Source organism: Natrix helvetica, assembly GCF_964273705.1.
Source record: "Natrix helvetica genome assembly, chromosome: 9".
Classification (NCBI taxonomy): Eukaryota; Metazoa; Chordata; class Lepidosauria; order Squamata; family Natricidae; genus Natrix; species Natrix helvetica.
The window spans coordinates 19,064,009-19,351,348 of record NC_138560.1 but is presented as its reverse complement, the minus strand read 5'-3'; the positions used below and the strand labels follow the sequence as shown (position 1 = coordinate 19,351,348).

At 44.2% G+C, this 287,340-nt stretch overlaps 7 protein-coding genes across 20 annotated transcripts in view; 1 reads left to right on the top strand and 6 right to left on the bottom strand.

The window, feature by feature from the left end:
* Nucleotides 1-3,457: 3,457 nt before the first annotated feature.
* On the bottom strand, nucleotides 3,458-11,268 carry LOC309396465 (platelet-activating factor receptor-like; the record flags this gene model as incomplete). The annotated part of the gene is made up of 2 exons (XM_081961622.1): nucleotides 11,151-11,268; nucleotides 3,458-4,481 (listed from the first exon to the last, which is right to left on the bottom strand). Exon 2 carries the CDS (start codon nucleotides 4,469-4,471, stop codon nucleotides 3,458-3,460), a length of 1,014 nt encoding a protein of 337 aa, XP_081817748.1. The 5' UTR covers nucleotides 4,472-4,481; nucleotides 11,151-11,268.
* A 7,525-nt stretch (nucleotides 11,269-18,793) lies between these two features.
* On the bottom strand, nucleotides 18,794-26,948 carry TMEM35B (transmembrane protein 35B). The gene is made up of 3 exons (XM_081961623.1): nucleotides 26,765-26,948; nucleotides 23,626-23,806; nucleotides 18,794-21,591 (listed from the first exon to the last, which is right to left on the bottom strand). Exons 1-3 carry the CDS (start codon nucleotides 26,870-26,872, stop codon nucleotides 21,461-21,463), a joined length of 420 nt encoding a protein of 139 aa, XP_081817749.1. The 5' UTR covers nucleotides 26,873-26,948; the 3' UTR covers nucleotides 18,794-21,460.
* A 5,272-nt stretch (nucleotides 26,949-32,220) lies between these two features.
* On the bottom strand, nucleotides 32,221-49,194 carry SFPQ (splicing factor proline and glutamine rich). Of its 4 annotated transcripts, none has more exons than XM_081961621.1 (12): nucleotides 48,350-49,194; nucleotides 45,381-45,569; nucleotides 44,977-45,278; nucleotides 44,759-44,854; nucleotides 43,594-43,790; nucleotides 43,166-43,250; nucleotides 42,748-42,865; nucleotides 42,436-42,484; nucleotides 42,229-42,350; nucleotides 33,806-33,851; nucleotides 33,222-33,288; nucleotides 32,221-32,315 (listed from the first exon to the last, which is right to left on the bottom strand). In XM_081961621.1, the coding sequence occupies exons 1-10, from the start codon at nucleotides 49,058-49,060 to the stop codon at nucleotides 33,828-33,830; spliced, it is 1,893 nt and encodes a 630-aa protein (XP_081817747.1). In that variant the 5' UTR covers nucleotides 49,061-49,194; the 3' UTR covers nucleotides 32,221-32,315; nucleotides 33,222-33,288; nucleotides 33,806-33,827. The 4 variants fall into 4 exon arrangements, with proteins under 4 accessions (XP_081817747.1, XP_081817746.1, XP_081817745.1 ...); XM_081961620.1 differs by having other exon boundaries at nucleotides 32,221-32,312; XM_081961619.1 differs by having other exon boundaries at nucleotides 33,806-39,631; nucleotides 48,350-49,193.
* A 22,531-nt stretch (nucleotides 49,195-71,725) lies between these two features.
* ZMYM4 (zinc finger MYM-type containing 4) lies at nucleotides 71,726-136,031 on the top strand. Of its 8 annotated transcripts, none has more exons than XM_081962721.1 (32): nucleotides 71,726-72,103; nucleotides 72,545-72,651; nucleotides 73,606-73,681; nucleotides 93,514-93,577; nucleotides 96,920-96,965; nucleotides 97,624-98,151; nucleotides 98,894-98,961; nucleotides 101,091-101,261; nucleotides 102,115-102,193; nucleotides 102,916-103,168; nucleotides 105,561-105,735; nucleotides 110,827-111,039; nucleotides 112,658-112,808; nucleotides 112,925-113,040; nucleotides 114,631-114,900; nucleotides 116,150-116,300; nucleotides 116,522-116,694; nucleotides 116,945-117,131; nucleotides 118,931-119,074; nucleotides 119,391-119,428; nucleotides 121,130-121,274; nucleotides 122,271-122,392; nucleotides 123,419-123,581; nucleotides 124,098-124,151; nucleotides 125,413-125,592; nucleotides 126,283-126,377; nucleotides 127,173-127,344; nucleotides 128,204-128,355; nucleotides 130,748-130,859; nucleotides 131,037-131,285; nucleotides 133,950-134,067; nucleotides 134,160-136,031. In XM_081962721.1, exons 3-32 carry the CDS (start codon nucleotides 73,647-73,649, stop codon nucleotides 134,365-134,367), a joined length of 4,632 nt encoding a protein of 1,543 aa, XP_081818847.1. In that variant the 5' UTR covers nucleotides 71,726-72,103; nucleotides 72,545-72,651; nucleotides 73,606-73,646; the 3' UTR covers nucleotides 134,368-136,031. The 8 variants fall into 8 exon arrangements, with proteins under 8 accessions (XP_081818847.1, XP_081818849.1, XP_081818850.1 ...); XM_081962723.1 differs by having other exon boundaries at nucleotides 72,542-72,651; nucleotides 112,661-112,808; XM_081962724.1 differs by having other exon boundaries at nucleotides 72,542-72,651; nucleotides 122,274-122,392.
* Nucleotides 136,032-138,375: 2,344 nt separating this feature from the next.
* Nucleotides 138,376-144,832, bottom strand: LOC309397094 (interferon alpha-inducible protein 27-like protein 2A). Its single transcript, XM_081962817.1, has 5 exons — nucleotides 144,777-144,832; nucleotides 142,473-142,520; nucleotides 141,106-141,135; nucleotides 138,718-138,879; nucleotides 138,376-138,638 (listed from the first exon to the last, which is right to left on the bottom strand). The coding sequence occupies exons 2-5, from the start codon at nucleotides 142,474-142,476 to the stop codon at nucleotides 138,562-138,564; spliced, it is 273 nt and encodes a 90-aa protein (XP_081818943.1). The 5' UTR covers nucleotides 142,477-142,520; nucleotides 144,777-144,832; the 3' UTR covers nucleotides 138,376-138,561.
* Nucleotides 144,833-149,140: 4,308 nt separating this feature from the next.
* MAP7D1 (MAP7 domain containing 1) lies at nucleotides 149,141-243,928 on the bottom strand. 3 transcript variants are annotated; one of them, XM_081962027.1, is made up of 18 exons: nucleotides 243,219-243,928; nucleotides 200,856-201,275; nucleotides 200,273-200,341; nucleotides 194,391-194,554; nucleotides 193,466-193,580; nucleotides 188,299-188,409; nucleotides 172,118-172,240; nucleotides 171,230-171,369; nucleotides 169,878-170,005; nucleotides 168,061-168,317; nucleotides 166,088-166,274; nucleotides 164,937-165,096; nucleotides 162,553-162,657; nucleotides 161,157-161,210; nucleotides 159,467-159,530; nucleotides 157,740-157,848; nucleotides 152,953-153,155; nucleotides 149,141-149,945 (listed from the first exon to the last, which is right to left on the bottom strand). In XM_081962027.1, exons 1-18 carry the CDS (start codon nucleotides 243,280-243,282, stop codon nucleotides 149,935-149,937), a joined length of 2,484 nt encoding a protein of 827 aa, XP_081818153.1. In that variant the 5' UTR covers nucleotides 243,283-243,928; the 3' UTR covers nucleotides 149,141-149,934. The 3 variants fall into 3 exon arrangements, with proteins under 3 accessions (XP_081818153.1, XP_081818154.1, XP_081818155.1); XM_081962028.1 differs by lacking the exon at nucleotides 243,219-243,928 and adding an exon at nucleotides 202,218-202,299; XM_081962029.1 differs by lacking the exon at nucleotides 188,299-188,409.
* An 18,132-nt stretch (nucleotides 243,929-262,060) lies between these two features.
* The window catches only part of LOC309396691 (uncharacterized protein), a 27,955-nt gene continuing 2,675 nt past the window's right edge, over nucleotides 262,061-287,340 (bottom strand). For both annotated transcript variants that reach the window (XM_081962031.1, XM_081962030.1), the window contains exons 2-15: nucleotides 284,328-284,482; nucleotides 284,019-284,179; nucleotides 282,756-282,915; nucleotides 280,239-280,409; nucleotides 278,377-278,468; nucleotides 277,099-277,256; nucleotides 275,149-275,252; nucleotides 272,532-272,756; nucleotides 271,789-271,874; nucleotides 270,613-270,749; nucleotides 269,400-269,489; nucleotides 267,798-268,006; nucleotides 265,172-265,378; nucleotides 262,061-262,836 (exon numbers count right to left, since the gene is read on the bottom strand). In XM_081962031.1, the coding sequence (XP_081818157.1) occupies nucleotides 262,549-262,836; nucleotides 265,172-265,378; nucleotides 267,798-268,006; nucleotides 269,400-269,489; nucleotides 270,613-270,749; nucleotides 271,789-271,874; nucleotides 272,532-272,756; nucleotides 275,149-275,252; nucleotides 277,099-277,256; nucleotides 278,377-278,468; nucleotides 280,239-280,409; nucleotides 282,756-282,915; nucleotides 284,019-284,179; nucleotides 284,328-284,474 (2,235 nt within the window). In that variant the 5' untranslated portion in view covers nucleotides 284,475-284,482 and the 3' untranslated portion in view covers nucleotides 262,061-262,548. The remainder of the gene's footprint in view (nucleotides 262,837-265,171; nucleotides 265,379-267,797; nucleotides 268,007-269,399; nucleotides 269,490-270,612; nucleotides 270,750-271,788; nucleotides 271,875-272,531; nucleotides 272,757-275,148; nucleotides 275,253-277,098; nucleotides 277,257-278,376; nucleotides 278,469-280,238; nucleotides 280,410-282,755; nucleotides 282,916-284,018; nucleotides 284,180-284,327; nucleotides 284,483-287,340) is intronic.

Here is a 287,340-nt window from a genome sequence, read left to right as displayed (position 1 = left end):
GCTTTGAATGGTTGCTAAACAAATGGTCGTATGTTGAGAACTACCCATAGAATAGATGCTTTTTATCACATTCCCCTCCACAATGTTTTGGTGAGCTAGTTCTAATCTGAAATTCTCACAAGGCTCCAGAAGCACAGAAGCTTCGCTTTGCTTAAGAATGCACAGCCTTCAAATATGGGGGATCTGATCTACTTCGGTATCTTTTCTTACCATCTTCTCTCTCATCTGCTATAAGCAAAGCGTGAAATGCTATCATGCAGACAAAACAGTCACCAACAGAACTCTCAGTGCAAGCATTTGCTCTCAACTCAAAACGAAGATCTCTTATTATTTCATATATACTGTCACTTCTCTCTCTCTCTCTCTCTCTCTCCCTGTCTCTTTGTCTCTCTGTGTGTGTGTCTCTCTCTCTCTCCTTCTCTCTTCCTTTCCCATTCTCTCTTTTAACATTTGTCTCTCTGTCTCTCTGTTTCTTTCTGTTTCTGTTTCTCTCTCTCTGTGTGTGTGTCTCTGTCTGTCTGTCTGTCTGTCTCCCCCCCCCCCCTCTCTCTTAATGTTTCCTTATCGGTATTCTAACTGGACTTTTGCCCCTTAGATGAGGGGTCTCCAACCTTGGCAACTTTATGACTTGTGGACTTCAGCTTGCTGGCTGAGGAATTCCGGGAGTTGAAGTCCACAAGTCTTAAAGTTGCCAAGGTTGGAGACCCCTGCCTTAGATGACGATGTTCAGTTATATTGACCATGGGCATCTCAGATGGGTTTTGTCCTATTTGTGACTATTTAGACAAAGGTAACCAGATGTTATCTGAGAGCCTCACACCTTGGACCAGAAAGTGGAAACATGTATTTCAAGAGACAAAACCAGATCATACTGCCTCCTGGTGCTCAGAGTAATTGGGGGGGGGGGGGGAGAAACCCCATAGAATATACATTGTGTGAAAATAGAGCAGTTCCCAACTCCAAGTTGGGGGGGGGCAGATGTTATGCAAAGCTTTGTACCTGGGGGCACGATGTAATATAACATCTAAGAATCTCCTTCTGTAACAGTTTAAGAGATGGTCTAAATGCAATCTGCTTAGATTCTAAAAGAGAGCAAAACACCTTTTCAATAATTTCCATTCCGCAGCAATCAAAGAAGGTGATCAGCTGCAGAGCTTACAAAATGCTACTAGTGATCTACTTCCTGCCCATTTCTGTTCTATTTGTAAGGGGTGGATAATTTATTTATTTATTTATTTAAAGTCACCCATCTCTGCAAAGATTGTGGGGGGGGGCTCATAATTTAAGAGAGAGAGAGAAAATATTATTTTACCTTCCATTGTTCGTTCAAATGGAATGCAATCGTAAAAAAACTGAGCTGTGTACCTAGAAAAAATATTTCTTGCTTCCCACTGCAAATCCAGTTGGGGTGGCACAGTAGCTCAGTAGTAGTTCAGATGGAAAGGTAGCAGCCCAGGTTCGAGACCCAAGCACCACATGATAGTGTGAACTCCTGTCCTCACCCCAGCCCCTGCCAACTTAGCAGTTCGAAAGCATGGAAATGCAAGTAGATAAATAGGTACCACTTTGGTGGGACAGTAACAGCGTTCCATGACATCATGCTGGCCACATGAACACAGAAATGTTCTTGGACAGGACTGACTCAATGGCCTTGAAATGGAGATGAGCACCATCCCTTATAGTCTACAACAGGGGTCAACAACCTGCAGCTCTAGAGCCACATGTGGCTCTTTCACCCCTCTGCTGCAGCTCCTTGTTGCTGGTTGGCTCCACAATTGATAGGGTTTCGGTTAGGGCAGGTAGAGGAAAAAGGACCCTGTGCTAGGAGGAGACTCTGTGGTGGGGGAACTGGACTTCCGCTCAGCTTCCAAATTGAATGGGGGGGGGGGCTTCCGGTTAGGACCTTTGTGGCTCTTTGAGTGTTTAAGGTTGCCAACCCTTGGTCTACAACAACTAGCAGAGTAAAATCCACAAGGATCCTTTGCCTTTTCCACTTGCAGATCCATAAATTCAACTTACACATAACCTTCTTTGTTAACCCTGTTCTCAGCACTGACAGCACATCCCATCCAAAGAGAACATTTCTCATCCCAAATGTGTAACTTTTTCACTCTTAAACGCGTCATCCAAATGATATGTTGCCTTCAGGGTTTGCATCCAGAAGTCTCACAAATCCTTGGGCTCTGCTTTTTATTATTGTTCTGGAATGTCTCTACGCTTGAACCAGAGAATGAGATTCACCTGGAAGCCAGTTTGATCTAATGGTTAATTGACGGGGCGACAGTGAGTGCTAATCTTGCCTTAGGCACAGAAGGCAGATGGATGGCTTTGGGCTAGTCACTCTTCAGCTGTACTATAGCTGAAGAGTAACTACTTGCAGAAGACGTCAAACTTGGCAACCTTAAGACTTGTGGACTTCAATTCTGGGAATTGAAGTCCACAAGTCTTAAAGTTGCCAGGTTTGGGGACACCTGAGCTATAGGAAGATGTTACTGGCAAGCTGGTCCCAAAAAGGCTGTCAAGAAAACTTGGTGAGCTAAAGGAGAAGCCTTTCTGCTGGTAGGCATCTGCCACTTAAAAGCCCTGAGTCCAGAAGGTACAAAATAAATCCTGAGGTAATTTCATCTGGTTGGATGAATGTGGCCTTCTCTGTTCTGACCTAGGCTTCCTGAGAAAGCATAAATCACAATCTTAGTCCCAAAAACCCTCTTTTATTTATACGGCTGGAAATTATGGTCATTCCCACTTCGCAAGGCTTCACAAACAGTCCATGAAGGTTCTGACAGATGTCTGCTTGAGTTGCCACAGTCTTTCAGGGTAATGTTGATAAACACCCACCTTATCTCCCTGGGAATGTTGCCAGAGACCTAATTGCCAAATGCAGAGCAAGGCCAAACATAGCACAGAGTCAAAAAGAACTTTTCAAAGCTTGAACCGACCAGATGAACTAATTGCTTCCTGCAAAAGCTCACACCCCGTTCACTCCTCTTTTATGTCTTATGGGAGGGGCCAATCATCTCCAAGCCTTACTCCCAAGTTGACCCTGTTTTCTTAATTTTCTTGCCTTCTGGCAGCTCTGCGCATAGGCACACTGGGAACTGTTCTTCTGCCTCATTGATGTCAGACTCTGGAGGCTCCGAAGCAGTGGTGGGATTCAGCCAGTTCGCACCACTTTGGGAGAACCGGTTGTTAACTTTCTTAGCAGTTTGGTGAACTGGTGGTTGGAAGAAATCATTAGGGCAGAGAACCAGTTGTTAAACTATTTGAATCTCATCACTGCTCCGAAGGCAGCAAATAACTACCAGATGGCCTAGGCCCCCTCTTTCCCTCTGACACAGAGCCCTCGTCTGAGACTTTCCCGGACTCCAGAACTGGTCCATTTTTCTCCCCAACCTCCTCACTGCCCGAATCTGCTGCCAGCTCTGCAGGCTGCTGGCGGGCCACAACATTCTCCCAATTATAAAGAGGTTAAGGAAGAAGACCTGAGGTTGGGTGGAACTCGATTTTCTGATGGTGTTGGCAGAGGTGGAGGCAGAGATGAAGAGACGGGATGGCAGCTGGCGGTCCTTCGCACCATTGTCCATAAATCAGTCCTGAAGCGTTTGATGGAGAAGCAATAGATCAGAGGGTCAATGCAACTGTTCAGGCTCAGGAGAGCCACACTCAACATGTGAAGGTTATCCAAGAATGATGGAGGGCTACAGGCCAAATCCGACATATGGCCAGAGACCCAGGGCACCAAGGAGAGGTGATAAGGTGCCACACAGACCACAAACACTAAGAGCATGCCCAGCACCATGGCCCGTGCTCTGCGCCGGTGGCCACCTTGACATGTGCCAGCTGCAGTGGACAGTGTCCGCATGATAGACAAGTAGGTCCCCAACACAACCAAGAAAGACAGAGTGAAGATGACTACCATAGCATAGGCATAGGTCCTCTGGCCCGAGTGCTGTTCAAAGCATTTTAAGCTGGTGGACTCTCCCTGGTGGGTTTGCTGCTTAGTCAATGAAGGAACGGCACAAAGTAGGCACAAAATCCAGGCCATCACACAGCTGATCAGTGCCCCCTGGGGCCGGTTCAGGACCAGTTCTACCTTTGCCACCGTACAGTATCGGTTCAGGCTGATCAAGGTCATGAAGGCCATGGCACTGTAGGTGGACAGATAGTAGATGGCTCCAGCCAAGCGGCAGAAGACTTCTGGCAGACTCCAGTGTCCTTTAGCTAGGTAGTAGGTGATCCAGAAGGGCAGGGTGAGGTTGAATAAGATATCGGCCAAGGTGAGGTTGAGGAGGTAGATGCGAATAGCTTTCCTGACTCGTCCATTCTGAAGGAAAACAAGCAAGGCTGCCACGTTGCCGGGCAATCCCACACATAACACCAGGCAATACGTGGCTGGCACTACAACAAACTGCAGAGGATCGTTGAGCTGACACTGGACATCTGCCAGCCCCACAACAGTGGAGTTGTTCATCCCAATAACCCTAGAAGACAGGAAGGGAAAGTGTCAAGGTTCCAACGGATGAACCCAAGCAAGCAAGCAATGTCGAGACATTCCAATCACTGAAACTTTATTGAGTACCATATTTTTCAGAGTATAAGACGCACCGGAGTATAAGACGCACTAAGATTTTGAAGAGGCAAATTTTTTAAAAAAAAATTTTTTTGCACTCTGCAGAGCTCCCAAAAACGGTCACGAAAACAGTCCTGTTTTTTTTTTTCAAAAAAGGGCATGAATAGCCTTTAGGAGGCTTGTAGAGTGCTCCTGGGGGTGGGGGTGGGCAAAAACAAGCAAAAACCGGCCTGTTTTTCACAAAAATTGTCCCTTTTTGTCAAAAAAAAAAGGGCATGCATAGCCTTTACGAGACTTATAGAGTGCTCCTGGGGGCTAGGGAGGCAAAATCGAGCAAAAAATGGCCCATTTTTCATTCATTTCTGCCCTCCCCAGCCCTCAGGAGCACTCTGAAAGCTCCTAAAGGCTCTGTACGGCCATTTTGGTGAAGGGGTGGGGTTTTGAGAGGCAAAAATGCTGTATTCAGCGTATAAGACGCACTCAGATTTTCAGTCTCTTTTTTGAGGGAAAAAGGTGCTTCTTACACTCGGAAAAATACGGTACATCATATCAGCACCGATTGAAAGCAAAACCAACTCTATTTAATTCCTGCATTTTTCATACAATCAAAGAATAGAAACTCCCTCCTCCCCGCCCCCATTAGCCCAGGCTACGTTATCCAATTAGATGTCCAAGTATTGTTATGGAAACTATCCATTTCTTGTTGCCACCAGAAACTGGGATTCCAAAAGTGGCTCTCCCTCTTCCCCCCCCCCCCCTGATTCTGTTGGAAGCTGAAAAACGGCAATGGCTGCAAAATCATGGTTTGAACTTGACAGAAAGAAGATCCAGCCACAATGAAACAACTTAGAGAGGAGACAGAGAAGTTGGGAAAGATGGAGTTCATCAACTCATCAAGATGGAAGTTCTTAGAAGTGGGTGGATAGAGTAGATTTACTTGTTAAAATCCAAGTTATTTTGGCATTTGGACTAGATGACCTACAAGGTCCCTTCCAACTCTGTTACTCCATTATCTATAATTTCAAAGTCTGGGTGGTTTGTAAAACTTTCAGAAGTTCATAAATTGTCCCCAATTAGCTTAACTGAACCCCAAATTAATTTTTATTCTGAGCCCCCCTGCGTTTATCTTCTGTTCTCTTCCACTCGGGACGGAAGGGGAAGAGAGATGCAGCACATCAAGTCCAGACAGGCTTGTCAACTAGAAAAGACCCAAACACAAAACAAAGAGAGAGAGTTCCGATGGACTAGGCGCTTGGAGGGAGAACAGGTCTGGAGGTGAGCAGGCAGGTGAGTGGAACAGTGGTTGGAATTCAAAAAATTTTACCACCGGTTCTGTGGGTGTGGCTTGGTGGGTGTGGCATGGTTTGGTGGGCGTGGCAGGGGAAGGATACTGTAAAATCTCCATTCCCTCCACACTCCAGGGGGAAGTTATTGCAAAATCTCCATTCCCTCCCGATCAGCTGGGACTCCGGAGGCAGAGAATAGATGGGAGCGGGGCCAGTCAGAAGTGGTATTTACCGGTTCTCTGAACTACTCAAAATTTCCACTATCGGTTCTCCAGAACCTGTCGGAAACTGCTGAACACCACCTCTGGAGTGGAGAGTTGGGTGACAACCACTTCTGGCTGAATTGAGGAAGAGGATGGTTATCCCAAGATACAGCGGATCAAATCAAGCCACCGATACAAAATGGGATGTTTTAAATGGTTGGGCCATCAAACAAACAAGAGTAAAAATTAATACAGCAGGGGGGGTACAGTGCAGAAGATTTGCAGAGGATGGAGCCATCTGCATACAGTCCACTCCAGAGGTGGGTTCCTACCGTTTCGGACCGGTTTGGCCAAATAAGTAGTAGCTCGGCCGGCCACGCCCATGCCATAGGTGCCACCATCTTTGTTTTTTTTCTTCTGCGCATGCGCAGAAGCATTTTTTCCTACTGTGCATGTGTGCATAGTGTGCATCAAGAGGGCACGTGCCCGAAACGTGTCCCTGAGCAAACCAGCAGTAGAAGAAGCCGGAACCCACCCCTGCTCCACTCCCCACTCATTTCCTGCTGACAGCAAGAAGATGTCATGTTGCTAAGAAAGGGAAACCCCACTCACAAGGAAGTTTTATCCAGCTCCCCTCCAGAGACACCTCCCTGAACCCAGTTTTACTGCATGGCATCTCTTGATGTAGAAGTTGGGAGCACAGCTGTAAGCAGGGGGTGGGGTTCAAGCAGTAGACATTCCCTCCCCCCTCCTGTCTTGGAGATGTGGCTCCTGGCTCCAGTCAGCAGCTGCTGGGGCTTAGCTTTTTGGAGAGGGGAACAGAGGGCTGTGGACAGAATGGCTCCCCAGCGCCACAACACAGTTCAGCTGTTCAGCTCCCCCTCTTCTGCCAAGGGAGAGCACAGCTTGAACCACCCCCCTGCTTGCAGCTGTTGCTGCCCCCTCCCCTTCATCATCAGCCCTGGAAGCCTCGGCAGAGCAGCAGAAACGCCCTGGGAGAAAACATCCACAGAATAGAATAGAATAGAATAGAATAGAATAGAATAGAATAGAATAGAATAGAATAGAATAGAATGTGGAGTAGAGTAGAGCAGAATAGAATAGAATAGAATAGAATAGAATAGAATAGAATAGAATAGAATAGAATAGAATAGAATAGAATAGAATAGAATAGAATGTGGAGTAGAGTAGAGTAGAGTAGAGTAGAGTAGAGTAGAGTAGAGGTAGAATAGAATAGAATAGAATAGAATAGAATAGAATAGAATAGAACAGAACAGAACAGAACAGAACAGAACAGAATGTGGACTAGAGGAGAGGAGAGGAGAGTAGAAGAGAACAGAACAGAACAGAATAGAATTCTTTATTGGCCAAGTGTGATTGGACACACAAGGAATTTGTCTTTGGTGCAGATGCTTTCAATGTACATAAAAAAAATAGGTAAAACCAAATGAGTAGAATCTGTGGAAGCTGAAGGTATTAGAACCCATACAAAAAATGCATTCTCCATCAATGCCACCACAACACACACAAACATACCCATTTTATAGATGATAGATAGATAGATAGATAGATAGATAGATAGATAGATAGATAGATAGATAGATAGATGATAGATAGAGAGAGAGAGAGAGAGAGAGATAGAGAGAGAGAGAGAGAGAGAGATAGATAGAGAGATGATAGATATAGATACAGTAGATCAGAGGTGTCAAACATGCGGCCTGCAGCCTGGATGCATCATGCACTGGCCACGCCCACGCCCCCTGCAGTAGATGATGATATACAGATACAGTAGGGAGGAAAGGGGAGAGAGAGGGGAGGGAGAGATACAGGCAGGCAGGCAGAGATGATAGATAGATGCAGAGACAGATAGATGATAGACAGACAGACAGACAGACAGACAGACAGACAGACAGACAGACAGACCAACCGACAGATGAGTGATAGCATTTTAACAGCCTTGTTTCTATCTTAACAGCTCACGTGTTATCAACCACAGGCAGCATCAACCAATCCTAAAACTGAAATTGGTCCTAGAAAGTTCTCTTTCTTAATGCACCCACAGCAAACAGCAGAACAGGAACAATTACTTCTTTGCTTGTTTGTTTGCTTTTTAAGAAATCCCAGATTGATTGATTTTATGATGTCTTTCTTATTTATTCCCAGCTTTGTAATCATGCCCGGCACCTGTGCATTCTGCAAAATTCAATACTGAATAAGATAGACTATCCCTGACACACTTTTTTTCTCCCCTTCCTACGATTTCCTACAAATGCAGGGATGGCACGGCTTTACTTTTTTTCAGATCAACCCCGACGCTCAAATGTTTTGGGACAAGAAGGTATTAACATTTCTGGTCACACACGTGCCAAATTCAACTGCATTCAAACAAAGCTGCTAGACATGAATTACTAATATCATAGCTAAGAGTTCTGCTGCTTAGGTCTGGGATAATCTCAAAGGATTTGATGAGTTGATAATAAAATGCAGGCAGTTTTCCACTTATCACCACAACCGAGCTCAACATTTCAGTTGCTAAGTAAGACAGTTGTTATGTGAGATTCGCCCCAATTTACGACCTTTCCTACTGCAGCTGTTAAAGTGAATCACTGCAGTTATTGTTAGTAATATGATTGTTTGAGCAAATCTGGCTTCCCCATTGACTTTGCTTGTCAGAAGGTTGCACCATGACCGTTGTAAATATGAGTCGGCTGCCAAGCATCTGAATTTTGATCACATGACCACAGGGATACTGCAATGGTGTGAAAAACAGTCACTAAAGGAATGGTTGTAAGCAGTGGTGGGTTTCAAAAATTTTAGAACCTCTTCTGTAGGTGTGGCCTGCTTTGTGGGAGTGGCTTGCTGGCCATGTGACCGGGTGGGAGTGGCTTGCTGGCCATGTGACTGGGTGGGTGTGGCTTGCCAGCCATGTGACCAGGGGGGGTGGCTTGCCAGCCATGTGACCGGCTGGGTGTGGCCAACTTGTAAAATGTGGTGAAACTCACTTAACAACGCTCTTGCTTAGCAACCAAAATGTTGGCTCAGAAACTCTGGCATTTGAAGCACGCAAGTCTTAAAGCTGTCAAGTTACAAGACCCTTGCACCCCTAATCCTTTAGGGAAAAAACCCCAGGGGTGTTCAAACTTGACAGCTTTAAGACTTGTGGACTTCAACTCCCAGAATTCCTCCTCTTGCTCTTCATCTTGATGATGTCGGGCGGGGGGAGGGTGGGATTCAAATAATGTAACAACCTGTTCTGTGCCCTAATGACAAATTGGGTATGTGTGGCTCAGTGGGCATGTGACTGGGTGGGCATGGCCAATTCAACGTCACTCAGGTCAATGGGCGCTTTGCCTTAGCTGTTCCAATGTAACAAGGGTTAATTGGAGAGGCAGTTTCTGTAAGCAGGGCAACAAAGATTAGGCTAGAAACAACACCAGAATGTTTCCTTCCTGCCTTCCTTACAGGATTAGTCTGTAAAGGGGGAAAAAAACCAAAAGGATATTTCTTCCAACAACCGGTTCTCCGAACTGCTTAGAAAGTTAACAACCGGTTCTCCCAAATAGGTGCGAACTGGCTGAATCCCACTGCTGGCACTATCCCTCTTTGAAACAATCAGATTCGAATAGTCCTCGACTTATTAACATAACTGAGCCCACAATTTCTGTTTGCCGAGCAAGGCATTCGTTAAGCGGAGTTTTGCTCCATTTTACGACCTTTCTTGCCACAGCTGTTAAGTGAATCACTGCAGTTGTTAAGTGAGTCACACTTGTTAGGTGAATCTGGTACCCCCATTGGCTCTGCTCATCAGAAGGTCACAAAGGGGAATTGTGTGACCCCCAAGCACAGCCATCGTCATGAACATGGGTTAGTTGACAAGCGTCCAAGTTTTGTTCACTTGACCCTGGGGATGCTGGAATGGACGTAGGTGGGGAAAATGGTCATAAGTCACTTATTTCAGTGCTGTAACTTTGAAAGGTCACTAAATCTTAAGTCAAGGACTACCTGTACTTTTCCCCAAAAAATAATCCTCATACACCAACTTTTTTATACACCTTCTTCAACCTTAGATGGTCTATACTATCTTTTTTTTTTTTGACAATATAATTATCCTTTAAAGGTAAAGGTTCCTCTCGCACAAATGTGCTAGTCGTTCCCAACTCTAGGGGGTGGTGCTCATCTCCGTTTCAGCCGAAGAGCCAGCGCTGTCCAAAGACATCTCCATGGTCATGTGGCCGGCCTGACTAAACTCCGAAGACACACGGAACGCTGTTACCTTCCCACCAAAGGTGGTTCCTATTTTTCTACTTGCATTTTTTACCTGCTTTCAAACTGCTAGGTTGGCAGAAGCTGAGACAAGTAAAGGGAGCTCACTCTGTTATGTGACGCTAGGGATTCGAACTGTCGAACTGCTGACCGTCTGATCAAAAAGCTCAACGTCTTAGCCACAGAGCCATCGCGTCCCTAAATTAAGCATAAGCTTACCCAATCTTTGCATGCTGGCTTAATATGACAATTAGGATCATAACTGACCTGATTAAGTATGTTGTAGGAATACGTGTGTGGTGTGTGTGTGTGTGTGTGTGTGTGTGTGTGTGTTTCTGAGCTTTCTTCCTTGCCTGGGAAAGCCCTGGATTTTTTTTTTTTGCTGGTCTCCCATCCAAATTCTAACCTAGATCCAATCCTGGGCAAAATCAGCTGAATGATATAAGCTAGCCAAGCAGAATTAAACTTCTTCTCCAGAAATAACTACATTCAGGCAACTCTAACCCTTTGGACAATATAATTATCCTTTATCTTCATCTTTAAATGGAATTAAAGTATGTTACATTAGCTGATACCAAGCGAACCCCCCTCTTCCAAGGTTGCAAACTTTTAAACCTGCTTGTGCTGCATTAAGCTTCAGCCCAGCCTGTCAAAAAAAAAGAAAAGAAAAGAAAAGTGGAAATATCCTGATAGATCCAATCCAGCCTTAACTTGTGCTGTCATTGGTAAGGAAAACGCCTGGCAGCACTGACAGATTTCCTACAGGAAAACAAGTATCAATGCAAAAACATTTTTAGGACAGAATTCATTCATTTTAAAAATTCTTACCTAGCAAATGTAGTCCATTTTTGCTCATGTTTTCTTGTTTCAAGAAAGTGCTTCCCCCAGTAACTATGTGAGATATCACACAACCCCCTCAAAATGTAGTTCTTTCTGCGGCGGCACTTATGAATGCCTGCGGTTATTTGTCATGACCTGAGTCATTTTTCGCACCAGCTGGGGGATATTCTACAGGAATAAAGCAGGCAGGTGGGGAACAGTTGCTATTTGATTCATAAAAGAAAGTGAAATCTGGCTGTGGCCACCAGAGAGATGGCGTCGAAAGTCAACAGTTCTCTTGGCGGGTAACATGTATGAAAACCTCACTTACGGAAATGCAGGGTGCACAAATCATGCAGAAGATGGAAAGACAAAAAAAAGATGGAAAGATTCAGGACCTTCCATGATGGAGGAATGGTTGGTGAAGATCAGTGGTGGGATTCAAAAAGTTTTATTACGGGTTCTGTGGGCGTGGCTTGATGGGTGTGAATTAAGAAAACTGCTGTCCCAAGTCATCAGGATTAGAGATGGTGAAGAAATTCAGGGTGTGTGAATTTAAATTTCTCATTCTGCAGCCAATCCACAAAGCAAAAGCTTTTCATTCAAATGTTACCTTTTTACTGAATTTTGCAGTGCAGATTGTTTTTAAGGATAAGTACATATTAGAAGAAAGTCTAAGATAGATACGTAGGTAGGTAGGTAGGTAGGTAGGTAGGTAGGTAGGAGATAGATAGATAGATAGATAGATAGATAGATAGATAGATAGATAGATAGATAGATAGACAGACAGACAGACAGACAGACAGACAGACAGTCAGTCAGTCAGTCAGTCAGTCAGTCAGACAGACAATAGATGGAGATAATAGAGATTACTGCAAAATCCCCACTTCCTCCCGATCAGCTGGGACTCAGGAGGCAGAGAATAGATGGAGACAGAACCAGTCACAGGTGATATTTACCAGTTCTCTAAACTACTCAAAATTTCCACTACCGATTCTCCAGAACTGGTCAAAACCTGCTGAATACCACCTCTGGTGAAGATGTTGGGACTTTCAGAGATAGCTAAAGTGGCTTTCTTGAATAGAGAAAAGACAGCAGCTTCATTTATGGCTGACTTGAAGCATTATAACCTTTTTGCATGAAAAAAAAGATGAAGCTATGATTTATCAGAATAACAAGATTTGGAAGAGACCTTGAAGGTGTTCTAGCCCAACCCTCTGCTCAAGCAGGAGATCCTATACCATTTCTGACAAGTGGCTATCCAGTGTCTTCTTAAAACCCACAACTTCTGAAGGCAAAGCTCTTCCACTGGTTAATTGTCCTCATAGTTAGGAAGTTTCTCTTTAGTTCTAGGGTGGTTCTCTCCTTGATTAGTTTCCATCCATTTTTTTTTTCTTGTCTTCTGGTAATTTGGAAAATAGGTTGACCTCCTCTTTTTTTGTGGCATCCCCTCAAATATTGGGACACTGTTATCATGCCACCCCAATTCCTTCTTTTCATTAGACTAGACATACCCAGTTCTTGAAACTGTTCTCCATACGTTTTAGTCTCCAGGTTTCACTCTTTTCAAAGAGCGGAAATTGAATTATGGTTTTGATGATCCAACAGAATAGACTACAAAAAGGAGAGAGTTACGTTGTAACCCTAGAGCATGTGGTAAACTTATAATTACAGCATACTCATAATGGAACCGGGACGCAGTGGCTCAGTGGCCAAGACGCTAAGCTTGTCGATCAGAAAGGTCGGCAGTTTGGCAGTTCGAATGAGCTCCCGTTACTTGTCCCAGCTTCTGCCAACCTAGCAGTTCGAAAGCACGTAAAAAATGCGAGTAGAAAAATAGGAACCACCTTTGGTGGGAAGGGAACAGCATTCCGTGCGCCTTCGGCATTTAGTCATACCGGCCACATGACACGGAGACTTCTTTGGACAGCGCTGGCTCTTTGGCTTTGAAACGGAGATGAGCACTGCCCCCTAGAGTCGGGAACATAGCATGCATGTATGGGGGAACCTTACCTTATAATGGACTCAAAAGTAGTGCTCCCAAAGGACTCGGCACCCACAAATATTCTTTGACATATGGCCACAATGGAGCCTGCTCACCAGAGTTGTATGCCCTAACGGTTGTAATGTGGATTGGTGTCCAAGCCGATTTTATGAACATTTTTTCAGCGATTGTTAAGCTAATCTGTGGTGCAAATGGTGCAGTTGTTAAGTGAGCCGATGGTTCGCTATGGGAGTGATTTTGACCAAAAACAAAAGTACTGTTAGTTCGTTTCCTGTGACTGCAGGAGGCTGCAAACGGTTGTGAATAAAACCATGTTGCAGAATGCCAAAAGTTCAGTCATTTTACCCCAGAGGGAGTCAGACTCCCCCCCCCCCCCAAATTCAGGTTGTAAGTCCCCTTTTTCAGGTCAGTCATATGTCGAATGGTCACCCTGCAACCAATCATTTGAGGACAACCTAAACAATGAAAGATGTGAATGAGGCGCTTGCAAGAATTAAAATAACATCCATTGAGCAGGCTGATGGGTTTGCCTGTCGTACAACAGTGCTGGTTATAGAGGAACAGTGGGCTGAAATTAGAAACCCAAAAGCAAAATCGTATTCAATCCCAGAGTGCAAGAGCAGATTGGAGGCCAAGATAAAGAAATTAAGATCAGATGCAAGCAATTTAAAGAACATGAAAGGGCAAATAGGGAAGAATGCAAAGATCAAGACAAGCTAATAAAAAAAAATATTGGCTGAGCAGCAGAAAAATTGAAAAGGGCTTGGGAATCATAAAGCAACGAATAACAGCAATTGCAGTGAAAAATTGAATGCTACGAGGTATGAAATCCAATTTAAGCAAAATCAGCTATTGTGATCAGATGAGGGGCTATTCTACTACAACATAAATGGCGATAGAAATTCTAAAGGTGGGAAATATGGCCAATGGAGAAAGAGGCTGGATGTTGTAGGTCAGCAACATCTGGAACTGGAGCAGACACATCTGCAGGAGGTGTCAAAAAAAGTCAAGATTGATATATGTTAAAAAGGGTGGGGGGGTATGCATATCGGACATTAATACAATCAAGTGAGTCCAGAGGTATTTCACAAGGAGTCCTCCATTCCTCTGCTCACAACAGAATCCCTTACGCCACCAGGCTCGAAATTTTGGGCTTGGAAAACCTAGAAATATGTCACCTTCGGTCTGACCTAAGCATCCCATGGAGATGCTTTTTCAAAACGCAACTGAACTATGTTTTTTTCCTGCAGGAAGAAGATATTTTGCTTCTCATCCAAGACGCTTTATCAGTACTGAGTGAATGTTGGTGGTGCGGGATTGGGAATGGAAGGATTAGTTTTGATTATTAGTCCCATTCCCCACCCCACCCCACCCCATTATCCAGTCAGAACTGATGAACTTCTTAGAGGAGAAGTGAAATGAATTTCTTTTTAGAAAGTCAGGTGAGATAGCCTGACAGTCTTTGCATGCAGAAACAACACAAGGTCTACCACTGATGTAGTTGTTGTATTACAAATGAGCCTTTGCCAGGCAGGGGAAATAAAATCTTGATATTCAGGATGCAGGAGAAAAACATCATTGAGGGCATTTTCAACAGCATCCACCGTCAATGCTTTGAACACTTGAAAAAAAAAAATTTTTTTAAGTGGGAACATTTCTGACAAGCAAACCTCAAAAACATTGACACATTTCTCTCTCTCTCTGACTCTCGCCCTTGTTGAAATCTAAGATGATGCTTCTAAGAATGTCACTAACAGCCTTCTCCCTCATTATCCAAATACTTTTTGCTTCCTTCCACCTTAGAAGACTTGATAGGAAAGCCTTCACTCAGAACGGAGTGTGAAAAAGTAGGGCAAAGCAGTGACTCAGAACTGGAAATCAGAAAAGCGAGGGCCTAAAAAAGCATTCTGGACTATCGCACGCAGGGTAGTTGCAAAGCTTAATGGGCCCCAAAAGGGGAATAATCAGCATTAGCTCTCCAAAGTATTGCCTGAATGTAGTTATTTTTGGAGAAGTTTAATTCTGCTTGGCTAGCTTATATCATTGAGCTGATTTTGCCCAGGATTGGATCTTGGTTAGAATTTGGATGGGAGACCAGCAAAAAAAAAATCCCAGAGAAAGAGAGATCAATCATGGATGGATGGATGGATGGCTATGGAGAGAGAGAGAGATCAATCATGGATGGATGGATGGAGGGATGGATGGCAAGGGTGGAATCACAGAATAACTTGATCAAGGGCTATAATCAGTGGTGGGTTTCAAAATTATTTAGAACCTCTTCTGTAGGTGTGGTCTGCTTTGTGGGAGTGGCTTGCCAGCCATGTGACCAAGTGGGAGTGGCTTGGCAGTCATGTGACTGGGTGGGAGTGGCTTGCCAGCCATGTGACCGAGTGGGAGTGGCTTGCCGGCCATGTGACCGGGTGGGGGTGGCTTGCCAGCCATGTGACCGAGTGGGAGTGGCTTGCCAGCCATGTGACTGGGTGGGCATGGCCAACTTGTAATATGTGGTGAAACTCACTTAACAAAGCTCTTGCTCAGAAACTCTGGCATTTGAAGCACGCAAGTCTTAAAGCTGTCAAGTTACAAGACCCTTGCACCCTTAACCCTTTAGAAAAAAAACCTCAGGGATGTTCAAACTTGACAGCATTAAGACTTGTGGATTTCAACTCCCAGAATTCCTCCTCCAGTCATGTTGGCTCAGGAACTCTGGCATTGAAGCGCGCAAGTCTTATAGCTGTCAAGTTACAAGACCCTCGCACCCCTAACCCTTTAGGGGAAAAAAACCTAGGGGTGTTCAAACTTGACAGCTTTAAGACTTGTGGACTTCAACTCCCAGAATTCCTCCTCTCACTCTTCATCTTGATGATGTCGGGCGGGGGGGAGGGAGCTGGAACTGGTTCTAAACGGCACGGTAGATTTGTGGAACCTCTTCTATAGAAGAGGTTAGAACTGGCAGGAACCCAGCTCTGGCTATAACGTACATAAGGTTAACTCTGACGAACCAGAGGAAGAGCCACAACCAAGATAACCATCAGATAAATCAAATCTGAGCCCTGTAAACTGAGAAAGCATCTCAGACAAAAACTTCCCTAGTTCTCGTGAAGATAAAGGGAGGGGGAAAACATATTCAGACTTGCAAGATTTTGTGCCTATAAACCTATAATAAAATTACTACTGTATCAGCATGCATAATTTTGGTTTCATAGTCTGATCCACTTTAGAAGGTTGACAAAGACCTCCCTAACTCAGAACCAAGGGATCATAGGTACATCAACTTTCCCTAATCCAATACAGTGCTCTCCAAATATGTTGGAATTACAGCTCCCCAAATGCCCATAATATCCAGCTTTGCCTGCACTCCAAGATGGGCCACTGAGGCTCCCAAACATCCGTTCCCATTTGCCCCAACTTCTTTTGCTGTCGTGTCCCCGGGAGATTGCTTGCATCTCCCTGAGGTTCAAACCACGGATATCTTCTTCTCCAGTAATATTGTATTGCAAACTGGGGCATACAAAACCTTCGCTAGACCTATTCTCGAATACAGTTCATCTGTCTGGAACCCACACTGCATATCAGATATTAATACAGTTGAGTGAGTCCAGAGGTATTTCATGAGAAGAGTCCTCCGCTCCTCTGCTCGCAACAGAATCCTTTATGCCATCAGGCTTGAAATTTGGGGCTTAGACAACCTAAAACTATGCCACCTATGGTCTGACCTAAGTGTAGTACATACAATTATCCGCTACAATGTCCTACCTGTCAACGACTACTTCAACTGCAATAGTACACAAGCACACAATAGATACAAACTCAAGGTAAACCGCTCCAAACTCGATTGCAGAAAATACGACTTCAGCAACAGAGTGGTCAATGCCTGGAATGCATTACCCGACTCTGTGGTTTCATCCCCAAACCCCCATAACTTTAACCTTAAACTGTCTACTGTTGACCTCATCCCATTCCTAAGAGGTCTGTAAGGGGCGTACATAAGCGCCCAGTGTGTGCTTACAGTCCCTGTCCTACTGTCCCCATCTATTTGTACCCATTCCCTGCGTCCATGTCCATGTTTATACTTATACCTGTTACCTCATACATGCTTGACAAAATAAATACATACATAAATGAATACATAAATGAATACATAAATGAATACATAAATGAATGAATGAATGAATGAATGAATGAATGAATGAATGAATGAATGAATGAATGAATGGCTGCTATAGAAGAATACTCCCACACAACCAGAAAGCCACTGAGGTCTGCTCCCAAAATAGAGTCTACAATCCCATGGAGATGCTTTTTCAAAAGGCAACTGGACTATGTTTTTTTCCTTCAGGAAGAAGACATTGCAGGGGACAGGCTTGACAAAATAAATAAAAAATTTTTAAAAATCTAAAATTAAAATCCACACCGATATTCAAGGAAAACCTTTCCCCTCTTGTCTCAGCAATACTTGGGGGGCGCACACACCCTTCAAGCTGTGTACAACCTATTTGCCGTTCTCACCTTTCGCCTTGGAAGAAAAGCAGGAGTGAGCAAATCTGAAATAGAAGTCAAAGCAGGAGCCGAGAGATCCGGGTACCGGAACAGGGAACGGACAGTTATGCCGGTGCGCTCAAAGATGGGTGTCGGAGAGCAGTTGGCCTCGGCAACAAAGAAAAACCTCCAAGGAGCCTCAAAGCAGCCCCAGGAAGCTCAGCTTCCCAAGCGCAACAGCTGCTGAAGGGGGCAGGAAGGAGAGAGAGAAGGAAGAGAGATCGGATTTAAGAGCCTTCATGGAGGCGTAGCATCAAAGGAACCTTGAAGTCTGGGCCACAAGCCTATGAAAAAATGCCTTTCGTGGGCATGCCGCGATACGCAAGCAGGGTGTGGGACAAAAGAGGGAAAGGGGGATCAGCTCGGATTAATCTGCCAGGCATTTTAAGAATTTTTTTTCTGCCTGTCACTCACCATCCCAGGCAGAGGAGCGGTGCAAAAAAACGAGACAGAAAATGAGCCCTTGAGTCTTATTTTTTCCCCTCCCCCAATAAACGTAGAAACGCATCTCCTGGCTCTCGTTTGTGCAACACCCTAGATTAGGCCCCCCAAAAAAACAATAGGATTAGATGGTTGTGGATAACAAATTGTGCAAAGCCCTGGCCTGTTATATGAATCAGACCATCAGGGTAACAAGAGATGATCCAGAGAAGTTATGCAAATAAGAGAGATTACCTTTTGCTAAATGAGCTTGGGCATGTTCCACGAAGCTGAATAACGTGTGCAAATAAGATGGGGTTACATATCTGCATTTATTGCATAAACCCCAAATGGGGGGAATTCACCAGACGCAAGGCAAACACTTTTATGGCTTAACATATTGAGTGAACGGAGCGGAAGGGTCTCAAACGAAGAGAAGCCCGTCCTTTCACCATTTCGGCAATAATATTGCTCAAATGCATCACAAACAACAAATCTTCAATCATATTATGCTCATGTACATATTAATATGTAGCAAAACATTTTAACATTTTTGTTTCAGTAACAATTTTCACAGCATTTTGTCCCTAATATGGTTACTGTTACAGCTGGTCCTCTACTTGCAACCATTCATTTAACAAACGTTCGGAATTATCAGAGCTGGAAAAAAGTGACTCACAAACAGTCCTTAGCAGTTACGACCATCGCATCGGTCCTATGATCCAATTTTATTGATTTATTTTATTTATAATTAAATTTATATTGCCGCCTATTTGCCCATGGCGTTCGGCAGTCAGTATATTTACGATGGCTCCCAAGAGCACAGGATCGCCATTTCTAGCCTTCCCAGGAAGCTTCTGACAAGCAAAATCAGTGGGGGAACCAAGATTCACTTACCAACCACAGCAAAAAAAAAGTTGTAAAATGAGGCACAACTCACTTAACGACCAAATCATTTAGCAACGGACGTCCCGGTCCTGATTGTGTCCATATGTCAAGGAGTATCTATATCTATGTGTTACCATTTTTAAATGTAAGGATGAGCCGCTTTGCAAAATATTTTTGTAGGAATGCCAAAGGGAATTACATTAATGTAAAGGTACCCCTCGCACATGTGATAGTCATTCCCGATTCTAGGGGGCGGTGCTCATCTCCGTTTCAAAGCCGAAGAGCCAGCGCTGTCCAAAGACGTCTCCGTGGTCATGTGGCTGGCATGACTAAACGCCGAAGGCGCATGGAACGCTGTTACCTTCCCACCAAAGGTGGTTCCTATTTTTCCACTTGCATTTTTTACATGCTTTCAAACTGCTAGGTTGGCAAAAGCTGGGACAAATAACGGAAGCTCACTCTGTTACACTAGGGATTCGAACTGCCAACCATCTGATCAACAAGCTCAGCGTCTTAGCCACTGAGCCACTGTGGCCCTTAAATCAGCAACACGAGGCAACAGCAACTGTCCCACATACACACCTCCAGAACATTCCTCTTGGGGGAAATGATCAGGTGCGATCAAGTGATCATGCTATTAAAAGCTATGAGATCCCATCTGAAACCAAGTGAAACCTCAGCTTTAAGGAGTTGCGGACGATGACTTTTGTGAGTGCTTGCATACTCTGGAGCGGTATTGCTCAATCTTGGCAACTTTTAAGACATGGGGGATTCTTAGTGCTCTCTGAGCCAGTTTTCCTGCAGACGTTTCACTCCCCACACTAGGTAGCATCATCAGTGCTGCTAGTAGTAAAAGAGTGTGGTTTGCTGTCAGTTTATATTCTAATAGCTAGCCCTGTCAGTGTTTGGGGAGGGCGGTGTCTTAGAAGTTCTTGGGTTGGGCTGTTTGCTTGTTTGGCATATGAGCCATGGTGGCGCAGTGGTTAGAATGAAGTACTGCAGGCTACTTCTGCTGACTGCTGCTAGCAGTTCGATCTTGACTGGCTCAAGGTTGATTCTGCCTTCCATCCATCTAAGGTCAGTAAAACGAAGACGCAGATTGTTGGGAGCAATAGGCTGAACTCTGTAAACCGCTTAGAGAGGGCTGTAAAAGCACTGTGAAACAGTATATAAGTCTAAGTGCTATCGTTATTGGCAGTTCCTTGTATTTGTTTACTTCATTGTTGGTCTGATGTTAATTTTGGAATTAATCTATGCTCGTCTGGGTGTTGATTTCTGGCGGGGAGGTCTTCGTGTTCCCTTTTGGCTTGTTGATTGTCTCGTTTGCAAAGTATGCAGATTGTATTTATGTATTGGGTTTAACCATTAATAAGCTCAGAGAGCATCAAGGATCGCTCATTTTAACCCTGAGCTACAAATATTCTCCTTTATTGGTAGTTAAGTAGTGTGGATTTCAACTGCTAGAATTTTCCCGCCAGCATTGCCGGCGGGGGAATTCTGGGAATTGAAGTCCACACACCTTAAAAGTTGTCAAGGGTGAGAAACCCTGCTTTGGAGCATCTTTTCCGCTTTGAATCCAAAGCACTGAGCCACACCCACTTGTTTTTAAAAGTGTTTTTTTTTTAAGAAAAACAAGTCAAAAGCCTCCAACCAACCTTCAGTCCCCCCCCCCCAAATATGGACATAAAATTTGAATCTATTGATTATTTCTTATAAATGGCAACGGCTCAAGATCATCCCATGCTTATTAGAAGAAATCTATTCGTCCCCTTTACTTTTATTTCCCCAAATTCATGACCAATTAACAAAGCTGGAATGATTAAAAAAGGACCTTTGCTTGATGCAAATGGTTAAAAAAAAGTAGTGGGTAAATGGAATTAAATTTAACTTTTGGGAAAAGGATGAGGGATCATGATTAACCTAGACTTCCTCAACCAACAAACATAAGTCCTAATCTTAGACCAGGCCAAGATGGGTTGATAGCAAAGTTAATAAAATCCAGAAATGAAGCATTACAATATACAACTGGTGCAAGATCTAACTTGGTCCTTCGATTCTATCATTCTGCAGAATACCGAGGCCTCTTTTACCCTCAACAATATTCTTTAGTGCCCAACCACAATCTCACATAACCCTCATTCTCAGCTCTTTTGTAATGTGTTATTTTCTTCTGTTCCATGTTATCTCCTTGCCTGAACACAAGAAAGATCCATTGACCGAAGAGAGAGAGATTGGTATTGCAGAGAAGACAAGATCTCCAATCAGGTTTAAAGAGGGATAGAAAATGGGCAAAATGGGCAATTGAGAAAGGACAAAAAATAGGCCATGACCGTGAAGATTTAACCCCCTTTCTGGATTGCACACTGTAAAGTCCGCATGATCTGATTAGTCGGGGAGCAGGATGGGAAACACCAGTTGTCTGTCCTTCCAAAAGCTTCATTTTGGATCCTTCCCATCTCTCCAGATCTCATTCAGACTTCGACTTCACGCACTTCCCTCTTCCACGGATGTTGAGGAGGAGCAAAAGGCCCAAGGAGACAGTAGCTGGGACGCACATGGCAAAAGGCTCTTTCAAAACCAAGAGGGTGTAGATGGCACCTGCAGTATCACACATAAAGAAAAGAAAGGCAGGATTCTAAAACCAAAATGCAATACAAGACTACCAATGGCTAACCCAAGCTGGACTGGTTCCCACTTTATTTACGTGTTTATTTTGTTAATGTATAAATACCGTATTTTTCGGAGTATAAGATGCTCCGAAGTGTAAAGCACACCTAGCTTTTGGGGAGGAAAACAAGAAAACAAAATCTGCCTCTCCCTCCCAGCAATTTGCCTCCTTGCAGCAAACAGTGTGTTTCAGTTTCAATTTCAGCACAGCCTGATTATCACAAGCAGCTGATTGTCAGTTGGATCGGCCTCCCAACAATCAGCTGTTTCGGGCTGCAGGGATCGCCATAGCCTATTGCCGCCTGTGCACGCCATATTTTCCACCCATTCCGGGCAGGGGGGATCGGAATGGATGGAAAATGGGGCACACAGAGGCCAAAAACGGGGCGCACGGAGGCAGCAATAGGCAATGGCAATCCCTGCAGCCTGAAACAGCTGATAGTCGGGAGGCCAATCCAACCTACAATCAGCTGCTTGTGCTAATCAAGCTGTGCTGAAGCTGAAACTGAAACAGGCTGTTTGCTGCAAGGAGGCAAAGGCCAAAGGATGGGGGCTAGTGGGTGGGCGGGACCACATTCAGTGTATAAGACGCACCCAAATTTTCACCCTCTCTTAGGTAATTCCCACCCTAGAGTCGGACACAACTAGATAGGGAAACCTTTACTTCTTTAAATGATGGAAGGCCAATTGAGTTCTGTTAATCTTTTGAGGTCTCCATAGAGCTCCACACCAGTCCTTAAACTTGAAGGTAAGGTGGCTAATGGTAAGATAGTGTTACTCAGTGTTCAATGGCTGGCCACCAGTGAGAATGGCTGGCCACCTGTGAGAGGGATCTTGGAGTCTTAGTGGACAACTAGTTAAATATAAGCCAGCAGTGTGCAGCGGCAGCCAAAAAAGCCAGTAATCCTAAATTGCATTAACAGAGGGATACAATCAAGATCAAGACCACGAAAATTGTCTTCAGACAACGCTAGCTCCCTCGACCAAGAAACAGGGATGAGCACCATGCTCCAGAGTGGAACACATGTGACAGGGAAACCTGTGTGTGTGTGTGTGTGGTGTGTGTGTGTGTGTGTGTGTGTGTGTAAAAGATTCTAAGCCATCCCGAGTTACCCTGTGGTGAGATGGGCAACCAATAAATATTATAAATAAATAAATAAGTGGCTGGTGCTCAAATGTGTGTCAGTAAAAGGTTGGGGATCAACAGCTGATTGACAAGAGCCTCCAAGGGGCAGGAATCTGATACCCTCCTGTAAGTGATCCACCCTGTTGTGGGCCGCCAGCGGCCAACGGAGCTGGCAGCGGAGTCGGACAGTGAGGAGGTTGGGGAGGAACATGGGCCAGTCCTGGGGGCTGAGGAAAGCTCAGACGAGGCCTCTGTGTTGAAGACAGAGAGGGAACTAGACAGCAGCGAGGCAGAGGAACAGCTGGAGCCTGTTCCCAGTGTGCGCATGTGCAGAGCTGCCAGAAAACAAGAACAGCTAAGAAAGCAGCGTCGACTCAGGAGTAAAGCCACATCTTGGAGGTGATTGGCTCCCCCTTTAGGGAACAAAAGAGGAGCGAAAGGGGAGGGGGCTTTTGCAGGAAACAATTTGTTCCTTCTGTCAGTTCAAGAGAGGAAAGTTCTGTTTGTGACTTTAAGAGACTCTGTGCCAAGTTTTGCTTTGTCCTGTGTTTGGAAACTAGTTATCTGGCAGTGCTCCAAATGAGATAAGGTGCGTGTGGATAAACATTCCTCTGAAAGACTGTTTGCTAAAGCCTTGCTGATTGTGAATGAAAGGAATTCACAGTCATGTAAATAAGAGAGGTTTTGCTGGGACCCAGACTCTGCTTCATGCTTGTTAAGGAAGCCTGGGTCAGAACACACCCTAACTTGACACAACCCACCCTAATCGAAGAAATAATCTTAGAAATAGTTCAGGAGAAGATCCCACTCAGAAATTCATTAACAGGACCCATCCTTACCTATCATGATCACGGTGAGCACAAAATTGCTGATTTCCTGCAGCAGTTGAGGTCCGAAGGCTAAAAGGAAACCTCCTATCAGTTCTATCCAGCCCAATGTTTCCATGTACCATCCTGGTTCTGGCTTGTAGCCAAACTCCTTCAACGGGAAGACATCTGCAAATTTTTCAAACTGGGTTTTCTGCCATAAGAAGAAAAAGGAGCGTTAAGAGGCAAGGAAGACTAAGGAGTAGAAGAGGGCTGCCCAATTTTTCCAGCGGCCACTAAAGGCAAATAATCCAGATAACATGGGTGGCAAAGCAAAAGAAACCACATTGAAAACATTCATGCATTGGTGAGATATAGATAGAACCTCAGCCTATACCTAAGGCAGAGGTGGGGAACGATGGCCCTTTTATGACTTGCGGACTTCAACTCTGTTGTGGCAGAGCAGCGGCCGGCTGAGCTGTTGGTGGAATCTGACAGCAATGAACATTATGGGACTGCCCTGGAGGCCGAGGAAGACGGGGGGGGGGGGGGGGTGTTCGGAGCCAGAGCAGGGACTAGAGAGTCCTGTTGGGAACCAGATGGCATCTGAGCCAGGGAGCAGTGAGGAAGAACAGGGGGAGGTTGTCCCTGACATACGGATGCGGAGGGCTGATAGGAGAAGGCAGCAGCTGTGGAAACAGGCTCACAGAAGGAAATAGGACACAGGTGGCTACTGATTGGCCCCTCCCAGAGAGCTTATAGGTCAGCGATGGCGAACCTTTTTTGGCTTGCGTGCCACAAGTGGGGGGAGCGTAGGGAGGTCGTGTGCGGACGTGCCGCACCCATAATGCAATGTGCTCCCCCCCAGTGCGCATGCACGCACTACAGGCACTCCCCCCATTTTTACATGCTTTTTTCGCCCTCCCCAGGCTCCATAGGTTTTATAGGAGCCTGGGGAGGGCGAAAAGAGCCTCCCCCACCCCCCAGAAGCCCTCCGGAGGCTTCAGGGACCATCCAGAGGCTTCCCTGACGCCTTTGGAGCGCTTAAAACGACCCTCCGAGCAAACCGGAAGCGTTCTGAAGGCTTCAGGGAAGCCTCCGGATGGTCCCTGAAGCCTTCGGAATGCTTAAAACGATCCTCCAAGCAAACAGGAAGTCACTTCCAGTTTGCTCGGAGCATCGTTTTAAGCGTTCCAAAGGCTTCAGGGAAGCCTCCGTACGGTCCCTGAAGCCTCCGGAGGGCCTCTGGGGGGGCGGGGGAGGCTCTTTCCGCCCTCCCCAGGCTCCTCTGGAGCCTGGGGAGGGCAAAAAATGGCTTTAAAAAAGGGTGAACTCAGCTGGCCAAAGCGCGCATGTGCCATTTGAGACCTTCCGAGCCAGTTTCTAATAAGCAAAGTCAATGGGGGAAGTTAGATTTGTTTTAACAATGGTGTGACTCGCTTAACAACTGAGACAAAAGAGGGAGTAAGGTCCTGTGCAGTCAGATGATGACTTGCTTAATGACCGAACTGATTAGTGATGGAAGTTCCAGTCCCCTATGTGGTTGTAAGCTAAGAACTCCCTGCAAGTTCCTTCAACTGTATCTTTTCTACCTTCTGTTTTGCATCCTAATTAAGGTCTTAATTATTTCTTAATGGTCAACAATCCCAACAGATCTGCAAGCGAGTTTAAAAATCTTGTTTCCCTAAACTCTTGTGGCTCATCTTAACTCAAAGTGTTCTCTCTTCCTCCCAGCCCATTTTTTCTTTTCTTTTTTTAAGTTTACAAAGTAATTTTCACCAATTCAGTGGGGGGAAAAAACAACAGACAGCCCTCTGTCTCAATACACACATTCCGATAGAGAGAAGTTCCCTAAGAATGAGCTCTCCAGCACAAGTTCGAAAGCTCGGAAGAGTAACCTCTGGTTCCAGTGAACAGTCCAGATTGGATCCAGGCAGTTCTCTGTTCCCCCAAAAAAATCTTGCAACGGGCTCTCTCCCAGCCCCAACAACAAAAATTCAAACATCAGCCTTAGGCGCCAAAATGCTTCTACAAATGGAAAGCTGGCCAAAAGCCAGAGAAACTCCCAGGTTTGGAAATACGGAGTATAAACCCAGGCTGTTTACACAGAGGGCAGTCCTGTGGGCTCAGAGTCTCTTCCCTCTCTCCAACTAATTCCCTAAACCGAGGGCAGCAAGTCTGCAATAAACTAGATGGCCAGAACAGGGGGGGGGGGGGAGACACACACACAGAGAGAACAAAACCCATTAAATATGATCAGTCTGTAACCAGCTTTAAAACATCCCCACCTCTAATTGAGATACACTGGAGAAAGGTCTTAAGACTCAAGAAGAGTGTGTGAATGGGGTGTGTGTGTGTGTGTGAGAGAGAGAGAGAGAGAGAGAGAGAGAGAGAGAAACGAAGAGTGAGAGTGATTGTGAGTGGTGTGTGTATGTGAGACAGAGAATGACTGAGTGTGTTTGTGTGAGAGAGAGAAAGAGTGAGAGTGACTGAGTGGTGTGTTAGAGAAAGTATTGTGTTTGTGTGTGAGAGAGAGAAAAGAAGTTGAGCGTGAGTGGTGTGTTTGTGTGTGTGTGTGTGTGTGTGTGAGAGAGAGAGAGAGAGAGAGAGAGAAAGGAAGGAAGGAAGGAAGAGTGAGAGTGATTGTGAGTGGTATGTGGGATAAAGTATTGTGTTTGTGTGTGAGAGAGAAAGAGTGAGAGTGAGTGTGAGTGTGTGAGAGAGGGGGGGGGAGGAATCCCTGCCCTGAAAAGGGAGCATCCTCCGAAGAGAGCAAACAAGCCCTTTGCGGGCAGGAGGCGGTGAGCGCTGCCTCCCCAAGGAAGCTGCACGCATTTTCCTTTGCAAGCGCGCGACACAACTGGCCCGGGAAGGCAGGATTTAGGCCCGAAAAGGCGGCTCCCCGCAAGCGAGGACGAGCCCCGCCGCCTTCAGTAAGGGCGAGACCCGGGCTCGCCCTGCGCAGCTCCTGAAGACCGTTGGCGAGCCAAGCCTTTCCTTAGAGGAGCTCCTGCAACAGCCGCTAGGCGGGGGATCTGCTTAGGTGCCTAGATCCGGGGAGGGCGCGGAAGCGCGGGCGGCCCGGACGGTTGCAGCCCCCGACTTGCGGCTTGCCTCGCCCGGCGACGGCCCGGACTGGCTTCCCCTCCCGTCTCGGAGGCGCCCCGCTCACCATCTGCCGGTGGGCGTCTCCGGCGATCAGGTCGGTGAGCTTGACCGCCCCGCTGACGGCGAAGAAAAGGCCCAGCACCACGCGGAGGGCGGAGAAGAGCAGCGCCATCGTCGCCTTCGCTCTTTCTCCCGCCTTTCCCTCCCGTTGGCCGCCAGCCGGAGGAGGTGGGACCGGGGGACGGAGAAAGGAGGCTGGGAAAGCCGCCCCGGACGAAGCAAGCAGGCGCTTCCCGCTTGCCTTTGGGCAGCCAACCACCCGTGCCTAAATGCGCTCGGCCCTCCCGGGGCCGGGCTAGTAACAGTAACAGAGTTGGAAGGGACCCTGGAGGTCATCTAGTCCAACCCGCTGCTCACGCAGACTAGCAGTAGGGATTCGAACCGCCGAACTTTCTGATCGACAAGCTCAGTGTCTTAGCCACTGAGCCGCCTAGTCAGACTTCGTTTGCTTAAGCTAAAAGGGGCAACCCTGGGCGACTTAATGGGACAGGAGAAGAGAGGGCTCCCGGGCATGTGCAGAGAGCTGCAGGGTGACGGCCAGGCTCCGAAAAGAGAGATCGGAGCTGTTGCGATTTGCCTGCTTCGGTTGCGGCCGTCTTGGGCAGGTGGGAATCGCGTGTGAAGAGGAGCCTGGGCCGGAGTTTCCAACGGAGCATCTTCACGGTTGTCTGTGTTATATGAAGCGTTCTCTAGGAGGGTCCATACCCAGGGATGTTTTAACCCTTAAGCAGACTAAGCACGTGCTTAGGACACCAGGCCCAAATGGGGCAACACAAAGTGGAGGGGGGGGGGGAAATGACAATTTGTAGTGTGTACAAAGGAGGGGGGCACCAAGATTTGTCAGTGCTTAGGGCACCAGTGAGCCTTAATCTGCCACTCTCTGATTTTCTTCAAATTTAAATGGGTAGTTTATAAGAATAACTATCCCCTCCCCCATCAGTATGGCGAGAAGCAGGCTTAAACCACCCTATCAGGGCCCCAGGGATGGAGCAAGTCTGATCTGTGGTTGGATGTTGAGAGGGGTGGGTGGGAATCATGCTGAAGAATTAAATATGCAGATATAAAGAAGATCCCTGGCTGGAAAAGCTAATGGGAAAAGGAAGTCGACAGGAGGTTCCTAGAAAAAATGACCCCCAAAAGAACGTTGCTTAACCTTCCAGGGAGAGAAGATGGGGAACAAGGTGGGAGCCTTTATTAGGTCAGAGGTGGAAAAACCTCTCTTTAAGATTTGGTTTGGTTTAACATTGGGATTGTTTGGGGGTTTTTTGGTAGATCTTTACTGGGTTTTTTTTAAATTGCAAAGCACCCAAAGTGATCAAATACAATAAATAAATCTCTTTGGGAACGTCAGAAAACCAACACACCCGTTTAGGAGAGGTGAAGAAAAAGCAAAATACATAGAATGCCATGAAACTCAAGGTTAAGAGTGGTGTGAAGAGAGAAAACAGGAGAGGGGTGGAGGAGAATTAGTGGCTCCATCAGACATGAAGAAAAGGAAGCATGTTTCATTATCTGTCAGCCTTTCTGAGCTTGCTTGTTTTCTTGCAAACATTTCATTATTCAGCTGGCACTGATGATGCTAGCTGGGTAGGTAATGAAATGTCTACTAGAAAACCACCAAGCTTGAGAGAGCTCCAACTCCACAGTTCAACGGAGTTACAAATTTCTATAGGAAAAGAACTTCTGGAGGAATAGGGGGGCCGGGGGTCTTCAAATTGAGAAAACTCAGCAGGCAGGTATTATGGAGAGGGGAAATTATGTTGCATAAAACTTCAGCAGCCATACCCATCAAACAAATTGTAATTACCAAAAGCAATTAAAAAGCCACATTTAAACACTGTAGAAAAGAAAAATAGAAGCCTTTGCTTACAGAGCAAGAACATTGCTTACGTGCAGTTTTTGTTCCTATGCAGGGAATGAAAAGGAGCATATGAAAGGTGAAGCAAGGATGATTTGTAAAGATGGAGAGGCATAAGGAACATGAAAATAATGCAAATTAAATACTGTTTTCTTAGCTGCAGCTTGCTTGTATTTTTTAACCTCCTCACTGCATAACATTGTTTTCATGAAAAATAATAATCAGATATATATGTGGGGTCTTCAAAGTTGCCTACTTGAGAAATAGCTTCTGCAAGAAAACCACAAAACTCAAGAGATCAACAGTCCCCAGTTCAACCTCAAGCCAAATGTTATCTTCTATAGCTATGTGGGTCTTGTAGATACCAGTATTAACATCAGGCAGTTCATTTGGCTTTGGGTTACAAAGCAGGAGTGTTTTAACAACTTCAGATTTGCTTCAGAGTGGAATTTTGCAGGCTTAAACCACGCAGTCTGTGCTCCATCTCTTCCCAAACATCTTCACCGTCTTTCTCGCTGGGAAGGTAAACATGGAGCTCCAGCTTTGGCCTCATCTGGGGTAGCAAGGGTAGGTCTCTCTGCCACAGTAGCCTGTAGTTCAACCCAGTGACAAGGAAATCGTGTGCTGTGGGGAGAGCCAATTGTCTACGGCCGTGCTGTAGGACATCACGGCTGGCTTTACAAGGAGCTGGCTTTGGAGTAAGGCGGATGGGTTTAGAAAAATGAAAGTAGGTACACTTTTTCTTCAAGCCGTTGTCCAGGTTCATGTTGGAAGGGCAATTCCAGTCTCTTCTTGTTTGAATTCCTGCCCCAGGAAGCTTGAGAGAAGGTAGCTTATTCTTATCCTGGTCTTTGGAATTCGGGTACCTGTTCTATTTTGAAAATGTATTAAAAATAAAACTATGAGGACCCTTAGAAGGCCTGCTAATATCTCTGGTGTAGTAATTCAGTGCATAGCCATAAGTCATTGATAAAATCAATTAAAAAGTATGGAATTAAAAAAAAACTAAGCCTAGGTTTACTGTGTCCCTCCAGCATTTTCCTAAAGAGAAACGTGCTAACATTGATTAGCAAATCCAAATAACTGCTAGATTTAACATTTAATGAAAACAAGATGAAATATTTTGAGACTCTAGCACCACTTTAAAAAGAGATTTGCAAGGTGTGTAATTAGGGCATAAATGTAAGCTTTAGCTGGAAAGATTATTCAGAAGCTAAAGGTTACATGATTAAATTGATGAGTAATTTAAAAGAGGCAGTTGATGTATCTTTGCCCATCAACACAGCCCAGGTTGAGAAATGGGTATGAATTGTTATAGGGTAGAATCATGGAATTTTGAAAGCTTGTCTGTGATTTTCTATGCCTTATCTGCTACAAACTAAAATCAAGATGAGATTGCAGATGGTGCTCCACTTAAAATTGGGACCAAAACTTCCAGTGCTAATAAGTAGATTTTTACTTTTTGCACTATTGCTTGTTCAACAAATAACGGCATCAAGTTAGTCATGCAGTTAAGTGAATCTGGCTTTCCCCATTGACTGTCAGGAATGTCACAAATGACCATCATTTGACCCCAGGACCCTGCACCTGTCCTACACCCATGTTGGGTTTGCCAAGTGCCCAAATTTTGATTACATGTCCGTGAGGATGCTAGGACATCCCCAAATGTAAGGACTAGTATTTTTTTTCTTCCAGTGCTATTGTAATTTCAGTTGCTAAAGGAACAGTTGAGGACTACCCATATTCTGATTTTATTTACTTTCCTTATTTAGGATTTGAGTACTCTTTTCTGAAAGTTCCCATCCCAAATTCACTCAGTTCCCAAAACCATGTTTCCCATTACAATAGGAAACAGTGGGAATATTCATGGAAGACAAACCTAACTGGACTTTTGTGAACCAAGATGGAATAAGGTTTTAAAGATTGTTTTGTGGATAAAAACATTTAAGTGGTGACAAATTACTCAAATTGCTTGTACTTGCAGTGTTTTTTGTAACACTTTTTTGCTTTACTGTTTTTGGTTGTTCTCATTTCCTGCATTTTCTTTTAAAGTTACCTTGTAATGTACCTTCTAAACTATAAAACAGACAGAATTTTGCAAACCAGGATGCAATTTCTCCAGGCCTTGCCTGCCACTTGTAGAGCTTATTCACCTATTGTAAAAAGACTAAGGATACCAACAAAAGCAAACTTACCTGAGGAAATCTACTGTGCTTTTCCAATAAATCTGAAAAGCGTGGCTGGTAATAATGCGAGAAGCATGCAGGTAGATTTGGACTCATGGAGGTTCTCCTAGTGCCCCCAAAAGCCAGATGAGTACCATACTCCGTCTTCATTGCAATTGGATGAAGAGCAATACTGTTTGCCCCCTCCAGCTGCCTCCTCTTAGCTTTCAATGTCTAAGCCTACACATAAAAAATTCAAGCTTGACCTGCATGCAATATTTATCAGTAACTGAATAGGGGTTAACCTTGTTGTCCGGCTTTGTCAACAAGCATACAGCTACTTAATTTCTTCATATCCCATCTTTTTTTTTCTTTTCAAGGTAGCGAACATACCCAACTCTTCTTATTTTCCCCAACAACACTGAGATGGGTTAGGCCAGGGGTGTCCAAACTTGGGAACTTTTAAGACTTGTGGACTTCAACTCTCAGAATTCCCCAGCCAGCCATGCTGGCTGGGGAATTCTGGGAGTTGAAGTCCACAAGTCTTAAAAGTTCCCAAGTTTGGACACCCCTGGGTTAGGCTGAATGACAGGCTTGCCTGAAGTCACCCAACCAGCTTTCTTATCAGCACTAGAACTCCCACTCTCCTGGTTTCTAGCCTTGTGCCATAACCCCTAGGCCAAATTACGAAGAAATATTACGTGAAGTTTGGAAGAAGCTGGCAGCAGGAAGATTTCAAGGCAAGGAATCCAACGTATTCACCATCAGGACAAGACTCAGCCAGCTGGTCTATCCCTGATCCAAGTAAAGAAATTTCATGGGTGTTTTTTTTAAAGGGAAGACTCGTGAAATTGAATCCTGGTCATTTGGCAGAGAAACTAAGCTTTCTTTTCCTAATGAATCAAGCCAGAGATTTCTGACTGCATCAAGCACGTATCTTAACAGTTTTCAAACAAAGCTGTATGAATGTAAACTAGTAACTGAATTCAGGATGTTTTGAAACCTTCCAGCAAATTTGGATCCAATCTGGTTCACTACCCAAATCAGTGCAGCTCAAATGGTCTATTTCTATATTGCTGTTCTACCACCAAGGAAGCTATTTGAAATTGGTTCCAGTCCTCAAATGAGATAATGAATTACAGAATATTGAGGAAGGGCACAGCTGAATGCTAGAAACAGGAAGGAAGGGATTTCAAAAGTGAACTTGAGGGTTACAAAATACTGCAAAAAGCCACTAGGGACTGAACACTAGAAAAAAAATCAATGCAGCTTTTCAGCGTGATTCCAGAATAACCTACTAGAGTATAACTTAGAAAGGAGCAGTTTTTAGAAAATGAAGTTGGACGTATTGAGCGCATCAGGCTGCTTCCACCTTCCTTCTGATATTTCAAAATGAACACCAATTGTAAATTGAGCTCTTCCAAGAATCAACACTAATTATTACGTTTCTGAATAGTTTATTGAAGATTTCAAGAAAGTGCTGCTGTATTCCTGGACTCCTCCTTTATTCAATCAAACGTACCCTTCTTCTCCTGTAGAGAAAAAAAAATAGGATTATTTCACTGACCAGCAAGGAATCAAGATTTTTGTGCTGAATTATACTATCTTGCATCTTTATTTTTATTTCCATTTCATTTTTGGCCAACTCAATACATATATACATACATACATACATACATACATACATACATACATACATACATACATACATACACACACTTATTTTCCACACACCATCAGGTGTGGTAGATTAAAAGTGATTGATCTGAAGTCACCCAATCAGCTTTCATGCTAAAAAAAAGTATCTAGGCTAGTACATCAAATTGGCTCTCCAGAATATCTATATATCATTTAAATTCAGTTTAGCATATTAAATGCAAATCAAGACTTACATGCAGCTTCAAGACTCTTAACCATTGGAAAATCTGATAAATGTTCCCCAAAAATAACTTAGATAAAAGCCAAGATCAGACTGGCCATCTGTCACAATTTTATAGGAATAGCCATCATATTTTTTTTCTTCTAGCAGAAGAACATAAGAGATGCTCCTTAGTACATCTACTGCAAACTGCTGTGATATGCATGCCATTAAGATGTTTTTAACTGATATTAGGGGGGGAGGGGGAACCACTGCAACAAGTGATTCATTTAATGGGAAGCTTGGCTAGAGAGAATTAGAGAACTGAAAGAGACGTGCCGCCAGAGCCTATCCCCTGCACCAATGCTTAACAGATAGCAATTCAGATTCTGCTTCATTCTATTTCACTGCATCCACACAAAAAAGATCCTCATCACCTCTAGTTCTATCAACAATCTGTTTCTACTCTTGAACTGCTGCCCAGAGCCATTTGGTGAGATGGGTAGCCATACAAATTGAACAAATTGAATGAACAAACCCTTCAAATGTTCTACAAGAACCTAACACCCTGTTTCCTTACCTACGTATTGCAGACGACTTCTCTCTACAACGTTCAATTGTGTGGGCATATACTGGTTATTGGTCAACTGCAAAATAAAATTATTTTCATTGTAACATGGAGTATGTTCAAAAGTTGTTTTGAATTTAATATAATCCAAGGTTTAATAAGTTTGGAGAGGAAGTGTTTTCTTCTCTGGTGGCAGCAATCTATCAGGGCAACCTGGTGTACCCAAATATGGGATGGAGCATATTGCTTTTGCCTTTCAGCTCCAATCCAGGAGCCTTCACAGACTATTTTTGTGTTTTGACAGAAAATATAAATTTAGAAGACAATTTTAAAAATGTAGCATAGCATAAGCCAACAATATTTTTTTTACTAAAAATGGAAAACTAGAAATGACTGGGAGAAGAGGAAAAGTAAAGAATATATATATAAGCCTCAAGCATGTTTTCCTGGTCATTTTTCTCTGTAGCAACCTCTGACCTTATGTATTAATATATTTCCCATAACCTTATTTGCATGTGGCAAATAAGTCACTAGCCTTACTTTTATTTTACTTGGGAGGGCTTATAACCCTTAATTCAATGAGGTGAAAGCCTTACCTTATATGGGAGTGTTCTAATTTCATCCAGCTGATATTATCTTCACCTAAAGGATAAGAATTAAAGTTAGTAGGGGAAAATAGACTGAAATATTTCTGAAAACAAAATTAAGTTTAAACATTAAGTGCAACTTATGAACTTGTAAAATTGAGGGGAATTTTACAAAAGCTACTAATAGTAATTGGGTAGCAAGGGGCACAAGAAGGAGATGAATATTTTATTCCAAAGACTGAAACACAGGATAGTGAGCAATTGCAACTACTCTTAAGACTTAACCCTGAACTGCCCCTTGGAACAGATGCTGCCTAATTAGAAGGACAGTTGCAGCCAGAGGTACACTGCCCCTTAGGTGCAAGTGCAAAGCCATTGCATTCAGCTATTTAACTGCATCTCTGAATTGCTGCCATGCACCCCCTTACCACCCCATAAAGCAAATAATCTTTTCTGGTAATTGAAGGACAAGCCAAAGCTTTCTGAATCTTTACAAGACAGAGAAGAATTTGCTTGCTAGACTATTACAGATTTCCCCCCTGTGGCTGTCCCTAGCCATTTTCAAATGTTCTTATTAAGGGCATAAAGTGAAAGGTCAACCTTTCCACCTGCAACTAATTCTTAATGGCCGTTGTAATGTCAGAAACACTGCCAAGCCAGCCAATGTGCCAGTTTCAAGACCACATCTTGATTTCTTTTGCAAAACAAAAGGTTATATTAGGAATACAAATATTTCTTCTCCCTAGCTATTTGTCTGCAGCCATCCCTTCCCACATTTCATTGTGCCAATATTCAATGTCAAAGTTTTCTGAGGGGGGGATTGGTAATACACCACCATTGGGCTTCCACAAACAGTTGCTAATGGAACAAACAAAATGGGAGATGCCTCCCTCTTCTCCTCCCCCTCCCCCAGGCCCCCCTCTCTTGCAGCATTTGCTTAAGCCCAGCAAGTAGCATAAAGACAGATCTGCAACTGACCTGTTGATTCCAACCTTGCTAGCTGTGATGGTGGAAAACAACCAATGGTCCAAACAAACCTAAAAAAGCACAATCTCTTCACGTTGGGCTCCAATTTTAGAAGTTATCACAGGCCTTCCTGATCAGCCGCTTGAAGTTACTTGCAGAGTTTCAGCCCCCCGGCTGCTTAGGTGTTTCCTAGTCTTGGGGGCAGAGCTTCAGCCAATAGAAGCTTTTCCATACTGTAACAAAGCCTCCCCCCACAATAATGTTAGGAAAGTGCTTCTGTCCTCACACAGCACTAGTAACCGGAACTGAGAACCTAGCAAGTACGCATAATGTATTCTGGCATCACACTTCTGAGCTCTGAAGTCAGTTTTGCAAAGGGGAAATCAAAGACCAGAACAAAAAAGCTTAACATGGAATACAATGCAAGCACTTTTTGTTATTTCTTATGCCACTTACATACTTAACACATGTTTTGATCAGAGTTACTGCCCTTAGAGACTTAAATGTAGTTTTCTTTACAACTGCAGTTAATCATGTACTGGAGAAACTGGAGTCCAATTCACCTGTTTACTAAAAATTCACTTATGTCAAGAGATAATCCCCACACTTCAATTAAGCCATTGGCATATTGGTTGAAACTGAATAGTTACTATGGTTGAATATCTCTGCAGCCCAGTTATACAGCAAACATACTTATTTACTGAGTTTGTTATACCACCAACTTGGAATATCCAGCTTAGAATATAACGAGTCCCACAGTGAACATGCTGTTCATAGGATTTAAAGTACACCTTCTCTCAGTATGTCTACTGTTCATACTGACAAAGGACTTTAAAAAAACACTCTTCTCTTGCAAACCACCCAGGTACAAAAGACTAGGAACTCCAATCCATTACTTGGATGTTAAAAGATTCACTGCTGAATCCTGTTCACGAAGCAGTCTTTTTTCTTCAAGCACACTGAAACATGAAATTTGACAGAACTGCACTTCAGTTTTAAGTTGAGCATTGCTGTATCTAATGAACTGATCAAGAGCCAAATGTTATGAATTGCTTTCAAGACACATATAGACCTAGCTAGCACAACAAAGCCAAGAGTTCTGGAGGGCAACTTACATTAGATATATAAAATCCTATTTTTTGTCCATCAACTACATTAGATATAAAACCCTATTTTTCCCATCAAGTAGTAAGCAAAGTAACCTATACTTTTTGGTAAAATGCATGGATTAGAGTAAGGGGAGCTCTCAATTATTATTTTTTTACGTTATCACAATCATCATCCCACAGCCGGCCACCCATATTATATTAACTTGACACTATAGTTACAAAATACTACTTCAATACTACCTCAAACTTAAGAGAGCAACTACTATTAAAAAGGGAAAAATACCAATGCATTTATCTGCCTGACCATGAAAAGAGTTTTCATACAACTTTTAATATATAGCTAGTAGGAACTAAGAGCAATCATTCCTATACACAATGAAGGAGACCATGAGCAGTAAAATTAAGCATAGATTGAACTCACTTTCCCCTCCCATCAAACTCTCTAAAATGTCTTTGTCACAGAGTGAAGAAAGAAACAAGTCATATGCACGAAGAAATCACGGGTCTGAGGCACAAGTGTCAGCATCATTAGTCAGCTTGCCTAATGCTGATTGCAGGTTAGGCCTCAAACTAAGCACCGTACAGTATGAGAAGTGCTGCACTGAAATCCCACTGTCAGTAGTGTGATGCCAGAATACCCCCATAGCAAGATTACACAGAAAGTCACCAAGTTAGATTATAGTTCTTTTTACCTACCTGTATGCAGGCGACAATGAGAATCTTGGAGTAAGCAGGAATACTACATCCAGGTGCTAATGTCCACTGCCACTTGTGGTACTACGTTCCTCACAGTTATGCACTGCGGAAATGCTGTCTAAGTGCTGTTACATAGCAGGCCACTACTTTTAAACAGTGTCATATTGCAGTCTCAAACTCCAGAGAAAAGCATGCTGCCACAAGTGGTTGCCAAGGAGATGCCAAGAACTTTTTAAAAACAAATATACCACAAAATACGCACAGAAACAGAAATTCATTTATTACAACTAATAAGGATGTGGTTATATAGCATGCTATGATTGTTAAACATGGGTAGACCCTTGAATTGGAGTAACTTATGCATGGCCTAAAGGCTTAATGGCATGCAGAAGTAGAATAGTTATGCTTCTGCTCAAAAGGCATCATCTATTAAGTCTAAATATTTAAATCCATTTAGAAAAAGCTAAAAAGATGAAACATTCAATTCAATGAAAACTCCCCAACAATTGGTTTGCTACTGAGGGATCAGCCTGTTTGTTATCCTTTTGACATCAAGACTACTGTGCGTATTTTATATAAGGACGTTTGGCAACAGTAGTCCAATAAAGTGTTAAAAATCTACATCGGCCCCTCAACATTTCCTTCCCATTTTAATATCAGCCTAGTTTAGACAAAATGTAAACAAGAGATGAACCTTAGGAAGGAAATGGGACCATCAGCTTCCTTCACTCTTCCAAGATTACAGTACTACAAAAGAACATGGTTTAGGATATGTGCCAGCATCCTAAGGAAAAATGGCATGTAATCTGAAAAATAAACTGAAAATTAGTTTCCATTTCCATTTCCCCACCACTGTCAGTCTTGGTGTTTCCTACAGTGGGTGTCCATGAACACCTCCTTGAGAAAGCAGAACTGAGCTGTACGCAGCCCAGGATACAGTTAACGTCCACATTTGTATCCCAAGGGTTTCTCTACATCAGAAGTCAATGCAAGAGAACTGCGTGTGTTCTTTCCCCTTGGATGGTAACTTCTTGAAGCTTCTGAGAATATAGCTCAATTCAACCACAACACTAAATGAGAGGCAGTCCAGCAACCTTGAATGTCAGCTGTTTATCATTTCTTGGGTTTTCAAAAAGCTTGCACAGCACAAGCTTTTGAGTCAATCCATTTTGCAGAATGAAAATACGCAATAACTGATGGCAGTGAAGTTTCATACGCTGCAGTTATAAGCGGCTTACAGGTAACTGATTCTTCCTCAGCTTTAGGACATTTAAAGTAGGGATGGGGGATCACATATGGCATTCTGGTTATCCCAAGCTACTGGAGGTAGTAGCACAGAGAAAGTGTCAACAGTTGAAAGGAAAAAAACCAGCCAAAACAGGATGCCTGCAAGTAATCAGTACTGACTTGCCAAAGGTTTTATGCCCCCCCCCCTCAACAATCTTCTGGGGGGAAAAGGTAGAGTAAATGCAAAATTACCCAGAGTAACTGTTTTAAACAGATATAAAATGGTTCCCCATGAGGGCAGAAAAAATTCCCCACCCTTATTTAAAAGATTTAAAGCACCCCAAGTTATTGAATTAAAAAAAAACAACTTAATCACAGAACATTCTCTGATCTGGTTCGTCTTCATTTTATCAAGCCATTGTACCTTTTCCATACCAGGAAACTGTCCACCCAATATTTTTGGTACGAGGGGTATATAGTCCAAGACAGCTTAACGTCTTACAGCATTTTAATAAATATAGAATGATTCAACCCTACCAAGTCAACAGCACAAGTTGATACTATGTTGCCCAAGAAAAAAGATCTTTCAATTTTTAATGATGCTTAGATTTCTGTATGTCAGGCTTTTATCTAACAGATTACTATTTTAATCCTGAAACTTCAAAGGATATATCATTTCTGCATTTAAGTGAAGTTTTGATATTAAATACACAAATGCCCCCCAATGCTCAAACCTTTTGGATCAAGATTATGCTGGTGAAAATCAAGGGGAAAATGATTCCTTTCAATCTTTGGATTGCAATTTTAATAGATATATTCAATCATCAAGGATTCTGTTAAGAAAAGGTCCAGTGGGCGCTTAAAAGGCTTAACTAGGAAAAAGAATTAGAAGTGAAATAGATCAACCAGATCTCATATTTTGAGTCTTATTAAAAGAATGAGATGCTAAATAACATAGTCATGCTATGATTTATAACAGCTGGCATGGAAACGCCCTTTGGAGAGACAACAGCCAGTACTATTGGATGTGCCCTTACCCATTTCCTTCCCACCTCCTTGTTCAAAACTGAACTACATCATTTATTAAGTTAAAGATCTATTTCACCAAAACCCAGTTTGCTTCCTCGTTGTAAGGAAGTTAAAATTTCAAATATGTAGTCTTGAATAATTATAGTCAAAGTTTTGCAGAATTGTCAGCTTTTCTAAGGGTAAGACTTCATTGTGATATTAAATATTGAAGTTCAAGTAGATTTTAAAATTGCACAGGTATTTTAGACTTGATGGCATGGAAGCTTCCCAGCCACATATATTGTGCAACACTCCAGATTTCAAGAAATGCATTGCCTTTTGGAAGTGTTATTTGCCCTCTATGCTCAGAAATGTATGATAAAAGAATCTTGCTACGTATAGACTATTTATTTTAAGCACAGTAAAAAAAGTTTACACTTGGGATTTCATATGGCACACGGTACATTGCCATCAAGGTAGGGACGTTATACATCAAAAAAGCTAAGTTTCGAACACTGCATTACATAATTAGACTTGTTTTTGCCCAGATCACTTACAAATTCTAAGTCATTTTAAGTTTCTAACATCCATAAAAACGTAGCTTTCTTACTAAAATGCAAGAATCAAAAAAAAAGTAGTGTCTAAACAAGACAAATAAAACAAACTGGAATGAAAAATCTACAAGTCACAACTAAAATCGGGGTTTTTTGTTTGGGCCTTCATATTCTTCTCTCCCTCTCCCATAAGCTGCAGGAGTTCCAGGCCCCATTCCTCTAGGGCCCTGGCCGCCTACAGGCCCCGCACCTCCCTGTCCAAATCGCTCAGGGCGCTATGAGAACAATTAAGAGTTCATTATGTGTAGTTGATGTCCATGTGTGTTTAGAATTTATATTAGAAGGTTCCGCAGTCAACGTTCGTCGATACAATCACCATTGAGTCGATCCACAGGTACCGGGAACATAGAAAGGAAAAAAGGGTAATTTAATCATTAGTTTAACTTAATACATGTCTTGTGGTATGTTCCCAACTTGATCCATTCTGAAATGTCTGTTTCAGCAAACAGATATTCCCTGAAGTGCTAAAAATTCAAGCATTAGTATGGGCTTGAACCAAGAATTCTCTTTGAAAGAAATTCTGGTTATTTGCTACAATCGCTAATCTACACCGTCAGTGAACAAGGTACAAAGAAGCAGCAGCTTCCTAAAGCATCAGCCATCTTATATAAAAAGCAGATGCCTATTTAAAAGGTATAAGACCACATTCTTGAAGTTACTTGGATCATGTCTACTTATTTAAATGGTTTTCAAAAGCCACTGACCGAAAGTACAAGAAATAGTATGCACCTGGTTAAATTGCCAAGACAAGACAACCACTAAATGTTTGCACAGTTAAGCTTCTTTAAATAGTTCCACTGCGGTAGAGGTCCTATGATTTCAGAGTAAAGATTAGCAAAGAGTCCATTATTATTTTGCAGTATCTGAATGCATTCCAGCTGGTCTCCCCTGAATCCACTAAAGCTCAACTAAGCTAAAATAAAGCAGACCAGTTCACTTTTCGATTTACCTGATCTTTCTTCATTTCTTGATTTACCAGGCACAAGGGAGGGTGTAATGAATCAAAGATGTTGATGTTGGTATTATTGGTGCTTTCAGGGCAGCATAGGAACTATTTTACCCCCAAAAAAGTTTTCCAATGCACTCAAGCTTAACAACAGAGCCAATTCACTCAGTATAATTCCTCAGACTAGCTGTATGAATCCTTTAACTAGATACGCATGCAGATGTTCTTTGTGAAAGGCTCACACTCAATTTGCTCCCCAGTAACCCCACAAACAAAAGTCTAGATTCCAGAATGCTCCTGCCACAATCATCACAGATGAGAAAACATATGCATGAGCCCTTCACTGATTTGCATAAGTATCCAATCATGGAGTCACTGAGAGTCTGGATTTCTAGCATATAAGTAAAACTCCATCAGATTTCCTCTAACAACTGGCTTACAGTTATTAGACTGACAAAGGACGAGTGTCATGAATGAACAAATTCAGTAAAGGAGACAATTTCCTAAGTTTCTAAATTTACATACTTTAGAAAGACAGCACAGTGCTTCACTGAAATTTCAGGCTTTTTTTTCTAGTGCCACCAATTACAAGTGAATGAGATACTTAAACGTTTGATACACTGCATTGTTAATTTTAATGTTAACACACATCCAGGTTTTACCAGACAACCTATTTCAACAGAAGTCTATAATAGCAGACTCCTTTGAGCTACACGGTCAAAACAGCAACAGGGCATCTTAAGAACTTGGGGTTAAATAAATGGTATTGGTTTTTATGTTAAGTGACACATGAGCTACAAGTAGCCCATCTCATGTAGCAAAACCTTCAGTACTAGAATAGCCTCCACCCCTTCCCCCAACACTATTTTATGTGTTAGATTAAACTCTTAAGGTGAATGTGTACCAGACAAGAAGGATTAGACTTAGATTTTTCAGTAATTCTATTTACCAGTTGTACTACCATACTACTCCGAGGCTTCACGTAAATGTGAAATCAAGAATTTCTCTGAAGCCTACAAGTACAGGAACAGGAAGTAAAGTTCAAAGTGCTTGGAGAACAAGTGTACTGTCTGCAGATACTATGTCCCTGAATATTGGTGACAACAGGGGAGGAAGCTACTGCTTTCACAGACATCCCCCGAAGCATCCGGTTAACCACTTTGGGAATAGGATGGATCTTTAGTTTGATCCAGCAGCTCCGTCTATAGTCAGGAAACTTAAAATAGCACCATAACCAAATCATGTATTATTTAAGAGTCAACAAGCAACTTGCTCAAGAAATAGTTTGCTAATGAGTGGCCTACCTCAAGAATTGCTTCTTTCCTCATCATCACATATTGTGTGTCAAAAGCCAATTTGTACAAGAGAGGTAATTTAAATATTCTCTACCTGTGATGAACCCATTAGATTAACAAGTAGTAAAAGTATAGTGTAATTATATTTTAGACTTATTTTCGTCTCTTTACTTTATACACATTTCTATGCACCACACTTAACTCAAGTTCAGAAAGTGACATAAGACCACTTTTGCTCGTTAAGGTAACTCAACAAGAATGTGTGCTCCCCATCCCCTTCCAGGCAGATTGTTAGATTACAGAACTAAAGGCTCCTTGCAAGTTTAGCCAGACAACTCCCAACCCAACTGATCACAGGAAAGTCTGCTAATATCCATTGCGGAAATTTCTGAGCAGACCTGTAACCATACTGGCAAAGTCTAGACTTAGTTTTACATTGCTCAACAAGCTTCTTGCTATTAACATACTGCTGGAAAAGGGAAGCCTATCTAAAAGTGTAGGTTATAGAATTAATGCAAAAAATAAAAAAAAATCTCTAGAACTAAAGTCAAGCTGCCACAGGATACGTTACCATATCGCTTCCCATCATAGTGCCACTCATAGATGTTTGTCCAACTCCGGGATTGGTCTCATAGCCAAGGCCAGTGCCACCTGCTAATGGTGGGAATTTCTGAGCAGTTGTACCATAGGGATCTATTTTAAAAAATAATCAAATGATTATGCATCGGATAGATCCCAATGACTTGTGCAAGTGAGTTTAATTGGAAAGCATTTTTACCTCCCATGTTCATTGCACTGGTACCGCCCATTCTCATGTCTCTTTCTCTCTGAAAAGACAAACAGATATTTTTAAGAAGTAAACCCCTTAAAAGCCCTGAAATACACACCTGGATTAGAAATGGGAAACAATGACTTCTAATCCTGTAACAAAAGCCAGCAGGATGACCAGCTCTAAGACAGCAGGTACCAATCCTCCAAGATCCAGATTTACATCATCAAAATTGGGAAGTCTTTTAAGTAAGTATTAAAACTTATTCCTAGGGATCATCTGGGCAACTAGATTACTGGGATTCTTCCAGCCCTGACTTACAGGATCCATATAACCCATTCGAGTGTAGCTTTCTTCTCTCTGTCTTCTCATTTGTTCTTCCATCTCACGTTGACGGATCATCATCTCTTCTTCCCGCCTACGTCGCTCTTCTTCTTGCCTTTAAATACAATTGTTCTTTTATAATTTGTACTTTTAGAAGACTTGACTAGTGTATCAATTCATTTGACCACAAAAGCATACTTTATTCAAGCGAAGAACTAACCCTTCAAAATAGTTACTGTAAATAAGCCTTCATGAATTACAATAAACAAATCTATTGGGAGGAGACAAGGCTGAACTAAACACCGCGCTAATCCTCCACTAGCTCCTTCACTTGGGTCTAAGCAATTTTTGATTGTCCACAGCTACATACAAAACGTGTAGTTAAATACAGGATTAATAACAAGATTCAAATTACCTCAATTGAATTTCTTTTCGTTTCTGCATCTCTTGATTGTGAAGTTCTTCCATGCGTCTCAGTTCCTCTTGACGCCTCATGAGATCTGTAAGTATGATCATTTAAGCAACCAGTTTAATAACAGATTGAGTTTCTATCAATTAAAGACAATCTAATTTTGATGGACATCCCTGAAATCATTTATTAAATGCAAAAAGCCTAACAAGCAAATTTGTATACAAACAGGTTTGTCTCCAGATTATTTTAGTGAATGACTCATACATACAACACTTAGGAGACAGATTACTATTTAGCCAGTTGATGGAAGACAAATATTTTCAGCACCACCTTTTTCTGAAACAGCAGTGTAAGACTATAAGAGAAAGAAAACTTGAGAAAAAAATGGGAGAAAGCTAGCAAAATCTCAGCCAGAGGTCTGTGCCCTATACCTTGGCGTAAAAGGTTTGCCTGATGCTCATGATAAGCATCCTCCATCTCGCTTTCCAGTTTGTCCTTGGCATCTTTCATATTTTTCTCTACTTGATCTCTCTGCTGTTTCTCCATTTCATCCAAGGATTTCCACCGCTGAGAATATTCATACTCAAAACTTCCAGGTTGCGCAAATCGTGGTGGAGTTTCTCTTTCCCTAAAAATCCAATTGAAAATGAAATGGACATTTATAGTTTTCAAAATAGCTAGCAATGATGCTGACAAAACAAACATATTAGTATGTTTTATCATACTACATAAAACACTTTTCTTCATCCACAGATTGCTATTGTACTGCCACTCAGAAAATCAAGTACAGAAGTATCTGTAGTTTTAAGACCGTTACAGAGGAAGACGCCTTTGACTTTTTCAGTGAACTTTTGAAAGGCACCATTCCATCAAAATAGTTAACAGAATGAACACAATATGAGCCTGGCTGGAACTGTCAGGTTTCTGCACCATCTCCTGCTAACAATGCCCTAATTTTCAATTTTTCACTTCAAGTGGACTACTGTGCCTTTTCAATTTGTCTTTTTTTTAAAAGCCTATAAAATATAAGATTTGACCACAAATTCTGATAGTACTATTGCTTCTCATCAGTCTATATGTTTATTCCTGTTGCCTTTAATTTACGAAGTTTGATATTGTTCTAGATAAATTCAAATTGCAATTATTTATTTAAGCAAAGATCCCTTAAGTAGTACGTTAATACACATAACTCTTTAAATGTTATTTGCTTAAAAATCTAGAAGGCATAAGAACACTAAATTTAAATTATTTCAAAATAAAACTGAATGTTTTGGACATATTTAAGCTACATAAATTCATCAAATGAAACAATTCCATTTTATTTAAGTATTTTAGGTGAGCCACTCTGGCTGTAAAAAAAACTGAAATTACTTAATGAAACTGAAAGTAAAATATACATAAAATATCTTAATTCAAAGTAATATAAACTTTTCCAGAAAATTTCTAATTTACATTATTGAAAACAGGAATGAGTCAAATCATAATATGGAAAGGCATACTCCTCTAGATAAGCTGTAAGATTAACAGGGAACACATATTCTAAATTATGACATACAGTTTAAGTTGTGGCAATTCTACACGGTTACATCTGCTTACTTTTGATACATTGGATTTTTCTGAGCCAGCTTTTCTGGAAGACCATCTTCATCATCCAACTGCTCAAGAGGCTCTACAATAACTGGCCTAGGAGTGCTGAAAATCAGAGACAAAGTATTGAGTTTGGTTTAAATACTGGCCTTTAAGCTTAAAACTTTTATTTAAATTTTCAGTCCAGTCTTCAGTAACTAAACTACATAAAATAGAGGCCTACTTACGTTGTCAGAAGAAAGACACCTTCAGTACAACGTTCAAATGCCTTTCGCGCTGCAGGCTTAGATGCAAATTCCACAATGCCCTTTCCTGAGGATCTGCCACGATCATCTACTATCACAATAGCTCTTTCAATTGGACCAAACTGAGAGAAAGCTTCTTCCAACAATTCATTTGACACATATGGGGAAAGATTACGCACAGAAAGAGCAGCAGCATGGGTGGCAAAACGCACACGAAGCTGCCTTCCTCTCATAGGAATATCATCAAGTTCTGCCTTTGCAATTTCAGCCAAAGCTCTAGATTCCTGTGAATAGATTAATAAATCTTAATTTAGAAGAATGTTCAACAATGTAAGAATCTTAGTATTAAAAGTCTTTGTAAAAAGCCCTGGAACATTCATGCTTACCAGTTTAATAAAGCCAAATCCTTTTCCCTTGTTAATGAAGACTTCCCCTGGTTCACCATATTTGCAGAATAATCTCTTAAACTCATCTTCAGTGATATCAGCAGGCAAATTCCCAACAAACAGCCGGCAGCGCTGAGTATATGTTTTCTCTCCAGGGCGTCTCAAAAGTGACAGATTTGCTTTAAAACCCTAACAAAATTAAAGACAAAGTTAATGTTTGTATTTAAAAGGCACTCACATTTTATCTATTTCCCCCTTGCACATATAGTATCATGCAAGCACAGACTTTGACTGCACTCATAGCTTACTCCATATCCAAGCCAACACAGTAGATCAGCCTGGAAATAGCTGCTTTTGTATGCTATTATCTTTTTCATAGTTACTTTCATTTACATTTCAATATTTGAAGAGAGTACTGAGCATTCTGATAACTTTCCATTTAGATAAGACTTGATGGATCTATCACATACCCAATTCACAACCATCACTGCCCCTGCAGTATTTTAAAGAAATGGAGAATGTTCTTAAGCACTGGTTGCCTGTGTATATGATGCACCAGACAATATATTTACATAAAAAAATAACTATTTTTTCTATTGCATTTAAATGTAAGCTTCTCTTTCACAAAATTGTAGAGAACATCTCAAAATTGAATAGTTACCCTTTATCCAGCCATGAAAGAAATGTAATGCCTGTCCTGCACCCTTCACTTATTCTGAAAGCTAAGGCACTATCACTGCATTTTATAAGTACTTCACAGTATGCCTTTCCAGGTTCCCCATTAAATTTTGTCTAATAGAATCTATACTAGTAAGAAATAACAAATTCAAATACTAATGAAACATTAAATCTGCACCATATATTAAAATACTAATCATAATTATAGCCCAGGACAGCTAGTAATGTGGTTCCACAAGATCATAATTATGTGATTTTACGTTAACTATATTATATATTTTATACATGGCCTAAGACAATTCCTCTTCATTCAATGCAGCTGAGACAAGTCAAAATATTGGATATCTGTTATCTAAACTGTCTTGTATAGGCATCACTATTACATTTTCTGCCAAGCCACTTAACATAGCACTAAATTTCATTTATTATTTATTTCAATATCTCTATTAAAAGTATCACTATTCCAATACAACTCATCATCACTATCATATTCATCTATGATATTATGAGGCACACTTTTTCAGTATTCAAAAATATGCAACTATATATATATAAATCATGCCAAAAAATGCCACATGAAATAGGCAATCTATCATATCATTCGTGTAGGAAACTGAATTCAAACTAGAAAATGAAAAAAAAGTTTCAAAGCATCACAAGTGCCATTGCAAATACTCATACTACCCTACCATAAAAACAAAGTAGCCAACAATGGCCCTGAAGAAAAAAACATCAGGCTTAATTTACTTCACATAAACCATTAATGCAAAGCATATGGCTCCTTGATTTAATAGTGGCATCTGCCAACCATGCTTTATACATCTTTATGTAAACCTATTTATGGTTTAGTTACTAAATCAGGTTACCAGATAAATGGGCGAACTTATGGTAAACCTACTTTTTCAGAATGCACATACCAAACCACAATAAAACTAAAAGAGCAAGGATTACTTTATTAATACTGCATTATTAATACTGCACTACAATGTTGCTCACCTTGAGAGTAACTAGGTCGCCACTTTTCAGCCATTGCGGCAAATAGACTTCAAAATGGGGTTAAAGGAGACATGAGCAAATTTGGAAGTTTATTGCTCATCTCTACTGTGGCATACTACACATTTTTAAATATAAACATACACCTTCCCCTTTTCTCCCACAACAATCATCCTGTGAAGTGAGTTGGGAAAGTGAGAAATGCAGTCACCCAACCAGCTTTGGTACTTAAGGGAGGCCAAAAGCTCAAACTTCTGCTTTCTAAGTCAGCACCATCATCACAGGAAACCGTCTCTCTATATTGCATCAGTATATGTCTGGGGACACACACACACACACAAGAGAACTAGTGTGCTGTAGAGGCTCAGACACCACGCTAGACACTTGGAAACCATCCTAGTTCTGCCTTGGACCAGGCATTCAACATCTGCTCTAGGAAATCACTTCTACTGTAGTTCCCCGCATATTATTTTGGAAATGATTGAGTTGGAAGGTCTTCTATTCCAAATCCCTGCTTAGGCAGGAAACCCTACACCACTTCAGACAACTGGATATCCAACATCTTATTAAATAAGATTGTTGTTGTTCCACTCTGCCATTGCCAACTTCCTAGATCTGTGACTGGTCCCAAGATCATGGAGAGTTCCTTGCAGTGAAGGCGGACACGTAGGAACACACGATATGTGTGTGATCTGTGCGATCAAGGATAAGGCCATTAATCACTCCAATGCACTTTGATCAGGAGCAGGGATACGGCTTGAGCCAAAGAGGCATTACGGACTTATGCACCCTTACCATCACCGGCTCGCTCAAATGTTTCAACTTGTACAAGCGTGTTACAGGGAAAGGTGGACCCTGGTGGACATGTGATCAATGACCCGCCACTCAGCGGCAACTCCACTAGTGCGGACCATCTGTTAGCGATTTATCGCTCTTGGGGGAAAGGGGGGTTACTCATCTTAATAATTTATCTTAATAATTTATATCCCATAGCAAAAATCGGGACTTGGACACAGCAAGCCGACTCTGTTCCGGGAAGATCAAGGGTGGCAGCTCTTTACGAAGGAAACCATTTCCCCCCACCTTGAAAACCAGAGCTCCTCGATCGCCGCCGCCACGCCCCACTGCAGAGAGCAGCCGGGGAGGCGCCTCCGGCCCTCGCGCGTGCGCATTCCGGCGCCGAAAAATGGCGGCCGAAAGCGCCGTCTGGGGGTGGGAGGCGCGCGGGCAGAGCGGACAACCCGGCGCCATCTTGTGTTACGGCAGAGCCGGGAGGGGCCGCCAGCGGTTCCGCTTACCTCAGTATCGGAGACCTTCTCGTCCCCGCCGCCCTGCTGCTGCGACGGAGGCGGGTGCTGGTGCTGAGACGAGTGCTGGTGCTGGCTCTGCCCTCCGCGCCTTTCGCCGCCGCGGTGTTGCTGCCCAGGCCCGCCGCCACTCTTGGGGCCGCCTCCTGGCTGGGGCCCTCCGGGGCCTCCTTTCAAGCCACCGATCGGTCCTCCTCCTCCTCCACCTCCGGGAGACGGGCCGGGTCCTTTCTTGGAGCCGGCCGGCCCGGAGCTTTGGTTCGGCGGCGCGTTACCCTGCTGCTGCGACGGCTGCGTTTCCCCGCCTCGGCCGCCGCTCTGGAGCCCTGCGGGGACGGCGGCCGCAGAGGCCGAACTCGGTGTGGAGATGGAAGAGGCGGAGGATGAGGTGGCAGGCGGCGCGCCGATCTGGTTCTGGTTCTGCCCCAAGGAAGGCGACGAGGCTGCCGGGCTGGAGGAAACGGAGGCCGCGGAGGAAGGTGGGGTGGAGGTCGAGCTCGGCGGCTTAGGAGGCTCCGGCTTCGCCGGGCCGCCGCCGCTCATATGGTGATGGCCGCCGCCGCCGCGCGATTGCACCATGCCGCCCCCGATGCTCGGCGGCGGCGAACGGAAGTCATGGTTGCCCGGGAGGCCGCCCCGGCCTCCGCCGCCGCCGCGCCGGTGGAAACCGCCGCCGCGGCTCCGAAAACGGTCTCTCGACATGGCAAATATGGTGGCGGTTGAGGTGGGGCCTGACGGCAACACGACGCTGTTTTCTCCTCAGAGTCCGACGAAAGACAAGATGGCGCCAGACGCAGAGATTGAAAAAAACAGCCTCGCGGCCGCCTTTGTCTCCCCTTTTATAGCCTCGGCAAACAGGCGCAGTCCCCGCCTTTCCGGCTTGCTTTTTTTTTTCCTTGAGTGAGCCAATAGAAAACTTCCCCAGCCAGATTGACAGCTTTCCGAACCGATCGCCAACAAAGCAGGATGGGGAAAAGGTGGGGGGGAATAAACGGCGGCCGGCTTCAACCCCCCGGGGCTCCGTCATTCGTCCATTCGCGAGCCGTAATACAGAAAAAGAGCGACTCGAAGTTCTTTCGACTTACGCTTCCACGGATTGGATCGTTTGGTTCCCAATAGGCGGGGCCGGGTGGCGAATGGGCGGGGTTCTAAACGGTGCGCATTGTCTTGCAGCGGACATGGAGAGGGCACGTGGTCTGGGCTGCCCGAATGGCCGTTTTGCTTACCTCGAGCACCTTTTCTCTCGAGCCTCCACTATATTTTACTATCGGGATGCATTCCCTTTGAGAGTCATTCATAAATAAATTTAGATTTATCTCTTCGGTTCTCCTCCCTGTTCCTGCTCGACCACATTTAAACAACAGGGAAAAGAATAAAGTATTGAGCAAAAGGAACAGAAAGCAGGAGTGGGGAAATAGAATTAGCTCGAGAGCTCACCGGTGCTGATCCTGGGCTCCTGTCATTAAACCCGATTCAAACTTCCTTATGTCCCCATCTGGAGACGCCAAATTGCTGATTTCTGTGTGAAAAACTATCAGTGGTAGCTGCTTCTCTCAAACTATAATTTCACTATCAGTGGTAGCTGCTTCTCTCTTAAACTATAATTTCAAATTGACCCAGATTTGCAATAAGCACAGCCTTTTTTTTTAGAAGTTGTCACATGCCAAATTGAAGACAAAACATTTTTTTTCCTTTAAGGAGAACTGCCAATTTTATGTTTATTTCTTGGCAGGATTAGAAATGTGTGTAGCCACTCTTGTCTCTTCCGAAAGGATGCATCTTGCCAAGTTTCAAATGATGAAATTTGAAGAGGTTATGCTTATTGCTGTATTCAACAGCAACCAAGTAAATATTGATGTTCTGAGTATGATGAAAAAGGCCAAATACAAAATGCTGAAAATAGACCTGATAATGTATTTAATGTGTTTGATAGGATTCTGCCATACTCTTTATTACAGGGGTGAAATTCAGCAGGTTCTGACAGGTTCTGGAGAACAGGTAGCGGAAATTTTGAGTATTTCGGAGAACCAGCAAATACCACCTGTGGCTGGCCCCAGAGTGGGGAGGAAATGGAGATTTTGCAGTATCCTTTTCCTACCACGCCCACCAAGCCATGCCCACAGAACTGGCATTTAAAAATTTTGAATTTCATTACTACTTTAATATAGTTTACAAAAAGGCTTCTGTGCCTTAGTCTATGGCAGTATTTCTCAAACTTGACATATTTAAGACATGTGAATTCCAATTCTCAGAATTCCCCAGCTGGAGACAGAAAAAAAAAATCAAGGTGACAGTCATATAGTGAGACAACTGAAGCTCTTCCTGCTTTTATGTGTATCATACAACACTTGGATCTCCTGCAAGAAACATTTGAATAGGAGACCCCTCTTTTACAAAGCACAATAGCAGTGTCCTTCAAACACACTAAAAAAAGGGGGGGAAGCCATCTCATATCTTACACAATTTGTGCCTTTAGTTTTAGAAAATACTATTTTTTTTCTTGTGCTCTGAATCTGGCCATAATGTGACTTGAAGGTAAGAATCCTGAATACATCCACATTAACAGGGCATTCCTTTCAAATCCCTCATGAGGGATTTGAGAATGAATATTCATAATGTTTGTATTTTTAGGATCGTGCAGAGGTTTTCCCTCCACTTTTTCTTTTCTTCATATTGTGCATTTTTGTACCATCAGTTTTCTGTTTGTTTCAATTTAATGCACTTTAAAATATTTCTTTCAAAGATCCGCACATATTATACTTTGGGATACAAAGTGAAAAGCACACTGCAACAATTCTCACCACCTATTTGGAATAGTCTTCAAACACATAATTCCTTTAATTATATATAATCTTGTATTCCTAGTTTAAGTTGGCTGGATTTGTTATTTATTTTCCTTTACAGGAATACCTTTCTTTAAAATGGGACTGACGGGATCTCCCCTCATAGGGTCCCCACAGAAGCAGTCCCATGAATCAGGTTGCTTTGAAAGCTAGTAACTGGCCCAACCATCCTGGGTCAAGGGAAACCTGAACCTGAGTTTCTAGTCTAGTTCTGGTCTCAGTCATTAAAAAGAACTGGATTCTGCCAGCTACAGTAGTGGCAAAAATTGTGCAAACCTTTCTGGAAAAGTGTATTTTCTAAAACTAGCTAATAACACCACATTTTGGGAGGGTACCATAAAATTATATATCAATGGAAAGATAATTTAATCAAGAATGTAATGCAATAACTTTTATGAAGGATGTGCAATTAGAATAGCAGCTATAAAGAAGAAAAGTGAAATGAGATATAGAAAAAATATCACCATAGAAAAAAATGAGATATAAAAAAATGTCAGTTAATACTTAGTTGGGTAACCTTTAGCATGAATTACGGTCTTACAACGTCTTCCCATGGAGTGGACCAAGTCTTTGAGTTCTGTAGCCGTTATAATGTGAAACCAAGATTGAATTATTGCTTCTATTAACTGGGTTTTATTGCTGGGTCGCTTCTGACTAACAAGTTTCTTTAGTCGGCTCCATAGATTTACAATTGGGTTAAAGTCTGGGCTATTCCCAGGCCATTCCAGCAGTGGAATACGATTATCTTGAAACTCCAAAAAAAAAAGTGATGCTATTAACCATCAAACCTCAAAAATGTACTTTTCCCAAGAGGTTTCCATAATTGTGGCCACTACTATATGTGTTGTGGGTGCTGGCTGTCATTCAGACAAATCAGCCATCAGCAGGCACATGGAGATAAACAACTACTACAAACCATTCAAAAGAGATAATCCAAAAGCTAAAAGGGAAACAAAAAGTCCATAATTTCTCCTCCACCAGCAATCAACCCCCATGTGAGTAGAAATTAGCACCGATTAACACTGCATCAACAATCAAGTAAACAATACCCTGATCAAGGCAAGCCACGTGTATATAAACAGAGCAAATCCCTTTTAACAGTGATGATGTTACCTAGGCAGGTAATCAAAAGTCTATAAGAAAACAACCAAGTTCAGGGAGTAGGAAGGACTTTGCAGTTCTGTTGCCAATGACCACTTTCCATTGCTTCTGTCAACAAAAGGAAAAGGTTGCTATTTCCTCAATACTATTTGAGGAAATAGTATACTCAATACTATTTAGTGTTGTGCACTCCATGAGCTCCTCCTAGGAGCTGTTGACCATGCCAGTTACTGCCAGTTACTGCCAGCTGTCCTTCCCTTATTGAATCATATGGGAACTAGGCAGCGGTGAAATTCAAACAATTTCCCTACCGGTTCTGTGGGCGTGTCTTGGTCATCATGTGACTAGCTTGGTGGTCATGTGACTGGGCGGGCAACAAGCAGGAGCCTCACAGAGTCACAGAGAGCTCAGAAAGCCAACTGTCACGCTTTACCAAAAAAAAAAAAAACACAAAAGCTATACCTCTGACTCACCCACAATGCAAAAGCAGCTGGACTTCACATACACACAAAAGGTTGTCACAGCTGATCGCCGAAACCCCTTTTTTAAACTTTTTTTTAGCATTTTGCCCGAACTGATAGTAAAAAAAATGCTTTAAAAACGTTTTTTTTTTAAGTTCCAATGATCAGCTGTGATGAGCTGTGCCTTGCGATCCATCAGAACTTTTTTTTTTTACTTTTTAAAGCCTTTTTTTGCTACTGGTTTGGGTGAACCGTCCGGAACCAGTAGCATTTCAACCCTGGAACTAGGTCCAAAATGACTCAAGTTTTCCCTGTTCCTCTGTTTTTGCCACAGTTAAGGTGTGTACATAGCAGAGGGGTGTAACGAAAATCAAGAGGTACACTGCCTGATTCTCTTTGTAGACAATCCATTGTGCTATGACTGTTATCTTAGTGCAGGGGTGTCCAAACTTGGGAACTTTAAGACTTGTGGACTTCAACTCCCAGAATTCCCCAGCCAGGGGAATTCTGGGAGTTGAAGTCCACAAGTCTTAAAGTTCCCAAGTTTGGACACCCCTGTCTTAGTGTGAATCTAGCTTTTTTGGGGGGGGGGGAGAATACTAAGTCAACATTCAGAAATAGCTTAAGCGGTAGGTCACTACTAAAGAAAAGTATTGCGCCAGTCACTCCAATAGTTTGAATGGTACCCTGCCAGATACACAAGCCCACCTGACCTCACTCTAAGGAAGTAGTTGTTGGTTGCTTTTTCTCATGGCCCACAAAACTGGTTGAAAGAGGAAAAGTAGCCAAGAAGAATCTACAAAACCCTGCCCCTTAAATTGTCCTGCATTCGAACTGTAACGTCAGCACCAATCACAAGCTTGTTCCTGAAACTGTGCGGTGTCTGTTGACCTACTTTTCTGGCATTTCAAGGTCAGGAGCAATGCACACGGACACAGACATGAGGAAGAATCTTACGATTCCACTTTTTAGCTCCAGAGCAAATAGTTCCGTCAAAATCTGGACTGGAGGACTGTGGTAGAATACAAGCTTTGTACACAAAAGGCTAAGATTGATATCCCCTCATGAGAATGGTATATAGACTCTGGTCTGCAATGCAGTAAAACCACTGCCAGACATTGCTGGCAATGCAGAAATACACACATCAATGATTCTCGCAGTACAACAGAAGATTCTATACTCCTCCTCATTACAAAAATCACCACATTCTTGATTGAGTAATTAAAACACCCATAGGGGAGAACTAAACAATAAGAAATAAACCAATGCAAATTAGGTCCAGCATTATGTATCCAACATAGAAGTCCAATCCAGTCTTGTGGATTGAACCGTATTTTTCATAACTCCCAACAAATATTCCAACCAGCTAACACGCGATGGCCCAGATCTGCAGCGAGAAGGAAGGCGTGGCTGGGTCACATTTTGAATGCGGTCTATTTAGGGTTTATTTTTCTTAGCTTTTGTGGAATATTTGGCTGAAACAAATCTTGGCACAGAATGAACACACATTCTAAGTCCAATAGCATCCGTTCAATTATCTAGGCATGTGATGCTCACGCTGCAAAACTCCAGATTGCATTAGATGGAAGCAAACAGTGTGTAATTCTTTGCTGCCTCCTAGAGTTTATCCAGATGTTTGCATCACAGATCAGATAAGCTTAAATTGCTTGCAGATTTGCATTTGTGTTTATACTACAATCAGTGAATGTTGTTTACCCTAAAATTAGTTAATTATCGTGATTGCACATGATAAAGAAGGAACTTCTAAAAGCAATTCTATATTTGTATCTTTGCTTTCGTAAGAGACTGTATACTCTCCAAGTCGTAGTATTCCGCGGGTTCTGACCAGTTCTGAAGAACCAGTAGTGGGTATTTTGAGTAGTTCAGAGAACCAGTAAATACCACCCCTGATTGGCCCCGCCCCCTTCTAGTCTCTGCCTCCCGAGTCCCAGCTGATCAGAAGGAAATGGGGATTTTGCAGTAAACTTCTACTGGAGTGGGGAGGGAGTGGAGATTTTACAGTATCCTTCCCTGCCACGCCCACCAAGCCACGCCTACAGAACCGATAGTAAAAAAAAAAATTAATCCCACCACTGCTCCAAGACCATCCAAGGTGGTCAACTCATGAATTCAAGAAGAAGGAAGAAAGACACTAAATAAAAAATAGATCGTTTCTGAACTTTCTTGAGAGAAGGTGCAACAGAAAATGAATTGAATTCACAGATTCCCAGGACTGAAACAATGCCGAAAGGAGTCTGGTTCATTTATTAACTAAGTAAAACTAAATTTCACACGCAGAGACTTTATTTTACAATTTTGTGAAACTGGAAATCTATAAGGAAAAAAGCCCGAAATAACTTCCACTGTGGGACCGTGACTGCTCATGATTTTGAAGAGAACTCCAGGCTGAACAAGGAGGACCCCTGAAATGGGTAGATGGGTGATCATAAACGTCTGTGGGGATCTTTGGCCTGGCTAAGCGGGAAAGAAATGCCTGCCTGCAGCACTAATTTCTTGGAAGAGTGCTAAGTGCCCTCAGACGATTGGCAGATAAGCCTGAAGGCTGTGCTTCCACAAAATGGACGTCCCTTTCAAAGTTGCGTTTCCCAACAGCCATACGTATTTCAACCACTAGGTGTCTCAAAGCACAACCGCAGGAAGTAATGATGAAATACTGTAGGCTTTGCAAGGGCACCAATTTGGAGCAGTTTCTTGTATCTGCATCAAGCATCCTTTCACCAGTCCCCTTAGCTGGTTCCCACAGGTCCAACTGACCTGCAAAAGGCTTTTTAAGCCTTTGTCTAGACAAACAGAAACCAGAAACCAGGAAAGAAAAGAACAAAGAGATACACCGGGTGTCTGTCCGAGATGCTTGTTTTATTGGTTTGCTTTTAAAATGATGACTCTTTTGCATGATGCCTATCATCACATTGCAGAAGATGATATCACTTCTGCGACCTAGGTCTGCCTAGCCCCACCAAACTGCCGTCTTGCACTAAAGGAGTCCAAGGAAGCTTTCCGTAGGGACGCAGTGGCTCAGTGGCTAAGACGCTGAGCTTGTCGATCAGAAAGATCGGCAGTTCAGCAGTTCGAATCCCTAGCGCCACGTAATGGAGTGAGCTCCCGTTACCTGTCCCAGCTTCTGCCCACCTAGCAGTTCGAAAGCATGTACAAATGCAAGTAGAAAAATAGGAACCACCTTTGGTGGGAAGGTAACCGTGCGCCTTCAGCGTTTAGTCAGGCCGGCCAAATGACCATGGAGACATCTTCAGACAGAGGTAGCGCTTCGGCTTTGAAATGGAGATGAGCACCCTCCCCTAGAGTCAGGAACAACTAGCACATATGTGCGAGGAGAACCTTTACCTTTAGACAGCTTTCCACAGTCCTCTGTAAATGTTGAGAAGGCAACCAAGCCCTTGAGAGTTAAAACATGAAGGATGGACTTGAGATGACTAGTGGAAGAGCAGCAGGGAAGGATTTCTGGCTGTCTCTTCAGGGATCTCAAGCCAGAGAATTAAGCCAACGTCTGAGCCAAAATATAATTAGGAGTCAAATGTTGGAGCGCTGGTCATTCCTTCATCCCAACCAACAAAGACAAATGATATAGAAAGGTTATTTTAGATAATGGTTGTCTCTTACCCATGCTTAATCTGATGGAATTAACCCAAACACTTACACTTGGATAGCACATGAAACCATGAAGAAAGCAAAGGGAAAGGGCACATCAGACACATCATGACAATATTCATGTCACGAGCATAATTAGGCCACAATGCACGTCATGTCATCAGGCTCCTGCCCAATAGCTATGCTGTCTGGGTCCATATGCTAAATTGCAGTGTGGATAGATGAAGGATAGATGATATAGGGTGCCATGGGAACATAAACCCATGGAACTGTTTGCTAACTATCATATCTCAAGACTTAAACTGGACACCTAACATCAAAAACGTCATCAAAAAAGCACAACAAAGAATGTCCTTTCTGTGCCAATTCAGAAAGTTCAAACTGCCCAAAGAGCTGCTGGTTCAGTTCTACAGAGGAATTATTGAGTCTGTCCTCTGCACCTCCATAACTGTCTGGTTTGGCTCTGCAACCCAACAGGACAGACAGAGACTTCAGAGGATAATTAGAACTGCAGAAAAAACAATGGCTACCAATCTGCCTTCCATTGAGGACCTGGACACTGCACGAGTCAAAAAGAGGGCTGTGAAAATATTTACAGACCCTTCGCATCCTGGATATGTAAATTGTTTCTACTTCTACCCTCAAAAGACGCTATAGGGCACTGCACACCAGAACAACGTCACAAGGACAGTTTTTCCCCGAATGCCATCACTCTGCTTAACAACTAATTCCCACAGCACTGTCAATAATTTATCAAGAATGTATTGCTATTATTCATCACTTCCTTCCTAGTATCTATATCTCCCCACTTATGACTATAACCATGTTGCTTGTAACTTTCAATTTATATTGTTTCATTTGTTTTCTAGTACGATTTGATAGCTTATTAGTAACCCTGACTATCACTAAGTGTTGTATCTTTTTACTCTTGATGAATGTACTTTTATTCTCCTTACGTACACTGAGAGCACATGCACCAAAGACAAATTCCTTGTGTGTCCAATCACACTTGGCCAATAAATAATTCTATTCTATTCTTGGTGATGCCACTGGAGTCTTCTCTGTCAGCAGAGACTGCCTTACTTGCTTCAGGTCATGCATCCGTGATATTCTCCTCTAGATGAGGCAACCCTCCTACAGTTGTCCTTGACTTGGAAAAAAACAGATGGTGCAGCATGAAGCAGCTAAGCTCGTGAGTGGGATGACTAAGTATGAGCATATTATCTACTGCTAAATCAACCACAACCACAGGGCTAATTTTACAATCCCTCTTGCATGGACTTTCTCGTTGGTGGTGCTTACCCTCTTTGCTTAAAAGCTCTACCCTATGGTTGGTAATCCACAATAGTTTGGTTCCACTAATATATTGAGACACAAACAAATCAACACAAGCAAATCATATTGGAGTTTACTGTCATCCATGCCAGGAGACCTCCTTCCTTGCAGCCTGGACTGGAAGCAGTTAATCCCAGAAAGAAGACTGTCAGGACCCTGATTGATAATATTTATCAGGCGAGAATTCTAGAAAGTAGCCTGATTTCAAACAGGATAGACAATTTAGGGTGGCAAATTCTTGTCCATTTTCTTCTTATGCAGAAGGCTGGAAGGTTGCCTCTTTAGTAAAAAAAAATGCATTTTTTAAATTACCGGGTCTGTAGGCGTGGCTTGGTGGGTGGGGCAGGGGAAGGATACTGCAAAATCCCCATTCCCTCCCCACTCTGGGGCCAGCCAGAGGTGGTATTTGCCGGTTCTCTGAACTACTCAAAATTTCCACTACCGGTTCTCCAGAACCTGTCAAAACCTGCTGAATTTCACCCCTGGATGGGGGGAAGCAGTCTGCTCATTGTCTTGATAACTGACATTTCCACCAGTCTGAGAAGCAACTCTCACAATAAATATGAACCAGCCACAGGTGTCCATGGCAACTGCCAAGGGAAAAAGTCTTGAACATTGATATTCATTGGAATCTCTGCTCCCTTCCTGTGGAAGACTGATGGTCAAGCACAGAAGGTAGACCTCACTCTTCTGCCTCATCATGTCTCAGGTTCAAGTTCTTCCACCTCATGATGGTGATGTTAAGATTGAAGCACGCTTATGCTGTTGAAACCATTATCACTTTTCAAATTGCCAAAGAATTGGGGGGGGGGGAAGGGAAGGGTGAGATGGAATGGAGGCTCCAGACTTCAAGAAGAAGAGCCGTGAGACCCAAGGACACATCGGCAGGTGTTTGCCAAGACCAGAGACTCTTTCTCATAACAAAATAATGACTCTTAATTGGGCAATGTGACCTGCACTAATAGGGGGAGGGGGAAATCCATATTGCAACTATGTGGGTTTGCGCGGGAATTAGTTAGAGCTAGTTTTGTCTTCATCGGTGCTGAAATCATGTACTCAATAAGGTTTTGCATTCAGACTTCTGAGGATGTCGAAGACGCTTGCCTTGGTTGGGTTTGTCAGCTGGAACATTGACAGATGAGTAACACAGGCACTTTTAACTCTGGGTTGTACATAGACCCAGAAGGACAAAATTATACTTGTCCCAATCTCTCAACCCATCAGATGTCATATTTGGGGATTTTTGTAAAGTGGATTTCTGTTCTCGAGATGATCCAGCTGCCTAATTCCCAAATGCATTCTGCCTTCATTTCAGAAAATAATTGAATTGCAACATTATATCAAAGATTAAATGCTAGGGCAGGGGTGTCCAAACTTGGGAACTTTAAGGCTTGTAGACTTCAACTCCCAAAATTCTGGGAATGGCTGGGGAATTCTGGGAGTTGAAGTCGCAAAGTCTTAAAGTTCCCAAGTTTGGACACCCCTGTGATAGGGGAACACACTTGTTTTTGCATTGCATCTGGCTAGAAAGAAAGACTAGGATCAAATGTGTAAGCATGGTTTTGTTAGGGTTAACAAATGTCTCCCTTAAGAACAGAAATGTTGGGCTCAATTGCAGTCATAAGTCGAGGAGGGCCTGGGCTCATATTTTTCCACTTTGGCAAAGCATAAACATTTGTCCAAGGTCAGGTCCAATTAGTAGGTTGTCCAGGAGATGACCAGAGAATCTCAAGGCTATAGATTAAATCATGTAATTGCAGGAAACGTCTCAGAAAGAGGCGAGGGCAAAAATCTTCCGTCCTGTTGCCAAGTGAACAGAGGTGCATTTATGAAGCCAGGAGGAGCAGAGCTTGATTGCAGAAGATTTTACATCAATCCTCCTGTTTTTATGGAGTTTCTGCCTCAAAAGACGACTGCTGAAAATCTGTAAGGCATTGTAGGAAGTTTTTTTTTAAAAAACCCTCTCCTAGAAAAATGAAATATCCTGGGAAATATTGAAAAGGCAGAATATTATATTTCCCTGGATCAGAAATGGAGAAATGTGTTTTTAGGAAGGAAACGCTCATTCTAAATAGCCCTCACTTTTGTCGATGGGCCATTAAAAGGCCTGAGTCAGTCTATTCTACATAACAAAGATCTCCCCTCTTGTCAGCTCCAGGGTGATGGGATGAAGGCATGATAGTATTAGCCCTTTACCCATCTTACCACAAGGCACCTGGGAAGAAGCAATGCTCAACCAAACCTGGACTCAAGACAGCCTACAAAGTTGCCCCGGCATGGCTCCATGGGAGTCAGAATACAACATCAAGATCAAAGGCCAGAGACGGCATAAAACCAGGAACTTTCAGCATCTCTCTCTCTTTTCTTCTTCTTCACCCAACATCTGGAAGCATCTGATCCCCCTTTTCTGTTCAGGAGCTCAAGCTATGTGATCCTGTCCACCATTAAACCGTCTTTCCAAGCAGCCTCCATGTTTCCAGTGTCTTTTCCCCCCACTTGGAACTGAATCCAGATGGCCATTTCTTCCAACAGCATGAAGAAACTACAGAAGCTGTGGGTTTTACACACACACACACACACACACAAACACGAGAAAAATGCTGAAAAATTTTGGGAGTTCAAAGTTGTTTTTTAAATGAGGAATTCCTTTCACTTACTATTTAAGAGTAGGAAAAACAGATGCTCATTTAGTCCCTGGCCCCTTCTTTCATTTCACTGCTGAACGAACAGTCAGCTTGTTGTTGATTTAGCAACAAAAGTAACTGTGCAAAGATTTACATGCATTCAGTTCTGGCTGCCTACAGACTTTTTGGATCAGAATCAAAAGTTGGGACAGGATTTAATCTCAGAAATAATGAGGAGGAGACAGATTGCCGTTTACTCCAGAATGAAGCCTTGGGAACTGTTTGAAGAGGCCCTGTGTTTGAATGAAATTTTCTACCAGTGCTTTAGAAAGATGCTGGATTGGCTGAGAATGAATGGATTAAGCTATGCATTCCCTTTCTGCATGAAGATCTGGCTTCATTTGCATAGGGGTAATTATGCAGCTTCTGGGCTTCCTGTCCCTAGAATGCATAAGGCTGAGCTAAGAAGCAAAGGAATGTATTCCTTTTAAAACTCCCATCCTTCTTTGTCCCATCCATTGATAGATCCTTCCCAATGTCCATTTGGAAACAGGGGTGGAGACGGAGAAAAGATGTACTCATTTTACAAAGAAGGAAGTTTGCATAGGAAGTGAACCAGTGGTGGGATTCATTTTTTTTTACTACCGGTTCTGTGGGCGTGGCTTGGGGGGTGGCATGACTTGGTGGGCGTGGCAGGAGGTTACTGCAAAATCCCCATTTCCTCCCAATCAGCTGGGACTTGGGAGGCAGAGAATAGATGGGGGCGGGGCCAGTCAGAGGTGGTATTTACCGCTTTTCTGAACTACTCAAAATTTCCGCTACCGGTTCTCCAGAACTGGTCAGCACCTGCTGAATTCCACCTCTGAACTTAATATTAGTTCAACATCTGGGCTTTGTATTATGTCATCCTCCTCTTTCTTCCTCTTCCTCCTGCTTCTTAGTTGGCTCGAGTTTGTAGAACCAGTCAGAAAGTTGTCCCATGGGCAATTACCAATTTGCATGCCTTCCAAAGATCTCATTACTTTGGACACCAAAGAACAGACTAAGTTCACTTGATCAGATACACACAATATTGTCCAGAAACTGAAGCAATCTTGATACAGAATAGGGGAATCATAAAAGCAGAAGTCTGAGAAACGTGAGAGGTTGCTTGTAAAGATGGAGATAATTACATACATACCACGGTTATTGATGTGACAACAGATATATGGGTAGTAAGGAAACATTTCTCTGTGATGAAAGTATTGTCACATCCTCAAACCCCATAACTTTAACCTTAAACTGTCTACTGTTGATCTCACCCCGTTCCTAAGAGGTCAGTAGGGGCGTGCGTAAGTTCACCAGTGTGCCCAACGTCCCTGTTCTACTGCCCCCATTTATTTGTACCCATTTCCTGTGTTCTTATTCATGTTTATTCTTATTCCTGTTATCTTGTACACGAGTGACAAACTAAATAAATAAATAAAAAATAAATAAATAAAAGGTATTCACTGGCATCCACAAACACTTATGCCATCCATTTTTTTAAATCTTCCAAAGATGGCAGGGTGTCTGTGTGTGTGCATGTGTTTGTGTTGTTGTTGTTGTTGTTGATGATGGGGGTTTTTTTTTGCACCAGACATAATATGGCAACTTCTGTGTAATTTCTTCCAGAAGGAGAGGAGGCAGAAACAGGCTGCTATTTCTTCATTGTGCTCTCAAAAACAGAACTGTTAAAATGGGGTGGTGATCACCAAAGGTCCCACAACTCCATCATTGTGCTGTTACTGTCATGGTTCCAAGTAATGCTCCCAACCAATTCGAGACTCTGAAGCCTTGACTACCTCAAAAATCCAGTTTACTGGGTACATCATATTGGCACGGTACCAGAGGTAAAAACGAAACTGATTCATTCCCATTTTTGGCATAATTAAATATGAGATCTTGCCTACCCCCCATCTCCTTGTGTCACACATCACGTTAGCCAACCAAGCATGTGCTGAACTTCTCAGCACTCCTTCCTGCGGTTGCTAGAGCACGCTGAGTTGGCCTTGGTTCTCAGGAGCCTTATCATTGTTATGTCTGGCACATTGGAGGAAAACATTCTACATTCCATAAGTCCTACTCCCCCCCCCCCCCCTAAGTAGGGCAACTAAGAAACGAAGCGAAGAAAATATGGCTTCAGCTAGAGTCGTTTCGAGAGTTGATAGTTGCACTTAGGGCCATCTTTCCAAAACCAAGCACCTTCTGACGGGATTGTCAAAAAAGTCAAGATGGTAGCTGTGATGATGGAGTTGAAGCTCTGCAATTGTTATCTTACTATTACTATTAATCTTCTCATCGTTCCTATCACCCATCTCCTCCCACATATGACATATGACTGTAACGTTGTTGCTTGTATCCTTACTATTTATATTGATTGTTTCCTAGTATGATTTGATTGCTTATTTGTATCCTATGACTATCATTAAGTGTTGTACCTTATGATTCGTGACGAATGTATCTTTTCTTCACTTACTTCCTAGTATGTGTCTCTCTCTCCCCACTTATGACTATAACCGTGTTGCTTCTAGCTTTCAATTTATATTTTTATTTGTTTACTAGTATGATTTGATAGCTTATTAGTAACCTTGGCTATCACTACGTGTTGTATCTTTTTATTCTTGATGAATGTACTTTTATTCTCCTTATGTACTCTGAGAGCATATGCACCAAATGCAAATTCTGTGCCCAATCACACTTGGCCAATTAAGAAATCTATTCTATTCTATTCTATTCTATTCTATTCTATTCCATTCCATTCTTTCCTAATTTTATTCTAGTCTATTCTATTCTATTTCATTCTTTCCTAATTTCATTCGAGTCTATTCTTTCCTAATTTCATTCTATTCTATTCTATTCTATTTCATTCTTTCCTAATTTCATTTTATTCTATTGTATTTCATTCTTTCCTAATTCCATTCTATTCCATTCCATTCCATTCTATTCCATATTTTCTATTCTATTCTATTCTATTTCATTCTTTCCTAATTTCATTCTATTCTATCCCATTCCATTCCATATATTCTATTCTATTCTATTTTATTCTATTCTACTCTATTTTTCCTTGGCCATCCCATGTGGATATATCTGCACGTTGCAAATGTGGAAATTCAAATTCCAGATAGCAGGGCTCACAGAGAATTCTGGGGTTCACACAAAAACACGGGCTGCCTAGGTGGGGAAGAATCTGATTTAACTGATCCTTTTGGTTTCCACCTCCCTGTGGACTCGTAGAACTTGCAAAGGCTGAAAAGAATGTATAGTACTGGATAGTCCTTGACTTTCGACAGTTCATTAAGGGAGCACTTGAAGTTACTGAAACGGGGAAAAAAGTGATTTGTGACCATCTTTCACACTTACGACTGTTACAGTATCCCATGGTCACGTGATCAAAATTCGGGTGCTTGGCAACTGACTCATGGCGGTTGCAGCATCCCAGGATCATGCGATCCCCTTTTGCGACCTTCTGACAGGCAAAATCAATGGGGAAGCCGGACTCACTTAACAACTGTATGACTAACTTAACAAGGGCAATGATTCTCTTAACAATTGTGGTAAGCAAGGTCGTAAAATGGGGCAAAGTTCACTTAAGGAATGCCTCACTTAGCAACAGAAATTTGGGGCTCAATTGTGGTGATAAGTCAAGGACTACCTGCATACCCAAATAAAAATATATTGTATGCGCTTTCTCTTTGTCGTGTTTTAGAAGAATCCTAGGGCGACCCTAACCCAGAACCACTTTTACACCTGATGAGATCCAGTTTTTAATGCCTGGATCCCTTCCTCTCCTTTCCTCCCTCTAAAAATGCAACGGGCTGCAAGAGAGGATTCAAATCTCAGCCACCTTCTTTTGTCTTTTTCTTATCCCTCTCTTTCCTGCTTCAACTTCTGAACCATCTTGCAACTCTTTGCAGCCTTCAACCTTGCAACCTTCAGCTGCTCTTGTAAAAGCATTGCCCCGTGAAGGATTTTAGGCCACGTTTTTCTCTGGCCAGGAGGCAGCACAAGACATGACTCAGTTGAACAATGAGGCGCCTGTGTTTGAGAGAGAGAGAGAGAGAAAGAAAAAATATATGCGCCCATCTATTTATAATCTAGGTCTCAGAGATGGGAAGACTCCATGCGAATGACAAGGCCAGCTCCCTGTGAGCTTTTTGTCTCTAGAGCTGATGTGACCTCTCTTGTCAGGGTCTATTCCCATGATGGGAAGGCTGAGGGAAAGCAAACCTCCCCTCTGCAACTGAAGGGCCTGTATTCTGCTCTTTCCTCATTCAGCCCCCTCCCCAGATATTCCCTTTTCCAGCCAGGCGATTGCAATCCTTCTACTCTAATCTTCCGCATTGAACCAACGAAGAGACACGTGGCCTCTACAAAGGATGCAACTTTTTCTGTTTTTTTTTTAAATATATATATTTTTATTCATCTTATAATAATACACGGACAAACTCAAGGTAAGTCGCTCCAAACGCAATTGCAGAAAATACGACTTCAGCAACAGAGTGGTCAACACCTGGAATGCTCTATTTGACTCCATTGTTACATCCTCAAACCCCCATAGCTTCAACCTTCAACTGTCTACCATGGACCTCACCCAGTTCCTAAGAGGTTCGTAAAAAAGGGTGTGCATAAACACACCAGCATGCCTACCATTCCTGTCCTACTGTCCCCATTTATTTGTATTCATTTCATTTGTTCATGTCCATGTTCATACTTATACCTGATATCTCGGTGATGGCGAACCTAGGGCACACGTGCCAGAGTCCTCCCTGTGGGGACGCACACCATCGCCAGCTGCTTTTCACGGTCATCGGAGCACCAGAAAATGGCCTGAAAACGGCCCAAAAAACAGGTCATTGTTCAGACTGTTTTCCAGGCTGCTTTCATGCCATTTTCAGGTTGTTTTCATGCCATTTTCAGGCCAAAAATAGCCCAAAACCTGGCCTGAAAATGGCCCAAAACCAGCCGCAAAGTAACCCCCAAAATGGCATGAAAACAGTCCCCCAAATAACCAAAAAACAGACATATGTGCACTGGCCAGCTGGTCTTTGGGTTTCCGGGGCTCTGGCATGCGCAATCACACACATGCACACACATTCCAGTTTGGGCACTTGGTGCCAAAAAGGTTCACCATCAGTGTGCTATCTTGTACATGTTTGACAAACTAATAAATCAATAAATCTTGCTAGAATGGATGATTTCTCCCTTCCACTCGCTCAACCTTCATGGCATTCATTTTATACACAGCAATGACAACTCCATTTGACATTTAGGGAGGGGAAAAAATCCTTGCAGGTAACAACTGCATTGGGGCAACTCAACTTTGTACGAAACCAGTTTATGGAGTTTGCAAGCCACATCCCCCCAGAACGGAAGGAAAAATGTGGTTGCTATTCCTGCAATGTGCCTGCTTATTCTTTCAATCAATTTAGATAGCTTGAAGACAATTCTTATGGGGCAAGGGGTCACATCAATTTTGCAAATGGGGAGGTCTTACTAAGAAGGCAGGAGGGTTAACTGGGGGGACAAGAGTTTTGCGAGGAAGAGGGAACAGCCAAACATTTTTATTTTTGCCATCATGAGAAATAACTCCATCTACTGTATTTTCAAGAGACAAGACAAGGTGCTTTATTAGAGCGATAGAACAGCTCAAAAACAAAAGGAAACCAAATCAGTCAAGAAGTAAAAGCCACAGTAAAAACCAATAGTGCAGTTGTAAAACTAGTAGGATAAAGGTGTGAAGTATCCTACAATTGGAGCAAATCTTAGCCACATTTTTTTAAAAAAAAGATCACATTGATGGGATCCTGGCACTGTACATAAAATTAATAGAATAGAATTCTTTATTGGCCAAGTGAGATTGGACACACAAGGAATTTGTCCTTGGTGCATATGATCTCAGTGTACATAAGGAGAATAAAAATACATTCATCAAGAATAAAAAGATACAACACTTAGTGATAGTCAAGGTTACTAATAAGCTATCAAATCGTACTAGGAAACAAATAAAAACAATATAAATTGAAAGATACAAGCAACATGGTTATAATCGTAAGTGGGGAGAGATAGATACTAAGAAGGAAGAGAATAATAATAGTAATACATTCTTGGTAAATTATTGAGTGTTGTGGTAATCTGGTAGGTGATCTGGAAATTTTAATAGATGCGGTATTATTTCTTATGTTTCAGGAATTCCTTCACCAGAGATGCAATTTGTTTTGTTCAAAGTGGATACCCATCATTTTCTTGCTGGAACAGCTGTTGGGGGGGGGCATTAAATCAGGTTGGGGCTCTTCTGCATTTAGAAGCTCTTATTGTAGCCAGCTTAGAAAAAGATGGAATACCTGGGTATGGCAACCAGGTCTGACTGGGCTCCCAAGTCTTTGGTGTGCTATTTAAGGGTGGTTTGTGCGCATTCATAACCCATCATTAGGATGGCATTAAGTGAGAACCCATAGCACTTCAGTTTCTCATGCAGTGCCGTAGCTCAAGATGAAATTAAGTCATCATTTAAAATCAGAGGGGCTAAGACGAGGTGATGGTGGTTAAATAATTTTAACCAATAAGAGAAGTTACATGTCCCAATTCAGTTTTGGCCACAGTAGCATCATGACATTGGGGCTCAAAATATCTTCCTTAAAATGTAGATAGCGCTTTGTCTAAAGCAGGGATGAGCAACTACAGCGACTTTACAACTGGCTCAGGAATTCTGGGAGTTGAACTCCACAGATTGTAAAGTTGCCATAGTTCAGGGGTGTCTAAACTTGGGAACTTTAAGACTTGTGGACTTCAACTCCCAGAATTCCCCAGCCAGCTGGCTGGGGAATTCTGGGAGTTGAAGTCCACAAGTCTTAAAGTTCCCAAGTTTGGACACCCCTGCCTTAGTTGCTCACCTCTAGTCTAAAGGGATTTATCGATTTTCTAAAATAAACTTATTTCGTGCAATTAAGACACACAGATCTCTTGGACAGTGAAAAGAGGCAAGAAATCATCATCCCCATTAAATGTAAATGTTTTATAAGATAAAGCTGGATTTAAATTTGATTACTTATTCTAGTTGACAGAAGTCAACTAAAGAGAAATTGGGTGGTGTGGTCAGCTACTGGCATATGAGAACAGAATTTAAAGTAATGTTCATTTCAAATAATTTATTTTGTTCTCTAAGCAACTCATTTTTAATTTCCATTTTATAAATTCATATAAGAAGTCATAATTGTTCATAACTGAAACAACTGAATGGGTTTAGGCTGAGACATAATGTGGCTGGTTTGGTTTGGGGTTAGAAAATCATGTTCCTCCTAGACATTGTGTTTTCCAGATATTAACAGTAATTATCTGGGTTAAAAATAATAGTGTATGGCTTAAGGTGTGAGATGATCCAGTAAATTTTGATTAAATTCTTCTAATATTTAATCGATCATCTAAATACTAATGAGTTCTAAACCGTCTTAGCTTTCCAAGATCAATGTCTTTTAGGTTTTAGGTCTTCCTAGTTGAGTACAATATTTACATATATAATGCTTATCTCTATAATTTCAAAAATCTTGTCAGTTTTCCTTAGTTAAGATGACAGATAGAATTACCCTTTATACTATCATTCATCTGCTTTATTTAGTTTATCATTAGCTTAAGAATGATACCAATCATTGCATTAGCTATGGGCCAAATTCTCTTATCGACTTATGTCCTGGTTTAACCATGGTTTATTTTTTTGGTTAAGCTAGAATTACTGGATTTTTACATCACACAAACCTGAAACCAGATAAATCCCATTATGGCTCAGCATGATACATCAACTAAGCCAGGGGTGTCCAAACTTGGCAACTTTAAGACTTGTGGAGTTCAACTCCCAGAATTCCCCAGCCAGCTGCTGGCTGGGGAATTCTGGGAGTTGAAGTCCACAAGTCTTAAAGTTGCCAAGTTTGGACACCCCTGAACTAAGCCAACTGCAGATCAGATGTGAGACCTGCAACCCCACTCTAAAGATTATTTAAGACTAGCTGTCAGAAAGGGTCTTAATGCAGTGATATATAAAGGTAGTATGGACTAGTATGTTTCTCAACTTTGGGAAGTTTAAAATATGTGCATAACTCCTAGAATTCCCCAGTCAGCCACTGAGGTCGATACATTGTAAAATTCCCAAGGAATACTGATGTAGACAGATAAACAGATATAGGTGTAATAACTAGAACCTATTATTGTCATTCTTTTCACTCTGCGTTTATGCCAAGACTTCCAGATTAACATTTCCCTGGATTTCCAAAACACTGGATTTGTTGGTGGGGAATTCTGGGAGTTTCATTTTCAAATTTCAAGAGGTATTATATTTGGAAAAGCTGATGCGGGCTATAAATTCACAAGAAGAAAGAATCCTGTTCAATTGAGCAAAAGTCCATATAAGGCAACCTTTTGCTTTTAATAGGAATCACCCAGCTATCACCTTCACACCATCAGTGAAGCTATCAAGAGGATGGCCAAAGATGCTTTTTCAAGAGGTAAATCTTGTTTTTCTTTGAAGACGTTTCGCTGAAGCATCCAAGATGCTTCTTCAGCTCTATTTATCTGCCAAGAGAAGTCACATCTACGGTATCTATCAAGAGAACAGTTCCTATCCAATAGCATTCAAACCCATTGAGTGCCTCTGAAGATACATGTCCCTGTTAGTTTTAGAGCTAATAATGTGGGAGTTTCCCTCTGTTAATCTGTCCAGTCTTTTTTTTAAAGAACATCCTAAGAATCATGAATTACTTTTTTTTTCTTAAAAGAAATGCATTAGTTTACAGCAATATTCTTTAGGGGATACTGGGATGATTAAGTACGCTGTCATCTTAGGTTCAAATATTTGAATATAAATTATCCCTTGCATAGATTTTTAATCAACATTGTTTTAATTCATAATATAATATTACAAAAATAAAATTATAAAGTATAGACACTATGTTGTGAATATGCTATGAGTAGAGTCACACATTAAGCCGTAGACAGGTTAGTTATAGTTTGTTGAATAAATCATTTTCCTGGATTAGCACAATAGATTATGCCATAACTATAATTTGTAAAACACTATCAGAGATTACTCACTCTGCTAAGTCAAATAAATCACTGTATAACTTATCATAGTATGTGAACCTAACCTACCCATAAAATTTGTGGCATAAACCAAAGCTTACAGATGATATTGATGACTTGATACATTGTGCTAAGGCAAATCAAACAACATTATGGCACTATTATCAAGCTCTATTATAATGCAATGTATGAACTCAGCCAATAAAATAAAAATTATGTTAACAGGAAGGAAAGGAAAGGAGACAGTAGCAGATAGAATTACTATTTATGAAATCTTTAATATCAGTGAAGTGGCTATTCAAAGACTGTAGCCAGATTTCAGTAATTAGAAATCAGATATTACAGTAGAAACTTTCTAAGAATATTTGTCTACAATACATTAGTCATATGAAAAGCATTCCAGTGTAAATTTAAAACCTTAAAAGTAAATGTGATTAATTCCATTTTTCCACTAAATTGATAAATCTAGATATAATTTATTATACTCATTGAAGAACTTGACTTAAAAAACCATCAACCAAATTTTTATGAAAAGAATAATGTCTTTGTCATAAAGTGGGTGTCTAGGAACAGTTTGCAAGACTCATTTGGTTACCCACATCAGAAACCAAGATTTAGCAACTTTTAAGTGGAATGCTAACCCATTTTACTCATAATTAATATTTTAAGATCATAAGGAGCCACAATCTTCATTCATAATTTAACTGCAACAGGCTCACAAAGCAACCCCCATGGAACTTTTATGAAACAGAGGTTGCCTAGAGTCACTCTGAGGAAGATCGACTGTTTTGTGTTTCCAAATTTGATGTATATTTATGAATACATATCTTTATACCTTTATATGCAAATATGGATATGGTTAACTGTGGGCAGCTTTTTGCAGACGCTGGACCCTTTTTGGGCCCCAGGAGTACCTATTTTTAAAAAGAACTGGATATTCGCTCACCCAAAAAGGGAAGCTCACTATGACCAAAGCTTACCCAAAATTTAAAGGAGGATCTTGTCGGCCTTCCAAAAGCAGCTAGTCGCTCATTTAACTTTTCATAACCTCTCGTAGGTTATGCATCATTTAGTAATGAATCCCCAATTTAGCTCCTGGGGAGGAAAACTATGGCAAAACTAGACAGCATACTAAAAAGCAGAAACATCAGCCTGCCAACAAAAGTCAAGGCTATGTTTTTCTCAGTTGCAATGGATGGCTGTGAAAGTTGGACCATAAGGAAGGCTGAGCGCCAAAGAATGGAGGCCTTTGAACTCTGGTGCTGGAGAAGACTCCTGTGAGCCCCTTGGACTGCAAGGCGATCCAACTGGTCAGTCCTAGAGGAGATCAACCCTGACTGCTCCTTGGAAGGCCAGATCCTGAAGAGGAAACTCCAATACTTAGGCCACCTAATGAGAAGGAAGGACTCCCTGGAGAAGAGCCTCATGCTGGGAAAGACTGAGAGCAAAAGAAGAATGGGACGACAGAGAATGAGGTGGCTGGACGGATTTACTGAAGCAGTCGGCATTACCTTAAATGGATTCCAGAGGACGGTAGAGGACCGGAAGGCCTGGAGGAAAATTGTCCATGGGGTCGCAATGGATCCGACACAACTTCACAACTCACAACAACCACTTTGTTGAATTCTTTAACGAGACCTTTCTATGCATCCATATCTATTTATTTGCTTTAAGAGATTTAATTGGAATCTCGATTCTTCACCAATGAGCAAGATCATTTAGTTTAGTTTACTTTATTGTTATTGCGCCTTGTACAACAAAATTAAATGCCATCTTCAGTGTACAATGGCATTTGTGCTGGAAGTGGCACTCTTTTGCAGGGTGGGGGTGGGGGAATGGCTTAGAAATATTTGGCCAACAAAAAGGCTAGAAGAAAAACAGCTATGGCCAAAGATGCTGTGGCGGCCACTCAGTGCCTGCGCAAAGGACCATCCCGCACTAGGGATGCGCTAGAGTGGCGGGGTAGCCTTGCCTTTTCCAATGGCTCCTAATCCCCAAATCCATCTCTTATTCTAAATCCCCCCCTTTGAACTTCTTAATTTTAACCTCCTCTTGGCTCATGAGTATTCCTCATGACCCACTTTCTGGCTTGGCTCTTTCCTCCAGAAAGGGGTGCGTGGCCCTTTAAGAGGGCGCCATTCTAAGGCCAGTCCTAACGTGCTCCAACCTCCACAGGACGGACCTCGACTGCGCCGGCGCGAAAGGGAGGAGACCAGGAGGGCCCGAAAGAAAAGGGCAGGGCGATGGGCTGAGGGGGCGTGCGCCTGCGCCGGGCGCCTGCGCACTAGCCTTCTGCCCGCCCCTCACGGCTTGGGCAGGTCTCTGCAGCTTTAAGAGGGTCGCGCGGCCTGGAGGGTCCAGCCGACGGTCGCCTCAGTTTTGGGCTTGATTGCTTTCCTTCTCTTCTTTTTTTCCCCGTGGAGAGCTTGGACACCTGGAGCTCCTGAGGGAGGCGCTGTGCCCCAGCCCACCCGCCGCCTCGCCCGCCTCCCGAAGGCGGCTTGGGGAACCTTCCCGGAGCGCCCTCTGAGTGGGGCGGCACCCGCGCCCATTGCCCCTCCGGCCTGGGAGTGAGGAAGAGGATAGCCTCCCCCTCCCCCTCCCCATTGGCGGAGCCCCCCCAAAATGGCGGCGGCCAAGGAGGAGGCGCCAGGACCGCGCGCCAGAGTGAGTGGGCGGGACTGGGGGCGGGGCCAGGAGGTGATCTGGGAGGAGGGAGCCTGGTTGAGGTTCCAATGGAGTCCAGGGAGGTGGTGGAGCTAAGACATATGGGGAGGGTCCCTGTGGGGGTAGGGGGAATGGATGAGGCTGGAGGGGATGCTTCAAGACTTGGTGCGGGTGAGGGTGGAGCTGGGGATGGGGTGGGGGTCCAGCAGTGTTGACCCAGGCAATGAGAGCCTTGCAGAGCTGAAGAGAGGAATTGTGGGAAGGGTCATTGCCAGAGGGTCTTTGGAGGGTGGTCTTCATGCATTTTGGGGTCCTGCCCCCTTTGGTGCCAGGGAAAGGGAGTAAAGGGGATCAGGGATACTGGGTGGGGGGGTTGGGGAAGCTTTGTTGGAGCAAAGCCAGAGAGGAGTTTCATGGACTAGTTTTTCTTTGGGGCAGCAGATCGAGCAGGTTGGGAGAAGGCATTGAAGATGTTGGAAAGGAGGACATGGTGATGCGGGATGCACCTATCCCAGGGAGAAGGCCCTTAAGAGTTGAGCAGCTGAAAGGTAACAGAAGGCTGAGAGTGGAAAAGTTGGATGGGGAGGGGAAGCATGGGTAAAAGGAAGACAGATTAGAGGATATGTGTATGGGCAAAAAGGGTGCTTGGTACCAATAAAATGGGGGGCGGGGGTAAAGGGTTATTTGCATTCAGATTTATCCTTGTGAGTTAACATCTTGGTAATGGTGGAGCCAAAAGGCATTGGTAAGTTAACAGTTAAAAGACATATGCTAAAAGTCTTGGGTATCTACCTCTGCAACCCTCTTGGGAGGATACTGCTAGATTACGGTATTTCTTAAAAGAGTAAAGTGATGACTTGTATTGATTTTCATTATTTCTCCTTTTTGGCCCTTGAGCCTTCAAAAGAGGCCTTTGTGATATTCAGCCTAGTAAACCTCTTTGAATTTGTGACTTGCCAAATACTGGATAACATCAATTTTTTTCCGGCTAAATGGACAGGTGGATTCAGCTTGGTGAGCGTGACATTAATGGGATGTATTTCTATGGGAGTTTCATGTAACCTTGGTGTTGGCTCTATTTCATATTACTGGAATGTAATAGTGAGTAATGTTTCCGACCTGTAGTCTAAATTGTCTGACCATTTCCTTTTTAAATTAGCATGTTGAAATTATTGTCACACATATGTGCATTTGCACTTCATTGTGACATTATTCTTTAATCAGTCTAAGATTAATATGCAGGGTAAACTATGTAAAAAGGTTTTATCAGTGTGCTCAGATTATAGTCCTTAGTTAGAAAAAAGAAATTAAACCACAAATCTTATCTTTTAAAAAAATGGATAAAATTACAGTGAATATCAAAATCCTGCTATTGGCATTGAAATTTTGATTCTCTTGGCAAATGAAGTTCTTCAGTTACAGAGAAGGAAACTAGTATGTAATTGAGCAATCTATTTTAAACTTTCTCTCCTGCTGGTCAAACTACATGCCTTTTCCACTAGAATTTTGCTGCAGTCCCACCTATGTTTTGTGATGTCATAGCATGGAAGAGATGGAGTTTGCTGTATCAAATGGAAGGTATGCCAGCTGATGTGCTTGTGTTTGGGATCAAGGTGAAAATTCTGGCTATGTGTGTGAGCTGCTTACAATTTTAGCACAAGTTTTAGTTGATATTTCCTATCAATAACATTTGCTTTGGCTTGGATCTTCTAAAAAATATAACCATTTTAAGTTCATGGAAAGGGGCTTTGGTTTTTCTCCCTAAAAATTAACTCCTGAGAATTGGGGGATTTGTGAAATATGTGAAGAGGCTGCAAATAGCATTCTGCAATTAGATGAAGAATTACAGACAATTGTCTCTTTTATATGAATGGAAAGGCAACTTGAAATCTATGCCAATATTTTGTGTCACTAACACGTTGGATGACATCTCTTATAATTAATGCAGAATTTGTAAAAATAGACTTTTATTAGATGCCAGCTACCACATGCATTTAATAGTTTATTCTTGTCAAGGAAAAATATATTTCATTTGATTAGCTGTCGAGATAATAATATAACTGCATTTTAATTCAAGTAGCTAATAAAGATAAAATTTCTTGTACTTATTACACATTTTATTTTAGCCCTGAGTAATGTAGTCAAACTTAGATTTGAGTAGCTGGGCGAGTAATTGTCTCATTGTGATTCTAAATTATCTTAAAATGATACATGCTTAGAACTTTTACACTAGTGTCAAATGAATTTGTTCATTTCATAGTTTATTTTTTCTGCTATAAATGAAGTTTTATTCTACATATTTCATTCCTTGCTGTAGCTTTTCTAGAGAAATAAGGAAATAATCTTCATTGAAAAATAAAACTTTAAAGTGCTGAGAATTACTATTCCACTATAATAATATAGACATTACCCATCAAACTGTCTTTCTATCAGTGAAATGTGATTTCTGGAAAGTTTTGAATCAAAGTTTCCCTAAATGAATAAAAATCTATTATAGCACTTTTTTAAAAAAGGGGACCTGCTAGAAACCAGGAGACTGTGACCCAAAGGTGCTTTTTCAAGAGGCAACTGGGCTTTCTGTTTTTTTCTTTGAACAGGTTTTGCTTCTCATCCAAGAAGCTTCTTCAAGTCTTGGATGAGAAGCAAAACCAGAAAGTCTAGTTGCCTCTTGAAAAAGCACCTTTGGGTCAACTATGACCTAGATGACTGAGAATCTCCATAGACAGGAGACTGGGAGTTCTAGGCCTGCTTTAGGCATGAAAACCAGCTGCATGATTTTGAGCAAGTCCCTTTCTCTCAGTGCATAATGTCTGGCTTGGGCGATGGGCAATAAGCAGGTCCATCAATTCCTTCCCTGACCAATGGATTGATATTCAACTGTTCCAAAACTAAAAAAAGAAAGTGTTGTAGGAAAAACTCTAGGATGAAAAAAAACCCAACATAATGTTAAATAACTATTAAGCAACATGTTCAATATTATAATTGGTGAATGGTTTTGGAATGGAATTAGTTTAATAAAGTGCATATTATTTGAATGACAACAGCTTTTATTAAGTAAGCCAACATAAAAACAATTTACATGAGCATGTTTGGACAAATCATAATTTTACCTATGAAAAAGGCAAACTGTAGTCATGCCAGAGTACAAAGCTTAATCATGTTACACTATCTTTTAAAATGTATTCTTTGGACATGAAAGATATTATATTATTATATATTATTACCACCAATTGCCAAAGAAGTTCATTAGATAGATATTATTTAATCTATAAATCAGCTTAAAAAGAATCAAAACCAATAATACTTAGTGAAAATAGATACCTGATGACCAGGTGAGGATCAGGGGTTACCACAAAAAAGGGCCATGCTCTAATAGCATCAATATTGTATACTGACCGCAACCCAGTATAGCAATGTTTCATGGAACATAACGAAGGAATCTGGAGAAAATGTCTATAAGGAGCCAAGATTTTTAATGCCAAATTCAGACACTGGTAACAGGGCAAGTGGATCTTTACATCCACCTGGATTAATTTGGATTAACAACATTTGCAATTTCACTTCTTTGTTTTCTCATTTTTCCCGTCTTTCACTTTGTCTCTGAAGTACATGAACCATAATTTTGAAAAATGATAGCTTTTTTTGCAAATTAAGACCAAAAAACCCAGTAAAAATAGAGTAACGAATCAGAACTGTAAAAATCTTACTTTCCTAGTTATTCATGTTGTTGTTATTGTTATTTTGCCAAAGGCAGAATATCATGTTATTTAAATTTTCCATGGCTACCCTCAGCTTTGCTAATAAATCAAATTTCAACTTCTTAAATTGGATATTGATAGTGATTCAGTTTGCCTGCTTTGAATGCTTTTTTTGGCTCCCTGGATGTAAAAACCATCATATTAATTATTTATCTTAAAGGAGTTGCTGGGGAAATTAATGAGAGTTGCATAAAACTGTTACATTCTAAACATTTTCCAGAAAAGAATATTCAATATGATTATGATTGTGTTGGTAAGTTTTATGCTTGTCAGTCTTGCACAGTAATGTTGAAATTAAATTTTCCAAGCTTCTGAATTCATATGAGGCTTTGTTTTTTTTAATGTAATTTAATTTTTTATACTACCTTGCCTTTGGAAAAAGCAGGCAACTTTTATTGAATATTAAGAATCAAATCAGGGTTTCTAATCAATTGTGGTTCCTGGCCAAAACTGAGAAGCATCAATTATTAAGAGATTTGAGTTCATATAATTTGCAAAAATATGGCATAGCCAAGAGGGGTTTGTTCATAGCAAATTATTTGGAATTGATTATTTGCACCAACTTGATTGGCGAAGAGAGTTTGCCGTATGTTCAAAACAACTTCAGCTGCTTCAAATCTAGATTAGGACTGAACTTAAAGTAATACAAAATATGAAAGCATAATATTGTAAAGTGTTCCATTCTTTTTGCTAGTCTAATGTAATGCAATTTTCTGTAGCTTGTTGCTTTCCAGATATATAATAATAATAATAATAATAATAATAATAATAATAATAATAATAATAATAATAATAATAATAATAATAATAATAATAATAATAATAATATTTATTTCTTAGCCGCACCCTCTCCCGAAGGACTCGGGGCGGCGTACAATAAAAAACATAAAAATACAAGTATGGACAGACATACATATAATATAGACGTAAACAAAGACGTATACAAAGAGGAGGTGGACAAATGGATGGAGACAATTAAAATCACAATATTAAAATCCCCTAAATAAATTGAATAAATTACAAAAATAAAAACCCGTCAGGAGCGATATGTTCAGACTATGGTTGAGCCAGGCCAGCTACTTGAAATAGGTGGGTCTTGAGCTTTACACGGAAGGAGCGGAGGTCAGAGGTAGTCCTAATATCCGGGGGATATTATTTGCACTGTAATTATTAGGATCTAATAACTGGCTAATTTTCAGTCTCAACATTCCTGGAAGATGCCATTTGGGAAGAATGTTTTACTATTAGTATTACATTTAGAAAAAAATAGTTCTTAGTTGCGCCCCATGGCCTGGAAGCAAAATGAGTTATGCCAATCCCTTAAACTAAAGACTGTATAATTGCATTTTTACAGTACATGAAGACTTACCTATATTTTCATAACCATACAAGTTATAGCATTAGTTTTTTCTTTTATTTCAGAAATCCTAACTTCATTGTATGGTGTATATTGTCTGCAAAAATATATATGTAAAATTGCTTCAAATTAAAGCAATTTTAATTTGTGTTTATTTAGTAAAACCAAGCTAAAATAGTAGCAATCGTGCTATTTTTACATTGTATCGATACATGATACAATTTTTTAATAGTGAAAAAGAATTGAACTTGAGAGTGAACGTGTTCTATACCATTCTACTTTGAATTTAGTTCCAGTTATTTCATTTGGGCTTATTTACATAATGTCTAAATAGGATTACAGACCAAGGATTACATTATTCAACTACCAAGGATATTTTATTACCATATCTTAAACTTCGTATTGCAAAACCTTTAAAGCATAGCCCAATAGTTATTTGGGGAGATATTTGTATATTTTAAAGATGGAATAACTCAGTAAATAAAGCACATTTATCTTACTGCGACTTTAAGGGAAATATTAGGATAGTGGAAACATTACTATAGTGTGCCTGAAGATCTGTACTAATTTACATGTGATTGTACATTTATAAGTTTTAATTTCAAAGTTGACTAGCAATATAGTCATTACATTTCCCAGTTTGATAACGTTATACTAATTGATTAGGGATATTTTTTCATTTTTGAAAAATACGTCTTTTCACTTTCCTTTAAAATATATGACAATACATACAGCTTATCCAAAGAAAAGTTTGGATACAATCAGTGTGCTCTCCTTTGCTGGCTTAAGGTAATTGTTTTTGTAGCTCTTTGCTAGTTTTCTTATTTTTATATCTTTATTTGTATTCTACTTTTCAGCTAGTAGGCTACAGGTAATACATGCCTTTAAATTTATAAGCATAATGTAGAAGTGAGAGGGAAGAAAGATGAACGCATAGTTAAGTGTATTATTCATATTGGAAAAGTGAAAGAATTCTTTTAGCTATTGTTTACCAAAAACCACTGTTAATATTTTTACTATCAAATGCTTGTGTTTTTATTTAAAACATATTTTAATTCTGTGCATCACATTTGGATATATCTCAGTAATTCCCAAAGTTTTATCTATAAAAGCATAATAGCATGGCTTTCATGTGGTCATTTACCGAATTCACCCAGCAGATGTGCCCAATCATGAGGTGAATAGATTATATTCTGAAACCCACCCAAATATATTTTGAATGAATGCGTAATTGTTACTTTTTATTTCTTTAATTCATAGCAAATGGCAACCTCTTTATGATCTGGGCAGATAGTATTTGGATGAGGAACCATTTGGAAATCCCAGGGCTGTAGACTAGACCGGAAAATTTAAAAATATCCCACAAGAAGGCAATAAGAAATCATTTATATATTATGCCAATAATACCACAGCATAGATCAACCATGCATTCATCAGGATTTGAGCTTGGTTCAAAGATGACCTTTCCTTTATTTTAGACACTTACCAAATAATCAAAGATAAAATTATTTAAATGAACATTGCAGAATACAGAATACAATCAATTCTCCAAAGCACCCCTTTTCCTATGCTGGACAATTCTATCACTCAGTATAGTTTAGTAATCCCTGAGAGGACACAGGTGAGTTACCTGCCTAGTTTGCATAGGCAAATATGATTTCCCAAAACCCAAGTGGTTGCGAGCAGAATGTAGAAACTGCTTGTTGAAAAATGATGCTTATTATGACCCAAACAGAATACACTACAGCAGGGGTGTCCAAACTTGGGAACTTTAAGACTTGTGGACTTCAACTCTCAGAATTCCCCAGCCAGCTGGGGAATTCTGAGAGTTGAAGTCCACAAGTCTTAAAGTTCCCAAGTTTGGACACCCCTGCACTACAGGTTCCGTGATGTGTCTGGCAGGAGAGCTGGATTTGGGAACATACTCAGCACATGCAGTGTGCAATGTTGTGGTCATTCCCAAAAGCCTGTAATTGTTTCAGGCTATTCGTTCTAAAGAGCCAGAATGCGATACAGGAGATCTGTGACAGGAATTTCATGTGGGATCTGGGACTGTTTTAGTCTGCTGGGATCTGAAATATGTGCTGCATAACATACACCATTGCTAACAATAATAATAGTCTGGCTGGCTGTGTAACTAACCATAATGCATTTGACATTCCTGCCTTGACTATCAGTGATTCTGTTTGTGTGGGTTTCTTGATTTTTTTAATAATGTTCTCAGATTAATGAGGCTTTTACATTTTTAATGATTATGGTAACCCATGGAATTTTAGTTATCAAGGAAAAGTATGATCAATATGTAACAGATTTAGGGAGTGGGTGTGTGAGAGAGGGGGGTGGGAGAGGGAGGATTGGAGTGGGAGAATTGGATTTGTTTTTTTAAAGGAAAGCAATTCATTCTTGATAGTTGTGGATGTTTTTCCTTTTTCTGGCATGATTGTTTCCTGTATAGGGGGAATACACAGATATTCCATGAGTCAAATGGCAGTTTCAAGAGAGAAAGAGTTTTTATAGCAAGAATGAGTTCATTCGACCCCCCCCCCCCCAGATCCATATAACAAAAGGCTTGTTTTCTCTTTCTTTCCCCCCTTCTGCTTTTAGCTCTCTTAAAACTTTGGGGTCATCCACAAAAATCACCTGTGTCAACACCATAGAATTGTTCATAAATTTGACAATCTGAAATAAGCTTCAATTGCAACTCTGTTATAGTAACTTTGGCAATCTTGTTGGCGAGCGGACTTGGACAAAAATTAGGAACCATGGCTATGAATGCGTTTGTGACAGAAAAGGCACCCCTCACCGCCCCCGCCCCCCCAACCTTAATTGGATGCTTTTCTTGGAAGGTTTTGTGTGTGTGTGTGTGTGTGTGTGTGTGTGTGTGTGTGTGATGTTTTCTTTTCAAAAAGATTGGGAATATTGAATAAGTGAAATTGCTACTCAAATCTTCTGTCCACGTTTTAAAAACTGGATCAACTTCAAGGGGTTTTTTGTCCTCTGTTCTTTGGTATCTATGATTGAGGGGATTTCCAAACCCATTTGTAATATGACCCAAGGGTCTACTGTTCTAAACTTTTATGGAATAAGTGATTTCTTTTCGGGGGGGGGGATTACATTGAGATATTCATATGCTCCTACTCTTGCCCCATGCAGTTCTTTTGCTATGCAGGGGCTTTTCCATGTAGAGAGCTGGTTTGGCGTATTGGTCTAGAAACCAGGAGAATGTGAGTTCTAGTCCTGCCTTAGACATAAATGCCTGCTGGATGCCAATCGTTTTCTCTCAACCCAATCCACTTCACAGGGTCGTTGTGGAGAAAAATAAGAAGAGGAAGGAGTATTAGGTATGTTGCCACCATGAGTTACTTATCAACTCATAAAGGAAAGATTAAAAAAATGAATCAAACAAACAAATGCCTCCAGATTAAATCTTGGATTCTCCAGTTATGGCTGAGAAATGATGATGCCTGATTCCATGGATAGCATAGCTATCAGTACCTCCAGGCTTACAGATCAACCCATGGTTTTATCTAGAAAAACCAGTTTCGTATGACTGAAGTATTTTTGTGCTCAGTACTTAGAACTTCCATGAGCATAGTTGGAGGAAGTGGAACAAAGAGTGATAAAGCAACAGCAAAGCAGTGTTCCTGCTGCAAGGAATCACTCTGCATCTCCCAGACATTGATTACATTCCCCTCTTGAGCAAAACTTCTGATAGTGTTTGAGGAAAACAAATTATTGCTGAAATAGAACAGAAAACCTAGGTCTTCAGGAGGAACACAAATGTAAAATACATATTTTCACACATAAAGATAAATTCAGTGGGGTGTTTTCCGGAGGGATTTTGCAGGATTAGCCAGGATTGGGTATTGTTATGTCCAATTGGCCTCGAGACAGAGTTAATCTGAAGCCAGGCTTCTGTGCTCTTTGCTTCTGGTTCCCAGTTTCAGCTCTGTCCCACCAAAGAAAGACAGGTTGCTTTTGCTTCCTGATTCTTCCAAAAACAATCCAGTGCCATCCTGCAAATTCCTTCTCCCTGACTTCTTCCCCTTGCCTCCATCTGATACCAGGAAGCCTCCCCTTGGTGTGGCTCACTCCCGCCCGCCGGTAAGGGATTTAAAAGATGCTTCTGGGGCTTTAGAGGCAGGACACCATTACGGCGGCCATTTTGGGGCCTCACTTCCTGCGGGCCGCATGGGCTGGGGCAGCGGCTACTACAAAGCCTCGTTTTCATCCCTGCCTTCCTGGGTGGCCATCCTTTCTGCAGCGGCGGTGGCAGCAAGGCCCTGCAGGCCCAGATTGACGCCAGGTGGCCCGGAGCGGCGCGGAACAGCAAGGACCGTGTGGCGCTGCCGGCAGCCACGCGGTTTGCAAAAGGGGCCAGAAAGGTCTACCAGAGGCTGATTTCGTCGCGTAGAGGCCGTGAGTGATTGGGGGAAGCTGTTTTATGGTCGCTGCTGTTTCTGATGGGCTGAGCCTCGTAGAACCCTGACCTGGTGCCATGGCAGATGCAGAGGAGAGGCCGGATTTCCCCCCCATTGTCCCTTGGGGAGGGGATCTCCAGTGGGGCCCGAGTGAGGCCCACGGCCTCTGTGAGACTGTGAAAAGCTGCAGCAGCTGGAAAATCCTCCAAGGCCTTGCAGAAGGATGAGGAAAGGAGGCACAGGGCCCTGGAAAAGCAGGTGTCCAGGGCTGAACAGAGGGGTAGGCCTAGTTCTCCCTTGAAGTCTACATCGCCCACTAGATCCAGGTCTAGTCTCCTCACAGAGGGGATTCCCCAGTGTGTATCAGGGACCTTTCACCTTCGCCCCCACTCTCCATGGTGGAACAGGGCCCCTATCTAAGGGATCCTTTTCAGTGCAGGGGGGCCAGGGAGGATAGTCCCATCAGGCCATCATTGGCTCCACAGTCTGAACACTGTGCACAAGAGGAGGAGGAGGAGGATTCTTTCGTTAAGAGACATGGAGCAGCTTCCAGCAAGCATTCAGAGGTTTATCTCCTCTGCAATTTCACATGGAATTTCTGCTGGGTTACAGAAGGGGGTCTGTGCGACCCGCAATGGTGGCAAAGGTCCCTGGGGGGTTGCCACTGCTCAGGCCAGGCTGAGGCCTTCCCCCTTGGAGGTGCGCCGGCCTGTTTCTCCTTCTCTGGCTAGCGAAGGTTCTATGGCGGGGGATCAGGTTCAGAGAGAGGTAGACATGTCTGATGATGAGGATCCCTCAAAACCTGAGACACCAGCATTCTCTGGCCTGTTTCCTCCGGATTTGTTCATGTCACTGTTGCGCACGGCCAGGGCCACAGCGCAACTGGGTGAGACGGAGGGCGCCAAGTCGGGTGCCAAGAAGGGTGGTCCGGAGAAAAAGCCGGAGGATCGAGTTTACTCAGAGCCTCCTCCAGCGAAGGAAGACATCCCTGCCCCATAGTTCCTGGAGGTAGTTAAAAAGCAGTGGGAAAAGCCAGGAACATTTCCCAACCCCAGCAGTAGTGATAGGAGGTTCTTTAATATGGAACCTAGTTTCTCCGAGGCGTTGCAGGTGCCCACAGTGGACCCTCCAGTGGTGGCATTGGCTTCCACGTCAACGGTGGTGTCCGGCGATGTGGCTGATTACTTGAAGGCCGAGGACAAGAAGGAGGAGCTGACCCTTCGTAAAACATTCCAGTCTTCCGCATGGGCCATCAAAGCAGCTGCCTCTGCATCATTCTTCAGCCGCACGGCTATTCTTTGGCTACAACAGATGCAGGAAAGGATTCCGCCTGAGGTGCGTACTCATCAAGATCTCAACAAGCTGGTTGCTGTTGCACAATTCTCTGCAGACGCCACTCTGCAAGCCATGAAGTATGCTTCACGGGCAATGGCGGCCTCGGTGACCTCCCGACGCCTCCTGTGGCTGAGGGGGTGGCAAGCGGAGAACAAGACAAAGTAGCATCTGGCATCATCGCCTTATTCCGGGGGATCCCTTTTCGGTACCCCGTTGGACCCAATCCTCATTGAGGTCAAGAACAAAAAGAAGGTCATGCCTACGCCCGCAAAGAAGTCGGATCAAAAATTGGACCTCCAACACAATATAAATTGGCTGGAACTGCAAGCGATTCACTTGGCATTGCGGCACTTCAAGGACCATGTTCAGGATCGAGACGTCTTGGTGCTAAACGACAATGTGGCGGTGAAGGCCCACGTCAACCGACAGGGCGGCACACACTCCAGGGCTCTTCAAACCAAGGCAATGGCACTCGGCGCCTGGGCAGAGAGGCATCCTCGATCGCTCAGGGCAGAACACATCACAGGAGTGAACAACCACCAAGCCGACTGGCTCAGTCGGGCCATAGTCGACCACGGGGAGTGGAGCCTTTCTCTGAAACTGTTCCAGGCCATCTGCTCCAGGTTCGGCCATTCGGTGGTGGACCTGTTTGCCACACCGCAGAACTCTCAGGTGTATCGGTTCTTCTCTTGGTTCCTGGCTCTGGGGACAAAGGGAGTTGACGCGCTTCAGATTCCGTGGCCGGAGGGCCTGCTCTATGCCTTCCCTCCCCTTCCCCTTCTCTCTGGGGTAGTTCAGAAAGTGATATCAGAGAGGGCAAAGCTCATCTTAGTGGCACCCTACTGGCCGCACCAGGCGTGGTTTGCGGACCTAATGTGCCTGTCAGCGTCACACCCGTGGAGGATCCCGGAGAAGGATGTGGACCTCAGACAGGGGAACCTGTTGCATCCCAAGTGGCTGCAGCTAGCCGTGTGGAGATTGAGCAGGAGCGCCTAAGGGCCGCCAAGCTTTCACAGAGGGTGATCTCCACAATTGAGGCTTCACACAAGGGTTCCACCACTAGGATTTATGATTCTACCTGGTGGGTCTTTGCAGAGTGGTGCCAGGTCTTGGGAGCGAATCCTCGCGAGGCTTCGATTCTGCATGTCTTGGAGTTCCTCCAAGATGGATTGGATAGTGGGCTCTCACATGGCATCCTCAGGAGACAGGTGGCGGCCCTCTCCATGATTATTCGGGGAGAGGGGCTACTTCCACTTTCCCAGGTCCCGTTAATTATGAGGTTTTTGAAGTGTGCGGGGAATCTCCGTCCCCCAGTAGTCCATAGGTTTCCGACATGGAGCCTCACTACGGTTCTCCGAACAATGACAGGAGCACAATTCGAACCTCTGACAGTTGACATGAATACGTAACCCTTAAGTTTACGTGTTCCTTGTGGTGGTCACCTCAGCCCGTCGCATCTCTGAATTAGGGGCATTGTCCTCCAGGTTGGATCTTTGTACATTCCACAATAATCGGGTCGTCCTGCGACTGGATCCGACTCTTGTTCCCAAGGTTAACTCCCTTTTCCACTGGTCACAGGAGAGGGTATTACCAGATTTTTGTCCGGATCCGTCTCATGATAGGGAGCGCCTTTGGCACCGGCTGGATGTCAGGTGTGCCTTGTGCATTTACCTGAGGCGCATGGAGGGCCTCAGGAAGTCTGAGGCACTTTTCGTTTCCTTTTGTCTGTCTTCCCTGGGGAAGAGGGTGTCCTCCTCGGCTATAGGGAGGTGGATCAAGCTGGTCATCGCATTGGCCTATGAGGTTCAGCACCTTCCGGTGCCCCAGGGCACAACAGCACACTCCACCAGGAGTGCGGCTACCTCAGCGGCCTGGGCCACACAGGCGCCTGTCGTGGAGATTTGCAAGGCGGCTACATGGGCGTCCCTGTCTCCCTTTATCAGGCACTATAGGTTAGATGCGTTTGCATCGGCTGATGCGGTGTTTGGTCGTAGGGTGTTACAACAGGTGGTAGCGCATGAGGGGCCCAGGACCAATAGTGCCCCCCCCCCCCGAGGGATGTTAACTTGGGTATGTCCCAATCCTGGCTAATCCTGCAAAATTCCTCTGGAAAATGACAGTTGGTCTTACCTGAACTGTTGTTTTAGGAGGTTTTACAGGATTAGCCAGGTTCCCGCCCTAGCATTGGTCCAGGGGTTGGGGGAGTTCAGGGGGTAGGGAGTGTTCCCTTATGACTTGTTTTCAGGTGTTTGCAATGGGCTTGACTCGTTGAAACTGGGAACTAGAAGCAAGGAGCACAGAGGCGTGGCTTCAAATTAACTCTGTCTCGAGGCCAATTGGACATCACAATACCCAATCCTGTCTAATCCTGCAACACGTCCTAAAACAACAGTTCAGGTAAGACCAACTGTCATTTTAAAAAAAAGATTTCTATACAAAGCTGAATTAAAACGTATTGGTCCAAATTACATAGCTGCTCTTTTGTAATACAATACAATAGCAGAGTTGGAAGGGACCTTGGAGGTCTTCTAGTCCAACCCCCTGCCTAGGCAGGAAACCCTATACCGTTTCAGACAAATGGCTATCCAACATCTTCTTAAAGACTTCCAGTGTTGGGGCATTCACAACTTCTGGAGGCAACTTCTGTTCCACTGATTAATTGTTCTAACTGTCAGGAAATTTCTCCTCAGTTCTAAGTTGCTTCTCTCCTTGATTAGTTTCCACCCATTGCTTCTTGTTCTACCCTCAGGTGCCTTGGAAAATAGTTTGACACCCTCTTCTTTGTGGCAGCCCCTGAGATATTGGAACACTGCTATCATGTCTTCCCTAGTCCTTCTTTCTATTAAACTAGACATACCCAGTTCCTGCAATCGTTCTTCATATGTTTTAGTCTCCGGTCCCCTAATCATCTTTGTTGCTCTTCTCTGCACTTTTTCTAGAGTCTCCACATCTTTTCTACATCGTGGCGACCAAAACTGAATGCAGTATTCCAAGTGTGGCCTTACCAAGGCATTATAAAGTGGTATTAACACTTCACGGGATCTTGATTCTATCCCTCTGTTGAGGCAGCCTAGAACTGTGTGTTGTGTTAGTGATCCAATGCTGCTGGAATATTTTGCTGACATATTTGCACTAGCTCGAATTTGTCCCTTTTGAAAAGCAGCTGCAAACATGTATCTGTGTGTGTTTGTGTGTATCTTCATTTATTACAGTGTAGATAGCAGAGTCATGCATGCCCTTGAGGAATTCTGTGGTGGGTTTAATTTTCCCCATATTACTTCTCTGTTATTTTAAAATAGCTGCTGAATATTGTGACATTTTTCTTCATATCTTGACAAACCTTAACTACTGAATGTCAAGCTGCCTTTAAGGAAAGAGAAGTTGAACTAGTAAAATATATATATATATATACTGTTGATCCAAGATATTGATATTGTTATTATTACCTACAAAATATGTAGTTTTCCCTAACACCCTTACCCTAATCACACTGTTCATCCTATTCTTGAACAATTTGAACAACTCAACGTTTCCATCTGACTTTGCCTTGATTGAGAAAACATGAATTTTCTTTATGTTCGTTTGCCTTGAACAGCTCCTTTAAGTGGGGAGTTATAATCCACTCATTTTAGCTGAGCTGGCCATGCTGGGAATGTTCTTGAATAAAGAGGGCATGTTGTATTGAGACAGGGAAGAGTATGAGCATGCAACAACCCTCCCCTTGCAGTTTTGGTGGCTGACCGGGTGGCGCTAGACACGGGCCGCTGCAACAGCTGCTAATGCTAGGGGGCTCTACACTTCCAGCAGAACCTTCCTGAGTTCACAGCTCAAGCAAGCTCCCTCCTTAGTTGCACTCTATGGCTGTCCTGACCTCTAGAGGTTCACTTCCTGTTGGAAATGCTGCTTTTCCTGCAGCAGGTATATGCAGCAGGCTGGCTCTTTGTTACCCACTGCACTTCTTTCTCCTCTCTCTTTAGATGCTATGAAGGTAGGAATTGATACCCTGCAAAGGTTTCCCGAAAAGGCACTTGCCTGTGGAATGACCATGGTTTCTCTGAATGATAAAGGGAATTTCTCAAGCCTAGGGGAGGGGGAGGGGACTGTGATATTGACTAAAGTGGTTAACATTACCCCCCTCCCCCTCATCAGTGTGTCCCAAGGCTGGGAGCTACTGCCTAGACATTATTTTGTCAGGGCTTCGGAATATCTGAAATTTTGATGCTGTTGCATAAATGATTTGCCTATTCTGCACATTATTTTTTTTTAAAAAGCAGTTTGTCTTAAAAGCATGCTGCATGCAAGTTGAAAAATATGTTGTTATGGTTCTTCAGTTTCAGAAGAAATTAGTTCTGAGAACTTGCTATAATGGCGTAAAACGTTATTGGGTCATAGATTTTTTCCCCCCCAAATTGTTGCTGTGTGTCAGTCTTGTCCATCTCAATTTGTTCAGATATACCACTTCTATTTTTGTGTTACAAAAATTAAGAGATTTGAATTAAATATGTAGCGTCTAAAAGCTTTTGGAATATTTGTTCTACATTTCAATGTTGTCCTATCCTAATGGGGTCAAGGTTTTGGTTATTTCCTCATGGAATTGGGGTAATAAAAAGTTACAATATTGGGAAAAGATGATTAAATGTAATCGCTGTCTGATAAAGACATTTGGGGCCAGTTACTAGGGTAGCATTTCAAGGATTAGTAGAAATGTTATCTTCCCTAAAAACTGCTGGTTAGTTTTAACAGTACTTAGTTGCATCAGTCACTCCATTTAATACAAGGAGGTTTCCAGTATTTCTATTTTTATACATTGTTCTTCTGAAACATAATGACTTCGTAATCTTCACAACCCTATAGAGTAGGCCAGTATTTTTAATTCCATATTGCATATGGAGAAGCGCGCTTTTGAGTGTTCATAGTTGCATGTTTATTATTTATTTAAACAATTTACATGGTCATCCATGTTTACTTCAGTAACTCTTTACATTTCACAGCACTTCTAATATCAGTAATATCAATGTTAGGGTAACTATTCGCTTATATTATCTGTCCTGATGTATCTTTTATGAGGTATTTCTTTTGAAATAGAGTTTTGGGCTACAGTACATTAGTTATTGTAGATCAGATGCAATTCCTTTTATGGACCTTGCACTATGCATTCTGTTAAATGAAAAAGAAGGTCCAAACTATGGCTAATGTAACTTCATTCCATATTCTTGCCACCTCATGTCTTTTAGAGTCCATTCTTCTTTTCATGAAGTATTGACATAAACATTACATTTCCTATTTCCAAGTAAAATTCATTTACATAAACATGTATATTTACCCTTCTAATATTTACACATCAGTGATGTTGAAATGAAAAGTAAGTCTGTTAAGATAACTTCATTTATTGCATTCATTCTTTTCCAATCAGTTGCCTCCTATTTATGTATTTATATAGTATATATATATATATATATATATATATATATATATATATATATATATATATATATATATATATATATATATATATATATATATATATATATATATATATATTTGTGTTACAACCCCTGGTATGCCTAAATATGGGAGGAATATTTAGGCATACCAGGGGTTGTAACACAAATATATACTTATTTCCCTGGCTTAACTGATAAGGAGGCGATCCTGTGGCTTAGTGGCTAAGGCTCCTGCCTGAGATATATAACAGCACAGGTTCAAATCCCAGTAAGGGTATGGCTAGCTGATGAGAGCTAATTAGCTCGAAATAGATCTATACTAGTCTCCCTTTATTTATTTATCAGTACAAATACAACACACACACACACACACACACACACACACACATATATATATATAATGTTTGTGTGTGTGTATGTGTGTATGTATGTATGTGTATACACACACACACACACAAACACACAAAAGCCAAGTACTACTCACTCATCATGAAATCTCCAGAACTGTAAAGTCTACAAACGTGAAATTTGGCACATATGTTCCTCTTGGCTTCTAGGCGCTCGCTAAGAAAGGATTTTTTTATGGCCATCAGATCATTAGTATTTCTTATACAATAATTAACATGCTCTGATGCTAAGGAGTTAGACATTCTATTCCCCCTCCCCACCTGAAAAGAACTCTGTTCCAACTGCCAGTTTCCTCACATTCCGTTACCTCAGTTCAAACTGGCAGATGTTCCACTCCTTCACTCAGGAGCGGTCTGGGGCTCCTTACAGTACTAAATGCCGGTACCTCACCAAGATGTCTACACCTTCCACCTATGGAACTGCTTCCAGACTCAAGGCGGCAGGAGAGAGATTCCCTCATGAGTTTCAATCACAGGCCACCCCTGAGCCAAGGCATTGTGAAGTGGATTTCTCCTGCATAGAGTCCCAGCCCCAACTCACTTCTTATCCTGACCTCCTCAGTTCAGACGAATCTGTTCCTTCTGCTGTAACACCAGTTAAAGGGAAGAGAGGGAAAAAACGCAGGAAAAGATTTACAGATGCGATTAGGAGAAGACAATTAAGGGAAGCTGGAAAAAAGTATCGTCAAAGTCATCCCAAAGTCAATAGAGGGGCTGTAAAGCGGTATGCATCCAATAACCCTTACGTTAATCAGGCAGCTACAGCTAAATACAATGAAAAGATACCACAAATCAGATCAAGCTTTAAGTGTCACTTTATCAAGCCTGATCACATAGTGTTGTATCCAGCTTGTGTGATGTGTGTGTGAGACAATCTGTTTTGCACAATTTGGGGCCCAAAAACATTTCTTAACAAAAAAAGTGTGATAACAAGAAACCAAAGGTGGGAGAAAAGATTTTGATATTGATAGAGTGAGAAGCAAAGGAGAATGTGGTCCGGAGCAACCATTCCTAACTGGTTGTCCTCTAGATATATAAATTGAACTTTTAGAATTCTTAATGAAGGCCAGGTTAGTTGAGGGAGTCTGAGCTTGAGAAGGTTTGTCAACCTTAAGTCATAAATATAGCACAAGAATTACATTTTCCTTTAATGAGATACAAAAAAGCAGTGCTGTAAAACTTGGATTTATATTGAAAACAGGAAAAAGGACTCCTGTTGACTGCTAGAACGGTGGATGAAGTGAGAAAGAAAGGCTCAAACATTTTTTTTTTAATTACAATTCACTCAGAAGTAATTTATGTCACTTGAAGGAGGGGGGTGGAAAAGTTTGAGAAGTTAGAATTGAGTTGCTATAACTTATTCAGGGAATTCAGAAGTTATTAAAGGACAAGATTTTGGAATCACCTCAATGGTGAGTTGATTTTACATTTGCAGCTGGTACTTTGACTTGGTGACAATCCTGGTCTCTCAAATTTTGGAGGTGATTCCTACCATGGAACAGGTTTGTCTACTCTTGCACAAAAGATAGTAATATTTTAAAGCCAGGTTTATTTTTGCTTTATTTCAAGAAATGAAATGCTCCATGTAATGTACTAACCTAACCTTGGTTTGATTGTTGCAATCTAAACCAAACTTTTTTTTAACCAGTCCCATCTGTTGGAAGTGTATAAGCATAAAATATATAGATCAGTGTTCCATTTGGATATAAATGCATGTGTAAGTGAAAACCACAAGTTTTATTTAAAAACTCCTATGGAATGCCTTTCTTTTACTGTAACAATAAACAGTTTATTTTTTAAAATGTTTAGAAATAACTACTTTCATGTTTAAAAGACCCTAAAATTATCCAGATTTGGATAATTTGTTCCTTCCTTTCAAAGGTTGCTGGGGGTCATTCTTTTTGGCAGTTAACATGCACAACAAACTTATAAGTTGGGAACATGAGCACATTAATAATATGTCTTTTTATTGTTAATTTACTCATTGGTTTTGGTCTTTTATACATAGTAACAACATCTGTGGATTTCATGTGTTACTAGACTAGAGCAATTTTAGTTCAGCTGAGATACTGTGAACTTTGTATTTTCAGCACCAAATTGTTAAGATGTTATAGTATCCTTTCTCATGTAAACTATGTGGCCAAACAATAACAAATGTATTTATTTTAGAAGCAAAGTATTTCCATTTTCACTTTTAACTTACTACATTTTTTGTTTTGAATGCATTGTTACATTTTGCAAACATATTGTACTGGAATTCAAATTTTATATTTCTAAAGCAGTAATAATAGAATATATATATTTTTAGGACATCTTAGAATCAAATCTAAATGATTTTGCTAGACTTCAGTTTTATTCTTTTAACACTCTGGAATCAAAGCTGTATAAGAAATCTTGTTGAAGCAAAAACAAGAGAAGCTAAAATGCCTCTCAAAAATAGAAAAGGGTCTTTACTATTTGCTTTCTCTTCAAAATATAACCCTTCTAAAATATGCTAATTAAAATAAAACTGTCTAAATGGATAAACCTGTTCTAAAAGGAAACAAGTATGGGCTAAAAATCCACTTTTATAGAATACCCGAAAAGGACAACTCAGGGAAAACAACAGGTTTTCCAGCTTGCCTTCCCCCCCCCCCCCCCCAAAAAACCCTGTGTTTTATCTCAAAAAAGGGTTCTGTTGGGCACTCTTTCCTAATCTTGTGCCTTTCAGTTGTGTTAGTTGATTGCTCCTGGGGAGCCATAGCTGTCTTGATTGAATGATGGGAATCATAATCCTGCATATCTGCAGGACATAAAATTAGGGAGAAGTTTGATATAGATAGGACAAGGAAGTTGGTGGGAGTGTTTGCTGCTGCTCTGAAAGTGAGGTTTTATGTTGTAAGCTGTCCAGCACAGAGTCAGTGTGTGTGAGTTGGGCAGCCGTATAAATCTGTTTAATAAATACAATCAAATATTTTTTTTTTAAAAAAAATTCTGGATAAGCTTACAGCCAAAAGAAATGATTTTCCATTAAAAATCTATATAAACTGATGTGCTACTTCCTGGTCCAAACAACTTCTACAAATGATTCCTAAAGCACTACTGGCAGTCTCCCAAATAGTTAAACGATTGCCCAGACCAAATTAATACTACCTGGAACTGACTGACGCTCTTAGCCATGGCTGCAGGATACTATGCAGAGAGACCTGTGTTTGAAAACTTAAAAAGAGTGCAGATGCTAGATGACACCTTCAACCTTTGAGATTGTCATATTTTTGGGGAAGCCCCTAAAAAATCTTGCTCAACGTTAAGGAGAAGAAAAAAGTCCTTCCAGCCCACTGTCCTTCCAGCCCACTGGCTACTGTAGGGAGTCTGCTGGGGTCCAAACTTAAATTCTTTTCATCCCTGGTCTAGAACCAGAGGTGGGGGAGAATCCAGAAGCTCTTGGAAGGGAACTGAATTGAACTAAAAGAAGATGCAGCAATAACCCAATCATTCATGTTCTGGCAAAATCTATCAGGAAGACATGGAAGTTGTTTTTGGCAGTTGCCAAGATCTTTTGAAAGCAGCTCTCAAGATTCTCTTTTTCTCTTTTGATAGGTTATCTGGATTCCTCCTGAGTGCAGATGAGTTTTTTCACTGAATATAAAGTTAGTTCTTTAGTACTGTTTTTTTTTACACCTATGTTTTTTAATCCTATGCTTCAACGTTCTAAATTCTGCTTGTCTGTCTCTTAACTTACTGTTCTCTACTGCCACCTGTAGACCTTGATCTTGCTTGCCAGAAGCGTGGGAGAGTAAATCTCAGAAAAGATCATCTCTTGTCCGTTATAGGAAAAACCTTTATGGAAAGATTTCCAGCGTTGTGTTCCAGTTAAAAGATTTTTGGAAGGATATTTATTTGCTTGGTGTATGGCATCTACAGAGGTCATGCAATCACTGAGAAGATGGAAGGATATTTGTAATAGAGTATCTATGCATCTTGAAATTAAAAAAACAGAGACCTGGCAAAGTATGTCACATATGATGTACCGGTATTTATTTTATTGGTTTATCAGCCACCTCTGTTTCTGTGACAGCTCTAGACAATATATAATCATGTAGTAAATATGTCCTCAAAACCAAAACAAAAGAAGGTTAATCATAGCAACTGTTAACAACTTGCATTGGGGAAACCATAAATACTAATACAAGCATCAATCAAACTCAGAAACGAGACCCCAAATTATGCTGCTTTGGGATGATCTGAAAGAGCCAAATCTTCAGAGGTTTCCTAAAAGCCAGCAGGGATATGGCTATCTAGATATCCACGAGGAATGCTGTTCCCGAGGGCAGGGGTGGCCAGAGAGAACGGACAGGTTGTACCGACTTGTGTCACTTGCTGCTCTTACTGGGTTGACAACAGGCGGTGCTGGTGACGTGTCTGGTTTTTAATTGCTTCTACTTCTAGAATGTATGAAGAAAATGGAATATCCAAAGCTGAATGGTGTGGCTATTGCACTTACAAACAAGCTGATCAAACCGCTCCTACTGCTTATCTTACAGGAGATTAATATATGGTATCTAGAATCATTTCTTCATATCCACTTACAATTATAAGAAATGGTAAACAAGGGTTATGATGTTTTATTGGAACAGAAATGTTTTGTGTTCAGAGACAGACCTCAAACTTCTTCCTAAATCAATAATCTTTCTTATATACATTAACAGGTGGAGAAGCGAAGCCTGTTCCAAGTGGCAGCATAGGGGGCTTCAATCTGTGGAATGTCTTCAGGTATGAAAAATTATCCACAAGTCTCTGATGGGTTGAATCTAAAATATACTAAACTGTAAAATAATATGAGGATAGAGAAAATTACTCCAGAAGGGAGGATAAGATTGATTTACATAAGACTTTTCTCTTGTTTAATGAGAACTTTTAGAAAAAGTGTTATGCACCATGTCTCTGTAGATACAATAGAGTATACCATTTCTTCCCCTGCATTCTCAGGGAAGATAACAAATATCACCGTGGGTCATAACTGAGAAAATTAGGCCAACAAATAAATTCAGGTGCTGTCTCAGGAATGTAGATACTTTACAACAGGTTTCCTTAAGGCAGTGCTTCTCAATTATTTTCTGTCATGCCCCCCCTAGGAAGAAGAAAACATTTCGCGCCCCCCCCCCCCCCGCGCGACTGTAAATAGTATCATTTGTCTATAAAATTGTTATAAGTACACCTCTGCATAACATAGCACACCGGTCTTTCCTCGTCTCCCACCGTAGTCACATGCTTTCTTTCCTCTTTCCCTCTTACTTGTCTATCCTTCCTTCCACCCTCCCTTCCTCCTTCCCTTCCTTCCTGCCTCCCTTCCAGTTCCCTCCTTCCTCTTTCCTCCTGCCTGCCTGCCTTCTTTCCCTCCTGCTTATCTATGCTTCCTTCCTTCCTTGCACCTCCCTCCCTTCTGCCTGCCTGCCTTCTTTCCTCTTTCCCTATCCTCCTATCCTTCCTTTCTCCCTCCCTCCTTCCCTCCCTCCCTTCCAGTTCCCTCCTTCCTCTTTCCTCCTGCCTGCCTGCCTTCTTTCCCTCCTGCTTATCTATGCTTCCTTCCTTCCTTGCACCTCCCTCCCTTCTGCCTGCCTGCCTTCTTTCCTCTTTCCCTATCCTCCTATCCTTCCTTTCTCCCTCCCTCCTTCCCTGCCTCCCTTCCAGTTCCCTCCTTCCTCTTTCCTCCTGCCTGCCTGCCTTCTTTCCCTCCTGCTTATCTATGCTTCCTTCCTTCCTTGCACCTCCCTCCCTTCTGCCTGCCTGCCTTCTTTCCTCTTTCCCTATCCTCCTATCCTTCCTTTCTCCCTCCCTCCTTCCCTGCCTCCCTTCCAGTTCCCTCCTTCCTCTTTCCTCCTGCCTGCCCGCCTTCTTTCCCTCCTGCTTATCTATGCTTCCTTCCTTCCTTGCACCTCCCTCCCTTCTGCCTGCCTGCCTTCTTTCCTCTTTCCCTATCCTCCTATCCTTCCTTTCTCCCTCCCTCCTTCCCTGCCTCCCTTCCAGTTCCCTCCTTCCTCTTTCCTCCTGCCTGCCTGCCTTCTTTCCCTCCTGCTTATCTATGCTTTCTTCCTTCCTTGCACCTCCCTCCCTTCTGCCTGCCTGCCTTCTTTCCTCTTTCCCTATCCTCCTATCCTTCCTTTCTCCCTCCCTCCTTCCCTGCCTCCCTTCCAATTCCATTCTTCCCTCCTTCCTTCTGCCTCCTTCCTGCCTGCTTGCCTTCTTTCCTCTTTCCCTCCGGCGTGTCTGCTTTTCTTTCCTTCCTTCCACCTCCCTTCTGCCCTTCTTCCCTCCCTCCCTGCCAGCAGCTCCTCCAGCATCCCAGCTGGAAGCAGCAGCACAACAGTTGCCGTTACCAGGGGCGAAGGGGTGGCGGTGGCAAGATCAGGCGACCGCCGCCCCTTTGTCCCTTCCCCAACAGCGGCTGTTGCGGTGGAGCTTCCAGACGGAATGCTGGCGGTGGAGCTGCTGGCGGGGAGGCGAGCTACGCGGTGGCGAAGACGGGCGGTCCCATGCTTCCCTCCCTCCCACCCCCGCCCGAGCAGGCTTCTTGCACAGCTCCAGCCCGCGGCTCCAATGAAAATCCACAGTCCGAAGTGCTGCCACTTCCAGGCGGCATATATTATGCCTCGCCCACGCCTTCGCCGCCGTTGCACCCAGATGGAAAGGGAGCCTTCGCGCCCCCCTTTACGGAGCCTCGCGCCCCCCCAGGGGGGCGCGCCCCACTATTTGAGAACCGCTGCCTTAAGGGCAGTTGAATGAAATGCACTATTTTGAAAAAACTTAAGAACAGAATTAGAAAATCAAAAGCAGAATTTAATAATTTGATTTCAGTTAAAACACATTCACAGAATGCCAAAGTTTCTGATTTGTTAAAAAAAGGAGATATTTGTAGCTTATAGTTGAAATGTGGGGTCCTTGATGCTCTCTGAGCTTGTATTGATGTTTGAGTAATGAAATTTGCAGAAAACAACCAAGCTTGTAGAGTACCAAGGATCCTTCAGCTTTGATTTACACACAGTGCCAAATAGTTTTGAATCTAGTTTGTTGTTCAATTCAACTTGGGTACTTTGAATGTCACACAATTAAAAGAGTAAAAAGTTGACAACTCAGGGAATTTTACATTGATTGCATCCTTAGTTTGCAGAAAACAGGGCTTGGGGGGGGGGGATCTCAGATTTATTCACGGAATACTTGGTTCTAATTTTATCTTTCCCACAGCTGCATAGATTTGAGAGGAAGCTGGTTTGAGCACTGTTGTTTTCTGTGCTTAATCCACCCCTTTCAGCAAGCCTTCTGTAGATTTCTTCATTTCACTATCTTGTTATGAATTGTACTAGAAAGAAAAATTTGAACATCGCTCAGTTTCACTGTTGCTCATGCTGTGGTATTTTGCCACAAAACATGATTTAATTTTCAATGCTCAGTGTGACTGAAATCCAAGGAGTGGATTTGCCTACAGTGATAAATGATTTTTCAAAAACCACAAACCCATATGGTGAGCAATTCCTCATTTGAAATGCATCTTAAAGCAATATAAGCACAAGATGAGTCTATTTCATTATATTCCATTTTGCGTTGGGCTAGAAAAACCAAATAAAATTGCATGCCTAGATGGTAAGTTACAAGCAAGAGTAATTGATGACATTGCTTAGCATCTTAAGACACATCTGTTGGAACTTGAAGTAGTCTTAGTGCTAAACGTAAACGTAGCAGGTGGGTTCCATATTTTATATGCAAAACTGTAGAAAATATGTCTGCTTCTTTTATTTATATAGCAGGATTATTCACCAGATAACCCGAAACTCTAGTGTTTGTACTGAGAATTGGATAATAGAGAAGGAGGAAATGTTCTGTTCTTAATTAAACTAACCAGAATCACCCACAGGTGCTTTTTTCAAGAGGCAAGTGGACTTTCTGGTTTTTCTTTGAAGACGTTTTGCTTCTCATCCAAGAAGTTTCTTGGGAAAACCTGAAAGTCCACTTGCCTCTTGAAAAAAGCATATTTGGGACAACCATGACCTGGATGACTGAGAATCTCCTTAGACAGTTAGCAACCAGAATCACAATGCAATTTTTTTTCCACCTCTGCAGTTTGAAGACAAAACGGATGCAGTGTTTGGTAACACAGAAGAAGAACGTGAGTATGCAATCGTTTGCTCGTGAAATATTTCCTCCACCCCAATTTGTTTGTGTGTATGCATGTATGAATTACAAATGTTTCTGTTAAGATAATCCGAAAGTCCAGGCACCTGTAAATGCTACATATGCTGGTAAAGATGAGAATGAGATCTTGCTCAAAACCTCTCCTGCTCGGTCAGCTGGATTAGGCCAATGGGCACAAAGTTTCTTTTGTCTGGTGGAATATAGCCCACAGGAATTAATAGTGAGAGAGTGATTGCTTCTGACATCCTTTAAATCTGTAGAACAGCTATTTTTTTAATGTGGTATTTTCATTTTGTGTCATACTGGCTCAAAAGGAATATTGCAGATTTGGAAAAGACACAAAAAAGTTTTTTACTATTACCGTAGTTATTTTTCACAAAGTGTGAGAAAATTCTAATTGAAAATGGGGGACTGATGACTGGAAATAATTTAATAAAAGTTGTACCCATAATTTTAAAAGTGCACATTATGAATAACCTCCTCTCAAAAATATCATAGTCTTAATTGGTAATATGTGTAGGTCAAACAAGTCACGTTAAAAAAATTATGAGTAAGTTTAGCTATATGTTATAGCTGACTCTAAATTTAGAGTGTTTTTTTTAAAAAAAGACATCCTGTTGTCCCCTCTTTAGGTGCAAACATTATAGATTTTGAGATGTCTGAGAAGACAGTCCACAACCTCAGTCCTGCTTTTGACAGCATCCCCTACAGAATGCAGAGCCGGACAGGATCCACCAACTCTTTGCTGGACGACAGTGATTATTTCCTGAACTCAGGAGACCTTGCAGGAATCCCTGTGGTTGGGAGTGACAACGAAGAAGAGCAGACTTTTGCTCCAAAGGATGGTCTCTCTTCTGCTCTTCGCTCTGAAGATAGCCGGGGAGATGGGAGGAGGGCCCGGGATCATGTGGTGGACAATGAAAAAGACACCCAAATGCAAAACATGATCCAGAAGGATCTCTCTCCCCCTTTTGACAAGGGACCCTCTGTCTTTAAATCCCTGAGGAAAGACTTTAGCATCGCAAGAGATGATAGCAAAGACACTTTTTTGACAAAGGAGAAAACCAGAGAAGGATCTTTCCAAGAACGGGAGAAACGTTTGGAAAAAATACCGAAAGAGCTGGATTCCAGATTGAAAAGCAGTTTGCTCGATAAATCAGGTAATATTACTCACTCCGTTTTCCTAGGAAAGTTCAGCGCTCCTGTTTTTTTCAGGAACTGATACTTCACACTCAAGATAACGTGGATTCTTCTTTTTCAGCTAGCATGGGACTTCAGCCATTGTGGGGTCTCGTTTGCAACAAATCCTAGTTAGCCTAGCATATTATGAGAACCAGATCAGTGAGACACCTACAAGGATCTTCCCTGTAAATTATGATTGTTCAATGTTTTGGCTTGCTTGCGCCCCATTGAGTGAAGAGGAATTGTCTGGGGCCGCATATAAAATATGTAATGTAGTTAATGTATATAAGTAACAAGCTTCTTTTATTTTTTATGTTTTTATTATCTTGCGGGGCCACATTGCTAGTTGTCCAGGGCTGCCTGAATTGTGCAGCAAAAGTCTAGCCCATATTTCCAACTTGTGGTCTGCTGTTCAGACTTGTGGTTTTCTTGCTGCCATCTGGATCAGCATGCCCTTTCCTGACCCACTTGATTCAATTTTATTTTAAACATTGGAAGTTTCTTAATTCCACCAATTTAAGAAACTGAAGCACTGTTGAATAAGTTGTCTTTTTCCCCAACACATTGAAGTATGTGAAATGTGCTCGATTTAGTTACATACACACTCACTCACTCACTCACTCATTATTTGGAAGATATTGATATAAATGGTTTGGGTTTCCACAGTCATTCAAGGATTTTTTTTTAAATGTTACTAATTGCACTTTCTGTATTCCTCAGTTGCGAATCAAGTAGATGAAACATTACGGACACATTTAGCACCGCAAACACCAGAAACTAACTTCAGGGTAAGTAGCAGCTCTTGTGAAGTTTTTCCTTTTATTAGGAGTCGCTTTGCAGAGTAAGATGGGTGGCATATATGTTTGATAAAAATAACATTTTGCGCCATAAAACACATTCTGGGGACTAGGATTACTGTAAGAATTTGGTTGTGCTGCTGTACCTTCAGCTAGTGATTGTTCAAACTGTTCTAATGTCCCAGAAGAGTGGGGTGATTAGACGGTAACCATGGGGTGCTTCGCTCTGAAATTACAAAAGAATAGGGTGCAACTGAAAGTCCAGGATAAGAGTGAATATATTGCTGGGATAGAAATTTGAACCAAGGCCACAAACACAGTAGCCTGCCTGCAATTCTTCTAAGGACGCTGCATCTTTTCATGCCTTCACTTGGTAGTTGCAGAGAACAGCTGGGTGATGCTGAGTAAAGGAGCAGCAGCTCTGAAGATAGGCAGGCAAATACGGTCTGCCTTCATGTACACTGTATTTTTCTTCGAATTTCTAGACCGCCCCCTCTCCCGAAAAGGACTCGGGGCGGTGTACAGTCCACACAACAAACAACAAGTATCAAATACAATATAAATACAGATATAAATACACATAAGGAGGAGGTTAAAAATTTAAAAGAACTGTACGGAAGAATATAAATATGGTTCTAAAAACCCTAAAATCAGTTAAGTTTAAAACCGTACCCTATAAATAACCAGGTAAAAATATGTTTCCAGGAGGTAACAGTTGTCACAATTATAATTATGCCAGGCCAGCTAATCGAAACAGGTGTGTCTTCCATTTTTGTCGGAAGGAGCGGAAATCTGTGGTGGTTCTGATATCGGGGGGGAGGTCATTCCAGAGGGTTGGGCCCATCACAGAGAAGGCCCTACTCCTTGGCGCCGCCCGCTGGCATTGCCTAGTGGACGGCACCTGGAGAAGCCCCTCCCTGTGAGAGCGGATTGGCCGCAGGGATGTATGTGGGAGGATGCGATCCCGCAAGTAACTAGATGCTATATGCTAATAGAGGAGAATATTTGTAGCTCAGGGTTGAATTGGGCGGGTCCTTGGTGCTCTCTGAGTTTTCTTGTTTTATTTAATACAATAATACAATAGTAGAGTTGGAAGGGACCTTGGAGGTCTTCTAGTCCAACCCCCTGCCTAGGCAGGAAACCCTATACCGTTTCAGACAAATAGCTATCCAACATCTTCTTAAAGACTTCCAGTGTTGGGGCATTCACAACTTCTGGAGGCAAGCTGTTCCACTGATTAATTGTTCTAACTGTCAGGAAATTTCTCCTCAGTTCTAAGTTGCTTCTCTCCTTGATTAGTTTCCACCCATTGCTTCTTGTTCTACCCTCAGGTGCCTTGGAGAATAGTTTTGACTCTCTCTTCTTTGTGGCAGCCCCTGAGATATTGGAAGACTGCTATCCTGTCTCCCCTGGTCCTTCTTTTCATTAGACTAGACCTACCCAGTTCCTGCAACCGTTCTTCATATGTTTTAGTCTCCAGTCCCCTAATCCTCTTTGTTGCTCTTCTCTGCACTCTTTCTAGAGTCTCCACATCTTTTTTACATCGTGGCGACCAGAACTGAATGCAGGATTCCAAGTGTGGCCTTACCAAGGCATTATTAACACTTCACGTGATCTTGATTCTATCCCTCTGTTGATGCAGCCTAGGACTGTGGATTTATTTATTTTATTTATTGACTTATTTATTGATTGTATTTATATTGTCGCTTATTCGCCCATGGCGACTCAGGGTGGCTTACAGAATATAAAACCACATTTAAATCAATAAAACTAATAAAAAGAATCAAATAGATTAATATAGTATAATATAATGAAATCAGCCCCCGTCCAAGCGACAGCAGATCACACAAACCATTTAATGGTCTCCATCCTGCTCTGGGTTCCCCAGGCCCACTGGCAGACCCTTTCATTACTCAAACTAGGTAACATCGTTAACATCATAACATCTGATGATGTTGCCTAGTTTGGCTAATGAAACATGTGCAAGAAAACAAGCAGGCTCAGAGAGCACCAAGGACCCCTCGCCCTGTTTATGTCAAAGCCCTTTTTCTGAATAAAGCTTGAGGCATGCATAGCCCTGATGTGAATGCTAAAGCATGTTTCCCACATCTACGTTCCAGGAATCTAGCTACCTGTTTGCTAATAAGGACTCTGTTGGCCAAGAGCACGGGAACTCCTATGCGTCCAATATTAGAATCAAAGAAGAGCCTTTGGATAATGACTACGATAAAGCTATGGCACCTCAGCCGGGGCTACTCAATAAAATTAAGGATGAACCAGACAGTACTGAGGTAAGGTCCATCTCTGGTTTCGGGCACGTGTTGTTTTGAGGGGGCATTGAGAGTTTTGTGATTTGCTCAATAATTATAGGCCCTTGCAAATAGGCAATGGTTAAATCAGTGATGGTGAACCTATGGCACGCGTGCCACAGGTGGCACACGGAGCCATTTGTCAGGGCACGCGAGGCACTGCCCTGTTAGCTGGCCAGCACGTATGCGCGCGCTGGCCAGCTGAGTTCACCCTTTTTAAAAGCAATTTTTCGCCCTCCCCAGGCTCCAGAGGCTTTATAGGAGCCTGGGGAGGGCAAAAAGAGCCTCCCCCCCCCCCGAGGCCCTCCAGAGGCTTCATGAGCCTCCCTGAAGCCTCTGGAGTGCAAAAAAACGGCCCTAAGGGCAAACCGGAAGTTCGGGAAAGGACTTCCTGTTTGCTCGGAGGGTCGTTTTGACTGCTCCGGAGGCTTCAGGGAAGCCGCCTGAAGCCTCCGGAGGGCTTCCGGGGGGGGGGGAGGCTATTTTCGCCCTCCCCAGGCTCCTATAAAGCCTCTGGAGCCTGGGGAGGGCGAAAAAAGCATGCAAAAATGGGGGGGCGGGGCGGGCACGTATGGCACGCGAGCCAAAAAAGGTTCGCTATCGCTGGCTTAAATGGTGCATAGAAGACCCCAAAATAACCAGCCACTCCTATGCAACATAGGAATTTTAAATGCATTAAAGGCAGGCAAAGGCATTTCACAGATTGGGATATTTACAATGGGACTCTCATATGTCGCTGATTGCACTGGGGTTAAGTGATGTGTATTCTGGATAGGGGCTTGGGTGCTTCTGGTTACAGCAGCTGGAATTTCAATCTGTGGCCATTTTGTTTCAGGATTATGGCCAGCAGCCAAAAACTCAGGAAGGGGAACTGAAAATCAGTGCTGTGTTCTCTGTCAGTGGCAGCCCTCTCGGTAAGGATCAAGATTTGGGGTGGGTGGGAATTAACAGACATTTTGTGCCCATCAGTTGTTTGGAGAAACAATTTCACATGTGTTTACATAGGCAAGACTAGCTCTCCACAACATGGCATCTTCTAGAGATGTATTGGTGTGTGCTTAGTCACTTGGTTTATATCCTGTCTGGCCTGCAGGAGTTCAAGGCTGCATGTCTGGATGCCTCCCTTTATCCCAGTGTTTCTCAACCTTGGCAATTTGAAGATGTGTGGACTTCAAATCCCAGAATTCTCCAGCCAGCAACGCTGGCTGGAGAATTCTGGGAGTTGAAGTCCACACATCTTCAAATTGCCAAGGTTGAGAAACACTGCTTTATCCTCTCCCCACAGCTTTGTGAAATAGGTTGAGCTAAGAGAAAGTGGCTAGCCCAAAGACGCCCAATAGTGTTGAATTAAATCTGGGTCTCCCTGGTCCTAAGTCAGCCCCACCACTCCCATCATCCTTCCAGAATCCCCAGCCAATTTAATTCTTTTGATCAAGAAAAGTTGGCCTGGAGAAATTATGTAAGAAGTATTAAATAAGGGTTAAATAAGAATTTTTCCTTTTCATCTGTCAGGATTGGAGGGGATGGGGGAACGCATTTGCAAAGCAGGGTAAAGTAAGTCTTAAAATGGGATTCCACAGATGAGAAGACAACCTCGGTAGCATTGCGTGTGTGTGTGTGTTCTCTTTTTGGCAAGCTCCGCAGCTGACCTCGGGTTTCCCACCTAACACGCCATCCTCTGGCATGAACAAGCTACTTCCTTCGGTCCCAAGTACGGCCGTTCGGGTGTCCTGTTCGGGATGCAAGAAGATCCTGCAGAAGGGGCAGACGGCGTATCAAAGAAAGGGCTCGACTCAGCTCTTCTGTTCCACACTGTGCCTCACGGGATACACTGTACCAGCTGCCCGACCGCAACCTTTCACCAAGAAAACCTGTTCCAGCTGCTCAAAGTAAGGGCAGATAAGCACCTCACTCAATGCCCACCTGGTCCTAAAGGGCTTGGTAAAAACAGCAGGGGAGAATATCAGTACAAGCGTAAGATCATCTGGAATCCAACCTTGGGATTCCTTATACGTTTTACTCTCTTCCTCTGGACTTACAGCATAGTCAGAGTTAAAGCCTCATGGCCTGCCTTCCACCCAGGGCTTTAACCCAAAGGGATGGCAGTTACATTTTGTAGTGCTTTAATTTTCTTATAAGTAAAGCGGAGCTTGTTAAAATCCTTTACAGTGCACCTCTGGGATCTATAAGACAGTGTTGGATAAATGAGGCAGTGCTTTGCCAGACTTAAGTCCACCAGTCTGGTCCAGTCTCCCAGTGTCTGTTGCAGCAACCCCTCCTTCCATGGTTCATGGGGTGGAGACTAGGCCATAGGTCAGGGGTGTCCAAACTTGGCAACTTTAAGACTTGTGGACTTCAACTCGCAGAATTCCCCAGCCAGCTCTGCTGGCTGGGGAATTCTGGGAGTTGAAGTCCACAAGTCTTAAAGTTGCCAAGTTTGGACACCCCTGCCATAGGTCTTCTTAGTGGTGGATCTTGTTTTATGGAAAGCCCCTCCCTAGTATTTCGTAAGCAGACCAAAGCAGTTTTACTCCAGGATGCATTTGACCCTTGGTTTAGTTTGTTCAGTTTTATGGAAAGCTGTGGTATTTGCTACTTCCTGTTTTATGATACCATTTAATTTTGTATACTTTTGTTCTTCATTTGTATGTCGACCTTGTTGTGTCCCACTCCTATGCCCATTCTCTTTAGATTGGTGGGTGACTGTGTAAATAAATCCAGGGGTTTCTGGGTAAATAAAACTTGACTAATTAAAGCAACAATTGATGGTCTCATTTTGATAAACTTTCTCAGCCTAGTGTAGAATGGTGGCTGGATTCTTGTTATCCGGGGGATATAATTGAATATTGGTATTTCAACGTCATATACCGTATTTTTGGAGTATAAGACACACCTTTTTTCCTCTAAAAAGAGGCTGAAAACCTGGGTGCGTCTTATACACCGAATACAGCATATTTTTTGCCTCCTGAAGCCCCGCCCCTTCACCAAAATGGCTGTGCATAGCCTTATTGAGGCTTTCAGACAGCTCCTGGGGGCTGGGGAGGGCAGAAATGAGCAAAAAATGGGTCGCCCCCAGCCCCAAGCAGTACTCTATAAGTCTCCATAAGGCTATGCATGCAATTTTTTTTGACAAAAAATGTGAAAAACAGGCCATTTCTTTGCTCGTTTTTGGGGGCCCCACCCCCCCGGAGCACTCTGCAAGCCCCCCCCCCAAGGCTATTCATGCCTTTTTAAAAATAAATGGGCCGTTTTTGGCAGGTTTGCAGAGTGCAAAAAAAATTTTTCCCCTTTCAGAAAGCTGTTTAGTTAGAGGGATTGATGAGAATTACATTGATCAAGTGCTGTGCCAGCAAAAACAAAGTTTTAGGTGCTACAGGTTGTCAGCTATTTCCTTCTCCAGAACATGGATAAATACACCTGGAAACATCTACCTACCTACTCTCTCCCTACCTACCTACTGTATTTCTCTCTCTCTCTCCCCCTCTATCTACCTATATACCTACCTACCCACTCTCTCTCTCTCTTTATCCCTCTACCTAACAACCTACCTACTCTCTCTCTCTCTCCCTACCTATCTACTGTATTTCTCTCTCTCTATTCTCTTTCTCTATCCCTCTACCTACCTACCTATGTACTGTATTTCTCTCTCTCCTATTTCTCTCTCTCTCTCTATCCCTTTACCTACCTACTTACCTATTGTATTTCTCTCTCTTTCTCTCTCTCTCTCATCCCTCTATCTACCTACCTACTTTTTAAAAAAATTGCCTCTTCAAAACCTGGGTGCATCTTACACTCTGGTGCGTCCTATACTCCGAAAAATACGGTAATAATATTTGTGTTATCTGCCTTTGATACTTTTCCCCATATTATCTTCTCAGTTAAAAAAGCATTTGCAGAGTGCATCTCTGCAAAATCCTAGAAATACGCACACTATCTCAAATGTCTCTGCATGGTCTCCTCCAGGGAATTAGGGGACCTGGCAGGATTCCAATTCAGCTGGTGGGTGGCATTGAGCAAACGGCATTCTTGGCACCAATGATACCGTATCTGCTGAATTAAAGCGAATTGCCAGACCAGCGATTCCACTGCTTGGCATCCTCAATCGTGTTAGGGTTACAACTTCCATGCTGTTTGAGAAACCTGCAAGTTGCAGATCCAATTCACTGGGAGTTGGGAGAGTGCCAGAGACGTTACAGATACAGCCACTGCTTTTGTCCTGCGTGGATTGTTATTTCTGGGTCTGAAAAAGTTAACTCTCCTTCTTTCTCTTTAACTGTTTAGGGACATCCTGCATCCAAAAGATGTGATTACAGCTCAATTTGACAATACAAATTCCAGCAAGGATTTCTGTAGCCAGTCCTGTCTTTCCGTGTATGAGTTGAAAAGGAAGCCTGTGGTCACCATCCATACAAACAGTATCTCCACCAAATGCAGCATGTGCCAGAAGAATGCAGTGGTAACCATCTTGGCTAGGCTTCCCTTGTTCTGAATGTTTGGGGTTGCTATATTCTGAGTTGGCTGCCTTTGGCGGGGTTAGAGCCAATCTGCCCCATACATCCCTGCGACCAATTCGCTCGCACAGAGAGGGGCTCCTCCAGGTGCCGTCCGCTAGACAGTGTCGTGGGGCGGCGCCTAGGAGCAGAGCCTTCTCTGTGGCGGGCCCAGCCCTGTGGAATGACCTCCCCCCGGATATTAGGAATACCTCTGACCTCCGCTCCTTCCGTATTAAGCTTAAGACCCACCTATTCCAAGCAGCTGGCCTGGCTCAACTTTGATCTAACCATATCGCTCCTGACGGGTTTTTAACCGGGTATTTTAATTATATTTAATTTTTAGGGGTTTTATATTTTGTATTTTAATTGTTTTTATCAATCGACCTCCTCCTTGTGTATGTCTCAGTGTATGTTTTTGCTTTATGTTTGTTTTGTGTACATATTTATTTCGTATGTTTCGTTGTACGCCGCCCCGAGTCCTTCGGGAGAGGGTGCGGCTAAGAAATAAATATATTATTATTATTATTATTATTATTATTAATCACGTTCAGCGCATATTCAGCAACAAAGCTCCTCAGGTTGTTTTGATGAAGCCATTCAACCTATTGAACTTTATGAGTGCATTTTTGAGGTACAAATGGTAAAAGCGTATTGCATGTGCGGCTGAACGAAACAAAAGCCAAAAGATAACAGGGAACCATCTGCAGCTCTGCAGAAGAACCTCGTTAGCAATTGTGTCGGTCTTTGTAAGAGATGTCTTGCAACCGCATCAGTAGGAGATGACTAGGCTGAGCCTAAGGACATCTTCAATTTGGGATTGCCAGGCTCCCACAAGAGGTCTAAGTCCAGCCTCCTCCCTGTGAATTCTGTGGACTCTTGTTCAGCGTCCCTTTTCCTTGACCATTAGTAGATCAGGTTCTTGTGTATAGGTAGCATGGAGTAAACTCATAGTACTTTGGAGCTCTTTCCAAGCTCCTGATTTCTTTCACCCTGACAAAATCTTACATACAGATATAGATGCTGCTTTTCTGAGGTAGTTTTAAGAGGCATAACACTTCCTCCCTCCCTCCCATATTAATTCCATTTTACCATATGTCCTCTTTAACTTCTGTATAAAATAGAGGACAGGGGTGGGTTTTTGGACCTTTTAAGGGTTTGATGGTGCAGTGGTTGGAATGCAGTAGTATTGCAGGATAACTCTGCCCACAGTCTGGAGTTCGATCGTGATGGGGCTCAAGGTTGACTCAGCTTTCCATCCTTCTGAAGTTGGTAAAATGAGGACCCAGAATGTTGAGGGCAATGGGCTGACATTGCAAACCGTTCAGAGAGTGCTGTAAATCACTATGGAGCAGTATATAAATCTATTGCTATTATTTAAAAGTTCGTACTCACCAATATGCAAATTATATTCAGTTCTTACTCTTTTAATCTGCCTCGAACAAAGGGAAAAATAGAAGTATTGAACTGGTTGAACCAGTGTCTGGATTCAGTAAAGAAAGTGATGCTTAATCCAGACTTAACCAGCTAAAGTACTCAAAATCAGTAGGCTGACTGATCCAATGATGGGGCATCATATTATTATGAATAAGGTAATAACTCCCTCCAAAAATAAAATACACAGTCAAGGTTGCTCCTTGGATTAGGGCAGTTTTTGGTCTCTCAGATGCAACACGCGAGAGGAAACCGTTACCCAGTTTCAGCTGATGGGCACAAACCATGTTTAGGCAAGAATAGATCGTTCCAAATTGTTCTGTGTTTATAACAGAAAATTATCAGAAGTAATGAAAATCAACATTTAAATAGGTTCTTTTAATCTGATATTCATCCCATAGATTTGAAGAATTTTTGTTGAAAAAAAAATCTGTGTAAGATGAATTATCTTTAAAAAAGAAACTAACCAGTTCTCAAGGGAGTCTTAATTGCACACTCATTTAGACACCCCAATTAATCTTCCCCCAACTGTCTCTCTGACAACTGAAATGATCCACTCATTCAGTAAGAAGCAGACAGTTTGCTGTTAATGAAAACAAATCCAATTTGGCAATAAAGCATTTATTTACATGGCTTGTCAGAGTTTGTTAACACATTCATAAGCCCCCAATAATTATTTTTAAACATTATGTCTGTTCTTAGCAACATATTTCAATATTAAACATTTAGCCTTGGGTATATTTGGGAATAAGCACCTATAGCACAAAAGTGGGCATAATTACCTTCAGGGTATGCAATTCATTTGAATTAGATTCAGATTTAGTTGTACTTTGAACATTGTAATCAGCAAGAAGGATTTCATTTTCGGTCGAGCTACTATAAACATTACAACAGAGCTGTGCAAATTATTTTGAATCCAAAACGTTTCAAGCTTGAAACTTTTACGCTTGAGATGGCTGTTTTGGCCTTACGTGATGAATTTTAGAGCAGCTGCAGAATGGTCAAAGAGTATCAGGATTGCTTCCAGTAAGAATTAGCTGCTTTGAACTCGAATTGTGGGGTTTTGGGCTTGAAGCATTTGGAGTTTGAAACATTTTGCATGCTGTTATAATTCGAGGAGGCCTCCAATCAGACGTCCCGCTCCTAATATTGCATTTTTCCATGATGAAGTGCAAATGGGATTGAATTGACTCTCCACCTTTTTTCAATTTTTAGGTACTTTTCACTGGGTCCTGTTCTATACTCATGTGTTCTATATCGGGAGTCTCCAACCTTGGCAACTTTAACACTTGCAAAGTTGGGTGAGGAACTCTGATCCACAAGTGTTAAAGTTGCCAAGGTTGGAGACCCCTGTTCTGTATTATTGTGTGATAACACAATAGATGGGAAGTGTCGATTATGTTGTAATCTGCCCCATAAACATTAAAGAGCAACCTTTAGGCTACTGCTAGAGATATTTGCTTCACTTATTGCTAATTCCTGTTTGTTCAGCTTTTTATTTTGATGCACTTCTTTTTTTAAAATGTTGTTTGTATCCTTCATGCAAAGGATAAGGCAGGGTTCCCTTTCCCTCCCATTTAATCCCCATCACAACATTCTGGTTAGGCTGAGAGTTAGACTGGTCTTAAACCACCCAGAGGGTTTTATGTGGCTGCATAGAAACTCCATTCTGGCTGTCCCTAAGACCAGCCCAACATAAAATCGGTATTATACACCGGCTAAAGATAAAGTCAGTTTAAAACTCTTAAGGGGTGTCTGGAATATGCTCAGGCTCAACATCTCTAATGCCAGATGACAAAAAAACAACAACATAAATGTAATGGTAACCCTAAACTGAGGTCCGGCAGCAGCAGTAAATGATTATAAATAGAGGTGGTCCTCACTTAATTATAGTCATTGTTAATTACCAGCAATCAAAATTAAATTAATTAAAACCAGCAATTTAGTTCACTGCTGGGCGGTGCAGTCATAAAGTGTGTGACTGCATTGACTTATGGCAGCAATTGTGGCAGTCCTAGTTGCTGTTGTTAGGTAAATCACATTTAGTTGCAGCATCCCATAGTCATATATTCACCATTTGTGACCCACCCTATCAGCTTTCCCAATGATTGCGAGTCAGTTTCTAAGAGCCTGAATCATGACTTCTGGGATGCTGGGAGGGCCACAATTGCAAAGATCCGTTTTAAGTTCCTCTACTATAAAATGTGTCATAAGTTACACTGGCTGCTGAACAAATGGTTGTTCAAGAAGGATGACCTGTCTGCAAGAAGCAGTCTCATTGGGCATCAGAATATGTATGTATGTATGTATGTATGTATGTATGTATGTATGTATGTATGTATGCCCAAATATGGGAGGGAGCTCACTACTCCCCCTTTCTGTCCTTCGGCTCATTACAGAAAACCATCCAGACAGAAAACCATATTTTTATTTTTAATGTTGCCTTTGCTATGTTTGTGTTGTATTTGTGCTGATAAATAAATAAAGGGAGACTAGTATAGATCTATTTCAAGCTATTTAGCTCTCATCAGCTAGCCATACCCTTACTGGGATTTGAACCTGGGCTGTATTACATATTAGGCAGGAGTCTTAGCCACTATATATATATATTGCTTAACCTTCCTCCAGAATGGCTACAGTTCTTATATTCTACAGTTTCCCAATCTGCATGCCCTCTTAATATATAGACTTCAACTCCCAGAATTCTCCCCACTAGCAAATCTGCACATCTAAGAATTGCTATTATTGAGAAATGCTGCTGTATTGGGATGCTTTGTTTGGGTTTGCTAAAGAAAGTGGGAGTTGTTAGTCAGAACTTCCTGGGAAGCGCCACACCTGGGAAGGTTCTTTTTAGAAGTTTTTCGGCTTGCACCAAACCAAATAGATGGAAAGCACTGGAAACTGGAGGATCAAGCAAGCTCATTGACACGTCTTTGCATTTCATAAATGGGGCTTTAATCAATGGTGGGATTCAAATAATTTAGCAATCAGTTCTCTGCCCTGATGACCAGCTGGGTAGGTGGGGCTCGGTGGTCATGTGACTGGATGGGCGTGGCCAACTCAACATCACTCAGGTCGATGGATGCTTCGCATTAGCTGTTACAATGTAACAAGGGTTAACCGGAGAGGCAGTTTCTGTAAGCAGGGCAATAAAGATTAGGCTAGAAACACCACCAGAGTTCTTCCTTCCTGCCTTCCTTACAGGATTAGCCCTGTAAAGTGGGGAGAAAACAAAAGGAGATTTCTTCCAACAACAGTTCTCTGAACTGCTTAGAAAGTTAACAGCTGGTTCTCCCGAATAGATGCGAACTGGCTGAATCCCACCACTTTAATCTCTCCTGCTTTTTAAGAGTCATCCAGATCAGAACTGGTGATCCCAAAATAATAATAATAATAATAATAATAATAATAATAATAATAATAAATTTGGATTTATTAGCCGCTCCCTTTCCGAGTAGGACTCGGGGCGGCGTACAATGGAGCATAAAACATAAAACATAATGTTTGGTGTGTGTGTGAGAGAGGAGGGGGAAAGAGAGAGGGAGAGAGAGAGAAGCTCCTTTGATAGAAGGAAAAGTCTGAGGTTCTTCTAGCAGTGACTGTCTTGCTTTTCCTACCTACAGATTCGGCATGAAGTGAATTACCAGAACGTTGTACACAAGCTTTGCAGCGATGCCTGCTTCTCCAAGTTTCGTTCCGCAAACAACCTGACCATGAACTGCTGTGAAAACTGTGGGGGCTACTGCTACAGTGCTTCGGGACAGTGTCACATGCTTCAGATAGAGGGGCAGTCCAAAAAGTTTTGTAGCTCAACATGCATCACTGCCTACAAGCAGGTCTGGGTTTTCTCCCGCCTTTTAACTTCTGAAGAGCACTTTGCTTTGCAAATAGGACTTTGTGTGTGAAGTTTACTAAGGACTGGGGAAGGCTCTAAGGACTGGGGAGGGCACTTCAGTGTAAGAAGGTCTCTTGAAGCTGCATGTGGGAGGAGGCACTGCCCTTCAGGAGTGCATATCAGATATGGTCCTTGACTTATGCCCACAGTTGGCACCAGAATTTCCATGACTAAGCAAGTCGATTGTTAAGTGAGTCACTCGTGACATTTTTTGCCAAGATTCTTAAGCAAATCACTGCAGTTCTTAAATGAAGCATGCAGTCATTAAGCGAATCCGGCTTCTCCCATTGACGTTGCTTATCGGAAGCTGGCTGGGAGGGTTGCAAATGGAGGTCACATGACTCTCCAAAACTGCAGTCATCATAAATACATGTCGGTTGCTAAGTGCCCAAATTTTGATCATGTGTCCATGGGAATGCTACAACAGTTGTAAGTGGGACGACCAATCACACGTCATTTCCTTCAGTGCCGTTATAACTTCGAACAGTTCTTAAACGAACGGCTGTAAATCGAAGACTACCTGTATTGGCTTGAGAGGTCTTCCATATCAGACAAATCCCTGCAAAGTAAAAAGTTGAGGAGATAACAAGACAGCAAGCAGCAGCAGCCCATTTCCAGTATTTTTCAAATCTTTTCAAAATCTTACCAATTTTAGGGGGAGTGGAGACCTCTCAATATTTTCCACAGTGTAAGAGGCAAACATTTCCAAGGAAGAGATCTATCTGTCTTTGAATGCTCTCCATATGAAGACCCCAGTTTTTCAGGAATCTCATTGGTATAGAGATTCTGAATATGAATATACATACACAGAGAGGGAGGGAGGGAGGGAGGACACCTGATGAGAATGATTGGAAAAGGGAAATCAAGCCTTTTCCCCCCCAAACAGCATTCCTGGTATTCCCCACTTTACAATTTTCAGGGGGAAAAATACCTGGGCTTCTGGGGAATATATTGAATCAAGAAGAAATTGTGTACAGGTAGCCCTCGACATACAATCACAACTGAACCCAACATTTCTATTGTTAAACAAGACAACTATTAAGTCAGTTTTGCCCCGTTTTACACCCTTTCTGGCCCTAGTTGTTGAGTAAATCACTGCAGTTGCTAAGTTAGTAAACATGAATCTGGCTTCCCTAATTAACTTTGTTTGTCAGAAGGTCTCAAAAGCTGATCACATGATCCCGGGACACTGCAACCCTCTTAAATAGATGCCAATTGCCAAGCTTCTGAATTTTGACCCTGTGACCCACCAGGGATGCTGCAATGGTCGCAAATATGAAAAATGGTCATAAGTCACTATTTCAGTGTCGTCGTAACTTCAAAAGGTCACTAAATGAATGGTTGTAAGTTGAGGACTTCCTGTACGTTCCCATGCATCTATCAATTTTCGATTTAAGACTAAGCTCTGTATCAAGATGCACTGTTCCTGTCTTTCATGTGATATAAACAACCAGGAGTAACTTTCTGTGGTTTGCCAAATCGAGAGATTGCATGTTTCAGGTTAAATGAGCCTTTTCTCCTCGTATCGCTGCTTTATAGATGGTTCCTTTTTTTTCCAGAAGTCTGCAAAAATCACCCCCTGTGCAATGTGCAAATCTCTGAGATCTTCTGCGGAGATGATTGAAAGCACAAATAACGTGGGGAAAACAGAGCTCTTTTGTTCCGTGAATTGCTTGTCAGCACACAGAGTCAAAGTGGTCACATCGGCAGGTAATTCACCTACTTTCCCCATAATTCCACGTATGTTCAGAAAGCAACAGGAGAATCATGTATTAAATTCGCTCTCTTTTCTTGGCACGTGTTGCTTAATTTATTTTTCCTGCCAGGTGCCCAGGTCCAGTGCAATAGCTGCAAAACCTCCGCCATCCCTCAGTATCACCTTGCAATGTCAGATGGAAGCATACGTAATTTTTGCAGCTACAGCTGTGTGGTGGCTTTTCAGGTACATCTTAAGTCTCTGTCTGTCTCCTAACTTTTGATTGCACCACTCTGAATGCAGATGAATCAGGGAAGGTGGAATGCGGGGATTCCTCAGGACAGAATCGAGCTGCATATTCTGTCATACAGTATTTACCAGTGATGGCGAACCTTTTCAGCACCGAGTGCCCAAACCGGAACACGCATGCATGTGCATGCACTGGAAACCCAAAGACCAGCTGGCCGGCATGCTCATGCCTTTTTTGGGGGGGCTGGTTTTCGGCCATTTTCCGGCTGTTTTTTGTGCATTTTTAAGCTGTTTTCCAGTGTTCTGGGGCCTGCAAAGACTAGCTGGCTGGTGCACCAGAAAGCAGAAAAGCAGCTGGCAATGGCCTGGGTGCCCACAGAGAGGGCTCTGCATGCCACCCGTGGCACGTGCCATAGGTTCGCCATCATGGCTATATACTCTTCAATGTAAAGAAAGTAGCTTTAATTCTCTAGGAAGTTGCTGGAACTGCCCTTGTTAAAAATTTTAGGCAGTTTTGTTAAATTTGTATATCAGAAGCCTTTCTGTTAGAAGGCTGACGGTCTTTGGGATGTTTGGAAGAGGCCAAGTTGTCTTGCTAAACAGAAAACTAGCAAAAAAATATTGATCTCTCTTTAAGCTGTTGCAGCATGGACTCTCTGCCCCTTCCACTGCCACAAACAGGTGGGTTTGGATCTGGCCTCCCTCTGCAAGAAGCAAGTCCAGCCTTCTTCTCTTTGTAGACCTGCAGTAGGAATGCCATATAACAGTGATGGCGAACCTATGGCACGCGTGCCACAAGTGGCAGTGGAGCCATTTGTCAGGGCACGCGAGGCGCTGGCCAGCTGAGTTCACCTTTTTAAAAGCTATTTTTCGTCTTTCCCAGGCTCCAGAGGCTTTATAGGAGCCTGGGGAGGACGAAAAGAGCCTCCCCGCCCCCCCTGGAGGCTTCAGGGACCGTCCGGAGGCTTCCCTGAAGCCTTTGGAGTGCTTAAAACGACCCTCCGAGCGAAAGCTCGGAGGGTCGTTTTAAGCGCTCCAAAGGTTTCAGGGAAGCCTCCGGACGGTCCCTGAAGCTTCCGGAGGGCCTCTGGGGTGGGGTGAGGCTCTTTTCGCCCTCCCAGGCTCCTATAAAGCCTCTGGAGCCTGGGGAGGGCGAAAAAAGTATGTAAAAATTGGGGGGTCGCGCGTTGTGCACGCATGCGCACTGGGGGGGTCGCGCGTTGCTTTATGGGTGCGGCCTGCACACGACCCCCCTGCGCTCCCCCCACTTGTGGCACACGAGCCAAAAAAGGTTCGCCATCGCTGCCATATAATGTACAAGATTGCTCCATAGAAGTCTGTCAGAAGGTTACCATACGGGGTCTGCAAAACAGCCTCTAGATGGCAGCAAGGAGCTAGAATTATTCTGAATTTCTTTGCTGCCATCTAGTGGTCCTATAGATGTTTGCAGCTAGATACACTAGCCCCCGTTTTGATGGCTTATGGTTAGGCTGTTTTAAGTCTCATTTGGGTAGTACTGGAGGTGAATTGGACATAGATAGGGCTTCATTGTGCAAATCTACATTGGCTCCTCTCTCTCCCTCCCAGAATTTGTTCAACAAGCCCTCGGGAATGAACTCCTCCGTGGTGCCCTTGTCGCAGGGTCAAGTGATTGTCAGCATTCCCTCAGGAGCGACGGTTTCTGCGGCGGGCAATACTACCTCAACAGTCTCTCCCAGCTCGGTCAGCAGCTCAGCCGCGGCCGGCCTCCAGAGGCTGGCTGCCCAGTCCCAGCAAGTCTCCCGCACCGTCGCCAAGCTCAGGTGTCAACACTGTAATCGTCTCTTTGCAACGAAGCCCGAAGTGCTCGACTACAGGGTAATTGGCACCTGCCATTGTTGTTGTTCACAGATGCCTTGACGTCGGACACATGAGGGCTGTAATTGTGGACAAGAAGCCTAGTGACAGGCAAGGCCGTGTGTATTCCATGCTTAGTCGTCGTCCCCCGCCCCCCGCGCACTCCCCATAAACCATAAAATTGTTTGCACCAGCAAAAAGTGAAGCTTGAGACTTGTGTGAATAACGCAGATTGCATCATGTCTCCTTTTGCTAAGTCCTCATGCTAAATAACTCTATTAAGAAATTATTCTGCAAACCTCTCACCCGTAAGGTAATTAATTCCTTGGTGGGGTGGGGATATAGGACAGTTTGCCGTCACCAACTCACCGTGGCCATCTTGCTAGAGCCAACTCATCGCGAGACAATTCCAAATGGAATTAACCTAATCCAGTCGTCCCAAAGGTGCTTTTTCAAGAGGCAACTGGACTGTCTGTTTTTCCTTTGAAGACATTTCACGTCTCATCCAAGAAGCTTGGATAACGGTAGGATAACGGAAGGATTCAGTCACCATCCATTGAGAGCTGAAGAAGCTTCTTGGATGAGAAGTGAAACGTCTTCAAAAAAAAACCAGAAAGTCCAATTGCCTCTTGAAATATCGCCTTTGGGATAACCAGGACCTGGATGATGACTGAGAATCTCCATACCTAATCCAACAAATGCTATCCTCCACTGTCTCTTCAACATTATTTCCATTTTTGCCAATGGAAGACACAGTGGGGGATAACATTGCATTGAGTTATCCCGCATGGAATTGTCTTGCAGCGAGCTGGCTCCGGTGACATAGCCGCAGTGAATTGTCCCCCGCCATTTCCATTTCCTGGAGGTTTTTGCAGCTCATAAAAGTGGCAAGTGACACTCCCACCCCACCCCCCAGCTGCTGGAAATCTTCTTTTATCACTATTCTGTCTTCTGATATTTAGCAGGCATTGCTCGCCTGCTTTTTTAACTACTCCCGTACAGCTCTTAAGGCCTTGGCTATGGATTTTTAATGACAGCTGTGAATTTTCATTCCTGAGCAGACTACAAACTGGCAGCTCTGCAAATGGCAGCCGGTAGTCTTGATTAATGTCAGATTTTGGCAGGTTCTTGGTGTGGGGTTTTGTTTTTGTTTTTTGTTTGTCTTTTAAATGGTAATGGGTGAACTTGCATTTCTTTGAGAGAAGCACCCGATGGCATGTTCTTTTCTGAATTGGGCTTCATTTTTATTTTATTTTTTGCTTGATTGCAGGGCAAAATGTTCCAGTTTTGCGGCAAGACCTGTTGTGACGAATACAAAAAGATAAACTGTGTCATGTCAATGTGTGAATACTGCAAAATCGACAAGATCATTAAAGAAACGGTGCGATTTTCAGGCATTGATAAAACATTCTGTAGTGAAGGTAAGAAAGCCTAGGCCTCATTGGCATTCAGCTCCCCAGATAGGCAGTGGGGGAAATGGCCATTTAAAACATCCTTTCTTCCGTATATGCTCGTGTGTAAAATAAAAAGCTTTAACTTTTGAATTGCAAAAGAGTTTGTTTCTGAAAATGTTACACATTGGGGGAAGATGGTTGGAGAATTGTAAGTCATTGTCATTTGTTATTCTCGGCTCTTTTTTTAGGCTGCAAGTTGCTTTACAAGCATGACTTAGCCAAACGTTGGGGGAATCACTGTAAAATGTGCAGCTACTGTTTGCAAACCTCTCCAAAACTGGTGCAGAATCACTTTGGAGGCAAAGTGGAGGAATTCTGCTCGGAAGATTGCATGTCAAAGTTCACGGTTTTGTTTTATCAAGTAAGTTATCCTGGCACTCTTCAAATCTATCTTCTATCGATCCTTCCTCTTGGAAAAAACAGTGCTTCGGCACAACAGGGTATCTTTTATCACCGGTGAATTAATTAGGATAGAAAGGACCACATCCTTAAGCATTGTCGTTGAGCCTTAGAATGTATCTTTTTAAACAAAATTGTTTAAAACAGAAAACCATACAATGGAATCAAATTTATTAAAAAGTTGTCTTTTACTTCTTCCCCTTTCTCCGCAGATGTCCAAATGTGATGGGTGCAAAAGGCAGGGAAAACTCAGTGAGTCCCTGAAGTGGCGGGGTGAAATCAAACATTTTTGCAACTTGCTTTGCATTTTGATGTTTTGCAACCAGCAGTGTGCATCAGATCCTCCTCCACCACCACCACCACCTCCTCCGCCTCCACCACCCCCTCCAAATAATGCAGGTAAAAGAAAGGTGTGGGCTGGCATTAGAACAGCTTCTGTAGAGCAGGCTCCAACACTGGAGGTTTTTAAGAAGAGATTGGACAACCACTTGTCCTAAATGGTATAAGGGCCCTCTGCTTGAGCAGGAGGTTGGACTAGAAGAAGGCCTAGTGAATCTGGTCCACATGGAGGGAGGGTATTAGATACCTGTGAGCATACCCTGTGATTACTGAAGCTTCCAATGATGTACATTATTGCAAATTGGAACAGATTTGGTATGTTTTCTGGATAGTAACTATGATGAGGTGTAGATATTCCAAAGGGTATAATGGTCTGATGGTATGTTTCAAAGGAATGGGGAGGGGGGGGAGTTCTTTGTCTGTTCCTCCTCCTACTCAATCATACTCTGGGGATGTCAAACTCAATTTCATTGAGGGCCGCATCAGGGTTGTGTTTGACCTCGGGGTGGGGGCATGATCAGGGTGGGCATGGCCAGCTCGACATTCTATTGGGAGCCCCTGTGGTGGCCCGAGAACACTGCCAGCAAAAACGGGCTACCGAGCTCCGTTTTCAGCTGCGACAGCCTCCTGCAACCCTCTGCCAGTGAAAACAGAGCTTGGGAAGGCAGCACACGGCCATCCCGAGCTCTGTTTTCGCTGGCAGAGGCACTGTGGGCCAGACCTTTGCTGTTTCCAGGGCGGCCCCACGGGCCACATCTAATCACTCCAAACTTGGGCCCCGGGCCTTAAGTTTGACACCCATGCTGTAATCTAGGCCATGCTCGGGGGAATTGTGGGAGTTGAAGTCCATGTGTTTTAAATTGTCGTGTCTGAGAAACACCACCCTACAGAATAGACAGCATATTTTCGATAGCATCCATTGCAATTATACTGTGTCACATTTTGCACTTGACTTTGATTCATTAACCAGCAAACTTCCCTAATGTTACCATGAACTCTAGGTGTGGTATTGACTTAAAAATCTTAATAAAATATTAAAATTAAGACGGACCTTGATGGGTGATACTCAAGCCTATAGGGATTCAACTGAGAGGATGGTAGCCACATCTGCCTGTTGCAGTAGCACCACATCTCTCAGCTGTATGCCCAATGGATTGTATCTCAGATGCAATTCACACCAAGACAGACATCACTAATTTGAAAGAATGCCACAGATCTATCTTGGGGATAGGGATTCCCCATGCCTCTGCACACACTCAGATAGGATGCCCTAAACACATTCCATCTGTATGTTGGATGTAGGTAGGCCTTTATAAGGTCTCTATATAAACACTAGAGTCTTGCTGTCATCAACTATGTTCTGTAGGAAGTTAGCACTCACCCCTCTCCTTAAAAAGACAGAATATTATATTTCCCTGGATGAGAAATGGAGAAACATGTTTTTAGGCAGGAAACAGACTCACTCTTAATAGTCCCCACCCACCTTTGTCAATGAGCCATTAAGGCCTGAGCCAGTCTATTCTACATAACAAAGATCTATCATTTCATTGCACCACCCACCAGTTTCAAACCTAGCACACAAACAACCTACAAAGCTAGCTATGACCTCTGAAAACAACCAATCAGGATACTCTTCCTGTGCCCCAGGAAGTTCAAAGCCCAGAGAGGGCATAAAACCCAGGGACTCTCGGCATCTCTGCCTTTTTTCACCCAGGAGCTCCAAGGCATGTGATCCTGTCCACCACTAAACCACCTTTCCAAACAGCCACAACGTTTCCAATGTCTTTTTCCCCACTTGGAACGGAACCCAGAAGGACATTTCTTCCAACAGTTCTAACTTTCTTTCCTTTTCCACCCAGCAAATGTCTCCATGACACCAACATCTTCAGCAGGGCCCCCTTTATCTCTCAGGAAGGACTCCACCCCTGTGATTGCAAACGTGGTGTCTCTTGCCAGCACGCCAGCTGCTCAGCCTACAGCCAATTCCAATAACGTCTTGCAAGGTAGGCAGTGAATGTGTCCTTTCTCCTCTACCTGTTAAAACCACACCTTGTGTTGCGTTGCTTCCCCGGATGCACGTTGACATGTTATTGCACCAGTGTGGAATTGTGTCTCTCAACCAAGGCAACTTTAAGCTGTCTGGACTTCTGGGAGTTGAAGGTTAAAGTTGCCATGGTCGAGAAATGCCGCTGTGCAATGGGAATGTTTGAATGAGCAAACAAGCATATAAGTGTGCTTTTGTGAACTGAAGCCCAGAATTGCTTCCAATGTTAAAAAGGAAGGAAGACATTTTTCCCTGTTTTTGTTTCCTCCAAACAGGTGCAGTTCCTACTGTAACAGCAAAAATAATTGGTGATGTAAGTTTTCCTGAAAATAATACCTCACGACTTCTACTTATGTTCTGAGTTCATCACTGTGTCGTGCATTGATTTTTCCCTCACTTTCTTTTAATTTTTGAGAAGTATTTTTGAAATCCTTCCTTTCTTCCTCCCTCCTTCCTCCCCTTCCTCTCTTCTTGCGCCCGCCCTCCTTCCCTGCCTCCTTCCCTGCCTCCCTTCTTTTCCTTATGGCAACTTCAGCATATTTTAATTCATGGGCTGAGTGTCCCTCAAATGTCTTCAATTTCAACTCATCCCTGACCAATATTGCTGACAGAAAAGAAATGTTGGGCTTGTGATTGCCTGTACTTGTGTTATATACCTAGTGATGTTATAATGACCAGTGCTTTTTGCATTCACAAAATTAAGCTACCATATTTTTCAGAGTATATAAAAAGAGGGTGAAAATCTGGGTGCATCTCATACACTGAATACAGCATTTTTGGCTTCCCGAACCCACCCACCCCCTCACAAAAATTGACATGCAGAGGGCTTGGGAGCCTGTAAAGTGCTCCTGGGGGCTGGTGAGGGCAAAAACAAATGAAAAACAGGCCATCCTGCCCCCAGGAGCACTTTGCAGGCCTCTCAAACTCTCTGCATGCCCCATTTTTCATAAAAAAATGAGGCGTGCAGATGGTTTGGGAGGTCTGCAGAGGTCAAAAACTTTTTTTTGAATTTACCTCTTCAAAATCTTGGTGCGTCTTATACTCCGAAAAATACGGTACTTTGTAGATACTTGTCCTAACCTGGAAGGAAAAACTCCTTTGCTAGTTTCGATTCTCAAGCTTCCCTGGAAAGTGACTTTGTATGTTGGCTTAAGATTTCAAATTATATAGCTACCCACCTCTTAGACTAAGCAGTGAAAATAGGATTAAACAACAGCAGGAAGAGCATAAAATCACAATCACTTCATAACATAATAAGGACTTAATAGTACCCAAGTTCAATCTAGCTTACACCATATAAACATCCTGGCCCTCAGGGTGAAAGGTAAATTTTCTTTGCCACTGGTTCTCTGGGCATGGCTTGGTAGATGTGGCTTGGTGGTGGTGGTTGGTGGGGGGGAGGTCATGTGACTGGATGGGCGTGGCCAACTATTTTAAAGCATTTTTTACTACCTATTCGCCCAAACCAGTAGTAGAAAATGCTTTAAAAAGTGAAAAAAAAGGTCCCCATGATCGCACGGCACAGCTGATCATCATGGAACCTCTTTTTTCTACTTTTTAAAGCAGTTTTTTCTTGCCGGTTCGGGTGAATAGGCAGGAAAAAAATGCTTTAAAAAGCGAGGGGGGGGGAGCTTCCGGTGATCACGCAGCTCACAGCTGAGCCGCGTGATCCTCAAAAGCTTTTTTTTTTACTACCGGTTTGCAGAACCAACGACAATTGTCCCTACCAGTTTGCGCAAACCGGTAGTATTTCACCCCTGCCTCATAGCCAGGGGAATATGCAATCTTAAACACTAAAGTGTTTTACCAAAAAGTAAAGCAAGAGACAAAATCATAGGCCTAATTCTATCAGGAAGCGTCTTTAGAATGGACGTGAATGGACATGACCCAGAATGGAAGGGAAGAGGAGGAGGCAGAGCAAACTGAGGCTTACTGGCCGTGCTTCCTCTTGTCTAGATATCCCCCTTTTAAGGATGTGTAACAAACAGACTCTTGTTTTCTGACTTGAAACTAGGCAAGTACCCAGACAGATGCTTTGAAGCTCCCGCCCTCACAGCCACCCCGGCTCCTCAAGAACAAAGCCTTGCTGTGCAAGCCCATAACTCAGACCAAGGCCACTTCTTGCAAGCCTCATACGCAGCATAAGGAATGCCAAACCGGTAAGTAACAAACAAGGATTGATTTGCTGCTTAGGCTTGTAGGGGGAGGGAGAAGGTTCAGCAGCAATGCCCATCACCTTTCAGCGCATTGGGGCAACCTAGAGCATGCTGGTAGAGGGAATTCTGGGAGTTAAAGTCCACGCATTGCTGAAGTTGAGAAACGCTGTACTAAAATAATATTGGCAGGATGTGCAATTGAGAACAATTCTCGTTTAGGTTCAACAGCAAACAGGAGGCTGGGATGCAAAAACTCCATTGTAAATAGTTTTAGAAATTCCTGGGTGGGGAATACAGCCACATTGCACAATGTCCTTAAGACAGGGATGTCCAAACTTGGGAACTTTAAGACTTGTGGACTTCAACTCCCAGAATTCCCCAGCCAGCTCTGGGAGTTGAAGTCCATAAGTGTTAAAAGTTCCCAAGTTTGGACACCCCTGCCCTAAGAATACTAAAGTTGTTCTGATTTTGAGAAAGGAAACCCAGCAGTGACTGAGTCCTGTAGCCATAGATCAATAGTTCCCAGCCTTTTTTGGCCATGCCCCACTAAGTATTTCTAAAATCCTGATCCCCCCCTCCCCCGATGTATAATTCTTACTTTCCTCAAAAAGTGAACTCTACTCATGCGGAGGAAGCCTAAAAGGCCATTAACATGGTTTAAACAAGGTTCAAATTGACCCCATTAAAAATCAAATTGCTCCCCTGTGGGGCGTTGGGAACTACTGCCATAGATAAAGACAATAAACCTACATTGGCCTAAGAGTGAGTCATCTGATGTATTTGCTGGCCAGGGATTTATCTTGAAAGAATGGCAATATTGGGGGGGGGGGGGGGGGTGTAAAAGGCCAATGAACAAATAGGTATACCAAACAGGATGGTGAGTTGGGTACAGCCATAACAGTTGACAGAAAACAATAACGTAACATGCTAAGAGAGATGAATGGACAGCTGTTTTTCTCCAAGAATCACACCTTTTCTTTTTAACACGGCAATGGAAAGAAGAAGAAGAGGAAGCTCCACCCAAAATCATTATGGTGCCTGTTCCTGTACCAGTGTTTGTGCCAATCCCACTTCATCTCTTCTCCCAGTACACACCAGTCCCTCTGGGAATGCCAGTTCCGGTGAGTGATGTGTGAAGTGCCTCTTTCTTCCAGCCAGGTTTCCAAGATGTGCTAGTGAAGGATTGCACGAGTGGGCTTCTTCCTGGCCAAGGTGCATTGTCTTGACATGACCACTTGTGATTACAAGTGATTACAGGTGGCCCTTGACCTGTAACTTAACAAAGTTAAGTTATGACCAGATACCTAACAAAGCTAAATAACTTCAAAATTACAAACCACCCGGATTCAAAGTTCAAAGTTGGGTTCAATGGAATGGAATTGATTGAATCTCACTTTCTGCTGTCATCTGATCAAACTTCGCAGTATGGCTTCATTTGTGGTCATTTGTTGAGTCCTGCAGTCAAGTGACTCACCCCTCACTCTCCAGCCCCTGTAGATTGAAACAGCCCCATCCCTTCAGTTGATGTCTCATGATTGGATGTCTTTCTGTGACGAGACGTTTGTGGCCCTTATCCCTCTCACGTGGCATGATGAAATGTCCGTCAGTAGTTGGGGGGAGGGGGGGAAGAGGAGAGATTTGACCAATGTAGATATTTCCATGAAAGAACTGGATCAAGAGATTGCACAGTCCCGATCTTGACAAGGGAGGTGGGAAGAGGTTGAGGATAACCACACCCTAGAATCTCTGAGGAGCCATTTAATACCTTTAGTTTGGCAAGATTCTGTCCATAAGGTGTAAGCAAATAAAAGAAGGGACTTGATTGAATCTCGCTGTCTCATCTCTGGGTTTGAGCCTGACACATGGATCACCCTTGGACTAGATGATCTTCTGGGAATTTGCAATTGATCTTCTGGTGAATTGTAGCCCCTTCCCCATTCTCCATATCTTGAGAAGCCTAAGGCTGATGCCAATGACTCATAGGATGGGTTGCACTTGCAGCCTTAACTATTATGGAGACGCTTGGCTTTTCTTAAGGGATGGACTCTCTCTTCAGGATTGGTCAGGCTGAAGAAAGGAAGCTGTCTCTTCATTACAAATGATTCTTCACAGCTTCTGAGAAATATGTGGCTGGCTTTTCTCTCCAGGTCCCGGTTCCTATGTTTGTGCCCCCTGCCCTAGAGAGCACTGACAAAACAAGAGAAGCCATTCCAGACATCAAAAAGAACTCGGCTAGTCCTTTTGAGGCCGATCTTCTCCAGATGGCAGAAATGGTTGCCGAAGATAAAGACAAGGAACACTCTCAAGGAGGTAGGTGGATTTTAGAGAACGAAGGAAGGCAAATACATGTGTCCCAGGATAATGTTGCAGGAGTCAATCTGGGTCTGTCACCCGGATCCGAGATTTAGGCTTCTGGCTTTTTGGACTCGTGCTGGAGTTCCATCCTCGGGGGAACTGCTCTCTACTGTAATCTGTGCTTTGGGCTGTTCCATCCTCGGGGGAACTGCTGTCTAGTGTAATCTGTGCTTTGGGCTGTTCCATCTTCGCGGGAACTGCTCTCTACTGTAATCTGTGCTTTGGGCTGTTCCATCCTCAGGGGAAATGCTCTCTACTGTAATCTGTGCTTTGGGCTGTTCCATCCTCGCGGGAACTGCTCTCTACTGTAATCTGTGCTTTGGGTTGTTCCCTGCATAGTGGCTTAGACACATTGTGGGTCCCTTTAGAATAAATCTGTTTCATATAGCATTAACCACATTTTGGAATTTCGCTGAGTATTAATTTCTTTTAGCTGCATTGGTTTATCTTGGTCTTTCCATCTTATTTCAGGCTCTCAAACATCTGAGCATGAGCTGTTTCTGGACCCCAAAATATTTGAAAAAGGTGAGCCCATAAGTCAGATCAATGAAAAGGCAAATTTCAACTGAACATGAGAAGAAACTTTTCTTAGCAAAATAGTTATCTAGATTAGAACACACGAATGCATACAAACATCTGCATACACACTTTGAAAGTTGTGTAGAGTAATAACCTTGATCATCAGTGAGATGTCCAATTTGGTGACTTTAAGACCTGTGGACTTCAACTCCCAGAGTTCCCCAGCCAACTTTGGTATTTGGGAAATTTGGGGAGTTGAAGTCCACAAGCAGATAGAAGATACTATCACTATTCTAGATACTAGAAGATAGGCTCAAGATCCAATAGGCTCAAGATGCCCTATCTAACAAAATGAAATTCAATGTAGAGAAAAGTAAAGTCCTATACTTGGGTAAGAAAAACCAAAAGTACGCATATAAACTGGGTGAAACCAGGCTTAATAGCAGTGACTGTGAGAGGGATCTTGGAGTCTTAGTGGACAACCAGCTAAATATGAGCCAGCAGTGCAGCACCAGTCAAAAAAGCCAATGCTATCCTAAATTACATTAACAGAGGGATACAATCAAGATAAAGGGTGGTATTAATACCACTCTATAAAGCCTTAGTAAGACCACACCTAGAGTACTGCATCCAGTTTTGGTCACCACACTATAAAAAGAGGTTGAGGCTCTAGAAAAAGTGCAGAGAAGAGCAACCAGGATGATTAGGGGACTGGCGCCTAAAACATACGATGAACACTTGCAGGGACTGGGCATGGCTAGTCTAGGGAAGAGAAGCACCAGGGGAGAGATGATAGCAGTGTCCCAATATTTGAGGGGCTGCCACAGAGGGGGGGGGAGGTCGAGCTCTTTTCCAAAGCACTTGAAGGTCAGAAAAGGAATAACACATGTAAACAGACCGAGGAGAGATTCAACCTAGAAATAAGGAGGAACTTTCTGACAGTGAGAACAATCAACCAATGGAACAGAAGTTGGAAGTTGGGGGAGCTTCATCACTTGAGACTTTCAAGAAGAGACTGGACTGCCATTTGTCAGAAATGGTGTAGGGTCTCCTTGAGCGGGGGGTGGGTGAGTGTTGGACTAGATGAGCTATAAGCTCCCTCCCAACTCTGTTAATCTGTTAAAAGTTGCCAAGCTTGGACATTCCTGGCCCATAGCAAACACGTGGTTTTTTTAAGGCCCCGTTTTCTACTGGGCTTTTGTTGGTCCTGCTTCATAGCCTTCCCCAGCTCCTTTCTGCATTCACCTTCCTTCCTTTGCAATTTCAGACCAGGGCAGCACATACAGCGGGGACCTGGAATCGGAAGCAGTGTCAACTCCCCACAGCTGGGAGGATGAGCTGAACCACTATGCATTACGCTCCAGTACGGTGCCTGAGCCTGAGCCCGAACCAAAACAGATCCCCAAAGGCGAATTGGAGCAGGACCTGGAGGCTGACTTCCCATCAGGTTGGTCAGCTTTTGAAGAAAATGCTCCATGCATATGAAGGTGTGGCGCATCACCTCCTAGGCCACAACCTTTAAATGTCTGCACCACTCGCAGAGTACCGTATTTTTCGGAGTATAAGACGAACCTTTTTCCGCCAAAAAAGAGGGTGAAAAATCTGGGTGTGTCTTATACACTGAATGCAGCATTTTTGGGCTCCCGAAACCCCGCCCCCTTCACAAAAATGGATGTGCAGAGTGTTTGGGAGACCTGCAAAGTGCTCCTGGGGGCTGGGGAGGACAAAAACAAGCGAAAAACTGGGTGTTTTTTGCTCGTTTTTGCCTTCCCCCCTCCAGCCCCCAGGAGCACTCTACAAGCCTCCTAAAGGCTATATATGCCCTTTTTCTGGCAAAAATCAGGGCCGTTTTTTGTTTTTTTTTTGCTCGTTTTTTCTGCCCCCTGATCCCCCCGGGAGCACTTTGCAGGCCTCTCAAACTCTCTGCATGCCACATTTTTCACAAAACAAATAATGAGTGCAGAGGGTTTGGGAGGCCTGCAGAGTGCAAACTTTTTATTTATTTATTTACCTCTTCAAAATCTTGGTGCGTCTTATACTCTGAAAAATACGGTAATTTTTGATTTGCCTCATTATTGAAGATCTGCCTAACTGCTACTGCTTTGCCACTAAATCTGTGCCTTTGTTTCAAAATTAGATTCCTTTGACCCCATCAGCAAAGGGCTAGGTCTCCATTCCCGGGCACGAGCAAGGCGGAGACATAGAGATGGTTTCCCGCAACCAAAAAGACGGGTAAGAAACTTGGTTGGATTCCTGGTTTATCGCTAAAACCAGAAGGTCAAAAGATGATTTGCCAATGGGTCAAGGGTGGCAGGTCAGGGTGCTGATGAACCAAGTCCTACTTTTCCCAGCAGTCTAAGCCAACGTTTCTCATTCTTGGTAGTTTGAAGACGTGTGGACTTCAACTCCCAGAAATTCTGGGTTCATTCATGAATTTAGAATTCTGGGAATTGGAGTCCTCCTATCTTCCAGCTTCAGCAGTCTCCAGTGACATAGGATATATCCACAGGGGAGGTTTTCTTCCATTTTCCCTGAGAAAACGCCGCTGTGAGGCTGGCACGTCTTAGATCAGGGGTCTCCAACCTTGGCGACTTTTAAGATTTATGGACTTCAACTCCCAGAGTTCCTCAGCCAGCTTTGCTAGAGGATCAACTTTGGTGGCTGAGGAACTCTGGGAGTTGAAGTCCACAAGTCTTAAAGTTGCCAAGGTTGGAGACCCCTGTCTTAGATTTCAGCCTATTATCAGCAACAGTGATTTATAATAATTGCAGCATCCTTCAGTCACCACCATTTCTGACCTTCCCAGCCAGCGTCCGATGAGCAAAAGTCAATGGGAAAGGCAGCCTCGAAGGTTGCAAGCTACTGTCATGATTGCTTAACCACCGATTTGCTTAACAACTGCAACCCTTAGTGACAAATTTTCCGATCCCTACTGTGGTTGTAAGTTGAGGACTACTTCTAATAGTCAAATAAAGCACAACTGTTTATAATGCACAAGCCATTTTTTTTTAACTTTCCTTCCTTCAGGGCAGAAAGAAGTCCATTGTTCCTGTGGAACCCCGAATCCTGGTTCAGAGTTCCTATCCAGGCTGTTCTGTTTCCGGGATGAGCCTCAAATACATGTATGGGGTGAATGCCTGGAAGAACTGGGTCCAGTGGAAGAACACACAGGAAGATCAAGGAGATGTGAAATTTGGAGGTAATGCTTTTTTGTTTTGTTTTGTTATTTTCGTTTTAGGTTTGGGTTCAGTGGTGGAGATAAAAAAGCTTAGCTCGGCCTATGGACAGAATCGTGTTAAAAAAAACCCAAGTAGTAGGCTAGTATCTGGATGAAAATTGGATCATAAGACTTCGAAATGCATCATTTAGGAATACTAGAAGCGGATTCATAGGGCTCATTGGCTAAGACGCTGAGCTTGTCGATCAGAAAGCTTGGTTCAAATCCTTAGCGCCACGTAACGGAGTGAGCTCCCGTTACTTGTCCCATCTTCTGCCAACCTAGCAGTTCAAAAGCACGTAAAAATTGCAAGTAGAAAAATAGGAACCACCTTTGGTGGGAAGGTAACCTCTTCGGATAGCCTTGGCTTTTTGACTTTGAAACGGAGATGAGCACTGCCCCCTAGAGGTTGGAACGACTAGCACATGTGTGTGAGGGGAACCTTTACCTTAGAAACGGGTTCTAAGACCCTGATTCTTAATTCTGCAGCAGGAAGCCCCGTCTAAGACAGTTTTGGGCTGAGGTTCATTGTTCCACTTGCTGTACTTTGGGTTCCTATATACAAATGATATGTTCCTTGACTTCTCTCTTATTCAGGGATGCTGTTGAAAGAAAGTCAAGGTGGCAGCCACAATCATCTGATCAAAGCCCTGTGCCGCCCCCCCCCTTTTTTTTTTGAGGTGTGGCTTTGATTGTGTGATTGTGGCTGCCATGCTGATTCCTTTTTCTGTTTGGCCCCACCTCTGTGGACTCTCCTGCCACTTTTGCTAATTAACTCTAGAAATCGGCTTAGAGGGCTGAGCTGAGAAGCATCTCCTTCTGATGGTCCTTCTTCCTACAGTTCGGTCTGTGAAGCTCAAAGAGGACATCCTCTCCTGTTCTTTTTCGGAGTTGAGTTTCGGCTTGTGCCAGTTCATCCAGGAGGTGCGGCGACCGAACGGCGAAAAGTATGACCCCGACAGCATCTTATACCTGTGCCTTGGAATTCAGCAGGTTATTTTCCTTCTTTACATCCATTTTCTGGAGTCGCATGTTTGACCTTGTAGGAGCGGCAGGAAGAAGTATATAGAAATGGCAGATTGGGCTTATTAATTAGGCTGGGCTTTTATGAACCTCCCTTGTTACCAGTCTGTTTTTAGGTCCCAGCTTTTACATGCAAAAACAGCTCTCCCCTCCGTATTGTCGGTCCGTAATTATGAATGTAGAAAAGAACATTTGTTGTTCAGGGTTGAGCTGTGGGGTCCTTGGTGTTCTCCGAGCTTGGTTGCTTTCTTGCAGACGTTTTCATGACCTGACTTTGTAACATCACTGTTGTGATTAAGTGTGGGGTTTGCTCCCTGTTTACATGTTGGCCTCCCGACCCCCCCCCCCTTTTGCAAAAATGGCCGTACATAGCCTTTAGGAGGCTTCCAGAGTGCTCCTGCAGGCTGGGGAGGGCAAAAATGAGTGAAAAATGGACCTTTTTTTGCTCGGTTTTGCCCCTGCAGCCCCCAGGAGCACTCTACGAGCCTCCTAAAGACTTAAGTGTGCCCTTATTTTGACAAAAAACGGGCCCTTTTTCACAAAAAACAGGGCGCTTTGGGGAGTTCTGCAGAGTGCAAAAACTTTTTTTAAAAAATTTGCCTCTTCAAAATCTTGGTGCGTCTTATACTCCAAAAAATACAGTAATTAACCTTAAATGTAAGTCAAATCAAATCAAACCCAACTTTTATCCTGGTCCTTCCCACTATTTTTGTCATGCCAGAAAAAAATCAAGGCTGCCCTTTAGTCAAGGAAAGGTTTGTACAGCTTTATCTTTACCTTAAAACAGGGGTGTCCAAACTTGGGAACTTTAAGACTTGTGGACTTCAACTCCCAGAATTCCCCAGCCAGCAGAGCTGGCTGGGGAATTCTGGGAGTTGAAGTCCATAAGTCTTAAAGTTGCCAAGTTTGGACACCCCTGCCTTAAAACATGGGCAAGGCTACTGTGGGGCGGGAGTCAAGCGGTGGGATGGAGCCCTTTAAGGCGATTCAATCTACTTTCAAAGAAAAATTCCCCTTGATTTGGCTTTCTTGGAGAAAGGAGAAGGCAGGTCAAAACGTGCTGTGGATTTTTGCTCTTTTCTTCGCCTGTACAAGCTGGGTGCAGATTTGGCTGGAAAAAGCAGGAATAAGCTTGACAGCATCCCTGGCTTGAGTGCACAAGTGAAGCAAGAGTTCCAAAAGGAAAACTTGCATCCACACCAGGCTCTTGTGGGCAGCTGTAATAGTTCAAAGTTTGAGGAATAGGCATTTACAGGTAGTTCTCAGCGTACAACCATTCATTAGGTCACTGTTTCAGAGTTAACAGTGGCGTGGAAAAAACTGACTTGTGACCATTACACCATCCCCACAGTCACATGATCAAAATTCAGATGCTTAGCAACCGATTCATATTTATGACGGTTTCAGTATCCCTGGGTTTTGCGACCTTCCGACAAACAAGATCAGTGGGGAATCAAGATTCATTTAACAACCGTTAAATGCAGTGTTTCACTTAACAATTGTGGCAAAATAGGTCGTAGGATGGGGCAAAACTCACTTAAATATCTCACTTAACAACAGAAAGAAATTTTGGGCTCAATTGTAGTATTTACTTCCAGTATTTTACACTAATCGCTGACCTTAATAAAGTTTGTTCTATTTTGTTGCCCCCCCCCCCCCAATATTTCTTTATGCCCACCATTAGGTAATCCTCTATCAAAGCATAAAATTGTTATAAGCCATGCACACATGATGCAACACTCTTAATATGTCAATAAAATTTAAAAGAGCCCACTGCTGACTGGGTAGGAAAGAAAATGTAGATATAGGTCTACATCACATCCATGAAATGCCATTGTTTCTATCACTTTCCCAAAGATGATTAAAGGAGGAACAACTTTTATTTTGTGGAGGTGAGGTGTCTATATTCCACATTTAGAGTTATTGTTACTGATTTACTTGAATCAGATGTCCAAGAACTCAGAAAATGGCTTGTTCTCTTAACCCCTCCCTACCTAAGAAAGTCAGTTTGAATGATATCCCTTGCCAAAGAGGTCGATAGTCAAGTTTCAAAATCTCAGTTTGAGGATGACTAGATTTTAAAATAGGTGGCATTCACCAAGAAATCCCCTATGTATTCTCATATGGACCTGGCTTATCAATTGAACATTGTACCTGAGATCATGCTTGAAAATAGGGCTAGTGGGAGTATCTTGATCCTATGAGGACCTGTGTTTTCTGGCTACTTTCCAAACCCTTCACAAAGTGTCACAGCCGGTTGTATTAAGTTGGGATGACAGAACTGAATCTGTTGCTAGGCCAGAGGCTCCGTCTCTACATTTCTACATAGTCATTTTTTCTTTCTTTTTCTTCTCCTTTGCAGTACTTATTTGAGAACGGTAGAATAGATAACATTTTTACCGAGCCCTACTCCAGATTTATGATTGAACTTACAAAACTGTTGAAAATCTGGGAGCCTACAATACTTCCAAACGGTAAGCTTGGCAAATTTGTTTGGTTAGTAAAAGCTGTTGGCGGTGGCTCCTTTTGAAAAGGGAGCAAATAGCTTTGAAAGAGGATGGGGGCTTAATTCCAGATGTGCGCCTTTGATTTGATCCGGCTGAAGTGACGTTTGTTGTTGTTGTCGTTTTCTCTCTTGCTCAAATCTGCAGGTTACATGTTTTCAAGGATAGAAGAGGAGCACTTATGGGAGTGTAAGCAGCTGGGCGCCTATTCCCCCATTGTGCTCTTGAACACGCTGCTTTTTTTTAACACCAAATACTTCCAGCTCAAGAATGTCACCGAGCACATGAAGTTGTCCTTTGCTCACGTCATGCGACGCACCCGGACTCTGAAATACAACACAAAGCTGACTTACTTACGCTTCTTCCCACCTTTCCAAAAGCAGGACGGAGAACCAGGTGGGTGAACCTATCCTGCTTGCATTTTCTCAGGGAGTGTGGTTGATTAGCCTCCAACCTTGGGATTTCTTCCCAGTCACCCATTCAAGCACTAACCGGGTTAGGCCCTGCTTAGTACTTTAATGTCTCCAACATTAGCAACTTTAAGACTTGTGGACTTCAACTCCTGGAAATCCTCAGCCAGCAAAGCTGTGCCTTTGTTTCAAAATTAGATTCCTTTGACCCCATCAGCAAAGGGCTAGGTCTCCATTCCCGGGCACGAGCAAGGCGGAGACATAGAGATGGTTTCCCGCAACCAAAAAGATGGGTAAGAAACCTGGTTGGATTCCTGGTTTATCGCTAAAACCAGAAGGTCAAAAGATGATTTGCCAATGGGTCAAGGGTGGCAGGTCAGGGTGCTGATGAACAAAGTCCTACTTTTTCCAGCAGTCTAAGCCAACGTTTCTCATTCTTGGTCATTTGAAGATGTGTGGACTTCAACTCCCAGAAATTCTGGGTTCATTCATGAATTTAGAATTCTGGGAATTGGAGTCCTCCTATCTTCCAGCTTCAGCAGTCTCCAGTGACATAGGATATATCCACAGGGGAGGTTTTCTTCCATTTTCCCTGAGAAAACGCCGCTGTGAGGCTGGCACGTCTTAGATCAGGGGTCTCCAACCTTGGCGACTTTTAAGATTTGTGGACTTCAACTCCCAGAGTTCCTCAGCCAGCTTTGCTAGAGGATCAACTTTGGTGGCTGAGGAACTCTGGGAGTTGAAGTCCACAAGTCTTAAAGTTGCCAAGGTTGGAGACCCCTGCTTTAGAGGGCAACACGACCAGCCAGTTTCCATTTACTGGGAGGCCCAAAAATTCATTGACCAGGACAGTGATACAACCATTACTTTCATTTCTCTCCTCCCCACCTCCTCTTTCCTTAACTTTTTTTCATTCCATCTTTTGGATTAAGCATTCGGGCCCTAGGATGAAGGGCAATATCTTATCAGGCAGTCTCCCTTTTTGAAAATACTTAGAGGGAATATTGGGACATTTGCTCCCAATTTCTTGCAGGAGATAGATAGGGATAATCTTGGTTCCTCCAATACAGTGTTTTGCCCCAGGAATCTGCTGAGAGTGGTAATCAAGAATAAATAGTGGAATCCTAGGTGCTCTCTGAGCTTGGTGGTTTGCTTGCCAGTTAGGTGACATCATAGCCTTTATTCAGGTTTCTTCTCATCTTTTTAAAATAAACTGAATGCAGATTTCTCTGCTTAGCTGGAGCTGCCTCCCACTTCAGCATGCAGATTAACATTTTATTGGGGGGAGGGGTAAGGCTGTACCTCTGGAGCTTAGTTATCTTTTTGTTTTTCCAAGCTATTTCAGTAGCTTCCTTTGGTTTTTATTGTGTTTCCAGTGGAATAGGAATAGGAATGGAAAGGAAAAGAAAAGAAAAAATATGGAACAGAATGGAATGGAACAGAACAGAATAGAATTCTTTATTGGCCACGTGTGAGTGGACACACAAGGAATTTGTCTTTGGTGCATATGCTCTCAGTGTACGTAAGGAGAATAAAAGTACATTCATCAAGAATAAAAAGATACAACACTTAGTGATGGTCAAAGTTACTAATAAGCTATCAAATCGTACTAGGAAACAAATGAAAACAATATAAATTGAAAGATACAAGCAACATGGTTATAATCATAAGTGGGGAGAGATAGATACTAGGAAGGAAGAGAAGAAGAATAGGAATACAGTCTTAGTAAATAGTTTGACAGTTGTGGGAATTAGTAGTTTTGCAGAGTGATGGCATTCGGGAAAAAAATATCCTTGTGTCTAGTAGTTCTGGTGTTCAGTGCCTTATAGTGTCATTTTGAGGGCAGAAGTTGAAACAGGTTATGCCCAGGATGTGAGAAGAATGGTAGGAAATGGCCATTTTACTCCACTGGAATAGCAGTGCAAATTTTGGATGTTAATCATGACCTTCATGATTGCATCTCAATAAAACAAATTCCTAGGCAAGATGCAATCTCCAGGCATCTCCCTGAGCAGCCAACTTGCTTTGGGCAGGATGTTTTTTGGGTGGGCAGTTATTTTCCCAGTGGGCCAGATGAGGAACTGAGCCTGTTGTGGAGGGCTGAATCAGAAACTCCCGGCTGTAAGGTCGTGCTTCCACCGAGGTGGCAGTGGGTGGCCAAGCACAGGTTCCCTCACATAATGACCATACCACCTTGCTCCAGGTGAGGGATGAACCTGCGCAGGCACAGAAAAGCCCTTTCTCTCCTCATCTTCCCGCAGCTGACTGAAGGAACGCACAGCAACGGCGCAGAACTGAACTTGACTCGGTTTCTTCTCCCGCCCTGCGGCACGCTTATTTACATTTAATTTCTAATTTCCGATTGACCTCACACGGACAGGACAGGCAAAGGGCCAGGTGTGGCTCAGGCTCATAAAATGACCAGGCCTGGGTTACAGGATAGAAGCAATCATGTAACTACGCACTGTCTGCCATCTAGGCCCGGCATTGCCATTTCATCTGCAGCTGTTGGTGTAGCATTCCACACAAAAGAACGCTGGGCTAGAAAATACACTGGTTTTCCACTGGCTGTCCTGCTGCTGTTGGGTTGGGGGTTTATTTGGCCTTTGCGTTCCATTTTCCGTCTCTGATCATCCTTTTCCACCTGCAGATAAATTAGTGGGCAAAAGGAAACGTCACGAGGGCGAAGAAGCCGTAGAGATGGTTGAGAACACGGACAATCCTTTGAGGTGCCCAGTTCGGCTCTATGAATTCTACTTGTCAAAGTGGTGAGTGACGCTACATCTTCGGGCTTGTTTCTTCTCAAAGGAGAGTTCCCAACCCTCTCCTCCAATCCTGCCCCTTTTCTTTCCCCACCCAGTTCTGAAAGCGTGAAGCAGAGGAGTGACGTCTTTTACCTCCAGCCAGAACGTTCGTGCGTCCCCAATAGCCCAATGTGGTATTCCACTATGCCAATAGATCCTGGGACTTTGGACATCATGCTAACGCGCATCCTCATGGTAAGGGAAGTGCACGAAGAACTTGCCAAAGTTAAACCGGAGGACTCGGATCCGGAGCTTTCGGACTAAACTTGGGCGAAGGGGAGGTTCTCTCTTTTGTTTGTTTGTTTGTTTTTGGTTTTGTTTCCTTCCCTTTCCATGGTATCTTGCAAAAAGCACCGAAATGAAATTGCACCCGGCCTTCAGAAAAATCACTCATGTCTCACACACACACAGACACACACACACACACACACACAAACACAAAACAAACCCTCCGAAGGCCACAGCGGAAGCTGCAAAAGGTTGCAACATGAGACTCGAAGGATGGAAAGTGGCCGAAGACGCAGGAACACTGGAGAGCTTTCAGTGGCTGCAAATGCTCGTGAAAATGCTCGAGGAAAAGATGAACTGGAGACCTGTCTCTTCCCCTCTCCCTGCCTCCCAAGTGGTGCTTGTTAGTGGAATAAAAAAACAATTATGGATGTGTTTTCTTAAAGAAGGAAAGCAGTGGTGTACATCCTTCCCTCCTAACCATGGAAGCAAAGGAAGCTAGATTTAGACACGCACCCCAGGGTGATTTGGCAGTGTAGCTGCCACCACCCCCCCCCCATGGATTGGGGTGGGTATTGCCTGACACTTGCTATAGGACACCAAGGAGAACGTAGTGAGACGGACGCCCCTGGGACGCCAGATCCCTTCCTTGCCCTCTCCCCTTTTATAATTTTCAAGGGGGGGGGTCCTTTTTAGGAAAAACAAATGTTGGGTTGTTCAAAAAGACTCGGCCAGAAGCTGAGGCAAAGAAGGGGGAACTTGGTGGGCTGCCGTCACGTTTTCTGACTTTTGAGAAACCCTGGCTGCAGGAGCAAATCAAGTTTAGCCAGCCCACCTCAGCCATGGTTTTATGAGGAAACGACTCCTTTCTGAATGAACTCGCGCACACGTACTCAGCCGCCCCATGCAGACAAATAGGATTTGGTCTTCAGCCCTCCAAAAACCACTTGACTGCTTTCTTAAGAGCAAGATATTCAAAAGTGGTCCCTGAGAAACTGTATGCCCACCTCCCTGGGTTTTTTCCTCCTCCTTTAACTGGCCTAGGCAGTGACTATTCACGCATTTATGAATTACTTTTTGCAAAATCCAGTCGAGTTGGAATGCCGGAGGCCTTCCAGATGTTTTGTTCTTTGCATTGTCCCACTCCCTTGTTGATTTAAACAAGGTATCCTTAATCCTCAGCATGATTTGTGTACCGTCGCTTTTCATTTAAAAAAAAAAGGCATAGAAATCAGATTCCAAATCTGAAAGAGAATTTGGGTGGCTTGGCTTTGCCTCCCCCCCCCACCTTCCCCTGGGTAGGGAAAAAAAAATCCCCTTTCTCAAAACGCAGGGGGTGCGTAGGCTTAGCCAAGTGCATTTCACCACCTTCCTGAAGCCGAAGAAGATGTTTCCCCCCCCCCCCTCCGTCTCCAAAAAATCGCTTTGAAAATCGAAACTATTTTTTAAAAGAAAAGAAAAAAGCCAGGAAAAAAAATTGTACGTTTTTATTAGCGGTTTTGTCCATTCACCAAATTTCTAAAGAGTTCTTTTAAAAAAGAAAAAGAAAAAAGGCAAAAGAAACAACCCTGTTGGCCTCTCCAGCATTGAACAAAGCCTTTTGTGTATGTATGTGTGTGCGTGTGTGTGCGCGTGTGTGTTTGGGGTATTCTTTTTAACAGTAACAAAGGTTAACAATAAAATCAGAAAGTAGTCTTCTCTTTTTGCTGTTGTGTACTTGATCGTTCCGTCTCCTGCCTCCTGTGACGAAACCACTGGTGTATTTTGGAAAATGAAGAAAACTGTAAAAGCAAACCCGTCTTTTCTAAGTACCTGCCCCCTCATGTCATCTTTCTGTCATCTTTAACTTCCCTTCACTCTCCACGTCCTTCATTTTTTAACAGATACCCCACATTTTATATCTTAAGGCAAATAATTAATTGCAAGCTCGAATGGATGAAGAGATGTGGCAGAGCTGTGACTTTTCCAATAAATTTCCCAATTTGAATGGCATGGAATTTTTTAGGTGTTTTTAAAATACGCACGTGTATATTTTCTTTTATTCCCTTTATATCCTGCCCACCTTGCGGCTCAAGGCAACTCTGGATGGCTTACAATGTAATAAAACAGATATAGATATGTATAAAATAAATTAATCCTTCCGCATGCCCACACAGATCTCTTCCCCTTTACCATGTAGTTACATGAATTTGCAATTAAATGTCAATTGCGTGCTGGTTTCATCAGCAAATGTGGCTTTCTGGCATTTGCCAAAAGAAAGTCCCCAACACTAAAAAATCATAAATAAAAAGTTGAGACAGGAGGACAACCTTGTTCTGGGCTGTTTAGTGTGTGGTGTGTGCAAAAAGCAAACACTTAACTGGTGTCAATTGCATAGAAATGTGCGCAGAGGTCTCCCAAGCACACATCAGGAGAAGCCATCATAATTGGGACTCTCTTAGCAGTGTAAGGTCGACTTAATGCCATTTATTTAGTGACCAAAGTTACAACCTCACTGGAAAAAGTGACATGACCGTTTTTTCACACGTCTGTTGCCACCTCCCCAAAGTCACATGAACAAAATTCAGAGACTTGGCAACTGGTTCATGTTTGATGAGCAGAGTGTCCCCAGGGGACACAATCACCTTTTGTGACCCAGGAAAGTCAGTGGAGAAGTTAATAATTTAACAACTGATTTCCTTACAACTGTGGCAAGAAAGGTGGTAAAATGGGGCACTTCACTGTCTCACATAGTGACAGAAATTTTGGGCTCGGTTGTGATCGAGTACTACATGCATTCTTTATCCTTCCCTTTAGGAAATTGTCTTTTTGCTTTCAGAATCCAACAGGAAGGGAATTACTTAGACCATCTCCTATAGGATGGTGTCCTACCCTTCCAAATATCCCAGAGGAATTCTTGTTTGGAGTAGGGAAAGATGGGGTCTCTCCGAGAGCGTTGTATGAAGAAAAGCAGGGGGGGTTCTGCACAGCAGTCTTGGGGTTTGGGAAATGAACCCCATGCTTCCTGGGGTGCAAGGATGCTGTTTTGCAAAACTGAAGCCCCAGGTCAAGCAGAAGCAGAGATGCTGGGTTAGCCCCCATTACTGAAGCAGGAAAATGGGGTTCATTTTTTGCTAAACTCCCCATTATGTAAAAGGGACGAAGTGGCTAAGATGCTGAGCTTGTTGATCAGAAAGGTCGGCAGTTTGGCGGTTTGAATCCCTAGCGCCACATAACAGAGTGAGCTCCCATTACTTGTCCCAGCTTCTGCCAACCTAGCGGTTCAAAAGCATGTAAAAATGCAAGTAGAAAAATAGGAACCACCTTTGGTGGGAACAGCTTTCTGCGTGCCTTCAGAGTTTGGTCATGCCGGCCACATGACCACGGAGACCTCTTCAGACAGCACTCTTCAGCTTTGAAACGGAGGTGAGCACCGCCCCCTAGAGTTGGGAATGACTAGCACCTATGTGCAAGGGGAACCTTTACCATTATGTAAACTTGTGCAATAGAGCAGTAAAGGGAACTGAATTATTGGGAGCTCAAGTGATCCTCAATTTATATCCATTTGTTTAGTGACTATTTGAAGTTGCAGCATGGAAAAAAAATACTTGCAACCAGTCCTTGCGTTTATGGCTATTTTAATATTCCCAGTCACGTGATTGCTTCTTTCCCCAGAATGATAACTGACGGGTTTTTGTTAATTATTTCCAGTCCAGTTTCCTAGTCCTTAAGACTACGAAGAATTAAACAGAATATAGCATTCCTAAGGAATAACCACCTCTTGATTTGCCCCTTCCCCAAAAAGGTGAGCCACTCAGATGGACTAGGAGTTTTATTTTGCACGTGTCCAGCAGCAACAAGGGAGAAAACCCCCTCAATGGATCCCATGAGATAGGAAAAAAGTTTACTTTTTGCCTTGCACATCTGTACTGCTTTGAGGTTTAGAAAAGAGTCTTGGGGGTTTGCCTCTTGGGGACTGGAAAAGAGGAGGCGATTGTGAATTAGATGAATGGAAACCCACCGAGATGGACGTCCTGTTACATTTCATATAAACAGAAGCACAGAAAGATTACAAGGTATTTTTATTACAATAAAATAAGCAGTGGCACAAATCCATGAGAAAGCGAGCTAAACTCAAATAATTCAAGGACTCTTATGAAGATACAGCCGTTTCCCCTTCGACGAGGTTTCTTTTTGGAGGCCTTTGACAGCTAATGGAGAAGGGGTGGTGGGGGTTGTTCTCTGGCCCCTTCAACCGGAAATGGCTCCCAGCACTGCTCCTGTGGCTGCTGCGGCTGCTGACACAGCAGTCGGCATCCCGGCAGCCCCTAGATAGAGGAATAAGACAAACGATAAGGTGCCAGTCCTCATTGACCAAACGAATCAGGGCCAGGGCAGGAAACTTACCAATGGACTGCAGGGTGGCAACCACGCCCCCAGAAGCCACTCCCCCTCCGCTTGCGATGGCAGAAGCGGACATCAGTTTGGCGCCAATTGAACCAATTGCAATTCCTGCGCTGGTGAAACCCGCAGCGCCAACTATGGCCGGGATGCCCACCGCTGCCACCCCTGTAGAGCAAGAAAGCAAATGGAAATGAGTGCGGTCCCTATGTGAGCAGGAAGAGTTCTCAAACTTTGAGATATCACAGAACGATATCTGGTTTAACAGCTGCGGACAGGAAGGCCCTACAGAGAGTGATCGATTGGGCACAAGAAGCCATTGGTTGCCCTCTGACGCCACTGGATGACATCGCCAGCTCTCGCTGCTTTAGCAGAGTAAGGAAGATACTCAGAGATGATTCACACCCTGGTCAGTGTCTCTTTGATCTTCTACCATCGGGCAGAAGACATCCAAGCATAGCCAGCCGAACAAATTGGTTTAAAAATAGTTTCCATCCTTGGGCTGTCCAACTTTTAAATACAACCACAATCACTCCACGCACACACGGAAATTTATGACTTTTATTTTTTGTTCTTTTTTCATTTCCGCGATAATTTTGCACCCGTGAGGCTGAAACCAATTTCATTGTATTTATTTTGTACAATGACAATAAAGACTAGACTAGAAGGATCTGGGCCAATCGTATTCTGGAAATGGCCCTTTTGAGATCTTCCTGTTCTCTTCCAGAGCAGGGGTGATCATACTGTCTTCTGCTAAATTAAGGGTCTCCAGGCTTGGCAACTTTTAAGACTTGTGGACTTCACAACTCCCAGAATTCCTCAGCCGATCATGTTGGCTGAAGACTTTCTAGAAGTAGAAGTCTGAAAGTTGCTAAGTTTGGAGAGCCCTGCCCTGCCTAGACCAAGGTTGGAGTGACGGGGAAGAAAGAGGGCATGTCCTGGGGGCCTCTGGAGCATGTCAGCATAGTTCTGAACATCTGTTCCACTGATTTGCAGTGGATGGTACATGATGCACCATCAGAATGACCCACATGTGGTTTGCCGATTCCCACCACTGACTGCAGAATGATTAATTGCAATGGTGGTTTCTGACGGAGATTTTGGAGAACATGACCATGAAGCATGGGAATTGGAGTACTTGAGCTAACCCCTCCCACACCAAGGATAGAAAAGAGCCATGCGCTTCCAGCAATGCCAACATAGGGCTTTTGGTGTTCTGCCAGAAGATGGCACAAAGTTGAATTGTGCTCCCTAATCCCGCAGTGAGTCCCCCTCCTTGAGAATCATTTAGATTCCCCCATCCTGGTTTCCTCCAAGTACAGGTAGTCCTTGACTTATAACCATTAGGACTAGAAATCCAGATATAAGGCAAGGCACCCATGTGATCAGGCCCCAGGGGAAGTTTACATTTTTTAAATGGCCGTTAAGCAAATAACATGGTGGTTAAACCAATGGGCCGGTCATTAAACAATCCCACTCTTCTGAAACTGAGAAAAAAACATTGCAAATCAGTCACGTGACCGAAGGACACTGCAACCGGTTATGAAGGCCAGCCTATTGCCAAACAGGAGGCTTTTAAGAACAGAGTGGGTAGCCATTTGTCTGGAATGGTACAGGGCCGTGATGGCAAACCTATGGCATGCGGGGCAGAGGTGGCACACAGAACCCTCTCAGTGGGCACACGCCATTGCCAGTGGCTCTTCATACACGCCGGCCAGCTGGTCTTCATGGCCTGAAACGGCACCAAAGCAGCTGTTTTCCAGGCTGTTTTGGGGCCTTTTCCAGGCTGTTTGGGGGTTTTGGGGGGCCTGTAAAACAGCTAGAAAACGGCCCAAAAACAAGCATGCGTGCACCAGCCAGCTGGACTTCAGGTTTCCAGCGTGTGCACATGCATACATGTTCCACTTTGGGCCCTGGGTGCCGAAAAGTTTCGCCATCACTGGTATAAGATCTGCTTGTGTAGGGGGTTGGACTAGAAGACCTCCAAGGTTCCTTCCAACTCTGTTCTTCTGACCATGTTGGGGGAGTAGAAGCAACATTCTACCGTAGCTGGAAATGTTTTATAGGCTGTAAAACTTCCATCCCAAGGCTGCCATAACCCTAAGCAGTTGTAAGTCAAGGACCAACTATACAAATACTATAAGTCCAGGATACATGACCAGCAAGGTTAACTCTTTTCCTGTTGGCAGTCTAGGAGCTTTTCCTTTTGAACAGGAAGCCCAGAATCCCCACCCACTGTTCAAGGCTTTTGGGGGATAAAGTCCAAACTACTTCTCTCTTCCACCCTTCACCACCACTAGTAAAAGGCAAGGACCGAGAGAGAAATCTCAAACCCTCCAGTTCCCCACAAGGAACTGCACTTACATACGGTGGAGGAAGAAACTAGGAACTTACCCAGGCCAATTACAGCACCGAATAGAGAATCTGGGGATAAAGAGACTTAGGTTAACAAAATGAAGATTATAGTGCACAGGAATAATAATAATAATAATAATAATAATAATAATAATAATAATAATAATAACAACAACAACAACAACAACAATAACAATAACAATAACAATAACAATAACAATAATAATAATAAACAACCCAAACAAAAGTAGTGCGATAGCAATCGAGACAAAATTGGACAACCGCTTGCTGAATTCTAGTTCCTTGACTGTATTCATCCCACCACGTTTTCCAACCTCCATCATAAATGGGTCCAAAACTCTGGTCATCTCTACCCTTGGGTGATAGCACCCTCCTGTGACCCTTAAGAAGCTGCTGGGAAGCTGCCAACCCATCTTTCCCAAAGTGTGTCATGATGCTTAGAGAGATCACAAGACAACAAATGGAAGGTGGTTGGAGCCCACTCCTCAAATCTGGTGCACCAAGTGCCAAAAGCTAAATGAAAAGCATTCAGGCACAAAGAATCAGGAGTTAAGTTCTACACAGCAGTCTCCTACCTGCCAGTTTTGTTATTAACTTTAGCTTCATTTAATCCAGTTTAGGATATAGGGAGGTGCCTCTGCTAGTTAAAAGGGAGCTGGGGGGGCACCCTTTTTATGGCTGCAAGGGCCTCCTGCAGCCCTCTGCCAACAAAATGGAGCTTGGGGTGGGGGCATATGCCCCCCCCCGGGCTTTGTTTTCGCTGGCAGAGAACTCTAAAAAAAAAAACTAAAAAAAAACCAAAGGAGAAATGTTTCCCCTTTTGCATTTGAGCATGGAAGAAGGGACAGGAAAGGAGAAAGAGAAACGACAAAGAAAAAGAAAGGAAGATGGGAAAAGAGCAAGGAAGGGAAAATAAGGAAAGAGGGGAAGGAAGAAGAAAGGAGAATGAAGAGGGAAGAAAAAAGAAAAGAAGGAAGGAAGGAAGTGGGGGAGTTAGGGAGGGAGATTATAATGAGAGTGAGGGAGGGTCTTGGGGAAGTCCTGCCTTAGATTGGACCACCAGAGGTGCCCCGACATGAGTGATGTCACTGGCCAAAGCAGCCATGGCCACCCCCACCCTCGGAAGTCCAACACAATCCTGATGCTGCCCTCAATGAAATCGAGTTTGACACCCCTGCTGTAGAGTGACTTACCGAGGTTGGTTCGTTTCAGGGTAATAAAAACAATGAGAAATACTATTTCCAAACGAAACCAATTGGGAAAAGGGAAAATTAAGGGAGGGGAGGGAAGAGGGAAAGGCCTGAGGGAAAAGCATCTGTTTCCAGGTTGAGTGGAAGGAAACTGCCTTGCTAACAAGCGGGAGGCACCCAAAAGAACAAACTCACCCATGGGTAACTCTTGGTCTTCCTTCCCGGCTGACGCAAAGAAAAAACCTGCAGAAAGACAAAAGGCAATTTAGCCAGGCAAAAAGGAACATTGCAGGAATTTTGTCACCCTGACCAGGATGGAAGCAGAGCCTGCTTTTTCTGGGCTCCTGGGTGGGAAGCGGGAGCCAATCCTAACGCAAAGGCTCCCTTCCCATCTTCTTCTGAACTTCCAATTCCCAGCCAGCAGAAACAGGATGCTGGCATTTGTAGTCCCACAAAAGGAGAGACTCTTCTCACCCCCCAAATCAAGGATTTCGGAGGAATTGCACCACCTTTTTTAAAAAATAAATTTTTATTTTTATACGTCTCGTTGTGTGAATGGTTTGATTCCTGGGTATCATACAGTTCAATATAAATAAACACAACAGTATTATTCCTAATAATTACATTTCATTTTTAGTATTACTAACACATAACTTCTACGATCATCCTTCAATTCTAAACCTTTTCATAGTTCTTATGTATCATCTTCACATCTGTTTTTACTATTTCCCCCCCTTTATTTCTACCTCTATTTTAGCCCTTTCCCCCCCTCTTCCCCTATCATTCTAATCTTCAAAGACGTGATCCTTCCTTTTGTCATTATTCAATATTTCAATATCCACTTAATCACATTTTTAAATATATTTAATGTTTTCCCAACCCTTCAACCCTTATGATTCTACTATTAACACTCTTGTTTTCATTGAAATATGTCCTTTGTCTAATTTCAAATTACTTAATCCAGGTGACCTTCTTTTGGAGAGTCATTCCTTGCCACCCTTCCCTCTCCCCTTGCAAGGGAGTGCAAAATGCACCCCAGGGCTAGAAGGCAGTGAAGGATCAGATGATGGACTATATGTACAGAGGAGGCCCTGGGGATCAGAGGAAGGGTCACATGTGGACATAGGACCCAGGTATGGATGGAATGGACATGAGAGGGAGGAATATGAATGCTGACAAAACATTTTCTCTTGTCTTCATTTCTTTGCCTTGACAATTGAGAGCTTTGCTCCTTTCCTGTCTCTCACTGCAGAGGGAGTGGGGGGGGAGCAGGGGGGGGTTGCTGCTTCAGACAAAAGTTTTAAACTGTTTTTACTTTTCTCTGAGGAAGAAGGGGGGTTGTGGGGGAGCGGCTTCAGATGAAAACTTCTTTTATTCTGCTCTGCAATAGGAAGGGGGGCTGCACATTAAGAGAGAGAGGGAGAGAGAGAGAGAGAGAGAGAGAGAGAGAGAGGGAGAGAGCACCTTAAAACCATTAGCCAGGATAGTAGGAATAAGAATAGCTGTTTATAAGAAAAAACCCCAAACCCACATAGCTGGCACATGACCTGGGATGAAAAACGTGACATTTATCTATTTAACATAACAAGTGTAAGGGTTTAGGGAGGGCTGAAATCCAAATAACCAATCAATACTATCGGTTATGCATGCATTATTAGGGGAAGGGCGAAGGGTTGAATGCAACCATCCCTTGACTATAAAAACTGCTGTCAGATTCTAATCTTGGCCCTTGGTTATCTTGTCAAACGGGGTCCTTATATCTTGGTACCAAAGTATAATTCTGTATCACACCTTGTGTCTCGTGACTTATCAGCTTCGACACCAAGCAAGAGCCCAGTTTTGGGGACAGCAGTAGCCCCTTCTCCCTTCCAGCCAGCCCTTCTTTGCAAACCACCCCATGGTGGGCTTCTCCCTCTCCCACCGGAGCCCACAACCTCCCTTCGGAATCAGGTTCCAAGCAGCCAGAGGCGCAGTTGGCATTTGGTTCTCTCCGCAGGCTATTCAACAGGGGCGTCTGATCCATCCTCCCACTCCTCAAGCCCAACGGCTTCTGTGACCCAAACGACGGTATTCAGGACCCCCCCCCCCAATTCTCATCTTCCTAGGTGCTGGGGGCAGAGGGGGAAGCCCCAGGGAAGGGAGCCCCGCTTCCCACCACTGGAAGCCCCCTCCCCACCTTGCAAATGTCCCCCCAGAAAGAGCGCTGGGAGACCCTCCCTCACCTGTTAAACCAGCCCTGGCCGGCTGGTTTTTGACCCAAATGCCGACATTCAAGGGCCACCCGAAAATCCATCAGAGAAAGGAAACAAGGGAAGGGATGAGGTATTTGCAGCCCCCTTTCCCACCACCACAAACCCCCTCCCCTCCTTGCACGCGTCCCCTCCCGCAGAATCTCCTCGGGTTTAGCCAAGGCAGAAAGAGCGCTGGGAGACCCTTCCTCACTCGTTAAAGCAGCCCTGGCTCAGTTTGCTCCCGCTTGGAGCTCCCGTAAGAACTTACCAGCGCTTGGAACGAGAGAGTAGCGAATGGAGAAGCGGCGCCTCCTTCCCCTCCTTTTATGGAAGAGGCGGGGGGGGGGCACTTTCGATTTCCGACTCGCGGCCGGAGGAAAACGAAAGTGAATCCAGGGAAAGGAGGGGGGGGGGAATGGAATCTTTGGTTTCCATTCAAGCCAGAACTAAACATTGGGGGTTTTTCCCCCTCTTTTTTTCCCCGGAACAGAATTAAAAATGTAAAGAAAGCATTGGGGGAGGGAGGAAAAAAAGAAACAGCTATGAAAAGGTGTTGAAGAAGCGAGAAAGCAGGATAAGGGGAGGATAATTCGGGGGTTCCATTTCGAGTGGGGGTCGCCTTCGGAAGAAGAAACAAACATGAGATCCAGGAAAGAAGAAATTATCGGTCCCTCAAAGCAAAATAGTTTGCATTTAGGGGCAGGCTGCAGAGAAATGGGGTACAGAGGCAGGTCTTTTTTTTTACAGGGGCAGCTTGTCTGGGGTGTCACGTGTTGATTCGTGTGTGTGTGGTGTGTGTGTGTGTGTTGGACATGCAGTTCCTCTAGGACGGGTGTCCAAACTTGAGAACTTTAAGCCTGGTGTACTTCAACTCCCAGAATTCCCCAGCCAGCAGGCTTTGAAGTTGAGGTCCCTGCCTCTTAAAAGTTCCTAAGGTTGAGAAATATTCCCTCCGGATGTGATGGGACACATTTCACCCACTCGGGTAGGGAAGAACGTGGACTTAAAGCTAGTTGAATTTCTCTCTCTGAAGCCGAAATAAGTGAGATGAGGCAGCAGTCACAGCCATCTGGTGTAAATTCAAAGCCCCCAGCAAATTCTGGGAGTTGAAGTCTGCCAGCCTTAAAGTTGCTAAGGTTGGAGACCCCCCTGCTCTAGGAGACCTAATTTCATCAACTCTTTGTGTTTGCAGACCTTATCCTTTGATATGTGGATTAGGGTTAGGTCTGGGTAACTTACTTGAGGAAGTTGGCTAATTTTAGTGGCTTAACTTAGTTTTAGCTTGGCTGTTAATTATTTAGCAGGTACACTGATTCTCAGGCCATTCCGTTCATATTTTAAGGGGAAGATGGAAACAGTATAAAGAATAAAATATATTTGGATATAAAAGGAAAGAGAAAGAAACGTCTAAAGATGCCATTTCCAGTCTTCTTTTGCAGCATACACTCCTAACTCCTAACTCTTTCCATCCTCCCAAACTACAGGTCTTGGTTCCCATAAACACCCCTCATTCATCAATCTAAAATGAGACTTTTGGAGCTTCGAACGCCGGATGGGGTAACAATTGCAGGGGTAAGCCAGCATTTATAACGTTAGAGTGTTTTCCTTATATGTTTACAATAAGTTTAAATTAAGGATTGTTTTAAGATAGCAGAGGCAGCAGTAATGCCGATATTAGAAAAGGAAAAGGTTGGCTCCTGCCCTTTGAGGGGCAAATAACATGGGCGTTGTTATTTATTAACTAACATAGCTCCTTTGTATTTTAATCTGATGTTCACGATTTATTAGCTTTTAACATTCCTAAACTGGTAAACAAGTTGGATATCAGTTTAGGGATCTGGCTTATTTCTTTTGTGAACCCTGAACAACCTTTCTCTTACACGTTATTCTTGTTCAGACCTCATTTTGGCTTCTGGGTTCAGTTCCAAGTGGGGGGAAAAGACAGTGGAAACACGGAAGCTGCTTGGAAAGATGGTTGAATGATGGACAGGATCACATGGCTTGAGCTCCTGAGCAGAAAAAGGGGATCGCGTGCTTCCAGATGTTGGGTGAAGAAGAAAAAGAGAGAGAGTGAGATGCTGAGAGTGCCTGGGTTTTATGCCCTCTCTGACCTTTGAACCTGAGCTTGTATTCTAATTGGTTGTCAGAATCCAATGGGGCCATGCAGGGACAACTCTGTAGGCTGTCTTGAGTCCAAGATTGGTTGAGCCTTGCTTCCTACAGAGGTTAGCACCCACCCTTCTCCTAGAACAGGGGTGTCCAAACTTGGGAACTTTTCTTTTTTCTAAGACTTGTGGACTTCAACTCCCAGAATTCCCCAGCCAGCATTGGCTGGGGAATTCTGGGAGTTGAAGTCCACAAGTCTTAAAGTTCCCAAGTTTGGACACCCCTGTCCTAGAAGAATGAAATATCCTGGGAAATATTGAAAAGGCAGAATATTATATTTCCCTGGATCAGAAATGGAGAAACGTGTTTTTGGGCAGGAAGCACTCATTCTAAACAGCCCCCACCTTTGTCAATGGGCCATTAAAAGGCCTGAGCCAGTCTATTCTACATAGCAAAGGCCTCCCCCTTCAGCTCCAGGGTGATGGATTAAGGCATGATAATATTAGCCCTTTACCCATCTCACCACAGGGCACCTGGGAAGAAGCAATGCTCAACCAAACTTGGACAGCCGAAAAAGAGCTTCAGTCCCGCCGCGGTCCAGGCCTGTTCTTTGCGCCAGCCATGCATGCACACCCCATGTCTGCTGCGCCGGAAGAACAGGGCGGCGAAGGTGGCGGGACTGAAGCTCTTTTTCGGTGCGTTTGAGAAGTGGAGGTCGGTACGGTAGTTATTAACACAAGAAGCCGGGAGGGTTATGTAATGGTACCTGGAAAAAACCTTGGGAGAGAGGGCCAACAGGTGCTGCCAAGAGAGCAATGGTCACAATGGCCAGAGACATAACCCAGCATAACCCGCAGCTAGATAGTAGGTGGCTCAAGGTTGGGGGAAAAAATTCTGATTGGTGCTGGCAGGATCTTAATCCTGGATTGGCAAAAATCCCACCCAGCATGGTCAGCCTGACCAATTCCAGAGGGGACTTTTGGGGGTGGACACAACTCAAGAATCTTCCAAACCCTTTGGAGATTCCGCCCGGGGGGGGGGGAGGATTTGAACCCGGGTTTTCCTGAATACCAACCCTGCACCTTAAACACAACCCATCAATTCTCTTTTCTAAATCCCTGTCTTGGATTTCCCGGTGGTCTTCTGTCCATGCAGTAACCAAATCAAATCTGATTTCCCACTTTGGAAGAGCTACCAAGATTGTGTGTGTGTGTGTGTCTATGATTTCCCCCAGTTCCTGCAAGGGGTTAAAAAGAGTTCTGTTCTCGGGCATCCCCAATCTCGTCCTTTCCATTTCAAAACAGGGTAGCCATGAATCATTAATGGGCAGCCGTTGCTCTTTTGAGATCCGAAAGATGGTTTAGAAGCGGCAGTGCAGTGACCTGGACTTCTTGATGAATGTTGAATTCATACATTCTTGATGTCGTATATTCTTGATGAATGTATTCTATTTTTCTTTACGTACACTGGGAATATAGGCACCAAAGACAAATTCCTTGTGTATCCAATCAAACTTGGCCAATAAAGAATTCTATTCTGTTCTATTCTATCCTATCCTATCCTATCCTCTCCACTGCAGAATAAAGGCTTCTTCTGCATGTTTCCAACCAATACGCTTTCTTTTGCCCATTGGTCCCGCAATACTTGCTGATGCTGTTGATCCATCTCATTTTAGGTTTCTTTCGTGGACCCTTTAAGCGTTCTAAATCAGGGGTATCAAACTCAAGGCCCGTGGGGTGCTTAGATCTGGAAAGAGTGAAGAACTAGCCTGCGGTGCCTCTGCCAGTAAAAACGGAGCTCGGGAGAGCTGCGTGCGGCCCTTGGGAGCTCAATTTCTCTGGCAGAGGGTCCCAGCCGAAAACGGGAGTTCGGGAGCCCATTTTTCCTGGCAGAGTGCTCCGGCCACCACAGCCACCCCCAAACACAAGTGAAATCAAGCTGGCCATGCCCAATCTGCCCTCCCCCCCCCAAAAAAATCAAACACAACCCTGATGTGGCTCTCAATGAAATCAAGTTTGACACCCCTGTTCTAAATAAACAAATTGGGGGAGTTTGATTATTTATCAAATTTATATGTCACCCATCTCAGTCTGCAAGGCTACTCAGGAGATGCACCCCAGTTTAGGGAAGAAGGCAGGGGTGGGATTCAGCCAGTTCGGACCAGTTTGGGTGAACCGGTAGCTCCGACGATCAGCTGAGAGCGAACAGGTTCTCTCTGACGACCAGGTGGGCTTGCCTGCCCACCCCTGCGCTATATTGACCTCTATCTCCTTTGTTTGAAGCCCAGCTGATAGACGCCGCAGAGCGGATTGCTGTGCCTCAGCTGTTTTACTCACCATGGCTGTGTTAGAAGGTACGTTTTTGCATTGTGTTCAAACCCACTGCACATGCGCGGAACGAACCAGTTGTTACCCCGGTTGAATCCCCCCAGTGGAAGAAGGCCATCTTAGCAGAGTAAGCAGGACATCCCCACCCAAGTGGCCAATGGCCACCCCAAAGAAGAAACGGCCCCTCTTGATTTCTCCATTTTATTGTCCACAAAAGTTTGCTCAGAGGCATAATACTGTCACCGTGACACTGAGCGCCCCAGCGCCAGCAATGCCCCACCGAGAAACAGCAGCGCACCCCCTCCCCACTCAGAAAAAGCACAGGGTGTTGGACAGTGGCAGCTGCTGAGTCGCTAACAGTGCTCACACATACGCACACACACACAGCCACACAATGTTGCCCATCTCCTGGCCGAGACCCAACGGGGAGCGTTTAAATAAGAAAACTAGATCCGTGTTTCTCAACCTTGGCGACCATGGCTGGCTGGGGAAGTTGAGGAGTTAAAAGGTGTCCAGGTGAGGAAACACTGCTCTAAATGCTTCCTATTGGCTGGAACACACCCTCGCAAGGAGTCGGGGGTCTGATTCCCCCTCCCTCCTCCTCTCATGATCTGGCCCTCGCCGGAAAATAGCCGCCCCCCCCCTCCGGGGGCAGCCGGATGATAAAGGCGCAGTCCTCATGCTAACATCGAAGTTTATATACATTATTCACATCCTTTGTCGCCCAGCCAGTTAAATAAACTATGTGGGTTATATAGTGTTGAAGATGAGCTATGAGATGGGGTCAGTCTGATAAGGTGCTTATTAAAAAAATAATACTAGTCATAAAATAGAGGAGAGGAAGAAGAGTGAGTGAGTCCACAGGGCTGGAAGCCCAGCCTGGCTCCTTGTGTTGCCCTCAAGCCCATAGAGGGGCAGAATTCGCACTGGGTGATCATCTTCCAATCTAACGTAGCCGGGAGTTGGCCCATCGCTGTGCCCGTCCTTTGCCATCTACAGGACTTCTGCAGGGGGAAAAGGAAGAGAACGATCAAGAGACTCGGAGGACTAAATGCTCCAACATAGAAGGGTTCTTTTTTTTAGGGGGGGGGGTCATTCAAGGTTTTTTATTTTTTAATACAAATTATAGGGGTCTTTTCTTTAACCTCCTCTCACTTAACATACTGTAGTCCTTTTTAGATCATAGTTTTGTTTTCACTTTCAGCCAAATTATTCTTTTCCATTATTTTCCATCTTTGAAGTTATTTTTTCTTAATACATAAGCAATATCTTCCATTGCCCCTTCAAAGTTACGCCCAATTTTCATTTTTTTTTATTTTCTCCATTGGTGTACGTATTTTGTTATAAACAGTATACGTCCTCTAATTCAATGTAAGCACAGAGAGCATTCCTTTCAATTTTTTTCTACCATTAACAATATACTATCATTTCGTTATTTCTTAATTAGTTACGTAACAATAATAATCTTACTACTCTTCTCTTTAGTCTGCTAATCTAACTCTTCTTCCATTTCTTCCTCTTTTAACCATTTTCTCTTGGGCTCCCAAAAATCCCATTCTTTTCTTTTCCTTCTTCTTTTCCTCTCCCTTTCCCCTAACTTCTTTTTTTTCTTTCCCCTATTTTTGTAGTTATATAAGTCTAAGTGCTATTGCTATCGCTATTACGACGACCATTGAGCACAAAAAATGATGTGGTTCAGTCAAACATTTCTTGAGTGAGTTTTTGTCCCATTTCACAACTTCTCTTGCCACGGTTGTTAAGTGAATCACATCGCATTTATGAAATTAGTAACACGGTTCTTAGCTGGATCTGGTTTCCCCACTGACTTTGCTTGCAGAAGGTTGCAAAAGCGGATCGCATGATCCCAGGACACTGCGACCGTCATAAAGATGAACCAGTTGCCAAGCATCTAAATTTTGGTCCCGTGACCAAGGGGATGCTGCAATGGGTGTTAAGTGTCAAAAACGGTCATATGTCTCTTTTTTACCAGGGACGTTGTAACTTTGAACGGTCACTAAATGAACTGTTGTAAGTTGAGGGCTACCTGTACAGATAGTCCTCGACTTATGATCACAATGGAGCTCAAACTTTCCGTTGCCAAGCGAGGCAGTTGTTAAGTGGTTGTAATTAGGCTCCTCTCAAGATGGTATATAAGGAATGACATTCCGGAAGCTGTTTGCAGGAATCAACATATTTACCAGAGCTATCGGGTCTGTGTCCTATCTTGGCAGGCTGGATTGCTGCCAAGGTCTAGTCTGTGTGTTAATAAATCATCTTGCAGAATCCTTGTCTCGGAGTGCTTGGGTGTATGAAGAGGGGGGTCAGAATACCAAACTTATTTGTCTTATTGAGAAATCTGTATGCAGGTCAAGAAGCAACAGTGAGAACTGGACACAGAACTACTGATTGGTTCAAAATTAGGAAAGGAGTCCAGCAAGGCTGTATACTGTCACCCAGCCTATTTAACTTATATGCAGAGCACATCATGAGAAAGGAGGGGCTAGTTGAATCAAAAGTTGGAATTAAGATTGCCAGAGAGAAATATCAACAACCTCAGATATGAAGTTGATACCACTCTAATGGCAGAAAGTGAAGAGGAACTAAAGAGCCTCTTGATGCGGGTCAAGGAGGAGAGTGCAAAAGTTGGCTTGAAACTCAACATTAAGAAAACGAAGATCATGGCATCCGGCCCTCTCAATTCCTGGCAAATAGATGGGGAAGAAATGGAGGCAGTGACAGATTTTATTTTCCTGGGCTCCAAGATCACCCCAGATGGGGAATGCAGCCATGAAATTAAAAGACACTTGCTCCTGGGGAGGAAAGCTATGGCAAATCTAGACAGCATACTAACAAGCAGGGACATCACCCTGCCAACAAAGGTGCATCTAGTCAAGGCTCTGGTTTTCCCAGTTGCAATGGATGGCTGTGAAAGTTGGACCATAAGGAAGGCTGAGCGCCAAAGAATGGAGGCCTTTGAACTCTGGTGCTGGAGAAGACTCCCGCAAGTCCCTTGGACTGCAAGGCAATCAAACTGGTCAGTCCTAGAGGAGATCAACCCTGACTGCTCCTTAGAAGGCCAGATCCTGAAGAGGAAACTCAAATCCTTTGGCCACCTAATGAGAAGGAAGGACTCCCTAGAGAAGAGCCTCATGCTGGGAAAGACAGAGGGCAAAAGAAGAAGGGGACGACAGAGAATAAGGTGGATGGACGGAGTCACCGAAGCAGTAGAGTTGAGCTTAAATGGACTCCAGAGGATGGTAGAGGACAGGAAAGCCTGGAGAAACGTCGTCCATGTGGTCGGACATGACTTTGCAACTAACAACAACTTTATTCTAGCTGGGCAACTGAACCACAGAATATCAAACTAAGAAAGTCCACCTTGCAATTCTTCCCAGCTGAATTCTTTCTCGTTTCACACAGAATCTTGTGAAGACTGAAGACTCTACTATCTGCACCTACAATACACAGCCGGTCTTTGACTGACAATCCTTCATTTAGTGGCCAGCCAAGTTACAATGGTGCTGGGAAAAAAAATGGTCCCAGCACTGACGACTGTTGCAGCATTCCCACGGCCACATGACCAAAATTCAGGTGCTAAGCAACTGGCATGGATTTACGACAGTTGCAGCACGCTGGGGTCACGTGATCATTTGCAACCTTCCCAGCCATCTTGCTACAAGCAAAGTCAATGGGAAAGCTGGATTCGCTTAAGGACGGTGTGATTCATTGAACAACTGCTTAAAATTTGGTAAGAAAAGGTTGTAAAATCGGTCGTGACTCACTTAACCCACCACCTTTCTTAGCAACGGAAATTCTGCTCCCAATTGTGGTTGTAACGTCGAGGAGTTCTGTGAGCTGTTAGGGAGGGGCTGTCCTCGCCCTCTTTCTCTCACGTGATATCTGAGCTGAGCTGCCTCTTGACTCCTCTGGAATGCAGCCCTTCCCTCTTGGGAGTCTACATTCCACCGGAGACAGAAGATGCTCCTTGCTGGGGGATGGCGGCTACCTTACCTGTGACCTGTGGCGCCTTGGCCACCGCACTGTTGAGGAAGGGCTCCTTGTTGGCAAAGGGCAGGATGGGCTCATCAGCCACGCTTAGCCCGGACCCTGCAGGGTGCTCCCGTCCACTAGGCTCCTGGGGAGAGGGGAAGCCATTCTCATGCTTGCCGGACTGCAGGCCATTCACCAGGGCCAGGGTGGGGTTGATGGGAGAGCTGCAGCGGAAAGAAGAGGTGGGGGGGGAGGCATGTGAAGTCATGGCATCACAAGCTCAAGGAGGCGGGAAGGAACATTGGGGACGAAACTGGGATATTCCAAGAAATGAGCTGTATAGTGACATTTGGAGCATGGCAACAAACGATAAATTAACAACAGAAATCACACTTAAAAGGGGACGATCAAAGCAAACAATCATAATGAAATATGGGGGGATTTTATAAAATCAGTATTGGTGGAAGGCAAAGGGAATAAAGCTGCTCAGGAATATAGGTTATTTTGGATAAGGGCACAATTGGAATATATCACATATCTTTTAGTTGTTATAGAGCAGGGGTCAGCAAACTGTGGCTCTGGAGCCGCATGTGGCTCTTTCGTCCCTCTGCTGTGGCTCCGTTGCTCAAATATGCGTCACAACCGTCAATGTGTGACATGCAATTTATTGAGCTTTTTGATCCCTTGGTAGGCCAACCAGAGATAAATCCAAGAAAAGAAAAGTTTCAGAAGAAAACAGAGTGTTTAATTCAACTACATATGCTAGTTTTGCGGAAATAGCCAGGCACGGGAAGGGTTTTATGTCTCCCGGTGTTTCCTTTTCTGTGGGAAACGGGTCCAAATGGCTCTTGGAGTGTTTAAGGTTGCCGACCCCTGGTATAGACGAAGAAATATAAGGGGGGGGGGGGGGGAAGGTCTCCAGAGGATGGAATGCAATGTAATATGTGTTTTTCTTTTTCTTTCTTTCTTTTGTATCCAGATGTGTATGTTACTGTTTGTATTGTTTGTGTTTAAAAAATAAATACATAAATAAAAAACGTCCCCCCAAAAAAAGGAGATGGGAAGGAAGACAAAGGTGGGTAGAAGGGAGGAGATCCTGGAGAGCAGATCTTTGCAGGTATCCGCACACAACACACATACACACAACACATACACACACTCACACTCATTGTTTTGGCCCCAAGTGTTCTTTCCTGCATTAGCATAAAGGACTTTTGAGTTGGCCTTGGGAAAGTAGGAAAAAAGGAGGGGAAGGAGGGAAGAAGTCATCAGGAGGGACTTGGAGCAAGCAATTAACACCCTCCGGGGACAGAAAGGAGTCAAACCATCAATTCCTAACTGTTGTAGCCCAGCAGGATCCGTTTGAGCTGCTGATGGACTCAGATAGCGAGGGATCATTTGAGTCTGCCCTGGATGATGTGGAAGACCCTGTGCAGGTTGCAGATTCAGAGCAGGGACCAGAGGGGCTGGTTGGCCACCAGGAGGCGCCTGAGGCATGGAGCAGTGGGGAGGATCAAAGGCAGTCAGTCCCTGATGCTAGAGTGAGAAGGGCTGAGAAACGCAAGCAGCAGCTCCGTAGGCAGGCTCACAGACGGAAATTAGCACAGGTGGTTGTGGATTGGCCCCTCCCAAGAGAGCTTATAGGTGAGGCGTTGGGAGGGGACATTTGCAGGAAACAACAGTTTGAAATTAGCAGTGAAGAAAGTCGATGTCTTAGAGCCGTGTCTGAATATCTGTATCATCGACTTTACTGATTTAATTCTGCATGATAATTGGAACGCTGACAATCTAGTTTGTTTCTTGTATTCTGAGTTATCTGGGCCCTTGGCCAAAATATTTGTTATCTTGCAATTAAAACAGTGGCAAACAGCCAAGCCTGTGTTTTGGCTTGTTCACAGGCATGGAGAGGGGGGTCAGAACACCTAACCATGCCCATATTCAATCAAGGGACACAACTATGGCTGAATTTTGGCCATGACTACTACTACAGGGGTGTTGTAGCCCACCAGCAGAGCTGGCAGCAGATTCGGACAGCGAGGAGCTTGGGGAGGAATCTGGGCCAGTCCTGGAGCCTGTAGAAGGCTCTGAGGAGGGCTCTATGTCGGAGGCAGAAGTGGGGCCAGGGCCATCTGACAGTTATCAGCTGCCTTCAGAGTCAGACATCAGTGAGGCAGATGAACAGCTGGAACCTGTTCCCAGTGTGCGCACGGGCAGAGTTGCCAGTGAAGGGAACAGCTAAAGAACAAGGGTCGACTTGGGAGTATGGCCACAGGTGGACGATGAATGGCCCCTCCCATAGGGAATAAAAGAGGAGCGAAAGGGGAGTGGAGTTTGCAGGAGACAATTAGTTCATTCCTGTATTCTTGCCAAGTATTGCAGTGTCTGAAAGTTATCAGCCTGGCCCCTCTCCAAGCCTGATAAAGGTCGGTAATTATCTTGAAAGACTGTGGGAGAGGAAAGACTTTGCTGGAGAGGAATTCATTGTAAATTAAATAAAAGGGGTTTATGTGGACGAGGACTCAGCTTCGTGCTGCTGGGGAAGCCTTGGTCAGAACAAGGCACTGTGCTTCTGGCTGCAATCCAAAGTGCAGGTTGTCACCTTTAAAGCCCTGCCTGGCTTGTGATTGGTTACCTGAAGGACCATCTACTCCTGGCAGTTTCTACCTGTTCTATCTGTAGTAGATTGGGGATGCTGTGGGTCCTTTCAACTGAGGAATGTCAACTGAGGCAGGCAGCAGGAGACATCACTCCCTTGGCAGTAGTCCCTGGCCTTTGGAACATTCCTCCTTTGGTGCTCAGGGTGGCCCCGAGCCTTTTAGCTAAGGGACGTGGTGGCTCAGTGGCTAAGAAGCTGAGCTTGTCAATCAGAAGGTCGGCAGTTCAGCGGTTTGAATCCCTAGCGCCGCGTAACGGAGTGAGCTCTGGTTACTTGTCCCAGCTTCTGCCAATTTAGCAATTCGAAAGCATGTAAAAATGCAAGTAGAAAAATAGGAAACACCTTTGGTGGGAAGGTAACAGTGTTTCGGGCACCTTCGGCATTTAGTCATGCCGGCCACATGACCACGGAGACGTCTTTGGACAGCGCTGGCTCTTCGGTTTTGAAACGGAGATGAGCACCGCCCCCTAGAGTCGGGAATGACTAGCACATATGTGTGAGGGGAAACTTTACCTTTAAAGCTTTCAAAATCCTAATCTTTAAAGATTAGATTAGGGGTCTCCAAACCAGGCAACTTTATGATTTGTGGACTTCAGCTTCCAAAATTCCACAGCCAGCCATACTGGCTGAAGCATTGAAATCCACAAGCCTTAAAATTGCCAGGTTTGGAGATTTCTGGATTAGACGATGGCACATTAGCATAGATTGGAAGCAGGTTTGGTTCATTTTTAATGTTTTGTGTTTTATGTGGCTGAGTTTTGCAGGTTTTAAAATGATTATTTGTGTCTTTTAATTTTTAACTGGGAGCCTCTCTGAGTTGGGGGAAAGATGGGTGACTATATCAATCAGTGTTTTAAGTACATAAATAAAATCAGGCTGTGTGGTCCTGGAAATATTAGCCCCCCCTCCCCCCGCCACCATTACTTGGTTGCAGTGTTCATTTTTAGGTAAGTTTATTATGATCATTTTCAGCTGCCTATATATATTTATAATCTGTAACTTTTATGGTTTTAATTAGTGTGATATTGTTTGCTGCCCAGAGCCAATTGGCTTGAGGTTGATGGCTATACAAATTGAATGGTTGGTTAGTTGGTTGGAGGGATGGAGGGATGGAGATGATAGATAGATAGATAGATAGATAGATAGATAAATAGATAGATAGATAAATAGATAGATAGATAGATAGACAGACAGACAGACAGACAGACAGACAGACAGACAGATATGATAGATGAAAGAGATATATGATTGATAGATAGATAACGATAGAGGTGATAGTGAGTGATATAGAATTGATAGATGATAGACAGACAGATATGATACATAGAGAAAAATGATTGATATAAATGACTGACATAGAGGCTAGATATATAATGTTGCTGCCAAATTTCAAGGGCTGGGCAAGTCATTGTCTTAAAAGTTGTTCACCACCTCCAATGGGAATTTTAAAAAGACACCAAAAGGAAGTGAAGACAACTCAAGTTCTTGTATTCCAGGAAGAGTTGGCCATTTGGCTCCTGCATGCAATCAGAGGTCCACTGTAACCCTGATTTCAGCCCCCTGAGATCTTGTAACGGTTTGGGTATTTTCATAAGATCTTGGCGTGAGAGCACTCAAAGCAGTGGTGAAATTCAATTTTTTTTACTATCGGTTCTGTGGGCGTGGCAGGGGAAGGATACTGCAAAATCCCCATTTCCAGCCAGAGGTGGCATTTGCCACTTCTCTGAACTACTCAAAATTTCCGCTACTGGTTCTCCAGAACCTGCTGGATTTCACCCCTGACTAAAAGCCTTTAGAGTTTTGGAGCATTTTGTTTGCCTCTTTGGGTGCTCAGCATACAGCCCTCCTGAGCTCCGTTCTCACTAGTAGAGGGTTGCAGGAGGCCGTGGCAGCCGAAAACGGAGCCTGTTTTTGCTGGCAGGGAGCTCGGAGCACCACCGGCGCCCCCCCGACTTGGAATGACGTCAAGATGGCCATGCCCACCGTAGCCCTCCGAGGTCAACCCTGAAATTGTGTTTGACACCCCTGACTTAAACAATGACACGTGAAGCTCCACTTGAGCTCTGTACCAACAGAGAAGAGGAATTCTGGCAAAGTGTCTGCCATGGCATTCCTGCCATGTTCTGACCTGCTTTTCCAACTCTTTATATACCTGTGCTGCATGCCGTCTGGACTCAGCCCTTTGTGACTGGCCGGGCTCGAGGGTTGCATCTCGGGCAGCTCTTCTTCCTTGGGGAGGCTTCCAGGGTATTTCTTGCCACCTGAAGATGGAAGAAAATCTTCTATTAAGCACCTTGGAGTAGGGATGGCAGGCCCGGAAGCCCCCTTTGGCATTGAGCCTTCCGGCCTGCCGCATTGAATGCTGTGGAAAAATGGGAGCGGGGATTGTACGGAGTATGGGAGAGATATAGTCAAAATAACATTTCTTTCTCATAGAGTCAAGGCCGTCTTGCCTTGCAGCTGCGATGGTGTGACTGGGAGGCATCTCCAGTTATGGAAGGTGCCTGATTGGGCCATGTGACGGACATGTGGGTGATGGGCAGGGACTTGGACTTTCACTTGGGTGGGGGAAAACCTGGAAGCTTTCAGATTCGGGTTTTCCCAGATGTGCCAATAGGACATCTCTAATAAAAGGGATCTTTGAGGAAACTCAAGCCTCGGAGTCCTCTTTCGTTGGGGGTGTTACTTGGAACACTGACAAGGGGTCCCCAACTCCCAGTCCGTGGACCGACACAGGTCCGTGGCACGCCAGAAACTAGTCCGCGCAAACCAGCAAAGCCCATCCATGGGTCGCAGGCAGCCCATGATCAAATTGCCAACATACACTGGATCATAGAGAAAGCTAAGGAGTTCCAGAAAAACATCTACTTCTGCTTCATTGACTATGCTAAAGCTTTTGATTGTGTGGATCACAACAAATTGCGGCAAGTTCTTAAAGAGATGGGAGTACCAAACCATCTAATTTGTCTCTTGAGAAACCCGTATGTGGGTCAAGAAGCAACAGTGAGAACTGGACACGGAACCGCTGATTGGTTCACTATTGGGAAAGGAGTCCAGCAAGGCTGTATACTGTCACCCTGCCTATTTAATTTATATGCAGAGCACATCATGAGAAAGGCGGGGCTTAACGTGGACCGACACTGGTCCGTGGCATGCCAGAAACTAGTCCGCACAAACCAGCAAAGCCCCATCCATGGGATGCAGGCAACACACAAAACAAGGCCCTCTTCGGTCCACGGGAAAACCCCTCTCCCCGGAACCGGTCCCTGGTGCCCAAAAGGTTGGGGGCCACTGCCATAGAAGCCACAGAATCCTAGGACCTCCTCCTCCTCCCTCCCCCCAAAAACAAAAGTTGGATTTCTCAATGGGATCCAGAATGAATCCATATTCATCCATGGTGAAGCCGAGTTCATTTAAAAAGGAGAGAAACAGGCTCACAGAGACTCCAGGTAGTTCTCAACGTGCGACCACAATTAGGGCCATTGCTAAGCAAGGCAGTTATTAACTAAGTCACACCTGCTTTTTTTTGCCATAGTTGTTAAGTGAAACATCGGTGTTGCTAAAAGAATCAGACAGGCGTTAAGCAAAACCGGCTTTCCTGCTGACTTTGCTTGTTGGAAGCCAGCTGAGAAAGGTCACCAATAGTGACCCCTCATGACCCCAGGATGCTGCAATCATCGTAAATATGTGTTGGTTGCTAAGCCCCTCATTTTGGATCCTGGGGAAGCTGTGATGGTCACGAGTGGGAGGACCGATCGTAAACCACGTTTTTCCAATGTTGTTGCAACTTTGGTTACTAAATGAATGGTTCTAAGGGTTAGGGTTAGGGGACAACCTATATTCAGATTTCATAACAAGGATGCTGAGCGGGATTCTCACCTGGACCCATTCCATCCTCTTGCTTCTCTTCCTTGCCATTCACCATCTTCTTCTCCTCTTTCTTCTGCAAAAAAAAGAAAAGAAAAGAAAAGAAAAGGAACGGGAGATATATTAAGCAAGAAAGAAGCAGGTCCTCAACCATTACGTTGGCAGAAGAAGCATCCATGCTTGCTATTTTCTCGTGGGAGGAAGGAAGACTCACAAATGAAGCCAATATACATGTCCCAGGGTAATATTGCAAGATCCAGTTGCAGTCAGTCATCGTGGGCAGAGGTTCTGTTTTCTGAGCTTTGGGACTCGTGCTGGAGCCCATCCTCGGGGTACTTCTCTCTCCTGGAATGTTTGCTTCGGACTATATACTGCGTTTTTCAGAGTATAAGACGCACCTTTTCACCACCCCAAAAAGTGGGTGGAAATGTGTTTGTGGGTGGAGGTTGGTTCAGTGCCAATCAGCTGTTCTAGAACTGGCCGCAGCGGCAGTGAATGGGCTGCGCTGAATGGGTGGCGGTGGATGGGCTGCGCTGGATGGGTGGTGGTGGATGGGCTGCGCTGAATGGGTGGCGGTGAATGGGCCGTGGTGAATGGGCGCAGTGGCAGCGAATGGGCAGTGGCAAGCAGGCCAAAAGAATACCAGATGGATGCTGGGAGGCAGAGGCAGATTTTTTCCCCCTTGTTTTCCTCCTCAAAAGCTAGATGCATCTTATAGTCTGGAGCGTTTTATGGTAAAATACGGTCAATCTCAGAAGACTTAATCCCCTGGTCCCGATGACCGATCCAGATTGGAAGGAAGATGGTCCATTGGTTCTGAGTATCTGCAAAGGTCCCTGATGTAAGGTTCTGGAAACCCAAGGCTGCCCTATTGTAAGAGGGGCACAGCAGAAGAGAGACTGCCAAGTGGTGGACCCAAAACCTCTGTGACTCAGCTGCACATAAACGTTGAAGAGTTCCGGCAGGCCGAATTGGGCTCCCATTCATTAAGATGAAGGGCTGCCATTGGCTATCTCTTCTGAAGGCATCGCCCTATTTAAGGCCAGAGACAGCAGCTCACAGTCCTCTCATCTGCTGGAAGAGACTGTTGTGGCTTTCCAGCAGCCATTGGAGCTAGTGGCAGAGTCAGACAGTGAGGAGGTTGGGGAGGAACATGGGCCAGTCCTGGAGTCTGGGGAAGGCTCTGATGAGGGCTCTGTGCCGGAGGCAGAGAGGGGGCCAGAGCCGTATGCCAGTTATCAGCTGCCTTCGGAGTCGGAGACCAGTGGGGCAGAAGAACCGCTGGAGCTTGTTCCCGATGTGCACATGCGCAGAGCTGCCAGGAGAGGCCGACCCAGAAGTAAAGGCACAAGTGGCTGGTGAATGGCCCCTCCCATAGCGAAAGGGGAGTGGAGTTTGCAGGAGACAATTAGTTCACTTGATTTCTGTTAAGATTTGTTCGTGCCTCCCAGAGACTCCTTGCCAAGTGTTTTCTCGTAACGCGTTGCCTTTGGAGGATATGGGCCTGGCAGCTCTCCAAGCCTGATAAGGTCTGTCGGTTTTAAATTCACCCTCGAAAGACTGTTTGCCGGGACTTTGCTGGATGGGAATGAGAGGAATTCGCAGTAGCTTAATAAAAAGGAGGGGGTTTTGGGAGGACAAGGAGTCCGCTTTGGGATTTTGAGAAGCCTCGGTCAGAACAGAGACCAGGGAAATCAATCACCTTGGCATCAACTCCTTCGGCTTTTCGTGTCCGTTTCATGATCTCTTCCAGGCGCTGCAAGGAGAAAAAAGATGAAAAGGTAGTCACAAAATATCCCTGCTGAGCTGCAAACATTTGCTGTCTCGTCAGTCACAGCAGGAGGGGAAGATTGATTTATGAAACAGTGAAATTATTTTGGGCATTATTTGGATGTTTGTGGCTAAGACGCTGAGCTTCTCAATCAGAAAGATCGACATGGAATTGAAAATCATTAGAGAATGTTATCAATGCTAAAATAATAGAATGATGTTACAATGAATTTAGTTAAATATAGTTAAATTTTAAGTGTAATGTACAACGTAGTGACAGCTATAGTCAAATAGATGATTAATAATGATAACAAAGCATTTATATATACTAGATTGATAATATGAAATCTTACACAAACTGTAAGTGAGGATCATGGAGATGATGTTGAAAAGCCTTTTTATAAAAGGTAAACAATTCTATATAGAATAGATTATAAAGATGTAATATCATTGGATGATTTCAGGTTAATGTAATAAAATGTTATAATATAAATTTACTTCAAATTTAACATGCCTTATGTTGAAAGGATGTAATAATAGCTGGGCTTAATGGATGTTTCATAATTATTACAATTTGTATACATGTATATTAGATTGATGATATTAATAATGGGGAAAAACATGGAATTGGAAACTATTACAGAATGTTATCAATGCTAAAATGATTGAATGTCTTAGAATAGGAGGAAGCATAATAACAAGGTATACAAAGATATCTTGATTGCCAATATGTGAATTTTGATAAAATTCAAGTGAGGACCACGGAAAGGACACAGAAAGACTTTGTAACCAATCGACATACTGTGTGTAATTGAAGAGGCTTTTATGTTATATGTGTTGTGTGTTTGTTTGAAAATAAAAAAAATATTTTAAAAAAGAAAGATCAGCAGTTCGAATCCCTAGTGTCACGTAACGGAGTGAGCTCCCCTTAACTTGTCCCAGCTTCTGCCAACCTAGCGGTTCAAAAGCATGTAAAAATGCAAGTAGAAAAATAGGAACCACCTTTGGTGGGAAAGTAACAGCGTTCTGTGCGGGCAGAGAACCGGTTGCTAAAATTTTTGAATCCCACCGCTGGTCAGACCTTGTGTCTTGGGTTTACCTAACGCCTCCAGGCTATTCCCCATTTGATCCCTCCACCCGACTGGGACGGTTGCTCTCCAACGCAGTGGCTGAGACAAGCTGGCCTGCTTGCTTTGGAAGCAAACCCGCCAAGTGTCCTTTCTCCTGTACAGGATCAAACTATTCTAGAGACGTCCACATCTTGCATGATTAATTGGCGCAGCACTCCAGGTGCATCCAACCTTGGGATTCTGGGGCAACCCTCTTACCTTCTTCCTCTCCAGCCGTTCTTGTTCTTCTTTCTGGAAATGTTTTTCTCGTTCCACTCGTTGGCGTTCAGCCTCTTCCCGGGCCCGAGCCTCGGCTTCCTCCTTCTGCAAGGAAGGAGAGGGGAGCACAAGTGGTGGCATTCCATTTTTGCACTACCAGTTCTGTGGGCTTGGCTTGGCGGGCGTGGCAGGGGAAGGATACTGCAAAATCCCCATTCCCTCCCAATCAGCTGGGACTCGGGGGACAGAGAATAGATACATTCTATAGGTACATAGGTAGGTACATTCCAACCTGAGCTTAGTGCACAGGATAATCTGCCATAACGTCCCACCTGTTAATGACTACTTTTACTTCAACTGCAATAAACACAAGGGCCATCCATAGATACAAACTGAATGTAGTCTGTTCTCATCTTTATTGCAGGAAAAATGATTTCAGCAAGAGAGTAGTAAATGTGTGGAACATCCTACTCGATCCGGTTGTTAGTTCCTCTACCTACCATACTTTTTACCTTAAGCTGTCTACCGTGGACCTTTCGCATTTCTTAAGAGGTCCCTAAGGGGGCGTGCATAAGCGCACCAGCACGCCTACCGTCCCTGTCCCACTGTTCCCATTTATATGTACTCTTTTTATGTGTTTATGGCTCTGTTTTGCTTATTTATATCCATTTATTTGTGCCATTTCTTTCATGTGTTTTTTCTACTTGCTTCCTTGTACCTGTTGACAAATTAAAATAGATAGATAGATAGATGATAGATAGATAGATAGATGATAGCTAGCTAGCTAGATAGATATGGGTGGGTGGGGAGAGAGAGAGAGAAAGAGATGGATGGATGGACGGACGGACAGACAGACAGATGAATGGACAGACAGATCGCATCCTGCCCCACACATCCCTACGACCCACACATCCCTACGACCAATTCGCTCACACAGAGAGGGACTTCTCCGGGTGCCGTCCGCCAAACAGTGCCGGGGGGCGACACCCAGGAGCAGAGCCTTCTCTGTGATGGGCCCAGCCCTGTGGAATGACCTCCCCCGTGACATCAGGATTACTTCCGATCTCCGCTCCTTCCGTGTACAGCTGAAGACCCACCTCTTTCAATTATCTGGCCTGGCTCAATCGTAATTTCTCTTATTCCTCCTAACTGTTTTTTTAAATTGTCTTTTAAACGTTAAATTTTTAATTGCATATTGGGTTCTTACAATTGGGGTATTTTAATGTTGATTTTTAACTGTCTATATGATGTAATTTGTTACCTCCTCCGTGTCCGTGTCCGTGTATGTGTATGTGTGTTTTGTATGTATGTCTATGTGCTTTTTATACATCCTCTATGTTTTATATGCTCCATTGTACGCCGCCCCGAGTCCTACTTGGAAAGGGAGCGGCTAATAAATTCAAACTTATTATTATTATTATTATTAGATAGATATGGGTGGGTGGATAGAGAGAAATGGATGAATGGATAGATAGATAGATAGATAGATAGATAGATAGATAGATAGATAGATAGATAGATAGATAGGGGCGGGGTCAGTCAGAGGTGGTATTTACTCAACTATTCACAATTTCCGCTACCGGTTCTCCAGATCTGGTCAGAACCTGCTGAAAACCACTCCTGGTGAGCATTTTCCAGACAAGAGAAGGCTTCTCCCCCCCTCCCCCGTTTCCAGCTGCTGCAGAAGGTCCAGAAGAGGAAGTGGGACTTTCTGAGTCCGACCCTCCCCCCACAAAAACCAGAGGAAAAAAGGCAGCTCGTCTTGCCCCACCATTGGAAAAATTCAGAGATCCATCTCTGTAAAGGGGAAGGTAGTTCTTCCTGCATCAGCAAAATATCAACCCTTCTTAGCAGGACAGGCAGTCCTCATTTAGCGACTGCCTCATTTAGTGACTGAAAGTTATGTTAGGACCAATCCCCCAAGTCGCTGTTGTTGCCCGCCAGCAGAGCTGGCAGCTGCCAGAAGAAAAGAACAAGTCAGAAATCAGGGTAGACTTGGGAGTAAAGACACAGATGGACAGTGAAGAGCCCTTCCCATAGGACATAAAAGAGGAGCAAAAGGGGAGGGGGCTTTTGCAGGAAATAATCTGTTCGTTCAGTAGTTAGATTCGTTTCAGGAGTGTGAAGATCTGTCCGTGAATCTTAGAGACTCTGTGCCCAGTCTTTCCTTGCACAGCATCTCCTTTGGAAAATATGTACATGGCAGCTTTCCAAGCTAGATAAGGTCTGTGGCCATAAATTCACCTTTGAAAGACTGTTTGCCGGGCCTTTGCTGAATGGGAATGAGAGGAATTATCCTTCGTTTAATAAAGGGGTTTTGTCGGGACCAGGATTCTGCCTCGTGCTTTTTGGGGGAAGCCTAGGTCAGAAGAGTTGCAACATACCTGCTTCTGCAGCCGTTCTTGTTCCTCCTGCTCCGCCCGGGCCCGTTCCTGGGCCTCCTGCTCCTCCTGGTGGGCCAGCTCCTCCTCCTGCCTAGCCAGCTCAACCTGCTGCTGCAGGCGGTCTCTAGCTTCCTGCTGAGCCCGTTCTTCTGCTTGGCACCTGCCGGAGGCCAAGAGTCAAGGTTGAAGCATAAACCACGAAAAGGAGGAAAAGCACCCGCTAAGGGCATTTTAGCATGCCCCGGGAACAATACGCTTGCATTCCAGAAGGTTAACTCAGGTCATGAAAAGATAAAAATAAAACTCTGCACATGTTCCATGTCGCCATCTCGTTTCACCCATTCTCAGTTGAGTATTTCATCTCTTCCCTAAGGGATGAGACACTCGACCTAGAATGAGATGAGATGAGATGGTGACATGGAACATTTTTTGAAGGCTCATTATGCTCAGCTTGTTGTGGCCCGCCAGCAGCCAGTGGAGCTAGTGACAAACTCAGACAGTGAGGAGGTTGGGGAGGAAGATGGGCCAGTCCTGGAATCTGGGAAGGCTCTGATGGGGGCTCTGCATTGGAGGCAGAGAGGGGGTCAGGGCCGTCCAAGAGTTGTCAGCTGGCTTTGGAGTCGGAGATCAGTGGCGCAGAAGAACAGCTGGAGCCTGTTCCCAATGTGCGCATGCGCAGAGCTGCCAGGAGAAGGGAAAAGCTAAGGAACAAGGGCCGACTCGGGAGTAGAGGCACAGATGGATGGTGAATGGACCCTCCCATCAGGAATAAAGAGGAGCAAAAAGGGAGTGGAGTTTGCAGGAGACAATGAGTTCAATTCATGAGGATGAAGATCTGTTCCTGACTCCCAGAGGCTCCTTGCCAAGTATTTCCTTGTACAGCATGGCGTTTGGAAGTCATCGGCCTCGCAGCTCTCCAAGCCTGATAAGGTCTGTGGTTGTAAATTCACCCTTGAAAGACTGTTTGCCGGGGCTTTACTGGGTGTGAATGAGAGGAATTCAAATGAATAAAAAAGGGGTTTTGTTGGGACAAGGAGTCTGCTTCGGGATTTTGGGAAGCCTAGGTCAGAACACAACTCTCTGAACACAAATAATAGCATCTTCCTCCATGAGGGCTAGAAACCTTGCTTCAACTCCACTGGAAAACTCACCGCTCCCGCTCCTCTTGCTCCCGCCGTTCCTGCTCCTCCCGCTCCCGCTGTTCCCGGGCTTGCCGCCGTTTCTCAGACAGCAATCTCGCAGCTTCTTCTCGGTCTGTGGTGCCAGCCATCGGCTTGCCTGGCGTTGAGGGAGGAGGTGGAGGCATCGGGCTGGCAGCCCCAGAGGGGGCAGTGATTTCTATGGAAAGACAAACACAGGGGTTAAGGCCACTTCCCCCAAGAGGAGCCACCTCACCCGCTCACCAGTATCTCCACCCAGGCATCACATTCATAACGGAAGGGAAGATGTAAGTAAGTAAGTAAGTAAACTTTTATTTATAAACCGCGCCCTTTCCTAAACAGGACTCGGGGTGGTGTACAGACATATTAAAAACCATATAGATACAATGTAGGTTGGCTTGATTGTGATGAGGCTCTGGGATGGTTAAAATAGCCCAGAAACTACTTTTTCAGTGGTTTTGGATAGTCACCACAACTGCATTCACACAATGCTCTTAAGTTGAGGCTAAGTTATTGCTAAACTAACCAAGAGGACACGCTTTACCTAACAGGAGGAGCCTCCCCCCAAATTAACCATGGTTAGCATTATCCAAGCTAGTCCCAAAGTTGCATTTTCTCTTCTTTTTGTTCAAAGTTTTTTTAAATACAACTTTATACACATTGTAGGAACAAAGCGTTGACCAGCTCTTTCCTTTTACATCCTCTCATTTACATAACCCATTTTACATCACAGCTTGGTTTTCACTTTCAGCCAAATTATTTTCTTCCATTATGTTCCATTTTTTTGTACTCGTTTTTTCTTAATACATAAACAATATCTTCAATTGCCCCTTCAAAAATTACACCAAAATTATCATCTCATATTTCTATATTAGTCTATTTTACTTTAAGCAATATATATCCTCTAGCTACGTTTTAACATGGGGAGCATTTCTTTCATTTTTTTTTTCTACAGTTAGCAATATACTATAATTACTTTATTTCTTAATTAGTTGCATAACAATACCAATCGTACGACTATTCCTTTTAATCTACTTATACAACTCTTTCCCCCCGTCTTCCTCTTTTATCCATTTTCTCTTAGGCTCTCACAGAACTTCCACTTCTAATCATTTTTCTTCCCTTCTCCCCTTTTCTCCTAACTTCTTCAAAGGTGCATTTTCAAGAGAAAGCTTCTGGGTTTTTTCGAAGCCGTTTTGCTTCTCATCTAAGAAGCCGCTTCAGCTCTGGATGAGAAGCAAAACAACTTCAAAAGAAAAACCAGAAAGTCCAGTTGGCTCTTGAAAAAAGCACCTTTGGGACAACTTGGATGACTGAGAAGCTCCATAGATTCTGTCCAAGCTAGACAAAGGCATCTGATGAGCTTCCCCTGAGATGGTTAAGGAGGCTGCCTGCATGCAGTCCATCTCAGCTTACCTTGCAGAGTGGACATTACAATGCTCTCCCTATGAGAGAGGCCAAGTTGGGAAACAGACCCTATGAGGACTATTGAAACTTGATTTAATCACGTGGTATAATAACAGCATCTTCAGATCCTGCCAGTTTCTCTGTCCTCTTTTATGGAAAATCTATCGGCTGTTAGAGTCTTTTCCCCCGGACATGCATGCTAGTTGTTTCCAGCTCTAGGGGACGGTGCTCGTCTCCATTTCTAAGCCGAAGAGCCAGCGCTGTGCGAAGACGTCTCCGTGGTCATGCGGCCAGCGTGACTCAACACCAAAGGCGCACGGAACACTGTTACCTTCCCACCAAAGGTGGTCCCGATTTTTCTACCTGCATTTTTTACTTGCTTTTGAACTGCTAGGTTGGCAAAAGCTGGGACAAGTAATGGGAGCTCACTCTGTTACGCGGCGCTAGGGATTTGAACTGCTGAACTGCCGACCTTTCTGATGGACAAGCTCAGCGTCTTAGCCACTGAGCCACTGCTTCCTCTAGTTCAGTGTTAAATAAAACCAATTATGACCCACCTGCTGGTGTTTCACTGCTCCCCATTGCCTTCAAGCTCTCCTCTGGGGCTGGAGAAGCTGCCCCACGTTCCTTTGATTCATTCTTGCGTTCCCGGGCCTTTGGTTGGCCCTCGGGCTCCCTGCGAACTCGCCTCTTGGGTGAAGACTGTGCACTGCGAGCCAGGCTTGACCGATGTGAAGTGCTGGGTCCCGGGCTTGGTGAGGCTGGGCGGTGCTTGGCCACAGCTGGCAACGCTGGCTTGGGCTTTGGGCTTGGGCTGCCAAAGGGAGGCATAGAGGAGATGGCATTAGAGACAAGGTGGGAGAAACAGCCTGTCCCCAAACCACGAAGCAAACTCCTTGTCCTGACAAAAACCCCTTTTTATTAAGTTCCTGTAAATTCCACTCATTCCCATCCAGCAAAGTCTTTCAAGGGAGGATTGACAATCACAGACCTTATCTGGCTTGGAGAGCTGCCAGGCTGGTATCTGCAAAACCTGGCAAGGAGTTTCGGAGAGTCACAAACCAATTAAGCAAACTAATTGTCTCCTGCAAACTCCACTCCCCTTTTACTCCTCTTTTATTTCCTCTGGGAGGAGCCATTCATTGTCCACCTGTGGCCTTACTCCCAAGTCGATCCCTGTTCCTTAGCTGTTCCCTTTGTCTGACAACTCTGCACATGTGCACACTAGGAACAGGCTCCAGCTGTTTGTCCACCTTACTGATGTCTGACTCCGAAGGCAGCTGAGAACTGTCAGATGGCCCTGGCCCCATCTCTGCCTCCAACACAGAGCCCTCATCAGAGCCTCTCCAGACTCCAGGACTGGCCCATGTTCTTGCCCAACCTCCTCACTGTCGAAATCTGCTGCCAGCTCTGCTGGCCACTGGTGGGCGAGTCCTATTCTGGAGACCCTTCCTGGAGCAGAAGTGGACAAAATAACTCTCCAATGTTATCATTTCCAGGGAGAACTCATGCCCAGCATCTAACATCATCCCAGCAGGAACAACACGCAAAAAAGACCAACAACCCCAAAGTCCTGTTAAAATTTGCAATTTTAGTGTTGAATGTGTTGAATTACACATTTTGGCTGCGCAAAGCTCCCAGCTTCATTTGCAAAAGGTGCTTCAGAGCACGGAGGCATGTGAATCTAAAACTGTCCTGCAATCCTAGGAAGAGATGCAGCTGCTTTAAAGGGCTCCAGACTGAGGCTGCTTTCACAGCCCTGGATGCAACAAAGCATTTTTTTCTGAATTATGTCCCAAAACTCAGAATTATTGGAATGATACCCTTACTGTAACTGCAATTTTGATGACTCTTGTGATAGATTGGACAAAATGGAATTATCATCCTAATAGGGAGAGTTATGAGGTTAGGAAAAAAGAGCATTATTGCAAACAGAGGCATTCTTGGCAGGCAGCTTCATCCATATAGTCATGGCCACCATCTTGAATTTTGATACATGGAGTGGAATGGAATAGAAAATAGGATAGGATAGGATAGAATAGAATGAAATTAGGGAAGAATGAATCGAATCAAATAGAAAATATGGAATGGAATAGAATAGAAAATATGGAATGGAATGGAATGGAATAGAATAGAATTTTTATTGGTTTAGTCATTTGACTACATGAAAAGTATAAAACTAATATAAATATATACGTAGATGCAAGGAAAGCCATTAACTCCAATCTTATCTAAATATTCTGCCCTCTTTGAAATGACTTTTGATATACGTCTCCCACAATCAGACATGACTGCAAAGTTGGCTTCCCAAAGTCCTTTTGGCCATTGCTAAATTAATTCTGCCTCTTGTCAAGATCCTTGTGGCTTCTCTTACCTGCCTTCGGGTACATGCAGCTGACGTGCCTGGCCAGAAGGCGTAGAGTAGCGTTTGCGGAGGGCTAAGGCACTCTTTTCTTGGGCGTTTTCCCGATCCTTGTCTTTCTTTTCTTTCTTTTTCTGATGCTGAGAACAGGAGAAGAAAGAATCATAAAGCAGAAGCCACTTTGATGGCAGAGAAGCTGTTCTCCAGAGCGCTGGGCCAAATCAGTTCACAGTAACAGCATCTTCAAAGCGGGGGGTTGTTGACAACAGTGCTTCTCAATCTTGGCAATGTATGGACTTCAACTCCCAGAATCCTCACTCCTTTAAGATGTATGGAAGTCCCAGAACTGCTAGTGTGCTGGTTGGGTCAAGCTTTCTGTTCCTGTCTGTGCAGCCAGTTGCTTAGCAACTGAAAGCTATGTTGGTTTTCATCCATCTCTCCAGTCAACAGCAGCAGCATGTTTGAACATATAAAGCTCTAGTGTATGTAAAGGTAAAGGTTTCCCTTGCTAGTCATTCCTGACCCCTAGGGGGCAGTGCTCATCTCCGTTTCAAAGCCAAAGAGCCAGCGCTGTCCGAAGACGTCTCCATGGTCATGTGGCTGGCATGACTTAACGGCGAAGGCACACGGAACGCTGTTACCTTCCCATCAAAGTGGTTTCTATTTTTCTACTTGCATTTTTACGTGCTTTTCAACTGCTAGGTTGACAGAAGCTGGGACAAGTAACAGAAGCTGTTATGCGGCAGTAGGGATTCGAACCGCCGAACTGTCGACCTTTCTGATCAACAAGCTCAACGTCTTATCCACTGAGCCACCACGTCCCTCTGATGTATGTAGCATTTGGCTAATCAGTGTCTCTCTTCCACCCCCATACTTCAGGCAATCCTTTCTACCTAAGAGGGCAGGACTTGGATTTAATTCAGGAAGAAGACTATGAGAAAGCCCCAGGAATTAAGTGAATTCTGGAAAACAACCCCTGAGAAGACAATTTTCGTTTCCCATTGAATGAAACTCCTGCAATTTCCTCAAAATGCTGACCCCACCCCACCTCGAGTTTATTATACTTCTCCTCCTCCCAATAGGCAGGTTGAAAATGAGATGTAGCCCCCCCACATCTGGAGTAAGTAGAGGACAGCAGGTTAGGGAAAGCTGAGCTACTGCAGCGCTCAAGACCCTAAGCCTTCCAGTCTCTTGCTTCTAACAGGCAAGAGGAAACTTTGGTGGGAATAATAAAAGACGTGGATCTAAAGCAGCATTTCTCAAACTTGGCAACTTTCTGGGCATCGAATTCTTCGAGGTTGCCAGATTTGGGAAACACCGATCTAAAGAATTGGGATGGCTAAAAAAAAATCATAGCAACTTACAGGAGAGGAGTGAGGCTTATTCCGGGGCGTTACATCAGGGCTGCTGGTTGGTGGCCGCCGTCGCTCCGCACATCGGTGTACACGCTGGTTTTTGCAGGGGCTTACAGGGCTGGCGGAAGCTGAGCGGGGACACACGGGGACTGTTGGCGGTGAATGAAAGCAGAAGGTTTGAATCTTCTCTAGGATTGTTTACAGAAGTGGTATTCAGCCGGTTCTGACCGGTTCTGGAGAACCGGTAGTGGAAATTTTGAGTAGTTTGGAGAACCGGCAAATACCACCTCTGGCTGGCCTCGCCCCCATCTATTCTCTGCCTCTTGAGTCCCAGCTGATCGGCCGGGTCTTCTTTTGTTGCCCTGCACAGGAGAACGGAGCTGGAAAGCAGGTTGGTGGGGTGGGGAAGGAATGGAGATTTTGCAGTATCCTTCCCCTGCCATGCCCACCAAGCCACACCCAAGATGTTCATGCGAGCATTGAGCGAGCATGTCCATGCCCACTCCATTTGTGTGAGCCTCAGGCACTCGTGCATGCCACTCATGGAAATGGAGCTGTGTGCGCGTGTGCTTGCCAGCCCCAGGCGCAAACTATGCCCTTCCCCTCCCTATTAGTTTGCAAAGCCGGAAATTTTTAGGGAACTCTTGGCTTATTCAATCAACCAAAGATGACATGCTAAGGCACAAACCCTGGTTCATAAACATGACGTCTGCGTTCGCGGAACACAAGCTAAAACGAACAAATCAACATAAGGATGCAACAGCAGGGCTTGCCGGATGCAATTGCAAAACTCGACATTATTCTGGCATCTTCGTGGCTTGCTCAGGGTGCTGGTGAACCCCCACCCCCCGCCCTCCCCTACGTAACATTTTAGCCCCTTTAGACCATTTTGCTTACCTTGCTCCTTGCCATTGCCGGCTAGCGTCACTGCGCTTCTGCTGCGGGCCAAGAAGGCAAGAGTTGGGGTCATCAGCCGGTCCACAATGCTGCTCTCCCAGGCACTAAGTTGAAGACTACGGTCTGGGGAAGGAAAAACAAACTTTTTGGTTAATCCAAGCTCTGGTTCAGGTTCATCCTGGACCAACCTTCTAGTGTTTGGAGCGGCAAAGCGCTCCTTGGATTTCAAGTCTACCTTTCCAAATTCCTTCCTCAAAACTTGTAGCTGCTACTACTATCATTACTACTACAGTTATGTTAGGAGCACCAAAGCACTTTCAGGTTGAGAGGATTAGCCCGTGACATCACCATTGCCCAGGGGACACTCCGTTAGGGGATCTTCTCCTGTCCCCATGAAACTGCCCATCAAAGTGGTACCTATTTATCTACTCGTGGTTGCCCAGTTTTGAACTGCTGGGTCAGCAGGAGCTGGAGCAAGTGACGGGAGCTCACTCCATCACATGGCAGCAACCGGGTCTCAAACACGGCCTTGCCAATTGTCAGACCAGCATCCTAACCATGTGAGCCTCTGTGCTTCCCCAACTTGTAGCTCAGGTGCCAAGATGAGATTCTGGTTAGCTGAACCAGGTGTGGAAGGCAGGACTGGTACAAAGGAACCAGTTTTTAAGATATTGGGAGAAAAAAGAAGCTGAGCCCTGTGCTTGCCCAAGGACAGGAAATATTGATTATACTTTAGTCCTTGACTTACAAACACAACTGAGTCCCAAATTTCCATTGCTAAGCAAGACTAGCAAGTGAGTTTTGCCACCTTTCTTGCCACAGTTGTTAAGTGAATCCCTGTAGTTCTTAAGTCAATCATTCAGTCATTAAGCAAATCTGGCTTGACCCACTGGCTTTGCTCATTGGAAGCTGGCTAGGAACAGAGGTGTATTCTACCAGTTCGGATCAGTTCACCCGAACCGGTAGCGGAAACTGTGAGTGGTCCCCGCCCACCCGGCCCGGCTCTATGGCAACCCATTTAGGCCTTTTTTGCCCAAAAGCCCATGCACTGAAGGCTTAGCGCAGTGATGCGAACCTTTACAGCACTGAGTGCCCAAACCAGAATGTGCATGCAAACATGATGTGTATGTGTGTGCGCCAGAGCCCTGGCCAGCTGGTCTTTGCACATGCCAGAGCATTGGAAATCCAAAGACCAGCTGGTCGGCAAACACAAGCCTGTTTTTTGCCTGTTTTGGGGGGAATTTTCAGGCCGTTTTTCAGCACCCCGGCGCCTGCAAAGACTAGCTAGCCAATGCACCAGAAAGCAGAAGGGCAGTTGGCGATGGGGCACGTGTCCACAGAGAGGGCTCTGCGTGGCACCTCAGACACATGTGCCATAGGTTTGCCATCATGGGCTTAGCGTATGCATGGAGTTGGCGCATACTTAGGGGACTGGAGACTAAAACATATGAAGAACAGTTGCAGGAACTGGGTATGTCTAGTTTAATGAAAAGAAGGACCAGGGGAGACATGATAGCAGTCTTCCAATATCTCAGGGGCTGCCACAAAGAAGAGGGAGTCAAACTATTCTCCAAAGCACCTGAGGGTAGAACAAAAAGCAATGGGTGGAAACTAATCAAGGAGAAAAGCAACCTAGAACCGCGGAGAAATTTCCTGACAGTTAGAACAATTAATCAGTGGAACAGAAGTTGCCTCCAGAAGTTGTGAATGCTCCAACACTGGAAGTCTTTAAGAAGATGTTGGATAGCCATTTGTCGGAAATGGTATAGGGTTTCCTGCCTAGGCAGGGGGTTGGACTAGAAGACCTCCAAGGTCCCTTCCAACTCTGCTATTGTATTGTATACATGCATCCCAGGACAGGACAGTGCAACCGTCATACGTACATGCCAGTTGCCATGGGTCCGAATTTTGATCATGTGACCATGGGGATGCTGCAATGGCCGTAAGCATGAAAACCAATCACAAGCCACTTTTTCAATGCTATTGTTACTAAATGAATGGTTGTAAGTTGAGGACTACCTGTTCTCCATTCTAACTAATGTTAGGCTTATGTCTTCCCATTCCTCCTGCAGCTGAAGTCAACTTACTAGCCATCTCTATGGCCCTTTCCCCCAGTAACAACAACCCTGCAAGGTAGGTTGTGCTGTAAGGGAGCGAGTGATCCAAAGCAGGGGTGAAATGCTACCAGTTTGGACCAGTTTGCCCGAGCAGGTAGTAAAAATGCTACCGGTTTACCTGAACTGGTAGTTTAAAAATGCTTTGAAAAGTTTTTTTAAAGTTCCAACAATCAGCTGTGCCGCGCAATCATTGGAACTTTTTTTTATTAACTTTTTAAAGCATTTTTTAACTATTGGTTCGGGAGAACTGGTAGTTAAAAAATACTAATCTTTTTTAAAAAGTTCCAAAGATCAGCTGTGCAACAACCAACTGTGCCGCACGGTCGTCGGAATTTTTTTAAGCATGTATTAGAATTTTAAAATATTCTAATTTTTTAAAATTTGCCACGCCCACCCAAGTCACATGACCCACCACTGCCACCAAGCCACGCCCACAGAACTGGTAGGGAAAAATGTTGAATTTCACCAACTTGCCCAAAGTCCAGGAAGGGCTGGCTATGTTAGAAGGTGGAACCCAGCCCAAGTACTAGCCCCTCGGCCCCTATCCCACACAGGAACAATATTCCAGGAACCTTCACCCATCATCCTTTCTGCAAGAGACGCTTTTAGATCTTTGGCATTACAGAGTGATGCCTGCAACTGCCTTCATGGGCATGACAAAAAAAAAAAAAAAAAAGAAGGCATCAAGGAGAGCAACAGTGTCCCCGCTCCAGTGGTGGTTACGACTGGTACGTCCTGGTATGGGCGTACCAATGCCTGCTGGGAGCACCAGGTACCGTTCCGGTATGGTGCTCTGGAGGGCCCATCCTCCCGCCCACGCTTCTTACTGGTATTTGAGTTCTTCGGGGCTTCCGCACACTCGCACGGAGTGTACGCCGCCTGTGCGATGCTCAGCCGAGCAGCTGGAGTGTTACGGAGGCGTCACAGGCGGTAAGTACGCATGCGTGCATTCATGTGGTGGACGCCGGTCCCCGTTGCACCATACTGGTTGCAATGGGATCAGGAACCCACCACTGGCCCACTCCTCCCGAGTCCTGGAACTATCTGCCTACCACTCTCAACAGATTAATTCCTAATGGATTGCAGTTCTTGGTAGAAAGAGAGTTACAAATTCAGATTGGGACGATTTGATTGATGGGATTCAATCAAAGGTGGACTTTGCCACCGCCTTCCTTTTGCTTCCTCTTCATAGTTGTAAAAGTAGTGCTTCCCAACCTCAGCAACTTTTAAGATGTGTGGACTTCAAGTCCCAGAATCCCTCACCCAGCATGGTTAAAAAAAGGTGATCACATGACCCTGGGACATGGCAACAGTCGTAAATAGGAGGCAGTTGCCAAGCATCTGAATTTTGATCAATGGGGATGTTGCAACTGTCGTAAGTGTGAAGAACAGTCCCAGCGATGCTAGGGCTGGCAAGAGTGTGCCAGAAACAGAGACAGAACTTTGTGGCCCTCTTTGGATCAACTGATCCGTGGGTCGCGGGCCAAGGTTAAGGGGCCTCCTGCACCTCAAAAATAATAAGACCTCCCCAAAAATATTGCAACACAGCCACCGCCATGAGGTGACCGCGCTCGCTGCCTCCTGCACCTCAAAAATAATAAGACCTCCCCGAAAATAAGGCCAAGCGCTTATTTCGGGGGTCAAATCCTGTCTTATTTTCAGGGAAACACGGTAGTTGATTCTGGAACTCAGTCAAGATGGCGGCCGCAACTTCAGCAACCATCTTGACCCCTCCCTCTGAACACTTTTGTTTGTGTTGATTGCTCGACCCGAGCCAAAAGTATTGGAGGAATGTTGTGCAGAACTCACAATCTCACAAGAGCTCGCTTCATGATATATGAAGGGATGTTTTCAGTTTCACTAAACTGGCAAATAAGCCCCAGTGGCGCAGTGGTTAGGGAGCAGTACTGCAGGCTCCTTCTGCTGATCACCTGTTGCCAGCAGTTTGGCAGATCGAATCCCACCAGGATCAAGGTTGACTCAGCCTTCCATCCTTCCGAGATGGATAAAATGAGGACCCAGATTGTTGGGGGGCAAGAGGCTGACTCTGTAAACCACTTAGGGAGGGCTGCAAAGCACTATGAAGCGGTATCTAAGTCCTATTGCTAAACCAAGGTTAGCTGATTTATCTCCTTATGCCCTGAACATGTAGCCGGTTTCTCAGTTTCTAATAATTCCATTGGTTGCCTAATCATTCCATTGGCTGCCCGGCACACTGTGGGAGATTAAAGGAACTTTGTAATAGTTATATAGCAAACTTCATGTTGACATTCTGGGCATGGCTGATAATTCTGTAAACAATGTTGACGCTCGATTGACATTAAAAGAAACCTTTGCCTGAAAAACCTTCAGCTTTATTGATTCTGCCAGAGGAAGTGACTTGCAACAGACACAAATATGAACAATGGGAGGTTGAAATAGCAAATCTCATGTGGCTAATCATAGCCAGGAATACCCCACACCCTAACAGTGGGAAACCTTTTCGTTAGAGACTCATCCGAAATGCCAGCATTTTTCGGAACAAAGCTTGTTTTCATTGGCTCTAGAAAACAGAATATAAAGGGCATTTTAATGCTCTTTATTATGTATAAAGACAAAAGTTCCCCTCACACTTATGTGCTAGTTGTTCCTGACTCTAGGGGGCGGTGCTCATCTCCCTTTCAAAACCGAAGAGCCAGCGCTGTCCAAAGGTGTCTCGGTGGCCACATGGCCGGCATGACTCAACGCCGAAGGTGCACGGAACACTGTTACTTTCCCACCAAAAGTAGTTCCTATTTTTCTACTTGCATTTTTACGTGCTTTCAAACTGCTAGCTTGGCAGAAGCTGGGACAAGTAATGGGAGCTCACTCTGTTATGCGCTGCTAGGGATTTGAACTGCCGACCTTTCTGATCGACAAGCTCAGCGTCTTAACCACTGAGCCACCACATCCCTTTATTATGTATGGTACTACTCTAAGGAGCTTGAAAACTTCAGTAAGAGAAAGATGGGGTGTATTTTATTTTTATATATTTTATTTTGTGTACCTGTATATCTTAACATACAGGTAGTCCCCGACTTATGGTCACAATTGAGTCCAAAATTTCTTTCATTAAATGAGATATTTGTTCGGTGAGCATTGTCCCATTTTAGGACCTTTCTTGGCACAGCTGTTAAGTGAATCACTGCCATTGTTAAGTTAGTAGCAAGATTGTGAAGTGAATCCGGCCTCCTAAACGCTATGCCTTTGACAAAAAACGGGCCCATTTTCGCAAAAAAACAGACATTTTTGGCTCATTTTTGCCCCCACCCCCCACCCCAGGAGCACTCTTCAAGCCTCCTAAAGGCTATTCATGCCCTTTTTTGGGAAAAAAAATGGGCCGTTTTCGGGAGGTCTGCAAGAGTGCAAAAACTTTTTTTTTTAATTTGCCTCTTCAAAATCTTGGTGCGTTTTATACTCGGGTGCATCGTATACTCCAAAAAATATGGGCAGCTATATAAATTGAGAAATAAATAAATACAAATTAATACTTTTAGATTTTAGAGGCTTGCTCAATTTGGTTTGGTCACTGCTGCAAATACCTTCCCATCCACTAATCTCAACATTGTGTGATTACGGATTTGTGGGTTTGTTTTTTTTTACCTAAAAAGGCCCTTTATTTATTTTTTTTAAAGAAAAAGTTGAAATCTTTCTCTTGGCATCCATACATACCTATGAGCACACTGCTGTCTGAATAATTTCGCCCCAGGACCGCACCTAATTCCACACGCATTAACCATCCCTTCCGTTTGGCCTTTTCCTGAATCTTGTTCAGATGCTCAAGATATTTTTTCATCATCGCTAAGCAACGAGGAAACAAAACAATGGCGGGCAGAAATACTATCTTTAGCAGCAAAAGAGAGGTTAGGGCAGAGAGTAATTGGAGCCTGTCGGAGTCAGCTCTGGAGGATCTGCTTGTAGGGGCTGAGGGGGTAAAATTTCCCCTCAACGGAGAGATAACTCCACAGGAGGGTCAAGATGCTTTTCAGGTTGAACATCTGGGAACTGTCACGGAAAACATCTGGAGGACATTAGGTGGTGCTCTCCTATTTTGTAGTGTCCGTGCTAGACATCCCCATCACTGCAAGGGTCAAAATAAACGTGGCTTATTAATATCCCACTATTCTAATCTAGGCTTCCCAAGAGCATGTAGCAAATTCCTGGTACTGACAAAAAACCCATTTATTAATTGACTGTGAATTCTGCTCATTCACATCCAGCAAAGTCTTTCAAGGGAGGATTTACAGTCACAGACCTTATCTGGCTTGGAGAGCTGACAGGCCGATAGCCGCAAAACTTGGCAAGGAGTCTCGGAGAGTCACGAACCAATTAAGCGAATTAATTGTCTCCTGCAAACTCCCCTCCCCTTTTGCTCCTCTTTTATTTCCTCTGGAAGGGGCCATTTATCATCCACCTGTGGCCTTACTCCCAAGTCGACCCCTGTTCTTTAGCTGTTTCCTTCGTCTGGCCACTCTGTGCATGCGCACACTGGGAACAGGCTCCAGCTGTTCTTCTGACACACTGATCACTGACTCTGAAGGCAGCTGATAACCCTTCTCTGCCTCCGACACAGAACCCTCATCAGAGCCTTCCCCAGACTCCAGGACTGGCCCATGTTCCTCCCCAACCTCCTCACTGTCTGAATCTACTCTCAGCTCTGCTGGCTGCTGGGGGGGGGGGGGTCACATTGCCCACATACTTTATAGTTATATTTTGGGGGAGTTCCATCTTATTTCATAGTACTTTTAGCATTTCAGATGAGACCTATTGTAAAGAGCTGCTCCAGAAACATACAGTTAGGAGGAGAAATGTCATTGCAAAGGCCCCGTGGATTGGGACCAACTAGACCAGTTTGATCTAGTGGTTAAGGCAGCAGGCTAGAAGCCAGGAGGCTGTGAGATCTAGTACCGCCTTAGGCATGAAAGTCAGACAAGTGACTTTGGGTCAGTCACTATCTCTCAGACCAACTCATCCCACAGGGTTGTTGTAGAGAAAATAGGAAGAAGTATATGTGTCAGGCTTGGAAGCCATCTTTGTACAGGACCTCAAGCCTGCCACATATTCAAACATATTCTACTGTGGGAAATTGGGAGGGGGGATTGTATGGAGCATGGGAGATATGTAGCCATAACGACATTCCTTCTCAGAGAGTCAAGGTCATTTTGTCCCTGCACCTGGGCCGACGTGGACGGGAGAACTCTTCGCTGTTTGGGCCATGTGATGGACATATGGGTGCTGGGGCAGGGTCTTGAACTTTCAATTGGGTGGGGAAAACCTGGAAGCTTTCAGATTCGGGTTTTCCCAGATGTGCCAACATGGCTTCTTTAATAAATTTGAATTTTGAGGAATCTCTAGCCTCATATTCTCATTTGATGGAGGATGCTATTTGGAACCCTGACCATATGTTGTACTCCTTGAGTTAGTTATAAAAATAATAAAGGCAGGATATGAGTTGTGATGGCGCAGCGGTTAGAATGCAGTATTTGCAAGCTCTCCCAGAAGTGCCTTTTTCAAGAGGCAACTGGACTTTCTGATTTTTCTTTGAAGACGTTTCGCTTCTCATCCTTTGAGATGAGGATGAGAAGGACGAGAAGCGAAATATCTTCAAAGGAAACCCAGAAAGTCCAGTTGCCTCTTGAAAAAAGCACCTTTGGGACAACCGTGACCTAGATGACTGAGAATTTTCACAGTATTGCAAACTAGTTCTGCTCACTGCCAGGAGTTCGATCTTGATGGGGCTCAAGGTTGGCTCAGCCTCACATCCTTCCGAAGTCGGCAAAATGAGGAGTCAGGTTGTTGGGGGCAATATGCTGAAATTGTAAACTGCCCAGAGAGGGCTGCAAAACACCGTGAAGAAGTATATCAGTGCTTAAGTGCTGTATCAAGAAACAAGCAAACAAATCACTTAATAACGGTTGAGGTACTGAGCAGGGATTCACATTTCTGCCAGCTGTGCCCCAATGTGACCTGATGGGCAAAGTGAGGGAGAAATAATTCCTTGTTGAAAAGGATTGCTGGGAATTCTGATGCAAAGCATTTTGAGCATCCCAAACACACGCCCCCAAAAATGCAAAAGTGATTTCCTTCTCTGCCCTCCCCCCACCCCAAACAGCTGAAGATGCTGGATAGCAGAACTGCGGTACAGCCAAAGAGATTGAAATTATGAGGCTGCTGCAGGGGTGAAATCCTCCTGGTTTGGCCCGGTTCAGCCGAACCGGCAGGGACGATTGGCATCAGTTCTCCAAACCGGTGGCAAAAATCCCTGGTGGCCCTGTCCACGCCTACCTGGTCGACCTGTCGCCGCTCACCTCTTTTGGCCGCTTGACCCACTCAATCTGCACGTTTCTCCCTCCATTCACAGCAGAGCTGTTCCTTTAAGGTAGTCCCCGGGAGGGAGGGGGGATGGACAGACCATAAAGAAAGCAGCAGTTCTGCTGTGAATGGAGGGAAAACCGTTCGGATTGTCTCTGCCACATAATTTAACCTTAAATGCAGCAGAGACAATTCGAACGTTTCTTCCTCTGTTCCCAGCAGAGCTGCTGCAGCCTGTCCCTTTAAGGTAGACCCAGGGAGGGAGGGGGCCAGGGGAGGACCATAAAGGGAAGAGCACCTCTGCTGTGAATGGACTCACACGCACATTTTTTCCTGCAGGGTTCTGTGGGCGTGGCTTGGTGGTGAGGGCATGTGATTGAGTGGGTGTTACCATCAGTGACATCAAGCTGGCCACGCCCACTCAGTCACAGGACCCCACCACCAAGCCACGCCCACAGAACCGATAATAAAAAAAAATTGAATTTCACCACTGGGTTGCTATGCCCAAAACTAGTAAGGATGTCAACCATTTTTAGCCATTTTGAGGAATTACTGAGTCTCATTTGGACTTCTGTAACTGTGGTTTGACATAGCAACCAAACAGGACAGGTACAGACTTCAACGGATAGCTAGGAAGGCAAAAAAAACCAAAAACACCCCGATTGCAACCAGCCTGCCTTCCATTGAGGACATGCATACTGCATGGGTCAGAAAGAGGGCTGAGAAAATATCTACAGACCCCCCCGCACCCTAGATATAAGATGTTTCAACTTCTCCCTTCAGAATGCCACTGTAGGGCATTGCATGCCAACACCTGAGACAGTTTTGACCCTTGTGCCATCATTCTGCTGAACACCTAATTCCCACAGCACTGTCCTATGTCTAAGGATATTTACTCATGTAGTAAGGCTATATTACTGTTTTTCTTCCCATCTTTACTACTACCTTCTCCTATTGGTATCTTTCTCTATTACTCTGCTGTTTGCATGTACGCTGAGAGCTTATGCAACAGAAGCGTATCCCTTGTCTGTCCAATCACGCTTGGTTATCCTATCCTATCCTGTCCTGTCCTGTCCTATCCTATCCTATCCTATCCTAACCATTCATCTTCCTTTTTATCAGTTGCTGAATTTCAACGCTGCCACTATATTTTCTTCTTTTTATCTACTGCGGCATTCGCCTGTTTGCATGTTGAGCTTTGCATTCAATTCTTTTGTTTGTTAAAAACACTTTGAAGAGCTGGCCTAGAAAACAAAGCAGGGCACAAATAGACTGCAACGAAGGTATCAACAAACGGACCAGGCTGGGTAGCCAAACCTGGCAATGGGTCGATGACAATTCACCGTGCGACAACTCAGTATGGCCAAGTCGTCGTGGAACAATTCTGTCGTGGCATAAGAGCTCCACTAATATCAAAGAAATGGTGGAATAGGATCATTAAAGAAAGGACGAAAAAGGAGGGACAAAATGGAACGGGAATGACAAAAATTAAAATATTTTTTAAATTTATTTTGAAGAATTGAATTGTTAAATTGTTAAAGCGGTGAGTTGGCCACAGTGAGCTGACTGGAGCAGGTTGTTCCATTCCAACCTGGGATTAATGATTGGGAGACAAAAAAAGAAAGCACAGCAAACAGACTCCCTTCAAGAGCTACTCAAATGGATGAGAAATAAAAACAGAACTGGTCTGGGAAAATCCATCCTTAAGTCACTGATAAATTTGCAGTAAGCTCTCAGCATTGTCCGACGACAAAACGGGGGCTGGCAGCATATACAGGTAGACCTCTACTTATGACCCCCACGGAGCCCAAAATTTCCATTGCTGAGACTGTTGTTAAGTGAATGGTGCCCCGCTTTACGACCTTTCTTGCCACTGTTGTTAAGGGAATCACTGCGGTTGTTAAGTTCGTAACATGGTGTAAGGTTTCCTAAAAACACCCTAATTGACTCATGAGTATCGAGCCAAGTTTCAATACAAAACTAGTCATTTATTAGGAGCATCAAAGGCAAGGTCTTTCCGCAGTCAGGTCTACATTTGTTTGATTTATAGCTGCACTTTACCCCCGTTTCTTCCCTCCCCTCAATCTGTGTCGTAAATCACATTCACCTATGAGGTGCACCCCTCCCAAGCCTGCTGCAGTAATCTGAGATCCGACTTCAGCCGACAGTATGCCTGGAATGCACTCCCCCTACTTCTCTCACTATGACAACGTTGGGAATTGACACATGGTTGTTAAGTGAATCTGACTTTGCTTGTCAGAAGGTGGCAAAGGGGGAATCACATGACCCCAGGACACTGCAACAGTCATGAATGTGAGTCAGTTGCCAAGCATCTGTGAATTCTGATCACATACCATGGGGATGCTGCAACCGTCGTAAGTGTGAAGAACAGTCATAAATCACTTTTTTTCAGTGCCATCGTAACTTCGAACGGCCACTAAACGAATGGTTGCAAGTCAAGGACTACCTGCACATTGAGTCCTCAGTGGGATGACAAGTGCATTGTCAACAGTGAGGATATAACAGTGATAATATTACAAAGCGGGAATGCAGGGTTATTCCTAATTCCTACTACAGTTTAAAGATGAAACTGAGATTAGTGAGCATTTCTTCCTTATTGTCTCCACACCACAAAAACAACTGGCCTGCCTCAATTCGACATTACAACAGCATTAAAAAAGAAAAAGCAACTTTGAAGAGATGCTTGCACGTACAACCCCTGTAGCATCCGAAGTCACATACCGTATTTTTCGGAGTATAAGATGCAGCAAAGCTTTGAAGAGGCAATTTTTAAAAAAAAAAAATCTTTTTTTTTTCAAAAAAAGAGCATGAATACCCTTTAGGAGGCTTATAGAGTGCTCCTGGGAGGTGGGGGGGGGGGGGTTTCCGCTCATTTCTGCCCTCCCCAGCCCCTAGGAGCTCTCTGAAAGCTTCCTAGAGGCTATGCACAGCCATTTTAGTGAAAGGGGTGGGATTTCGGGAGGCAAAAAGTGCTGTATTCAGTGTATAAGACGCACCCAGATTTTCAGCCTCTTTTTTGAGGGAAAAAGGTGTGTCTTATACTCTGAAAAATACGGTAATCAACATTTGGGTGTTTGGCTACTGGCATGTATTTATAGTGGTTGTAGCATCCCTGGGTCATGTGACTGCCATTTGTGACCTTCCCAGCCGGCTTCCTACAAGCAAAGTCAATAGGAGGGGAGGATCTGGATTCACTTAGTGACCACATAATACACTTAATAACTGCAGTGATTAACCACCATGCCAAAAAAGGTCATAAAATCAGGCATGACTCACTTAACAACTATTTTGCTTAGGAATGGCCCCCAACTGTGGCCATAAGTCAAGGACTACATGTATCTCCTATAAAAACGTTCTGGAGAGGACATGGCTTTAAATGGCTCCCGGAGACTCAGTTTGCACACCAAATCCTAGTGCTTTAGTATTCTGTGTGCAGATTTGCACAGAGATTTGAGCACCTGGTCCCTGGTGTGGTGTGTCTGGGCTTACGCTTTTTGTTTGGTACAATCCTTATTCGGTTGTGACTTCCTAAATATACCACAATATCTGATTTCTGCTGGGACTCCACAGGTAGTGTGAACTGCCTGCTCTGACTGAGAAACCACAATATCTAGCTTAATATGACACATAGGACCAGCCTATCCTGCTTTCTTCCCCAAACTATGGCCAGAGGAATCGAGATAGTTTAATGCTTGAGTTGGATCACAAATTATTTGAGGCCTTTAACTGCTCCTTGGATCAGACAGCAATGCTGTTCGGTGAAAAAGTGTTTCGAATGAGCAAGACAATAATTCTCAATTCCCCTTGAGAAATAGCTTTCCCTGCTACATAATAACTTGGAAGCACTACAGACAGGGGTGGGATTCAGGCAGTTCGCACCAGAGGTGGGTTACTACCGGTTCGTGCAAACGGATAGTGGAAATTGGGACTGGGTCGTCAAACCAGTAGGGACGGCAGGATGGCCATGCCCCTGAACCTGTTCCCCAGTTGCCCATGCCGTTGCCAGCATGGTTTTTAGACATTTTATAATGTTCTGTGCATGCGCAGAACAATTTATAGGCAACTGTGCATGCGCAAGCAAAGCATACTGGCAGTAACACCGGCAGCAACTCACCCCGGTTCGCACCTATTTTAGAGAACCGGTTGTTAACTTTCTAAGCAGTTCGGAGAACCGGTTGTTGGGAGAAATCTCCTTTTGTTTTTTCCCACTTTATAGGGCTAATCCTGTAAGGAAGACAGGAAGGAAGGAAACATTCTGCTGTTGCTTCTAGCCTGATCTTTATTGCCCTGCTTACAGAAACTGCCTCTCCGGTTAACCCTTGTTACATTGTAACAGCTCAGGCGAGGCGTCCATCGACCTGAGTGACGTTGAGTTGGCCACGCCCATCCAGTCACATGACCACTGAGCCACGCCTACCCAGCTGGTCATTAGGGCAGAGGTTGTTAAATTATTTAAACCCCACCACGGATACAGATGAGAAGTGTAATGCTTTAATTTGAGGAAAAAGGAAGGAGGGGGTGAGAATTGTTTCTTCTAAAGGACCGGCTCTCACATAGTTACAGATTACTTAAAATCTAGGAGAAAAAAGTAAGCAAAGTTTTTTCCCGGGGGGGGGGGCATGCAATTCCCATTAATCTGCTGTGAATCTGATGGGTTATTCAACTAATGATTAAATACGAAGTCTACCTCAAGCAATACACAAGATAAACAAACAAGAAAGGTGAACAGAAACGTTAATCGTGTTACTGAAAACCTGCATGGACTTGATATTTTTTGGCCATTGGGAGGTGCAAGGATGTTTTGTCCCCCCCCCTCAAATCTCTTAAAATTCTACTGAGCCCCATCTTCTGTTTGCTAAAATTTCATCCTGTTTTGTAGACTTTCTCAACCTTGGCAACTTTTAAGGTGTGTAGAATGGTGGGATTCAATTTTTTTTTACTATCGGTTCTATGGGCAATGCTTAGAGGGCATGGCAGAGGAAGGATGCTGCAAAATCCCCATTCCCTCCCCACTCCAGGAGGAGGATACTGCAAAATCCCCATTTCCTCCCCACTCCAGGGGAAGGATACTGCAAAATCCCCATTCCCTCCCCACTCCAGGGAAGGATACTGCAAAATCCCCATTCCCTCCCCACTCCAGGGGAAGGATACTGCAAAATCCCCATTCCCTCCCCACTCTAGGGGAAGGATACTGCAAAATCCCCATTTCTTCCCCACTCCAGGGGAAGGATACTGCAAAATCCCCATTCCCTCCCCACTCCAGGGGAAGGATACTGCAAAATCCCCATTTCCTCCCCACTCCAGGGGAAGGATACTGCAAAATCTCCATTCCCTCCCCACTCCAGGGGAAGGATACTGCAAAATCCCCATTCCCTCCCCACTCCAGGGGAAGGATACTGCAAAATCCCCATTCCCTCCCCACTCCAGGGGAAGGATACTGCAAAATCCCCATTTCTTCCCCACTCCAGGGGAAGGATACTGCAAAATCCCCATTCCCTCCCCACTCCAGGGAAGGATACTGCAAAATCCCCATTCCCTCCCCACTCCAGGGGAAGGATACTGCAAAATCCCCATTCCCTCCCCACTCCAGGGGAAGGATACTGCAAAATTCCCATTCCCTCCCCACTCCAGGGGAAGGATACTGCAAAATCCCCATTTCCTCCCCACTCCAGGGGAAGGATACTGCAAAATCCCCATTCCCTCCCCACTCCAGGGAAGGATACTGCAAAATCCCCATTCCCTCCCCACTCCAGGGGAAGGATACTGCAAAATCCCCATTTCCTCCCCACTCCAGGGGAAGGATACTGCAAAATCTCCATTCCCTCCCCACTCCAGGGGAAGGATACTGCAAAATCCCCATTCCCTCCCCACTCCAGGGGAAGGATACTGCAAAATCCCCATTCCCTCCCCACTCCAGGGGAAGGATACTGCAAAATCCCCATTTCCTCCCCACTCCAGGGGAAGGATACTGCAAAATCTCCATTCCCTCCCCACTCCAGGGGAAGGATACTGCAAAATCCCCATTCCCTCCCCACTCCAGGGGAAGGATACTGCAAAATCCCCATTCCCTCCCCACTCCAGGGGAAGGATACTGCAAAATCCCCATTCCCTCCCCACTCTAGGGGAAGGATACTGCAAAATCCCCATTTCCTCCCCACTCCAGGGGAAGGATACTGCAAAATCCCCATTCCCTCCCCACTCCAGGGGAAGGATACTGCAAAATCCCCATTTCCTCCCCACTCCAGGGGAAGGATACTGCAAAATCTCCATTCCCTCCCCACTCCAGGGGAAGGATACTGCAAAATCCCCATTCCCTCCCCACTCCAGGGGAAGGATACTGCAAAATCCCCATTCCCTCCCCACTCCAGGGGAAGGATACTGCAAAATCCCCATTCCCTCCCCACTCCAGGGGAAGGATTCTGCAAAATCCCCATTTCTTCCCCACTCCAGGGGAAGGATACTGCAAAATCCCCATTCCCTCCCCACTCCAGGGGAAGGATACTGCAAAATCCCCATTCCCTCCCCACTCCAGGGAAGGATACTGCAAAATCCCCATTCCCTCCCAAACAGCTGGGACTAGGGAGGCAGAGAATAGATGGGGGCGGGGGCCAGTAAGAGGTGGGATTTAGTGGTTCTCTGAACTACTCAAAATTTCCGCCACCGGTTGTCCAGAACTGGTGAGAACCTGTTGAATGCCACCTCTGGTGTAGACTCCCCAAATCTCCCTGCCAGCAATTCTGAGTGTTAAAATCCACACATATTAAAATTGCTAAGGTTGAGAAACATTGCTCCGTTGGCTAAGTTCATGCTTCTTTTGGTAACTGTTGAGACCTAGGACCTTGACTCTTTAAAAAACGCGGAACACTTCATCCTGCACTTACAGGCTTGTCTAAAACGGTGTTTCTCAATCTCAGCAACTTGAGGTGATGTCTCCAACTCCCAGAATTCTCCAGGCACTATGACTGGCTAGGGAAGTCTAGGAGTTGAAGTCCACACATCTTCAGGGTGCCGAGATTGAAAACCATTGGTCTAACACAGAAGTGTGAATCTCACGTCACGTGATGTATTGCAACTTTTTCCCCTTCGCTAAATCAGGCTGGCCAGTGTATGATGCATCCACCTGCGGGCCGCGAGTTTGACACCCCTGGTCTAACACATATACTAGAACAGAGATGGTGGACCTTTTCGGGACCAAATGCCCAAACTGGAACACACAGGTATGTGCCTATATGTGCGTGCATGTGTGCTGGAGCAACGGAAAAACCAACTAGCACATGCCTTTTTTTCTCTGCCGTTTTCCAGGACATTTCCTGGCTGTTTTCCGGGCTGTTTTCCAAAAATGGCCTGGAAAAGGTCCCCAAAACGGCTGGTTTTTGGCCATATTCCGGCGTTCCAGCACCCATGAAGACCAGCTGTCCGGCGTTCATGTGTGTGCAGGAAACAAGAAGAACAGCTGGCAACTGTGTGTGTGCCCACAGAGAGGGCGCTGCATGCCACCTCTAGCATACGTGCCATAGATTCACCATCATATTACTAGAAAGTCTCTCTCTCCTTCCTTCCTTCTTTCTTTCTTTTCTCTCGCTCTTTCTTCTCTTATCAGTTTACCCCTGTCACCTAGTTCCAGGGCTATTGATAGGATGGATTTAAAATTGGGGGTCCCTTCTTCCCATCCCTCGCTGTGACACAGCTGCATGTCCCCAGGGGGTCTCTTACTTCTACTGGGTGAGTTCCAGAGAGTGGCGGAAGATTTGGAGAGGCGCTTGTTGATTATAGAGTCCACATGTTTGGGGAGATTTACAGCAGAGAGGGAGCACCTGCTTGCACCTACAGAGGGAAAAGACACACAGGTGTTAAGGGCAGCGGGGTGGGGTGGGGGGATGGGGATCTGCTGGACGTGCGAGCATGCAGCAGTGGGGATCATGCAGTGAATGCAATGAGTTGCAAACGAGATTCCACTAGGGTGCTTCGATTCGGGCTACAAACACCTTTTGATGTGCTGATTCGCAGCCCTGTGTATATTCTACCCCAGTAGACGTGTCCCCGCTGATGTCACAGGCCTAAGTGAGCTTGGCAGAAAGCAAATTAGCACATGTGGTGGCACAGTGGCTTCCGGCAGGGCTATACCCTTCCCAGAGGCCCCATTGGCAGAAGCTCTGATTTGGAGATTCCCCCACCCCATTTCTGCAGACAAGCAGCAGCAGGAGGCGAAGACATTATTCACAGCTCCTTCTTGTTACAAGCTGACTTTGACTCAGATCCCATCCAACTGAGAGACGGCTGAGCCCCATAGAAAGCTTGCAACAGATGACAGCCTTCATAGAAGATGTTAAAATATCAGGTTCTTGGGCACACTTAACAGCATGTTCACACTGCCATGGCCAAAAGATCAGCAAGACGTAGACTCAACCATCCAGCAAGCAGGTTCCTTTTTAGAGACCGAAGCTGAACCACAAACAGCTTGGATTGACAGCAAAGCAGCTTTTTCAGATTGACGTTAGGGCGCGGTAAGTTTCGGAAGGACAAAACCCGCAAGCACTTTGAGCATTCATTTATAGGACACAATCAGAATTTGAAACAAACCCTGGCTTTTTATTCCAGGGCCACCACAAATATTAGCGAGGCGGTTAGTTTACCCTCTGTGCTATCTGCAAGCCAACGTCTTGAGAAATTGACCAAGTAGATGATTCTTTGAAAAAAAGCACTCTTAAAATAGTTCTGCTTCCCTAACAATGCCTAACTTGATGGTTACAGACTTAACTAGAGCAGTCATTTGTACAACATGAGAAGCCTAGCTAGTTTTAAACTTGTTAGGGCTTTTTTGGGTAACTTTATGTGTTCTGTGAATCCAACTTGGGGGATGAGTTTCCGATTCAAAGTATTAAACCAACCCAGGGAACAAAGTGGCTCCGTCAGCTGGTTAAGTGTGTTGTGTGAACAAACCCAACCAAAGTATGCCTCTGGAACCTGCTTTTCTTTGTTTCATATGGCAATGTAAACATAAAATAATGATTTGGACAATTTTTCTGCACACTGGGTCGCTGGTAGCATCCTGTATGGTTCTCTATATGTATTCTAGGCTGAAAAATAAGAGCTGATGTAGAATTCCTGTTTCCTAAAACCACATGGAACAACATGCCCAGTTTTGTCTAAACCCAAAGCAAAATTCCTAAACCCAAAACTAATTTAGAGTAAGAGCTGCCAATATTGGTGGAAGATTTGTAATAATAGAATCACAGGATTTATCTCTGCCAAAAAAAACCAGACTAATTGCAGATAATTATTTGAATGTTATATATCCTATTTCTATTTTGCAATAAATAAAATCCAGTCACTGAAGAGTATTTAACTTGTTCGGTGAGGCCAAACTAATTAGAGAGAGCAATTTCATGAACTGATCTGACCTATTTTGGAGAATTCAGCAAAGAGAAAATATTGTTCAACATTATTTATTTATTAATGAACCGCTCACTCTGAAAAGTGTCTCGGAAGAGCCCTACATGTAGTCCTCATTTTGCAACTGCCTTGTTTAATAACAATTTGCAGTTCGAACATGATGAAAAAATTACTTAGTGACTAATCTTCACATTTATGACCGTTGCAGGTCTGTAAATTTTCACTTAACAACTGCTTTGCTTAACAACTTACTGTATTTTTCAGTGTATAAGACTGTGGTGGAAAAAAGTGGTGGAAATGTCTGTGCATCTTATAGAGCAGGGGTGTCCAAACTTGGGAACTTTAAGACTTGTAGACTTCAACTCCCAGAATTCAGCATGGCTGGCTGGGGAATTCTGGGAGTTGAAGTCCACAAGTCTTAAAGTTCCCAGGTTTAGACACCCCTGTTATAGAGCTAATGTTGCCAAAGCCTCGCCCACCCGCCGGCCTCCATCCTTCAGCTTCTGCCTCCTAGCAATTTGCCTCCTTGCAGCAAATAGCAAACAGCCTGGTCAGCTTCAGCACAGCCTGATTTAGCACAAACAGCTGATTGGCAGTTGGATCTGCCTTCTGGAATACCGCCTATCAGCTGTTTCAGACTGTGGGGATAGCCACTGCCCATCACAGCTGCTGCCTATTGCTGCCTCCATGCGCCCCATTTTCAACCTCTGCATACCCTGTTTTCAACCCGTTCCAGGCAGCGAGTTTAGGCAGCGCCAGCGGTCCCGCCGTCTGAAATGGATCAAAAATGGGACATGCAGAGCCAAAAATAAGGAGCATGGAAGCCAAAAACGGGACGCAAGAGGCGGCGATCCACACAGCCTAGGCGGTATTCCAGGAGGCCGATCCAACCGCCAATCGGCTGCTCATGCTAAATTAGGCTGTGCTGAAGCTGACCACGCTGTTGGTTGCAAGGAGGCAAATTGCTGGGAGGCAGAGGCAGATTTTTTTTCTTGTTTTCCTCCCCAAATGCTAGGTGCGTCTTATAGTCTGAAAAATATGGTAGTTGTTTATCCTGTTTGTGGTTGCTAAATGAAGATGAGATCAAAAGCCACCAAGTTCACCATTCACTTCCCAACAAGATGTAGCTTCCATCTATCCACACATTGGCTAACAGAGCTTCCTCATAAAGATACGAAGTGCTTTGAACATCTGGAACGTTTGTTTTTTATCCTGATCAGCAGCCATTTCCAATCAGTTCAGAGAGTTAAAGAAGAGCACAGCAGAATGGTCAATAACAATATCCTGATTGCCTATAGAGAATTATTAATCACCACAGGCAACCAGGAAGTTGCTATTGAATCAGTTATGCCTGTTCTTTTAAAGGTAGTCCTTGAAATATGATTGTAATGAAGCTTGCCTAAAAAATACGACCTCTTTTGTGCCCGTCGCCGTCATTCAGTGAACTAATGATTCACTGTAGACATTGTTTTGCTGAAAACTGTCATAAAATGGGATCATAGGATGCTACAAACAGCTGTAAAGGCTGCCATGTTACCAAGCAACTAAAGTGCTTGGACACATGACTATGGAGTGGATGGGTGGGTGACTGATGGTCAGAATTTTGGATCCAGGTCTTAAATCCCCTTTTCCGGATTGGTCATAAGTCAAGGACTACCGTATTTTTTGGAGTATAAGACGCACCTTTTTCCCTCAAAAAAGAGGGTGAAAATCTAGGTGCGTCTTATACACTGAATACAGCATTTTTGACCTCCTGAAACCCTTCACCCAAAAGGGCCATGCAGAGCCTTTAGGAGGCTTCTAGAGTGCTCCTGAAAGCTGAGGAAGGCAGAAATGAGCGAAAAACGGGCCGTTTTTTGCTCGTTTTTACCCCCAGCCCTCAGGAGCACTCTGGAAGCCTCCTAAAGGCTCTGCATGCCCTATTTTTTTGACAAAAACCAGGCCATTTTAGGAAGGTCTGCAGCGTGCAAAAACTTTTTTTTAATTTGCCTCTTCAAAACCTTGGGGTGTCTTATACTCCGGTGCATCTTATACTCTGAAAAATATGGTATTTGGGGCTATTTTTTGAAGCCCTTCCAGAAAGTTTCTACTTTGTCATCCTGCATTACACATTTCTCTCTCCAGTCATGGGAGCTTGTGATCGTATAAGCCCCTCCGCTGCTAGGGCAGCATGCTGCCTTGGGGGATTCTGGGAGTTGGAAGTCCACACCTCTTATTGTTGAGATGATGCTAGTCCCCAAGGTCACTCCCCAAACCGCTTCCTAACCCCACCAAAACAGGAAACCCTGGCCCTGTTCACACACACGTGGCTACGTCCACTTGGTATCATCATGCCTGCAGCATCCGTACATGCCCAGAGTGTGAAGTGTGGCACTTCCAGAGGTAGGATTCAGCCAGTTCTCAATGGTTTGGGTGAATCGAATGTTAATTTTACATCCGGTTTGGTGAACCAGTAGTTCCGATGACTGGCTGGCCCTGCCCCACCCCTCCCAGGAGTTTCCACGTGCCCTGTCCTGGCTCCCTGGTACGTGCAGGAAAGCCTCCTAGGCCTAAAATGGGGCACGGGGGTGTACGGCACACACACACTCCGCAGCCCATTTTTTGTTCCCAAGGGTGTGCAGAAGGCAGAATGCTGTCTGTCACACCCCCTGGCCACGCCCACCCAGCTGGTCATCAGGGCAGAGAACTGGTTGCTAAATTAGTTGAATCCCACCTCTGGCACTTCCCATTCTCATCCTTCAGTTTCCCACCCTCCAGCCCATTCCTGCCCAAAGACTCTTGGGGATGGGAAGATTGCCAAGGACAGAATATGCTCTGCTCAGCAGTGCCGTCTTGGGCAAGCTGTATCTATGGCTCAGTTCCTTTCTGCCTTGGTCCCAATGTGGCCGCATGGTGGAAACTGCCAACCAATGAGGAGAAAGATGGGTGAGGCTCTGAGCAGCACATGGCATAGAAGAGAAGAAGCAGGGTGGGAACGTGAAGGTGCCAAGCGGTCAAAAGTCCACTGAAAATGGACAACGGGCCCCAGCGAAGCTGCAAAGAAATGCACTGCTGTTCTGTATGCAGAGGAAGGAAGGAAGGAAAGAAAGACAGAAAGAAAAGGGAAGGAGGAAGAGGGAAAGAGAAAGAAAGAGGGAGGAAAGAAAGAGAAGGAAAGAAATAGGAAGAGTGGGAAAGGAATGGAGAGAGGGAGGGAAGGAAGGAAGGAAAGGAAAAGGAAGGGAGGGAGGAAGAGGGAAAGAGAGAAAGAAAGAAAGGATAGGAAGAGTGGGAAAGGGATCGAGGGAGGGAAGGAATTGCCTTATAATTTCAAACTATAAACTAGGTTGCAGAAGCCCCTCCTCGTCCCAAGGACATGCACGTGCAAAAGTGCCCAGCCGTGCAAAAGGCATCAAGTCTCCCCCCCGCGCACCACGCCCGTTGTGCTTGCTGTTCCCCCAAGGAATATGAAGCTGTGTCCTACAAGCTAAGCAGGGCCTCCACTCACCCTCCTTGTGTACGGGGGAGCCCTGGTGCAGTGCCCCAGCCCACGACCACCGCTGCTGGCGGATTTCAGCCCAGGTTTTCTTCACGGAGCGCTGGATGGCGGCTTCGTAGAGCTCCTGAACACAAAGGGGAAAAGGTAAAGGTTCCCCTCATACATGTGTGCTAATCGTTCCTGACTCTAGGGGTCAGTGCTCATCTCTGTTTCAAAGTCGAAGAGCCAGCGCTGTCTGAAGATGTCTCCGTGGTCATGTGGCTGGCACGACTAAACGCCAAAGGCGCACGGAACACTGTTACCTTCCCACCAAAGGTGGTCCCTATTTTTCTACTTGCATTTTTTACCTACTTTCGAACTGCTAGGTTGGCAGGAGCTGGGACAAGTAGCGGGAGCTCACTCCGTTATGCAGTGCTAGGGATTCGAACTGTCGAACTGCCGACCTTTCTGATTGACAAGCTCAGCGTCTTAGCTACTGAGCCACCGTGTCCCATAAAAGGGGAAAAGGTGGAGGTTTAATTCCGTATTTTCGGTTGCCAATCATCCAACTTAGGGGTGTGCTTGCATAAATGAGCTCCAGAGGATGGTAGAGACAGGAAGGCCTGGAGGAACATTGTCTAGACCAGGGGTGTCCAAACTTGAGAACTTTAAGACTTGTGGACTACAACTCCCAGAATTCCCCAGCCAGCATGGCTGGCTGGGGAATTCTGGGAGTTGAAGTCCACAAGTCTTAAAGTTCTCAAGTTTGGACACCCCTGGTCTAGGGGGTTGCGATGGGTGGGACACGACTTGCAACTAGCAACAACAATAGAAATGGGAGAGGCAGCGTGGAGGAAACAAGCTGCCTTTGCTTTGGTTTACCTCTCAGGTCCATTGTAGCCTTGGGAGTGAACAAACGTTGCTGGCCCACAACTTGAGAACATCTCAAACTGACCTTGTTCCTCTCCATCTTTTGGCGCTGGCGTTCTTCCAGGGCAGCTCGCCGCTTCTCTGCCCGCACTCGCTGCTCTTCCAGCCGCCTCCGTCGCTCTTCCAGCTGTTTTTCCCTCAACATGCGGGCCTTCTCTTCCTTCTCCAGCCACACTGCCCGCTTGGCAGCTGCTCACGGGAGGTCAAAGAGAGAAGGAGACACAGCGAGGTTTAGAGGCGCCGTACACAGAATCCCTCCTGCCCAGGAAGCCCACAGACTCACTCCTGGCGCATGCTAGCTCAGCGTGAAATGTGGTGCTTTGGCATTTTTGATAGGACAAGCTGGATGAAGCCCACCCTGTAAAAGGCATCTCAACCAGCTTTAGCACTCAGGATGTTACCTAGATGGGTAACGTCTGCAAGAAAACAACGAGGCTCAGAGAGCACCAAGGATCGGACACCTTCCATTTACAGCCCCGTTTCTTAAACTTTTCTTTCTTCTTTCTTTCTTTCTTTCTTTCTTTCTTTCTTTCTTTCTTTCTTTCTTTCTTTCTTTCTTTCTCTCTCTCTCTCTCTCTCTCTCTCTCTCTCTCTCTCTCTCTCTCTCTCTCTCTTTCTGGATTCTTTCCATTTTCAACATTATACCCCACAAAATGTGTGTGTTTATAAGGATTCTATTGATCCATATTTATTTTATTAAAAATTAAAATTGAACCATGTGCTGATTTTGAAAGAGTCTAGAGGGATGGAGGGAAGGAAGGAAGGAGAAAGAAGAGGAAGGAAAGAAAAAAGAAAAGGGGAAAGAAAGAAGAAAAGAAGAAAGAAGAGAGAAAGACAGAGGGAGGGAAGGAAGGAGAAAGAAGAGGGAGGAAAGAAAAAAAGGAGGGAAGGAAGGAGGAAGAAAAGAGAAAGAGGGAGAGAAGAAAGGAGAAAGAAGAGGGAGGAAATAAAAAAAGAAAGAGGGAGGGGAGGAGAAAAGAAAGAAAGAGGGAGGGAAGAAAGGAAGGGGAAAGAAGGGAGGAAAGAAAAAAGAAAGAGGGAAGGAAGGAGGAAAAGAAGGAAGAAAAGAGAAAGAGAGACAGAAAGAAGGAAGGAAGGAATAAGAGAGGAGAGAGGGAGGATAGGGGAGCAAGTGTTGCAGCAACTCCATCCCCAGCTTCAGGAGTGACCCACACAGCTGGCGACAGCTGCTGAGCCAGAGGGGAGAAAGCAAGAGAGGAGGAGGGAGGGGAGCGGTCCCAAAGGCTCAACACAAAAGAAATGGGAAGTGGCATTGAAAAGCGCATTCAGGCCGGACAATTGGGGAAGGAGAGTGGAAAGGGGCACAGGGTGAAGCCCCACTGCTGGGAGGGAAGAGTGGGGCTGGGGGAGGGGGCTGGAGCAGAAAAGACCACCCTACCGAGTGCAAGGCAACAGATCCGCCAGTTGGCGAAAAGGAGCCTCCTTAGCCGAGAGGTCTTCCCAGAGCAACTGAGAGGGCCAGGAGCTCTGGCCTTTGGAAAGCTTCGCATCCAGCCCCTCTGAAATGTCCCCCTGAAAGGCATAACAGAAGGCTAAGCCACCACGGGAAGAACTCATCGCATTCCAGCCGAGTTGAATTTCAGTTCCATGAGCTCCCATTCTCTCCCCTCCCCCACTCCCTTTCAGAACGCACTGGGGCGGGGGAGGGAGACACAGGCCAACTGGGCAGTTGAGGGTTCTCCAGCATTGAGCTAACGATGGGAATCATAGTCCAATAAACCTAGAAGACATTGGGGAGGGAGGGAGGGAAGGAGGAAAGAAGGAAGGGAAAGTGAAAGAGAGCTAATGATGGGAATTGTAGTCCAATATATCTATAAGACATTGGGAATGATGAAAGGAGGGAGGGAGGGAGGGAGGAAAAGTGAAAGACAGCTAATGATGGGAATTGTAGTCCAATATATCTATAAACATTGGGAATGGTGGATGAATGGAGGGAGGGAGGGATGAATGGTGGAGAGGGAGGGAGGGAGGAAGGAAGGAAGGAAAGAAGGAAGGAAGGAAAAGTGAAAGACAGCTAATGATGGGAATTATAGTCCAATATATCTATAAGACATTGGGAATGATGGATGGGTGGATGGATGGATAGAGGTGTAGAGAGAGCGAGAGAGGAAGGAAGGAAGGAAGGAAGGAAGGAAGGAAGGAAGGAAGGAAGGAAGGAAGGAAGGAAGGAAAGGGCTTGTAGTTTCTTCCCGCACATAATTTATCCAAAGTTCACACTGAATGGGAAATCAGCTTTGATGCAGAATGTTGTGAGAACCCAATTAATTATAATTTAGAGAATAAAGGCTTGGTTGAGGGAACAAAGAATGAACATGATGCCTGTATTGTAGCCAGTGGTTCCAAGAGTCTCTTCCAAGAATAATGGATCCTACTTCGGTTAGGGCCAGGCTTATACAAACTACCAATTTTAAATAAAAATGGATGTTCTTGCTGTAACTGAAAATATACAAGATTTTCCCTGATTTCTGTGGATGCTGAAAGTTTCCAAAGTTTTTGATATGGTTCCTGTGTGTGTGTGAAATTTATTTGGGGTTCTCTAAGAATTTTTATGTTTTGCATTGATCTGAATTATCCTACTCCTAAATCATGGGTGATTATTTATGGTGTATCCCCTCCTTGGGGCAATTTATATTGCCAATTATGTTTAATTCAGAACCCCTTGCCTGAAATGATTAGAAATTCAGAATATACCCCACGCAGTAGGAAGGGAAAGAGCATCAGTTTTTATTATTCAGTTATTATGTTTTATAGCAGGTTCAGCAATCAATCTTCCTATTTCTTAATATGTGAATTTGGAATGGCTATTGGACACGAATTTACCTGGATATTGAGCAAATAGGATTATCCTATCATATTGGTTGAATGGAATTTACAAGATTTTGCCCTTGAACACATTTCGTCAGCCACGATATCTTGCAAGCTTGCTGCTTTGTAAAGTACAATTTATCTGTTCTCCAAGATGAGTTTACTTTTCCATCTTTTGAGGTTTATTGCTAGGCATTCCTCAGTCACTGTTTAACTTGAAAGGTATTATCTGGGATTCTGGCCCCATTGCAATCTTGCCTGGTTTTCAGACACGCTGTTTATGCAGGGACCCATTTCAAGACCTGTTTTTAATGCTTCAAAAATATAGAGAAAATATTGGATCGCAGATAACCCAATATTTCTCAACCGTGGCAATTTTAAGCTGTCTGGACTCCCAGCTCTCAGAAGCCCAGACCCCTTAAAGTTGCTGAGATACACTGATTTCACCCATGAAAAACATACACCTGGGAAAGTTGTGGAATTCACAGAGGTTTACCACCGGTGTGCAAATGTGAGCGCCTGCGCCCTCCACGCATGCACTTTGCTTGTGGGGGTGTCGAAAACGAGGCTGCATAGGAAGTCACGAAGCCTCTGTGTGTGTGTGTGTGTGTGCACGGGATAGTGGCAGGTCGCCACTACAGGTTCACCCGAACCAGTCCAAACCGGCTGAATACCACCTCTGAACAGGAAATTTAAAAATAGTGTAAATATAAGTATAAACTACCGTATTTTTCAGAGTATAAGACACAACTTTTTCCCTCAAAAAGAGGCTGAAAATCTGGGTGCATCTTATATATTGAATACAGCATTTTTGGCCTCCCGAAACCCCGCCCCATTCACCAAAATGGCCGTGCATCGCTTTCAGAGAGATCCTGAGGGCTGCGGAGGGCAGAAATGAGTGAAAAACACCCTGCATTTGGCCCCTCAGCCCCCAGGAGCACTCTATAAGCTTCCTAAAGGCTATCCATGACCTTTTTTTCACAAAAAATGGGCCCGTTTTCAAGAAAAACGGGCCGTTTTTTTGCTCGTTTTTGCCCCCTCACAACCCTCACAGGAGCATTCTACAAGTCTCCTAAAGGCTATTCATGCCCTTCTTTTGAAAAAAAAAGGGGGGGCATTTTTGTGAAAAACGGGCCATTTTGGGGAGGTTTGCAGAGTGCAAAAAAAAATTTTTTTTTAAATTTGCCTCTTCAAAACCTTGCTGCGTCTTCTACTCCGAAAAAATACAGTATGCATCTGATGATAGCCAATTTGAGGAAGCCAATTTTTGAACTGTTGCAGCATTAAAACTGACTCTGATTTATCCCAGAGTAGATTCAACCTAAGGATTCAACCTAAGGTTTATCTGAACCAGCTGTTTCTGAAGCTCCTGAGTGGTTTGCATTATGGTTTCTAAGCCGGGAACCCTTCTGTCTAAGATGTAGAAGAAAATTCCTGGAATTGGTACTAGCGGTGGGTTGCACATTTCGTTACCACCGGTTCTGTGTGTGTGTGTGCCTTCCGTGCATGCGCCTGGCCTTCTGAGCATGCGCTTTGTTCACACGCGCACCTTCCATGCATGCGCCCACCCTCAAAAGCGTGCCTAAATAGGACAGCATAGAGCAGGGGTGGGTGGGCGGACTCACCTGCGATTTCTGCTACCAGTTCGTGCAAACCGGTCTGAGTATCACCTCTGATTGGTACTATATTTTACTTGATTTTATATATTAACGGGTTTTACGTCATGGTTTTTGGGGGGCTTTATCCCCATTTTTTGGGAATCTAACCAAATGCCTTGAATGACGGATTGAGGGGGATGAGAACTAACTAAACTCTTCTACAATTCTGATAGGAAAATATTACACTTGATTTGCAGCCATGGTTTTGTTGCTACGTTTAACGGTCAACAACACTAGAATTCATCTTTGTTTTTTAAAAAAAATAGGGGGGGGGGAGGAAGAAAGCATTCAAGTAAATGATAAATTAAAATTTTGGGATTCACAGGGGGGGAAAAAAGATCCCCAAATCCTTTCCATGACTTAATATATTCTGTGTAAATCCAGTCCTTTGGAGATGCTTCCCCACTTTCATTTTCCTTTTGGGAAGAAAAGAATGAAAGGACATTTTGTTTACAATCCACCACAAACACTAAGTATCCTGGCCAAGAATACAAGAGAAAGAAAAGCATGTTAGTCTTGATTATTTTCCCTGTTAGTCTTAGTCTCAAAGAGAACAAGGGCGGAATTGCCTGAATCTGGAGTCTCCTTGTCACTGGATGACAATTTCCATCATCCCCATCCTCTGTGTGGATAGGAACGTGGTCGGATCGTTTAGAGAACACCAGGTTGAAAAAGAAAGTGAAATAACTAGATCAGTGACGGCTAAACTTTTTGTTGTTGCGTGCCAAAAACACACGCATGCATGTGCCCGCACCCATAATGCCATGCATATGTGACCTCCCTGTATGCACCACTCCCTGTGCATGCATGCGCAACCCCCTGGCATGTGCGTGCGACCCCCCCACTCCCCTGCCCCTCTGCGCATGTAACTTGCCCTCCATGCCCATTTTTTCCTTCCGGGTTGGTGCAGGAGGGTTTTCAGGTCCTCGCATGGCACCCCTGTGACCCGTCTTGGCCTTGAAAGGCCTTCTGCACCAACCTCGAAGCCAAAATTGGGTGTGGGGGCACTGCGTGGGCCTCCAAAATAAAATGTGAGCACCCCCCAGCGCATGCGTCCTGCCCCACACACAGGCAGAGGCCTGAAGTCCAACTGGCTGGTGGGAGGCGTGCCCGCATGCATGATAGAGCTGGGCTGGGACTACGGCTGGCGTGTCCGCAGAGAGGGTTCCATAGCTTCGACATCATGGAACTAGACCACAAATCTGCTTTTAATGGCCTGATGGGGTCAACCAAATGCATTGGATGGCAGCTCCCATCCTCTCCATCCTTTGGGTGGAGGGCTGGGCAAGAGAGGAACCTAGTCATGCCGAGTCAAACTGAAATAATCAGAGTGTAAATCTGGATTTCAAAGCCTGACGTGGCTCAGTGAGTTGACCCCTTTCACAAAGTCTGTGGTGCTGATGTCAAATAACCTTCTTCTTACCCAGATGTTTGGCTCGTTCTTCACGACGCTCCCGGGCCATCCTGTGTCTTGCTTGGGCTTTCTGAGAATCTGGAAGAAGGAGAACCCAAAGGCATCAGAAGAATGAAGGGGATGTTAGATGGCAGCAGATTCGGACAGTGAGGAGGTTGGGGAGGAACCTAGGCCAGTCCTGGAGTCTGGGGAAGGCTCTGATGAGGGCTCTGCGTCAGAGGCAGAGAGGGGGCCAGGGCCGTATGCCAGTTCTCAGCTGCCTTCAGAGTCAGACATCAGTGAGGCAGAAGAACAGCTGGAGCCTGTTCCCAGTGTGCGCATGCGCAGAGTTGCCAGATGAAGGGAACAGCTAAAGGACAGGGGTCCACTTGGGAGTAAGGCCACAGGTGGATGATGAGTGGCCCCTCCCAGAGGAAATAAAAGAGGAGCGAAAGGGGAGTGGAGTTTGCAGGAGACAATTGGTTCGTTTAACTTAACAATATACTTTTTGGTGCAAAATGGAAACATCGCCCTTATGATTTGTGGGCAACAATGTCCCAGGCATCCCCCCAGATCCCCTCTGTAGGTTGGTTCCACCTACAACAAAACCTACCTTGTTTTGCCCTGGGACTGGGTGAACCTTGGGCAAGGGGAGGCTGGTCGCTCTTGGGTGGCAGGCGGGCACTGCCACGCATCTCCTCCGTGTGAGGCGAACTCGGGGCTCCAATGGGTGGAGGGCGATCACTCTTAGGGGGCAAGCTTTCTGCTTCTGGAAGTGAGTCAGCTTCCAGGGGGCTGGGCTGGCGAATCTGGAAGGGAGAACTTGCTTCTGAGACAGGTATGGTGGGATTCTTGGCACTGGGGAGTTCATTTGGGGCTGGCAGTGTCACAGCTGCAGCTGGCAGAGGTGGGGCTGCTGGGGGGAAGGTTGGAGGGGCCCGGCGGCCCGGCTGAGCCTCTTCCTCCCCCATCAGGGGAGGCTTCTGGTCATTTCGAGGTGGCAGCATCACTTCTGACATGGTCCGACCGGAAGCTGAAAGACAGACACATTTCATTCAGCGGCTAATATGATCTAAGGCCGGGGTCTCAATCTTGTCAATTTTAAGACTTGTGGACTTCAATTCCCAGAATTCCTCAGCCAGCTCGGCTTGTGGACTTCAATTCCCAGAATTCCTCAGCCAGCTCAGCTGGCTGAGGAATTCTGGGAGTTGAAGTCCACAGGTCTTAAAAGTTGACAAGTTGGGGACCCCTGATCGAAAGTTACACACGTTGTTTTAGAAGGGAATGACAAGCAAAGGGCTGTCCTTGGATGGGAGACCACGAGGAAAGCCTTGTGCTGTGGATTCAGACTGAAACAGTGTTTTTCAACTTGGCAAAATTTAAGACGGGTGGATTGCAACTCCCAGAATTCTCCAGCCAGCTATTTTTCTGTTTCTGTTTTTTTTTTCTTAGCATCTCTTTTGCCAGTTTCTGTTCCCCCCCCCTCTAGTCATTCCTTAGGACTGATTCATTTCCTTCCCTCCTGCACAAAGGCTTCCTGAACTATGGATGGACCCAACTCCCCCAGAAGCCCTCCCCCATTTTTTCCTCTTCCAAGGCACCCCCAAAATACATAGATTGAGCAAAGAGAGCGAAGCTGACTGGAGAATTCTGGGAGTTGAAGTCCACTCATCTAAAAAAAAAATTGCCAAAATTGGGAAACAATGGATAAAAAAAAACAGCCCCCCCCAAAAGGGAGGGCCAAACCGTTTCTTCAACACGGTTAAGAAAACATGGTCATCAACTCCTCTTTACTGTGGGTACCCAAGATCGCCAATCAAACATTGTGCCAGCTGCCTATAAAACCTCTATTTGCTTTCAGAAGCATGGCATGACCAAATGAAGATGCCAAAGACAGACCACACACACAGCTTGGGTTGGATACGCCATCTTTAAAGGTGAAGCCATCCAGCTGGTCTGTCAAATATCATCTGACCTAAGACAGGTATGACTTTTCATAGTTTCTGTTTTGCTGCTCTAGTCATTTCTTAGGACTGATTCATCTCGTTCTCTCTTCCACAAGGGCTTCCTGAGCTGTTAGTGACCCCAACTCCCCCAGAAGCCCCTCCCCCATTCCTTTTCTTCCAAGACACACCCCAAACCCATAGTTTGAGGAGAGAGAGAGAGAGAGACAGACAGACACACATACACACAAACAGAGAGAGACAGACAGAGAGTGAGACACACAGAGAGAGGGCAAGACAGACAGACAGAGAGAGACAAAGACAGAGACAGAGACAGACACACACAGACAGAGAGACAGAGACAGACAGAGAGAGACAAATAAAGACCGAGAGACACAGACAGACAGACAGGGAGACAGAGACAAAAAGAGACAGAGACAAAGACAGAGAGAGAAAGACAGACAGAAACAAAGAGTCAGAGAGAGAGAGAGAGAGACAGAAAGAGAGAGAGACAGAGAGTGAGACACAAAGAGGCAGACAAAGAGAGACAGAGACACAGTGAGACAGAGAGAGACAAAAACAGAGACTGAGAGACACAGACACACACAGAGAGAGACAGAGACAAAAAGAGACTCAGAGAGACAAAGACACACACAGAGAGAGACAGAAAGAGTCACACACAGAGAGAGACAGAAAGAGAGAGAGACAGAGAGCAGAGAGACAGACAAAGAGAGACAGAGACACAGAGACACAATGAGACCGAGAGAGACAAAAACAGAGACACAGAGAGAGAGAGAGACAAATACAGAGACCGAGAGACACAGACAGAGAGAGAGAGAGAGAAACAAAAAGAGACTCAGAGAGACAAAGACAGAGAGAAAGACAGACAGACAGAAAGAGTCACAGAGAGACAGAGAGAGAGACAGAGACTGGGAATGACTAGTTTTGCTGATGCCCACATATGTAATTCCTCACTATCCTTGATTCCAGCAGACATGCCTGCACAAACACACACACACACACACAAACACACACACACTGCTCCCCTCACAGCAGCAGGGCCTTTTCAGACAACAATTAAGTAATGCATCAAGAATGTCCAGCCCGAGACGCAGAGAAGCCCAGAGAACAAGGCTGCGAATGTTGGTTCTGCCAAGGGAGGGAGGGAGGGAGGGAAGCGCTTTGAGCTTCTACGGAAGGGAGGCAGTCCAGAGAGAGTCGCCGCAGCCAGTGGGCTTGGGGGAAAGGAGAAAAAAATGGGACAGGACAGCCGAGAAACCGTGGGAAAAAATCTCCTGGGCGGGCTGGGCGGCCTCGAAAAACCAGACCCAGTGGACTACCCACTACAGTAGCCTTCCCTCCTTGACTCTAAGGGACAGTCCTTGGCTTCAGATAACTGCCCTTTGCATTGAGGTCATTTTCACAAACCTTTGTCCTTTCTTTTGGTCATTTCATTTTTACAGTAGCCATGACACCACTTTCTGCACAGTTTTCCTTGTGCATGTCAAAAAGATGGAGATGGGACCGTCTTTTTAAAATGCATTTTACACAAGTTACTCTTTGGTTTTAGGTATTTTTATTAGGAGTTTTTGTCAAGTTTTAGCTATCATTTCTCTGTCTTATCTCTCTTCTATCATCTCATCTATATATCATCTATACCTATCTATCTAAGCATCTATCTATCTATCTATCTATCTATCTATCTATCTATCTATCTATCATCTATCTATCTATCTATCTATCTATCTATCTATCTATCTATCTATCTATCTATCCATCATCTATCCCTTTCTAGCATCTGATGATAGATACTGTATGTCTTTCTATCCCTCATTTATCTGTCTCATCTACCTACCTACCTACTTACCTACCTACCTACCTACCTACATATCATCTATCTATATGTATGTATGTATGTATGTATGTATGTATGTATGTATGTATGTATGTATGTATCATCTATCTATCTATCTATCTATCTATCTATCTATCTATCTATCTATCATCTATCTATCTATCTATCTATCTATCTATCTATCATCTATCATCTATCATCTATCTATCATCTATCTATCTATGTATCTATCTATCTATCCATCCATCCATCCATCCATCCATCTATCATCTATCTATCTATCTATCTATCTATCTATCTCTATCTATCTCTCTCTCTCTCTCTCTCTATCCATCTATCATCTATCTATCTATCTATCTATCTATCTATCTATCTATCTATCTATCATCTATCTATCTATCTATCTATCTATCCATCCATCCATCCATCCATCTATCATCCATCTATCTATCTATCTATCTATCTATCTATCTATCTATCATCTATCTATCTATCTATCTATCTATCTATCTATCTATCTAGATCTATCTATCATCTGCAGTTAACCCAGGTAAGTGGCAGGGTGGTGTGAAGGCAGCCAACTTGGAAGAGAGAAAATGTTCTCTAACCAGGTAACCTCAAGGCATGCTGAACTATAATCCCCTCCCCCACACACATACACACCCATAGGCACCCTGGACAAGGCTAATGAGAGTTGTGATCCCATGCATCCTGCAGGCATTAGTTGAAAAAAAAAGGGACCAGCTCCTAACACTGTGATGGTGAACCTATGGCATGCGGAGCCATTTCTTAGGGCATGTGAGGCATTGCCCTGTCAGCCCCAGCGCGCATGCGTACGCTGGGCAGCTGACTTTGGCCTTCATTTTTGGCCGTTTTTGGTCCTCCAGATGCTTCCCTGAAGCTTCCGGAGGGCGAAAAACAACCCAATACACAAACCTCCGGTTTGCGCATTGGGCTGTTTTTCTCCCTCTGGAGGCTTTAGGGAAGCCTCCTGAAGGCAAAAAATGGCCTTACCGGCAACCCGGAAGTTTTCGCCCTCCGGATGCTTCACAGAAAGGCCCCCGGGGGGGAGGGGGGCTGTTTTCACCCTCCCCAGGCTCCTAGAAAGCCTCTGGAGCCTGGGGAGGGCGAAAAAAGGGTCCATTGTGTGCCAAAAGCAAGGGGAGGGCAGGGGTTGTGCACGCATGCGGGGTGGGTATCATGCATACATGCACATAGGGTGGTTACATACATAGGATTATGGACGTGGGCACACCCATGCACGACACCCGCCTGCGCTCCCCCTGCTTTTAGCACATGATGGGAAAAAGATTAGCCATCACCGTCCCAACATATAATGGTCCAATCTAGGACTGATGTGCAGCCCCCTTTCAGACTGCCTGGTGTGGAGACCTTTGAGAGGACACTGTGGGGTGCTAGTGCGCAATCCTGTTCTCCCTCCCCCCCCTCAAAAACCTGGCATGTTTTACAGTTTAACATATAGACTTTAAACCAGAGATATTTTTATTGGGGATTTTACCGGAAATACTGTATATAGTAGAGAATTGAAATATTTGATTGTAAATGAGTTAACAGCGGCTCCATGTATTTGTATTTGCAAAAATATATATATATGGAAAAACAAGAAAACACCAACGCAGGAGGAAGTTATTCAGAAAATAATGGAATGTGCTGAAATGATCAAATTGACATTTGAAATTAGAGAACAAGAAGATAAACAATTTTATAAGATATGGGATTTATTCTATCAATGGTTAGACCAAAAATATGGAAATGAACTATGCTAGAGAATGTTACAATACAAGGATAATGGAATGATACAGAATATAATATAAAGATGTACTACTATGGGATGGATTTAGGGTGATGTAATCACAATATAAAATAATTCAAAATTTAGAATATCTCGCATAAAATGAAGTAATAATAGTTATAGTCAAATAAATGATTAACAGTGATAATAATGTATGCATATATACTAGATTGATAATATGAGATTTTATATATATTGTAAGTGAGGACTATGGAGAGGATGCACAAATGCTTTGTAATCCATCGACACACTGTATGTAACTGGAAGATGGTTTTATGTTTGTCTGTGTTTGTCTAAAAAAATTATATATACAGTATATATATGTGTTTGTGTATGTGTATGTATATATAAAAAACCTGGCGTGTTTTCCACCCTAATGAAACCGCCCAAGGCATCGCTAAACTTGCTGTCCCTGAAAAAGCCAAATGTCAAGTCACTTCTACCGAAAATTGGATGGATGGATGGATATGTCCGCGAGGCTTCCCAGAGCTGGGCTCCAGCCAAAATAGACTTTAGTTTGAAGGAACCCAAGATCCACAGCGTTTTACAGAAGCCAAGACAATGGATGTAAAGGATCCCGAGTTCACAAATTTGTGCCAGGGACCAACTGGAAAGGGGGGGGGGCAAAATCAATTTAAAAATTGTTCTGCCAGTGTTTTTCAGCCTCGTTCTCTGTAAACACCAAGACTTCAACTGTCTGCATTCCCTAGGACGAGCTGGGGAATTCTGGGAGGGGGTCAAGCTATTTTCCAAAGCACCTGAAGGCCAGACAAGGAATAATGGATGGAAATTGATCAAGGAGAGATTCAAACTAGAAACAAGGAGGAACTTTTCTCACAGTGAGGACAATCAACCAATGGAACAGAAGTTGCCTTTGGAAGTTGTGGGAGCTTCATCACTGGAAGCTTTCAAGAAGAGATTGGACTGCCATTTGTCAGAAATGGTGCAGGGTCTCCTGCTTGAGGGGGGTTGGACTAGATGACCTATAAGGTCCCTTCCAACTCTGTTAATCTGTTAAAACTTCAGGAAAGAAGTATAATAGGGAACAATTTGTCTCTAGCAACTGCCATTTCAGCTAGGATGAAAAACCTTTTGGGACCAACTATCGCTGCTCCTTTAATGCAAGAATCAATTCCCATCAATCCTTAAGTAGATAATAATTTAGATAAAATTTATGGCATTCCACAACTATTCCAGATGCCATTGGAGAAGGAATTCTTCTTTTGTTATTAGGAGCTAGCATTTGGAACCCCCTTATTTACTCTGGCTGAGCCCCCATCCCAAACACTAAAATAAGCATCCTTGGTTGAGAGACCACCAGGAATTCCGTGGATGAGACTGGACAATTTAAAAGAGGCCCCTTCAATTAAAGGCTGCCTTATTGCAGGACAAAGGAAATATGCCTTCTTTATCCTGATCCCCACTCGTGTTTCTTAATCTTGGCAACTTCAAGATGTGTGGACTTCAACTCCCAGAATCCCCCTGCCATAAGATCTGTGGACCTCAAGCCCCAGAATTCTCCAGTCAATATGCTGGCTGGAGATTTCTGGAAGCTGATGTCCACGCATCTTAAAGTTACCAAAATTGAGAAACACTCATCCCCACCTTCTGGATCAGCACCACCAGGACCAGACGGTGCCCCTTCCCCTGTGTTTCAGAAAGCCTTTATGACCTAGCTCTGTTCACCGGACTGGAGTTAATGTGGGTGTGAAGACAGATCCCTGTGGCATTGTTACTTCTACGATTTGTACTCTGTGTTATTTTAGACCAAGCTCCCTGTTTATTTAGATTTCAATTGTTTCATTCTTTTTTATGGATTTTGCAAGCAACGTGGAGTCTACTGGGGTGGGAGGCCAAATTCTATTGAATAAAATATATTGAATATATTTAAAATGGGGTGCGGTGGCTCAGTGGCTAAGACGCTGAGCTTGTCGATCAGAAAGGTCGGCAGTTCGAATCCCTAGCACCACGTAACGGAGTGAGCTCCCGTTACTTGTCCCAGCTTCTGCCAACCTAGCAGTTCGAAAGCACGTAAAAAAGGCAAGTAGAAAAATAGGAACCACCTTTGGTGGGAAGGTAACAGCGTTCCATGCGCCTTCGGCGTTTAATCATGCCAGCCACATGACCGTCTTCGGACAGCGCTGGCTCTTCAGCTTTGAAACAGAGATGAGCACTGCCCCCCAGAGTCAAGAACAACTAGCACATATGTCCACGGGGAACCTTTACCTTATATTAAATATTAAATTAACCCACTTTTGAGGGTCCAGAAAAGGAACCATGCAAGATATTAAAGTCATAAGAATTAACCTGCCTAAGTTCAATTTGGTAGATGCCAGGATTTTGAAGAATCTGATTCTTGTTAAGTTCAATCACTCCGAACAATACAGAGGGACATGGAGAACTAGCCAGAGCATTGAAGGAAATGGGCCCCCAACTGCAAAGATCTGAACAGTTTTAGATTGTGTCTTCCCCTCTGTGTTCCATGCAAATACTCCCTGCTCTTCCGGATATTTTCAGTTTCTATTCTAGGCTTCATCAATAGCCATGGCATTTGCAAAATTCTGGGAGCTGAAGTTTTTACACATTGGATGGAGAGTTCTCAGATTGCTGGAGATTGATCTAAGTTGGAAGCACATTGTGATAATATGAAACTGGCCAAGGGAAGTGCTACCCACCCCAGCTCTGTTTGGATTATTGGAAGCTACATGAGGCTTTCAAAGATTTTTAGAGTTCTTCCTTCAACAGCCATCCTCAACCCATTCCATTTGGGAATGGCAGGGGCCAACTAAAATGTCCACAATCTGACACTTCCTGCACTTCAGCTCCCAAATTTCCCAGCAATGTCATGATAACTGGAAAAGTGGAGGATGCCTTCCACTTATGGAAGGCACCCAGACTTGAGAAAAGCAGACTAGAGTAGAGTAGGGTACGGTAGAGTAGACTAGAGTAGACTACAGTAGAGTACAACAGTTTATTTGGCCAAGTGTGATTAGACACACAAGGAATTTATCTCTAATACAGAAGCATTCTATATACTTGCAAAGAACAGAGAACTAGTAATACAACCACCAGTAGAAGTGGGTAATAAGAGATAATAAAAGGATAAATGATTCTACAATCACACTGCATGGGTTAATATACAAGCACATTAGACAAAATTTAATAGACACTCTATATTGTCTATTGTCTATATTGTCAACTGCAAGAATTAGGCATTTGGCAGAGTGATGGCACAAAGGGAGGAAAACTATCCCTTTGTCTAGCATCATACAGAGGGAAGTAACTGAAACTCTTGATGTCCAGGATGCTTGCAAATATCTTCTTAGCCCCGCTCCTCCAACCAGTGCAATATACATGTCTTCTATGGAAGGCAGGCAGGTTGCAATTATTCTTTCTGTAATGTTAGCTACCATATTTTTCGGAGTATAAGATGCACCGGAGCATAAGGCACACCTAGATTTTGAAGAGGCAAATTTTTAAAAAAAGTTTTTGCACTCTGCAGACCTTCCAAAAATGGGCCCATTTTTTGTCAGAAAAAAAGGGCATGCATAGCCTTGCTCCTAGAGGCTGGGGGGGGGGGCAAAAACGAGCCAAAACGGCCCATTTTTCACTCATTTCTCCCCTCTCCAACCCCCAGGAACACTCTGGAAGCCTCCCAAAGGCTATGCACAGGCATTTTTGCAAAGGGGACAGGGTTTCGGGAGGCCAAAAAGGCTGCATTCAGTGTATAAGACACACCCGATTTTCACCCTCTTTTTTGAGGGAAAAAGGTGCGTCTTATACTCCAAAAAATACGGTATCCACTGGAATCTGTCGCTGTCCTGTTTGGTCGCTGTACCAAACCAGGTAGTGAGTGACAAATTTACTATACCTGACAGCAATTCAGCTGAAATCTCAAGACACTGAGGAATCTTTCTCATTAGCTTCTACGGAATGCTTTCCACTAGACACGCCGGAGACACAATCCAAGAGTTAGGGCATGCAAAGAGTGTTCCTCCACGCTGCCTTTCAGAGAACAGACCCACAACCAATATACACCAGTCCATCAATCCCCTGACAGCTCCCTTTATCCCAATCCCATCCCTTTAAAACTTGAGCGGTCTTGGCACTGTGTAATTAGGGAGTGCAAGCTGCTTAGTCAACAGTTATCGCCCTACTGGATTAATGATGGATGAGCCACATCCAGTGCAGGAGACAAAAGAAACTCAGCAGACAGAGCAAAGAGAAGAAGAGGTGGGAAGGGGACATTGGAGGGGAGAGCAGAGTGACAACTAGACCAGGGACGGCGGTTGGCAAGGAGACCTGGAACCAATCATTCCCCCAAGCTTTTGAGAAGTAGATATGAATTCCTCTTCCTAAATGTAATTCTTATTCCACCACGAGATCCAGGGAGGTGACAAGAGAGAAAGCTAGACATTCTCATACATCATTATTAAATGTTGATCCAAGCTGTTTTCTCCCCTCCACGCAAAGGGGGCATTTGGTTCATCTATCAAAATCATCTGAGATGGCCTCATTTTCAGGGCCAGAAGGAAACATTTAGGTCGAGTCTGTGAAGTTTCCCACAAACTGAATATTTTGTTGTTGTTCAGTCACTAAGTTGTAGAGTCCACCTCTTCGCAACCTTATGAACCTCAACATGCCAGACTTCCCTGTCCTCCACTGTCTCCTGGAATTTGCCCAAATTCATGGTCATTGTGTCCAGTGTCAGACATGCGAGCCATCTTTTCTTTTTGGACTTCAGGCCTGCCATACTTTCTACTGTGGGAAAATGGGAATGTGGATTATACGGATTTGGGTGATGTGCAGCCATAACAACATTCTTCTTAGAAAGCCAAGGTCATCTTTGTCTCTGTACCTGGCCAGATGTGAATGGGAGGAATCTATCTTCGTGGCAGTGGGAGATTGGACCATGTGATGGACTTGTGGGTGTGGGGGCAAGATCTTGAACTTTCAACTGGGTGGGGGAAACCTGGAAGCTTTCAGATTCGGGTTTTCCCAGATGTGCCAATATGACATCTCTAATAAAGCAGAACTTTAAGGAAGCCCAAGCCTTGGAGTTTTATTTCATTGGTGGCGGTTTTTGGAACCCTGACATCCAGGACATCATCTAACCACCTCATCCTTTGACTTCTCCTTCTCCCTTTGCCTCCAATCTTTCCCAACATCAGGGTCTTCTCCAACCAGTCCTCTCTTCTCATTAGGTGGCCAAAATATTTGTGCTTCAACATCTGTCCTTCTAAAAAGTTGGTTTTCTGTAGGATTGACTGATTTGACTTCCTTGCAGTCCAAGAGACTCTTAGTGATTGTTCTTCAACAACTGGACATTACCACTCCTAATTTTCAGCAATCATAGCCCCGAGAAGGCCCATTGAGTGCAACCTGCTCCTAACCATAGAAAGCCCAAATAAAGCAATTGATTAACAGATTAGCAGAGTTGGAAGGGACCTTGCAGGTTATCTAGTCCAACCCCCTGCCCAAGCAGGAGACCCTACATCTGCCTGTACCTAGGATCGAACTCACAACCTCCTGATTGTGAGGCGAGAGCTCCACCTCTAGGCCACAGCAGCAGCGATGGATGGTTGTCCAGAATGGCTCTTGATCCAGGCAGAAACGGCTTCTTGAAATTCTCCACCGCGGTTGTAGTTGGACAAGCCAGAAGGATAAAGAAGCCTAACAGGGTTTCTTAGGAGAAAGAGAAATTCTTCAAGCAATTCTCATTTAACAATAGGGCTGGTACTAGAGGAATCCTATGAAGAGTTTTGGAATCCAGAGGCAATTGGAGAGAAATTTATCCAATGAAAGAGAGGAGATAAGTGTCCAGGGGAGCAGGCAAGAGATATTATGTACTTCATAATGGAGCTGATGTCACCACAGCTTCAAATGGACACAAAAGATTCATAGTGTTGTGGACAGCAGATTTGGACAGTGAGGAGAGGAACATGGTTCAGTCCTGGAATCTGGGGAAGGCTCTGATGAGGGCTCTGTGTCGGAGGCAAAGAGGGGGCCAGGGCCGTCTGACAGTTATCAGCTATGGACATCAGTGAGGCAGACAAACAGATGGAGCCTGTTCCCAAGTGTGCGCATGCGCAGAGTTGCCAGACGAAGGAAACAGCTGAAGAACAGGAGTCGACTTAAGAGTAAGGCCACAGGTGGACGGTGAATGGCCCCTCCCAGAGGAAATAAAAGAGGAGCGAAAGGGGAGTGGAGTTTGCAGGAGACAATTAGTTCGCTTAATTGGCTCATGACTCTCCGAGACTCCTTACCAAGTTTGGCAGATATCGGCCTGTCAGCTCTCCAAGCCAGATAAGGTCTGTGACTGTAAATCCTCCCTTGAAAGACTCTGCTGGATGGGAATGAGCAGAATTCACAATCAATTAATAAAAGGGTTTTTTGTCAGGACAAGGAGTTTACTTCACGCTCTCGGGGATCAGAACACATACAAACTCCCCAGCTGCCTTGTAACTAAATGAAGTGAGACAATCATGCTCACCTATAAATATTTCACGGAGCAATCCCTTTTCCTTTGCCAGATATTTTTTTTAAAATGCTTTCGTTTGATTGAATGTGAGTCAAAACAAAAATGATGTGTAGATTTTTTTCTGCAAAACCCATCCCATTCGATTGTTCAGAGCCATTCTTTCTGTCAAACAGATTTCCCTTCCAGTTAGATCCTCAATTTCTAACACTCGTGGTTGGAGGGACAAAGCATCAGGACACTCGGCTTATGATAGCCAGAGAGGAAGAACATATCTCGGTCTCTGTTACAGCCCACTTTGGAAGCCTTTTCCAATCCAGATTCAGCCAGAAGCTGCGCTTTGCTTTCGACTCTCCCGACTGCTGACAGCGTACATGTTTGCACAGAAGCAGAGATGCCCAAACAGCTTCCTTTTTTGGCATCTGCCAGGCTCCCATATAAATATGCAAAGCACGTGCCACGTCATGTATGCTAAACATCTGCTGATAACCGTTAATATTGTTATTTGTTTACTTACTGGAGAAGTGGATTAGCCAGCTTTCCATGGTATGATTGCAGCACTCCAGTAATCAATCAAACAATAGCAAGAGCACTTGGACTTATATAATGGCCCCTCCCAGAGAAAATAAGAGAGGAGCGAAAGGAGAGGGGAGCTTGCAGGAGACATTTTGTTTGCTTAATTAGGGTGAAGATTTGTTGGCGATTCTCAGAGGCTCCTTGCCAAGTATTTCCTTGTACAGCATGGCGTTTGGAAGATATCGGCCTGGCAGCTCTCCAAGCCTGATAAGGTCTGTGGTTGTAAATTCACCCTCGAAAGACTGTTTGCCAGGACTTTGCTGGATGTGAATGAGTGGAATTCACATTAGTTTAATAAAAAGGGGTTTTGTCGGGACAAGGAGTCTGCTTCGTGATTTTGGGAATCACTAGGCAATTGCCTAGGTCAAAGCAATTGGTTTAGGGGCCATTTGAAGTTACAATGGCATTGGGAAAAAGTGACTTACAACCAGTCTTCATATTTAAGACTGTTGCAGCATCCCCATGGTCTTGAGATCGAAATTTGGTTGCCTGGCAACCAACGTGTATTTTGTGATGATTGTAGAATCCTGGGGCCATGGGATTACTATCAGCCAACTTTTCTGCTGGCTTCTGACAAGCAAAGGCAATGGGGGAAGCTGGGTTCACTTAATGACTGCATGGTTCACTTAAAAACTGTGGCAAAAGAAGGTTGCAGAATCAGGAGTGACTCACTTAACGTCTGCCTTGCTTAGCAGTGGAAATTGTAGTCCCAGTTGTGATCATACGCCGAGTACTCTCTGTTTTTGTTAGTGCAGGGTTGTATCTGTTTACTTCATTCTGTTATTGTTCTTTTAAGCTTGGCTGATCATTGAGCGGAGAAATATTATGGAGTATGCAATTCGTGGCGTAGGGCTTCCTGCCTAAACAGGGGGTTGGACTAGAAGACCTCCGAAGCCCCTTCCAGCTCCGTTGTTCTGTTTTCTGTGGCAGGCTCACATATTTCTTCCTGGCTCAATAGGGGTTCTATCAAGAGCTCACCCCATCCCACCCTACCGCATGTGATGCAGGAAGCCGTATTTACAGTTATGCTGAATTATTTCTGTTGACTTGATGAGGCCTAAGCAGATCAGGCTGTTTTCCTCTCCCAATCTCTCAGTACAGACTCGGGGGCGGGGAGCGGGGTGGGGAGGATATTGAAACATGCGGAGATGAGCAATCATTTCTAGCCCTTTCCCCCATTTCCCCCACAGTGAATCAGCTAAAATAGATTGTTCAATGAGCAACGGGGCAGATTTTGGATCTAGGATTCACTCCTTGGCACTTGCCCCTGCAGCTGCCCAATATTTGAGGGGCTGCCACGGAGAGGAAGGGGTCAAGTTATTCTTCAAAGGACCCAAAGAATAATGGATGGAAACTGACCAAAGAGAAATTTAACCTAAAAATAAGGAGGAACTTTCTGACAGTGAGAACAATCAACCAATGGAACAGAAGTTGGAAGTTGGGGGAGTTTCATCACTTGAGACTTTCAACAAGAGATTGGTGTGCCATTTGTCAGAAATGGTGTAGGGTCTCCTGCTTGGGCAGAGGATGGATTAGATGACTTACAAGGTCCCTTCCAACTCTGTTAATCTGAATTTATCTAAGATGATCAAAGATCTGGAGACTAAAACATATGATGAACGGTTGCAGGAACTGGGCATGGCTAGGATAGTGAAGAGAAGGACCAGGGGAGACATGAGTGCAGTCTTCCAATATATGAGGGGCTGCCACAGAGAGGAGGGGGTCAAGCTATTTTCCAAAGCACCCAAAGGCCAGACAAGGAACAGTGGATGGAAACTGACCAAGGAGAGATTCAACCTGGAAATAAGGAGGAACTTTCTGACAGTGAGGACAATCAACCAATGGAACAGAAGTTTCCTTCGGAGGTTGTGGCAGCTTCATCACTGGAAGCTTTCAAGAAGAGACTGAACTGGCCTCTGTCAGAAATGGTATAGGGTCTCCTGCTTGGCTGGAGGGTTGGACTAGATGACCTACAAGGTACTTTCCAACTCTGTTAATCTGTATTCTGTCTTGAGTTTAAAGGGGAGGGGGACATTTTTGGCTCGGAGAAAAAACACCAGTTCGGGAAAGCCCACTGACTCCCACACTGGCAAGATCACAAAATCACTTTCAGTTTTCGTTCTGCTCCCCCGGGATCCTTCCCAGAGTTTGCGTGCAGGGAAGGACAGCCAGGAAGGGGGCAGGATGCTCGCTGTTCCTCTCCACCCCCTCCTCTCTTCGTGTATGTGCAAGCATGCATAAACACCCAAGCTGCGCACAGGTGGCACGAACAGCCAGGAAGATGGGAGAGGCCCCAAGGGAAAACGGGTGGAGCAAGGCGGCACGAGATAGCGCTGCCTTGTTGCAGAAGCTTTGGAGAACTTCTGGGAAGGCCCGGCGGACTGATGTGGGCAGGAGGTGGCGAGGAGAGATGGCATCAGATCAGGGAGGATAAAAGGGAGAGGATTAAAAGCCTTTGGTTTGGTAAAACTGGCTTAACACACCGGATTACCTCTAGAACAATAAGATCTGCCGAAAAGACTGGATTAGCTCTATAACGCACGATTAATTAAAACTATTTTTCAAACAGAAACATCCAGAGAGCAAACATAATTCAGATTTACATTCAGGCTTTGATCAGGAGGAGAGAAAAAAAGACAAGTCCAAAGCCTAAACGAAATGGTTCTTGTCTGGCCCAAAGCGCTCACCCAGGGTTTCGTACATTCAGCAACTTTTAAGAGGTGCTGGCTGGGGAATTCTGGGAGTTGAAGTCCACCCCTCTTAAAAAGCGCTAAGAAACGCTGAGAAGCTGCTTAGGGCAAGCAGATTGCAGATCCTTGCCGCAGATCCCTTGCACATCTAAAAAAGCAAAACTGGAATTGCAGGAGGAAAGAAGAGGAATTTTCCAATTTCCCAGTTGTTCACCCTCAGATTTTGGGTTCCCCATGCCGGATGGGGAATTCTAGGAGTTGAAGTGCACACCTCTTTAAATTGGTGAGGATGAGAGACACTGGGCAAAAAAAATATTTCCAGAGATGGCTAGGGAATTCCTGCTTGAAGGTCCCCAATTCATTGCCCATTTCAAAATGGGTTTGATAGCGAAGCTGTTATGCAGGTACACCTTTGCCTGAATCTTTGGGAAGCTACCCCTAGCCTCAGTGGGGTGTCCGCAGGGTAGGATGAAATAGTCAAATGAGCAGCCACAAGGATGAACATTAAAAAAATATATTACAGGTAGTCCTCAATTTACAACCACAATTGAGATGGAGACTTCCCCCGGTAAGAAATCTGTTAAGTGAATTGTGCCCAATTTTACAAACTTTTTGCCACAGTCATTAAATGAATAGGTGATCATTAAGCAAATCTGGTTTCCCCCATTGGCTTTGCTGATTGGAAACCTCCTGTTCTGACCTGGGCTTCCCAAAAGCATTCTTTCACAATGGACTTGAAGATGCCAAATTTGAATCCAGTTTCTTCTTGGAATGATGTGCTGCAGCCTCTCAGCCAACATCTTCCCACATCTTGGAATTTCTCTTCAGCAGTTCCCACCTCTAATCAAAGGCCCCACTGTTCTGACCCAGGCTTCGCAAAGAGCATGAAGCAGACTCCTTGATGACGCAAAACTTGACAAGGAGTCTTGGAGAGTCACGAATCAATTAAGCGAACTAATTGTCTCCTGCAAACTCCATTTCCCTTTCGCTCCTCTTTTATTTCCTCTGGGAGGGGCCATTCATCATCCACCTGTGGCCTTACTCCCAAGTAGACCCCTGTTCTTTAGCTGTTCCCTTTGCCTTGCCACTCTGCGCATGCGCACACTGGGAACAGGCTCCAGCTGTTCATCTGACTCACTGATGTCTGACTCCGAAGGCAGCTGATAACTGGCATACGGCCCTGGCCCCCTCTCTGCCTCTGACACAGAGCCCTCATCCGAGCCTTCCCCAGACTCCAGGACTGGCCCAGGTTCCTCCCCAACCTCCTCACTGTCTGAATCTGCTGCCAGTTCTGCTGGCCGCTGGTGGGCCACAACACCTCCAAGGTCAACAATGGCGATCATGTGATCCCTTCAATGGTCATATCCACGAGGATCTGTCATAAATTTCAGTACTATCGTAAGTTTGTACAGTCATTAAACAAATGGTCATAAGTCGAGGGCCACTTGCATCAGGCTGTAAGCTGCCTTCATTCAGAATGCCAAAGACTGTCTTCATCTGTCAAGAGCCCATCAAAGATTCTGCACATTATTATAAGCCGCTTTACGACCGCATTAGCTTTTTTTTTTTTTAACTGACAGTCACACTTAGAATTTCACCCTTAAAAACAATGGAGGGTGTCTCATTTGCATATTAAACAAATGGGAAGAAAGCAGCCAAAGCAGTGGTTTCCAACCAGCATACCGCAACACACGGGAACGCAGCGTGCTTACTCTGAGCGCGCCAAGAGATTTGTGACGGATGGTTTTTCTTCTTCTTTTTTGTATGATACATATTCTGAATCACCCATATATTCAATTAAGTGCATGTATTTTAAAACCTTGAATAACTTCCCTTCAAATCAGGTCTTTTAAATATGTGTATAGCATAAAGAGTTTTGTGGCATGCCATGGGACTGTGGCTACATCCAATACTGTGCTGCAGATTCAAAAGAAGCTTCAGAACCCCTGATTTGCAGGTTTGAATCCCTCTCCTCCCGTGAATTCACAGCTCATTAAAGACAGTCGAAGAAGCGTCTTCACCCAAAAGTCAACATCTCTCGCGATAAGCAAACGCAACAAAGAGGAAATGGTGGGTGTGGCAGGATTAGGCAGGGACTTTAATCCCTGAAGCTCCCGTTCTGAGTTTATTTCAACACGATGAATCACAAGAAGCCTCCTGCACACTTACAGCGTTAACTTCTACCTGGGTTGCGCCTTGTTTCGGATTACTTTGGAGTGAATGCCTTTGCAATCATCGTTTAAAGCAGCGCCTCCATCTACAAGAAGAGGCTCAAGCATATTTTTTTCCCACTTGGGCAACTGGAAGGTGGATGGACTTCAACTTCTGGAATTCCCCAGTCAGCATCCAAAATGAGGGACTGTCTCTACTTTGTCCTAGAGAGCCAATGGGGTTCATCTCTCATAATCCTAGCCCAATGATGGGGAACCTTTTTGGCACCGAGTACGCTTGTCTGGGCCGCCACCAGGGGAGATACGCAGGCCGAAAAATGTACTTCTGGTTTCCGGTGGGCACATGTGCACCAGCCAGCAAGTCTTCCGGTTACTGCCACACATGGGCCCACGCCAATCAGCTGGCCAACATGCAGGCTCACGCTGGAAAAAGGAAGACCAGCTCTTCTGGTTTATGGCACTGCTGCATGCACAAAGGCCAGCTGATCATCAGGTGCGCATGTGCACTAGAAACCTGGAAGAGGAAGGGCAACGCCACACGTGCCAGACGACATGGTTCTGTGTGCCGCTTCGAGCACGTGTGCCACAGATTCGCCATCATGGTCCTAGCCAGAAGTAACTCTCTAGTTCAGTGTTTCTCAACCTTGGCAACTTGAAGATGTCTGGACTTCAACTCCCAGAATTCCCCAGCCAGCATTTGCTGGCTGGGGAATTCTGGGAGTTGAAGTCCGGACATCTTCAAGTTGCCAAGGTTGAGAAACACTGCTCTAGTTGCATTTACAAGCCCAAGAATGAAGACAAAGACAGACAAGGACCTGAACAGTAGCGTAATTGCATCCCGAAGTGGAGAAATCACAGGTTCATTTTCCTACAGTGATGGAAAAGCTCACCTTGGTTGAGAAATTTAAGCTCTTTCTCAGCTAGATATGCCCGAGAGCACTTTTCTAGGACCGAATTCAGTTCGGGAAGAATCTGTGTCTTTTTCCCTTCAGTTGAAACCCAACCTCCACCTGTACAAAAATTCTAAGGCCTTGCACAGGCATGGTTTGAATGTCTGTGTAAAGGAGGACTTAGTTTTTCCAAAGATCAGACTAGTTAATGATGCAGCAGCTGTTAGGTTAAGATTGAAGAGGGGATTATTGTAGTATTAACACACACGGTCTTCCATTCCACCCCCACCCCCCACCCCATGCCTCCAATCAGCGGAGGGAGAACCAAGTGGAACCATACAGGTAGTCCACAACTTATGACCCACCACTGAGCCCAACATTTCTGTCACTAAGCGAGACGGTTGTTAAGTGAGCTTTGCCCCGTTTTTCGATCTCTCTCGCCACGGTTGTTGAGCGAATCCCTGAAGTTGTTCAATTAGTAAGGCGGTTGCTAAGGGAACCTGACTACCCCGCTGACTTTGCTTGTCCGAAGGTCACAAAAGGGGATCAGGTGATACCAGGACACTGCAACCGTCATAAACATGAGTCAGTTGCCAGGCGTCTGAATTTTGATCACGTGACCATGGAGATGTTGCAACGGTCCCAAGTGTGGAAAAACGGCCATAAGTCACATTTTTCAATGCTGTCGTCACTTTGAACAGTACCTAAAGGAACAGTTGTAAGTCAAGGACTACCTGTACACCAGGGGTGAAGTTCTACCCGTTCAGGCCAGTTTGCCTGAACCAGTGGTAAAAAAAAATGCTTAAAAAAGTATTTTAAAAGTTCCAACAATCAGCTGTGCCAGATTGTCTGTGCGGTTCCTGCTTGTTGCAGGGGCCATTATGTGTGAAGTCCAGCTGCTTTTACATCGTGTGTGAGTGGGTTGTGCAGCTTTTGTGTTGTTTTTGTGTAAAGTATAGTTGGTTTTTGAGCTCTCTGTGACTTTGTGAGGTTCCTGCTTGTTGCAGGGGCCATTATGTGTGAAGTCCAGCTGCTTTTACATCGTGTGTGAGTGGGTTGTGCAGCTTTTGTGTTGTTTTTGTGTAAAGTATAGTTGGTTTTTGAGCTCTCTGTGACTTTGTGAGGTTCCTGCTTGTTGCAGGGGCCATTATGTGTGAAGTCCAGCTGCTTTTACATCGTGTGTGAGTGGGTTGTGCAGCTTTTGTGTTGTTTTTGTGTAAAGTATAGTTGGTTTTTGAGCTCTCTGTGACTTTGTGAGGTTCCTGCTTGTTGCAGGGGCCATTATGTGTGAAGTCCAGCTGTTTTCACATCGTGTGTGAGTGGGTTGTGCAGCTTTTGTGTTGTTTTTGTGCAAAGTATAGTTGGTTTTTGAGCTCTCTGAGACTCTGTGAGGTTCCTGCTTGTTGCAGAGGCCATTATGTGTGAAGTCCAGCTGCTTTCACATCGTGTGTGAGTCGGTTGTGCAGCCACACCCACCCGGTCATGACCACCAAGCCACATCTGCCCATTCATATGACCACCAAGACACACCCACCCAGTCACATGACACCAAGACACACCCACAGAACCAGTAGAAAAAAATGTTTGAATTTCATCCCTGCTGTCTTTTGTGATTTGGGCTCTGTCTACTGACATGATCCCATAAGGCAGTGTTTCTCAACCTTGACAACATAAGGTTCTGTGGACTTCAACTCCCAGAATTCTATGCTGGGCTGGGGCATTCTGGGAGTTGAAGTCCTGCAGGTTCTCAAGTTGCCAAGGTTAGAAAATATTGCTGTTAAGACATTCATGTTCAACATTTCAGCTGCTCCCTTCCAGATCCAGAAACAAAAGGAAGCTTTCAGTGAGCAACAGGCGGCCGGTTCAAATGGAGGCGTTAGAAAGGGAGGCTGCAGCCAACTTAAAGGAATCCCAAGATTTCCAGAAAGGGGAGACGGGATTGGGGAAGAGACACAAAACTCCGGGGAGGAAAAAGTGGAAGAGAACAGTCTGGCATTCCACAGTGCTGCGTTTTGTTGCAATTCCTACTTAACGGAAGAGAACTCATTGCCCAATTTTTCTTGGCTCTCTACCTCCTGCCTGTTCTAAAATTAGCACCTGGCTCTTTTATCCCAAGGACTATCGCCATTCTCTGCAAGATTCCAGAAATACTGACGTTTGTGGCCAGAGGTTATGTGGGAATAGATTACATGCAGGTACTCCTCGATTTATGACTGTAAAGTAGATCACCAGGAGACCCCACCCATCTTCACCACAGTGGATTGGAAAGGCATGAATTGGAAAACAATGGTGAAATTTGAATATGAAAGATAGATTTCAGGAGGTTTGTGAGTTCGATCCTAGATAGGGACAAACGTAGGGTCTCCTGCTTGGGCAGGGGGTTGGACTAGATCAGGGGTGTCCAAACTTGAGAACTTTAAGGCTTGTGGACTTCAACTCCCAGAATTGAAGAGGGGAATTCTGGGAGTTGAAGTCCACAAGTCTTAAAGTTCCCAAGTTTGGACACCCCTGGACTAGATGAACTGCAAGGTCCCTTCCAACTCTGTTAATCGGTTACTTCAAGATTTCATCTAATTCTATGAACAGGTTGACTTTGAAAATAAAGGATAAAGAGGAATCGGTGTATTTCTAGACATGGGGAAGATTTTATGACTGGCTAGAGAAAGGAATCTAGAAAAGAAAGTAAGGGGAAGATACAGAACCCAGACGATACACTATTAAGTGGGAAAGGTGGGGAAGAGGGGGAAAACAGAAAAGAAAGTACTAAATATACAAGTATATATTCAAGAGTGAGATATAAAGGGAAAAGAACATAGTTAGGATAGATTAGCGAAGGAAAGGGAATAAGAAATGATACCAAATTATATTTGAGTTTGCGGAAATATCATCCCAAGAAAACATAAACTGCGATTTGAAAGTGACACCTATAGCAACAGAAAAAGAAAGGGAAAGGAGGAGAGGAAGAGGAGGGAAGGAAGAAAGAGGGAAGGAGAGGAGGGTGGAAGGAAGAGAAAGAGAAGGAGAGAGGGTAGGAAGGGGAAGAGGAAGAGTAGGAGTAGGGGAGAGGTAAGGAAAGAAGGAAGGGGAAGGAGAGGAGGAAGGAAGGAAGTAGAGAAGGTAGGGAGGTAGAAAAGAAAGGGAAAATAAGGTGGTGTTAAAATAAGCGGATGAAATAGTAAATAAATGAACCCAAACTGTATATTATAACCTTTTAAATGGAATAACAAATGCATAAGAACGACAAATGTAAAGAAGAAGAATAACTATGTGAATGTATACTTACCGTATTTTCGGAGTATAAGACGCATCAAGATTTTGAAGAGGCAAATTTAAAAAAAAGGTTTTCCACTCTGCAGATCTCCCAAACGGGCCCGATTTTTGTCCAAAAAAAAGGGCATGCATAGACTTTAGGACATTTATAGAGTGCTCCTGGCGGCTGGCGGGGGGGGGGGGGGGGCAAAAACGAGCAAGAAATATGCCCATTTTTCACTCATTTCTGCCCTCCCCAGCCCCCATGAGCACTCTGGAAGCCTCCTAAAGGCTATGCATGGACATTTTTGCAAAGGGGGCGGAGTTTCCAGAGGCCAAAAAATGCTGTATTCAGTGTATAAGATGCACCCAGATTTTCAGCCTCTTTTTTGAAGGAAAAAGGTATGTCTTATACTCCGAAAAATATGGTATCACTGTATGTAAGAGAATAAAAAAATAAAAAACTCTTTTATAAAAAGATTTCATCTAATTCTGGTGTGCCGATCATTTCATCCTTCAGTTAGAACTGTTTTCACCCGAACAGGTCATCCGAAGAACTAGAAACTTGAAAAACCAATTCTGAGCTAGCTTTCTCCTCTTCCACCTCCTCCCTCCCCACTGTTCTTCCTTGTGTGCCCATGTATTTTGGATCACAAGCTTGGGAGCAGCTTTCTGTGGATATTTTAAAGCTGCTGCAGAAAAACCTCTTGGCTTTTGGGAGGGATGGGATGCCTCTGCTTTAAAATACTAAAAGAAAAGCTTGCTACCCCTGTTTAGCTAGTTGTTCTGGTAGGCAAGCATCTTCAAGGCCTCCGCTCCTCTTGGGGCAGAGGTTTGTTATCTTTAAAATGGACTTCGCCTGGATACTGCATCCTGACTTTTCATATGACTGTGGGAGAGCAAATAAGTGCAGCTGCCACACCAAGAAAGTAAGGAAACTCCTGCTGTCCATAAATGCAAGAATTATTCAGAATTAAGAGCAGAAGGGGTTGAAGTTATTCGTATTCTTGTCCTAAAAGTCTTTTTTTCGTTTTGTTTTGTTTGCACAGAACTAGCACAAATACAAATGCAATTGTACTTTGCACGCACCCCCCTTTACCAGGCCTGAGGAGGTGGGGGGGGAGGGTTTCAGCCGGTACATTGTTCCAGGGCCCATGGAGCTCAAAGGGAGCCCATGAAGGGAAAATTTTTACAAAACCAAATTTTTAAAAAGAAAAACAATATTGGATATATACTTCATACTCTATACCAGTGAGGGCTAACCTTTTTGCCATTGCCTGCCAAAAGCAGGGGGAAGTGCAGGAGAATCATGCGCGGGCGTGCCCACACCCATAATTCTATGTGCGTGTGCCCTCACGCATGCGTGCACAACCCCCCACTTTTTGTACGCGATGGACCCGTTTTTCGCCCTCCCCAGGGTCCGGAGACTTTCTAGGAGCCTGGGGAGGGTGAAAACGGCTTCCTCTGCCCCCCTGAGGCCCTCCGGAGGCTTCAGGAGGCTTCCATGAAACCTCTGGAGGGTGAAAAATGGCCTATGGGCAACCCAGAAATCTGTTCCCGAACTTCTGGGTTGCCCAAAGGGCCCTTTTTCTCCCCCTGGAGGCTTCAGGAGGTTTCCCTGAATCCGGAGAGCGAAAAACAGTTGAAGATGAAGGCCGAAATCAGCTGGCCAGTGCGTTGGAGCTGGAAGTGACAGGGCAACACCTTGTGTGCCCAAACAAATGGCTCTGCATGCCACAGGTTCGCCATCACGGCTTTATACTTTGTGTGTATAGCAAAACCGCCTTGCAGCCTTGTTTGGCACAACCTTTATTCATCTGAAATTCCACAAACAGTTCTTTAGATAATTGATTGCATTTTAATTTCATTACTTGTTTATTGAAGTTTGCAAGTCTAGTGTCCTTTCCTTTTTGAATCCATTCTCCATTTCATTTCAGTTTATGAATGATGATGAAATGTCCTCTCAAATAATCTGGAGCTCAAAAACGCAAGGAGAAACAGAAAGGTGATGAGATTAATAAAAAGGGGCAACAAACGCTTTTTTTTTCCATTTGGGGTTGAAACGCGAAACAAGCAAAACTAACCCAAATGAAACTTTAAATTCAGAACAATGTGAGGCAAGGGCAGAACTGAAAGCAAGGTCAGAATCTCATGAGGGCAGTTTGGATTTTCAAGAAACCTCAGATCGGGTAAATTCTCAATTTAAAGATTTAGAGGAAAAAAGGTTGCTAAATGAACCCATTTTTAGGATCAACAGAATGCTTCAAACCAAACATGAGCAGCGCCTTAACCCTAAACCAGACCCTCTCCAATCTCTCATTTGAACGACAGAAGCCACAATGTGCCCAGCATCACTACACCTGTAGGAAAGGGCTTGCACACAAGGACGGCCACAACATTGCTTGTGTCACTCTGAACACGACTGTAAGCAGGCCAGGTTCACATGAGATGGACAGCCACCAAAACAAACTATCCCAGTTTAAGATTAACCAGGTTAAGCAGACGATGAAGGTAGAACCGGTACAGAATGCTCCTCTGGAGGGAGACGTAGGTAAAGCTATTCATGTGAAAGATGTTTATTAGAATGCAATGATTAATACCATTAATATTAAATGAATCTTGCTGGGATGCTGAAATACACCGTGCAAACTAAGCGGAGAGAGTGGAAAGGAGAAAGGGAGAGGAAAGGAGGAAGAGAGGGAAACAGAAGGGAGATAAAGAGTAGGAGAGAGAAAAGGAGTGGAAAGAGGAGAAGGAGAGAGGAAGGGGAAGTAGAGAAGAGAGGGATGGTAGAGGGAAGAAAGGAGGTAGGGAGGAGGAGAGAGGGAGAGGGCGGGAGTATAATATAGGATATAATATGGTGTATGGAAAGCAGAAGAGCAAATGACAGTTGTGGTTTGATGGTAAGAGGAAATGCTATAATATTGGATAATACAAAATAGTGATTGTTAAGATGTATACACTTGTAGTTATATGTATTAAAATTTAAATAAAAAAACTGTTCCTCCCCCCCCAAAAAGAGAATGCTCCTCTGGAAGAATCAGAGTCTTAGCAAAACCTAATGGTAGGGGGGAAGGATTTTGGTTTGATCTTGTCCAAGTGGAATGGCACACAATTTAGCAAGCATCTGCTAAGCTTTGGGTCTGGATACCTCCAGGCAGAAGAGAAGACTTCGCTCACTGCTCCCTCCCATCGGTTCTTTCTATAATTAGAGCCAAGACCATGGGAGATTTTAAAAAATAAAAAAAAATCCCAAAATTGAAAGAGTCAGCAACAGCTACAGCTCTCTCATTGGCTGTCCCCGATTGGGAAGGTGGCCAGCATTTTGGGTCCCTGGTGTCTTTTCCTGTCTGCTCCGCCCCTTCGCCAATTACAGGGCAAGGCAGGCAGCGGCCAAAGAGACAGGGATTTAAGTGTGGGTTTGGCCAAACCGCAGCAGTACGGCCTTGCTGTCCATAAAATCCTGCTGGCAGGGCAAAGACAGGGTGGGTGGAAAGGGTGCTTGCTGGCAGAGGGTGAGATGGAGCAGCAGAAAGAGAAGCGTCCAAGAAGATGCGGGCCACGGCATCAATCTCACGGTCTCCGTTTCTCCTGCTTTGCTCCGTGGATGTTGGATATGTGGTGCTGAGTGTCTCTAAGCATACTGGAGGGTGATGGGCTGGGAGGTTGGAGACAGGCCCTCAGCACATTCTCGAGTCAGCTTCATGGGGAAAACAGGCCTTCCAAAGTGGGTCAGCAGGAACCTCTGTGCTCTGGTGAGGCTTGCAGAGGCTCAGCGCTGAAGAGGGGCTGGCGGTCCTTGCTGAGTGACCCAGGTCGCCCTTCATGACCTAGTCTGTGTGCCGCCCCTGGGGGGCTAATGGCAACCGCTCCTAGCCCCACCAGGCTTTCTGTGAGTCTCTTTGGCAGGCTTGTGCCCTCTGCTCCTTGCTTGCCCGGCAAAATTCCTTTTCTGAGTGATACTTGTCTCACTCAGATGCATGGGCTGCTTGCCGCCCCCAAGGGGGTTTTTGGCAAATTTTTGCCTCTGCTCGGGGAGCTCAGATACTCACTCAGGCCGTTTTGTGCTTCTTTTAAAAGGTCTCTAGTATTTTTCCCTTAGGATTCTCAGGAGTTCCTGGATGGCACAACAGCCCAGTTGAGGGCTGAGTCGATAATTGGGGTGGTACCTGGTGACCAGGGCGTGGCCTAAAGACTCAGCCCAATCAAGAGAGGATAAGGTCAACCCCATCCTGGATACTCCTCCCCCTCACTATGGAGAAGTGGTGCTGAGTGTCTCTAAGCATACTGGAGGGTGATGGGCTGGGAGGTCGGAGACAGGCCCTCAGCACATTCTTCATGGGGAAAACAGGCCTTCCAAAGTGCGTCAGCAGGAACCTCTTGTTAACCACAGCCGCGGTCTCTCGCTCATTCACGATTCCATCCTCTCTCTCTCTCTCTCTCTCTCTCTCTCTCACACACACACACAACTTTTATCACAGAACTTTTTTTTTTTTAAAGAATAAAAACCAATTCTAATTTTGAAAGAAAAAAATAAGGGAAGAAAGAAAAAGTGCAAAGGAAAAAAGGGGAGGGAGGAGGAAGGAAAAAGAAAAGAAGAGGGAGGAAGGGAAGAAGAAAGGGAAGAAGGAAGGAAGGCACTTTAACTATTGCACCACCAGGAAGGAGAATGGTGAAAAGCCAATGTATGTGAGTAAATATAATGTTCCAAAAATTATTAGAGATATCGCCAGAAAATTGGCACCACCAGGAAGGAGAATAAGAAAAGGAATAGGAGGGAGGGAGGGAGGGAGGAAGGAAGGAAAAAGAAAAGATTAGGAAGGGAAGGAAAAGCAAAAAGTATAAAGAAGCAATTTCTGATTTTCTAAATCACAGTTGCAGGCATATCCATATTTCTCTCCTTCTCTCTCTAAGGTTGCAACTTCACTTCTTTCCATTTCCCATTTTTTTGAGTCATCAGACCCATAGTGAATCACAAGTTCATTTTTGTTCTTATTTCAGCAAAAAGTCCCTAAGTAGTTTCACGTCACAAATAAACATAGTTGTTGTCCTTTCTCTAATCAAGTCAACTTCACCGCCCCTGCTAAGTCTGTCCTCTTCCCCAACCCAGGTATTTGAGACTCCTTCCACTGATGTACATATAATAATCCATTCTCTCCTAACCAGGAGAACTAGAAAGTAGGAACCTTGCCCCCTGCCCCCCACCACACCTCTTTTTTAAAATAAAAAAATGTAGGAGTGGGTCCATCCATCCCAAAGCCACTAGCAGAAAAGCCAGGCATCACATTTTGATAGGGTCACTGCCAAAGGGCAGCCATACCATCTCCTGCCCTTTGGGAGAGGGAGATGTGCAAAGAGGAATGTAAGAGCCTTAAAATTATGATTTTATTATATTAATCTTATCTGATTCTTTTATTAGTTTTATTGTTTTTTTAATATGGTTTTAAATTATGTAAGCTGCCTTGAGTCACCATGGGCGAATAGGTGGCAAAATAATAATAATAATAATAATAATAATAATAATAATAATAATAATAATAATAATAATAATATACCTGACTTGAACATTCTGACTCTACAAAAAACCACCTACTTGGAACAACTTATATCTTCCATTACCTTAACAGTTTCTAGGTCCTTGGTTAGGACTCGAGCTGTTGAGCTACCATCCAGCCCCAAAGGCTGTGAATCTCACCAAAGATTAACCTAATAATAATAATAATAATAATAATAATAATAATAATAATAATAATAATAACAACAACAACAACAACAACAACAACAACAACAAGGAAGGAAGGAAGGAAGGAAGGAAAGAAAGAAAGAAAGAAAGAAAGAAAGAAAGAAAGAAAGAAAGAAAGAAAGAAAGAAAGAAAAGTTTGGTCCATTGACATTGCAATACCTGGTGATGCACAAATTGAAGATAAACAGCAAGAAAAAATCACAAAGTACCGGGACTTGCAAATTGAAGTTGAGCAACTGTGGAAAAAGAAATCGTGTGTTCTCCCGATTGTAATTGGAGCCCTTGGAGCAATACCTAAAGGACTACCTCGCTATTTGGAAATTCTAAATTTACCTGACTTGAACATTCTGACTCTACAAAAAACCACCCTACTTGAAACAACTTATATCCTCCGACGTTACCTTATCAGTTTCCAGGTCCTTGGTTAAGACTCGAGCTGTTGAGCTACCAACCAGCCCCAAAGGCTGTGAAATTCACCAAAGATTAACAACAACAACAACAACAACAACATCATCATCATCATCAATGTTCACTTGGAAGGGGGCTGCGGAGTCTCCCAAGTAGAGAGAGACAACAGCTGCAGCTCAGTGGTGGAAGACGTGTTTTGACCGTTCCAAGAAAGCAGAGTTAGGGAACACCCTCGTCTCAAAATATGGAGAATTGCAATCCTGGTGGAAAAGGCCACACCAGAAGCAGCTGTCTGCAGACAACCCTGTGGCCATTGCTCCAACCACTCATGTTCTGGCCCGGAATGGGACTTCAGTTTTGCTCCATAGAAAAGGAGGAAGAAGGTAACAACAAAGAGACAAAGAAGGAGAAACAAGTTGCTTTTCAAGAAGCATTTCCTGCAGAGTTTACCAACAATGCCCCAGATAATCTCTTCCTAATTTTGTTTGGGTGCCATGCGGGGCCAGACAAAGAATGAAAGGCACTTGAGTGGAAGCCCTCAACGGGTTGTAGGTGACAGAAGTGCATTCTTGTTGTTATTGTTAGTTAGTTAGTTAAGTCATGACCCCATGGACAATGTTCCTCCAGGCCTTCCTGTCCTGTCCTCTACCATCCTCTGGAGTCCATTTAAGCTCATGCTGACTGCTTCGGTGACTCCATCCAGCCACTTCATTCTCTACCATCCCCTTCTTCTTTTGCCCTCCATCGTTCCCAGCATGAGGCTCTTCTCCAGGGAGTCCTTCCTTCTCATTAGGTGGCCAAAATATTTGAGTTTCCTCTTCAGGATCTGGCCTTCTAAAGAGCAATCAGGGTTGATCTCCTCCAGGATTGACCGGTTGGATCGCCTTGCAGTCCCAAGGGACTCACAAGAGTCTTCTCCAGCACCCGAGTTCAAAGGCTTCCATTCTTTGGCACTCAGCCTTCCTTATGGTCCAACCTTCACAGCCATACATTGCAACTGGGAAAATCAGAGCCTTGCATTCTGACAATGCCTAATAACTAGAGGTTGAGACAGGAAGCAGGAAAGGGAAGCTCAAAGTTGCATCCTTCTGCATTAAGGCTGCCCCAACAGGATGACCAATGTCCCCCAGCCTGGTGGCTTGTATACAATAATTAACCTGCAGGAAGTTGGTTTGGAGGTCTGAGCTTAATAGGACAACTGCCTGAGGTCAGCCAGACAGGGCAGGGAAGGACTCTTGAGAAGGCAGGACAAAAGCAGGAAATGGTTAGTGGGGAGAGGGCAGCCTCAGCCTGGGAAAAGCCAGAGGAAATAGGCTTGTCTGCTTTTCCTCCAGGTTGGGAACAGGTCCAAGGAACCATTTAAAATTTCTGCTACTGGTTCTCCAAACTACTCAAAATTTCTGCTAGTGGTTCTCCGAACTACTCAAAATTTCCACTACCGCTTCTCAGAACTATTCAAAATTTCTGTTACTGATTCTCTGAACTATTCAAAATTTCCGCTACTAGTTCTCCGAACCATTTAAAATTTCTGCTACTGGTTCTCCAAACTACTCAAAATTTCTGCTAGTGGTTCTCCGAACTACTCAAAATTTCCACTACCGCTTCTCAGAACTATTCAAAATTTCTGTTACTGATTCTCTGAACTATTCAAAATTTCCACTACCAGTTCTCTGAATTATTCAAAATTTCCGCTAGTAGTTCTCCGAACTACTCAAAATTTCTGCTACTGGTTCTCCAAACTACTCAAAATTTCTGCTACTGGTTCTCCAAACTACTCAAAATTTCTGCTACTGGTTCTCCAAACTACTCAAAATTTCTGCTAGTGGTTCTCCAAACTACTCAAAATTTCTGCTAGTGGTTCTCCAAACTACTCAACACTTCCACTACCGCTTCTCAGAACTATTCAAAATTTCCGCTACCGGTTCTCCGAACTACTCAAAATTTCTGCTACCAGTTCTTCAAACTACTCAAAATTTCTGCTACCAGTTCTTCAAACTACTCAAAATTTCTGCTACCAGTTCTTCAAACTACTCAAAATTTCTGCTACCAGTTCTTCAAACTACTCAAAATTTCTGCTACCAGTTCTTCAAACTACTCAAAATTTCTGCTACCGGTTCTTCAAACTACTCAAATTTTCTGCTACCGGTTCTTCGAACTACTCAAAATTTCTGCTACCAGTTCTTCAAACTACTCAAAATTTCTGCTACCAGTTCTTCAAACTACTCAAATTTTCTGCTACCAGTTCTTCAAACTACTCAAAATTTCTGCTACCAGTTCTCCAAACTATTCAAAATTTCTGCTACCAGTTCTCCGAACTACTCAAAATGTCTGCTACCAGTTCTTCAAACTACTCAAAATTTCTGCTACCAGTTCTTCAAACTACTCAAAATTTCTGCTACCAGTTCTTCGAACTACTCAAAATTTCTGCTACCAGTTCTCCAAACTATTCAAAATTTCTGCTACCAGTTCTCCGAACTACTCAAAATTTCTGCTACCAGTTCTTCAAACTACTCAAAATTTCTGCTACCAGTTCTTCAAACTACTCAAATTTTCTGCTACCGGTTCTTCGAACTACTCAAAATTTCTGCTACCAGTTCTCCAAACTATTCAAAATTTCTGCTACTAGTTCTCCAGAACTTGCTGGATTTCACCCCTGAAATAGGGGCTACAAATAATGCCATTAAAATTTGGTGTGGTTTTTTTTAATGTACATTGTATTCCCCCCACCCCGGGTGAATCGAGGGGTCCTAAGGCCGTCCGAGGAATTTATCCATAATGTTTTACCTGCAACAGCTCATTCTCATGGCCAACTATCGGCTGAATATCTATGAGAAATTAAGCTGCATGTTTGAGCAGGCCCTTTCAACTTCACAGGTAACGAAAGACGCCCAAACTCATACTTTTTAATCCTAGATTAATTTACCTGGAATAACAGCAACTTTCTAATTCATGTTTCAAAATATTTTATGTATACATTTGGGGGAAAATAAAGGGTGAGATAACCAGAGTACAGAAAACTCTTGTTATTCCCAGAAGTTCATCTAAAGTGCTTTTTCTACAAGGATGTAATTTCATTTTTATTCTAAAGTTTAGGCCAAGCTTTTCAATGCAGCTCAGAAATACCTGCCGTTTTCTCTCTGCTGAACGATGCAAACTTTTTAAACCCTAAGGAACAATGATTAATGCTTGCTTTAGGTAAAAGCAACGTTCCTATCACCCATCTCCTCCCACTTATGACTGCAGGGCTTTAACTTTGTTGCTTGCATCCTTACGATTTATATTGACATTGTTTCCTGGTTGCTTATTTGTATCCTATGTGTATCATTAAGTGTTGCACCTTATGATTCTTGATGAATGTATCTTTTCTTTTATGTACACTGAGAGCCTATGCACCAAATTCCTTGTGTGCCCAATCACACTTGGCCAATAAAGAATTCTATTCTATTGCAAGCTAGTGAAACAATGGCTAGGTTTAATATTACCTGTAGCTATTCTGTGATTTCTATATTTTCCGCTTACTACAATGTAGACCTATTCATTGTGGCTTACTCCAATGCCTGTCTGTCTGTCTGTCTCTGTCTGTCCATCTCCATCAATCCACCCCTATATCTATCAATCTATCTATCATCTATCTATCTATCTATCTATCTATCTATCTATCATCTATCTATCATCTATCTATCTATCTATCTATCATCTATCTATCTATCTATCATCTATCTATCTATCATCTATCTATCTATCTATCTATCTATCTATCTATCTATCATCTATCTATCTATCTATTCATCCATCCATATCTTTCTATCATCTATTCATCCCTCCCTCCCTCCCTCTCTCTCTCACATACACGCACACATACACATACACACACACATTCCTACACTGCCCATTTCACAGTTGAAGTCCACACATCTTAGAATTGTCACAGTTAAGAAAAAACTGCCTGCTGCCAACTATGGGAGGAGGAAGGCAGTCTGTGTACAGACCTATGTTTGATCAGGGCTTTGGAAATATTTGTTGAGGTTGCTGGGGTAAATGGAGAAGAATGACTGCAGTGCTGCAGCTCAGCCCCAGAACTGTCTTGAAATTTGCAATCCCTGACAGAATGGGTGACTCTTCTCCAAAATATGGTGGGGTGGGGGAGAGAAACAGGTGCCAGACTGGGGAAGAGAGGGTGAGGGGTTCAGCCTCTTCATTAGGAAACTGGATTCTGGAAATGTTCAGGAAGGTTTATACTATAGGTACTCCTCAACTTACGACTGTAATGGTGTCTGCCCATTATGACGATAAGTCGTGATGGCTGCAGAGGGGCGGCACCTATGTAACTTTCCTGATTTTAATACCTTTTTTTGTGGCAGTCATTAAGCAAATCAATTGTTTGTTATGAAGGGCTTGGCTGAAAACCAAAAGCAAATGCCAATTTTCAACAAAAACATCTTCATACATTGTCACCTGAACAGCAAATGCCCATTAATGCAGGCCAGTTACTGAGCCCCCGAAATGCGATCACATCACTGCAGAGGAGGGACACACGGATGTTGGAAGTGTGAATCCAGGTCATAAGTAGCTTTTTCAGAGCCCGTCCTAACTTCGATTGGTTGTAAGTGAAGGACTATCTGTTTAGGAGATCATACTTGCTAGGTTTAGGAAAAGATAAAGGTTCCCCTCACACATGCAGCATGTGCTAGTCGTTCCCGACTGTAAAGGGCGGTGCTCATCTCCGTTTCTAAGCCAAGGAGCCAGCGCTGTCCAAAGACGTCTCCGTGGTCATGTGGCCGGCATGACTAAATGCCGAAGGTGCATGGAACGCTGTTACCTTCCCACCAAAGGTGGTCCCTATTTTTCTACTTGCACTTTTACGTGCTTTCGAACTGCTAGATTGGTAGAAAGTGGCACAAGTAATGGGAGCTCACTCCGTTATGCGTGCTAGGGATTTGAACCACAATGTAAACACAAGGGTGATAGGAACAACTAATGTCATTATAATTGTTAGCACAACTGTTACATTATTACAGAGGTTAAGACTGATAGGAAGGAGGTGTAGAATGGAGAACTACAAAGGGTAAACATGAATGCCGATACAGAAGGCTGTATAATTATTTTGTATATTGCTATGTTTGTCTTGGTTTTTCTTTTCTTTTTTTGTTGCTTTGTTTTTTTCTGTTTTTAAAGGCAAAAATGTTTAATAAAAACTATTTTTTTTAAAAAAGAAAAAGAAATGAGGGGTCCTTGGTGCTCTCTAAGCTTGCTTGCCTGTTTCCTTGCAGGCATTTCTTGATGAATGAAAAGACTTCATGAATGAAACGTCTGCGGGAAAACAAGAAAGCTCAGAGAGCACCAAGGACCCCTCAAGATTAATCAACTGCCCCAGAAGAGCAAGCAGATCCATAAGTCAGCAAGCACAGAGCTTTGATTACTCAACCATGAAACTAACTCAACCAAAGCTGCCTCTGGATCCTTTCCTGGGTATCGGCAAGCCGCTGTTGGAACCACCAGCTTCTTTGCAACACTGCACCAGGGCCAGCCAAAGGGAGGATCCTGTCCTGTTGGCCTCCTGTTCCACACAACCACGAGAGGAGCTGTGAAGCTGAAGCCACATCTTTCCAGCGGAGCTGCTGGGTGGAGCTCCCAAACCACGCGCAGAGTCAGTCCAGTCTTAGGCAAACTGTAATTATGCTGGGGGTGGGGAGGCCAGCCTAATGGCCTTCGTGGCCTGGTCCTGGCTTTCCTAGGCAGTTTGCAAATAAGGGGAGGGCCGGGGGACCCCCTGATGCAGAGGTCTTTCCCTTTGTATCAGATGGTGGGAAGGAGGGAGCCTTTTGTGACCAGACATTAAAAAAAAATCCAGAAGATTTTCCAATACCAGGCAGGAGAAGGTGGGGATGCAGCCTAGCACTGGAGAAGACAGAGCAAACATATTTTTCTTTGGGTATTGAGGAGTTAAGGAAACCAGTCAAATACTTTGGCCACCTAATGAGAAGGAAGGACTCACTGGAGAAGAGCCTCATGCTGGGAAAGACTGAGGGCAAAAGAAGAAGGGGACGGCAGAGAATGAGGTGGCTGGATGGAGTCAATGAAGCAGTAGGCGTGAGCTTAAATGGGCTCCGGGGGATGGTAGAGGACAGGAAGGCCTGGAGGAACGTGGTCCATGGGGTCATGAGGGGTCAGACACGACTTCGCCACGAACAACAAAAACGAAACCGATTTGCCGCTTTGAGCTCTAAAGAAATTCATTTGGTCTGTGATTTTTGCAAAGGGGAGGGGGGGTAAATAGCCCTATTGGGGATAAAATATGCAGGCACAGCAGCATTTGAACCAAATACTTGGCCTGGTTACTGAATTAGGTTATTTGCTGGATTCACACCTTAAAGTAAAGGCAAAGGTTCCCCTTGCACATATGTGCTAGTCATTCCTGACACTAGGGGGCAATGCTCATCTCCGTTTCAAAGCCAAAGAGCCAGCGCTGTCCGAAGACGTCTCTGTGGTCATGTGGCCAGCCTGACTAAACGCCAAAGGAGCACGGAACGCAGTTACCTTCCCACCGAAGTTGGTTCCTATTTTTCTACTTGTATTTTTACATGCTTTCAAACTGCTCAGTTGGCCGAAGCTGGGACAAGTAACAGGAGCTCACTCCGTTACACAGCGCTAGGGATTCGAACTGCCAAACTGCCTACCTTTCTAACCAACAAGCTCAGCGTCTTAGCCACTGAGCCACCGCGTCCCTCATTCACACCTTACATTGACCTATAAACTAACCAGACAAGTAGCCTGGGAAATAGGTCACCACGTCTAAATGGTCTTACAGTGATGTTTTTCAAACTCTGGCAAGCCACACTGACTGGGGAATTCTGGCAGTTGAAGTCCACACACCTGAAAGTTGCCAAAACATCGCTCTGTGGGCTTCCCTATAGGAAAAGGATTCTACTTTTGAGGACAGAGCAGAAATTCTTTGTCATGAAAGTTCCCGGTTGTGACAGTCAACATCGCTGCACTGTCCTGGAAATGAACAGAAGAAAACCTGCAACCTCATAAAATGATGGGGAGTGTTATTGACTTATCCCCATTTTAATAGTGGAGGTCAGTTTCATTATCATTTTTATGAGTTGGAAGGGATTTCTGAAACCATGTTAGCCTTAAACAGTAGACTAGACGAGTAACATGATCAGATGATAATTCTACTTTATTGTAACGTTACATTTACAAAATCTTGCAGATTTGAAAATACAAATCTTCTGCTGTCTCCTTTAGAGCCTGAGAAACTAGGGAGCGTCACTTCTGTACCTCTTCCTCCACCCATTTATGTAGCTAACGGTTACACTTTATCTGACCATTCCCTAGGCAGCATTTCTTTGTCCCATCTCCTAAGGTCTTCTTCATATACCATTACATCTAATCTAAGATGATAAAACTTGTGGAGAGGGCTAAATTAACCACTTTAAGTAGAGAAAATTTAATGGCTGCATTTATAGCTGATTGGAAAATCCTTATAGACTTCTTTCCCACCCACCCCCTACAATGGAAACAAAATGCACTTTAGGATTTGTGGTTTTGATGTTTAGATAAAAACTCTGGATAATAGAAAACTGTGAATTTTCATTTGTAAACAAACAGTTGTTGTTAGTTGCAAAGTCGCATCTGACTCATCGCGACCCCATGAACAATGTTCCTCCAGGCCTTCAAACAGGCCCCTACAAACAGTAGTAGGGGATAATATTGTAATTGTGCTTATATTTGCTGCAAAGGAAATTGGAAGCTTTTTCTTTCTATTGCTTTTTATTCTTTCTTTCGGCACTCTTACTGTTTTTCCCCCTTTCTTATTTTCTTCCTTCTCTGCTGTCTTTACTCTTTATTAGTTGATCTTAGTTTTGATGTACAACCAGTTTGGTTTAGCGGCTAAGGCTCCAGGCCAGAAACTGGGAGACAGTAAATTCTAGATCTGCCTTAGGCATGAAAGCCAACTAGGTAACTTTAGGCCAGTCCCCCCCATCTCTCTCAGCTCAACCCACCTCGCAGAGCTGTTGTTGTGGGGAAAATAGGAGAAAGAAGAAACATGAGCCATGTTCACCACCCTGAGGTCTTTACAAAAATAATAATAAAGATGGGATAAAAAATAAATAATGCCCTTTGCAAAATACAATAATAATACAATACAATACAATAGTAGAGTTGGAAGGGACCTTGGAGGTCTTCTAGTCCAACCCCCTGCCTAGGCAGGAAACCCTATACCGTTTCAGACAAATAGCTATCCAACATCTTCTTAAAGACTTCCAGTGTTGGGGCATTCACAACCTCTGGAGGCAAGCTGTTCCACTGATTAATTGTTCTAACTGTCAGGAAGTTTCTCCTCAGTTCTAAGTTGCTTCTCTCCTTGATTAGTTTCCACCCATTGCTTCTTGTTCTACCCTCAGGTGCCTTGGAGAATAGTTTGACTCCCTCTTCTTTGTGGCAACCCCTGAGATATTGGAACACTGCTATCATGTCTCCCCTAGTCCTTCTTTCTCTTAAGCTAAACTGGAGACTAAAACATATGAAGAACGGTTGCAGGAACTGGGTATCAGTTCCTGCAACCGTTCTTCATATGTTTTAGTCTCCAGTCCCTTAATCCTCTTTGTTGCTCTTCTCTGCACTCTTTCTAGAGTCTCCACATCTTTTTTACATCGTGGCAACCAAATGTTCAATAGAAATTTATTTTTTAAGGAAAGAAATGAGAAAGAACTCTGTCTTGAGGGCCCTTGCCAACTGCTTGACCTCACTCTACAGAGGGCAACTTTGAAATGTTTCAGATGTCTCGTAGAGATGGCATTTACAGCAAAACCTTGCAACAACCATCCCCGTGGTTCTTATCGAAAGAACAAATGGGGCGGGTCTGCCCAAGTATGACACACAACCCTTCCCACACCATTCCAGCCACAACAGTTGCAGGCAAGTCTCACCCAACACGTTGCTTGGAAGGTCATGTGCTGGGGCAATGCTCCAAGAAGTCCCGTCAAGGGCATAGCTCTCATCACAGGACACTTGACACAGGCTTAAATTAGCATCGAGGGACCCTCCTACCCAATTTATTTATTCATTTACCAAATGGACATGGCTGCCCATCTCACAAGAAGCGACTCTGGGTGATGTAGAGCAAAAACAATGAGGCTGCTCCTCAGCATGTAACCGTAATGAGGCCTGCCCAGTAGGGTTATACGTCATAATGGTTGTAGAAACTGCAACTGATTTTATGTATGACCTTTTTATGTGCTAAACATTAAGCAAATTATTAAGTGGATGCTGCAGTCATTGTTAACTAATAATTCGCTATCAACGTAGTTTTGCTGAAAACCGGAAGGAAGAGCTGGTTTTTGACAAAAACAGACTTAAGATGTGGCCATGGGATGGTGCGATGTGCAAATGGCCATAAAGGCGTCATGTTGCCAAGCACTCAGTTTAATCCCTTGATAATGGAAGGGGGCTGACCATTGCTGTGGTGGCGCAGTGGTTAGAATGCAGTACTGCAGGGGACTTCTGCTGCCTGCCAGCTGCCTGCAATTTAGCAGTTCAGCTTGCTCTCACCAGGCTCAAGGTTGACTCAGCCTTCCATCCTTCCGAGGTGGGTAAAATGAGGACCCAAATTGTTGGGGGCAATAGGCTGGCTCTGTAAACCACTTAGAGAGGACCGTAAAGCAGTGTATAAGTCTAAGTGCTATTGCTATTGGAACTTTGAATCTGGGTGATAAATCCCCCTTTTTAGATCTGTCGTAACTTCAAATGGTCGCTAAGTGACAGGTCATAGGTCAAGGGCTCACTGTAAACATGTCAAACACAGAGCTTTGATCAGAAGTGGAGCCACCTCAAGATCTCACTGGCCTTCTGAGTTCACCAAGTTGGATTACACAGCCAGGTTGCCAAGGACCTCCAGAGAAAAAGGCAGAACAAAGCTAGCTTCAGAAGGGAGAATGTTCCAGAAGGCGGGTCCCATGGCAGAGAAGGCTTGCCTTGTCAGATCCACCAAATGCAGATTTCTGAGAGACAGGACTCACAGTATGCCTCTTACCAGATTCAATGAGATTTCAAGATGTAAACATCATTCTGAGCCGAGGTGGCGCAGTGGTTAGAGTGCAGTACTGCAGGCGACTTCAGCTGACTGCTAGCTGCAGTTCGGCAGTTCAAATCTCACCGGTTCAAGGTTGTCTCAGACATCCATCCTTCCGAGGTGGGTAAAATGAGGACCAAGAATGTTGGGGGCAATAGGCTGACTTTGTAAACCGCTCAGAGAGGGCTCTAAAAGCACTGTGAAGCAGTATATAAGTCCAAGTGCTATTGCTAATTCTTCAATAGGTGGGGGACAGCCACATTGGCTTTCCCAGTTGATTTTCTACAAGTCCCAGACCTTTCTAAATCTCCCCAGTGGCCCCTTCCAGCCCCACAACTCCAGGCCCCAAAGTCAAGTTTGGACATAAAAGTCCATTCAGATCAGTGTTTTGTTTACATCACATGTAAGGAAAACCACAGTTTTTCTCTTGCTCATATGGAAACATCTGTGCAGACTGGGACCACACCTGGTGCAAAGCCATGGTTGGTTGAATGATGGTTTATTGAATTGGCTAGATGAGCAGAACAGGCCAAACCATCTGCTCCGCTGCATACAATGGTTGCCACCTACAGCATGTTAAGACCAAGGCAAAAGCAGGACATACTATGGCTTAGTATGTGGCCTTACTAAGAAATGCTGGACTATAGGGAGCTTGACCAGTAAGTCAGTAATCTTAAATCAGGTTCTCCAAAGCATCTGAAGGCAACTCATTTGAAAGACAGCAGGCTGGAGAAAAGAAGATCAAGATGGATAATCCTGCATCTCCCTTGAAAGATTTTTCACGCCTTGCTGGCATCTCTTGGCAGCCTCTCTTGGGCTCACCTGTGACCTCCCTGCATTTCTTTACAATCTGGTCCAACAAGCTTCCTTACCCAGGCATTCCTATACACCTTTAGATTTCTCCTACACCTTCTGTCTACAAGTATCCATCTCGAGGTCATGAGATTCATCCTTCCTTCATTGCTCCACCTTAGGTCCCCTCCTCTTTGGAAGAATTAACCAACACCCACAAATAAGCCCAATGTAGACCCACATGAGCTGTCTGGCTTCCAACCATGCTGTTGAAAACTCAGACACTGGACTCCCTTCTTGTCTTCTTAACCCAACAGCTGCTAAGCCCACAGACTGAAGGCCACTTCCTCCAGCCTGGAGACACGTTGGCCCCCACTGGAGGGAAATTAAGGGAGTTATAGCCAGAACAGGAAGGAGCTGCTGTGGATTATGGGTCCTGGTCACAATATCAAGCACCTATATCAAGCCTATTGTCTACTTGTTTTATCAATGGTTGGATAAAAAAACTTGGAAGTGAATCTTTTCTTTTTCTTTACCCTATCTCATATGTAATAATAATAGAAAGTTATACTTAATGTTTTGAAAAAATCTCTCTCTTTTTTCTTTCTCTTTTTTTTCTCTTTCTATACATATTAAGCCTTTATTATGAAATAGACCATTTACTTATACGAGATAAGAATAATAATGTATTCAATGCATAAGAGTGAGATGATTTAAATTGTTAGGTATGATTGTGGCTGGTGACTATTTTATAATATAAAATGGAATAATGATGATGTAATGAACAATGGATGTGAATATAGATTAAAATATTTAATGACGACATGGATTGACAAATAATAACGGGAAATTAAATTTGGAGTTGAGGATGATTGGAAAATTTAAGATTAATGGAAAATAGAAATGTCTTATATGAAGTAATGAGTTTCTTTTTTTCTTTGACTTAATCTCCACCTTTATTTTTGAGAGAACGGTGATACAATTTTATAAAGACCTATTGCTACCTAGTACATAATTATAGAGATAAAGAAATAAGGGTTGTCATAAAAGAAAGAATACTATGGTAACTTGAACATGCAATGCTCAATGAAATATTTAACTATATTTAATGGATAATTAGTGACAGCATCCTTAATTGTAAAAACCATCGCACAAAAACTTGTAACCAAACGACATGCTTGATGAAAATGTGTTTTTTTTTTTTTACTTCCCTGCTCTTGTACTTTATGTGTTGTCTTGTCTTTTTAAAGAAAAATAAATAAACATTTATATATATAAAAAAAAAAAGCCTATTGTCTACAATTCTGCCGGTCAGTCCAAGAGAAGATCAACCCTGACTGCTCCTTAGAAAGCCAGATCCTGAAGAGGAAACTCAAGTACTTTGGCCACCTAATGAGAAGGAAGGACTCACTGGAGAAGAGCCTCATGCTGGGAACGATTGAGGGCAAAAGAAGAAAGGGACAACAGAGAATGAGCTGGATGGATGGAGTCACTGAAACAGTCAGCATGAGCTTAAATGGACTCCCAAGGATGGTAGAGGACAGGAAGGCCTGGAGAATGTTGTCCATGGGGTCACGATTGGTCAGACATGACTTTGCAACTAGCAACAACAACAATTCAAACTGATGAAAGTCCTATCATAATCCTGGTGGTGCCAGACTACAAATTGGCCAGCTTGAACATGGGTGGGCTTCAACTCAAGGTCAGACATCCAATGGATAACTAACCCAAAGGAACAAACCCACATGTCCTTGCCTTAACAGCCATCATTACACCAATGAGAGGAATTATGTCATGTCATTTGCACAGTGACATCATGAACACAGATGACATCATCCTGGCTTCTCATAGCCGGCATCTCATACCCTGCATAGATGGAATGAACAATTTTCGAAGAGGAAACGCTAGTCAAATGACTTGGTGTTTACAGAACGTTACGCACAGCTTGTTATCATGCACATAATAAATTGATCTGTGACCGAACTGAATGAGCCAGGCCTACGCGACGTACTGTACACCAAGCCACACCAAAACTACCCAAGGGTGAAATTAAACTCTGCACGTTGCACACACTAAGTTCATAACTGACCTAATTAAGAGTGTTGTGCTCCTGCACTTCTTTTTTTCATTATTCGAAATCTCATCCCTCTTATTGTATCCCTTCTTATTCTTCAAACAGCGATGAGTTTTTCACCCCAACTTATGCACTTGGAAAGGCAATGTTATGGACGAGTCCCCGTTAAAACTCAGGAAAGGAGGGGCCAATTACAATGGCCTCATCTTTGGGGGGGGGGGATGCAGAAGTTGGCTTCTTTGAAACAAACTACGAAAGTAGACTGAGACTCAAATGACCATCCTATGTTGAAGGTTCACTCAAGACAAAAAGTGCCCCACCCAGCATTCTCTAAATGGGGCTTTTCAAAGTTATTTCATGTCCAAAGTCCCTGATGATTATAGCTACTGGAGTTTGGAAAATTTCCCCACGTGGAGAAAAAAAGCAGAAATCTTGAGCAACGTTCAAGATTTAGGGTATAGGGTAAAGTGATCGTATACCCCCTTCCACCTCAACACTCAAGTTATAGGGTAAAGTGACCCTATATCCCTCCCCCACCCCACTTATAACAAGTCTATTTAGGAAGGAGAAGAACAATATTGTCTACAATTCTGACTAATGGAAGTCCTATCATCCTCCTGGTGGTGCAAGACTACCAATAGGCCACCTTGAAGATGGGTGGACCTCAACTCCCAGAATTCCCCAGCCACCCTTGTATGCTGGCCCATACAATATTTTTGGAGAACTGGGTCAAGAATCAGATTTTTCAAAGGCAAAGCTCTTCAAAAGGGACAGGCCCAGCGGGTCAGACAAATGGGGACGGGGGGGGGGGGAGGAAATACATTTTCGGGTGGTGGATTAAGAGAGCCTTCATCCATCCGTGAAGTGGTGGTGGGCTGGGGCCTCAACTTTCTTTCCTCTTTGTGCAGCCGGGAAGCTGGACTGCAGGCAACCCCCTCCCCTCCACCCTGCTCCTTCCCAGGAAGGCCAAGCCCACCGCTCCTGCAGACCCCATTCAAGACCAGCCTCAGCAGAACTTGGGGGCAGCAACTGTCCCCCTTGAGGAGGGAGGGGCTCCCTCCCCAAGGTCAGAAAGAAAAACTAGGCAGGTGGTCTTTCCTTCAATCCCCAAGCAGCTGTCGGGGAGATGCCACTTCTGGGTTGGGGAGGAAGTGGAGGGATGGTTATTTATAAACCCCCAATCCAGGGCAGGCTGCATGGCTCTCCCTCCCCCTCCCCTTTTTCTCCATGCTGGGCCTGAGATCCTGGAAAGAAGTTGGGGGGGGGGGATTGGCTGTTTTATCTGTGCCCTTCCTAGAAAATGTCCTGAGGGAGGGAACGGTGCCAGGTCCAAGAATCAGCAAAGGCAAAGGGGGCGAATATTGGGCTCCATGTCCTTCTTCATCTCAGCCTCCCTCCCTCCCCAGCCAGGCCTGAGGAGAGGGGGGTGCAGTCGATCCATTGTTCTGGGGCTCATGGAGCTCAAAGGGGGGGGTCCATGAAGGGGAATTTAAAAAAAATTTTTTTTTTTTACAAAATCACATTTTTTAAAAAGAAAAAGAATATTGGATATACACCGTACTCTGTACTTTGTGTCTAGAGAGCAAAACCGCCCTGCAGCCTTGTTTGAGGTAAGGGAATCTGAAAATCCCTGAACGGCTATTTCTGTCATTTATGGCTTTTTCATGTCATGACTTATTCATTTTAAGTTCCGCCCGTTGAGCTTCATGTCGTTTATGAATCTATTTTATATTTCATTGAAATATATGAATTTGAGGGGATGAAACGTGGCCTCAAAAACCTGGAACTCAAAAAAGGCAAGGAGAAAACAGGGAAAAAAAACCCGTGTCCCTCCATGTGTAGGTGAGGGGGGTGGGCATATTAGCCTTCTTCCAGCCCTTAATAATCCTCTCGGCGGCACTGTGCCTAACACACACACACACACACACACACACACACATATCGCCGGTCCCGCAAAGAAATCTGCTTTTCCCCATCACGCCCCCCCCCCGCAAGCAGCGGCAGGCGGCCCGTTGGCAAAAGGGAGGGCGGCCAAGGTCCCGCCGGCGCATCTCTCCCCCGCCCCACATCCTCTTTTCCGCCCGCGCAGATCGAGACAAAATCTTTATCTCTCTTCCCCCCCGTTCTTCCTCATCCTCTTCCTCCCCACCGCCCCCTCCCCACCGCAAATCTTTGGCGGCGGCTGCAGCATCTTCTCCGACTTCGCCAATATTTACCTCTCCGATCGCCCGGCTGTTGCTTCCCGCCGGGGGCCTTGGGCTGCTCGGCGCTCTTCTCCATCCTGGCTCGTGGGGCGGGAGTGGGGGGACGGAGGGGAGGAAGAGGAAGGGGGCGGATGGGGGCCTGGCCTTGCGTGTCCCCCTCCCCTCCTCCTCTCTCGGATCTCGTGGAGGCTTTTCCTTCCGCGATCCTCTGGCTTCCCGATCCGGGAGGCAGGCTGGATCCAAATCAGGGACGATCTTTTCCTCGGAAACGGGGGTGGGGAGGTTGGAGGAGGAAGATCTTCCCAAGAATTCAGAAAATCCCCCAGCCTGGCTCTTCCTCTTTTCTCATCGCGGGGCGGCTTGTGCGCAGAGGAAACTTGGTCGGAAGCGAGGCGGTGGGCGGGCGGCTAAGCACACAAAGCCGGGAATATTAGGGAGGGGACCCCCAACAACAATCCCCCCACCCGAAATCTGGGAGAGAAAAAAATTCCTTTGTAGAGTTATTTATTCCCCCCCTTCCCCCCCCCCCATCCAATATTGCTGGATCGGAAAGGAGCGAGTAGGAAAAGGGGTGGGGTCCTTAACCCAGGGGGCTGGAAGTAAAAAGAGAGAGAGATTTAAAAAAAGAAAAAGAATTAAGGGGGAGGCACCCAGCATAAATCCAGCCCTGTTCCACTAAGCAGCTGATTCTGCAAAATGACCAGCGCGAGAATCTCAACTATTGTACATCCTCAGTCTGGCCTCTGAAGCTAGGCGATACCACCGCGGAGGGGGAAAAAGGGGGGACACACCCTGGTTTCCCCACTCCCGCTACGAATCACGGACCTTATCGACCCGCGCCCGCTTCCGACAGTGGAGCCGGGGAAGAGGATGCCACGCTCTCGGATGCCCTGGAGGAGGAAGAGAGGGGGTGGGAAGAGAATCTCTCGGGCTCGCCACACGGCACACCCTCCCCCCCCGGGTCGCCGCCGCCTCTTGGTCGCGCCCGGGGAGCGTGTAGAGACTGTGTTGGGAAAAGTTCAGATTAGATTCCTCGGCCAGCAGCTGAACGGATGATTCATTTCGCCGGGGGAGGGGGGGAAGAGGAGGGGGTTGAGGTGGGAGGTGGGGGCTTTCCAAGGCTGGAGGAAGGAGGAGGCGATTTACAAGGATAGGGGTGGGGGTGGGGGGAGCGAAGGGAAGAGAAGGCATCTACGATTGAATGTATTATCCATCAGCCCCAATGCAGAAGGTCTCCCGGTCTCCGGAGCTACAGGTGGTCTGAGGTTGGAAGGGGTTTTTAACGGTTTCAGAGACTTAGAAGGGACCTTGTGGGCCATCTAATCCAACCCCCAACCCAAGCAGGAGACCCTGCACCATTTCTGACAAATGGCAATCCAGCCTCTTCTTGAAAGCCTCCAGTGATGAAGCTCCCACAACTTCCGAAGGCAACTTCTGTTCCGTGGGTTGATTGTCCTCACTGTCAGACAATTCCTCCTTATTTCTAGTTTGACTCTCTCTTTGATCAGTTTCCATTCATTATTCCTTGTCTGGCCTTCAGGTGCTTTGGAGGATATCTTGAGCCCCTCCTCTCTGTGGCAGCCCCTCAAATATTGGAAAACTGCTATCGTGTCTCCCCTGGTCCTTCTCTTCACTAGACTAGCCATGCCCAGTTCCTGCAACCATTCATCATATGTTTTAGTCTCCAGACTCTTGATCATCTTAGATAAATTCAGATTAACAGAGTTGGAAGAGACCTTGTAGGTCATCTAGTTCAACCTTCTGCCCAAGCAGGAGACCCTACTCCCGTGATGGCGAACCTATGGCACGTGTTCCACAAGTGGCACGCGGAGCCATTTGTCAGGGCACGCGAGGCACTGCCCTGTCAGCTGGCCAGCTGGCCAGCTGAGTTCACCTTTTTAAAAGCTATTTTTCGCCTTCCCCAGGCTCTGCCCCTCCGGAGGCTTCAGGGACCGTCCCTGAAGCCTTCGGAACACTAGGGTGGTTTTAAGCGCTCCGAAGGCTTCAGGGAAGCCTCTGGACAGTCCCTGAAGCCTCCGGAGGGCCTCCGGGGCGTCGGGGGAGGCTCTTTCCGCCCTCCCCAGGCTGCTATAAAGCCCCTGGAGCATGGGGAGGGCAAAAAAAAACATGTAAAAATGGGGGAGGTCACGCATTTTGCGCGCATGTGCACTGGGGGGGGGTGTCGCGCGTTGCATTATGGGTGCGGCACGCCCGCACTCAACCCCCCTGCGCTCCCCCCACTTGTGGCACGCAAGCCAAAAAAGGTTCGCCATCACTGCCCTACTCCATTTCTGACAAATGGCAGTCCAATCTCTTCTTGAAAGTCTCAAGTGATGAAGCCCCCACAACTTCCAAAGGCAACTTCTGTTCCATTGGTTGATTGTTCTGTCAGAAAGTTCCTCCTTATTTCTAGGTTGAATCTCTCCTTGATCAGTTTCCATCCATTATTCTTTCTCCGGCCTTCAGGTGCTTTGAAAAATAGCATGACCCCCTCCTCTCTGTGGCAGCCCTCAAATATTGGAAAACTGCTCTCATGTCTCTTTCTATTAAACTAGACATACCCAGTTCCTGCAACAGTTCTTCTTATGTTTTAGTCTCCAGTCCCCTAATCGTCCTGGTTGCTCTTCTCTGCACTTTTTCTAGTCTCCACATCCTTTTTTTATAGTGACCAAAACTGGATGCAGTTCTCTAAGTGTGGCCTTACTAGAAAAAAAGCTCGACCCCCTCCTCTCTGTGGCAGCCCCTCAAGTATTAGAAGACTGCTATCATGTCTCCCTGGTCCTTCTGTTCACTAGACTAGCTATGCCTAGTTCCTGTAACTGTTCTTCATATATTTTAGTCTCCAGACCTTTGATCATCTTCGATAAATTCAGATTAACAGAGTTGGAAGGGACCTTGTAGGTCATCTTTTTATAGTGTGGTGACCAAAACTGGATGCAGTACTCTAGGTGTGGCCTTACTAGGGCTTTATAGAGTGGTATGAGTATCTCACTTGATCTTGATATGTACCCCTCTGATACAGAGTCAGCGCTGTCCGAAGACGCCTCCGTGGTCATGTGGCCGGCATGATTAAATGCCAAAGGTGCACAGAACGCTGTTATCTTCCCACAAAAAGTAGTTCCTGTTTTTCTACTTGTATTTGTTACACGCTTTTGAACTGCTAGGTTGGCAGAATCTGGGACAAATAACGGGAGCTCACTCTGTTACGCGGCACTAGGGATTTGAACCGCTGAACTGTTGACTTTTCTGATCGACAAGCTCAGCGTCTTGGCCACTTTTAAATGCAAATTGCAAAATCTGACAACACACTACTGAAAGAGAGTAGTCTCTTTCAGTACAATATTAAACATACAAAAGTGCAACATTTATAGCCCTTGTATTGATATCTAGAAGAATATACAATGGGGCCTTCATTTCTTTAGGATTTACATCTGAGTATAAACCCTTAACACTGTGTCCCAAGTTAAATTTCTGACTTCCAATGCTTTATAAAATAATATAGGTTTGTGATGAAGAGTGACTTTTCATCTGATTAATCACTTCCAGCATTTAATTCAGTCCCCCCTTTCTTTCATTTTCCAAAATAAAAACCAAGTGCATGACAAAACAACACGCAGTTTTCCAAACCATTGCAAAGAGGTTACTCGTTCTTTTTTTTTACGGACCTAAAATGCTTACATATTTATACTGAGAAGTACCATTTACCCACCATTGCCTAGTGAGTGAATGATAGAATTGTGCCTTGATCGGCAAAGGTTCATAAGCAAAAGAAACCTGACTGGGGATGATGGGCTTTGTTTATCCAATATCTCTGAGAGACCCCAGAGGTTTTGTGTATGATTTTAATTCAGTATTACAAAGGGCAAAGTTCACCCTATAAGTAAAAAGAGAGCCACGGCTGCTTCAAATCAGGTAGAATCTGGTAGCATCTTTTCAGAGGAACAAATCTGATTCAAAAGCATAAACCTTTGTGATCTATCAGACTCTGTCTGATTCTTCTATAGCTTCAATACTCTTTAGCAGCTGACTATCCTTGTCTGGGCTAAAAGCTAAATAGGATTAGATTTGGTTGACAACTAGAACTATAAATTAGCCCAGTGTTTCTCATTCTGTACAACTTTTAAGATGTGTGAGCTTCAACTCCCAGAATTCTCCAGCCAGCCCTGGGCAAGATGTTGTTGTGACTTGCCAGTGGAGTTGGCAGCAGATTCTGACAGTGAGGGGTTGGGGAGGAACATGGGCCAGTCCTGGAGTCTAGAGAAGGCTCTGATGAGGGCTCTGTGTCGGAGGCAGAGATGGGGCTACGGACGTCTGAAAGTTATCAGCTGCCTTCGGAGTCGGATATCAGTGGGGCAGAAGAACAGCTGGAGCCTGTTCCCAGTGTGTGCATGCACAGAGCTGCCAGGCGAAGGGAACAGCTAAGGAACAAGGGCCGACTCACACTTGCAAACCGGCAGGGAAGGTAAGTGAATAACCATCGCTGGTCTAGACCATTAGTAGATCAGGTTGTTTTATGTAAGTAGCATTAATACACTTTCAGTGTTTTGAACGCAACTCCTGTTCCTGGCTATTTGTGCCTGACAACCAGTATGTTAATGGTGAGAACCACTGGGGGTTATCCTTCAGCCCACATGGCAAACAAGTCTGGCATTTCAATTTATTCACTTCCTTTCCACATGAAAGATAATATTTTGATATCTGCCTGCCCTGGAATTCAGTAACTAGACAGGAAGTTGTGCCCACAATCTCTGTGGTGAAACACAGATGGGTATCTTTTGAAAATCTGAAAGCAGTGGAATATCCTATCAGGGTCAGACGAAGGCTAGGAAATGGGATGTTTCCTGTATATTTTATGATTATCTATGACGATTTATATTTCATGCACCACAATGGAAACCGCTAGTAACTGAAAGGCGGGTATAAAAGACACCGAGGGGAAATGGATTACACTGGAGGAGGTTAAGTCCCAAATCCAGCTCCAAGTGATTCTAAGGGGGAGCAAGGCTGCTAGCAGAGACACCCAACGAAATGTCTGCAATAGGATTAAAAAGCCCCTGCCTGCAACCAAGGAGCTGGGATGAGTGTGTGTGTGTGTGTGTGTGTATGTCAAAGGTATTATCTGCAACAGTCAAAGCCAAGAAAGAGGGAATTAAATACTAAATGTTAATTAGAAAAATGATGTTCTTAAAACTTAAATATAAAAAAGAGAGGAACAGAGTTGGAAGGGACCTTGGAGGTCATCTAGTCCAACCCCCTACTCAGGCAGGAAGCCCTATATTTCAGACAAATTGTTATCCAACCTCTTCTTAAAAACGTCTAGTGTTGGAGCACCACAATTTCGGGAAACAAGTTGTTCCACTGATTAATTGTTTCTTCTAACAATCACATCAAGAAAGGTAACTGATACAGCAGGATTCATTAACTTGTCTTTATATATAATATAACACATGAAATAAGTTTACAATATCCAAACAGGTTTTTCTAATGTGGTAGCAAATACAAGCAAAACACAAGCAGAGGAGTGAACAGTTTCAATTCAGAGCAGCAGACTAGTTTTAGAGCTCAACACAGAAGTTCAGCTAAGCCACGCCCAGGCTCCTTGCTGTCTCCTTGTTGCTCACACAGCAAATACTGTTTCAGTTTCCAAACATCCGTCATTGGCTGACTTAGCTGCTATGCCTATTCATTGGCTGACCTTGTTACCATGACTTCCAAGTTATGAACTCTCATGCACTGACACTTCTCTCCTCGAGAACTTTTTTAATGGGAGAGGGGAGGAGGGAGGAAGGAAGAGAGAGAGAGAGAGGGAGAGAGAGAGAAAGGAAGGCATTTTTAAAGTGCTCCATCTACATTACTCAGTATATTTGGATTGCATTCCTTCAACAACCTTGAGGGTTTTGGCCTAAGGGACAGATGTTTTTCCTTGACTGACTCATGTGCCCTCAAGTCCTTGTGTGTCTTTCTTCTCCTCCACCAGATCCTGCTTTTGAAAATGTTCCAATATCTTTGTAAAATTAGTGCTATTATCTTCATTTTACAATGGGAGACCAGAAGCTAAGAAAACAGGGGTTTGCACAAGGCCCATATAAAGCAATAACCTTCAGATTTAGGATATTTCTGCTTTTGATTACCGTATTTTTCGGAGTATAAGACGCACCCTTTTCCCTCAAAAAAGGCTGAAAATCTGGGTGCATCTTATACACTGAATACAGCATTTTTGCCTCTCAAAACTCCGCCCCTTTATCAAAATAGCCGCACATAGCTTGCAGGAAGCTTTTAGAGAGCTCCTGGGGAGGGCAGAAATGAGCAAAAAACGGCCCGTATTTTGCTCAATTTTACTCACCCCCCAGCCCCCACTCTAAAAGCTTCCTAAAGGCTATCCATGCCCTTTTTAAACAATAAACGGGCCCATTTTCATGAAAAACAGGCTGTTTTTTGCTTGGTTTTTGCCCCCCCTCCAAAGCACTCTGCAAGCCCCCTAAAGGCTATTCATGCCTTTTTTGAGAGAAAACAAGCCCTTTTGGGGAGAAAACAAGCCCTTTTGGGGAGGTTTTTTTTAATTTGCCTCTTCAAATGGTGCGTCTTATACTCTGGTGCATCTTATAATCCAAATAATACGATAATTTTTTTAAGCTAAAATCCTTCCATCCACCTGTAGAATGAGATGCAGAATAATGCCCGAGTTCAGAATCAGGCTGAAAATGGTGGCACAGGTTGGGAACTTGGGAATATCTATTTTTGTAAACAAATTTCTACACAAGGCACTAGGAATCAGTGAAATACTTATTTAGCTAATGTGGTAGGATACTGTCAAGAGTCATATCAGGCAGAGGTGGATTCCTGCCGGCATTACTGTCGGTTTGGTGCATGTGCAAGAGCCAGCACTGTCCGAAGTTGTCTCCGTGGTCATGTGGCTGGCATAACTAAACGCCGAAGGGGCACGGAACACTGTTACCTTCCCACCAAAGGTGGTCCCTACTTTTCTACTTGCATTTTTACGTGCTTTCAAACTGCTAGGTTGGCAAGAGCTGGGACAAGTAACGGGAGCTTACTCTGTTACATGGCGCTAGGGATTCAAACAAAGTATTAGAAGACTGCTATCATGTCTCCCCGGTCCTTCTGTTCACTAGACTAGCTATGCCTAGTTCCTGTAACTGTTCTTCATATATTTTAGTCTCCAGACCTTTGATCATCTTCGATAAATTCAGATTAACAGAGTTGGAAGGGACCTTGTAGGTCATCTTTTTATAGTGTGGTGACCAAAACTGGATGCAGTACTCTAGGTGTGGTCTTGCTAGGGCTTGTGGTATGAGTATCTCACTTGATCTTGATACGTACCCCCTCTGATACAGAGTCAGCGCTGTCCGAAGACGCCTCCGTGGTCATGTGGCTGGCATGATTAAACGCCAAAGGTGCACGGAACGATGTTATCTTCTCACAAAAGGTAGTTCCTGTTTTTCTACGTGTATTTTTACATGCTTTTGAACTGCTGGGTTGGCAGAATCTGGGACAAATAATGGGAGCTCACTCTGTTATGTGGCGCTAGGGATTTGAACCGCTGAACTACTGACCTTTCTGATCGACAAGCTCAGCATCTTAGCCACTGAGCCACTGTGTTATTTTGATGAGTGCTTCTCAATTTCCTGTACCCTCAAGCATGGCTGGCGGGGGAATTCTGGGAGTTGAAATCCACACGTCTTATTGGGGTTGAGAAACGCCGTAATGGGGATGGTGAATTTGGAAAAGGAGAAAAAAGCAATTAGCAAAGCAATTTAGCCACTGGGTTCTCACCACTGCTGTGAGTCAGAAGCCTTTCTTGGCTAACTGAAACCCACAGAGGGACCTGCCAAAAGAGAAGAAGGCCTTCCTGCTCATTCCTGCCTGGTGACGTCATGCAAGAAGAACCTTTCATCGTGCTTAATTCCAAAGGCAGATGTTCCCAAATGCACCCGCCAGTTTCTGGGTGTCTAAAGCTTTGTTCCGTAGAAGTGGGGGAGTCCAGCGCTGACTCAGGAAAAAGGCATGGTTGCTCCTTGGCAAGTTAGAACTTCAAAAAGGGATCCACAGAGACAATGCCATGTAACCTGGCCTTTGTAAGCTTGCCAGTATTACTCATCTGCCTTATTCTTGTGTCTTTCAAAAACGAAGCAATGTTCCGAAAATGAGCAGCTGAAAATTTTCCTGGCAACCAGCCTGCAGCCAAAAGAATAGAAGCAATGCAGTGGTGGGATTCATTTTTTCTTTACTACCAGTTCTGTGGGTGTGGCTTTGTGGGCATGGCAGGGGAAGGATACTGCAAAATCCCCATTCCCTCCCCATCCCACTAATCTGCTTTCCAGCTCCATTCTGCTGTTCAGGGCAACAAAATAAGATCAGCTGGGACGCAGAAGGGGCGAGGCCAGCCTATTTGCTGGTTCTCCGAACTACTCAAATTTTCCACTACTGTTTCTCCGGAACCTGTCAGAATTGGCTGAATACCACCTCTGAAGCGATAGCTATCAGGAGGAAAAGTTGGTCACCATCAGCAGAATTTTGGAGATTCTGAAAGCTGCTGGTCTACATTTCAGCCCCTAGGCTAGACTTTTCAACCTTGGCAAATTTAATCTATATGGACTTCAAGTCCCAGAATTCCTCAGTCAGCTAGACTGAACATTTTGTTTTAAAGCAACTTCCTATCTATCAATCAAATTCCTATCAAGTGTTCACATGCCCTTGTTGAATTTCTGCCTATTTTACTGCAGTTACCAGGCAGAATGGAGATGGCACTCTGACATGGCAGCTTGCCCTGATCTTGCCAAGGGTTAAAAATATTGTCCTGGGCAAACCAGAAAAATTTTAAGTTAGCATCCACTGCTGATTATGAGGAATGGGTGGGGATGCCTCTTAACGACTCATCCCTACTTAACACCTGCTACTCTAAAGTTGCACCTTTGCTAACAGACACCATGTCAAGCTTCGAAGCGTATTCCATTTTTATTGCTTCTCAGCTTGGCAACGAACTATGAGGGGGAGGAGAGGAGGAATTGGAGTGTGGATTTTAAACATTAAGCTGTGAGAACCAAGGTCACGTCAGCAGATGGTGGCCAGACTTTCAAGACATCGTCTCAGAACAATATTGTGACAATTGGACAATGTGACCTGCACTAATAGGAGGGAGGGAGCAGAGGTGGGTTGCTGCCGGTTTGGCCTGGAGTGGCCGAACCAGTAGTAGTGGCGGCGGGAGGCTCCGCGCACCCGCCTGGACACTTCTGCACCCGCGCAGAAGCATTGCATGCACACACAAGCGTGCTTGGGAGCGCGCTCGAATCGGTAGTAAAAAATTTAGCAGTCCACCTTTGGGAGGAAGGGAGGATTCTATACTTTAATTATATTGAATTGCCAGGGAATGAGCCAGAGCTGGTTTTGCTTTCATTCAGTGCTGAAATGATGTACTCAATAAAGCTTTGCATTAAGAGATTGTGTCATCTTGTCAGTGCTTGCTGGGTTGGATTCGTCAGTCGAAACCTTGACACACCAGCCCTCTCAAGAGACACATACACCCAGAATGAGAGGGCTTACTTCTTCACAATCTGTACCTTGTGTCCTCTTCATAAGCCCCATGGAGTTCCTCTAGGTCCTGCTGAAGCCAGAGGATAAAGCATGTGAGATTCAGACACTTTATCCCCATGAAGCTGCCTTAAACAGAGTCCTCTACTTACATACCTTTGAGTCACAAACTTTTGCAGATACAATACAATACAGTACAATAGCAGAGTTGGAAGGGACCTTGGAGGTCTTCTAGTCCAACCCTGCCTAGGCAGGAAACCCTATACCGTTCCAGACAAATGGCTATCCAACATCTTCTTAAAGACTTCCAGTATTGGGGCATTCACAACTTCTGGAGGCAACTTCTGTTCCACTGATTAATTCTTCTAACTGTCAGGAAGTTTCTCCTTAGCTCTAAGTTGCTTCTCTCCTTGATTAGTTTCCACCCATTGCTTCTTGTTCTACCCTCAGGTGCCTTGACTCCCTCTTCTTTGTGGCAACCCCTGAGTTATTGGAACACTGCTATCATGTCCTTCTTTCTATTAAACTAGACATGCCCAGTTCCTGCAACCGTTCTTCACAAACAAACGCAACTCCATCCTAGAAGGTCCTGGAAGGCAGGGGAAGGTGGGAAAAAGTTAGTTATGGCCATACACCCCATACAAGCGCTTAGCAGTACTGTCTCACGTTGCATGGCCGAGTGTAAGCCATTTTGGATGCTGCCGTGTCCCGTCTGTTCATTCATGGTGTTTAATTTGCGGTATTCTTCCTTTGTGTATTGACTATGAATTGCAGGCCTGCCATCGGTTCACACCCTGCTGATGAAAGCCCAGACACGCTAGGCAGGCCATGTTGCAAGGATGCCCAAACAGCTCCTCTATGGTCAGCTGTCTCAAGGAAAGCGATCGCACAGGAGGACAAAGGAAGCAATACAAAGACAGGCTGGAAGCCTCCTTCAAGTCCCTGGAAACTGACACCACCTCCTGGGAATCCCTGGCAGAAGATCGATCCACATGGGGCACGTTGATCCACCAGGGCTGCCAGGCATCTGAGGACAGAAGGACAACCACAGCACAAGAGAAGCGAGGCACTCCGCAAAGGCAGAGCTGCAAACGCTGCAACAGTGCTGCCCACACATTTTTGCCCGATATGTGGCAGAACATTTTGTGCCCGTATAGGCTTTACCAGTCACCTGCGGACACATCGTGGAGAGCCCACAACCTGTTAGATGTCAATGTCCTCTTCGAACACGATGGAAGAACATCATCATTGACTATGAATTATAATATGTCTGGAATTAAGTGTAAGAGTGTATTGTGCAAGTTCTCTTGTGTGTGTGTGTGTGTGCATGTGTATTAAGTGTAAGAGTGTATTGTGCAAATATGTGTGTGTGCGCGTGCACACACACACACACACACACACACACACATTCAGTTTGACTTACGAACAAAAAGGATTTTTAAACAGATTCTTGGGATGTCATCTGTTCCCAAGCAGAGGAATGTTTGCATCAACAAAACAGCCGGCTGCTGAACGGGGCCTCCATTCAGAGGACATGGAGGCGCTGCTCAATTTCACACTGGCCCACTTGAACCACCTCCTTGCAATGGGCCCACGGAGCTTCCTCTCTTGCTGAGGCCACTGTCTTAAAGCGCTTGCAATTTAAGGCGAGCCTTCAACCGTGCGCTGCTTCTGGAATTGGGTTTCATGCTGACCTGCTGCTCTGCTCACAACATTTTTCCTCTGCTGAGTCAGGCTGGGAGACAGGCAGCCTGGGTAGAGTTTCCTAGCCAAGCTATCTTTCCAAGCGAAGGCAGGAGGGAAGTTTTAAGCGCAGGGCAAGATGCCATTTCAGAGTGCCACCTCCATTCTGCCTGGTAATTGCTGTGGAATAGGCTGAAATTCAACAGGTGTGTAGAGACAGTGATCTGGTTTGTTGATACTAAAGGACATTGATGATAAAGGAATATGATAAATATGATAACGGAAGTTGCTTTAGAATAGTGCTTCTCAGCCTTGACCACTTTAAGATGGGTGGACCTCAACTCCCAGAATTCTCCAGCCAATACGCGCACGTTCACATTTTTGGTGCTGGGCTAATTGATTGTTACATTATGTGATGCTCACCTCTGAGCAGAATTCACCTTAAAACTCTCTCTCTCTTTTTGGAATATATTTTTATTATTATTACATTTAAAACAATGCAGTACCGCGAAGTCGAAGTGACCATACATTCACATTATATACAGCTAGTCTCAACCATTAACCATTAGCCTACTTAATACATTGTCTATCCTGTCCAATCACAATATATACAGTTTGTTCCAGTCTTGTCACCTTGTCTTATACCAATCATAAAATCTGTTCCAGACTTCAAAATATTCTAATTCCCCTTTATTTTTAAGTTCCAAAGTGAGCCTATCTGCTTCCGCACAGGACAAAACTTTTCTGATTATATCTAGCTCTGGTGGTGTATTTTCTTTTTTCCAATATTGTGCATATGTTATGCGCGCCGCAGTTAGTACATGTATAATTAGATAAAGTGTATCTTTCTTAAACCCCTCCGGTATTATACCTAGGAGAAAAATTTCTGGTTTGTTGATACTGAAAGATATTGATGATAAAGGAATATGATAAATGTGATAAGGGAAGTTGCTTTAGAATAGTGCTTCTCAGCTTTGACCACTTTAGGATGGGTGGACTTCAACTCCCAGAATTCCCCAGCCAATACGCGCACGCTCACATTTTTGGTGCTGGGCTAACTGATTGTTACATTATGTGATGCTCACCTCTGAGTAGAATTCACCTTAAACCTCTCTTGTTTAACAACAGAAGGCTCAGTTGTGGTCATAACACAACTCTGTATTGAGAACTTCCCATCCTATGTTCCCACCTCAAGACTCCTATGTTCAAACCTCAGGGTCCTCCTAAGTTGTTTTGGGCTACATAGGTACATGACATTCCCAACCTGAACATCAACTGTAGAGAACCCTTACATCACACCACATTGCATTTGAAGATGGGGTTACATGCATAGGTGGGTTGCAAATCCCGGCACTACCGGTTCGCTCATGCTCGTGTATGCGTACGCAGAAGCATCCGGGTGGATAGGCAGAGCCTCCCGCCACCTCCAGTAATGGTTTGCCCAATCCAGGCTGAACCAGGAGCAACCCACCTCTGGTTACGTGGCTTTTACCCATCAGCCTCACCAGGAGGCTGACCTGTAGGAGAATCTTCCCCTCCACCTTGTTATAAAACCGGGAAGAATATCATGAAATGGAATGTTACTCTCCCTCCCATTTTTAGCATCGGTTTTCAAGGCCGACTTTGCCTCCCTCCCACCCCCACCCCGACGTTGAAAAAGACAGCAAAGCAGCTGGCCTCTCTCGTGGTGCTCCGGGGTCTGATCATAATTAAGTCATAGATTTTTCCACAGATCCAATCAGATCAGCTGCTTCTGAGATTGCAGTGGGCCATAACTCATTCTGCAGAAGAGTCACTGATTGATTTTTCCAGTCATTATATGCATCGGCTGGCCGGCTGGCTCTCTTGCAACTTTGCTCCTCTTAATGCATCATCAATCAGCGTTTACCTGAGCCTGAAGCTAGGGCTTTGACGCGGTCTCCTTGCTTGCTTCCTTCCTTCCTCCTTTGATCTCCCTCAAGCCACAAAAGAAGCTGGATGCAACAGTAAAGATGCTGTGGAAAGCTGATGCCAGCAGTATGTCAACCTGTCATCCTCCGGAGGAAAGGTGTACAGCATTTGCAATTCAATTCCTAAAAGGTTTCTTCAGAGAGTGCATAGGGGTAAAAGTAGCACTTACTCACAGCTCCTTAAAGCAGCTGGGTCCATGCCAATTCTTTGAAGGCTGCAGGTTTGTGCTTTGCTATGCGCCAAAGCGGCTTTTCGGAACCAAACCGGAAGACCAGAATGGTTGTATTCCAGTTGTGTTGGGACCACACGTTCCAGAACTCTCAGGAACAATACCCACCCGTCTAGAGAATGTTGATTGATCATGGCTGATCTAGAAACAAATCTTGAAAAACTGGCCTTATGCTAAGGCATAATATGGATAGTTTGCTGTTGACAGCGTATGGCAAGGTGTAAACCACGCTTTATGGCTTAGCTCACTTACCTGTGTCTTATTTAACCAATCAAATCAAGTATATCATGCTTTGTCATGGTATGTAAATTCAGACTCCTTCATTCAACTTGAATATGGGTGGGCATCCATTCTCAGAAACCTGTCGCCAGCATGCCACTGACTGACCGACACTTACAACATCCCTCTTGCACACCACAAAAAAGAACTGCCTCTATGTTTCCTGTGATATCAAAGAAAGGAGCGGCATCTCCTATCTAGGCACGATCTTTTATTTGCTATGTGAGAACACGTTCTAAGCTCCACCTCATTTCTGTGGAAAATTGGCAAATGGAAACTTGCCTCTCTCTACAGTTGCTGTCATTTCCCCCGACTGTGGTCCTAATTCTTGGTTCATTTGTCTTCCCTGTTGTGCAACGTCATCGTATCATCCTCACCTTTCCCTGCCAGAGGGAGATATCCTGCAACTTCCCAGGATATCGTCCTGCATCCTCCTTGATCCTTGCATACCTGAGGGAAGACGCAGCCTCCAGCATTCTGGAACATGTCTCTGACCATCTCCCTGAATCACAGGGGAACCACCGTGCATCCCCCGCCCCATATGCTTCATCAAAAGACTCTTTGGGCCATGGAGTCTAACCCAGGGTGGGCTGCGGGGAGTTCACAGGGGTTCAGAAGAACCTCTAGCTAAGATTCTGTGGAGTTCGGAGAACCCCCAAGTCCCACTTCCGGCTGACCCCGCACTTCCCAGGAGTCCCCACACGGCCCGTTTTGGATGCAGGTAAGTGCAGGGCGCACACGGAGGCTCCGGGAGGGTGAGAAACAGGCCTGTTTCCAAGTTCCGGAGGGCATCTGGAGCCTGGGGAGGTTGTTTTTGCCCTCTCAGAGGCTCGAGGAAAGCCTCCGGAGCCTGGGGAGGGCAAAAATATCCCCCTCCCCGCCGTGGTGCGGGAGGCCGACTAGGCCATGCCCACCATGGCCACACCCACCCAGCCACCAGGCAGAAAACCCCTTGCTAAAATTTTTGAAGCCCACCCCTGGTCTAACCCCAAAAGCACAACACGAAAAATCAAACTCTCGAAAGGTGAAAAAGATTGTGAGGTCCTGGGTGCTCTCCGAGTGTGGTGATTTTCTTGCAGATGTTTCATGTTACCTAGATGTAACAAATGAGGTAACATCATCAATGCTAGAAGGGAGAGGGGTTTGTTCTTATTTTTATATACTACAGTGTTCTGACCCTCCACCCCTCCATGCCTGTGAATAAACCAGAACGCAGGCTTGGCTGTTTGCCACTGTTTAATTACTGAGATAACAAATCCTTTGGCTGAGGGCCCAGACAACTCACGTTCAATAGAGTAGCTCTGCAGCAACCCAGATAATTCAAATGAAGCAACACAGATAGTCCAAATGAACAGACGCGGCTGGAATATACAGATAGATTTTCTTAACTACTAATTCGAACAGTTGGTTTCCTGCAAATGTCCCCTCCCAATGCCTCACCTATAATCTCTCTTGGGAGGGGCCAATCCACAACCAACTTTGCTTAATCATCTTCTACAAGTCTGCCTAAGGAGTTGCTGCTTCCGTTTCTCAGCCCTTCTCAATCTAGCATCAGGGACAAACTGCCTTTGATCCTCCCCACTGCTCCATGCCTCAAGCACCTCCTGGTGGCCAACCAGCCTCTCTGGTCCCTGCTCTGAGTCTGAACCTTGCACAGGGTCCTCCACATCGTCCAGGGCAGACTCATATGGTTCCTCGCTGAGTCCATCAGCAGCTCAACCGGATCCTGCTGGGCACAACACTACAGTAATGGGTTGCCCTGTCTGTGTTGGTGGGAGTGGTCTTGGTAGTTGGTCTTGGTTAGTTAGTAGCTTGTTTGTTTGCATTGGCAATTCCTTATAAGGGTATTGTTCACTTGATTGTTGGTCTAGTGTTAAATCTTGGTGTGAATCTCTGCTCCTAGGGTGCTGATTGCTGGCAAGGAGGCCTTTTTGCTTGCTTGTTTGTTTTGGTCTTTTTGATTGTCTCTTTCAAATGTTATGTAGATGTTGTTTATCTCAAAGATGAACAAGAAAACACAATCTTTGTTTCTTGTTTTTTTGGCTTGCAAATGCGTAGTTTCCCTCCACATCATGGTGCAACTTTCCCATCGAAAGACCTGCCCATTTCAAATCTGGAAGCACTCAGCGAGGTTTATACTTTAGGATGCATGGTAGTGACAAATCACATTTGTCTACAAGAAGCAACTGTCCAGCTTATTAAGAAATTCATTAACGATGGAAGTCCTTCGTGTCCTCTGAGCTCGGTTGGTTGTCTGCAGACATCTCATTGCCTAAACTAGCTAACATCATCCATGCCAGGATGATGTTACTTAGTTAGATAATGAAACACCTTCAAGGAACCAACCAAAGCTCAGAGAGTACCAAAAACTGTGCAGTTTAGCCCTGAGCTACAGACATTGCCTTCTATAGAAATGAATAACTACTGATGCTTTGTCTGAATCTGAAGGTGAATCAGAGGAATGGATGCCTGAGCAAACAATTACCGCCACTGGTAATGGATTATTTTATAATACATTTTATAATTATTTTATAATGCAGACTGGGACTTGGGTATCCCAGTGGAGAATAGTTCTTCACTGTTATAAGCTAAGTAGAGCTGGATCTAGTTAAGACTAGAAATCCCAGAGCTGTGAAATAGATGGGGAAGTCAAAACAACTTCCTGAAAAGCGCCACTTGCCAGGAAAACAACCCAGATGAATCACAAGACGTCAAGCTTAATTCAAAGGAGATGTTACTTTATCATCCACCATTAAAAGCCATTACAGTACAATGGTGAGATGGATGAACAGGGCACCACCTTCTGGCCATGCAGCCTCATTGCAGGGATACTTCAGAACTTGATTGGGGGCCATCTATAAATTTTGAACGGCCCCAGAATTGCTGGATAAAAAATATTAATGCAAAAGTACCCCTGTCCAAAGGCTCAGGGGCTAAGACGCTGAGCTTGTCGATCAGAAAGGTCAGTGGTTCAGCGGTTCGAATCCCTAGTGCCGCGTAACAGAGTGAGCTCCCGTTACTTATCCCTGCTTCTGTCAACCTAGCAATTCGAAAGCATGTTAAAAAATGCAAGTAGAAAAATAGGGACCACTTTTGGTGGGAAGGTAACAGTGTTCCATGTGCCTTTGGCATTTAGTCCTGCCAGCCACATGACCACGGAGACGTCTACGGACAACGCTGGCTCTTTGGCTTTGAAACGGAGATGAGCACCGCCCCCTAGAGGTGGGAATGACTAGCACATATGTGCGAGGGGAACCTTTACCTTTACGTTAGGCAATCTCATTCTCCATAGCTATCCAATGGATTGTGTGCCCCATTCTCTAGAAAGCTGGCCTGTGTAAACCATATTTAAGGTAACCATGGGTATGCTGTATGTATGCAGCCAGTGGGTGATTTAATTAAGCTAGACTTTGTCTAGGTCTGGGAGCCGATGTAGAGGTTAAAATGAGAAGAACCCCACTACATGCACCTGGTCCAAAACAGGATGTCGGATGCTGGACAGCATGTGCAAACAATTAGCATGATATGTTGTCATGTTACAACTGGGATCATTTGTTTCCCGCCCCTCCCAGTGCTTTTGCAACAGACTCCATAGCTCTCTGTAGGGGCTGAGCTTCCAGAAGGAAAATGGGATATTAATGTAATATACTGGTCATTTTAGATCATTTCAACTGTTCTGGGTTCACCCCAAAAATACTGCAATGGGATTACAGTGAAGCAGCAGTTTTCCAAGGAGGGAGCATATCGATTGATGTCAGAACTGGTCCAGGAGTGACGTAGAACAATTCAGCCAAAGACAGACAGAATCTTGCCAGACTAAACCTATACTACCCTAACCTAAGTAATATATCCTGGGAGATTTAGAGACGGGCTATCCTAATTCTCTTCTTCTTTCTCCAATCCAGATCCAGGCTGTTTTGCCTTGTCTTGTCTCAGCCTTACGCTGCATCAACAGAGGGGTGGTATCAAGGTCACGTGAAGTGTTAGTACCGCTTTATACTGCTTTGATAAGATCAGACTTGAGATATTGAGTCTAGTTTTGGTCACCATGACACAAAAAAGATGTTATGACTCTAGAAAAGGTACAAAGAATCATATACGTGATTAGGGGTCTGTAGGCTAAAGCATATGATGAACTGGGTATGTTTAGTCTAATGAAGAGAAGGACTAAAGGTGACATGACAGCAGTCTTCCAATGTTGGAGGGGCTGTCACAGAGAAAAAGGGAATGGCCTATTCTCCAAAGTACCAGAAGACAAGACAAGAAGTAACAGATGGAAACTTATCAAGGGAAGATTCAACCTAGAACTAAGGAGAAGTTTCTTGACAGTGAGAACACTTAACCAGTGGAATGGCTTGCTTTTAGATGTTGTGGATGCTCCATTGTTGTTGTTGTTAGTTGCGAAGTTGTGTCTGACCCATCGTGACCCCATGGACAACATTCCTCCAGGCCTTTCTATCCTGTACCATCCTCTGGAGTCCATTTAAGCTCACGCCGACTGCTTCGGTGACTCCATCCAGCCACCTCATTCTCTGTCATCCCCTTCTTCTTTTGCCCTCAATCTTTCCCAGTATTAGGTTCTTCTCCAGGGAGTCCTTCTTCCTTTTCATTAGGTGGCCAAACTATTTTGAGTTTCATCTTCAGGATCTGGCCTTCTAAAGAGCCGTCAGGGTTGATCTCCTCTAGGACTGACTGGTTGGATCGCCTTGCAGTCCAAGGGACTCACAGGAGTCCTCTCCAGCACCAGAGTTCAATTGTTAGGAGTTTTAAAGAGACTGGATACCCAATTTTCCAGCTTAAGCAGGGGTTGGATTAGAAGACCTCCAAGATCCCTTCCAACTCTGTTACTCTGTAACCCCTCCTTGGCCTGTGCTCGTTCCTTCCTGGAAAACTGCCATTTCACTTCTGTCCATCCCACCACCTTGCACTTCATAGACAGAATCCATCACAAATACTGGGGTGTTTACATTGTCTCAATTAGAAATAAATACTACTTTGTCCCACTTCCCAATTAAGCAGTTCCCCATGGAGGAAAAGATGTCCTCTCCATCACTTGGGATCCATCCCTCCAGATTTCAACAGTGCCACCAAACCAAGCCCATCTTTCAAATGTCTTGAAACATCTGGTTCTTCCTGAATCACAGCCAAAATCAGAACATCCACCAAGACCACTTGAAAATGGAGTTTATTACTATTCTGTAAGCGCTCGGTTATTCTCTTGGCAATCTTATTTTTCTAGGGCAACCCTTCCCAGGCTGCCCATTGTCCAATGTGATCCAGTCACTGGAGACAACAAAAACACAACTGCTACATTTTCAGATGAATAGTCATACCTTCTCAGAAACATTAGATTGGCTGCTTCTATTACAAGCTTTTACTCAGTGCAAAGCAGGGGTGAAATGCTACCTGTTTGGACCGGTTCGCCCGAACCAGTAGTAAAGATGCCACCAGTTCGTCCAAACCAGTAGAAAAAAAACCTGGTTTTTCCCGACGATTAGCTAGAAAGCAGGATTCACATGCGTGCTCACATTGCTACCGAACTGGTAGCAAAGGTAAGTGGATTTCACCCCTGGTGCAAAGCTTCCTTTTTGATAAACTCTGGCTCAGCAAGCCACTGGGCCAATTTCCCTGAGCAATCCTGGCCTGTTCGGGAGACTAGCATTGGCTTGAACTACGGGAGTCCCCAAAGACGTGAAAATCGGTCTGGAGGACATTTGAAGGAAGACGTACTTCTTGGAAGGGTTGCTGGCCACCAACAAAGATGGTGAAAGTGCCAGGCTCCAACCACCACTGTCCATCCCATACGGCTCTCTGGCTGAAAGATAATAGGAAGGCCACCTTGGCAGCTTGTCCCTGGCGTATCGGCAACCGGCGGAAGCCAACCAGCTGCCAGCGGGGCATGGGCACAGATGCTTGTCCCCAGCGGAGGTAGAGCTGCACCACCTGCAGAGGGAGGGAAATGTTAGAAGTGAAGAGAAGGTCATCAAGAGAAGAAGACATCAGCAGATTCTTCACACCTTCAAAGCATATTCCTACTTTTGGAGCCTCTTCAAGGATGGAGAGAAGTTTTCTGATCTAGGCTTCCCAAGATCATGAATCAGACTCCTCGTCCCGATAAAAACTCTTTTATTTAGGTTAAAGGGAATTCCTCTCCAGCAAAGTCCCAGCCAACAGTCTTTCATGAGATTTCACAATTACAGACCTTTATCAGGCTTGGAGAGCTGCCAGGCGGATATCTTCCAAACACCATGCTGTAGCAGCAATTACTTGGCAAGAAGTCAGGAATAGATCTTCACCCTAATGAATGGTCTAATGGTCTCCTGCAAACTCCCCTCCCCTTTCGCTCCTCTTTATTCCCTATGGGAGGGGCCATTCAGCATTCCCTTGTGCCTTTACTCCCGAGTCAGCCCTCGTTCCTTGGCTGTTCCCTTCTCCGGGCAGCTCTGCGCCTGCACACATCGGGAACAGGCTTCAGCTGTTCTTCTGCCTCACTGATGTCTGACTCCGAAGGCAGCTGATAACTGTCAGATGGCCCTGGCCCCCTTTCTGCCTCCGACACAGAGCCCTCGTCAGAGCCTTCCCTAGACTCCAGGACTGGCCCATCTTCCTCCCCAACCTCCTCACTGTCCGAATCTGCTGCCAGCTCTGCTGGCTGCTGGCAGGCCACAGCAACATTCTGGATAAATGGCCCACACCCCTTTATCCAGAATCAAGGGCCCTGAATATGTGAAGGACCCCTGTATCCTTCATCTACTCTTCTGTCATTTAGGAATCATTTTCCTCACTGCTCGTTCTGTAGGACACAATTTGGGATGGTACAATGAACCAGCAGATTCCATTTCTTTCTCTCCTTCTCTTTCTAACAAACCAGGGGCGCTCTATGAATCTTGCCAGTGGTGGAAATGCACAGACATCAACAGCAGTTTCTAAGATTCAGAGAACAATTATTTGCATGAAGTATTACTTGCATTTTAATCCCTGCCTGACTGTGATTCTCTATCAAATAACTGGCTGCTATGAATATTCTGCTCTTGAAGCAAAATCCACTACATCAAGAAGAAATACTGATATATGTAAATCAGCTGGACAAGTATTCCTTATTGATAATAGCAAATCACTATTCATAATTTAGTAGTAATATTATCTTCTAATCTGATCCTGTTTCTGCAGCTTTGCAACCTGATCTCAAAAAAACCCAAACCTCTATTTCAGCAAAGTCAAAATTCGTTTTCTGTTCTTTGTTCAATGCGATTCTACATGGGAGCTGTGAGGACTAAAAATCAACCACCATTTTGGATTCATAGCCCCTGTGAGATATCACTACTACGTCCTCATTTCTTAAAAACCTCTATTCCACCATAGGTGGGCCTGGTAAATACATACAAATATCCGTAGGATGTTGGGTTTTGAGGTCAACAGCACAACATTTGTCCATCAGTAAAGATGTTTTCAGCTCTCGCTGGTCTTACAATATACAATATACAATAGTAGAGTTGGAAGGGACCTTGGAGGTCTTCTAGTCCAACCCCCTGCCTAGGCAGGAAACCCTATACCGTTCCAGATAAATGGCTATCCAACATCTTCTTAAAGACTTCCAGTGTTGGGGTATTCACAACTTCTGAAGGCAAGCTGTTCCACTGATTAATTGTTCTAACTGTCAGGAAGTTTCTCCTCAGTTCTAAGTTGCTTCTCTCCTTGATTAGTTTCCACCCATTGCTTCTTGTTCTACCCTCAGGTGCTTTGGAGAATAGTTTGACTCCCTCTTCTTTGTGGCAACCCCTGAGATATTGGAACACTGCTATCATGTCTCCCCTAGTCCTTCTTTCTCTTAAGCTAGACATACCTAGTTCCTGCAACCGTTCTTCATATGTTTTAGTCTCCAGTCCCCTAATCATCTTTGTTGCTCTTCTCTGCACTCTTTCTACAGTCTCAAGATCTTTTCTACATTGTGGCGACCAAAACTGAATGTAGTATTCCAAGTGTGGCCTTACCAAGGCATTATAAAGTGGTATTAACACTTCACGTGATCTTGATTCTATCCCTCTGTTGATGCAGCCTAGAACTGTGTTGGCTTTTTTGGCAGCTGCTGCACACGGCTGGCTCATATTTAAATGGTTGTCCATTAGGACTCCAAGATCTTCAACTTGACTCTCCATCCTCACAGCCTTTAGACCTCCTTGAGTTTTCACCCATCTCAAGCAGCATCTCATCCCTTTCATCCCACCCTCTCTGCCCCCCACCAGTGTTTGCATGCAGACAAGCAACGGAATTGCCTCACCTCTTCACCATCTCTGGATCCCACGTTCTCCACCACCGCAGAGATGCTAAGATTCCCACAAATGGGCACTTGGTCAGCACTGACTACCAAATCCCTGTACCGGAAGGCGGTGTATGAGAGTCCATAGCCAAAGGGGTACATCGGGGCCTCTTGTCCGTAGTAGCGATACGTCCTGCCAATCATTGTGTAGTTCTCTATTGGGGGTACCTGCGGTGAGGACGAGAGTAGCTGAAGGAGGTGGAAAGATTCAGGGCTGTATGTTTATGGGGATTCTCAGTCATGCAGATCATGGTTGGTCCCAGAGATGCTTTTTCAAAGGCAACTGGACTTTGTTTTTCCTTGAGGACGTTTTGCTTCTCATCCAAGAAGCTTCTTCAGTTCTGACTGAATGGTGGCGAATGGAAGGACGCTTCTTGGATGAGAAGTGAAACGTCTTTAAGGAAAAACAAAGCCCAGTTGTCTTTGAAAAAACACCTTGGGGAAATTTGGGGCTAGAGCAGGGGTGTCCAAACTTGGCAACTTTAAGACTTGTGGACTTCAACTCCCAGAATTCCCCAGCCAGCAGAGCTGGCTGGGGAATTCTGGGAGTTGAAGTCCACAAGTCTTAAAGTTGCCAAGTTTGGACACCCCTGGGCTAGAGCAAGCAGGATCTAGGGCTGATTTGAGGGACTTTCCCTCCCCAGCCTTTATTGGTTAACCACCCTTGAATAAGTGCTCTAAATTGTCCCAAGGTCAGCTTATTTTTCCGTAGTTAAGGTTTAATTACCGATTTGTTTTTCCTTGCTTTTATTTTAAATGGCGTGACGGCATTATTGTGCCACATACTTTAAAAACAGTCCTTTCTATTCAAGAGGCAGTTAATGGACTGTAGCTAATCCCCCATTGGAGACCCACAGAAAAAGGCTAATTCAATGGGTTGAATCTGCATCAACTTTTAATTAAAATTGCCAGCGGCCTTTGTGGAATCTGATACACTTCAAAGGAAAGACTGCAACAGAAATTCTGCTGGGGGGGGGGGGGGAAAGGACACTGCCGAGTAGCACAGTGGACTTTAATCTTACATGATGTATTTTCTGGTCTATATTTAGAAAAGTCAAGTCTCCTTCATGTCAAACTCAACTCTGAAGAACTTCATGGAGTCTTTAGTGTAGTTTCCCTGGCAACAATATAGAAATGTTTTTTTTTAAACTGCCTTCTTTCAAGACGATGTTCCCAGTTCAGTCTGCAATTCCCAAGTTCCCACAACATTGTCAAACTATTGACTAAGTCTGCATTACTATTACTGTTAGTCTTCTCATCGTTCTTATCACCCATCTCCTCCCACTTATGACTGCAGGACTGTAAATTTGTTGCTTGTATCCTTACGATTTATATTGATTGTTTCCTAGTATGATTTGATTGCTTACTTGTACCCTATGACTATCATTAAGTGTTATATCTTTTGATTCTATGATGAACGTATTCTATTTTATTTTTCTTTATGTGCACTGAGATCATATGCACCAAAAATAAATTCCTTCTGTGTCCAATCACACTTGGTTAATAAAGAATTCTATTCTATTCTATTCTATTCTATTCTATTCTATTCCATTCCATTCCATTGCACTGATGTGCCCCTCCAGTCATAAGCCTCTAGACACCTCATTATTAGAATAGAATAGAATGAAATGAGGAATGAATAGAATAGAATGAAATGAGGAATGAATAGAATAGAATAGAATGAAATGAGGAATGAATAAAATAGAATGAAATGAGGAATGAATAGAATAGAATGAAATGAGGAATGAATAGAATAGAATGAAATGAGGAATGAATAAAATAGAATAGAATGAAATGAGGAATGGAATAGAATGAAATGAGGAATGAATAGAATAGAATGAAATGAGGAATGAATAGAATAGAATGAAATGAATGAATAGAATAGAATGAAATGAGAAATGAATAGAATAGAATTAAATGAGTAATAAATAGAATATAATGAAATTAAGAAAGAATGAGTAGAATAGAATAATAAATACATAAATAAAAAATAAAAAATACATAAACAACCCCAGAGTCTTGGTACATCACTTAGAAATGAGTGTATGCTGAATAAAAACACAAAATGCTTTTTGATTATGTCCCATCCAGCACTCCTCTCTCTAAAATTAGGCTATATAGGTAGTCCTTCACTTACGGCCATTGTTTGGCTGCCATCTGAACTTATGATGGCTCTGGAAAAAGTGACTTCCAACCAATCGTTGCATTTACATCGCAGTGTTCCTGTAGTCAGGTGACTGCAATTTAGGTACCTTGCAACCAACAACGTATTTGTGGCCGTTGCAACAACCCAGAGTCACCTAGTTGCTCTTTGCAACCTTCCTGGCCAGTTTCCGGCAAGCAAAGTCAACGGGCAAACCTGGATTTATTTAATGGCTACGGCCAAAAAGATGGTAAAATTGGATGCAGTGATGACTCACTTAATGACCATGATGGAAGTTCCAGCTACAATTGTGGTCATTAAGTTGAGGACTTCCTGTAGGTTTTTCTTTTTGTTTTCTTAAGGGAGGGAAGATTCAGCTATTATTTCCTCCATGTTGAGTGCGACAGTCCACGAAAGAGGCACCACTTCCCACCCCAGCCATACCTGGTCCATTCCTGCTGGCCACGTAGCTGGCAGCCTGCCGGCAGGATTTGCTCCTTCAGCGCCCACCAACATCTTGGCCACAGCCAGCCCTGTGGTCTCAGCGGGAAAGAAACAAGCCACGATTGCCCCCACGCCATCTTGTTCCTTGGCCCAGCTGATATCCAGGGGGCCGGCGTTGAACAGGAGCAGAATCACAGGACGGCCGGTGGCTGAAATGAAAGGTCTCGCCCAGCTCATGTGGAGGAAAAGTTGCGATCTGTGCATCCCTCCTAGGCGATGTTCTCCAGATATGTGGACTACTCTACCCCTCAGCCCCAGCCATCATGCAGAGGGAGAGCCAAAGGCTGCTGATGCTGCCTATCACCAGCAAGGTCAGGTGAGCAGAGGACATACTTTCATGAATAAAATCCATGGGTCGCTCCCATGTTTCCCCGAAAGTAAATGAGGGTCTTATTTTCTCTTGACCCCCCCCCCCAAATAAGCGCTTGGTCTTATTTTTGGGGAGGTCTTATTATTTTTGAGGTGCGGGAGGTGGCGAGGGTGGTCACCTCATGGCTGCTGCTGTGTTGGGCGTGGCTGGGCCTGCCACTCTGTTTGCTGGGACCATTAGTGGGATAGAAGGGGCGGGAGCAGCCAGTACGTAAAGGCATGTGGGGTGTATGGGGCATGTTTCCCCCCTCCCTTCCCCCCACCCCTGCCTCCTCACCTCGTGTTGTTTGCATGGCAAGCAACCAGAGGAAACGGTGGCGACTGGCTGCGCATGCATTTAAATATTTTCAGGGAGGGCTTAATTTCGGGAGAGGGCTTATTTTAGCACATGCGCTCAAAAGCCCGATTGGGCTTATTATCCGGGGAGGTCTTATTTTTAGGGAAACAGGGTAGTAGCAGAGACAGGTAACTGAGTCCAAAGGATGCCTCTAGCCTTGCCTTTTCTGTATTTGATTTGTTTTTTTTTAATAAATACTTTTTATTAAATGTTTTGATCTCTAAAAACAATAGGGAAGACACAGCAAAGAAAAAAACACAATAAGACACAACAAAACACAGAACATACATAACAATATACAATAATACAGTAAAAAAAAGCCTTGCCTTTTCATGATCCCAAGACCATGCAGCTAATATCTGAGAGTAAACCCCCAATCATTATGATGTAAATTTCTGCATTTATCGGACCCAGGAGATATAAAATAGGAATCATGCAATGCTTTTTCTAAAGCAACAATTATTATCAACATTAAAAAGTTTATAATACTGGTTGAGTGAAGCTCAAATCCTACTAACTACAGGGACAGTAGTTATGTAGTTTCCTTATAGTAGGCAACTGCCAGATGGTTCAGCTTCACATTCTACCCTACAACTCTAGAATCTGTGTTGGGTTGCCCACCCAAAAACTAACCTGGTCTGACCCTGCTTAGCTTTTTAAGATCAGCCAAGCTCCACTAGATGCTACCGCCCAGTTGGGCCATGATAATTCAACTGGGCCCCAAAATGTGGTCCAAGAAGGCCAAAATGCTGGCCCCATCTCTTTTAGTGATGTCACTAGGACATCTCCAGGCTTCTTGAGAGTCTTCCTCTGGGGAAAGAGACAGACAAACTCACCCCAGGCCACAGATGACTGCAGAAGGTCTAGTTGATGTCCGGGCAAAGACAAGTTCTTGCGGTCATTGGATTCGGACTCCATTTCAATTCCTGAGGGGAAGGAACAGAGAGTGTGTGAAAAGGGCCCCTTGGCTGCTCTGACATTCCAGAGCTATCCAATCTCTATGGGTGGGAATTTTTTCTGGGAAGGTGGGAGGGGGGGAAAAGACTTTTTCCCTGTTATCTATGGAGATTCTCAACCATCCAGGTCATGGTAGTCCCAAAGGTTCTTTTCCAAAAGACAACTGGACTTTCTTGTGTTTTTTCTCTCTTTCAAAACGTTGTGCTTCTCATCTAAGAAGTTCTTCAGTTCTTCAGTCTTTTAAGACAGAGGTCCCCAACTTTTCCAGCTTGGCGATCCGGCCTGGGATGTATGGGGTTGTGTGAGTGGCAGGCACATGAGGGTGTGCTCTCCGCCCATGCGAGTGGAGCTTCATGCACATACGCTTTCCCATCTCTCTCGTGGCCCAGTTTCGAACAGGCCATGGGCTGGTACTGGGCCGTGGCACGGTGGCTGGGGACCAAGATGGGGCCAAGGCCATCTGGCAGTTCTCAGCTGCCTTTGAAACTAGACAGCAGTGAGGCAGAGGAACAGCTGGAGCCTGTTCCCAGTGTGCGCATGCGCAGTGCTGCCAGAAGAAAAGAACAGCTCAGAAATCAGGGTCAACTTGGGAGTAGAGCCACAGGTGGAAGGTGATTGGCCCTTCCTATAGGAAATAAGAGAGGAGCAAAAGAGGAGTGGGCTTTTGCAGGAAACAATCTGTTTGTTTGTTTCAGGAGTGTGAAGATCTGTCTGTGAATCTCAGAGACTCTGTGCCAAGTCTTTCCTTGCAGAGTATTGCATTTGGAAAATATTTACATCATGGCAGCTTTCCAAGCTAGTTAAGGTCTGTGGTCATAAATTCACCTTTGAAAGACTGTTTACCAGGCTTTTGCTGAATGTAAATGAGAGGAATTCACATTAATTTAATAAAAGGGGTTTTGTAGGGACCAGGAATCTGCTTTGTGCTTTTTAGGGAAGCCTAGGTCAGAACAGGGACACTCCCCAATTCTCTGGAAAGTCAAGCCAAGGGAAAGGAAGAAATGCTTTCAGGCTCACAAGATCCTGTTACTATAACCTTACACCTCTTGGAAGGGCTGGCAGAAGCCCTGCATTTTTAGGCACAGCTCTTACCTGTCCCAAGGCACACAACCACAATGTCTGCTCCTTCGACTGCAGCTTTCACATCTTCGGGATTATACTTGAGACATCTCGGACGCTCACATCCAAGGGCACAGGTGACATTGGCTGAGATAGCTGCTAAGCCCCTCCTGCATCAGCCAGAGACAAGAACCTCTCAGAAGTCACAAACACCAGAAGCATCTCCTTTTCAGAGCCTCGAGTGGTGAAACTGGATCAACCAGATCGCCATATTTTTTTTGTCAGAAATGGTGTAGGGCAGTGACGGCAACCCTTTTTCTGCTCAGGTGCTAAAAGGGCGCGGGCGCAATAGTGCCCGTGTGCATGCCCACACCCATAATGCAAAGCCCTCCCTCCCCCAGCGCATGCGCGCACAACCTCCTGCTCCCCTCCTGTGCATGCGCGCAGGCCTCACTGAAGCCTCCGGACTTCTAGTAGGCCCGTTGGGCTGTTTTCCGCCCTCTTCAGGCTTTAGGAAAGCGTCCTGAAGCCTGGGGAGGGCAAAAAACAGCCCAACGGGCCTACCGGAAGTTTCTTTCCTGTTTTTCACCATACACGGGCTCCGGAGGCTTTTCAGAAGCTTGGGGAGGGCAAAACAGCTCTCCCCACCTGCCAGAAGGCCAAAATTCAGCGCTGGAGTTGACATAGGGCAACATGTGTCCTCAGAGATGGCTTCACATGCCACCTGTGGTGCGTATGCCATAGGTTCGCCATCACGGGTGTAGGGTCTCCTGCTTAGGTGGGGGTTGGACTAGATGACCTACAAGGTCCCTTCCAACTCTGTTCATCTGTTAACCAACCCTGGGAATGTCCTTCATACCTCCCACCATATTATAGGTACATTTGAAGTACCTACAACCAGCAGGATACCCACAGTAGTGGCTGAACTGCAGTTGGCTTCATAGTTGAGTGTAATGGGAAGAAGGAATAACCTTGAGGAACAGAAGGAAGAGCCCCAACCAAGGGGACACTAATATCGCTCTCACTTGGCAGTGAGATGGAGCAGCACAACAATTTAATAAACAAAATAATAATAGTAGTAGTAGTAGTAGTAGTAGTACTATACTGTAGAAAAGCTGAGAAGACATTTAGATCTAGAGCTCAGCTTTAACTCCATCAGCCCCAATCACAATCTGTTTGGGAGGGGGCAGAGAAGATTGCTGGTCCTACCTGGGTGTATAAATGTATTGGGGTTCAGGGACTGGTGCATAATCCCCAAAGAGGAGCTCAGCATTGTCTGCAAAGGGTCCGACCACCTGCACAGAAAGAATAAGGGAAAGTAGAGGAGCTTCTGCCTCTCAGAGGAAGAGGAAGTTAGTGGCCATCAAGGTTTCTGGGACTGACTTTGTCCCCATTTTATGAACTAAAATCCACAGTATTTTGTTTATGTTTTGATTTTGTGAATCAGTATAACCTATGCTAGTTACAGTGTCCCTTTTTGCCCTAGGACCATTGTTTCTCGTGGTCTCTGCTCCTTCCCAGTAGGGTGATGCTGCTACAGGAGCCTTCAAACAATGTCACCTAGAAAGCAGGACTTCTCAGTCATAGCACCCACTGTTTGAACAAGCAGCCCAATACTTGGCCAGTTTGGAACCTCAGTAGGACCTCAAAAACTTCCTTCCTTCCTTCCTCCCTTCCGCCCACTCGCCCTCCCTCCTGTCCTCCCTCTCCCATTAAAAAGTATAAGTTCTCAAGGAGAGAAGCAACTTAGAACCGTAGGAATGAAGTCCTGGGAGCCAAATGGTGTTGCTGATCTGTTGTGAAACTCCCAGAAGTCAAACTGGACAATGTTTGCTCAGTCATGTTCATAGATGTGTCAATCTCCCCATGAATACGTCCCAGGAACGTCCATCATTAGTGCAAACTTATCAGGAACAGGCTAATTTTGCAAGTGTTCCTCGGTGAACACTTACCGCAATGGTCTTGCGCAACAGATATTCCTCCTTAAAAGGCAGCATTTCGTTCCGGTTTTTCAGCAAAACAAGGCTCTGGAGGGCGGCTTTGAGGGCCAGACTGCGGTGGGCTTCTGACTGTATAACCTCAGCCCCCAGTGCATTGTAGGGGTTCATGGCTGGTGGGTCAAATTCTCCCAGGCGTAGACGAGTGAGGAAAAGGGGACGGACACGATCCCGGATCACCTGCAGGAAGTAGGGAGAAGCAGTGTTGTCTTCAATAAACTACAATGGGACACTGGGTGTATCCTTTTAAAACCCCTTGGCAATTGCAATTTTACCAGAATAGAATAGAATAGAACAGAATAGAACAGAATTCTTTATTGGCCAAGTGTGATTGGACACACAAGGAATTTGTCTTTGGTGCATAAGCTCTCTGTGTGCATAAAAGAAAAATAAAATAGAATACATTCACCAAGAATCATAAGATGCAATACTTAGTGATAGTCATAGATTACTAATAAGCAATCAAATCATACCAAGAAACAAATAAAACAATATAAATTGTAAAGATACAAGCAGCATGGTTATAGTTATAAGTGGGGAGAGATAGGTACTAGGAAGGATGAGAAGAAGAATAGTAATACAGTCTTAGTAACTAGTTTGACAGTGTTGTGGGAATTAGTTATTTAGCAGAGTGAAGGCATTTGGGGAAAAAGCTGTCCTTGTGTCTAGTTGTTCTGGTGTGCAGTGCCCTATAACATCGTTTTGAGGGTAGGAGTCGAAACAATTTATGTCCAGGATGTGAGGGGTCTGTAGATACTTTCACAGCCCTCTTTTCATCATCTGGTCATCATCTGGGTTGATAACTCCTATGATAGCAAAAGGATCTATATATTTAGGATCTAGTTTCTTACAAGCCCTTTTTAGGTTCAAATATTTTGAGGACAAATATACCTTATTGCCTACTTTAAACACCTTTTGGATAGCTCATTTCTTGTCTGCCTGTCTTTTTTTGACCCTTTTTTGTGCTTTTCCCAGAGTTTTGCCTACACCTGGCCATGTGCTTTTTATATTATCCAAATATTCGATCCCTGTGGTCTCTTTAAAAAGGGTAAAAGCCTTTACGTACTGCATTATTGTAGGCTACTTCACCGTTACCACTGCTTCATAATGCTTTGCTGCCCTTTCTAAGCGGTTTACAACATCAGCATATTGTCATTAACAATTTGGGTCGTTATTTTACCCACCTTGGAAGGATGGAAGGCTGAGTCAACCTTGAGCCAGTGAGAATCGAACTCCTGGCAGTGGGCAGAGTCAGCCAGAAATACTGCATTCTAACCACTGCGCCACCACGGCTCATAATGGCTGTTTGTTAGGCAGTCATGAAGTAATGACTACTTAGCAGTTCCAGGGTTTACAGTTGAGGGTGTTGTGTGAATGCTGCTAGGGAATAACAGCTCCAAGATATGGAGTTGGAGGGCAACAGCAAAGATTATCTTGTCCTCTATAACATTCCTGAAAAACTGCCCATCTAACTTCTGTTGATAATGTTCCAATTGAAGATGAGTCTAGCTCTTTCCACGATGCTCAAACACCTGATATTTTACTCACATTAAATCAAAACCTCCCTCCTTTGCAATATAAGTCCTTCATTGTGGAATCCGACTTAGGATACTCCTCAGAGCCCTATCCTTCTTACTGAACTACAACTCCCAGCAATCCCATTTAGTAATAATTAATTGCAATGGATGCTGGAAGTTGTAGTTTAGTAACATTTGGAAGAGCCCTGGATCTCCCATTTTTCTTCCCTCATTGTTATGACCTAGGCTTCCTTAGAAAGCAAGAAGCAAAGTCTTGGTCCCTGCAAAACCTCTTTTATTTACACGACTGTGAATTCCTTTCATTCACAATCAGCAAGGCTTTAGCAAACAGTCTTTCAGAGGAATGTTTATCCACACGCGCCTTATCTCATTTGGAGTGCTGCCAGATAACTAGTTTCCAAACACAGGACAAGGCAAAACTATACACAGTGTCTCTTATAACCACAAACAGAACTTTCTGGACCGAATGAAGAAATTGTTTCCTGCAAAAGCCCACTCCCCGTTTGTTCCTCTTTTGTTTCCTATGGGAGGGGCCAATCACTTCTAAGCAGAGGTGGGTTGCTTCCGGTTCGGCTTGGATCAGCTGAACCAGTAGTAGTGGTGGCAGGAGGCTCCGCCCACCTGCCTGGACACTTCTGCGCATGTAGAAGTGAAACCGGTAGTAAAAATTTTTAGCAATCCACCTCTGCCTCCAAGGTGTGGCTTTACTCTTAAGTTGACCCTGCTTTCTTAGTTGTTCTTGTTTTCTGGCATCTCTGCGCATGCACACACTGGGAACAAGCTCCAGCTGTCCCTCTGCCTCACTGCTGTCTAACTCCATCTCTGCCTCCGATGTAGAGCCCTCGTCTGAACTTTCCTCAGCCCCCAGGACTGGCCCATGTTCCTCCCCAACCTCCCCATTGTCCGACTCTGCTGCCAGCTCCACTGGCCACTGGCGGACCACAATATTCATTTGGAAAAGAGACACATCCCGTCTGCTGCCTGCTCTGGAATTGGTGGCACTTTCTTCTACTGCAAGGAGATGGACCACTTACTTCCAGAGAAATGTTGCCCTTGCTAAGGGCTTCGGCTATGTACATGTAAACATTATTCTTCATCCCATAAGAAAGCTCTAGATTACATCCAGCATTCACAGCCACTGCAGGGAGAAAGAAGGATAGCACCGTTAGTCCAAAAAAATAATAATCAATGAAACATTGGCTCCAATTCATATTTATCTGCAAGCCATGGTTTGTCTGCTGTGTTTGAGTGTGCCACTCTTAGCAAGTGAATAGCAACAGCAGGTAGACTTATATACTGCTTCACAGGGCTTTCCAGTCCTCTCTAAGCGGTTTACAGAGTCAGCATCTTGCCCTCAACAATCTGGGTCCTCATTTTACCAACCTTGGAAGGATGGAAGGCTGAGTCAACCTTGAGCCAGTCAGGATCGAACTCCGGGCTGCGGGCAGAGTTTGCCTGCAACACTGCATTCTAAGCACTGCACCACCAGGACCAAGGAAAGGAGGGGATAAAAAGCAATTGCACTTAGACTTATATAGTGCTTCACAGTGCTTTTACAGCTCTCTCTAAGTGGTTTACAAAGTCAGCCTATTGCCCAACAATCTGGGTCCTCATTTTTACCCACTTCGGAAGGATGGGAGGCTGAGTCAACCTTGAGACGGTAAGAATTTGCCTGCAGTCCTGCATCCTAAGCACTGTGCCACCACCTTATGTTATAGAGGACAGGATAATCTTTGCTGTTGCCCTCCAATTCCAGGTTTTGGAGTTGTTCTTCCCTAGCACCTTCAACTACCGGTGTTCATATTACAGCCCTTTGGATTTCCATTTCTCACTGCTAACATTAACGCGACAATGCCTAGGATAATATTTGTAATTTCATTCTGGATGTACAGCATATGTGCCAATTTGGGGGTGGGGTGGGGGGCTCAGACATTAAAGAGGCAAAGTTTGTCAATTGGAAAGCTAAGAACCTGGGTTCAAGCCCTGAGCACTGTGTGATGGGGTGAGCCCCCGTTACTTGCCCCGGCTCCTGCCATCCGAGCAGTTCGAAAGCATGCAAATGTAAGTAGATAAATAGGAACCACTTCGGTGGGAAGGCAACAGTTTTGTGCGTGCCTTGGCATATAGTCATGCTGGCCACATGACCATGGAACTGTCTTCAGACAACACTTGCTCCCTCAGCTAAAAACTGCAGATGAGTACCATCATCTAGAGCAGGGGTGTCCAAACTTGGCAACTTTAAGACTTGTGGACTTCAACTCCCAGAATTCCCCAGCCAGCAGAGCTGGCTGGGGAATTCTGGGAGTTGAAGTCCACAGTCTTAAAGTTGCCAAGTTTGGACACCCCTGATCTAGAGTCAGGCACCAGTAGATAGAGGAAACCTTTACCTTTACCTTTAAGGCAAAGGTAAAGGTTCCCCTTGAACATATGTGCTAGTTGTTCCCAACTCTAGGGGGCGGTGCTCATCTCCGTTTCAAAGCCGAAGAGCCAGCGCTGTCTGAAGACGTCTCCGTGGTCGTGGCCGGCATGGCTAAACACCGTAAGGTGCATGGAACATTCTTACCTTCCCACCAAAGGTGGTTCCTATTTTTCTACTGGCATTTTTTACGTGCTTTCGAAGTGCTAGGTTGGCAGAAGCTGGGACAAGTCACGGGAGCTCACTCCGTTAGGCAGCACTAGGGATTTGAACCACCGAACTGCCGACCTTTCTGATCAAGAAGCTCAGTGTCTTAGCCACTGAGCCACCACGTTCAACCTTCTTTGCCTTTATATGTGCTAATTCCAGACAAGGAGTTCCTGGTGGGTGTGGGAGAGAAAATAGTGCTTGGATGGTGAGAGTAAGGACAGATAGAAGCAAATCTGAGTTCCAGGCCAGAAGTTTAGCCTCCGAGCATGGAGACTCTCGGAACTCAATCTGCAACTGAAGCTAGGCTGCAAAAGGCTTCCAGCATGGAGGCGAGAAGAGAGGGCTTCCCAACACTCACCAATGGCAGTCTCCAGGAAACTGTGCGTGTACTGGTGCCCAGCCATGATCAGCTCCACAGCCCCTTCGTCGCTTACTACATAACCCTGGAAGCCCCATTCATCACGCAGGATGTCTGTCAGCAGTTTCTTGTTAGCGCAGGCTGGGATTCCATTAATCCTGCCAGACGAAACAAGGATGGTTAGCAGATTTACAAGCATGACTTCATCGCTTCCGGTCTTCCTGATCCGACAAGAGCCCGCTTGGTCTGGGGGTTCAGGCACCAGGAAAAAAAGCAGGAGGCAGGGAGTTCTAGTCCCACTATAATCATGAAAGGCAACTGGGTGACTTTGGGCCAATCACTAGGAAACTGTGACTTCTAGTCCCACTATAATCATGAAAGGCAACTGGGCCAATAGGAGACTGTGAGTTATAGTCCCACTATAATCATGAAAGGCAACTGGTGACTTTGGGCCAATCACTAGGAGACTGTGAGTTCTAGTCCCACTATAATCATGAAAGGCAACTGGTGACTTTGGGCCAATCACTAGGAGACTGTGAGTTCTAGTCCCACTATAATCATGAAAGGCAACTGGGTGACTTTGGGCCAATCACTAGGAGACTGTGAGTTCTAGTCACGCCTTAGTCATGAAAGCCAGCTGGGTGACTGGGCCAATCACTAGGAGACTGTGAGTTCTAGTCCCACTATAATCATGAAAGCCAGCTGGGTGACTTTGGGCCAATCACTAGGAGACTGTGAGTTCTAGTCCCACTATAATCATGAAAGGCAATTGGGTGACTTTGGGCCAATCTAGGAGACTGTGAGTTCTAGTCCCGCCTTAGTCATGAAAGCCAACTGGGTGACTTTGAACCACTCTCTCTCAGTCCAACTCATCCCACAGGGTTGTTGTGAGTAAAAGAGGAGGAGGAAGATTTGTTGGATATGTCTGCTGCCTCAAGTTATTTGCAAAACTAATACGGGCAGGATATACATAAAATAAAACAAATAAAATAAAATAATCAAACAAATAAAATAAAATAAAAACAAAAAAATATAAAATGATAATACAATACAATGCAAAAATAATAATAATAAAATAAAATAATACCTGCTATAGCTGCACATAAAGCTAAAGGTCCCAGCCCATACACAGGCTTCAAAGTGAGGCATGACAACAATAAAACAAATAAAATAAAATAATAAAACAAATAAAATAAAATCAACCAAAACATAAATAAAATAAAAACGATAAAAATATAAAATAAAATAATAAAATAAAATAATAAAATAAAATAATACCTGTTGTAGCTGCACATGAAGCTGAAGGTCCCAGCCCGTACGCAGGCTTCAAACTGAGGCAGGAAAGTCATGCGCCAATCACGTTCCTCCACCTGTCACAAAACACACCACCATGTTCTCAGGGTGTTGCCCGGCTTGTGAAACTCCCCCCAAGTCACTTCTGTCTTCTGTCCTTTTATTATAGGCAGTCCTCAGCTTATGACTGGTGGCATACGACCACTGTCAGAAAGCTCATAAAACTGATGGCCCTCCCCCCCCCCGGGATATTTACAACCTGGTTCCAACAGCTGCACCCCCCCTCCCTCACAATCAGGTATCAGCTGCTCGACAATCAGCTCGCATTCACGGTCATTTGCAGCATCCTGTATCCTGTAAAATGTGTGTTTTTTTTTAATGTTGTATGCCGCCCTGAGTCCTTTAGGAGAAGGGCGGCATATAAATCCAATAAACAAAACAAAACAACAGAACATGACTGCATTTTTCTACGCTTTTGCCAAAACCGGCATTTCCTGCTGGCTTTCAGCAAAACCAGCCCATATCAAACAATTGGTTCATTTCGCAATTCCGGCATTCACTTTACAACCGTGGTCTTTGCTTAATGACTACCACAAGAAAGGTCATAAAATTGGGTCAGTCAGATGGGTAGCTTGCATTACAAATATCATGGTTTACAGCCGCAATGAGCAGGCTCCATTACAGTCTTAAATTAAGGGCTGTTTGTAAATACCTTACATTCATAACCATCCTGTAAGGCAGGGGTGTCCAAACTTGGGAACTTTAAGACTTGTGGACTTCAACTCCCAGAATTCCCCAGCCAGCCATGCTCATCTATTGTATTTGTGTTTGTATCTATAGTGTGTTTCATTAGTGTTGTATATCTGTGATTGCATGGCCCCTGGAGATGCCATATGCTATATTAAATCTTTAAATCTATATCTATATCTATACCTATAACTATCTGTCTCTGTCTCTATCTCTATCTCTATCATCTCTATCATCTATCTATCTATCATCTATCTATCTATTTATCATCTATCTATCTATCTATCTATCTATCTATCTATCTATCATCTATCTATCTATCTATCTATCTATCTATCATCTATCTATCTATCTATCTATCTATCTATCTATCATCTATCTATCTATCTATCTATCTATCTATCTATCTATCTATCTATCATCTATCTATCTATCTATCATCTATCTATCTATCATCTATCTATCTATCTATCTATCTATCTATCTATCTATCTATCTATCTATCATCTATCTATCTATCTATCTATCTATCTATCTATCATCTATCTATCTATCTTCATATCTCTATCTGTCTGTCTGTGTGTGTGTGTGTGTTTCAGCATAACTCTGGAACACCTCGAGCAATTTCAACCAAACTTGGTACACAGATTACTTACCTTCTGGAAACAAATACTAGGGAGGGGGGGAAAGACACCCCTAACACTCCTCGGGATGTGTGTTCTGTTAAGATACAGCCAGTTGTGCATTAAAATGGCTCCTACTATACTGCCATAAAATGGCTTCTACTGTACAGCACAGTGAAGTTGCCATGGTAATGGCTTCACAGTACTCCACAAGGGGGCTCCCTCTGGTAAGGGGGGAAAATACAACATTAGAAATTACGTTTGGTCCGGACATTTCCCCCCTATAAATAAATACCTGGGCAACACCGAGTTATCAGCTAGTAAATAAAGTCTATTGTGCTGTTCTTGCTTCGAGGGTTGCAAGAAACTAGGTGGTTGGGATGAAAATAAATCAGCTAGAGAAAGTGGAAGGAAGAAGGTGTCCAACTCCGAAATCCACCTGAACAGAACCTCCATCTCTGGTCCTCTTTCACTGACCTTGGCGTCAAAGAGAAATCGGGAGACAGGGATATTCTCAGGCCCCCCATGGACATCAAAATGCTTGCAGCCGGCATTGGCTTTGACGTAACGGGGATGGTCACCCTGAAGTCCCTTCACAAATGCAACTCCCAGCTGGGTGGTCAAGAACGGGTCCTCCCCATAAGTCTCCTAAGAGCAGGGAAAGAAGCAAGCTAGTCAGCTCAACCCTGTTCTACCCCCACCAGGCTTTTATTCCAGTTAATGACAAGTGTAAAATGAGACCAATCTGGCAGAGAAATGAAAAGAATTACAAAGAAGAAGTGCCAAAAGCAATGAGATTCTTAAATAATAGGTGTATAATTATAGCAAGATATTAATAGGTAAAGGTAAAGGTTCCCCTCGTACATATGTGCTAGTTGTTTCTGACTCTAGGGGGCAGTGCTCATCTCCGTTTCAAAGCCGAAGAGCCAGCGCTATCTGAAGACGTCTCCATGGTCATGTGGCCGGCATGACTAAACACCAAAGACGCACAAAATGCTGTTACCTTCCCACCAAATTGGTTCCTATTTTTCTACTTGCATTTTTTACGTGCTTTCGAATTGCTAGGTTGGCAGAAGCTGGGACAAGTAACGGGAGCTCACCCTGTTACATGGTGCTAGGGATTCGAACTGCTGACCTTTCGATTGACAAGCTCAGCATCTTAGCCACTGAACCACTCTTAAGATATTAATACTGTAACCTTAAACCCACAATCTAAAATGATGTGCAGAATATTATCAGCCTTAAGCCTGCATGATTAAAGCTGATATCCAGGATCAAAAGCCCTTGATCATCCAGTCACTCATTTCTACTTCTGGTTATCCCATTTCTGAGAGTAATAATAATAATAATAATAATTTAAATTTATTAGCCGCTCCCTTTCCGAAAAGGACTCGGGGCGGCGTACAATGGAGTAAAAAACATATAACATTTACATAAATCCATGACATACATAAGTACAAAGACACACATGTTCGGAGGAGGTTAACAGATACAATACATAGACAATTAAAAACCATTAAAATACCCTAATTACAAAACCCCATGTACAATCCAAATTCAAAATGTTAAAAAACAGACAGTCAGGAGGAGTACGAGAAAATTACGGTTGAGCCAGGCCAGATAGTTGGAAGAGGTGGGTTTTCAGTAAGATGCTAGAAGGGTCTTTCTTAAATTTCTACAGGTCAAACGATCTCAAGATTTGCTTTAACCTAATTTTAGAAGCTCCTTTTTCAGCTCAGGTGACTCTTATGGCCAAGAATATTTGTAACCTTTAGTGTAATCCCTGTTAAGGTAAGATAAGGTAACCTTTATTGTCATTGTTTTACTTTGAGCACAGTGGTACGCTTTAAAAATTAAATTCTATATACATTCCATATACATACAAACATACATACATGCATGCATGCATGCATGCATGCATATGTATATAACATGTGTATATGTGTGTGTTGTTACACACACACACACATGTTCACCCATACAGATACATACACACACACACACACACGCGCACACACACATACACACACACATATATAGGGTATGGCTAGCTGATGAGAGCTAATTAGCTCGAAATAGATCTATACTAGTCTCCCTTTATTTATTTATCAGTACAATATAACATATATATATATATATATATATATATATATATATATATATATATATATATATATATATATATATATATATATATATATATATATATATATATATATATATATATATATATATATATATATATATATATATATATATATATGTTGTATTTGTACTGATAAATAAATAAGGCATACCAGGGGTTGTAACACAAATACATACATACATACATACATACATACATACATACATACATACATACATATATATCACTGTTCATCCTGAACACGTAGTGCAAAAAGAAAACTTGAGACTTCAGTCAAAATGGTGACTGAATCTAGATGTTCTGCTTCAGATACCACAGAACCTCTCCCAAAAGGTAACAAGGAGATCTTCATCTTGAGATTCAAGAATCAGCTATTGTTCTTCACAACTTTACAATAGTTGCATTTCAGGAGACTATTGTGACAATAACAGTCTCTGACATGTTTTCCCTGATTTTCCAGGTCTGATGGACCTCAATCCTCACCAGAGGGGCTATTCAGTAGGTTCTGACCAGTTCTAGAGAACCGGTAGCGGACATTTTGAGTAGTTCAGAGAACCGGGAAATACCACCTCTGGCTGGCCCCACCTCCATCTATTCTCTGCCTTCCGAGTCTCAGCTGATTGGGAGGAAATGGGGATTTTGCAGTATCCTTCCCCTGAAGTGCAGATTTTGCAGTATCTTTCCCCTGGAATGGGGAGGGTATGGAGATTTTGCAGTATCCTTCCCCTGCCATGCCCACCAAGCCATGCAAACCAAGCCATGCCATGCCTACCGAACCGGTAGCAAAAAAAATTGAATCCCACCACTGATCCTCACCCTCCCCGTCCCTGTTCCTAAATCTGTGATACCTGGTTCCTGCCCCAGAGTGGATGCCGCATGATGTTCAAGACTGGGCTGAAGCAGCTTAAGCCGGTATGGTCTTTGTAGTAGCCCTTGGAGTCAAAATAGTTGTGCTTGGCGCGAACCTCAGTGGCCGTAGCGTTGGCCACTTCGAAGATGAGTTGAGGGCTGTTCGAAGACATAAGGAGAGTCGGAGAGAAAAGGATTCTGTGTTGCCATGAAATGAGGTCACCCCCAAACAAGCATGCTTTGCTAGTCTGTCTTTTTTTTTCCTGTTTTAAATTTCATAAACATTTTGAATACAGTGTATTGTCAGGGTATATCATTTACAAAAGAAAAACAAATAGAAAACAAAATGAAATATTAACACATATACTGATAACAATAGTGATAATATAACAGAATCGTTTTGGCTCAATTTCGCCTTTATATTAGCTTATTCATAGTTCTGTTAATTATATTAGCATATTTATAATTATAAACTATCTTCATCTTTAATTCATACATAGCACTAATCTTTCTTCATCTAATTTCTACCTCTTATCTCTAGCCATTCATAAAATCTATTCCATGTCAAGTAATATTGTCTTCTTTGTCTTTTATTTTTAAAGTCAATCTATCCATCTCTGCCCAGTCTAATATTTTCCGAATAACACCCTCATCATTACTTATAGTCCAAATAACATTCCTTTCTCGGAGAGTCAAGGATGTCTTGCCCTGCACCTGGAGTGGCGTGACTGGGAGGCATCTCCAGTTGGGATGGTGCCTGATTGGATCATATGATGGACATGTGGGGGCTGGGCAGGGACTTGGACTTTCACTTGGGTGGGGGAAAACCTGAAAGCTTTCAGATTCCTGTTTTTCCAGATGTGCCAATATGACATCTCTAATAAAATGGAACTTTGAGGAACCTCAAGTCTCGGAGTCTTCTTGCGTTGAGAGTGTTACTTGGAACCCTGACAAGCTGTACATCTGTTCTTCTTCTGAAGAAACCTCTGGAGTCTTTGGAGTAGAGAATCCTTGTGGCCCTTCCATTCCAAAAATGATGCCAAGATTGCAACCCTGGACTCTTAAGATGTCCATGCTGGTAGGTCTGATTGCTCAAAATTTAGCAATAACGGGTCACCAAGATTCTAAGTGGGTGAATCCAGAGACAGAATTGGGGCAAAACTCACGTAACAACTGCTTTGCTGACAAATGGAAATTTTGTCCTGCATTGTGGCCATAAGTCTAGGACTATCCCCATATTGACTTAATAGGTAAACTCCTACCTGAAAGAGGCAGCCAAGCCAAGCGCTTGAGGAAAAGATGTCGCCCAGCCTGGTGCTTCTACATCGCCACGAAGACATTCGGTATTCCAGTTGTAAGGCCCTATGCCCAAATGGGCAATAGGTGGGGCTGGTCCATTGCCCAGAGCTCCGCCTCTCGCCATCTGTGGGTAGAAAGCCCATATGTCGAATGGATAACACTGGTCAGGCACTCCTCTGATGTGTTTTGATAGATGAAGACAAGCAGACTTGGCTTCTTCCAAAGCCCCGTTGACCATCAACCCCAACAACTACTCAAGAGGCTTCTCGTACCTGCAGGATCATCTCCTCCGGGGTCAGCCTGTTCACCAGATCATCCACCCGTTCCTCCCAAGACAATGTGGGATCCCTGAAGGGGAAGTCCCATCCCCAGCAGAGCCCAGCCAATAGCAGTGGGGCAGCAAGGCGACAGAAAGCCATCGTTTTGTCTGCAATGGAGAAAACAGCAACAGCACTTATATTCCGCTTCATATTGCTTTGCAGCCCTCTCTAAGCGGTTTACAGAGCCAGCCTATTGCTCCCGATAATTTGGCTCCTCATTTTACCCACCTTGGAAGGATGGAAGGCTCAGTCAACTTTGAGCCGGTGAGGATCGAACTCCTGGCAGTGAGCAGTGAGCTGAATTAGCCTGCAATACTGCATTCTAACCACTGTGCCAGCACAGTTCGATGCATGGTGAGTTTGTGGTGCAGAGGAACATTCCTTTGAGATGAGTTCTCATCCAGATAAGGATGTGTTTGGGTTTTTTTTGCATATCTTAGAAGTGGCTTAATGGTCCTTCTTCCAAGATGTTCTTCCTATTTCCCATTCCAGTCCCCACCCTGGTAATCCCATCTAAGAACTAACAGGTTTCTGCAGGAAACTTTACAAAACTCTACAATTTTTCCAAAGAACCTTCATCCTGGAATCAGTCTTTAATGCTTTATTAAGAAAAGGCCAAGAGAGATTCAAGAGCAGTTGCATTAACTCTGGGTAGAGCAGCTGAATTTCTCCACCGGATCCTTGTTCATACAATTCAAAACCAGATTTTGTTTCTCCACATCTCATAGAATTAACCACAAGATGTTTTGCTTCTCATCCAAGAAGCTTCTTCCTCTGTAGAGCTAAAGAAGCTTCTTGGATGAGAAGCGAAACGTCTTCAAAGAAAAACCAGAAAGTCCAGTTGACTCTTGAAAAAGCACCTTTAGGTTCAACATGAATCCATAATGTGATTTGTTTTGGGCACTGCACGTTGTATGACTATCCAACCAATTGTGGTTTATCCAATAAGCCCTATCAACCAACCATGGCTTTGTGCAATGTAGGAACCCAACCTATGATAATTGTGTTCCCTCTGGGCTTAAATGAAACTGCCAGTGGCCTGATGTGATCCTTGGAGGGCTGCTAATGTGATTGCTTCCCTGCTTCGGTAGCACCTTCTGTACAGATATAGAATAGAATAGAATTCTTGATTGGCCAAGTGTGATTGGACACACAAGGACTTTGTCTTTGGTGCATAAGCTCTCAGTGTACATAAAGAAGAATAGAATAGAACACATTCATCAAGAATCATAACACTTAGTGATAGTCATAGGTTACAAATAAGCAATCAAATTATACTAGGAAACAAATAAAGCAATATAAATTGTAAAGATACAAGCAACATGGTTATAGTCATAAGTGGGAAGAGATAGGTACTAGGAAGGAAGAGAAGAAGAATAGTAATACAGTCTTAGTAGGTAATATGACTATATTGTGGGAATTGGTTGTTTAGCAGAGTGATGGCGTTTGGGGGGAAAAACATTTTGAAAAAGATAAGATGATGTTGAGAACACAGTGAAGATAACGATCCATGAAACAGATAAAGGGTTTGTAAGGACAGAAGCAACACCCTCTTCTGAAGGTATCTTATTGCAAAGGTGTTAATCTGAACCCTGGAGCAAAGAGAACGGAGTTCTGGGACATGGGCTGATTTTTAAAGAAACGTTCTCAGGACCAACGCCTAACCAAGTCAGTGAAATCTTCTTGGGAAAGGAGATTTATGGGCACGCAATGCAGGTAAACAAGATAAGCATCTTCTTGAGGATTCTAGAAAGCCAAAGGTCTACAAGAGAATTCCATGAAGGTGTCAAGGAAATCACAACAAGGGTCTTCTGGGCCAGACAATGAAGGTAGCTTCCCGTGACTTACTATTACTATCTATTGAGATAGATAACGGAGAGTCTTTGGCCTAGTAGGCCTAGTCTACAAGAGAATTCCATGAAGGTGTCAAGGAAATCACAACAGGGGTCTTCTGGGCCAGACAATGAAGGTAGCTTCCCGTGACTTACTATTACTATCTATTGAGATAGATAACGGAGAGTCTTTGGCTTAGTAGGAAAGCAGGGAGCAGGGAGTTCAAGTCCCGCCTTAGCCATGAAAGCCGGCTGGGTGACGTTGGGCCCCTCACTCTCCCTCAACCCAGCTCACACTATAAAAAAGACGTTAAGACTCTAGAAAAAAAGAAGAGCAACCAAGATGATTAGGGGACTGGAGGCTAAAACATAAAAAGAATAGTAGCTTAATGAAAAGAAGGACCAGGGAGACAGGATAGCAGTCTTCCAATATTTGAGGGGCTGCCACAGAGAGGAGGGGGTGAAGCTATATTCCAAAGAGGAGGGGATCAACTTATTTTCCAAAGCACCTGAAGACAAGGAATAACGGATGGAAATTGACCAAGGAGAGATTCAACCTAGAAATAAGGAGGAATTTTCTGACAGTGAGAACAATCAACCCATGGAACAGAAGTTGCCTTCAGAAGTTGTGGAAGCTTCATCATTTGAAACTTTCAAGAAGAGATTGGACTGCTATTTGTCAGAAGTAGTGTAGGGTCTCCTGCTGGGCAGGGGTTTGGACTAGATGACCTACAAGATCCCTTCCAACTCTGTTATCTGTTACCTTCCAGGGCTGTTGTTGTGGAGAAAATAGGAGGAGGTAGTGTGTATTTACCACCTTGAATTATTTGCAAAAATAATAAAAGCAGGATATAAATACATGCAGAAAAAAAGAAGAAATAAAGAAAAATCAATTGCTATCTATTACTAATACTTACTGTTACTATCTATTATTAATATCCAAAAAATGCTTTTCAAAAGGCAACTGGACTTTCTTGGGGGTTTTTTCCTTGAAAATATTTCGCTTCTCGTCTAAGAAACTGGTCAGAACTGAAGAAGCTTCTTGGATGAGAAGTAAAACATTTTCAAGGAAAAAAACCAAGAAAGTGCACCTGCCTTTTGAAAAGCATCTTTGGGACAACCATGGCCTGGAA

What these genes read in the sequence shown, in the direction of transcription:
- ZMYM4 (XM_081962721.1), top strand. Translation starts at nt 73,647, where the DNA reads ATGGAAGAGATGGAGTTTGCTGTATCAAATGGAAG. An exon ending in ACCCCCTCCAAATAATGCAG is followed by an intron (nt 117,132 to 118,930) that starts GTAAAAGAAAGG and finishes TTTTCCACCCAG; the next exon opens with CAAATGTCTCCATGACACCA. An exon ending in TCCCGCAACCAAAAAGACGG is followed by an intron (nt 126,378 to 127,172) that starts GTAAGAAACTTG and finishes TCCTTCCTTCAG; the next exon opens with GGCAGAAAGAAGTCCATTGT.
- TMEM35B (XM_081961623.1), bottom strand. Translation starts at nt 26,872, where the DNA reads ATGGCGCTGCTCTTCTCCGCCCTCCGCGTGGTGCTGGGCCTTTTCTTC. An exon ending in GAGACGCCCACCGGCAGATG is followed by an intron (nt 23,807 to 26,764) that starts GTGAGCGGGGCG and finishes TTCTTATGGCAG; the next exon opens with AAAACCCAGTTTGAAAAATT. An exon ending in GCTCACCGTGATCATGATAG is followed by an intron (nt 21,592 to 23,625) that starts GTAAGGATGGGT and finishes GTGATACTGCAG; the next exon opens with GTGCCATCTACACCCTCTTG.
- LOC309397094 (XM_081962817.1), bottom strand. An exon ending in CGGTGCTGTAATTGGCCTGG is followed by an intron (nt 138,880 to 141,105) that starts GTAAGTTCCTAG and finishes CTTGCTCTACAG; the next exon opens with GGGTGGCAGCGGTGGGCATC. An exon ending in TGCCACCCTGCAGTCCATTG is followed by an intron (nt 138,639 to 138,717) that starts GTAAGTTTCCTG and finishes TCCTCTATCTAG; the next exon opens with GGGCTGCCGGGATGCCGACT.
- MAP7D1 (XM_081962027.1), bottom strand. Translation starts at nt 243,282, where the DNA reads ATGGAGAAGAGCGCCGAGCAGCCCAAGGCCCCCGGCGGGAAGCAACAG. An exon ending in AAGAACGGCTGCAGAAGCAG is followed by an intron (nt 162,658 to 164,936) that starts GTATGTTGCAAC and finishes CCTTCCTTGCAG; the next exon opens with AAGGAGGAAGCCGAGGCTCG. An exon ending in AACGGCTGGAGAGGAAGAAG is followed by an intron (nt 161,211 to 162,552) that starts GTAAGAGGGTTG and finishes TTCTCCTTGCAG; the next exon opens with CGCCTGGAAGAGATCATGAA.
- SFPQ (XM_081961619.1), bottom strand. Translation starts at nt 49,060, where the DNA reads ATGTCGAGAGACCGTTTTCGGAGCCGCGGCGGCGGTTTCCACCGGCGC. An exon ending in GATTTGGCTTTATTAAACTG is followed by an intron (nt 45,279 to 45,380) that starts GTAAGCATGAAT and finishes ATCTATTCACAG; the next exon opens with GAATCTAGAGCTTTGGCTGA. An exon ending in CGAAAAGAAATTCAATTGAG is followed by an intron (nt 42,866 to 43,165) that starts GTAATTTGAATC and finishes TTGTATTTAAAG; the next exon opens with GCAAGAAGAAGAGCGACGTA.